The following is a 286,786-nucleotide window of genomic DNA, read 5'->3' on the forward strand; positions in this document are numbered from 1 at the left end:
TCCCCTAAGACCTGAAGGATTCAACTGGTGCATTCCATTCCGTAGCTATAAGCCTCTTCCGTAAGCCTCAGTACTCCTCCCTACATAAGGCATCACCTTCAGCCGTGCTCAATCGCAATACCTTCTTTCACCACTGGGGAAAAAGGGTGCCGCTGGGGACTTCCAGCATCTTGTTAGGAGGGGCTTTGCTAATACTGTAAGAGCGCTACATCTGCAAAACACACCACCACCTTGGAGCCCTTGGGCCTGGGGTATAATCCCAAAACACATTGCTCCACCGTGCATCAGTGGTCCAACTCAGTCATCTCTGACAAGGAGATCCAGATAGTATCCCAGTATGAGGTGAGGATAACGAGTAACAGGTCCACAGCATGTGCATAGGATCCACATCTGGAAACTGCCAGGTGTGTACGCACGCCCCAGTACAACCAGTGAATCAGGTGGGTTCCGTGACCAATATTATGCATTGTCTCTATAAATTTGTAGGTATCTGGTTCAGAGTCACACAGCGCCCAACATTGGTGGATAAAATAAGCAATTCTAGCATTTGTGAAGAAAAGTGTTTCCGGTAGACCATGAGCCCAGACAAAGGTGGTCATTACAAACATGGCGGTCGGTGTTAAAGCGGCGGTAAGACCGCCAACAGGCCGGCAGTAAAAATTTTGCAATTACGACCGTGGTGGAAACCGCCAACAAAGACAGCCACTTTAACACTCCGACTGCCACGGCGGTACAAACAAACAGTGCGGCGGTCACCGCCAACAGACAGGCGGAGGACAATGTACCGCCCACAGTATCACAACCTACCAATCTGTCACCTTTTCTGGGGTGGATTCACCGTGGATAAAAACACGGCGGAAACAGGATTCCGAAGGGAAAGCGCTCACCTCTACACACTCCACGAGGAACTATGACACCATGGACCCGGAACTCCAAATTCTCCCTGCGATAGTCTTCCTGCTCCTCTACCAGGAGCACGAACTCAGGCGGCGAAGACCACGGTGAGTACTGCACCTACGACACAGAGGAGGGGGAGGGAAAAAACAGGGACACACACACGCAACACCCCCACCCCCACCCTCACCCACCACAACACACAAACTAATACATATTGATACATCACAGTTACACCCCCCATCACCCCCAGAAGAATGCAAAGACAATAGAAAATGAGGTAACATTTGTAATATATTAAAATCAAGTACGCAAAAATATATATATACACCATTAACAAAATATACACCAAGCATAGTAGTCCAGGTAGTGCTACAATTAAGTCAGTGGAACACTGGGCCCACACGGTATGGGCGAGGCCCACTGTATTGCTACATGCTCTACGTGCAAGGTGAACAGTGGTGCAGGGTATTGACCATTGGCCTCTGCTTCCATTTTACATTGGTTCACGACTCCATTTTGTGGAGTCTGGTTCTTTGCGTAAGGCACTGTTCTGTGTTTTTCCACAAGCTTCGGCAAGCTGCAGGGTGGGGTGTTTTTCTGCTCAACTTCGCTCCATCTGCCTGATACGAAGGGCGCTATTTACATTCCACGAGCTATCAGTTAGGACAACAGGGGGATGCGCCTGTACTCAAGGAGGAATGCAAGCTTCACCTTGGAGCCCTCTTCTGGGAACCTGGCCCGTTCCGAGGAGACGCCTCGAAGGGTGAACAAGGTACCGCCGATTGCACAATTTATAAAGGAGGGGGTCTTTTTCTAGAAAAGACTCCTGGGCATTAGTAAATACTATAAAGGTCAGGAGCCTGGATGGACTGGTTTAGGAACTCTCTTCTGGGTTGGACGCAACGCCAGGAGGACTGATTGTCCCGAAGGAGGCTCCCTGTGCCAGCCGATTTGGGTTCCCCTGCTTTGTGTACGGCGGAGGGATGTAGACTCTCTTTTCGGTGAAGCCTTTCAATTTATAAGCATTGAAGCATATTGTGTGTGCATGTGTAATATGCACTTATTCTTGCAGTCATTTTTGTGTTATTCTTTATGATATCACAGAGTGTTTATATTCTCACAGTTATTCTCATGTTATTTTTCATGATATATTAGTGTGGTCAGTTTTGCTATATGAGAACTTGCCCCATAAATAAACTTGATTATTCTACTAACTAAGGTGTGTAAGAGTGATTGCTTCACATTGTGCTCTAAACTATCCTGAAGTGCATAGTTCTGTTATTCTGAAAAGTGAAGCAACACAGCCCACACAAGATCCCCAACCATGACGGAGAGAACGATGCAGGGGCATCAGAGAGCAAGAAAACAGGCACCTCAGGGGGAAGGAAAGGGGGGGGCACCTCAGCCGCTTGAGTGCACGACGCCAAATGCACGAGAGGGCCACATGCCCACTTTTACATCCTGGGGAGTGCAAAGCCACAGTCTCTCAAGACTATACTGTGGGTGGGTTGCCCACTGCTTTATCCTGGGGAGTGCAAAGCCACAGTCTCTCAAGTCTATACAGTGGGTGGGTTGCCCACTGTTCCATCCTGGGGAGTGCAAAGCCACAGTCTCTCAAGTCTCTACAGTGGGTGGGTTGCCCACTGCTTTATCCTGGGGTGTGCAAAGCCACAGTCTCTCAAGTCTTTCCAGTGGGCGGGTTGCCCACTGCTTTATCCTGGGGAGTGTAAAGCCACAGTCTCTCAAGTCTCTACAGTGGGTGGGTGGGTTGCCCACTGTCCCATCCTGGGGAGTGCAAAGCTACAGTCTCTCAAGTGGATAACAGTCTCCACTGGTTCTGGAGGGGGCTTTGTGCCCAGAGGGCTTCACCCTGCTAAGGACAGAGGTAGTGGATGGTTCTCTCCACTGATTCTGGACGGGGCATGGTGCTCAGAGTGCTTCATCCTGCTAAGGCAAAGGTAGTGGATGGATCTCTCCACTTTTTCTGGAGGGGGCATGGTGCCCAGAGTGCTTCAACCTGCTAAGGACAGAGGTAGTGGATGGATCTCTCTACTGGTTCTGGAGGGGGGCTTGTGACCAGAGTGCTTCATCCTGCTAAGGACAGAGGTAGTGGATGGATCTCTCCACTGGTTCTGGAGGGGGCTTTGTGCCCAGAGTGCTTCATCCTGCTAAGGACAGAGGTAGTGAATGGATCTCTCTACTGGTTCTCGAGGGGGCATGGTGCCCAGAGTGCTTCATCCTGCTAAGGACAGAGGTAGTGGATGGATCTCTCCACTGGTGCCCTGTTCAGCGGTGCTTGAGACGGCGGTGCCCTGTTCAGTGGTGCTTGAGACGGCGGTGCCCTGTTCAGCGGTGCTTGAGACGGCGGTGCCCTGTTCAACGGTGCTTGGAGTGGCGGGCTCCTTTGCAGTGACTAAGCTGCTGGCGGTCCTCTCTAGCCCAGCGGGGCTTGTGCTGGTGGTCCTCTCTGTCCCAGCGGAAAACAGGCACCTCAGGGGGGGGAAAGGGGGGGCACCTCAGCCACTTGAGTGCACGACGCCAAATGCACAAGAGGGCCACATGCCCACTGTTACATCCTGGGGAGTGCAAAGCCACAGTCTCTCAAGTCTATACAGTGGGTGGGTTGCCCACTGCTTTATCCTGGGGAGTGCAAAGCCACAGTCTCTCAAGTCTCTACAGTGGGTGGGTTGCCCACTGCTTTATCCTGGAGAGTGCAAAGCCACAGTCTCTCAAGTCTTTCCAGTGAGCGGGTTGCCCACTGCTTTATCCTGGGGAGTGCAAAGCCACAGTCTCTCAAGTCTCTACAGTGGGTGGGTGGGTTGCCCACTATTCCATCCTGGGGAGTGCAAAGCCACAGTCTCTCAAGTGGATAACAGTCTCCACTGGTTCTGGAGGGGGGTTTGTGCCCAGAGTGCTTCATCCTGCTAAGGACAGAGGTAGTGAATGGATCTCTCTACTGGTTCTCGAGGGGGCATGGTGCCCAGAGTGCTTCATCCTGCTCAGGACAGAGGTAGTGGATGGATCTCTCCACTGGTTCTGGAGGGGGCCTTGTGCCCAGAGTGCTTCATCCTGCTAAGGACAGAGGTAGTGAATGGATCTCTCTACTGGTTCTCGAGGGGGCATGGTGCCCAGAGTGCTTCATCCTGCTAAGGACAGAGGTAGTGGATGGATCTCTCCACTGGTGCCCTGTTCAGCGGTGCTTGAGACGGCGGTGCCCTGTTCAGCGGTGCTTGAGACGGCGGGGCCCTGTTCAGCGGTGCTTGGAGCGGCGGGCTCCTTTGCAGTGACTCAGCTGCTGGCGGTCCTCTCTAGCTCAGCGGGCTTGTGCTGGCGGTCCTCTCTGTCCCAGCGGGGCTTGTGCTGGCGGTCCTCTCTAGCCCAGCGGGGCTTGTGCTGGCGGTCCTCTCTGCCCCAACGGTGATGACGGCTGTGGCCTCCTGGACAGCAGGGCTGGTGCTGGCGGTGGCCTCCTGGCCAGCAGGGCTGGTGCTGGCGGTGGCCTCCTGGGCAGATGGACTGGTGCTGGCGGTGGCCTCCTGGGCAACTGGGCTGGTGCTGGCGGTGGCCTCCTGGGCAGCTGGGCTGGTGCTGGCGGTGGCTTCCTGGGCAGCTGGACTGGTGCTGGCGGTGGCCTCCTGGGCAACTGGGCTGGTGCTGGCGGTGGCCTCCTGGGCAGCTGGGCTGGTGCTGGCGGTGGCCTCCTGGGCAGCAGGGCTGGTGGCGGTGATCTCCTGGGCAGCAGGGATGATGGTGGTCTTCTCCGCCGTGCTGCTCTTCCCAGACTTACTGAGTTTCTTGTGTCCCTTCCCCACCTTGGAAGGTGTCGCAGCTGACTCCACACTCCCACCTGTAGCCCTGGGAGCGGCTTTGGTGGCTGGAGTTTTCCCCCTCTACCGCTGGGCACTGGCCAACTTCTGATGCTTGACAGGTGGGGGACTGTCTGTGCTGTGGCTCCGTGCCACACTGGCTGCCCTGGTCGCCGGTGCACTCCAGATTCCGGTGACTACAGGCACTACTGGTCCCGGAGATGTTTTGGCTGAGGTGCTAGTTCGGGACCTAGGAGATGGACGGGGTGGGGGAGGTGTGGGAAAGAGGTCAAGGTTGGACAGGAAAAGTTTTGGGGAGACACTGGGACGGGTAGCTGGAGGAGGTTTGGGAGTGGAGGAAGAGGTTGTGGTTGTAGGAGGTGTTTGTTTGCTGACTTTGGGTGAAGATGCATGCGCTGGAGGCTGTCGTGAGGTGGATGGCTGTTGGGTGGGTGTGTGTCTGCGTTTGTGTATCTTGGGAGGGGGTGTCACAGACACACTGGGAGAGAACACAGGGGACGTGTGAATGGTAGTGGGGGTGGTGACTGCACGTGAGCGGGGTGTGGTGATGGCAGTAGTGGCTGTAGAGGTAGTGCATGCAGGTGTGAGTGTAGACGAGACTGGGAGGAAGGAGGGAGACGAGGAGGAGGGAGACACAGTGGAGGCAGTGGATGTTGGTGTGTCTGCATGGGTGTGATGCTTGAGTGAGTGCCTGTGGGATGTGTGGTGCTTATGTTTGCCTGAGCTTCCCTTGTGTGTTGACATGTGTGCATGCTGGTCTAGAGGTGTGCTTGGGATAGGCTAGGGTACAGGGGATTGGGTCTGGGTGGAGGAAGTTGGAGGGGGGAGGCTAGACACAGAGACAATGGCTGCCATCAGTGCTGAGGCCAGAGTCTGAAAAGCTCGCTGAAGGGCCAACTGACCAGAATGAATGCCCTCCAGGAATGCATTGGTTTGTTGCAACTGCCTTTCTACACCCTGGATGGCATTCAAAATGGTAGACTGCCCAACAGTGAGGGACCTGAGGAGGTCAATGGCCTCCTCACTCAGGGCAGCAGGGGTGACTGGGGAAGGGGCTGAGGTGCCTGGGGCGAAGGTGATGCCCACCCTCCGGGGTGAGTGGGCACGGGGCAAAGGCTGAGGGGCTGCTGGGAGGGCGGTCCTGGAAGAGGGGGTGGCGGCTGTACCTGTAGATGGGGGTGGCACTGATGTTGCCGCCACCACAAGGGAGCTCCCATCAGAGGATGAGTCTGTGTCACTGGTCTCAGCTCCTGTCCCCGCTGTGGAACTCCCCTCGCCCTCCGTCCCACTGGTGAAGTCCGATTCCGTAGTGTGGCCCTGCATGGCCATGTGGGATACATCCCCCTCGTGCTCCGGTGCCTCTGCTCCTCCGCCTGTTGATGCTAATGCACACAAGAACAGGGAGACCACAAAAAGGGGGGGATGACAGAAGAAAGACATGTTGAGTGCATGCATTACCGCTACCGTTGGTGGACACGACAGACACAGAAGCCCCCTGCACTACGCCGCGCTCTTGGGCTCCACTGTTCAATTCCTGGGAAATGGCCTACTAGGCTATGGACGACATCTGCACACATGGATGACACAGGGGAAAGACTAGGTGTACTTGGCACTCAGCAGAGGTGCAGTGGGGTGCCACATGGCCTGCCTTACGGAGGGACCTTGCCTACAGAACTCGCCCTGGCCTAGGGAATCCCACAGCCCACCTCCCCCACCCAGACCCCTCCACTGCGCGCTAAATCAGCAGAATGAGAGTGTACTTACCCCCTTGTGGCTGCTGTGATGCCGTCAAGCGCCCATTCAACTCTGGGTACGCCACCGCCAGGATCCTGAACATCAGGGAGGTCATGGTGCGACGGGCACCCCTCCCACGTTGGGAGGCCATCCCCAGCTGAGCCTCCGCCATCTTCTTGCTCCAGCGGCAAATGTCCTCCCATCTTTTCCGGCAGTGGGTGCTCCGTCTTTGGTAGACCCCCAGGGTCCGGACATCCTTGGCGATAGCACACCAAATATATTTTTTGTGGTGGGCGCTGACCTACATGAGTTGTACAGGGGGAAGAGACACTTATTACCAACTGCACCGTCAAAGTGATTGGCCCCCATCCCTACCCTTGCCATGTGGCACATGCACTCACCGTCGTTTCATGCACGCCGCACTCTCCCCCCTTCCTTCTTACATCCACCCCTCTCCACACAGGCATAGCCCATACAGCATGCTCCCAGTGTACTTACCTGTTTGTCTGGAGGACCGTAGAGTAGCGTGTACTGGGGAGGACCCCATCCACGAGTTTCTCCAACTCCTCTGATGTGAAGGCAGGGGCCCTTTCCCCAGACACTCAAGCCATTGTCTCTTCCAGACCGAGGTCACATCAGCACTTGCAGTGTAGGTCCTCTCCTGTCGAAGATCAGGTATTGAGTGATTGAACAGATAGAAAATGGCGGTCACGTCCGCGGCCGCCTACCGTGACGGTGTACAACGCCAGCGCAGTTACCTCACATCCAATTGTCCCACTTTAGAGGTCAGGCAGCCGCCATTTCAGGGGCCCACATGGCTTCATTTTCAAATGCGTCACACATACCTAGGCCTAGACTCAACACACATACAGGCCACTTTTTAGATTATGATTGGTGTTCTGTGTAAGCTGTGGGTACGTACCTCTGAGTTGTTTGACTCTGTGCTCGCTGTTGTCCTTCATAGGCACCGTCCGCTGGGACATGTGAGGAGATGGCAGCATCCTCCGGTGTACCGACCGTTGGTGGACCTGTCGACAATGGAGGAAAGACGTGATAATCACATACAGGCTTTGACCGTGCCACAATCCAGGAACTGTGTACCCAGTTGGAGCCAGACCTGATGTCAGCTATCCGCCATCCCACAGGAATCCCCCCTCAAGTGCAGGTGCTGTCAGTACTCCATTTCCTTGCAAGTGGGTCATTTCAAACAACAGTGGCCATAGCATCAGGGATGTCCCAGCCCATGTTTTCCAAAGTGTTGTCCAGAGTGTTGTCTGCCCTGCTGAAACACATGTGGAGCTACATCGTTTTCCCTCAGGTGGAGGATTTGCCTACAGTGAAAGGTGATTTCTATGCCCTGGGACATATCCCCAACATCATAGGTGCCCCCCCCCCACAGGAGTGAACAGGTGTACAGAAACCGGAAGAGTTATCATTCGATGAATGTACAGATGGTATGTTTGGCCAACCAGTACATCTCCCATGTGAATGGCAAGTTCCCTGGCTCAGTGCATGAGGCCTACATCCTGCGGAATAGCAGCATCCCTTATGTGATGAGTCAACTCCAGAGGCACCGTGTGTGGCTATTAGGTGAGCACCTGGAAGAAAGTCAGTGGGAATGGTTGTCTGGGTCTGGGGATATCCTCCAGGTTAGTGTGTGTCTAACAGTTGTCCCTTGCCATTTGCAAGTGACTCTGGTTACCCCAACCTGTCATGGCTACTGACCCCAGTGAGGAATCCCAGGACAAGGGCAGAGGAACGCTACAATGAGGCCCATGGGCGAACTAGGAGGGTGATCGAGCAGACCTTCGGCCTCCTGAAGGCCAGGTTCATGTGCCTCCATATGACAGGTGGATCCCCATTCTACTCACCAAAGAAGGTGTGCCAGATCATTGTGGCCTGCTGTATGCTTCACAACTTGGCCTTGCGACAACAGGTGCTTTTTCTGCGGGAGGTTGGTCCAGATGGCGGTGTTGTTGCAGCTGTGGAGCCTGTGGACAGTGAAGATGAGGAAGCAGAGGAAGAAGACATGGACAACAAGGACTCAGTGATCCAGCAATATTTCCAGTGAAACATAGGTAAGAATATAAACCTGCCTACTACATGTACTTAAACACTACTACCTCTCTACTGTCTGTCGTTTTCACCCAGTGTATGGTCACTGAGTTGTCACTTTCCCTTACGATTTCACAGATCTGGGTCCCACAGTGTGACATCTGCTTTGATTCCTCATGGACTGGAGCTGTGTGACATAGGTATGTTGACATTACAAATGAAAGACCTTTTTGCCACAGTAATTGCTAATACAGTATTCTGAAATCACAGACTGACTCCAGATTGTTTTGTGCTTTAAGGGTGTTTATTTTAGTGCTCAAAATTGGAGGGGGTAGCAAAATGGTGAGGGGTGATGGCAGAGGAATGTCCATGGCAGAGTCAAGTCTATTAGTCTCACAGGTGCATTGCCCAAATGGGCATAGGAAGTGGAGCTGGGGCAGTTTAAGAATGGACAGGGTGACAAAGTGGAACAGTAGGATGACAATCAGGGTGGTCTCATTTCTTGGCAGGGGTCTTGGCATTGTTCTCTGTCTTGTTAATGGATCTCAGGGACCATTTGCGAGGTGGTTCTCCCTCTGCAGGGGGTGGGGTGCTGGTGTGGTGGTCCTGTGGCGGTGCCTCCTGTCCACTAGCGCCGGTGGAGGTGGTGGGCAGTTCATCGTCCAGGCTAGTGTCAGGCCCCTTGTAGTGCCACAGTGGCTCTCCTGGTGTTGAGTACTTCCTTCAGCACCCCCTACGATGGTGCCCAGGGTGGAATTGATGGTTCTGAGTTCCTCCCTGAAGCCCATATACTGTTCCTCCTGCAGGCGCTGGGTCTCCTGAAACTTGGCCAGTACTGTGCCGTCTCCTGGGAGTGGTGGTAGGCTCCCATGATGGAGGAGAAGGCCTCGTGGAGAGTGGGTTCCCTGGGCCTGTCCGCCCCCTGTCGCACAGCAGCCCTCCCAGTCCCTCTGTGTTCCTGGGCCTCTGTCCCCTGGACCGTGTGCCCACTACCACTGCCCCAGGTCCCTGTTGTTGTTGGGGTGGTGGGTTATCCTGGGTTCCCTGTAGTGGTGGACACACTGCTGATTGACGTGTCCTGGGGACAGAGGTATGGGCCCGCTGGGTGGGTACTGTGCTGGTGTTTCCAGAGGGGGGAAGCTCTGTGGTGGCCTGTGACTGGGTGTGGGGAACCGACTGTGCAGAGGTCTCCGATGGGCCGGGCTTGTCATCTAGATCCAGTTGGACAGAGGTGCTGTCATCACTGTAGGCCTCTTCAGTTGGTGGTGTGGACATGTGTGGACCCTCCTGTCTGGTGACATTGGGTAGGGGTCCTGCAGGGGTATAAAAGGATGTTTATTACATCTGTATGTGGCATGGTGTGCAACGAGTGGGTGACCGTGTACCCCAGTGCTTGCATTCCTGTGTGGGACCTTGTGTGATGATGGTTTAGGGGGGTGTATGGGTATGTGCAGTGGGCATGCTTTAGTGATGGGTGTCCATGCTTTGTTGTTGCATGCAGGGCTTGGGGTTAGGATGTGTGGTTTGTGATGTTGGGACATTTGTGAGGAGTTAGAGTGATGGGGGTGATGGTGAGGGTGGGGGTATGTGCTGGCATGCAGGTAGGGTGGGGGATGTAATAGTTAAGATTTGACTTACCAGAGTCCATCCCTCCACCTACTACTGCGAGGCCCTCAGGATGCAGAATCGCCAAGACCTGCTCCTCCCATGTTGTTAGTTGTGGGGGAGAAGGTGGGGGTCCGCCGCCAGTCCGCTGAACCGCCAGGTGGTGTCTTGAGACCACGGAACGCACCTTCCCCCGTAGGTCGTTCCACCTCTTCCTGATGTCCTCCCGATTTCTTGGGTGCTGTCCCACTGCGTTGACCCTGTCCACTATTCTTCGCCATAGCTCCATCTTCCTTGCAATTGAGGTGTGCTTCGTTCATGATTTTTGGGCGTAGGGGTTTGTGGGTGATGTGGGTGTGTGTTATATATTGTATTGGGTGTGTGGGAGTGGCATGTGTATGTGTATCAGGTGTGTGTATTTCGAATTGTCCAATGTGGCTGTGTTTTGTGAGAGTGTGTGTATTTTGAGCGTGGCGGTGTGTACCGCCAATGGAATACCGCGGTTGAAAGACCACCACGTGGATTCGTGTGTCGTGATAGTGTGGGTGTATTTCTGTTGGCGTGACGGTGTCGGTTTTGTTTTCGCCAGTTTATCACTGACCTTTGGTGTGGCGGACTTGTGTGGGTGTCTGAATTTTGGCGGATTCCGTGCTGTGGGTCATAATGGCTGTGGCGGTTTTCCGCGGCCGTGGCGGTGTGTTGGCGGTCTTCTGCACGGCGGTAAGCGGCTTTTACCGCCAATGTTGTAATGACCCCCAAAGTCTTGATGTGCCACTAGGGTGCTTTCCTCAAAGAGCGTCCCTATCGTTGTTACACCTCTCTGTTGCCAGGGCTGCAGTCTCCCCGCTGTCAGAGTACCCAAAGATGTGGGGAACCCTATAAAGGAATGTTTGGTGTCTAGTGTATGCATAGGGCAGTATGTCGTAGGGCAACCTTCCAGTATACAAGAGCCGTGCAAAGTAGGAGAGGCCAAGACAAGGGCGAACTGAAACCCGGGCAGATCAGGCGATGCAGTTTACCCTGATGAAGCATAGTGTTCGTTTACACAATTTCAGTCAAATTAAGGCCTGCAGCCAGTATTATAGCCATTGCAGCTCCCTTGCTTACGAGTATGCTTTGAAATCTGGGGCGCCTGTCCCACCCTTATCAGGGGTGGGGATGAAGCTACAGCTTTGGACAACTGACCCTATGCCACCCAGTGCCCCACAGTAGATCAATTAATAGTGTATTCAACAATTTGAAAACCTGGGTCGCATAACCACCGGCAAATTGACAAAGTGATATAGTAGTCAGGGCAAGATGGCTATCTTGGTGAGAGTCAGTCGACCTGTCATTGACAACAGTAAAGTAACCCAAAAGCCGTTTTGAGTGATCTGATCACTTTAAAGAGATCCCCATCTAGCAAATCCGGTGCCTCTCTGTATATTTGCATGCCCAAATATCGAAATGTCTGGGATGCTTTTTCAATGTTAACATCCCCAGAAGGCAGGGCAGACCCATCATGAGTGTCCACAAAGAAAAAGGCACATAATTTACTGAAGTTTAACCAAAGGCCGGATAAGTCGCCAACCAAGGAAAGCAGTCGAGAGACCCCAGCTAGATCTGCACGGAGATCCTGACAATACAATACTATGGCGGTCATTACAACGTTGGCGGTAAAAGCCGCTTGCCGCCGTGCAGAAGACCGCCAACACACCGCCGCGGAAATCCGCCACATATATTATGACCCACATCTCAGAATCCGCCAAAAGTCAGACACCCACACAAGTCCGCCACACCAAAGGTCAGTGATAAATTGGTGAAAACAAAACCTCCACTGTCACAGCAACAGAAATACGCCCACACTATCACGACACACGAATCCACGTGGCGGTCTTTCAACCGCGGTATTCCATTGGAGATACACACCGCCGCGCTCAAAATACACACACTCTTACAAAACACAGCCACATTGGACAATTCCAAATACACACACCTGATACACATACACACACCACTCCCACACACCCAATACAATATAAAACACACACCCACATCACCCACAAACCCCTGTGACCAAAAATTCTGAAAGAAGGCCAGAGAGAGACACCACCAGCAAGAACAACAGCATCCACAGGCACACAACACCATCACCCACACAACTTCCACGCACCTCACACAACACAGGTCACTTATCACCACACACTCCGCCCCACACATCACGTACACCGCCCCATGGCACGGCAAAGACACCCCAGGTTCCCGGAGGAGGAGCTCAGGGTCATGGTGGAGGAAATCGTCCGGGTAGAGCCACAGCTATTCGGATCACAGGTGCAGCACACCTCCATAGCTAGGAAGATGGAGCTATGGCGAAGAATAGTGGACAGGGTCAACGCAGTGGGACAGCACCCAAGAAATCGTGAGGACATCAGGAAGAGGTGGAACAACCTACGTGGGAAGGTGCGTTCCGTGGTCTCAAGATACCACCTGGCGGTTCAGCGGACTGGCGGTGGACCCCCACCTCCTCCCCCACAACTAACAGCATGGGAGGAGCAGGTCTTAGCGATTCTGCATCTTGAGGGCCTCGCAGGAGTAGGTGGAGGAATGGTAAGTCAAAGCTTTACTATTACATCCCCCACCCTACCTGCATGCTATCACATACCCCCACCCTCACCCTCACCCCCAGCACCCCAACTCCTCACATATGTCCCAACACCACAAACCACACATCCCAACACCAAGCCCTGCATGCAACAACAAAGCATGGACGCCCATCACCAAAGCATGACCACTACACATACCCATACACCCCCCTAAACCATCATCACACAAGCTCCCGCACAGGAATGCTAGCACTGGGGAACACGGTCACCCACCCATTGCACACCATTACACACACAGATTTAATAAACATCCTTTTATACCCCTGCAGGACCCCTACCCAACGTCATCGGACAGGCGGGTCCACACATGTCCACACCACCAACAGAAGAGGCCCACAGTGATGACAGCCCACAGTGATGACAGATGGCACGGTACTGGCCAAGTTTCAGGAGACCCAGTGCCTGCAGGAGGAACAGTATATGGGCTTCAGGAAGGAACTCAGAACCATCAATTCCACCCTGGGCACCATCGTAGGGGTGCTGAAGGAAGTACTCAACACCAGGAGAGACACTGTGGCACTACAAGGGGCCCCTGACACTAGCCTGGACGATGAACTGCCCACCACCTCCGCCGGCGCTAGTGGACAGGAGGCACCGCCACAGGACCACCACACCAGCACCCCACCCCCTGCAGAGGGAGAACCACCTCGCAAATGGTCCCTGAGGTCCAGGAACAAGACAGAGAACGATGCCAAGACCCCCGCCAAGAAATGAGACCACCCTGATTGTCATCCTACTGTCCCACTTTGTCACCCTGTCCATCCTTAAACTGCCCCAGCTCCACTTCCTATGCCCATTTGGGCAATGCACCTGTGAGACTAATAGACTGGACTCTGCCATGGACACTCCTCCGCAATCACCCCTCACCATTTCACTACCCCCTCCAATATTGAGCATTTAAATAAACACACCTAAAGCACAAAATGATCTGGAGTCTGTCTGTGATTTTGAAATAGTGTATTAGCAATTACAGTGCTAAAATGATTTTTAAATAGTAATGTCAACATACCTATGTCACACAGCTCTAGTCCATGAGGAATCTAAGCAGATGTCACACAGTGGGACCAACATCTGTGAAATCGTAAGGGAAAGTGACAACTCAGTGACCATACACTGTGTGAAAACAACAGACAGGAGAGAGGTAGTAGTGTCAAAGTACATGTAGTAGGCAGGTTTGGATTCCTACCTGTGTCTCACTGGAAATATTGCAGGATCACTGAGTCCCTGTTGTGAATGTCTTCTTCCTCTGCTTCCTCCTCATCACTCTCCACAGGCTCCACAGCTGCCACAACACCGCCATCTGGACCATCCTCCTGCAGAAAAGGCACCTGGCGTCGCAAAGCCAAGTTGTGAAGCCTACAGCAGCCCACGATGATCTGGCACACCTTCTTTGGTGAGTAGAATAGGGATCCACCTGTCATATGGAGGCACTGGAACCTGGCCTTCAGGAGGCCGAAGGTCCGCTCGATCACCCTCCTAGTTCACCCATGGGCCTCATTGTAGCGTTCCTCTGCCCTTGTCCTGGCATTCCTCACTGGGGTCAGTAGCCATGACAGGTTGGGGTAACCAGAGTCACCTGCAAATGGCGAGGGAACACTGTTAGACACACACTAACCTGTAGGGATAACCCCAGACCCATACAACCATTCCCAATGACTTTCTTCCAGGTGCTCACCTAATAGCCACACACGGTGCCTCTGGAGTTGACCCATCACATAAGGGATGCTGCTATTCCGCAGGATGTAGGAGTCATGCACTGAGCCAGGGAACATGGCATTCACATGGGAGATGTACTGATCTGCCAAACATACCATCTGTACATTCATAGAATGATAACTCTTCCGGTTTGTGTACACCTGTTCACTCCTGTGGGGGGGGACCAAAGCCACATGGGTCCCATCAATGGCACCTATGATGTTGGGGATATGTCCCTGGGCATAGAAATCACCTTTCACTGTAGGCAAATCCTCCACCTGAGGGAAAACGATGTAGCTCCACATGTGTTTCAGAAGGGCAGACAACACTCTGGACAATACGTTGGAAAACATAGGCTGGGACATCCCTGATGCCATGGCCACAGTTGTTTGAAGAGAGCCACTTGCAAGGAAATGGAGCACTGACAGCACCTACACTTGAGGTGGGATTCCTGTGGGATGGCGGATTGCTGACATCAGGTCTGGCTCCAACTGGGTACACAGTTCCTGGATTGTGGCACGGTCAAGCCTGTAGGTGATAATCAAATGTCGCTCCTCCATTGTCAACAGGTCCACCAACGGTCGGTACACCGGAGGATGCTGCCATCTCCTCACACGTCCCAGCGGACGGTGCCTATGAAGGATAACAGCGAGCACAGAGTCAAACAACTCAGAGGTACGTACCCACAGTTTACACAGAACACCATCCATACACAAAAGGTGGCCTGTATGTGTGTTGAGTCTGGGCCTAGGTATATGTGACGCAGTTGAAAATGAAGCCATGTGGGCCCCTGAAATGGAGGCTGCCTGACCTCTTAAGTGGGACAATGGGATGTGAGGAAACTGCGCTGGCGTTTTACACCGTTGCGGTATGCGGTCGAAGACCGCAGCGCAATGCTGCAGTGGTTAACATTGGACCCTATGGGTCCCAGGAGCCAATAACGATGTACGCCGGCGGTGACGGTACGCACCGCCGCGGACGTGACCGCCATTTTCTATCTGTTCAATCACTCAATACCTGATCTTCGACAGGAGAGGACCTACACTGTAAGTGCTGCTGTGACCTCGGTCTGGAAGAGACAATGGCTCGTGCGTCTGGGGAAAGGGCCCCTGCCTTCACATCGGAGGAGTTGGAGAAACTCGTGGACGGGGTCCTCCCCCACACTACTCTACGGTCCTCCAGACAAACAGGTAAGTACACAGGGAGCATGTTGTATGGGCTATGCCTATGTAGAGAGGGCTGGATGTAAGAAGGAAGGGGGCAGAGTGCTGCATGCATGAAAGACGGTGAATGCATGTGCCACATGGCAAGGGTAGGGATGGGGGCCAATCACTTTGACGGTGCAGTTGGTAATTACTTCTCTTTTTCCCCTGTACATTTCATGTAGGTCAGCGCCCACCAGAAGAAAGATATTTTGCGTGCCATCACCAAGGACATCCGGACCCTGGGGGTCTACCACAGACGGAGCACCCACTGCCAGAAAAGATGGGAGGACATTAGACGCTGGAGCAAGAAGACGGCGGAGGCTCAGTTGGGGATGGCCTCCCAACGTGGGAGGGGTGCCCGTCGCACCATGACCCCCCTGATGTTCAGGATCTTGGCGGTGGCCTACCCGGAGTTGGATGGGCGCTTGAGGGCATCACAGCAGACACAAGGGGGTGAGTACACTCTCATTCTGCTGACTTTGCGAGCAGTGGAGGTGTCTGGGTGGGGAGGAGGGCTGTGGGTTTCCCTAGGCCAGGGCGAGTTCCGTAGGCAAGGTCCCACCTCTGTAGAGTGCCAAGTACAGCTATTCATGCCCCTGTGTCATCTATGTGTGCAGATGTCGTCCATAGCCTTGTAGGCCATTTCCCAGTAATTGAACAGTGGAGCCCAAGAGCACGGCGTAGTGCAGGGGGCTTCTGTGTCTGTCGTGTCCACCAACTGTAGTGGTAATCCATGCACTCAACATGTCTTTCTTCTGTTGTCCCCCCCTTTTTGTGGTCTCCCTGTTCTTGTGTGCATTAGCATCATCTGGCGGAGGAGCAGTGGCACTGTAACACGAGGGAGCTGCATCCCACATGGCCCTGGGGGTGAGACTACGGACTCGGAATTCACCAGTGTGACGGAGGGCGAGGGGAGCTCCACGGCGGGGACAGGAGCTGAGACCAGCGACACGGACTCGTCCTCTGATGGGAGCTCCCTTGTGGTGGCGGCAACATCTGTGCCCCCCGCATCTACAGGTACAGCCGCCACCCCCCCCTACCAGCACCGCCCTCCCAGTAGCCGCTCAGCCTACGCCCCGTGCCCGCTCACCCAGGAGGGTGGGCATCACCTTCGCCCCAGGCACCTCACGCCCTGCCCCAGTCACCCCTGCTGCCCTCAGTGAGGAGGTCATTGACCTCCTCAGGTCCTTCACTGTTGGGCAGTCTACCACTTTGAATGCCATCCAGGGTGTAGAAAGGCAGTTGAAACAAACCAAAGCATTCCTGGAGGGCATTCATTCTGGTCAGGCGACGCTTCACCGAGCTTTTCAGACTCTGGCCTCAGCACTGATGGCAGCCATTGTCCCCGTCTCTAGTCTCCCCCCTACAACTTCCTCCACCCAGACCCAATCCCCTGTACCTCTGCCTATCCCAAGCACACCATCAGACCAGCCTGCACACACGTCAACACACAAGGGAAGCTCAGGCAAACATAAGCACCACACATCCCAAAGGCACTCACGCAAGCAACACACACATGCAGACACACCAACATCCACTGCCTCCACTGTGCCCGCCTCCTCGTCATCTCCCTCCTCCCTCCTAGTGTCGTGTACACTCACACCTGCATGCACTACCTCTACAGCCACTACGTCCCTCACCAGCACACCCACCAGCACAACCCGCTCAATTGCAGTCACCACCCCCACTACCATTCACACGTCCCCTGTGTCCTCTCCCAGTGTGTCTGTGATGCCCCCTCCCAAGATACACAAATGCAGGCACACACCCACCCAACAGCCATCCACATCACGACAGCCTCCAGCGCATGCACCTTCACCCAAAGTCACCAAACGTACACCTCCTACTACCACCACCTCTTCCTCCACTCCCAAACCCCCTCCAGCTACCCGTCCCAGTGTGTCCCAAAACCTTTTCCTGTCCACCCTTGACCTTTTTCCCACACCTCCCCCACCCTGTCCATCTCATAGGTCCTGAAGTTGCACCTCAGCCACAACATCTCCGGGACCAGTGGTGCCTGTAGTCACCGGTATGTGGAGTGCACCGGCCACCAGGACAGCCAGTGTGGCACAGAGCCACAGCACAGACAGTCCCCCACCTGTGAAGCATCAGAAGTTGGCCAGTGCCCAGCGGGAGAGGGGGAAGACTCCAGCCACCAAAGCCACTCCCAGGGGTCCCGTTGGGAGTGTGGAGTCAGCTGTGACACCTTCCAAGGTGGGGAAGGGCCACAAGAAACCCGGCAAGTTCGGGAAGAGCAGCACGGCAGAGAAGACCACCATCATCCCTGCTGCCCAGGAGTCCACCGCCAGCCTCATCCCAGCTGCCCAGGAAGCCACCGCCAGCCCCAGCCCAGCTGCCCAGGAGGCCACCGCCAGCTCCAGCCCAGCTGCCCAGGAGGCCACCGCCAGCCCCAGCCCAGCCCAGCCCAGCTGCCCAGGAGGCCACCGCCAGCACCAGCACCAGCCCCGCTGGGCCATGAAGGACCGCCAGCACAAGCCCTGCTGGGCCATGGAGGACCGCCAGCACAAGCCCCGCTGGGCCAAGAAGGACCACCAGCACAAGCCCCGCTGGGCCATGAAGGACCGCCAGCACAAGCCCCGCTGGGCCATGAAGGACCGCCAGCAGCTGAGACCCTGCAATGTAGACCGCCATCTGAAGCACCGCTGAACAGGGCACCGCCATCACAAGCACCGCTGAATAGGGCACTGCCATCACAAGCACCGCTGAACAGGGCACCGCCATCTGAAGCACCGCTAACCCATGAGCGTCAGGGGCACTGACGCAACTGGGTCCGTCAGGAAGTGAGTGATGCATTCTGGGCACCAGTACCCCTCCAGAACCAGTGGAGCGATCCATCCACTACCTCTGTCCTTCACAGGATGAAGCACTCTGGGCACCAGAGATCCATCCATTACCTCTGTCCTTCACAGGATGAAGAACTCTGGGCACCAGTCCCCCGCCAGAACCAGTGGAGAGATCCATCCACTACCTCTGTCCTTCACAGGATGAAGCACTCTTGGCACCAGTCCCCCTCCAGAACCAGTGGAGACTGTCATCCACTTGAGAGACTATGGCTTTGCACTCCCCAGGATTGAACAGTAGGCAACCAACCCACTGTAGAGACTTGAGAGACTGTGGCTTTGCACTCCCCAGGATTGAACAGTGGGCAACCCACCCACTGTATAGACTTGAGAGACTGTGGCTTTGCACTCCCCAGGATGGAACAGTGGGCAAGCCACCCACTGTAGAGACTTGAGAGACTGTGGCTTTGCACTCCCCAGGATTGAACAGTGGGCAACCCACCCACTGTATAGACTTGAGAGACTGTGGTTTTGCACTCCCCAGGATGGAACAGTGGGCATGTGGCCCCCTCGTGGATATAGTGTCGTGCACTCAAGCGGCTGAGGTGCCCCCCCTTTCTCTCCCCTGAGGTGCCTGTTTTCTTGCTGTCTGATGCCCCTGCAGTGTTCTCTCCGTCATGGTCGGGGATCTTGTGTGGGCCTTGCCCATACCGTTTGTCCCAGTGTTCCATGGACTTTCTTTGTGCAGTACCTGGACTACTATGCCTGGTATTTATTTTGTACATTGTGTATATATATATATTTCAGCCTACTTGTTTTTAATATTTTCCGATGGTTACACTCATTTTCTTTGGTCTTTGCATTCTTCCGGGGGTTTGCGGGGTGTAACTGTGATGTATTAGTGTGTGTTGTGGTGGGTGAGGGTGGGGGTGTTGAGTGTGTGTGTGTCCCTGTTTTTTCTCTGCCCCCTCCCCTGTGTCGTAGGTTCTGTACTCACCGTGGTTTTGGTTTTCGCCGCCGGCGTTAGTGCTCCTTGTGGAGGATCAGGAAGACTAACGCAGGAAGAATTTGGAGTTCCGGTACCATGGTGTCCACGTTCCTCGTGGAGTGTGTAGAGGTGAGCGTTTTCCCTCTGAAATTCCTGTTTCCGCTGTGTTTTTATCCGCGGTGAATCCGCCCCGGAAAAGGTGGCGGATTGGCCTGTCATAATAGTGTGGGCGGGACATTGTCTATCGCCTGTCTGTTGCCGGTGACCGCCGCGCTGTTTGTTTGTACCGCCGTGGCGGTCTGAGTATTAAAGTGGCTGTCTTTGTTGGCGGTTTCCGCCACGGTCGTAATTGCAATTTGTTTACCGCCGGCCTGTTGGCGGTCTTACCGCCGCTTTAACACCGACCGCCAGGGTTGTAAAAACCCCCTATATCATAATATACAACAATACAGCATGGGTCCCTGGCGAATCCCCCACCTGGTGAATTCCCCACCCCTGCGCATCTTGCCTAAGCCACTGCTCCAAAGGCTCCAGTACCAGAAAAAAGAGCAACAATGAAAGTGGGCATCCCTGTCTAGTGCCACAGAACACTGGATATGGAGAAGAGATTTGAGGCCCTGTCCTAGCCCGCGCACTGGGATAGTATGTTAACCCAACACAGGTAGGTGGGCTGGATATCAAAACATGTTGGAGCAGCATTCATGAAATTCTCAACTTAGGGGCAGTAAAAGGTGACTCCTGCAAATAAGCTATATGTGCCTTGTGACAGTGCAGTTATGCCCGTATTCTATACCTCTTTTGTACCGATCCCATGCCCCTGACATTCCAAGTTATCACGTTATAGCAATGTGAAGTACAATTTAGATGGTAGATCCATACCCCACCCAGTGCACAATAGTACTGATGCCACGAACAGCATGTGACAATGACATTCTACTCAAAGCATATCCCTAATACAAGGTTCAGCGAAAAACGATCATTCACCAAAACTGTAAAGAAAATATTAGAACAAAAAACCATAGTGTGCATTCACTATTGGGGTGCGTAGCTTTGGACCTGCCAAAGCCACCGGTGGATGGAAAGAACCATCTAGGCACCAATACCCACCCAGACCCAGGGTCCTAGAATCCAGAGCATAGGAATAAAGTGAGAACAATGATTGCACATAGCAAGTGAAGCTAAGGCATCCACAGCAGAGGCTCACAGATGCCTCCAGTGTCACTATACAGGCATCACATTCTCTCCCCCAGCCAATGCCAGGAGGAAATCAATGTAACCAACCATGGAAACCCCTGCAGAACACAGGGCAGTATCCCCAGAGGAGGCCATCTCGTAATCTGTGTCATAGAACCTGGGGCAAACCAGGGGAGACTCTTAGGGAGGAATACACTTTAGTGACCACTGAATACTATCCATATTTACAGCTGGGGCATGTCCCAAGGAGGCATATCCAGGAAGGGGATCAGTTGGCGGAGGTGTCCCCCCAGGAAGATAGGGCCCTCTCTGAACCACTTCCCCTCCCAAAAAGAGATTTACTGGAAATTAATCAATAATTCCCCAGACCTGCTGAGTAAATTGAGGGAGGCTTGGGAGACCGATCTGGGACATTTGGAAGATGATGAATGGGCGCAGGCTCTCAGAGGCCCCAGGGAAATAGCCATCAGAACCAGGTTCAGACTAGTTCAGTTAAAGATCCTACATAGATCGCATTATTCTCATACGTTTCTACACAAAATTGGTAGGGCAGTGAGTCCACTATGCTTGAGGGGCTGTAATGAGGAGGGTACATTCATACACACACTTTGGGGATGTCCCTTGATACATGAATACTGATCCAGCAAAGCCCAGGAGATGTCCCAGACCACCACAATAGAGAAAACTCTGGCCCCTAAATGGTTCCTACTTGGAATATTGGCATCAGGAGTAGCTAAAAGCTTGACACAGGCTGGTGCCAGAGAGCTCAGAAAGCTATATACAAAAGAAGGGGATGCCCTGGGAAATGGAAGAAGATATGGGGAGACTGGGTGACTGTCCAAGGTGATGGAGTTGAGGGGGACCTTTCGGGGGAGTCCTGAGAATGGAAATTAAGGGTGGGGAGGAGTTGTCTCTTAGCAGCGAAGTGGCCGTAAAAGCACCATAAGAGTTTTGATGGCATATTCTCTGGCGTTATGCAAAGTGTTCCGGATTATTAAATGTGTACTCTCTATGCTCTGTTGTATACAGCAATGTGAACACTGTATTCTGAATCATCATAAAAAGATTTTTTTTAAATCGAGGGTTGCTGCTGCAAGCCAGTAGATGGAGATTACCAGCCTATTCCGTCTACACAACCTTCCCTGAGTAGACCTTGCACTGTGCTGTTTGGCTACCCTGAGAGAGACAAGTGTTACAATGGGGTACTTGGTTCCAGCAAGGAGACAATTGGGGCCCTATTACACAGGACTCACCTCCTGCACAACTAATGCCCATTTTTGTATAGAAAACAACTCTGTAGGAGTTTCCAACTCACTTTGTGCCTCTGTGTGATATTGGCTCCTCACTGGGAGACTATGTGAAAAGAGTTGCTGTCGTGTGGAACAAAGTAGTGTGAGTTGGCATGTCTGCTAAAGTTTGTGATGGGGCACTCTGTTTCCAAAATGTAGGTAGACTTGGGTCAAGCCAAGAAACTGGGTGAATTGTAGAGGCCCCTCTGGAAACATGCCCTTCATCTTCTGAATCATATAGCACCATCCTTACTGGAGGCCAATATAGTGTAGAGAAAGTTTGAACCATAAGCATGCCATGTTCCTCAGTGTGAGAATTTCATTACCCTCTATTGGCAATATGCTTCAGGTGCCAGCTATCAAATAAATATGCTTCAGCCTCGGATAGTGCCCACTGGGGCTGCTGGCGGTGCTAGCAGTGGTGGGGGGAGGCTCCTGCCTGTCCCCTGCAGCCTCGGACAGCTGCCCACTGGAGCTGCTGGCAGAGGTGCTGTGGCGGTGCAGCTGGCGGTGCTGATGGCAGTGCTGGTGTCGGTGCTAGCATTGGTGGGCGGAGGCTCCTGCCCTTCCCCTGAAACCTCAGACGGCTGCCCACTGGGGCTGCTGGCAGTGGTGCTGGTGGCGGTGCAGGTGGCGGTGCTGATGACGGTGCAGGTGGCGGTGCTGATGGCGGTGCTGGTGTCGGTGCTGCCAGTGGTGGGGGAGGCTCCTGCCCTTCCCCTGAAGCCTCCGATGGAAGAAGCGCCATGGTTGGTTTTGTGGGCTCATATTCTGTCACAGTACCAGGCCTCCTGTCCCTCCTGCTTGCCCTTGCCGTGTGGTGGTGCCTCCTTGCCCTTGTTCCTTGGTGATGCCTCCTTGCCGTCTGGTCGTGCCTCCTTGCCCTTGCCCTTGCTGTGTGGTGGTGCCTCCTTGCCCTTGCCTTTGCCATGTGGTTGTGCCACATTGCCCTTTCCCTTGGCAGCCAGTGCAGGCACACTGCCAGTGCTGATGAGTGTCTCCTTGGAGCCTCTCACACCTGCAGTAGCTGTTGAAACTACAGTGGCCGTGTACTGGGTGGCTGACGTGCTGGCCTGGGTTCTGCCCACCCTGGCCCAACGTGAAGGACTGAGGGGGGAGGGGAAGGGAAGAGGTCAACAGACGGAGAGGAAAAGCTTCTTAGGGACACTGGGGCGGGATGAGGGTGAAGGTTTGGGAGTGGTTGTAGGAGGTGTCTGTCTGCTGTGTTTGGGTGCAGGTGCATAGGCTGGATGCTGTTGTGAGGTGGATGGCTGTTGTGTGTCTGAGTGCTTGCGTTTGTGTACTTTGGGAGGAGGGGGCACAGACACAGTGGGAGAGGACACAGGGGACGTGTGCATGGATGTGGGGGTGATGACTGCCAGTGAGGGGCGTGTACTGATAGGTGTTATGGTGATGGAGGCAGTGGGTGTGGATGTGGTGCATGCAGGTGTGAGTGGAGACGCAACTAGGAGGGTGGTGGACCACAAGGAGGAGGGGGACACAGTGGAGGCAGTGGATGTTGTTATGTCAGCATCTGGATGGTGTTTGTGTGAGTGCCTGTGGGATGATGTGTGGTGCTTGTGTTTGCCTGAACCACTACTGTGTTGTCTTGGGTGCATGCTGGTCTGAATGTGTGCTTGGGATAGGTTGGGGTTCAGGGGCATGGGCCTGGGCAGAGGAAGTTGGAGGGGGGAGGCTAGAGACAGGAACAATGGCTGCCATCAGGGTGGAGGCCAGAGCCTGGAATGATCTCTGTAGGGCCGCCACGCCAGAGTGAATGCCCTCCAGGAATGCATTTGTATGTTGCAAATGCCCTGACAGGCCCTGGATGGCATTCACTATGGTTATCTTCCCAACAGAGATGGATCACAGGAGGTCAATAGCCTCCTCACTCAGGGCAGCAGGGCTAACTGGCGCAGGCCATAAGGTGCCTGGGGCGAAGGAGATGGCCACCCTCCTGGGTGAGCGGGAACGGGAAACTCGCTGAGGGGCTGCTGGGAGGGCGGTGCTGGTACAGGAGTGGCAGCTGTACCTGTAGTTGGGGTGGCCACAGAGGTGTCCACCACCACTAGGGAGCTTCCATCGGAGGAGGTATCACTGTCCGAACTGTCCCCTCCTGTCTCCGCTGTGGTGCTCCCCTCGCCCTCCGTCCCACTGGTGCCATCACCGTCAGTGGATTAGGCCTCCTGGGCCCTGTGGGATGCAGCTCCCTCCGTCGCCGGTGCTTCTGCTCCTCCCCCAGATGATGCTAATGCACAGAAGGACAGGATGACAAAACAAAAAGGGGGGTAAGAGACAGAGAATACACTTGGTCAATGGCAGCAACAACACCACCGTTGGCGTACACGACACACAGGGGACAGCCCTACGCACAAGGCAATACACTACCAGCCACAATGCTAGTCACCAGGCCATGGACAGTAATCCCTAATGCCAGTTGCAGCATACCTGAGACCCACAGAGCCCTGCCCAGTAGTGGATGTCCATTAGCTTGTTTAGAGGTGGAGTTCATCAGGCCCTGCCCAACATGGAACATACCCTGCAATGTCCGGCTTGGCCTAGGGGCACCAACAGGCGCACATCCCCCACCCGCAGACCACCCCACCATGCTCAAGTAGTATATTGGGAAATGTACTTACCCCCTTGTGGCTGCTGTGATGGCCTCAAGCACCCATCCAGCTCTGGATAGGCCACCGCCAGTATGCGGAACATCAGGGGGGTCAGGGTTCGACAGAACTCCTTCCTCGTTGGGAGGCCATCCCCAGCTGGGCCTCTGCCGTCTTCCTTGCCCAGCGTCTCAGGTCCTCCTACCGTTTGCGACAGTGGGTGCTCCGCCTGCCGTAGACCCCCAGGGTCCCCACATCCTTGGTGACGGCACGCCATATACCCTTTTTCTGATGGCCGCTGACCTGCAGAGAAATAAACATAGAAAAAGGTATCAGTCAACCCGTCTGGCCTGTTACACTCATGCCCCACCATAGCCCTCCCATCCCCTTACGCACAGACATTGCCCACCATACATGCAGCACGCTGCCCAGGACCCCTAAACCAACCTCCCCTTACATGAGGCCCTCACATACAGCACTCCATGCATTCATGACCCATGCATTGTGCTCACAGTGTACTCATCTGTTGGTATGAAGGCCCATACAGCATTCAGTACTGGGGTAGGACCCCATCCACTAGTTTCTCCAACTCCTCAGCGGTGAAGGCAGGGGCCCTTTCCCCAGTGACACGAGCCGTGGTCGGTTCCAGACACAGGTCACAGCAGCACTTGCAATGTAGGTCCTCTCCTGTTGAAGGTCAGGGGCAAGTAAGTGAACAGATGGAAAATGGCGGTGACGTCCACAGCGGTGCGTACCGTCACTGCCGGCATACACCACCATTGGCTACTGTAACCCATAGGGCCCAATGTTAACCAATGAGGAGTTGCACGGCGGTACTCGGTCTCCTCCCGCAACGGCACACAACATCAGTGCATTACCTCATTTCCATCTGTCCATCACACAGGACAGGCGGCCGCCATTCCAGGGGGGGGCAGGCCATGGCACCTAACTGCGTCACAGCACACATAGGCACATTGTAGGGCTAAACATCAACATACTGTTTCTGTAACAACATGCAATGCACTGTACATTTAGGAAATGTTGAAAACTGACCAGATGCTCATTGTTTTGTCCCCTAGATTACAACCGCTGCAGATGAATAGGAGATAGAGGCATCCCCCAGTGTACAGGCCCCTGGTGGACTTGGCAACAATAGAGGACAGGCACAATATCCTCACCTACAGACTTGATAGGGCCACAATCCAAGAGCTGTGTGCCCAATTGGAGCCAGACCTGATCTCAGCTATCCGTCACCCCACTGGGATCTCCCCTCTTGTGTAAGTCCTATCTGTGCTCCATTTCATGGCAACTGGCTCCTTCCAAGTGACAGTGAGCTTGGCAGCAGGAATGTCACAGCCAATGTTCTCAAAAGTGCTGACCAGAGTGTTGTCTCCCCTGATGAAACACAAGCACAGCTACATCGTTTTCCCCCAGGTGGAGGATTTGGCCACAGTGAAAGCTGATTTCTATGCAATGGGACATATCCCCAACATAATTGGGGAAATAGATGGTACACATATTGCCTTTGTTTCCCCCCCCCGGAGAAATGAACAGGTTTTCAGAAATTGAAAGAGCTTTCACTCTATGAATGTGCCGATAGTGTGCCTGGTGGCCGAGTACATCCCCCATGTCAATGCAAAGTATCCTGGGTCTGTGCATGATGCCTTTATCCGGAGGAATAGCAGCATCCCATATGTGATGGCTCAACTCCAGAGGCACCGGGTGTGGCTAATAGGTGAGCCCATGTTTCCCACCCAGTGGATGCTGGTATAAGGGTATGGGGTTGGCCCTAAGGGTTAGTGTCTGGCTAACGGGTATCCCTTGGTATTTGCAGATGACTCTGGTTACCCCAACCTCTCATGGCTACTGACCCCAGTGAGGAACCCCAGGACAGGGGCAGAGGCACATGGGCGAACAAGAAGAATTATAGAGCAAATCTTTGGCCTCCTGAAGGCCAGGTTTTGGTGCCTCCATCTAACAGGTGGTTCCCTGTGCTAATCACCCAAGAAGTGGGCCAGATCATTGTGGCATACTGTATGTTACATAACCTTTCCTTGAGACGCCAGGTGCCTTTTCTGAAGGAGGGTGAGGCTGGAGATGGGTGTGTGGCAGCAGTGGAGCCTGTGGACAGTGACGAAGAGGAGGCAGAGGATGAGGATGTGGACAACAGAACAGCAATCATTTGACAGTACTTCCAGTGACACACAAGTAAGACACTGTAACTTCACCTACCATTGCAGTTTTGTGTTGTACGTTTTCACTGGCAGACTGATGTTCCGATTACTATTGCCACTTACCGTACCCCTTGACATGTCTATTCACAGATATCTGTGCCCCACTCTGGCTCCTGGTGTATTGATTGCAGCAACCTACAGGTCATACCTAAGTATACTTAGTAGACTGTACAGTTGAATTGCAATGTCTGCAGATTGTGAAACGAGTACATAGTTCAATCACTTAACAGACTCAATACTTGTATTTTTTACAAGGATGTTTATTCATGTGCTAATAAGTGGATGGGGTATTGGTATAGGCTGGGGGTGGTGGTGGAGGAAAGTCCAGGATAGAGTTCCAGTCTATTTGTATAACAGGTGCATTATTTGTATCACAGGTGGCATAGGAAGTGGAGCAATGGTATTTCAAGGTGGAAAGGGTGACAGAGTGGGACACAAGGTAGCCAATCAGGAAAGTCTTGTTTCCTGGTGGGGATCTTGGCAATAGTCTCTGGCTTCTGCCTGGATCACAGGGGCCGTTTGCGTGGTGGTTCTCCTTCTGCAGGGGGTGGGATGCTGGTGGCCTGTTGTTCCTATGGCAGGGCCTCCTGTCCACTAGCGTCAGCGGAGGTGGAGGGCTGTTCATCGTGTGGCTAGTGTAAGGGTCCCGTTGCTGTGCCACTGCCTCCCTCATGCTGTTGGCCATGTCTGCCAGCACCCCTGCAATGGTGACCAGGGTGGTGTGGATGTCCCTCTGGTCCTCCCTGATCCCCAGGTACTGTCCCTCCTGCAGCTGTTGGGTCTCCTGCAAGTTGGCCAGTATCTAGCCCATCGTCTCCTGGGAATGGTGGTATGCTCCCAGGATGTTGGTGAGTGCCTCATGGAGAGTCGGTTTCCTGGGCCTGTCCTCCCTCTGTCACACAGCAGTCCTCCCAGCTTCCCTGTTGTCCTATGCCTCTGTCCTCTGAACTGTGTGCCCACTGCCACTGACCCCAGGTCCCTGATCATCCTCTGTTTGTGGGGTTGCCTGGGGGCTCTTTAGTGGTAGACACACTGCTGATTGATGTGTCCTGGGGACAGGGGTTTGGCCCGGTGGGTGGGTGCTGTGGTGGTGTATCCTGATGGGGGAGGCTCTGTGGTGGTATGGGACTGTGCCTGGGTAACCAACTGTCTGGAGGTCCCTGAAGGGCCCTGATGGGCCAGGTTGATCATCCCCATTCAGACACACCAACATCCACTGCCTCCACTGTGTCCCCCTCCTCCTCCTCGACCACTTCCCTCCCAGTAGCGTCTCCACTCACACCTGCATGCACTACATTCTCCTCCACTACCTCCATCACCAGCACACCCATCACTACACAGCCCTCACTGGCAGTCATCACCCCCACATCCATGCACACGTCCCCTGTGTCCTCTCCCACTGTGTCTGTTACCCCTCCTCCCAAAGTACACAAACGCAAGCACACACCCACCCAACAGCCATCCACCTCACAACTGCATCCAGCTCATGCACCTGCACCCAAACACAGCAGACTGACACCAACTACAACCACTCCCTCTTCCTCCACTCCCAAACCTTCACCCTCTTCCCGCCCCAATGTCCCTAAGAAGCTTTTCCTAGCTAACATTGACCTCTTCCCTACCCCCTCTCCCCATCGTTCACCTCGGGCCAGGGTGGCCAGAACCGAGACCAGCACCTCAGCCACCAAGTCCACATCTGCTATGGTTTTTGCAGCTGTCAGAGGCTCTAAGGGGACACCCGTCAGACCAGCCAGTGTGCCACCAACCCCTGCCAAGGCAAAGAAGATTCTGCCACCTGGCAAGGTCAAGAAGGGGACAGCATCCAGCAAGGAGAAGGAGCCACAACCACCCAGCAAGGCCACGTCAAAGACTCCAGCTGCCAGACCCAAGGTGACACCATCATCTGCCAATGACAGGAAGGGGCACAGAACACCAGCCAAGGCACTTCTCTTGTCCGAGGAAGAAGCACACTGGGCACAAGGCCCCCTCCAGAACCAGTGGAGGAGCCACCCACTTGAGAGACTGTGGTTTTCACTCCCCAGGAGCAAGCAGTGGGCAAACCACCCACTTGAGAGACTGTGGCCTTGCACTCCCCAGGACAAAGCAGTGGGCATGGAGCCCCCTCCAGGCCAGTGGTACTGTCCCATCTTCCGGCTGAGGTGCCCTCCCATTCCCTGTCCCCCTGAGGTGCCTGTGTGTTTTCGACCTGATGCCCCTGCAGTGTTCTCTCCGTTTTGAGGCAGGAGTAAAGTGTGGGCTTGGCCTATGTGTTATGGCCCAGTGGGCCATGGACTATTTTTGTGTGGACATTGTCCCTCATTTTGTATATATTGTATATATTGTACATACTGTTAATTTATTTATGTATGTATTTCTATGGATTACACTAATTTGACTCACTTCCTTTTGTCCTTGCATTATTCCTGAGGGTTACAGGGTGTGTATGTAATGTTATTGCATATGTTTGTGTGTATCGTATTGGGGGTGAGGGTGGGGGTGTTGCGTATGTGTGTCACTCTCTTCCCCCTCGTGTGGTAGGTGCAGTACTCACTGTGGTCATCGTCACTGGCGTTGGTGCTCCTGGTATAAGAGCTGATACACCAGCATGGGGAGGACCTGCAGCTCGGGCTCCATGACGTTCTGGTTCTTCCTTGCATGTCGAGAGGTGAGTGGTTTCCCTTCAAAGTACTGTTTCCGCCTTGCTTTTGATGGCTTTTGTACCGCCCCAGAAAAGCTGGTGGATGGGCAGGTTGTAATTATGTGGGCGGTACATTGTCTTCCGCCTGGGGGTTACCGCTGCGGTGTTTGTTGCTACTGCCGTGGCGGTCAGAGTGTTAAAGTGGCTGTCTGTGTTGGCGGTTTGCGCCGTGGTCATGATTCCATTTTTGTTACCGCCGGCCTTTTGGCAGTATTTCCGCCGCTTTAACACCGACCGCCAGGGTTGTAAGGAGGGCCTTAATACTTTGCCATACTCTGTTTTTATAGCATATTGTAGGGGCTTTGTGAAACTCCATCCATCAGGACACCCTTTGGTGTGGACAGTATACAGACGACTTCTGTTAAGTATAAGAGTGCCCTGCATGCCCTCATTCCTTTCCTCAGTTATCTTATTGCATGTAGTTGTGGAACATATGGATTACTAGGTATGGCACTTTGCCATTAATCAATCTATCTTTCAAAATCTATTTTGGGAAATATTAAGACATCATAGGGTGTCATTGGAAGTTTGCAGTGTGACTGAAGGAAACAGCGTTATGCTTTTGCAGGAGTCGTAATCCGATACACTACCAGGTGATGAATTAGAACTAGTCTGTGGAGGCTGAGAAATTGCCGATACAAGTGCAGTCCTCAGGCCCTCCAGGGCCTTCTGTGGAGAGGGAGCGGCACCAGACAGGGTGCCATGGTGGCATTTCCGGGGTGTGCGCTCAGCCTTAGGCGCCAGCTGCCAAGGGGTTTCTGGTCTATGGGAAATTGCTGTTCCAACCAATCTCATGCAGCCTCTGGCTGATCAAAAAAAGGGCACACATTTTTCTTAATGCATCGGAAGATTGCATTTTGATCCTTGAAATTTGGTATGCAGGCCACAAATGGGCTCAGCGGTGCACCCGAAGGCAGTTGCCTTGCAGGGACCCGGTACATCCTGTTGACAGTGAACACTTCAGACAAGTCAGTGTGTGCAACTGCGCTCTGCAGCCAATCCTCTACATACTGAGTGGCATTGGGACCTATTAACCCTTCTTGCATACCAATAATTCAAAAATTATTCCAGCATGCTCACCCCTCAGCGTCCTCCGCCCATTCATAAAGTGTGGCAACCTGCTTACGGAGCTGGGAAACAATAGTGGTCTGCTCTGCCTGCCAGGGTGTCAATGAAAATAAGGTTGTTTCATTGGTCTCGACTTTATCAACCAATTTACAATGATCATCTTTAAGGAGACTGAGAACAGTGGTAATTGTGCCAAATCTTTGTTCAGTGGCCCGTATCTCCAGCAAAATGACATCAAATTTGAAGGGGCAGAATTGTAGGGGCTACACAGTCCCCAGTCGCCATAATGGAGCAGCATTCCAATGGTGTAGATTGAGAGTGGGTGAGGCCATGGGACTGCGCAGTCTTCACTCTATTTGGACCCATTCTAATGTGCGACCAGCACCAGTCGGTGAAAGGAGGAAGGAGGTAGGTGGTACTGTGGTATACTCAGGGCAGTCCAAATGGGGCTCCCAGAGGCGAAAGTATAGCCCAGCTCACTTAGTACACTCCGCTGTGGCAGTGACACACCTTAGCAGCAGAAGCATGGCACAGGAAAAAGCAATCACCACCTCAGGACTCCAGCCACACAACAGGGTGCACAGTAGGATCCAGATGCACTGTCTCAATTGATGTCATCATCCCACATTATCGGGGTATAAAACAGTCCAGATTCTGAGGGGGCCTGGTCCCAATCTTAAAACCCCCGCAAGGGCTCCAGCACCGGAGAGTGAGCCCCAAAGAATGTACCAAGAGGCCCAATGCTGGGACGACAAGTGTAAATGCCAGGGAGGGGGAGAGGAAGTTCACTTATTGCAGGGGTGGGCACCAACAACTTAAATTAAGTCTTCACACTGGCTGTAGCAGTCCATAATGCATGCCATACCACCCTTGAGCCAGGGCTTTTCAGAAGATGCCGCAAGCTCCACTCACAGGCAGTGGCTGATAGATCCCCGACAAACCACCTACACCACGGTCAGCAGCACCACTGCCAGCAGCAGCAGCCTCAGTGGGCGGCCGTCCGAGGCTGCAGGTGAAGGCCTGGAGGCTACCTCCACCACTGCCTGCACCGTCGCCAGCAGCACCACTGGCAGCAGCATCAGCTCCAGTGGGCAGCCGTACGAGGCTGCAGGTGAAGGCCTGGACGCCACCACCACCAATGGCAGCACCACCACCTAAACTGCGGCCAGCACCGCCACCTGCACTGCAGCCAGCACCGCCACCTGAACCGTCACCATCAGCACCACTGGCAGCAGCAGCCGCAGTGGGCAGCCGTCCGAGGCTGCAGGTGAAGGCCTAGAGGCTACCACCAACACTGCCTGCACCGCTACCTGCAGTGCAACTGGCATACACTGAGCAGCCGTCACTGCCAGAGAGCAGTGTGTAGTGGTGACTACATGGGCTGCAGTGCGTCCTGGCCCCTGCAAAAGCTGTTGTTGTGACACCCAGGTGAGAGACTGTGACCTTGCACTCCAAAACATCTGCATCACAAGGTGCAATCGCCCCTCCAGAACCAGTAGAAGAAAGCATCCACTCAGCCCCTCCTTGCCACGATCGAGCAGACTGGGCACAATGTCCCCTCCAGAACCAGTGGAAGAAGGCATCCACTCAGCCCCTACTTGCCAGGATAAAGCACACTGGGCACAATGCCTCCTCCAGAACCAGTGGGAGAAGGCATCCACTCAGCCCCTCCTTGCCAGGATAAAGCACACTGGGCACAATGCCCCCTCCAGAACCAGTGGAAGAAGGCATCTACTCAGCCCCTCCTTGATAGGATGAAACACACTGGGCACCAGGCCCCCTCCAGAACCAGTGAGCAAACCACCCACTTGAGAGACTGTGGCTCTGTACTCCCCAGAACCAAGCAGTGGGCAACCCACCCACTTGAGAGACTGTGGCCTTGCACTCCCCAAGACCAAGCAGTGGGCACACCACTCCCTTGAGAGACTGTGGCTTTGCACTCCCCAGGACCAAGCAGTGGGCAAACCACCCACTAGAGAGGCTGTGGCTTTGCACTCCCCAAGACCAAGCAGTGGGCAAACCACCCACTTGAGCGACTGTTGCCTTATACTCCACAGGACCAAGCAGTGGGCAAACCACCCACTTGAGAGACTGTGGCTTTGCACTCCCCAGGACCAAGCAGTGGGCAAACCACCCACTTGAGAGACTGTGGCCTTGCACTCGATAGGACACAGCTGTGGACATGGAGCCCCCTCCAGGCCAGTGGCGCTGTCCCATCTTCCGGCTGAGATGCCCTCCCATTCCCCGTCCCCCTGAGGTGCCTGTGTGTTTTCGACCTGATGCCCCTGCAGTGTTCTCTCCGTATTGAGGCAGGAGTCAAGTGAGGGTGGGGGTGGGGGTGTTGCGTGTGTGTCACTCTCTTTTTCCTCCCCCCTCCCCTGTGTGCTAGGTGCAGTACTCACCGTGGTTGTCGGCGGCGGCGTTCACGTTCCTGGTGTATGAGAAGACACACCAGCATGGGGAACACCTGCAGCTCGGAATCCATAGCGTCCTGGTCCTTCCTTGAGTGTCGAGAGGCGAGTGGTTTCCCTTCTGTGTTTCCGCTGTGCTTTTGATGGCATTGGTACCGCCCCGGAAAAGGTGGCAGATGGGCGGGTTGTAATGCAGTGGGCGGTACATTGTCTTCCGCCTGGCTGTTGGCGGTTACCGCTGCGGTGTTTGTTGCTACCGCCGTGGTGGTCGGTGTGTTAAAGTGGCTGTATCTGTTGGCGGTTTCCGCCGTGGTCATGATTCAATTTTTTTTACTGTCAGCCTGTTGGCGGTATTACCGCCACTTAATCACAGACCGCCAGGGTTGTAATGTGGGCCTTAGTTTTGTAAAAAAGGGTTATTTTTTATATATCAGTAAATCTCTCCGTAAATAGATTTTTGCAGCATTCAACAAATAATGAAAATAATAATTCCTTTTTGACAGCTATTCAGCTGGAAAAGACGTTCAGTGACTAGTCCTAAACAATAAAACATTTCCAAACACTTATGAAATTTGTCTTTTGGAAATATCATTATGTGCTTTAAATAAAAAATATTCTTTGAATTGTTTCCTTATATTGTGGTGACTCATTTGGTCACTAACACAATTGTTTTGAGCACTGTCTGTGAACACACAACTCTGATAGCTTACTGTATACATATGAAGTATTTGTTTTGTTGTAAACCTATGTTCTGAGAGACACTGATGTATACAAAATAGTCCATTAAAAAAAGAAGTTTGGGTCATATATTTCTCTAGCAAATTAGCTGTGCATAACAAAACACTGTTTAGGTGTTGTACTGAACTTATAGATTACTCTTTTTAACTAATGCCTAATAGACATTGTTCTATCATGTTTGATACTCTGTCCATTTGGATGTACAGGTTGCTGCTGTACCACATACTTTGTTTTGTTAGCAGCAGGAAATTGGGATGAAACCCAGTAGGATCTTACCCTTGGGACATCTTTAGCTTGAAGGTGGGTCTCATTTAAAAAGGCTGTAGGCATCTCTTTGTGTCTAAACGAATGGAGTATTGCTCTGTTTTGCTGGGTAATTTTATCAGGGAGTTGTTTCCCTGTACCGTCAAAGAGCCCAATGACATTAGGGCCATCATTTAACTTTGCACACTTTTATGCTTCTGAGATTATGCTTCTAAGACACCAATTCTGATAGAGAGGGTTTTGATCGCTCTCCTTTGGTTATGATTGTGGGTTCCTGACCAGTCTTGTTTTGTGCTTGAGCCTTCAATAGTGATGATTGCCCGCCCTATTGGTTAACAGTGCCAAGGTCTGTGCATATAAAAAGGGAAACGGTATAACTAAAACAGAAAAAATACCAGTAAAATTAACCCTTATACAACAACCAAATGTTATGATATCCAAGAAGTTGAGTGTAGCATTACCACCAAGGAATGTTTGAGTTACCAATTGAAGCAGATGGCTAGCTCTGTGGGAGTAAAGACAGGTCCCAGCTGCCACGATTGAACCTCATAGTTTGAAAGCCTTAATTTGTCAGCGTCGTTTATGCATCATTTAAAGGACCACAGTAGTGTTCAAAGGGGATATTCTTGGCCCATAAACCCCCTTCCAATAGGAGGGGCGGGTTTCCTTTGAATCTTGATAGCAAACTTGTAGACTTTCCTTCCATGCTGCATTTCATTTTTGAATCTGGCATTCCCCTCTGATGTTGTCCAGAACCATCTGTTCAGTTTCTTCTTGCAAAGACATCGTATCCGACTGGCCCAATGCCTTGTGTACCTCACTTATTGCATACTGTTTCTCCTTAATTGTTAAATGTAGGGGGAAGAGGTAACCCAACCTGTATATGATTTGTTTATTCTCTGTAGGTGGGCACTAATGCCATTGAATTCTCTGCACTTTGACAATGTGTACAAGGAAACATCCTGGAAGAAGGTGCCCCTAAAAAGTATCAGTTTCTGTTTGCGGCCCTCAGGTTGAATATTCTCTTTCTTTTGGAAATAGTGAACTTGGGTCAGGATATCTGATGTTAAGTTCTTATTGGAACACCGAGTACGCCCAGTGCATTTGAGCTAAATGAATAGACTTGTCTTCAGCCTGGAGAAGAGTGCTTCTTTACTGATACCTCAGAGGAAAACATTATCACGCCTCAAGCAGTTTTAAATATTGTTGAGTTTCTCCAACATTGCTTCACGGTGTTGTTCCACGGTGTTGATTTTGAGAGCCCGCTCACCTTTTTTTATGTGATTGTTCAATCATAATGTTTTCACCTGCTCGGAGATCAGTGGTATCCCATGGTTTTCAAACATACGAACAATACGTCTGCACTATTGAAAACTGCAGTACTTTTCTATATAGATGTGTTGAGTCTAATCTTCAACAGAAGTACGCACAGTACATTTAATTTCCTTTTTTATTTTATCAAACCACATTATCTTGATATTCAAAATATTCTTCCTTTTCTCGGATTTCCACACAAGGTGCAAGCTGCTATCTCGCTTGTACTATCCAAACTGGATTAAGCCAATGGCCTCTACCATGGATCATCTCTATCTATTATATGAAAAAACTACAACGTATTCAGAACTCCACAGCCAGGCTACTATTACATGTAAAGCCACAAGCCCACATCTCCCCTGCATTGAGAGCACTACACTGGTTACCTGTTGACAGAAGATGCACCTCCAAGCTGCTTTGTATCACCCACAAAGCTATTCATGGAACAGGACTGCTTTTTATCAGAAACAAAATAACCAAATCCATTCAACAAAGAAACCTCAGCTCAAGATTGGCACCCCGCCTTAGAACACCACCATACAAGAAAAAGACTATAGGTGGTACATCCTTCTCTGTTCAAGCAGGCAAACTATGGAATTCATTACCTCCAACTATAAGAACCACAGATAACTATCTTCTCTTCGGAAAACTACTCAAGAGTTGGCTCTTTCCTTCATAACCACCATATTCAAACAGCTATGGACTGCTTATGCCTATGTTGAAAAAATATTTTTTTCTGATTATGTGTATTTTCTAGTTATATATAGTTCTTTAGAAAATATGCATCGCTACTATGTCATAACAATAAACTACACACACACTCTTTAAACCTGTTTAACTAATGCATATTTACTCATGGTTTAAATATGTATATGTATGTACATATATGTGTGCATATGTGTGTGTATTCATGTGTGTATATATATGTGTGTGTGTGTATGTTATTCTAGGCTTAACATGTTCATAGGTCATTGCATAACTCCTAGATAAGTTGTTATACTAGATACTCATGAATCCCTGCTCTCATCTTATATCACACTTACCTACCCATCACCATATGTCATTTCTCTATATTAACCCCTTCTGTGCCCAGGACGTAATGGTTATGTCCTGAGGCACAGTGCTGCTGTGCCCAGGACGTAACCATTACGTCCTGTGCACAGAGCCCAGAGGGAGCGCTAGCGCTCCCTCTGTGGGGTTCCCCCCCACCCCCCCAAGTCAGGGATGGCAGGGGAAGCCCTTCCCCTCCCACCCCCAACCCCCCAACCCCCCCTGTGACATCAGCGCGCGAGCGCGCGCTGATTAGTCACAGGGTCTCCCCCATTGCGCTGGAAGCAGAGCTTCCAGCGCGATTGAAAGAGAAATGCTTTGCATTTCTCTTTCAGTCCCATGGGGGAGGCCCCGAGAGGCTTCAAAGGGAAGGAAATGTATTTCCTTCCCTTTGAAGTCTCTCACAGGGTTTCAAAAGCCGGATTGCTTGCAATCCGGCTTTTGAAACCCCACTAGACACCAGGGATTTTTTTTTTTTTTTCATGAAACTGTCAAAAGGGAGCGACCCCTTGGGCAAGGGTCGCTCCCAGGGGGGGCATTTTTTTGGGAAGGCCTTTTCTGCACCCCCATGGGCAGATCGGCTTATTATTAGGCCGATCTGCCCCCAGGGGGGGCAGAAACCTCTAGGCACCAGGGATCTTTTTTTTTTTTTTTTTTTTTTTGATGTTTTCTTTTTTTTTTAGGTGGGGAGCGACCCCTTAGGCAAGGGTCGCTCCCCTAGGGGGCAATATATATTTAGGCCATTTCTGCCCCCCTTGGGGGCAGATTGGCCTATTTTGATGAGGCCAATCTGCCCCCAAGGGGGGCTGAAACCATTAGACACCAGGGAGTTTTTTTTTTGCGCGCGAATTTCACGCAACGGGAGCGACCCCTTGGGCAAGGGTCGCTCCCGGGGGGCATTTTTTTGGGAAGGCCTTTTCTGCCCCCCCTGCGTGCTGATTAGTCACAGGGTCTCCCGCGATTGAAAGAGAAATGCTTTGCATTTCTCTTTCAGTCCCATGGGGGAGGCCCCAAGAGGCTTCAAAGGGAAGGAAATGTATTTCCTTCCCTTTGAAGTCTCTCACAGGGTTTCAAAAGCCCAATCCGGCTTTTGAAACCCCACTAGACACCAGGGATTTTTTTTTTTTTTCATGAAACTGTCAAAAGGGAGCGACCCCTTGGGCAAGGGTCGCTCCCAGGGGGGGCATTTTTTGGGGAAGGCCTTTTCTGCCCCCCCCCGGGGCAGATCGGCCTATTATTAGGCCGATCTGCCCCCAGGGGGGCAGAAACCTCTAGGCACCAGGGATCTTTTTTTTTTTTTTTCTTTTTGTGATGTTTTCTTTTTTTTTTAGGTGGGGAGCGACCCCTTAGGCAAGGGTCGCTCCCCTAGGGGGCAATATATATTTAGGCCATTTCTGCCCCCCCTTGGGGGCAGATTGGCCTATTTTGATGAGGCCAATCTGCCCCCAAGGGGGGCAGAAACCATTAGACACCAGGGAGTTTTTCTTTTGCGACCGAATTTCACGCAACGGGAGCGACCCCTTGGGCAAGGGTTGCTCCCGGGGGGCATTTTTTTGGGAAGGCCTTTTCTGCCCCCCCTGGGGGCAGATCGGCCTATTATTAGGCCGATCTGCCCCCAGGGGGGGCAGAAACCTCTAGGCACCAGGGATAATTTCTTTTTTTTGTTTGTTTTTTGTTATGTTTTCTTGTTTTTTTTAGGTGGGGAGCGACCCCTTAGGCAAGGGTCGCTCCCCTAGGGGGCAAGTTATATTTAGGCCATGTCTGCCCCCCTTGGGGGCAGATTGGCCTATTTTGATGAGGCCAATCTGCCCCCAAGGGGGGCAGAAACCATTAGACACCAGGGAGTTTTTTTCTTTGCGCGAATTTCACGCAAGGGGAGCGACCCCTTAGGCAAGGGTCGCTCCCTGGGGGGGGGAATTATTTTAGGACATTTCTGCCCCCCTGGGGGGTAGATCAGCCTATTTTGATTAGGCTGATCTGCCCCCAAGGGGGGCAGAAACCACTAGGCACCAGGGATTTTTTTTTTTTTTTTTACAGATGGGGAGCGACCCCTTGGACAGGGGTCGCTCCCCTGGAGGGGCAAATTGCATTTAGGCCATTTCTGCCCGCTTTGGGGGCAGATCGGCCGATTTTAGGTCAATCTGTCCCCAAGGGGGGCAGAAACCACTAGGCACTAGGGATCTTTTTTTTTGCGCCGTCACGCAAGGGGAGTGACCTTGTAGGCAAGGGTCGCTCCCCGGGGGGGAAATTGTATTTAGACCATTTCTGCCCCCCAGGGGGGGGGGGGGGGAGGGGCAAAATTATTTTAGACCATCTCTGCCCCCCCTGAACCTCTAGGCGCCAGGGCAAATTCTTTTTTTTGTGGTTTTTTTTTTGTTTGTTTGTTTTTTCAGAGATGGGGAGCGACCCATCAGGCAAGGGTTGCTCCCCTGGGGGGCAAATTGTATTTAGACCATTTCTGCCCCCTTTGGGGGCAGATTGGTCGATTTTAGGTCAATCTTCCCCCAAGGGGGCAGAAACCACTAGGCACCGCGGATTTGTTTTTTGGGGCCAATGTCACGCAGGGGGACCGACCCCGTAGGCAAGGGTCGCTCCCGGGGGGGGGGGGGGGTGCGGGTTGGGGGGGCAAATTTATGTTAGGCCATTTCAGCCCCCCCTGAGCCTATTATTAGGCCGATCTGCCCCCAGGGGGGGCAGAAACCTCTAGGTGCCATGGCAAATTCTTTTTGTGTGTTTTTGTTTAGACCATTTCTGCCCCCCTTGGGGACAGATTGGTCGATTTTAGGTCAATCTGCCCCCAAGGGGGCAGAAACCACTAGGCACCGGGGATTTGTTTTTTGGCGCCAATGTCACGCAGGGGGAGCGACCCCGTAGGCAAGGGTTGCTCCCGGTGGGGGGGTGGGTGTTGGGGATGCAAATTTATTTTAGGCCATTTCTGCCCCCCCTGGGGCCAGATCGGTCTATTATTAGGCCGATCTGCCACCAGGGGGGGCAGAAACCTCTAGGCGTCAGGGCAATTTTTTTTTGTTTTTTTGTTTGTTTGTTTGTTTTTTTAGAGATGGGGAGCGACCCATCAGGCAAGGGTCACTCCCCTGGGGGGCAAACTGTATTTAGACCATTTCTGCCCCCCTTGGGGGCAGATTGGTCGATTTTAGGTCAATCTGCCCCAAGGGGGCAGAAACCACTAGGCACCGGGGATTTGTTTTTTGGCGCCAATGTCACGCAGGGGGAGCGACCCCATAGGCAAGGGTTGCTCTCGGGGGCGGGTTGGGGGAGCAAATTTATTTTAGGCCATTTCTGCCCCCCGAGCCTATTATTAGGCCGATCTGCCCCCAGGGGGGGGCAGAAACCTCTAGGCGCCAGGGCAATTTTTTTTTTTGTGGTTTTTTTTTTTTTGTTTGTTTTTTTAGAGATGGGGAGCGACCCATCAGGCAAGGGTCGCTCCCCTGGGGGGCAAATTGTATTTAGACCATTTCTGCCCCCCTTGGGGGCAGATTGGCCGATTTTAGGTCAATCTGCCCCCAAGGGGGCAGAAACCACTAGGCACCGGGGATTTGTTTTTAGGCGCCAATGTCACGTAGGGGGACCGACCCCGTAGGCAAGGGTCGCTCCTGGGCAAGGGGGGTTTGGGGGGGGTGGGGGGTCAAATTTATTTTAGGGCATTTCTGCCCCCCCTGGGGCCAGCTGAGCTAGAGGCCAAAATCCACAGGTAGGCAATTTGCAAAAAACACCTCTGTTTTCTGTGAAAAAATATGTTGTGTCCACGTTGTGTTTTGGGCCATTTCCTTTCGTGGGCGCTAGGCCTACCCACACAAGTGAGGTACCATTTTTATCGAGAGACTTAGGGGAACGCTGGGTGGAAGGAAATTCGTGGCTCCTCTCAGATTCCAGAACTTTCTGTCACCGAAATGAGAGGAAAAGGTGTTTTGGGGCCAAATTTTGATGTTTGCAAAGGATTCTGGGTAACAGAACCTGGTCAGAGCCCCACAAGTCACCCCATCTTGGATTCCCCTAGGTCTCTAGTTTTCAAAAATGCGCTGGTTTGCTAGGTTTCCCCAGGTGCCGGCTGAGCTAGAGGCCAAAATCCACAGGTAGGCACTGTTTTCTATGAAAAAATGTGATGTGTCCATGTTGTGTTTTGGGCCATTTCCTGTTGCGAGCGCTAGGCCTACCCACACAAGTGAGGTATCATTTTTATCGGGAGACTTGGGGGAACGCTGGGTGGAAGGAAATTTGTGGCTCCTCTCAGATTCCAGAACTTTCTGCCACAGAAATGTGAGGAACATGTGTTTTTTTAGCCAAATTTTGAGGTTTGCAAAGGATTCTGGGTAACAGAACCTGGTCCGAGCCACACAAGTCACCCCATCTTGGATTCCCCTAGGTCTCTAGTTTTCAGAAATGCACAGGTTTGGTAGGTTTCCCTAGGTGGCGCATGAGCTACAGGCCAAAATCTACAGGTAGGCACTTTGCAAAAAACACCTCTGTTTTCTTTCAAAAATTTGGATGTGTCCACGTTGCGCTTTGGGGCGTTTCCTGTCGCGGGCGCTAAGCCTACCCACACAAGTGAGGTATCATTTTTATCGGGAGACGTGGGGGAACGCTGGGTGGAAGGAAATTTGTGGCTCCTCTCAGATTCCAGAACTTTCTGCCACAGAAATGTGAGGAACATGTGTTTTTTTAGCCGAATTTTGAGGTTTCCAAAGGATTCTGGGTAACAGAACCTGGTCAGAGCCCCACAAGTCACCCCATCTTGGATTCCCTTAGGTCTCTAGTTTTCAAAAATGCACAGGTTTGGTAGGTTTCCCTAGGTGCCGGCTTAGCTAGAGGCCAAAATCTACAGGTAGGCACTTTGCAAAAAACAGCTCTGTTTTCTGTCAAAAAATGGGATGTGTCCACGTTGTGTTTTGGGCCATTTCCTTTTGTGGGTGCTAGGCCTACCCACACAAGTGAGGTATCATTTTTATAGGGAGACTTGGGGGAACATAGAATAGCAAAACAAGTGTTATTGCCCCTTATCTTTCTCTACATTTTTTCCTTCCAAATATAAGAGAGTGTGTAAAAAAGACGTCTATTTGAGAAATGCCCTGCAATTCACATGCTAGTATGGGCACCCCGGAATTCAGAGATGTACAAATAACCACTGCTCCTCAAAACCTTATCTTGAGCCCATTTTGGAAATGCAAAGGTTTTATGGATACCTATTTTTCATTCTTCATATTTCAGCAAATGAATTGCTGTATACCCAGTATGGAATGAAAACCAACTGCAGGGTGCAGCTCATTTATTGGCTCTGGGTACCTAGGGTTCTTGATGAACCTACAAACCCTTTATATCCCGCAACCAGAAGAGTCCAGCAGACATAACGGTAAATTGCTTTCAAAAAAATCTGACATCGCAGGAAAAGGTTACAGAGTAAAACATAAAGAAAAATGGCTGTTGTTTTCAACTCAATTTCAATATTTTTTTATTTCAGCTGTTATTTTCTGTAGGAAAACCTTGTAGGATCTACACAAATGACCCCTTGCTGAATTCAGAATTTTGTCTACTTTTCAGAAATGTTTAGGTTTCCGGGATCCAGCATTGGTTTCACACCCATTCCTGTCACTAACTGGAAGGAGGCTGAAGGCACCAAAAATAGTAAAAATGGGGTATGTCCCAGTAAAATGCCAAATTTGCGTTGAAAATGTGGTTTTCTGATTCAAGTCTGCCCGTTCCTGAAAGGTGGGAAGATGGTGATTTTAGCATCATAAACCCTTTGTTGATGCCATTTTCAGGGAAAAAAACACAAGCCTTCTTCGGCAGCCCTTTTTCCCATTTTTTTGGAAAAAAACAAAATGTTCACTGTATTTTGGCTAATTTCTTGGTCTCCTCCAGGGGAAACCACAAACTCTGGGTACCATTAGAATCCCTAGGATGTTGGAAAAAAGGACGCAAATTTGGCGTGGATAGCTTATGTGGACAAAAAGTTATGAAGGCCTAAGCGCGAACTAGCCCAAATAGCCAAAAAAGGGGTCAGCACTGGGGGGGGAAACGGACCAGCAGCTAAGGGGTTAATCTACTCTATGCCACGGCACTCTACACCACTTTACTCTATGCCATCATATTCTATGCCACTCTATGCCACTGCACTCTACCCTACACCTCTCCAATCTATGCCACTGCACTCTACTGTGAAACAATCTATTATACACCACTGCACTCTACGCCAATGCAATCTAAACAAATGCACTATCCACCACTACACTGACACTACTCTGCAACACTGCACTCACCGCCACTATACTCTACACCACTCTAATCTGTACTACAGCATTCTGCACCAATACACTCTATTCAACTGCACTCTATACCACTCTATTCTCCCACTCTACGCCACTGCACTTTACATCACTATACTCTGCTCTGCACCACTCTACGCCATTGCACTCCATGCCACTCGAGTCTATTCTGCACTCTATGCCACTGCACCACTCAACACTGCTGCACTCTCTGCCACTCTATTGTATACCACTCTATTCCACTGCACTCTATGCCACTCTACTCTGCCCCATGCCACTCTATGCCACTGCATTCTACGCCAATGCGCTCTAAACTGCACTGTACTCCACTTTCCTCTACTCTGTACTCTACACCACTGCTCTCTGTGCCACTCTACACCACTGCACCGACACTCTACTCTGCAACATTGCACTCTCCACCACTGTCCTCTACACCACTCCTCTGTACTACTGCACTCTGCGCCACTGCACTCTACTCTGCACCACTTTACATTACTCCACTCTATGCCACTGCACTTTCTTCTATTCTGGTGTATGCTACTCTATTCCACTGCACTCCATGCCGCTCTACTCTGTCCCACGGCGCTCCAAACTACTGCACTCTATGCCAATGTACTCTAAACAACTGCACTTGCCGCACTGCACTCTACTCTGCACCACTGTGCTCTAAGCCACTGCTCCTATGCAACTCTACTCCACTCTACACCACTATGCCCCTTTTAACCATGCTGAACAGCAGCCACCCTGGTGTATTACATGGAAAAACACCTTGGCAAAGCCAATTACTCATGCGTAGACAAGACCTATTAGCTTTGCCAATGTTTGATAGTACTATGAGGTACTGAGGTCCCTGAAAGAAGTGTGAATGTGTAAGTCCTTATTTTAAACATACATTACCCACATCATAATATAGGCTATTACAAAATGCGCAAATACATTTCAGATTAAAAAAAAGTCCTTCTAAAATACAGATCTGAATAATATACAGTTTATACATAGTACTAACAATTTTTTTGTATAACAGTCTAATAAAACCACACACTCCACAGTTCAACTTGCACCGCCCTTAGAGTACTTCTCAAAAAGAAAATATTTTGGTCATCAGAAAGCTCCAAGTGACTCCTTTAATTAAAGTCAGTGCAGGTTTCCAGGTCCCTTTACATTTGCAGATTTACCAGTTGAGCACATTTGCATGTCTTTAGGGAAGGAGACAACCTGGTAAGAAGGCCTTTTCTTATCTGTCTACCCCTCCCTCCTTTAAAGCACAGGAGACTCCCTTCCTTTCAATCGAGCTGGGGAAACTGATCTGTCCTAATTACATTTTGTTCTTTAGGTGAAAGGCTAAAATTACAGCCAAATGCTGTCCGTTAAGCCTTTCACCACGGACAAAGGACAGCAGGGCGAAATTACAGACGGGTGATCACCCTACTAATGAGCCGATTCAGGCGAGAAACGTCCGATTTTTACGTAAAAATGGCTTTATTTTGTCTGTCTCCCGCCTGAAATGGTAGCCGCTTCAATAGAAGTCAATATGGGAACTACAGTCTCTCCATTATGGTTTAAACATCCCTCTTCTAAAATGTTGGCAAGTAAGGTTTCCTTTGGTGTATACCTTAGCTCGCAGGCCACTGAGACCACAAAAACCTACATCTACTGAGCACATAAAGGAAACACCAATTTGCAGCACCCGTCGCGAACAGAACAACTCTAAACAGGGAACGCAAGAAAATTCTACAAAGAACCCTCAATGGCTAGTTTCGTCATAACTAAACCCCGGAGAGCGGAAGCAAGTTTACGCAAATAGCACAGATCTCGGACGTGACGTTTTTGCCACGTGATTTAAAGAGATTCGTTGCTAATGGTCTTTCTTCTACAGGGAATTAGCCACTACCCTGTAGCAGCAAGAGCCGGGGGTCACTGCAGTTGCCGGTGAGAAGGAGCTGACAGTCAGGCTGATCGGTCTCCCAGAAGAAGAACAAAAGGTGTACTTTACTTTGTCTTTCAAGTCTGCAAGCACAGTCACAGCAAGGTAATCGTATTGGAATCAGGACGCAACCGAAAAAATAATTCTGAAGTTCGGTATTCATGAGTGTACCCGAATGTTAAAAATATTGTTGTCATATACGGATAAGTTGTAACAAATGCGGGCAAAATGCTTTGGTTGTTATTTCTTTTTCAGAGCTGGGCATGAGTGTCGTTCATAAGTAAAATTACGGAGACTCTACCTTTGTGCTCAAGGCACCTAAAGTAATCATGATTAAGGGTCGTAAGACAAATTTTGAGGCTCACGATCACAGTTTGAGAATTGATAAACATGTCCCTGTATTTACTTGTAATGTTTCTTTAGCCGGATCTCCCGATTTTTTGCTCAGTTGAATGCACCTCTTTCTTCTTTCATCGAATTGTAAGGGTTGTAAAGATGGGGCGTAAAACCCCACCGCAGAGGAATTACTTGGTGTTTCATGAAGGACTGATGAAGCGATGTTAAAAACTTGTCAGAAGACTGGGGAAAAACCTCCCATGTTGCGTGTTTTGTAAAATTGTATTCAGCTTCAGTGTGCAAAATGGTATTGTCATTTGAGTTTTATCAAGTGACGCTCTGCGATGCCTGCAATTACATGATGGAAATCGAAGCACCTGTAGCACATTATTGTGGAATATTAAAATAAAAAAATGCATTATTCACATAGCCCTCTGACTGCTTCTTGGCTGCTGCGGGATTAGCTAAATTATTGTATTATTATTTCTTTTTTACATGGACGATTGACACACTTTATAGTTACACGCGGCTACTGATTGAAGTATTTATTGATCTGATCTATGGCGCTCTGTGATGGCCACGTAAGCTTGATTCCACCTTAGCACTTCACCAGACACTCCCTGCTCCTTTCTGTCACTCTTGCAGATTCTTGCTTTCTCCCTTTGTCACGTTTTCCCTCTTTCTCATCCTTTTTATTTCCACCTTGCGTTTTTCCCTCTTTTGCTCTGGGTCACACTGATCAATAGTACTTTGAGTAGCGGTACTCACTATCGAGAGTGCCTGTTTACTCCTGAGAAGTGCCGATATTCTTCCTTTAAATGTATTGAAGCAGTGCGTGACATTCTCACCAGAGGCGCACTTTCTTTAGTCTCGGGCGCCAGTAGGCCCTTTTAAGTTCAGTTGATGCCATCAGATGGGTTGCGCTATGATAGCGGCGCATCATGCCATTCATCTGCCTTGGAAATATAGTTTCAGTGTTACGTGCTGTGCAACATATTTTTCTTACAAAACAGACCTCTAAACATGCCATGGTCTATGTTTTGCACGACTAATCTGCATTTTACATTTAAATGTTACATCTTCAATTTTTCATTTTAAGCAACCTGGATATCTTCCGGATCGTGTGTTTCCGTATTACGGAATCACCCGATGTATACATTCATAAAAATAAATTATAATAAATTTATGATAGCCGGATACATTAGACAAGAATACCTTTTTGCAAAATGCATGCCTCACTGCACTCTGCGCTGCCTGTAATATTTACACCCAGACGCTTATCTTATAGGTTTAGCAGTTGACAAAAATTCAACATAGCATCCACTGGTTATCTAAATAATCATTGGTTGATGTGTTACGTTGGCCGGGGTTATAGAATCGGATTTGGGAGTTGGATAATTACCTTGTCAGCTAGACATTAAGTGAATGCATTGATCTTGAGAGCATAGTGTCATTTGTTTTATTTGGGTGATTTGTAGCACGATGTGTGAGCTTTAGCATTTCAGGAACACAGTCGATTTACACTTAAAATATTAGCTTTATCAAGTCTAATTGAACTTGAAATAATATTAGCTATATCTGTCAAAGCAACACAGGCGTTTCTTGTGTTTGGTTACATCGGTTATACATGCAGCAAAGAGACTAGCCGTTTTCACCATGGGAACATATCGCCGTTAAAAACTACCAGCATAAGCTGATACTAAAACGAGACTGACATCCGAAACCAGTCTGGTTTCTTCAACCGTTCTTGTACAATACAGGATTTTCCTTCTTGATTTAAACATGCTTCTGGGAACGTGTATCCGCTCTGCGAATTGCAGAGCTACGTGCGTTCAATTGCTAAAGGGAGGGCGGAGGTCAGGGGCTTGAACTGCTTTGACTCTGAATGACGTTCAATGTGTTTCTTGCTTCGCTCCCCTTTCCCCGCCCGGAATGTTCAAACGTCTGCACCATTGTTCTGCTTTAAGCCCGTTCTACTGACTCGAGTTGATGATGGCCTTGAAGAACAAACCACTCAATTCATTAACCTCTACGTTATTTGCGTGGCGTACAATGTAGATTTTCCTAGTAAGTTATGAAAGAAAGTCTTAATTTTATTAAAGACACGGAGGCCAGTATTATGCATTTCTTTTCTTGTTTTATTAATTAGCAGCAGTCAAGAGAAAAAAACTACAAATCCCAGCAGGCAAACAAAACATGGCCAATGGGAGAAAACGAGTAGTTTAAGAGTATATACCAATCACAGTACAGTGCTTCCCTAAATACGAATCTTGACTGTGAACAGCCCTTTTTTCTTGTGTGAGAGTCTAGAAAGTGAAAAATAAAGGCAAAATGGAACAGACAATGCAGATTGCCATAACTAACGCCAGGAGGTCTTGGACAAAGTTCAACAACAGAGACTTGGAACTGGTGAAGACAGTCGTTCGGGTGAAGAAGGCAATGTTGAGGATCCGTCGGTTGAGGAAGAGTCAATCGCAGATTCACTGGAAACAGATGATCATGATGTCGATTGTGCAGCAGGAGCAGTTGCTGAAAGGGAGGGAGAAACAAAAGTCAAGATTTGTTGCGGTGGGATAATACTCGCCTCCGTGTCTTTAATAAAATTAAGACTTTCCTTCATAACTTACTACAAAAATCTACATTTTATGGCAAGAGCGGAGGCTCATATTATGCTAGTTTAAAGCGAATTAATCACAGTTAACGATGTATGTTGAACTGGCTTACAGTAAAATACTTTTACACATTATCGTTAGACCAATCAGCCGATTTGAGAATGTCTTCTAACTGAGAGCCAGCCCAGAAAGCCTTGGAGGCCATAGCCCCTCTCGTAGAATGGGCCCCAAAAACTGAAATATCTACCCCCGCTAAAGACATAATCCATTTAACCCAACAGGCTAGAGTTGGAGAGGAAACTGGCTTAAAAGGGTTTTTTTTAAAAAATCAGGAGTTGTGAAGCAGAAGAAGATCTCAAATCGGCTGTTCTTTGTTCGTAACTTTTCAAGCATTGGCCTACACAAAGGATAGGCTGATCAGGAAAATAAGGATAAAAAACGGAATATGAACATTAAATAATACACCTGAAGGAGTAAAATGCCGAGCTGTAATGTCTAAAGCTCTAACATCTGAAAGGTGCTTAAGAGAAACAAGGCATAATAACATAGCAAGTTTAGGTGATAATATTTTACTTTCTTTAAAAAAGTTATCTGGCCAAGATATAAATAGATTGAAAACAATATTAACATCCCACAGGGAACTGTACTTTGGAGTGGGAGGATTGGAAAATGTTACTCCCTTCAACAAGCGACAGACCAAAGGGTGTTCGCCAACTGGTTTTCCGTTTTTTTTTTGTTGTTGAATATATGTGTATTAACAATTCGCTGTTTTACATTATGCCATTCTGTTTATGGTAACATCTTGTTCTTAACTCATAAATCGCTTAAAAGATACATATGTATACTAGTCGTTACAGTTGGTTTGTGTCTCGAACTATTGCTCTTTTTGATCCCCACTTGGTCTTTGTTCAACTTCAGATCAAATGTACTGTCTCTCCTGTTTCATGGGATCCTATGCTTTATGGCTCTGTGTTACCCCTTTTTTATTTGTATGTCCACATAACCGCTTTAACTCAACCTAAATCTATATTTAAACGTGTTGGCTTCGTGTGGGTGGATACTGGACTAGCTGGGAGGAGTCTCCCTCCGGGCAGTACATTCTGTGGGGGGTGACTGGCCATTCTCTCTTATTCTCCTTTAGTACCTATTTGTCATTTCGTGGCTAACCCTGCCCCGTCCTGCATGTCCGAATACGGTCAGCTAGTGTATTCACCAGTGTCTATTATTAGTGTTGGGGGTCCTCCCCTAGGGGTGCTTCTGTTGGATGCGCTGGCTGTCTCATCCCTTTACCCATTCAGGGCCCTGTTTCTGCTGATATCCCATTGGGGGCTATTGGTCCTTTCATCAGGTCATCCCACCTCGTCACCAAGTCCTCCCATTCTGGGGCGATGGGAGTCTTGTGGATGCTTCTGGCCTCCTCTGCCTTCAGAACCTGCATCTCAGCCCTAGTCCATCTCGTGACGTCGCCTTTCCACTCACTGAGTGCGGGTGGCTAGGGGCTTTCCAACCCCTTGCAATCAGTCTTCTATAGAGGGCCAGGTCCAGGAAGCGACCCCTGCCTTTCCCTTGTGGTGTACCATCTTTAAGGCCCAGCAAACATATAGCGGGGGTTAACGGCAGTTCTGTGCCACATAAACCTGACATAATCGCTATCATCGCCTTCCAGCCAACCTGTAACACCGAGCACCTCCACACCATATGATCAAAGTCAGCATCTTCGCTGCCACATCTGGGGCACACTCTAGGGGTCCCCCCATATATAAGGAACAATCGGTGAGGAGTGAGGTACGTCCTATGTAGGTAGTTATATTGAATGTTTCGTAAGCGGGTGTTACGTGAAATCTCCCGGGGATAAGCCAGTGCCCTGCTCCATTCTGCCTCGGATAGACCACGCCCGAGCGTGCTCTTCCACCTCTCCCTCAGGAAGTGCAGGGGATCCAATGCAGCTTCAATCTGGGCCCGATATATTTTAGCAATCAAGTGGGGTTCTTCACCTGACGTCAACAGGAGGTGCAATACTCTGTGGACCGTGGGCTCTGCGTTAATTGTATCCTAGTGGTCTTTCAGAGTGTGCACCATCTTCCCAAAGAGTAAGAATTGACCCTGGGGAACCCCCACTCCTCTTAGGTCAGTGAAACTCCTCAGCACCCCTTCCGTGAAAAGCTATCCCACTGTCCCCATCACCGCTCTCGTCCACGGTCCCAATCCCTGGCCCCTCAGTCCCATCCCTCCCAGGTCCACAGCTAGGACCGACAACGGCAGTGCCGGGAACTAGGGCGGGCCCACTCCGACCCTTCTCATGCATCTTTTCCAGCATGTCATCGCAACATTGGTCATTAGGTTGTCCTGTAGGGGGACAGTCTTCCTTCCTGCCATACGTGCAGCTATTCGGGCTGTGTCCACCATACCGCGGGACGTAAGCAAATCCAGCTGCCCCCTACCCACCATCCAGCCTGATACCCATTGTAATTGGGATGCCAGATAATATGCCTCGAAGTCAGGAGCCCCCAGCCCACCCATGTGCGTCGGCCTGCACATGGTCGTCGGTGCCGTGCATCTTCGACCGTCGTCCCATATTAGTTCCCGGAGCAAAGCGTTCAATTCACAGAACCACGCCGGAGGGATCCATAACGGCAAGTTTGCAAAGTAATAAAGGAGGCGGGGAAGCATAATCATCTTCGATAACGCAACTCTGGCCATTATTGTTAACTTCAGTGATCGCCAGAACCCGACCGAGGATCGCAGAGAGCGGAGCGTCCCTCCCAGGTTGCCATCCCGAAGGTCGGCCAGTTAATGGAATATTTGAATGCCCAAATATTTGAAGGTCCGAGGGGCCCAGTTCACGTCCCTCGGGCATGTTTCAGGGCACACACACTCTGGCAGCACGGGGAATACAAATGTTTTGTTTCGATTGAGGCGAAGCCCTGACAACGCCCCAAAGTCCTCCAGGATCCCCAGAGCCCACGGGAGGCCCCTGATTCCATCTCTCAGGTAAACAAGTATATCATCAGCACATAAGGAGATAATATGCTCAGTCGGACCCCATTCAATTCCTTTGCCTACTCCCTCCCGTCGCATCTGGGCCGCAAGCGGCTCAATCGCCAAGGCAAACATTAGTGGGGACAGGGGCATCCTTGTCTGGTTCACCGATACACCAGGTATGTGTTAGAAATAGTTTTGCCCGTCTTCACCCGTGCTAGCGGGGACGAGTATAACAGATCCACCCATTTTACCCAACCCTCTCCTAGTCCCATTTTCAACATTACGGCCCTGAGGTAGTCCCACCTAATCGAGTCAAAGGCCTTCTCAAAATCCACTGCAAGCAACACCCCTGCTGGAGGCTTCTCCTCTTCTGACATATGCAAGACAGCGAAGATTCGCCTTAAGTTTAGTGAGGTACTATGGCCAGGGACAAAACCGTTCTGGTCCGCGTGCACAAGTGTATTCATAAGGGGGAGCAACCTACTGGCCAGGACCTTACTAAGGATCTTAAAATCACTATTCAGCATCGATAAGGGACGGAAGTCAGGCACTGGTGCCTCCATGTTCTTTGTCTTGGGGAGCCGGACCACCAAGGCCTCTCGAAGCGAGCACAGCAGCTCCCCCGACGCAAAGCCTCCGCATACATTTCTGCTAGTTGGGGAACCAATAGTGTCTTATATTTTTTTATAAAAGTCCATGGGGAGGCCGTCTGTACCAGGAGTCTTCCCGGGAGCCAATTGCGATATGGCCTCACATATCTCCTCCGCTGTCACAGAACCCCCCAAGCTATCCCTCTCTTCTGGGTTCAGAATTGGGAGTGGGATCTGCCAAAGGAAGCACTCAAAGGCCTCACCCCCCCCCCCAGGTCATTGGGTTTCCTATACAGTTGTGCGTAATATTCTGTAAATGCATCATTAATTGGGCCTGGACTGAGTCTACGAAGCCCTTCCTTATCCTGTACACTCGCGATGGGCTCCCCACCCCCGCCCGGCCGCATCAGCCATGCCAACAGTTTCCCTGATCTACCTTCCTCTGAGTGTAATGATGCTAAATATTTTTGCATGCTATGACATCTAAGTTGCTCCTCAATCCGGGAGTGTTCTCTACGGGCACGGGTATATTCCTCGTTCCCCTGAGCTTCAGGTCCCTGTCTCAGCTCCCCTTCATGTATCTCCTTCTCTAGTGCATATAGTTCCCTTTCAAGTGTGCGCCTCTCCCCCACCGGCTGACCCATGCAGAAGCCCCTCATCATCACCTTAAGTGTTTCCCATTCTGTGGCCCTGGATGAGGTAGTTCCACCATTGGTCTCAATATACTCTGCTAGGTGGCATTGAAGGGCGTCTCTATACGCCTGATCCTCCAGTGCCGCAGGAGACCGTCTCCATGACGGTATGGGGGGCCTATTCTCAAAGACCCTCAGTGTCAGCAGTAAGGGATTATGGTCCGACAATGTGCGGACAAGATACTCTGAATGAGTTATGTTACGAGCAAGGCCCGCTGGGCAAGCCACTCTTGTCAATTCTTGTATGCAGCCGGTGAAGGCCCGAGTAATACGAGTCGTCTCTGTCTTTTGGGTGTTGCTCCCGCCATACATCCAGCAGCCCCCAGGTGTCAAGCCATTCGCTTAGGTTTTTGTCTATTCTGGTTGACACTGCCCCCTGCAATGGTGGAGTTGACCTATCCAAAGTTATGTCCAATATTGCATTAAAGTCTCCCCCTATTAGTAACTCTCCCGTGCACTGGCGGGTAAGGTGGCTCGATAACCTATTCAGGAAGAGTATCTGGTCCTGGTTAGGGGCATAAATGCAGCTTATAGCTATTGGGGTACCGTGTAGCCTCCCCTCCAATATCACAAATCTACCTTCCTGGTCTATGTTTGAGGAGTCTATGATTAGAGGGATCCCGGCCCTGACCCATATCATTGCACCTCTTGCATAAGCTGAGTACTCTGTGGCGAACACCTGCCCCCTCCACCTGCGTCTCAGTTTCTCCACCTCTCCCGCTACTAAGTGGGTCTCCTGCAGCATTGCCACCTGCACCCCCTTCTTTTTAAATAGGAGAGGATTCTATGTCTTTTAGCCGGGGTACCCATCCCCCTAACATTCCATGTTAAGAGACTATAGTCTGCCATTTTAGTATAATAGTCTGATAGTAGTGCCCTTGGTACACCCAGGTCTCTGACTTGCCCCTACCCATGTTCAGTTCTTTGCTACAGCCGGTCGTCATCACCCACCTTGCCAACTTAACTTGCAACTGCAAACCCCAACTCCCACTCCCCAGGGCGCCTTCCAAATTGCAGGTAGCCCAGAAAACTATGCAACAGTGCAACTTGTTCAAACATATTACTGCAGTTCTCGCCAGCCTGAATGGACTGGCGAAGTTCTGGGTTGGGGGGTGGCCAGGTCCAGAGGAGCCACTCGTTCACCCGTTGTGCCATATCTCTGGGCCTCCCCATAGTAGTATTATCCAAGTTTGTCGGCCGTTTGTGGTGTCACGTTGGGAGTGTTCGCCGAGCAACCCAAGTTCCCGGCCAAGGACACCACTGTTATCATCCGATTCCTCGCTTGAACCCTCTGGGGGGGGGGTGGCACTCCTTTGCTCACACGGGCCGACGCCTCTAGGGCCGCTCTCTTGCCTTTTTCCTTTTGTGTTTGCGATGGCGCCATCCGTGGGCAATCTCTGGGCCTCCGTGCTCTTGGGGCCCGGCGAGTCCGACTCTCAGCCAGGCCCCCAACCCCAGGTTGCCCTTTCTGGGACCTGTGTTTCTCGAGCCATTCCCATGCTTCCTCTGGGGACTGATGGAAAGTGGTCCTCCCCTCCATCATCACTCTCAACCTGGCTGGGTACAACAGCGAGTATTGGATCCTCTCTTCTCGTAAGGCCCTTTTGACTGCTTGGAATGAAGTTCGCTTGTTCTGCACATCCAGTGTGTAGTCCGGGAATAGCGTCACCTCTCCATTCACAACCTTAAATGGGCCTAACTCTCTGGCCTTCTGTATGAGGATGTCTCTGTAATGCAGTAATTTGGCAATCACTACACGTAGGGGTCTGCCAGGGGCAAGAGGCCTTGATGGCATTCGATGCAGCGTGTAGAAGGGGGTCAGGCACCCGGGTGCAACCGTTGTGCTGAAACTCCACCATGTTGTCTCCTTCAACCCCTTCGAGAGGCCCACTATGCGGACATTGTTCCTCCTGTTTCTCCCCTCCGCGTCCTCAGCTCTTTGCTCAAGCTGTGTCACTCTAGTAGCAAGTGAAGTCACCTCTGCTGCCAGATCTTCCTGTTTCGGCCCTATGACCGCCAACACTGTTTCCGTTTCTTTGACTCTGCCCACCAGTTTATGGTGGTCTGCTCTCAGTAGACCCACCTCAACTGCTACCTGGTTGATGTCTCGCTGTAGTGTTGTCTTTGTGTCTTCTATCGCCACTAGTATTTTGTCCAGGGTATCCTGTACGTTGACCTGTGAGCGGCCTTGTACTTCCATTTCTTTATGCCCCTATGTTGTCGTGGGGTCCATGGTTTTACATTTGTGTCGTCCCTTGGGGGGCATCGGTTGAAAAAAAGTCGAGGGGGGTCACGCCCCCAGTGTGCAAGACCGAGTCTTATCGTGAGCTCCCCTCCTCCTGTAGGCCCATACCTTGGTCACCACATGCCAGGCTGCAGTTTTCCCTGTTCGGCGGGGCCGCAGGCTCGTTCACGCTCTCGACGGGGGCAAACTCCTGTCTTACAGTCCTTTAATGGCCCCCAGGGGCCCCAGCCGTCAGGGCCCACTGCTGTCCCCACTGGCCCCAGGGTCATCAGTCTCTCCCCGCTGGCATGGCCTCCGGTCCCCCACCACCTCCAGGGCCTCGTCCTCTGCACCGTGTTCGATGCCCTCACCGGGGCCCCAGCAGCGCGTTCACCAGCCAGCCCAATTACCACTCCGGGCCGCGCTCATCTCGGGGTCAGCAGTCGATTCCAGTTTCACAGGGTGTTTCCCCCTGGGACCCTCCCGGCTCACCCCGGGCTTTTCCGCACTCCCAGGGCCCTGGGGTGGCCCAGTGCCACTCACCACACTCCTCGCCGGGGCTTCCCACTGGGTTCCGGCTGTACGGTTTAGTCCAGTTTCAGATTTATGGGGCCCAGCCCCTCCGGGGCCCCCCGGTCTCCGCCGGGCTTCTCCAATCCCCGGGGGGTCGGGTGCATCCCGGTGCCGCTCGCGCCTCCTCTCGGCGCTGACCCCCGGGCTCCAGTGCCTCATTATCAGGGAGACCCTCTCAGGACTCCCCCGATGCCTCCGGCCTTCCCCTTGTGCTCGGCGGCGGCCCGTAGCCTCACGCGACACCCCAGCTCCAGCCGATGGGGAAGGCCGCCCGGGGCCCCTACGGTTCTCCCAGGCCTCTCCACTCCCCCAGGGCCCAGGGGGCAATCTAGTGCCACTCACCGCACTCCACGTCGGGGCCTCTCGTCGAGTTCTGGCCGTTCGGTTTGGTCCGGTTCCAGATTTATGGGGCCCAGCTCCTCCGGGGCCCCTCTATCTCCGCCGGGCCTTTCCAATCCCCGGGGGAGCGGGTGCGGCCCAGCGCCGCTCGCGCCTCTGCCCGGAACTGACCCTCGGGCTCAAGTGCTTCACTTTCGGGGAGACCCTCTTGGGTCCTCCCCTCAGCCTTCTGCCCGCACTCGGCGGCAGCCCACAGCCTCACGCGAAGCCCCGGCTCCAGCCAAGGGGGAGGGCCGCCGGCCTACTTCAGGGTCTCCAGCGGGGCTCGCACTGCCACTCACTCCAGGGTTCAAACGGGTTGTGGGGAAGACCGAGGCGATTGGAGAGGAGATCTGGGAAGGACGGAAGTATACAAGGGAAATCCGTTGCAACTCCAGAAGAGAAGGGAACCACACTTGGGATTGCCAAAAGGGGGCAATGAGAACCACCACGGCCTGTTGACGTCTTACTTGAGCTAGCAATCTGCTTATCATAATAAACGGGGAAAAGCGTAATTGAGGGAAGTTGACCAATCCTGAGAAAAAGCATTGAAAGCTAGAGCTAAGGGATCTGGTCGCCAGCTGAAGAAAAGGGGAAGTTGAGCATTGAGAAGGGACGCAAAAAGATCTATCTGAAAAGGGCCCCATTTGTGGGATATAGCCTTGAAAATTGAGGTATGAAGTCTCCAATCGCTTGCATCCAGGAGATATCTGGAATGCCAATCCGCGACCGTATTTAGATTGCCCAGCAGGTATTCTGCCTTGACAGAAATCCGGTTTTGGAGGCAAAATTCCCCAAACCCTTTTGCTAATTCCGCTAAATGTTTGGATCTTGTGCCTCCCAAATGGTTTATATAATGGACTGCAGAGATGGTGTCCATTCTGAGAAGAACTGAGCAACAAATCTAGTCCCTGGCCATACTTTTTATTGCAAAGGAGCAGCCAAGCATCTCTAAACAATTGATGTGCAGTTTTGACTCCTGTAGAGGCCATGCGCCTCCAGTCGAGATTGGTCCACACCGGGCTCCCCAGCCGGGAAAGGCTTGCATCGGATTCTAATACTACACGGGCGCTGATGCAAAGATTGTCTTGCCGTTCCAGGCATCTAAACGGTCAATCCACCATTGCAATTCTGCGCGAGATTCTTGATCTAGAATAATGTCGTCTGAATAAGAGAGACCCTTTTGGAGATGATGAATTTTTAGTCTTTGAAGAGCTCTAATGGAGCGGGCCTGGAAAAATGGCCTGAATCGAAGAAAAAAACAGACCTACTATCCTAGCTAGAGTTCTTATGGATATTGAAGATTTGCGAAGAGTTTGAAGAATTTCTGATTTTATGGATTTGACTTTTGCGGAAGGAAGGTGTAGAGTGGCAGTGACAGAATCGATTAGAAACCCTAAGAATTCTAGCGTTTGAACCGGAACCAGAAGAGACTTCTCAATGTTTATGAGAAAACTGAGGCTCGACAGGAGGGAACGAGCTAACTGAAGATTAGATAGAAGAGAAGAGGAACTTTGATTCATGATGAGAATATCATCGAGATAGATAATTAACCTGACCCCTTGGGCTCTGAGACAAGCTACCACCGGTCTCATGAGCTTTGTGAAACACCAGGGGGCCGAAGAGAGGCCAAAAGGAAGAGGGGAAAAATGATAAGCCTGGTTTAACCATTTGAATTGCAAGAATTTCCTTGACTCTGGGTGCATGGGGACTGTTAGATATGCATCCTGGAGGTCTAAACGAACCATCCAATCATTCTGAAGAAGAGAATCCCTGAGGTGGAGAATGGTTTCCATTTTGAAATGTCGATAGACTACAAAATGGTTGAAGAGTTTTAAGTTGATGACTGGTCGCATTTTCCTGTTTTTCTTTTCAACCAGGAAGACTGAACTGACGAAACCGGTAGGATCTAACTGACAGGGGACAATTGCCCCTTTTTGCAGAAGAGATTGGATCTCTATAGAAATTTGATGTGTCATCTTGGGAGAAAACTTGGGTGGATGAAGAGGTACCCGTTGAACCGGCGTTGAGTAAAGCTCGATAGAATAACCCTGTACTGTGTTTAAAACCCAGGGATCTGCTGTAATTGACTGCCATATCTGGAGAAACAATGAAAGACAGCCTCCTACCATAGGAAGGCCAGAAGGGGAACTTAACGGTTTGGGCGGAGAATCTGGAACCTCTGTTGCCTTTGTTGCAGAAGCCACGACCTCTTTGTGGGTAGAATTGAGGTCTGTACTCCTGGTAGGAAGAATTTTAGGCACCACAGGTACCTTGAATGTTGTAGGTTCGGCTGGCAAAGCGGTTCCTGTCTCTGCCGGCCCTGGCAAAAACCCAGTTGGTGAACATCTTCTTGAGGGATTGTTGGGTTTTATCCAATGAAGCAAAAGTGGACACATATTTACTAATTTCCTTTATGAAGGACTCCCCAAAAAGGAGGCCTTCTGCCTTGATACCTGGATCTGAGGTAGCCAGGTTGACGAGCTTGGGGTCAAGCTTTAGGAGGAGACCTTTCCTGCGCTCATGCGTAATAGCAGCGTTGGCATTACCCAACAGACACAAAGTCCAGAAGTTTGTCCTGACATAAGGACCATGCTTTATCCACTCCTTTGCGGGGATCCTTGCCAAACTTAGTAAAAAAAGTGAGGAGGGAAGGATCAATGGTTGGAGTTAGTTATTTTGGAGTGTAGTGAAGGATATGGACATTCCGAACGGAGCTTAGCTCTAGACCATGGATACTCAAACTACGGCCCGCGGGCCTCATGCGGCCTTCTGACCTTTACATGCGGCCCTTCGAGCAACAGGAACACTGGGCAGCTGTTTGCTCGACTCTGCACCTACAATAAAAATATGAAATACATGCACAATCATTTATTTCAAGCTCAATTGGTCTGAAAGAAAGGAAGTAACTAGAGACTCCTGCACTTCAATTTAGAAAAGCCTTAATTTTTAAAGACATCTTGCAACACAAGTTTAAAACTAAGACAGCTTCTTCAAAATTAAAAAAAGTGTATTTAGTTAATATGCAGAACCTTTTCGCCCTAATGCAATTTATTTTATCAGTGCATTGAGATGTATCCATTTAAAATTGATAGTTTTCAAACATAAATTTGGAAACATAAATTTGCAATCATTAATTATTTCCCTAACCCTGAGAACATCACCAATAGTAAATTAAAGAGACAAGTCACTTGGTATGTGCGCTTTATGGGTGGCCTGGGTTCCTATCATTACAACATTACACTTTAATAAATCAAACATAGAAGCAGGTTTTGTGCAGCACACCATGAATCATGTATTTCGAGGTCATCTTAAATGTGATAATGCAGAAAAAGAAGGGAAAGTGAGACTAAACAATTGTCTAAGATCACACAATTTGGAAAAGTGGGTAAGCCGGGATTAGTTCCAGGTTTTCTGATTTCCCATTGTTTATTTCAGCTACTAGATGTATATAATTTGCTTCTCCTACACCTACCTTGCCACCAATCCCCCCTAGGCACCCCACCCGACCGCCACTGCCCTGGCATCAATGCGGCCCCCAGGCACGTCACAGAACAAACTTTTTGGTGCCTGGGAAAATGTTTGCGAGTACCTATGCTCTAGACTGTTTGTCAAGGGGAGTACGCAATCTGGAAGCGACATAATCGAACCATTCCATGAAGTGCGGATGGTGAATGTCATTTGGGTCGAACATAGGAACCTCTTCTGAGTCAGTAATTAATTGAGGCTTAGAAGCCTCTTGCGCCGAAAATCGTGCTTTTTTTTAGGAGGGGGGAGGGGAGCCAACAATATCATCATCGTCTTTGTCAGATTTATCTGCATCTGAAACCACATCTGGAAGTTCATCATCTGTATCCAATATATTGGAAATAACAGTAGGCGCAGAAATATGCTTGGATTTGTTTAGAACATTTTAAAGAAGATTTATTCACATTTGAACACCCCTCCCATAAGGGAGGCCTGTGAGGTGCCATGTCCTCTGCCTTTCGTGAGGATAACTCACCAACCAACTCCGTTTTGGGAGAAGAATTGGCAAAAAGGTGTTTTCTGCTATCCCCCGCAGACTGGGCTAACATCGTCTTGGTAACCAAGCTTAAAACAGAATTTTCCAAATTCTTTGACAGTTTATTAATAGAGGCTGAAACACACTGTTCAACAGAAAATTTAATGAACTTATTGAACTGTCCAGTAATCAAACCCTCCTGTTCATTCATTTTTTATTCGAGGAGGAATAATCTGTCTCCATAAATAGCCGAAAAAATACTGAGGAGACTGAAGGGAGAGAAAGGGTTAAATATTTCCTCCAGCGGAGGAAAAACCAACTCGGCTCTGCCCTGTGGGCAGAGAAAGGAGAAAGAGAAGACTCAAAAGGAAAACCCCCTGAAGCAGCGAGGCAGACAGGACCGGAGGGTTGAGCAGACAAGCCCTCACGGATCGAATAAATACCGCAAATCGCCAAACAGGTGAGCGCTTGAAAAAAGAGGACGTTTCTCTCAACCGTTGCGCCGAAAATGGCAAACATTCGACCAGGAGCTCGCGCTGACAGACGCGCGTTAAGGCGGAAAACACGATATGAAATGCGGCTACAGGCCAACTCAAAACCTCATATTAAACAATAAGCGCAATAGAAACATAGCACAACACGTTTAGACAATGAACAATATTAAACTAAAAAATGAAAGGGGGATTATATGCAATACTAATCTTGACTGCGAGCAGCAAGAAAAGAGGGCTGTTCACAGTCAAGATTCGTATTTAGGGAAGCACTGTACTGTGATTGGTGTATACTCTTGGACTACTCGTTTTCTCCCATTGGCCATGTTTTGTTTGCCTGCTGGGATTTGTAGTTTTTTCTCTTGACTACTGCTATTTAATAAAGCAAGAAAAGAAATGCATAATATGAGCCTCCGGTCTTGCCATAAAATTATTTGGTTCTTTCGGGAAAACAAATTGAGTATACTTTATTTGTATTGGCTTACATGTGACTATCAACAGAATAGTATTAAGGTAGCTATTTAAGTTTACCAGGTACCTCGTGTCACCCGAGACACCATGTACCAATCCAGGGCTTCATTTTAGAAATCCGTGTTTTCTACTATGTTAGTTCAATTGCAGTGAACCAAGACTATCGGTCAATCAATCAGTTGAGACTTCTAGATCGTGGCTAATCACCCCTGAGGGTATCCAGGTGCTGGGATCCTGCTGCTACCAGTCAAAGAGCCATGGCTTGAGTACCTTTCTGAATTCCGTGAGCGAGGATGCCGTTCGAAGGTGGAGGTCGTTCCAAGACTAGGCAGAGAAGTAGAAGGACCGACCTCTGCTGTAGCTTCTACAGATGGAAGAAATGTGTGCAAGGGTGGTGGAGTGCAGGTGTTTGGAGGGTTGGTGGAAGTTCAGGCGGTGGCTGATGTATGCTGGTCCTAGATCGTGGAGGGCCTTGTAGACATGTCAGCATCTTGAACTGGCATCTTTTCTGGATGAGAAGCCAGTGGAAGTTCCTAAGGTGAGGGGTGATGTGGGCCTTTTTGTGGAGGTCAAGGAGGAGTCTTGCAGCAGAGTTCTGAAAAGTTTGGAGTCTCATCAGGGGTTGGGTGGAGATTCCTGCATAGAGTGTGTTACCATAGTTGAGTCGGCTGGTGATTAGGGCCTGGGTTAAAGTTTTTCTGGTGTTGATGGGGAGCCATTTGAAGATCTTTTGTAGCATGCAAAGGGTGTGGAAGCAGGCAAAGGCGACTGCGTTGATCTGGCATTTCATGGTGAGATTGCTGTCTAGGATGATATGGAGGTTGCAGGCGGGAACTGCCTGTGAGGATGTGGGTCCGATTTCGGAAGGCCTTCTGGTGTCATTCCACAAAGAGATGTTGTTTCCGAAGATCAGAACTTTGGTCTTGTCAGTGTTGAGCTTCAGACATCTGGTCTTCATCCAGTCAGCAATGCTCTTCATGCAGTTGTGGAAGTTGGTCTTGGTGGTGGAGGGATCTTCTGAGATTGGGAGGATGAGCTAGGTGTTGTCTGCAAAGGAGATTATGCTGATGCCGTGGGTTCTAGCGATGTTGGCCAGAGGTTTCATCTAGGTGTTGAACAGGTTGGGGCTGAGGATGATCCTTGCGGGACACCACAGATTATGTTCTTGGGTTCTGATGTGACGGAAGGTAGGCATATTCTCTGGGTCTGTCCTGTGAGGAAGGGTGTGATCCATCCAGGGGCGTTTTCCCGGATCCCAAGGTGGTGGTGCTTCCTGATGAGGGAGAGGTGGGATACTGTGGCAAACACTGCAGAGAAGTCGCGGAGGATCAGAGCTGCTGTGTCACCCCAGTCAACAAGGGTTCTGATGTCAGTGGCAGCGATCAGGGCAGTCTCAGTGTTGTGGTTGATGCAGAAGCCGATCTTGGATGTATCCAGCAGGTTTTGTTTTCTAAGTGTTCGGTGACTTGTTGGTAGATGGCCTTCTCAAGGACTTTGGTGGGGTCATGGCACAGAGAGATGGGCTGGTAGTTTTTTCATTCACTTGGGTTGGCAGAGGGTTTCTTCTGGAGGGGTCTGACCTCTGTGCGTTTCCATTGCTCTGGGAATGCGTCAATGGAGGGGAATGCATTGAGGATGGAGGTGAATTTGATGCTGATTTTGTTGCTCCTAAGTTTGAAGAAGTGGTGGGGACGGGTCCGTGGGTGCTCCTCAGTGTCGCATATAGTTTAGACCTCTCTACTCCTATTTTGAGGTCTAAAAAGGGGATGTTTTCCTTACTGGACCCGATGGTGAACTGGATGTCGTGGGATCTGCCATTCAGCCATGTGTGAAACTCTTGTAATTGAATGATGGACCCACACCAGATGAGCAACACATCTTCAATGTATCTTGACCATTTTCTTATGTGGCATGGGAAAGGGTTTGTCTGATTGAAGATGTATTCGGTCTCAAATTCTGCCATGTAGAGATTTGCTAAGTTTGGTGCGAAGGCAGCTCCCATGTCCACTCCTTTGGTCTGGTAGTAAAACCTATTGTTAAAAAAAAAAAAATTCTTACCCATGGCTATTTCCATCATGTACTTGGACAAATGCAAATGTTATGTCTAGAATAACATGATTAAAAATATATGCACCTCATGTCTGGAATAACATGTTTAAAGAAATATATAATGCAATAAATTTCTATTGATGTTACATTATTCGTACGCATAGAATTACGTTAGCCATTGTATTACCGCGGAAGTCTAGGTTACTTCCCCCTTGCATTAACCATTAATCATCTGCATTTACTACCCTGGTCATAAGGGTTAGAGGGTATTTGCCTCATTGTTTCTTACATTTTGTGATATGGAGTCGTCTGGTACCAAAATTTGATCTGTAGTTTTCATCTATATGTACCACTTGGCTAACAACATTTGTGTAACTCGTCATGCCAGTTAGGTTGATATGAATTTAAATCTGAATGGTGGAAATTTAGGTTTTCAGACCATGTCCAACTCTCCAGGTCTGTGTTTGTTTGATCTGCTCTTTTGTACAAGCAAATCAGCAATGGCACCTTTTAGTCCAAATATCTTTTATACACTACATTAATATGAATACTGGCAAGCTATCTGCTGTAGACATTGTAAAAACTCTTAGTAAAATACATATGTTTTACAGAATCGAAATAGTCAATGGTTTTGTTTAATTGGTAAATGGAAGACTTGCATATGTCATCCTGACTCAGAAAATATGTTCTTTGCAGTCTTAAGAACAACCAGTGTCTGCCAATGTATTTCATAAGAGTTCACAATTGGAAATTGTATGAAGCTGGCTCTGTATATACTATTTCAAAGTGAGAGATAGTGTGCACAGAGTCCAGGGGTGTAGGAAAGTACCATCTTGCCTGGCATGTTACCCCCAGGTTTTACTTGTGTGTCAGTTTGTTTTTGCCTGTCTCACTGGGATCCTGATAGCCAGGACCCCAGTGCTCATAGTTGTGGCCTGAATGTGTTCCCTGTGTGGTGCCTAACTGTGTTACTGAGGCTCTGCTAATCAGAACCTCAGTGCTTATGCTCTCTCTGGCTTTAAAATTGTCACTGCAGGCTAGTGACCATTTTTACCAATTCTTATTGGCACACTGGAACACCCTTATAATTACCTAGTATATGGTACCTAGGTACCCGGGGTATTGGGGTTCCAGGAGATCCCTATGGGCTGCAGCATTTCTTTTGCTCAGACAATTCTTATACAGGACTGCCACTGCAGCCTGAGTGAAATAATGTCGACCTTATTTCACAGACATTTTACACTGCACATAAGTAACTTATAAGTCACCTATATATCTAACCCTCACTTAGTGAAGGTTAGGTGCAAAGTTACTAAGTGTGAGGGCACCCTGGCACTAGCCAAGGTGCCCCCACATAGTTCAGGGCAATTTCCCCGGACTTTGTGAGTGCAGGGACACCATTACACTTGTGCACTACATATAGGTCAATACCTATATGTAGCTTCACAATGGTAACCCCGAATATGGCCATGTAACATGTCTAAGATCATGGAATTGTCCCCCCCCCATGCCAAATCTGGTATTGGGGTGGCAATCCCATGCATCCCCGGGGCTCCAGCATGGACCCCTCTTACTGCCAAACCAGCTCTTTGGGGTTTTCACTGCAGCTACCGCTGCTGCCAACCCATAGACAGGCTTCTGCCCTCCTGGGGTCTGGGCAGCCCAGTCCCAGGAAGGCAGAACAAAGGATTTCCTCTGAGAGAGGGTGTTACACCCTCTCCCTTTTGGAAATAGGTGTTAAGGGCTGGGGAGGAGTAGCCTTCCCCAGCCTCTGGAAAAGTTTTGAAGGCCACAGATGGTGCCCTCCTTGCATAAGCCAGTCTACACAGGTTCAGGGATCCCGCAGCCCCTGCTCTGGCACGAAACTGGACAAAGGAAAGGGGAGTGACCACTCCCCTGTCCATCACCACCCCAGGAGTGGTGCCCAGAGCTCATCCAGTGTGTCCCAGACCTCTGCCATCTTGAATGCAGAGGTATGAGGGCACAATGGAGGCCTCTGAGTGGCCAGTGCCAGCAGGTGACGCCAGAGACCCCTCCTGATAGGTGTTTACCTGACTAGGTGGCCAATCCTCCTCTGAGGGTTACTTAGGGTCTCTCCTGTGGGCTTCTCTTCGGATAACGAATGCAAGAGCTCACCAGAGTTCCTCTGCATCTCCCTCCTCGATTTCTGCCAAGGATCAACCGCTGACTGCTCCAGGATGCCTGCAAAACTGCAACAAAGTAGCAAGAAGATTACCAGCGACATTGTAGTGCCTAATCCTGCTGGCTTTCTCGACTGTTTCCTGGTAGTGCATGCTCTGGGGGCTGTCTGCCTTCACCCTGCACTGAAAGTCAAGAAGAAATCTCCTGTGGGTCGACAGAATCTTCCCCCTGCTAACGTAGGCACCAAAACTCTTCTTCACCGGTCCTCTGGGTCCCCTCTCATCTAGATGAGCGTGGTCCCTGGAACACAGGAGCTGGATCCAAGTGACCCCGATAGTCCAGTGTCCAAATTTGGTGGAGGTATGTCCTTGCCTCCCCACGCCTGACAGTAATCCTGTGTACTGCAGCTGCTAGGGCTTCTGTGCACTTTTGCAAGGAATCCTTCGTGCACAGCACAGCCCAGGTCCCCAGCACTCCGTGCTGCATTGCTCAACTCGCTGAGTTGACCACCAGCTTCGTGGGACCCTCCTTTGTAGTGTTGAGATGACCGCTGTGCTCAGTTTTCTTGAACCTGTGTTCAAGTACTTCTGCGGGTGCTGCCTTCTTCTGCGTGGGCTCTCTGTGTTGCTGAGTGCCCCCTCTGTCTCTTCTTCCAAGGGGCGACCTCCTGGTCCTTCCTGGGCCCGGGTAGCACCCATTTTCTTCAACCATGACCTTTGCAGCTAGCAAGGCTTGTTTGCGGTCTTTCTGTGTGGAAATAACTCTGCATCCTCCAGCACGCCGTAGGACATCTTCTGTGCAAAGGAGAAGTTCCTGACATCTTCCGTTGTTGCAGAATCTTCAGCTTCTTCCACCCGGAGGCAGCCATTTTGCACCTTCATCCTGGGTTTAGTGGGCTCCTGCAATTCCCCCCCCCCCCGGACACTTTTGTGACACTTGGACTTGGTCCCCTTACTTTACAGGTCCTCGGGTCCAGGAATACATCTTCAGTGCTTTGCAGTCAGTTGTGGTCTTTGCAGAATCTCCTATCACGACTTTAGTGTGTTTCTAAGGAAGTAGGGTAACTTTACTCCTACTTTTCAGGGTATTGGGGTGGGGTAACTTGGACACCCTTAGTGTTTTCTTACACTCCCAGTGACCCCCTACACACTACACTAGGCCTGGGGTTCATTCGTCATTCGCATTCCACTTTCTTAGTATATGGTTTGTGTTGCCCCTAGTCCTATTGCATCCTATTGTATTCTAGAGTGTTTGCACTACTTTGCTAACTGTTTACTTACCTGATTTTGGTTTGTGTGTATGTTTTGTGTATTTTACTTACCTCCTAAGGGAGTATATCCTCTGAGATATTTTTGGCACATTGTCACTAAAATAAAGAACCTTTATTTTTAGTAACTCTGAGTATTGTGATTCTTATGATATAGTGCTATATGATATAAGTAGTATACTAGGAGCATTGCATGTCTCCTAGTTCAGCCTAAGCTGCTTTGCTATAGTTACCTCTATCGACCTAAGCTGCTAGAACACTACTAATCTACTAATAAGTGATAACTGGACCTGGCTCAGGGTGTAGGTACCATCAGGTACCCACTATAAGCCAAGCCAGCCTCCTACAAAGGGTTCTCCAAGAGGCTTTACAGAGGCAATAATAGATAATACTAATGCTCTATTTGTGATAGTGTGGTCGAGCACTTTGGTTTATCAGAGGGTAGTGTTAAGCATTTGTTGTACACACACAGGCAATAAATGAGAACACACACTCAGACTTAACTCCAGGCCAATAGGTTTTTATATAGAAAAATACTCTTTTCTTTATTTTAGAACCACCAGATTCAAATTGCAGGTACATACATTAAATGTAAGGTATTTTGCATAGGTATAGATAGGACTTTCAATCAAAACAGTAATGTACACAGTTTGGCATAAAATGGCAATAAGCTAATTTAAAAGTGGACACTGCAAAAATCACCAGTTCCTGGGGGAGGTAAGTACAGTTAGGTTAATGTGGTAAGTAAAGCACTTACAAGTTCAGTTCAGGCAGAGGCAGCCCACCGTTGGGGGTTCAAGCTAACCCCAAATACCCAGCACCAGCAATACAGGGCCGGTCAGGTGCAGAGGACAAAGAGGAGCCCAAATAACACCGGTGCCTATGGAGACAAGGGATGCTCTAGTTCTAGTCTGCTGGCAGGAAAGTACCTGCGTCCTTGGGAAGTAGACCAGGGGGGTTTAATAGAGCACTTGGGAGGGGGGGGGGGCAAGTACGCACGCAAAGCACACTCTCAGTGGCACCGGGGCGGCCGGGTGCAGTGGGCAAACAAGGCGTTGGGTTTGTAGTTGAAATCAATGGAGGGACTCGGGGTCACTCAGACGTTGCAGGCAGGGCATAGGGGGGCTTCTCAGGCCAGCCACCGACTGGACAAGGGTGAGGGCCGCCTGCTGGTCACTGCTGCACCGGTGGTTGGTTCTTCACGAGCCTGGGGGCTGCGGGTGCAGTGCTTCTCCCAGGCGTCATGTTTCTTCTTTCTGTGCAGTTCCGGTCAGGGGGGATTTCGGGATTCCCTCTGCAGGTGTCGTCGTTTGGGTGCAGAGAGGTTAGCCCCGGGTGGACACGTTGTCAGAGTCGCCTGGGGATCCTCTCTGGGTCATTGGTTTCTCTGGACACGGGCAAGGGGTGTCGGGTGCAGAGTGGTGGGAACTCACGCTTCTGGAGTGAGGTGAGAGTCCCTTTAAGGATGGTTTCTTCTTGCTTGATATAGACAATTCCGTTGTCCTTGGGAGTTCTCGGTCCCTTGTAGTTGCAGGGCAGTCCTCTGAGTCGGCAGAGGTCGCTGGGCCTACAGGATGCGTTGCTGGTTCTTTGAATCAGAAACAGGCCGGTAGGGCTGGAGCCAAAACAGTTGTCGTCTTCTTTCTCTCTGCGGTGTTTTCAGGCCAGCAATCCTTCTTCTTTGTAGAACGTGAGGAATCTGATTTTTAGTAACTCTGAGTATTGTGATTGTATTGTGAAGTCCGCAAAGCTTATTCAGGGGGTCCGTGACTGCTCAGAAAAGTAAATAATATTAACATATTATTAAAGTGTATATATAAATAAAGTGGCTAAATGTACAATTGAACATTTTAAAATGTACTATAAATGTCAATTTGAAATTGGAGGTTAAAAATTAAATTAGTATGCTTAGATTGATTCGTGGGAGCTGCATATTTGTTTTCACATTAAATAACATGTGCTATCATTTGTGTGTGTGTTTGATGAATGTTTGTTTCTGTATTTTTTGTGTATTGTTTTTACGGTTCGAACCACCGCCGATGTTTAGACCTGGGTCCCCGGCTTCCAGGAATGACTCGGTGGGGGTCCCCAGATTTCAATAATGATTCATCGGGGGTACCTGATTTCCAGTAATGACGGAGAGGGGGTCCACAGAAGTCAAAAGGTTGGGAACCACAGGTTTAAGGGGTGCCCTCCCTGACATGCTATGGCCTCTCCATGGAGCTGAGGTAATTAATTTGGCAGGCATAGTGGCATGGGTATGGGGCTTGTAGCTAGTTGGAGAGGAAATTAAAGCAACCACCATACTTGGCACTACTGTGGGCAAATAGAAATACTGTACAGACATATTCATAGCGGCTCCTGAAGTGTTGAAGACCTAAAGAAGGCACAGTTTGAAAGACCAAGATTACCTTGAAATGCGGTTTCGCAGGCTTTATGGAACTTACCCAGCAGGGAAGTAAGTGAATACCTCCTAATGAAATGCACATATAAGCAATTGATAATGTCACCACACCTGAGCAGGAATAAATCTGGTGATACTAGCTGCTTCCACCAGGTAGGAAAGCAAGTAGAAAGTATGGAAAAAATGTAAAGCGAAATGATGCAAAAACAAATGTAGCTCTCACTAACGAGGATCTGCCACTTCAAGCAGAAAATGGGATTTGAAAAGTCCTTGGTTAAAAAACCTGGAAAAGGTGAGGATGGATATTGAAAAAGACATTGCAGAGATAAAGTTGGATATGCATAGCTTAAACTAAGGGGGCGAGTCAGCTGAAACCCAGTTGCAAACTTTATAGGAAACATATCAACAGAGTACCACAATGATCTGTTATCTGGAAACTCAAACAAATTCTCTACTGGCCAAAAGCAAGGATCTTGAAAAATGGCCTGGATGTGATAATTTTCCATTTCAAACCCATGTGTAATGAGAAAATTATTCAGAAGATCACTGGGTGGTCAGAAAGGAATCAGCCAATGCAACAGGGTTAGTAGGCTAGCTGCCCCGCAATGCCCCCCCTCAACCCCTCCAAAGTCAATTACAATGAAATCAGTGCCCTTCAGAGGCATCCGTAAATTCAGATCGTTAGTGAGGAAGCTGAACAAACGAACTCAAGTTTAGATACTGATGAACCTTCCCTAGAAATTGCAGTTCAAAAGGAAATACTCCTAAACAACAAGTGATTTTTCCTGGGGAATGCACAGCACTGCTAGACATGTCTGATGATGATACAAGAACAGAAACCAGGAGAAAATCTCTTTGGAAGACTGGTCAACCTTGATGGTATAGCAGACACCCAGAGATGGTAATGGGACAATGAGACAGATCCTCAAGGAAACATTTAAGCTGAAATTAGCCAAATTAGGAGTTTGCACAGCATTCTCTCTCGTAGTCTGCAGAAGATTGACTGGCGGCCTATACAGATAATGGACATGGCGTGAGATGAAAGCATTAGGGACAGTGGTGTGGGGTTGGACTGCAACATTATGACTATCTGGTACTCATGAATTGTGAAATCAACTACAGTAACTGTTTTCTTGTACCATTGACTGATGATATACATTTAGCTACAGTGAAGTTCACAATGGTATGCAAACAAGTCTAAAACGGGAAAGGGAAGGGGTAAGAAATGCTCTGCTCAAACTTAGTGCATAATCTTACCAGCGAGCCCACGTGGGGGCTAATAGACCTCATCCCAAGATATGACCTCAGTTTATACTGTGGAGATAGATGCCAAGTGAATAGCCCTGGAAAAGTATAGAGGAGCACATGTTTGGTCTGGTTAATGATTCACTGTAATTTGTTCAATTGTTACACGTGTTATTCAAAGTTTGTGGGTACACTCTTCTCCAGTAAGCACACACAAACAATCCAGAACTGTTTTAAGGAGAATGACCCTACCCGCAAATTCACTAGGAGTGGCCTCGGATGCCTTCAAGGTGACAATTGGAAGGACAATAATAGCGCTAATTGTGAGGACCAAAGGCGAGTGGAAACATCTAGTCAAGGACATGTGTAAGGGAGGTATCATTGAAGCTGTGGATGTTTCTGAATGGATGTCACCCATTGATGGGTTAGAAAAAAATGTCAAATTAAGGATGCATGCAGATTTCAGGTCTGTTAATAACCGATTCTAGTAGACTGTTATCCATTACCATGCATTCAAGAAATATATATAAAATGAGCTGGTGCCAATTTTTTTCAATACAATTGACTTAAAGCCAGCTTACCATCAAATTGAATTGACTTTAAATTCCTGTGAAATCACCACTTTTATTACACCTGATGGGGCGTTTAGATACAGCACAAAACTTGCTTCTGCTGTGTACGTGTTTCGTAAACAAATGTTTTGCATGGTTAGTGAGTTTGACAAAGTGGTTGCATTCAGGATGACATTCTAGTGTATACTAGTTCGTTGGAAAGTCATTACCAACTTTTAGATAACGTTTTGTCAATTTTGATTGACAAAGGTATGACTGTTCACCCAGATAAGTGTAATCTTTTTGCCTTGGAAGTAAACTATAAGTCATACTATTTCAGATAATGTTTTTTCACCAAAGAAAGACTTGTTGAATGCTATTGAGTCCATTCAGGTGCCTCAGGACAAGGATCAGCTCAGGTCATTCTGTGAGTATTTTTGTAGACGTGTGAAGTCTTTTAGTGATATAGAGTTACCTTTATATTCTTTTTAAAAAAGGTACCAATTTTGTATCGCAGTGTGAACAAGATATTTCTTTTGCCACTTTAAAATGGGAAATTGTGAATTCAGCTCTGTTGTCACCGTTTTCTGCTACTGCCCTGAATGTTGTAACTGTTGATGCTAATGCCACTGGCCTTTGTGCTGTTATAAGTCATTTAAAAAGAAATGTGGAATGTACTTGCTTCTAGATCGTTTACTGAGGCTGAATGCAAGTATTCTATTATAGAGCGTGAATTGCTGGGATGTACCTGGACAGTGGAACATTTTAGGACATAGGGGAAAAGATGTTTCAACTTTGAACTGATAAAATCCTTTGATTTCCTTGTCTGAAAATGGTGTAGATAAGCCATCTACAAGATTAGTCAGGATTCTTGCTAAATTGTATGAGTGTAAGTTCACAGTCCTATAGTAACCAGGTGCCTGTAATGTTAGAGCAGTCTGCTTGTCCAGACTTTAGGCCTCGTTAGGAGTTTGGCGTTGTCTGGACCGCTATGTTGGCAGTGGCAGTCCTACTGCCAACAGGCTGGCAGAGAAGACAGCCAAATTCTGACGTTGGCGGTATTCAGAACAGAGTACAGCCAAAGCACCAACAGCAACGCCACAGTGGTCTGGCCGCCATGGATGATGGTAGCCACCTGCATGCCTGCGGAGACCATGTTTCCGCCGGACAGATTATAATGTTGCACACCACCAAGGTTTCCTCCGTGGTTGCACCACCATGGAAATCCAGGCTGACACAAACTGCATAAAAGGAAGGAAGCCATACTTGCATAAAGCCGCCATAGAAGTAGAGCTAGACGTCATCCCGCTGCTGCTACTTTCCCAGAGACTCTGGAATTGATGCTGAAGAGTACGACAGCAACTGTAAGTACACACACTTACCTGTCACTGTTGTAAATTGGCAAAGTTCAAATGCTCACACAACATACCATTGGGAACGGGACGAGGGAGACACACACCCACACATAATCTGACACGCACACTCGCAGACAGCTACATACTCATCCACACATACACAATACATACAATACATACACTACTGCCATCACACACACACATGTCAAAAACACACACCAGCTCCCGGAAACACAGCACCAGCCTAGTCAAAAACAATAACACACAACACGTCACAACAACACCGCAACCACAATACCATCAATGCATTGGCAAGCACCCACAATAGACACTACCCAGTGACAAATCGCATGTACAACACAACGTACCACCAACAGGGAACAAACACACACAATCACAAAACTATACAACGCAGCACTCAACATACACCGCAAACACACAACTCATCGTATCGGACATACAATGCACCAAACATGCACACAGTCAAAGCGCACAAAGCCGCACAACACTACAACAAACACATGTCATCACAAACACCACTCAATACCATGACAACAACATCTTCACAACATACACATCCCATCACACAACACACACCCATCACTGGGGGGACAAAAGCACTGCACACAACTCACGTGTGCCCAGACAAAACAGGTAGCACAAGCACCACTTACACACAAATACTCACACACAAACCGTGTCAGTCATGAACAAATCTGCCCTAAGAAAAGAAATGCAGGACAAATGTCACGTTGAAACCAACAACTAGTTGGTCCAAATATGTATTAAACATTAGAATTATTATTAAAATGTCCAATACCTTTGGCCAGTACAATGGAAAAATGTGCAGCATGCACACAATGCACATCTGTGTGCCCCGAACTTGACTCCTGACTGCCATGTAACCTCCACAGGTAGGGGCATCAAGGGGGCAGGCAGGCACCTCAGGGATTATCTGGGGGGGTTGGGCTTAGGCTTTGGAGAGGGTTCGTTGGGATTGGGCTTGGGAGGGGATGATTTAGGTCTAGGCTTAGGGGAGGGTTGGGTTCTCTTGGGAGAGGTAGACTTCTTGGTGGGGAGGCGTTGGTTCTTGCAGGGGGGCTAATGGAGGCCTTGGAGGTAGAAAGGACTGGCCTAGGGAGGGAAACTGAGCATTTAGGGGTCTTGTGGGTGGGGAGGAGTAGGGAAACGGTCAAAACATGAAAGGAACACTTTTTTTGACACATGCAGCAGTCATCAGAAGGCGGTTTGGGTGTGGAGGGTGAGGGAGTGGTATGTGTGGCTGCAGGTTTGTGGGGGGTATGCTTGTAGGTGGTGGGTGTCTGTTGGATGGGTGAGTGAGGGCGTTTATGTGTGTGGGACTGAGAGGGGGTGAGGTGCTGCAGGATGCCGTGGTGGGTGGGTGACTGTTGGGGTGGTGACTGCAGGTGTGGTGAATGTGCTTTATATAGGAGTGTCAGTGGTTGTGGTATCTGCAGGTCTGGTGACTGGGGTGGATGTCTGAGGGACTGCTGTTGTGCTGACTGTGGGTAGGATAGGTGTAGAGGCTGGATCTGTGAATGTTGGTGTGGTGTCTGTAGTTGTCAAGTGTAGTGATGGTGGGGGTGTCAGGGCAGGTTGTGACTGTTGCTATGTCTGCATCTGTATGTTGCTTTTGTGCATGCCGGCTGTGTGTCTTGTGGTGTCTATGTTTGTCTGACCTACCCTTGGATGTTGAAGTGGATGCATGCCTGTCTATGTGTTTTGGCTGGGTCAGGGAAATGGGGTTTGGGAAGAGGAAGGGGAGGGGGAACGGTAGATAATGGGTGATTGGCTGCCGTCAGTGTGGAGGCCAGAGCCTGAAAGGATCTCTGTAGGCCGGACAGTGCACCTTGAATGCCCTCCAGGAATGCATTACACTGTTGGACTTGAGTTGGCAGTTCGTGGCCTTCACAGTGGTCAACTGACCCACAGAGATCGACCTGAAGAGGTCAATAGCCCCCTTTCTGAGGGCAGCAGGGCTGGCAGAGGTGCCTGCGGCAAAGGAGACGCCCACCCACTTGGTTGAGGGGACACAGCCATCTGGGTGGGGAGCTACAGCGAGTATGGGGGATATGTTGCCCTTTAATGGCTCTATAAACTGTCTTATCTTCTGAGTAGGCAGCATCCCTTTATCTCACACAGATAATACTAAAATGATCAGTTTTTGTAGATGGCTTAAAGCAATATCAAGAGCTATTTTTTTAATGTAAAAAAAAGTCTCCAGTCACTGGTACATTAATGATCAGATTTATTTAGAGGGTAAATTTAGATTAATTGTTTATGATCCTTTTATTGGGATTGAATCAACCAACATGTATTTCACCCTCTGGTTGGTATGGAGGCCTGGGGCTTTATCAAGGCAAAAAGATTTAAATATTCAAATTATAAGTTATCATTTGAGTCCGGTATTCAAAATAAGTCACTTGCATCTATTGGAAAGTGTTGCAATGGCAACCTGTTCCAATAAGGTGTCACATGAGGCATAGGGTTTGGATCACACATTTTTATCATGAAGAAATGACGCAATAAGGAGCCACGCCCCAAGGATACTCCTTTGTGAAGGGTGGCTGTAACAGCGTTCACGGAGATGCAGCTGGTTTACCGACACCCGTTGTCTTAAGCAGCTACATAGGCGAGCTTCCATTATTAGACGCTGGTCACCTAATTGCTATTGTGCACCTTTTACCCCTTGTTTTATTTTAGTATATTTGTGGCAGCACGTGCTACGCGGTTCGACTTATGGGCTAACTGTGCTCCTTTATTCACAATTTGGTCCGATGTCGGTTCATGTTTACCCTTGTAGCAGATGAGGCCTATTTGCAGGATAGATAGATTTGCCACTTTGCAAGTTTCAAGGTTTACCTTGGGACTTAGTCTCTTTCCTAAAAGTCAGAATCCTTCAACACAACAATCCTTTAGGTGAAACAATTTGTAATGTGGCAAAAAGCTCAGAGCTCTTTCCCACCTAGGGTGCAACCTAGTACCTTTTTCTGGTCCTCCAAAGATAGGGAAAATGGCTAAGTCCCACTTTTCTCCAGCTGCTTTGTAAGTAATTACAGGGAAGTGCCTCTATACACCAGGTCTCTCTCCTGGTGCACAGAAGCCAGGTCTCCTGCAGGGTCCAGTACTCAGCTGTCCCCACCTCCAAGACAAAAAGGAAGCCAAGCACTTGTCCCTTGGGGAGCAATTTTATTTGGGTGCCAGAAGGATTGAGGAGTCCTTTTTTAGTTATTGAGTACCTGAGGGAGTTCCGTTCCTGTAGGAGTCAGGAGTCTCTTTCCAGCAAGGCAGAGTCTTTCCAGGTCCAGGATTGTTCTGAGGAGGTGATGGTTGTGGTGCCAGATTTACCCTGTTTACTAGCCAGTAATTTGAGAAATTCTTCCACCCGATCCTATTTTCTCCCAGGTCTCCTCTCCTTTCACTCTGTCTTTGCTTCATCCTATTATAAAATTATCCAGGAACACCTTTTTTAAGACTGCGAAACATTCTACCACCAGTCAGGCCTGCTTTTAGCTCCCTAGCCAACCCCTAATTAAATGAGCCTCCCACCAAAGAGTGTGTGCACACTGGTTCTTGCTCCTATTGTGAATGGAGCTTGGCTGTCTTGGAGGGTCCAGGGAATGCTTGGGGGAAAGCTCTCCTTGGCATGGCCAATTCAATACAGGTAGTGCTAGGGTTGTTCTTTGTTCTGCAAACTGCTACATAGTTAATCCATGTTACTTGGTCAGCAGTTAACACTCCTGTTCCACTCTGGGCTCGGAGGCAGGCCACTGTCTTCTGAGCTGGGGTTGTTTACTCTCTCATCCTAGTCCGTGTGTTTCAGCCTAAAGAGGCTGGGTGGTAAAACTGGGTTCCACTTAAGTAATAAAAAATCTATTTTCACCATTTAACTTGATTTTGAAAATTATTTAAGAAATTAGTTTGAAGCATTTTTTCTAACATGTCCCTGCAGAGAAAGGAAATAAAGATTTTTAATCCCATCTAGATGTGTTCTCTGAAAAATCTGGCAAAGACTAAACAATGAAAAAGCACTTGGGGCACATTAACCCAAATTGGGTGAGGGAGTGGGGGGGGGTGTATATGTAATGCACCATGCATTTTGAACCTACATGACACACTTTAGGGGTGACATATATTGATTAAAAAAAAAAAAAAAAATTATAGGCAACAGGCAAAGGCATTTTGTCATGTGTTAGTGCAGTAAAACTGTAGCGAGCCAGAGCAGAGTGGTACTCCTGGCAAACATATACTTTTATTTAGATATGTGGCTGGTGTAAATTCACAATACATCCCCCCCATATAACATTCAATTTCCATGCCAAAGATGCATTTTCTGTGCCATCTACAGTGGTCTTACAGGACAGTAGCGATACCATTTTAGGGCCAGAGCATGCACTCAGTGGCAGTGTCACATAGTGCAGGATCATAACATAAGCACATATAGGGCCCAGAAAAAAAGGTGAAAAATCTGGAATGACCATGAAGAAAAAGCAAACTTGCTACAACCATTGAGACGTAGGACTTATTTTAAAACTTTAAAATCTTATGCCTTATTTAGAATATTCAGCAAGAGGTTCCAGGCTATCTACTTCATCTCAACCAAGCATACTATGAGCTGTTTTCTTCAGTCAGGTCCATATGTGTCTCCGTTTCTGGGCTTCATAGGTGGACAGTGGTAAGTGTTTTTCCTTCCCACTGACCACTCTCACCTAGTCAGCCTGGTGTATTATAGGTCACACTTGGTAATGGTGAGTTGTTTCAAACATTTCATTTTTCACTCCCAGTTTGAGACGAGTTGCATTTTTTGCTCACGCTTCTTAGCTTTGTGTGGCCATGATCACGTTTTAGGCATGACGGAGTCAGTTTCTTAGTGGCTCCGAGTTCCGGAGCCATTTTTGGTATACCTAGTGGGTACTTGTTTATCCCCGCAGTTTGCATTCCTACTTTAACCATCTTTTTTTGTTTGAACGTGGATGGCATATGTATGCATTTACATGAGACTGCTCTTAGCTACTTGTGGGATGCTTGAACACGGAAGTCACTACAGCAGACATCAGAAAGTGATCGAGGAAAGTTTTAAAAGCTTGAAGAAATCACTGATAAGAGTGTTAAGAGAACCAGACGCTCGGTGTCTTCTGGTAATATTTACGCCCAGAGGGAGTAAACATGCAGTGTACTAACATGTGATGTTCAGTGGAAGTGTCAGCTTTGTGTACTGAGTGTGAGTGATTCAGCTGGACATAGTACTTGCCCTGGCTTTCAGGTCCTAAAATGCTATTACTTAAGTGATATATTTTCATGCTTCTGTGGCGTTGCTTGTGAAAAGGCTTGTGCATAAAGATCTGGAGAGTTTTTGCCTCTGGGGTTTTCTTCATAGTTTACTGAGGGGGCTGATTCTAGCCAATATTTCTATCATGCATCAGAAAATGCACTTTGTTCTGCACTTTTCTTTTCACATCACCAAGAGTGAAAGTTATTCCGTTGCTCAACTGGAGATGGGAGTTTGAGGGCAAAAGATGAACGCAGGCCAAAAGAAGGGCGAAAACTTGTCATTCTGCTCTTAGCATTCGAACGAATGAACACTTTTTCCAAATTAAAATAATAAATCATACCAATTTGAAAAGAATTCAACATACACTCTGCTTACTGGAAAATTTCATATTTTGAGAAAACATTGACTTAAAACAGTTGCTTTTTTGTGAAAGAGGCATGTTCAGTGGGCATTTTGTGTCTAAAGCAGCTAATGAGAAGGTTATAGAAAACTGAGGTGATGAGTTTCAAGCTTAATGGGGCTAGGTTTCCAGAGTGCAGGTTTGCAGAAAGAGGGTGGACTGCTTTAGAGAGAACAGTTGTGTGCATGTGTCACTGGACAGGTGGCGTGTCACTGTGGGTAATGTCTGACAAGAGTGCAGTAAGTTTGGTCATCATCCCAGGAAGGATCTCCAGAGAAAGGGGGCAGAGAAAATGAAGAGCAAGTGTAAGAATTGATTGTCTGTCTTCAATTTAGGCAGGTAAGTTCTATATATTTTGGAAAAAATGGATAGCATACGTCATTTGGTTTAGGCAATCCATAAAGTTCCGAATTTGTATTGTAAGGGAAAATTGGGAGCGGGCAGAGGTGAAATGCTCAATGAACTGCGGGCCATTGTTTACTTTTGTCCCTGAAAGTCTGTTTATCTTGCTGAAGGATGTTTCTTTGGGAGAATGCAATTGAGCCCCTGCAAAGTTTGAGTCCAAGGAGATAGAAGTGGCCATTGTGGAATATGGGTGTGCTGGCGCTCGAAAATAAAACAATAAAAGGGAGGTGGTTTGTTGTTGGGTAGAAAGAGTGGACCATTGTTAACCAGGCATGAATAGGCTGGTCTTATGCTATATATCCCTTTTGCAAACACAGTGGTGAAAGAGTACAAAGTTACAATGTGGCTGTCTGGTTATACAGTAAAAGGGTGCCGGTGCTGTGAGAAAATTGGTATAAAGGGGATATTCTTAAAGAAATAAAGTTAAGATTACTTCCCAAGATTAAAAGCTGGGAAGAGGCAAATATGCCTGTTGGTGGTTCCACTTCATATATGTGCTTCCCAACTGTGGAGTTGGTGATTGTGGGAAACGAGATGCTGATGAAAGTTGAATCATAATGAAATGGCGAACATGTGAATGCTGTTGTTTGGCACACCACAAAAGGACCAACAGAAAAACTTTTGCCAGGGTAGATTAATCTTAATTTCCCTCACTTGTGCTTCAATTTGGTGTTCTTTTATAATCTTACATTATTGGTTGTCTTATACTTAATATAAGACCACCATATATAATCCCCATATATTGAATAGGGAGGCGTGTTAAATCTTGTTTCACTGCACATGGGTTTAGAATGAAACATTGAGAGTGGAATGTGGGTTTGTTAGCTCACATGAATATTTGGTGCTTGGGGCCTTTAACCATTGGTGGGTGTGGTTCTAGTTACATAATTGGAGAAGAAATGTGATCTGAGGTCCTAGCAGAGGCATTCAAAAACTGGCTTGTGATGTTTTATTTCTGCAGCAGTCCAACGGTGTGTGCACGTCTGTCAGCATCTCATGGTGCAATAGTGGATGTGGAGCATCCATCTTACGAGATATAAACAAATCCTTTGAGACTCTTGGAATCAAGTGAAAATGGCGCCCATCCTCGGATTATCAATTTAAAGGAGACAGCAGAGACTTGACCCTTGTGGTATCCTGTGAGGAGAAGGTTTCAAATTTAACAAGTGCTTCCCTGTTAATACACATTTCCTCATTAAATTCAGCCCTTATTGTTGTCGTAGCTTGGATCCACCTATTGAGCAGGCAGTGTTTGCACTGAGGTACTTTATTACTATTTTGGGCAGAGGAATTGTCGAGCAGTGCCCAACCCTTTTTAGTATCTGCATGCTCTCACTGTATCACCTCCTGTTTATTGGACCTTCAACATTGGTGCACATAGTGTTTGAGTACTGTCTTGTAAATTAGAATGGCAATAGCTCACCCATAGTAGCAGGCATTTGAGGCAACTAGGAAACACAAATATTTTACAAGATTTCTCATGCTTGTTGTTTTTCCTCTCCATCCTCGTCAATTTGACACCCTCTCCTCTCTAAATAATCCACCAGATACTCATAAGTGACAACCAGTGGAGTAATTATTAATTGCTCTAGTGAGGTCTGTCTGGAGTATTACAGCACCATCTGCTGTGGGTTACCAAAGAGGTTAGTTGATAGTCTGCAAAGACTTTAAAATCAGATGGCCAGATCATGCCTGAACTTTAAAGAATGTAAATGGATCAAATCTGCCTGGAAAGCACTACTCTGGCACCCAGTGGACTTGAGGATCATGTTTAAGACGATCTCTAAGCGCATGACGGCTAGTAGGCAAAGAAACAAAAAATCACCAGGAGTTGCACCACTCCATGCTTCAAACCTGTGCTTATAAGCAGCAAACCTCATCTCCAAATCGTCGTTCAATAGGCTAAAACTCTTAGGAAGATCACTGAGAATATAATATCCCAAGCTGTGAGACACACTAATCCCGGTGATGACAGCTGAGCAAAACCATCTTTGGTTGTGGACCAACTTTAACTGATCTTGTCACAATGGGAAAAAGTGAGTGAACAGTATCGACCTAGGCCCCCTTGGTGCAGATAAGACTCCGAATCCCCCACCCACATTAACTCAAGAATCAAAAACTTCGCTCACTTGAAGTGGTTTGATGTATAAGAAAAGTGACAGTGCTTCAGAGACCTCCAGCTAAATAAATACATTCCTATGTTTCAGCCTCATGAGAACACAGTTTTTGTCTTTTTTTTTTTTTTGTTTGTTCTATCCCACTTTCTATTTTTCCTTGGCTTCTTGTGTATGTGCTTTGTCCAGTGACGGGGAGGTGTGCCCAAGAAGTGGGGGCTGGGTAAGTCGGTGTCCGTGTTTACCCTATGACAGTGGTCTCCAAACTTTTTAATGCCGCGCCCCCCCAGTTGGAAAATAAAAATCATTGCCCCCCCCCTCAGAATTTTTCCCAATTATTTGATAAAGATGCCACTATTTAAATATGTCTAGGCCTATTTAAACATTGCAGTTAAGTAATGTTACCTTTTTTAAATGCAATAACATGCTTCTGCTTAAAACAAAGGCCTTTTATCTGTATAATGCTTCTTTTGGCCAGAGTCTGGTGCCCCCCTAGGATCACTTGGGGGCCCACCCCCCAGTATGAAGACCTCTGCCCTATGATGATCAGAAGCCTGACACTGCTGGGAGTCCTCCGTGCCTTCAGTGGTCTGCCCGTTTGCATCCTGGATTTTCGGATACGGAAATTGTTGGCTCTGCATTTATGGTGCCCCTAGCGCATTAATTATTTGTAACCTGGCTCGGTCTGACTCATCTCCCATGTAGTTGATGTGGCTATGTGTGAGGGATTACACCGCGAATATCGGGATTTGATTAATTTGTGTTGGCCTTTTATTATGTCTCAGGATTAGGATACTACCTATGCAGTGAATAAAGTTTTATTTTAACGCCCATGTTAAACGTAAATGAGCAATAAAACTTTTCAGAATTGTCAGTGAGTTTGTGTTATGGGATTTAGTGGCTGCAGCGCACCTTTTCAACACTTAAATAAAGAAGATGAAGATGAAAACATAATGTCTGTGAACAAGAAAGTGCTGAGTCATTGCTCTTTCACAACCACTTGTAAATGTTAGTTCGAGAGTGTAGATTATTAACAGAGTTCTCTCTAAGAACAGAGGGTGCGGTAGCGGGAATCTGTAGCATATTAAAACGCTTACATTGCAGCTGTCGAAAAGGACTGCCGGTCTCAATAATTCTGTCCACTGTGCTTTCTGCTGCAGGACTTCAGAACTCCGACTTCAGTCCTGCCATTACTGTTGCACTGAGGTAACTTCCCTGTGTCTGCCGCAGTCCATTTCTTTTAATTCTGTTTGTGAAATTACTGCTACAAGTAGAGGCCGAAGATATTTCCAAAAGAACAAATGCGTCACTTCTTTGTAATCCGATAAATGTAGGTGTCTCCAAATGTTATTGCTTCATGTAAATGTTATTTCGTAAAAAAATAACCGTGAAGCAGCTTGTAGTGATCAAAATAGGCTGGCTGACAAGATTGTAACAAGTGATAGAAAATTATTTCAGTTTATAAAAATGGATGAAAATGATTCTTAACTCTTAAAGCAATCGAATGTCCTCGCCAAATCCCGTTTTCCTTTCTTCACATGTTTGGAAACTAACGTGCCTACAGTTTTTGGAGAACCCACGTCAGGAAACAGGCCGTCTTCGGCAGAAATAGTCGATGCGAAAGGCGTGCAGTAGACCGAGTGGTACATATACAAAGACATTATGGGGGTCATTACGACCCTGGCGGCCGGCGGTAAGTTGGCGGTAACACCGCCAACAGGCTGGCGGTGTTCCGCCAGCAATTATGATCGTGGCAGAATTGCCACGGCCATACCGCCGGCCCTTCCAATATACCGCCAGGATTCCGCCTGGCGGCACCGCTGCCCTGGGGATTATGAGTCCCCGACCGCCAGCCTGTCCGTGGCAGTACACACCGCCATTGAAAGGCTGGCGGTAAGGGGACTTGGGGTGCCCCTGGGGGCCCCTGCACTGCCCATGCACTTGGCATGGGCAGTGCAGAGGCCCCCAGGCATAGCCCTGTTGCGCATTTCACAAATGCGCGACTGGTGCTACTGCACCCGCTGCACATCAGCATTGCCTCCGGCAGCAATGTTGATGTGACATTTCCGCGGGGCCAGCGGACGGTAACACTGTTACCGCCCGCTGGCCCAGCGGAAATGTCATAATAGGGAGCCAGAAATACCGCCGGCAATGGCGGTATTCTGTCTCCCGCGGCCTCGGCAGTCTTTTTGCAAGACCGCCGAGGTCGTAATGACCCCCTATGTATTATTCTAACAAATGCCGATAGTGGGTTAAACGATCGATTGGATCTGCAACAATGTTTGACTCACGAAGCTAAATCGTATGTAAAGCGATGCTTTAACTCATCTTGTTATGCTAAGGATTATGTGCAAACAATTTTATAAGAAAACGTGCTCGTTTCACAGTGATGGAAGTGGTTGGCGAGGGAATTTTGGGCATGCCAAATATAGTTGATGTCTTAGAGGACTTGGGAGGTGAGAGCTGTTTGCTTTTGCCTCCCGCCCCTCCCCCCTTCCGTTTCAGGAATATTGCAGGAACAGTGGGAACTGCTTTGGACTAGTTTGCCTCACTCCTTTCAGGAATAGTTCAACTGGTCAAATTGGGACTATTTACCGCCGCTCCAAGAGCCTTTCCATCTTTCACCTTCATGTGGGTTTGTTAGCTACATGAGAACTTTACTATGAAAGGGTAAAAATGTACCAGTCCTCCACAGACCACCCATATATAACAGTATAACACAGTTAAACCAAAAACAAGTCTTCAAGAGGTGGCTTATCAGGATATGAAACCCATGACCGATAGCACATCCTTCCCTACAGTCAATTTTCCTCACACTCCAGGTCAGTCTTCTGCTGGCCCCAAAGGAGCAGGTTTCATCCACGTGTTTTGGGTCACGCCATGTTTTGGCATACCACTGCAGTCCTTGTTGACACTGCACTTGACAATTAAACTGCCTGGTAACTGGAATGATATTGCAGTACTTCTCAACCACTTCCAGAAAACCTACTGTGTATATAATCAACTTGATTCAACATATTGAATTATGCACAAGTAGGTATCAACAGTGGCATAGTTTGTTAATGATGTGACTATATTGCTCATTTGGGGTCCCCAATTATTGCCAATCAGTCTTACCATATTTGTCAGTGGAGCACCAGAACTGTGGTTTTCAACTGCATTCACATGGGTTCTATTTATGATCTTAGTAGCATATTAGAACTATAAAATCCCTTTGTTGAGAGACCGTTCAACCACAGTAATGTGACAGGCATTTTGAACATTATGGTGGCAGGCAATTTTGAGTCTGATCTAGGCATGTGGTATGGGGTGTTATGTTGAGATGTTTGGAGGTGGTTCAGCTGCTTTGCAAGTTAACTCAATCTTGAGAGAATCAATGGGATGTCATGGGATATAAATGGTCTCAGGAAAACTAGGAAATGGGGAGATGCTGCAGATACTTAAACCAAATGAGTTATTTTGCAGGACAACCACATTTTGTGAGGATTGTCTGCAGTGTTATTGGAGGGGAAAGCATAAACAACTAGCACATGCAAGCTGTAACTGTGGCTTTGATGCTTTTGTCTCCAGTGAATGTAGTTACTACTGTAACAAGTTTCCCATTGTTTAATATAAAAGTCATTAATAAGAGGCTGCTCAGATAGCTGAGACCCCAGTAACATAGGCTGTATTATCACTTAGCACTGATTCCACCTGTTGCATGCATTTTCACTTTTGTAAAGATGAATAAAGATAAAGCAATAACATTGTTTTCCACGCTGAAAAGCCCAAGTGACGTTAGACAACATGGGAGAAACTTGAGCTTAACTGTCTGTCTGAATAAGTGAAACATATTCCTTTGTTGATGATTCTCTGTCTACAGTTTACATTTCAATGGTTCTTATAGAGATTTGAATAAATCACACAGTAGGTGGACGCAGCCACCAAACTTGAACAGCCCCACAAACATCTCCTTCTCATTCTACATCCACTTCCTACTACCCACATAATCAACAACCCCCACCACCACTATCCACCCAATCCCCCCATTGACGAGTATATCAGACTAGGTATGTCTTGTAACAGTTCAGGGATTAGATTTGCTTGATCCTCTGTCAATAAGTATATATTGGTGGCCAATTACCACAGTATTTTAAGCTTTTTAAGGCAGGTTAGGCACCTAGAGTTGTAATTTCAGTACTCCAACACTGAGGTCACTATCCTGTGAAAATTTGATCTCTGCTTAGGCTCAGATTTCAGTAACGCACTGTTTCAGCAGAGGAACAGTATGACTTTGTTTACTGCACGTAGGAGCTGTGAAATAGTCTTGCAACAGATGCAATGTAGGGTGTACAGTTGTGCTACCGGCCGTCCCAGAATATGGCTTTGGGATATTTTTCCAGTTCATTCCCAGTTATCTCTTATGCTGTTTAATATGTTTATCCATTATCGCTGTAGTCTTGGAGGGTTCCAGTGGGTATGTAGAAGTGATCCATGGTTCCCACACCTTGTCCAGCACTCCCCTAATCTCATAGAATCCATTGTTTGTAACCCCCATAGTGTGTGATTCCACCTGTAGAGTATTTTTTATAGTTTTTCTCTTTGGGCATTTGTGGTAAATTTCTTCGCTCTGGTAAATATGTTCTTTTAGTGTTTCTGTGATACAAAGCCTTTTATACCATTGTTTCTGACATACCAATTTGTTGGTGGCAAGATTGGAGTTCAGTATGGAGTATAGTTTTGATATTAGGTACGGTAGTTGTAAAGGAGGCGTTGGGCTGTAGATGAAAGGTTGAATACATTTATTCCAAGTTACAGACTCTATCCACAGTTCTCCATCCAAATCCACCCATGTCCCAGCTTTAACTGCCCTCTCAACAATCTACAGTCTATCCAACAACACTTACAGAATCATCCTCCTCAAATATTCCACATTCCATTATCAGCCCAAGGTATCACACATCTCCTTCCCTTACTAACAAATAAAACAAATGATAAGACACATAACAATGTATATATGACATCAAAACACCACACCAAATAATATTTACATAACATAATAAATGTGCATGTATGACATAAAATACAACACTACATCATATTCACATAGTCATCAAATTTTCATGGATGCATCTTATTGAGCCTAACATTGTCACTTTGCACCGTGCTGTACCTATCACTCCTCTTGTCCATTGCTCTTCTTTGGCTCCCATGTTCTTTCTTTTGACTTATCAGAACACCATTCTTAACAACTTCTAGAGCAACCTTTGCCTCTCTGTTGAGATTCCAAATGCGTCCATCGTCAAGTTTTACCTCATTATTAAACATTTTGATCACTTTCAATGCAGAACTTTATTTTTAAAACAACTCATGAGTAAAGGGCGCTTTCACCCTAACAACATCTCATACTTTAACTGCTAGTTTTGGCAGCCTTCCTTTTATCAGTATATAATTTTATTCACTTTTTCCATCACTCTTTCTTTCCACCAGTTGTCTTCATTCTGTTCTTTGACTCCAGTATAGTGTTTGATCCACACCGCTGACAACACTGAAATTGCCTTTCTCCTTTTAAATAATTCAGAAGGAGTCTTTCCTGTGGTGCCATGTGGTGTCACCTTATGTGCTTCCAACCCCTTATATAGTTCACAGATCCACTTCTTCCCAGAACATTTTGCAAACTGTATTGCCTCTTTAATGGTGTGAATCATCCACTGTCCCATTTTCTGTGTGATATAATGCAGGCCTTTTGTGTTTAACTCCTCTTTTAAATAAAATCTCTTCCATATCCTTCTAAACAAATTGTACATAATTGTCCGTCAATAATGACTGTGGCAATCTTACCCTAGCAAAAGCCCTAAATTCAATGAGGGAGCTTATCGCTCTATCCCTCACCTCAGGACACAGTGCCTAGTGTCTACTTTGTGTATAATAAAAACACCCACTCTAAGGAATGCTGTATATATTTTGACTTCCTCTCCTCAAATGTTTTTCCCTTTGATAACTATCGTTTAACCCCTCGGGTGCCTTGGATGTAATGGTTAAGTCCTGGGCAGCACCGCTCTGGTGCCCAGGATGTAACCGTTACGTCCTGCTACCGGCCCTCAGGGGAAGCACTAACGCTCCCTCCGAGGGCCTGGCACCCCCATCCCCTGGGCCGGGCTGGAAGGGGAATCACTTCCCCTTCCACCCCCATGGGGGCACATTACTGTTGGCCATATCTGCCTCCCCTTGGGGGCAGATCGGCCTATTTTTGGAATGCCCATCTTCACCCAAGGGGGGCAGAAAGCCCACCAGAGACCAGGGAAGATTTTATTTTTTAAAAAGAGGGTGGAAGTATGGCCATACCCCACCCCAAAAAATTGGGCCAAAGTTGTTCTACCCACCAGTGGGCTGATAGGGCAGTTACCCCCAATCCATTTCCTGTGGGGACAGAAAGCCTACTAGATGCCAGGAAATAATAATTAAAAAAAATATAGTAGGGTGGTGGCTACCAACCAGTATGGGCATGGTTATGCCCCCGCCCCAACTGTAGGGGGTAACAGTCTTTCAGCTCTCCCCTGCACACTAAAACATTTTATCCCATGGCAAGCAAGAGAACAGCCGGTCACTTTGGTTTTTGGTTTTACATTTGGGCCATGGGAGCTTGTCTAACTCTCAAAATCGTCCCTCTTGGAATGGTGAGGGCTGCGCTTTTTGGACTTTTGGACGCTGCCATGTAGAAAAATCCACAAGACCTAAACACATCTGAAAACTAAACATCTGGGTGAGTCCAGGGTGGTGTGCTTCACATGCACCCGCACCAATTTTTTTTACCCACAATGCCCTGCAAACCTCCAACTTTGCTGGAAATCACACATTTTCCCACATTTTTGTGATGGAACCTTCCGGAATCTGCAGGAATCCACAAAATTCCTACCACCCAGCATTGTCGCATCTATTCAGATAAAAATTCTGCCCCATTTGTTGGCCTAAAAATGTTTTTTTTGTTTTTTCAAACTGCCCTTTTGGACCCGCTTTGGTTCCCCCTGAATTTCAGCATGTTTTTGGCTCTTCCCTGTCACAGGCACTTGGCTCACCTACACAAGTGAGGTATCATTTTTACCGGGAGACTGAGGGTCAACGTTGAGTGGTTGGAAATTTGTCCCGCTGCAGTGATCCCATACAGAAATGTAGGGAAAACGTGATCTTTTTAAAATTTATTATTTTAGCTAAATTTGAGGTTTGCCAAGGATTCTGGTCAAGAAAGCACTGGGTGATCCACGCAAGTTGGGTAGGTTTCCCTATATGGATGCTGAGCCCAGGACCAAAAACACAGGTGCTCCTCCCCCCGCAAATGTGCAAACAACCGCTGCTTCTCAACACCTTATCCTGTGCCCATTTTGGAATTACAAAGGTTTCCTGGATACCTATTTTTCACTCTTTATATTTCAGCATATGAATTGTTGTATACCCAGTATACAATGAAAACCTATTGCAAGGTGCAGCTCATTTATTGGCTCTGAGTACCTAGGGTTCTTGATGAACCTACAAGCCCAATATATCCCCACAACCAGAAGAGTCCAGCAGACGTAATAGTATATTGCTTTAAAAAATCTGATAACGCAGGAAAAAGTTACAGAATAAAACATGGAGAAAAATGGCTCTGTTTTTCACCTCAATTTCAATATTCTTTTTATTTCAGCTGTTATTTTCTGTAGGAAGACCTTGTAGGATCTACACAATGACCCCTTGCTGAATTCAGAATTCTGTCTACTTTTCAGAAGTGTTTAGCTTTCCAGGATCCAGCACTGGTTTCACACCCATTTCTGTCACTGACTGGAAGGAGGCCAGGAGCACAAAATATAGTCAAAATGGGGTATGTCCCAGTAAAATGCCAAAATTGTGTTGAAAAATGTGGTATTCTGATTCAAGTCTGCCTGTTCCTGAACGCTGAGAAGATGGTCAATTTAGTACCGCAAACACTTTGTTGATGCCATTTTTAGGGGGAAAAAAACAACAAGCCTTCTTCTGCAGCCCTTTTTTCCCATTTAACAAAACAAAGTTTTTGCTGTATTTTGGCTAATTTCTTGGGTTCCTCCTGGGGAACCCACAAACTCTGGGTACCTCTAGAATCCCTATGATATTGGACAAAAAGGATGCAAATTTGGAGTGGGTAGCTTATGTGGACAAAAAGTTATGAGGGCCTAAGTGCCAACTGCCTTAATAGCCTAAAACAATCCTGACACCTGAGCAGGAAAGGCCTGGCAGCGAAGGGGTTAATGTAAAGCATCCTGCCTTTCTTAGAGCACGGAATTGGACCTGGTCTGACCCTGGGGCAAGATTCCCATTGACAAATAACAGAGTGAGGGGTCACTGATGTGTCTTCATTTGTAGTGAGCACTTAAGCTGGTCCCAGGTTGTTAACTTGATCATTGTGACCGGTGATATACATATACTGCCCCATTGTTTATGTGGATCAAAGAGTACCTGCCCCAGAGGATGATTGATAGGTTCAGGTTTACAGAGCACTACAGTTTATCACTTTCACTTTTCAACCCACCCACTATTTAATCTATCAAATTTAGGATGTTTGAAAGTAATGTAATATGTGTGGGACACCTACATCTCTCTGCCTTGGGTGTTTTTATGTATTGTTCCCTGACTAGTTTCAGTGATTATTGGCCAAAAGTAGGTTATCCCATAGTTCTGAAGTTTAATAAGGATAAATGTCTTCACTGGGACAGGTTGGGCCTGGAAGTAATATGATAAGCAGCACAATTTTCAGTTCCGCAATACAACACTCCCAAGACAGGGTGTCCTTATGATCTGATCATACCACCACTCCTAGCTCATTTTATATGAATAATTGTCTTGTGCACAAATTCGTATTTTATGGGTTCACCGGATTCCCAGGTAGTTCAAGCTTTCTGCTGTCCATTGGAATGGGATTCAGGTTTATAAGTGGCTTGGATCCTCCCACTAATATTTAGCCCCCAGCTTTATGAAGATAATCCTGAAGCGGATTCCTCAGAGTAATTTGTCAACTCTGTCAAAAGTCCTTTTAGGGATTGCTTTGGGTCTTCTAGTGTCAATCTCCTGTCATCTGCCAAAGATGTTAGTTTAAATATCAGTTCTAGAGCTTATACCCTTACTGCACCCATTGTCTCAAATGTTCTGTGGGAGAGGTTGTAGGATGAGGGGAAAATACGGTGGGGCAGGCATCATTCCAGCCTTTTTCCCTGCTGGGTCTGGATCCTACCCATCAACCTGTCCTTGATTCTGACTATAGTTTATAATTACCTGTAATTTGTCTAGTTTAAGAAGTGTGACATCATTTACCAGTCCAAGTCAAACGCCTTCTGAGCATCTAGCGATAGGACAGTGTCTCTCTGTCTCTCTTTCTTCCTTGTAATATTTATTAAATGTAAGGCTTGTTTTTTTTTTTTTTTTTTTGTATCCTCGCTTTTATAGCATCCCCAATTAAAACCTCTTTTATTTAATCTACGTGGACTAAGGCCAGCATCATTTCAGCTAGTTTGCTCGCTAGAGCTTTATTGAATATTAATAGTCTATACTTAAAAGCAATGTTGAGCAATAGGAACTGCAATGGGAAGGGTCCTTGTCTTGATTTAAGATACCTGATATAGGAGCCTCTGACATCATCTGACTTACCATGGTCTGCTGAACATGAGTGATAGACCTGGGTTAACAACTGGGCCTCAAAAGTCTTGCAAACGTTGGCATGAAGGCATGTAGGCCCAGGGCTTTAGTCTCTTTAAGGCTGCCAGTGGCTCTCAGAATGTCTACCCTGGCAAGCAGGACAGCTAGTCTTTCAGATTCTATTGCATGAAGTTTTTAAAAAATATATCTTTATTAGCATTTTCATAACGCCAGCAATACAGGTGGATATCTCAGTGGATTAATACATATGCCGATTTCCCATTTACAAATCAAGAATGTCTTCTCAGTCCCTGCCATCATGTGTTACATAACAAACTCCATAGTCCGACATAACATTCCTGGAGTTTAGAGCATTAGCTTTCTGAGGTGAAATCCTGGCTTCATGGGGGGTAGCGGCCCATCAGGGCGGTTCCCATTGTATGGATTGCAGTAGGTCTTCTCCTGAGACCACCAACTTATTTGCAATACAAAAGCTTACAAAGATTAACAATTAGACAACGATCTAATTGTAACAGTCATAATCGTAACCATGGCTAGTCCGAGCGCAATCTATTTGGTCCTTATAATGCAGGGACAACATTGTTGTTTTTATTTTTATTAAGGGAACATTTGCTCAACATGTTGTACGTTTGAGTGGATGTGGGGGGGGGGCTATTTGTGACTACGTTGTGTGTATTGGTGCCCTCTGTCTGCCTTCCCAAAGTGCATGGAGTTTAGGGAGACTGACAGACTAAAGGTACCACTTTCTACTCTGGGGTTCGGAAGGCTGCTGATTTCTGTAATTGTCCTCACTCATTTGTAATCTCTGTTATATATTGCCTTGTTTGCCATGCTCTCAGTTTGCTTCTGAGCAGTTTGCTAGGTTTATCCCCATCCCCCATGGAATTTTGCCCCTACCCTTTTGAAGATATACTGAGCCTTATTTTGTTTTAATTTATCACCGTATACTTGTGGTCATATAGTTTCCTTCTGCCTCTTGTACGTCTGAGCGCAGGCTTCATAGTAGAGAATATCTTGGTAAATTTATGCAGGCATCCTCTTGTATAAATGTGCCTCTAATTACTGCTTTCAAGACCACCCACATCACTTGCCTCCTTAGGTCTCTGCTATCATTAATGGCTATTTTTTGTGCATCTTTTCTTTCATTGTGTTTACCACCACTGTGTCCTTTAGCACGGAGTCATCCATGTGAAATTTAATATTGTACATGGCGGACTAACACCACTTATTTGCCCTCATTAAAGGCCTATTGTGGACAAGCAAACCGAAAAGATTAATTTGAAGCTGCCATAAATTACATTAAAATTACCCGTGTTTCTTGCCTGTTGCATAATGCTTTTGCATTTTTTTTTTCTGTTCATTTGAGTAAGTGGAAATGCTTGGAGACCGTGGTAGGCACCGGGCTTACGTTGTGACCACACACAAAGGTGTGATCAGTTTGGTTGTACACTTGTGTGACATCTGAGAAGGTGAATCATGCCACAGCTGCTGTTTTGTAAACTGGCTGTAAATGCAAACCATTGTGACGATACTCCGTGCTGGTTGATTTCCAAATGACCGTGTAATGCTATTTTCATGATTGTGCTTTTGTCATTGCACACGTTCCTGCAACTTCTGTGGCTGATTTTTGAATCTGAAGATGCTCTAACACTGTGCTGGGCACAACACTGTTATTTAGAAGCAAACTAGCCAAGCCTACCTTTCGCCCAGGTTTTTTCCTTTTCAGGTTTCATAGTTATAACCATGAGATCATGACACACTAATGTATTCTGTCTAAGACTTGAAGCTGCATCTGCTGACCCTATGTAATGTGTGACGTTTTCAGCCAAGTCTAGCTTAGCAAAAACAGACTTATAAAACATATGTAGAAAGTGAAAGCAAAACTGCAAGTTCGGCATGCAAACTGCTATTGGCTGAGAAACTATTACTGACTGAAGGTGTTGCCCAAATGATTGCTCAAGCAAGTTTCTCTTCTTGAATACATTAAGTAATGCTTGCGAGGACCTGCTTTTATTTTTATTTGAATGTATTCTTAATTGTTTCAGGATGAAGAAAATCTCTGGCGGATCAGTGGTTGAAATGCAGGGCGATGAGATGACGAGAGTGATTTGGGATATTATTAAGGAGAAGCTTATTATTCCCTATGTAGACTTGGACTTGCACAGGTAAATGACCATTGACGGAAGGTTACATAGATTCAGATGCAATGGTGAGGAAATGAACCTTTGCTGAAACCACGTTTTTATTGCTTTCCACAACCATCTGTAATAATGAGTGTAAACAAAGTAGCCCTGGCACCACACAAAATAACCTCCTCATGAGCTTTCTTACGTTGACCAGAGATAAGTAGTAGATCTATGGCTGTCAGATGTGGATGCTCATTCTGCAAATGTACCTGCCTTGGTAAAAGGGTCTCTGGCCTTCTATGACTTGTCGTTATATTAAACATTTTTTGTTTTCTCTTACTCTGTCGGGACTCAAATTATTTTCTCAGTAGTATTTCACAGGTAAATTTGGATTCGAGAAGGTGTTTTTAAAAGTACATTAATTCTCTTAAATAACCACTTTGTAAAAAGCTTTAAGGTTCAACTATGTTTTATGTTCTGTAAAAGAAAATCCACATGCCATTATATTCCTTACAACTGCGTGGCTGGCGAGGAGGTTAAGTATGATTCCCACAAAAAAAAACCTTGGCTTGGAAGTTTAGCAAGGGGAGCCAGGGCTATGTCAAAAGCCTTGAGCTTATGTTTTGCAGAGTTAGTAACCTACTCCTTGCCCACAGTATCTCAAAGCAATAGCACCCAATATCTCATGTTCAGGCCTGCCAGTTCTTGCCAAGAATTGCCTGAATCGCTGATAGGAATTCTAGAGCCACTTGTTTGCCGACCTGTGATTTGAGAGATATTTTTCTAGGAAAAGGCAGATCCACGAGAACCACTCCCAGATCCTGTTGAATATATTTTTTAAAAATTGTGTAACTTGCCTTTAGGAAATCTGTTGTGTTTCTAATTTTGGCTAGTGCCAGTGAAGATGGCTCAGAATCCTGTGACCCCAATAGGCCCTTCTAATAGACTGCCAACTTCGTGAAGTTCCTTAAGTGTAGTTTTTCTGGGGAGAGGTACCAATATACTAGAATATTTTTGTAGGGATTCCCTTCCCCTCACATTACAAATTGTAATGTGAGGGGTTATTTTAGAGCTTTGCTTGGCCACGTTTATTTTAGTTCTGGGCCTGTGGCCTGTGCCTTTTTACCTAGTTGCATTTCATGTATTCCCTTTTATTATTTTAGCAGGACTTAATTTTAATGGAGATGTTTTATCATTATCAGCTGCCCTTCCACACAGAATTTGTTATTAGTTCTTTTCTACGACATTTCATCTTGTGCTCAGCCCAAGGCTGTGCAAGGCTGTACATGATTATTAACAGAGTGATTCCGGTCCAAAGAGTACAATGTCTACCTTATATAGAAAAGATGCATTATCACTTCAGGGCAGTTCTCAGAACAGCAACATGTTGCCAGAAACTAAGTTAGAGGAGGCATTTAGCCATCGCCATCTTATGCTATACTCTGCTGAACTCGACGTCTGCTCTCCATCCACCAGGAGGACTGCCAGCAGACCAGCAGGCCCCCTTCTTATTGCTCAGTTATGGGGATAGGGCTTCATTGCAATGACCAGTATGGGCAAATTAGGGCTAACCCTGCTATCAGTCTCATGTAGATTTTTAGTAGTGACGATAGGGATGTTAGATTCATTAGTGTGACAAAGTTGGGACTTTTTATCTGTTTCACTTTTCTGGTCAATGTTATAATAGTGTTGTATTTCATTGTCCTAATCATCACAGTTTATGCTTTTCTACATAGAATGTAGTTTCTTCAATAAAATTTATTGAACCAAATCCTGCTTCTGTTTGTCTTCTGATTGTATGAGACTTGTGTAACTGAGAGAAAGGGGTAAGATCTGTTCCACCACGACTACCCTAAAAAATCAGAGTGTCATGCATCGAGCTGCCACAGATCACCTTAACTCTTGGGTTTTGGTGAAGTGCTGCTAGCTAGCCGAAAGGGTTGGGCCGACAGCTATCAGACGGTGTGGGATAAGACTCAGTCCCCCACACGTGGAAGTGCTGCTGCCCGAAACCAGCAGTCTCGTCCCCATAATGAGAGTTTTAAGACTACACAAGCTTTTCTGTGCAATCAGGCACTGGCATAAAAGGGAAAAGGTCCACTGTCAGTATACCATAAAAGGGTTTCAAGAAGGCTAGCTTTAAGTGTCCTATTAAAAATTTAAAACATTTCTAAAGAAAGTATTTTTGATTATAGCAGAAGAATAAGGTGAGGCATCAACAGCAACTGCTTGCTGTAAGATACACAGCCTCTTTTCTTCAATACAGGCAAGGTAAAAATGTGCTGATTCAACGTACTCTGTCCCAGATCAACAAATGTTGTACATCTGTACCTGTGAAACCTTTTCTACAAACAGGTGCAGATGTACTACTTTTTTCAAATCACAAACAATTCCTAGAGTATGTCTGAAATTTTTTTTTTCCCCAAGGATAAGCATTTTTCAAATAGGAAACTGAGCTTGCAGCATTATTATCCCTTGGGGAAAGGTAAGCTAATATGCAAATATGTTTCTATTTTAGTTTTTTTTTTTTTCTCTCCACAGGGAAAACATTTTCCCTGTCGAAACGACCCCTTCAACGAATTCCACATCAAATCTGGGCGGGGGCGGGTGTCGCCCCCTACCCCCCTGCCCCCGCCAGCAGCAGGAGCTGCAAAACTTTTTTTACAGTAAAAATGTAATAAACTCAGTTTATTATGTTTTTACTATAAAAGTGTGTGAGGCCACCGGCGTGATACGGATGGAGGGGGAGTGCACAGCACAACTTGTTCTGTTTACTCCCTACACATTGTCAGACATGCCATAGAGCAAGAGAGAGAAATGCAGAAAAGTGGGAAAAGAAGGAAGCGGAGAAAGAAAGAGAAACATTGACAAGGGGTGAAAGCAGCATGAACGAGAACCTGCGAGAGTGAGCTTAAGAAACAAGGAAGTGAAGGATGGTTGCAGAAGAGACTTGAGGTTGAATCAAGTCTAGGTAGCCTTTGTGTTAGGCAGTCGTGGCATTCTTCAGCACTCCCTGAGATCCATTAAGAAAAACTTTGCCCCCCTCCCCAGTTATTATTTTACAAATTAAGGACTAAACCGGTTGAATTACTGTTTTGATTCTCTACCTAGGCCACTTTGGTGCAGTGGATCAGGACAGGCCTGCCTTGCCGGGAGTGGTCAGCGCGCGTATTGCAGAGGATCTGGCACCTGACTCCTATATATTTTCTGCAGATGTTTGTATTTTCTGCTTTGTCTCTTTGCTATACCTCTTTACGCCTGTTGGTTCTAGGGGCTGGTTGGTTTATTACATTGGATTTGTTATTTTGTTGAAGGAGATAATTGATACTGAAAATGAACCCTGCATTGAGTTTACTTGCAATGTTATATCAAATGTTTTGGGGCCCCCAGCATTTTGTTACCTCAGTTGTGTATGTGCACATTTCCTATGTTTAAAAAATAAGGGGCCAGATGTATCAAAGCTTTTTGCATTCACAAACGGTGCGAACGGCCGTTTGCGAATGCAAAAATGCCTTTCAGTATGTATGAAAGGCATTCGCTATGCAATTTTAAGGAATCGCTAAAATCGTGATTTCTTAAAATTTCGACCCCCGTTTAGAGAATAAATAAGAAATCGCAAATAAGGAATCCTTATTTGCGATTCCTTAAACACATGTATCAAGCTTTTCCTTAATGCGAATTGGGCAATATGGAATCGCAATTACCACCAAATACAATTTGGTGGTAACCATGTGCAAATTTTAAAAATGCATTTTTAAAATTGAAATATTACGCACACATGCCCCTTTGGCATGTGTGTGCCTTACATGTTCTAAAATAATTTTTGGGGGTGCAGCAGAGGGGGCCTTAGGCCCCAGCACCCTGGGGTTTGCATTTCCAAAATTGCAAATTCCAGTTAGGAATTCACAATTTGGGAAATGCTAAAAGTTTGCAAATATGGTGTGAATTGGGTCAGAATCGCTATTTGCAATTCGGTAATAGCATTCGCGATTTTTAAGAAATCACTATTACAGAATCGCAAATATGATACTTTCGCAAAATGGATTCTTGATACATCTGGCCCTAGATGTCTACAGAGGAACAAAAAATAGATGGCCTTAAACTGGACAGAGGCAATGGCGTCCCTCTTTCCACATGACCTGGCTGGGTTCTGCTGATGACTTTTCTTAGTGGAGCTTGGTTATTTCAAGCCTTCCACCGAGATTTCATCTAATTGCACCTTGCTATTGGACTTTGAACGTGGTGTGATTCTTAACTACAGGATACAAAGTGCGCCTATGTGGCAATTCAAATTTGTCTTGGTTCGCCTGTTGCCTGGATTAAAACAGTGGCTAGCCATTGTAGCTTCCCACGATGTCAGTGATAAGCTAGCAAGCTGGTATTCTTCCCTCATACCATAATTGGCACCCTACACTGGCCGAAAGGGATCCAACACACTTTAGAAAACTGAAAATACATAAATAGCAAGGCATTGTCTCAGTTTACAAACAAAAGTAAGTTTAAGAAATTGATCATATTAATAGCCTACTTTCTTAATGAATTATTGTAAACTACATTTAGAAGAAACACCCAAAGACAAAACATTCCCTTTCTTGGCACCCAACGGCTTCCTACTACTTTCTTGCACAACGTTTTCGGGTGCAGTGGAGCCCCTTGCAATAGGCATAAATTAGGTAAAAATAAAATAACTATCATTCTCCTTCATCTGTCTCAGAAGGGAACTAGCCTGAGTTTGGCTTGTAAAGCCTTCAGAGCATGACTGATGTATATTATAAGCTGCCCCTTGGGGCATATGCTTCCCCTGGTAATGAGTTGACTGACACGTGATCCGCGGTTGCTTACCTTGATAATGTCACGAGAGGGGTCTGAAGAAAGGCGCTGTCACTTCTGAGTGCCACTGTGTTTCCAATCAATGCAGAGCAGCTTGGTGCCATGGATGGGATTTGGCTTTCATGCAGTCACTCTACCAATTGTTATGGGAGTGCTCGGTTCCGGAGTGTCCTTGTGTTCTTGAAAACTAAAAGCTTACTCGGAAAATCTGTACTGACACTCCAAAACAAGGATTCTTGAGTTATAGAGTCAGCTTTGGACTTTAGTGTGTTCATGGAGGTCGCTGATAGGCCAGACACTACATCACTATTTTAGGTACTGGAAAATTAATGTTACTGGCATCTTAGGATGGATTACGATTGTTGTCTCTGGACTTGAAAACCACTGCGTTGGCACAGGTGCAACGTATTTTCTGAAGGTGATAACCTTATAAGTCCTCCATCTTGATATTTGTAGTTGACCCCACATCCTAATATTTGCATTTGACCACATGTCGCCAATATACAACATTTTAAAATTGCAGCTTCGTTTGCCTTTCTCCAAGAGTAGAATCTTTGCATGCTGATAACTTCAGTGCACAAACCAGAGTATTATAGGAGCCAAGCCATAGTTTAAGGTTCCACTTACCTCTCACTGATTCATGTTTTAGTTCTTTAAAATTTGGTTTAAAGGCATGTTTACTTATACCTCATTGTCCCATACTACAATTTAAATCAGCTAGACTAGGGCCTGATTTAGAGTTTAGTGGAGGGGGTTACTCAGTCACAAACTTGTCGTCTGCCAGATTACAATCTCTTAATAGCCTGTGGAGATCGTAATCCATTACGTTTGTGACGGAGTAACCTGTCCGTAAAACTTTAAATGAGGCCTTATGTCATAGTATGTGGCCCAACAATTCAGGTCTGCCCCGGCACATGAGCATGTAACTAAACAGTCAGAAGAGTCTGGCCAGAGAGGCCAACACCTCTCATGAAGTGGGGCATCTTGGTTCCAGGCCCAGGCTGGTTGTTCGTGTTCTTGAGTAATGGCAAGTTTGCGTGGGTGGCTGGATGCTACATAATGCATTGTCTTAAAGATGGTGTCTTCCTTGCTGCAGAATATCTCTAGCTCTTAGGACTGATAGGAGAATCCTTTTCCAGAGGTGGTCTCTACCAATGGACAAATTCCCTGTAGACTGGTTTGCCTTCTAGTTTTCTAGTGTCCGGTCTCTTTATAGTTTTTTTTTTTGTGTTATAATTTTTTATTGATGAAACAATACCGTGTAGAGGTACACAGTAAAAACTGCAGTGGTTCAATGCATAAAAAGTACAGTACATGTGATACAGGAAACCATCAATTGATTTGTTAACAGTGAAGGCGGAGGACGATGATAAGGATGATTCCGTTTACTAGTGCGCTGCTAAATGGTGAAGACAGGTCATTGCAGAGCCACTGGGACCACAGTACAGGCTGGGTGCAAAGTACCCTAGGTATCGGGAGGTCCCAATCCCTAAACCCTTTCTGGGGTCGTACTCTGTGCCCGTGGGTCACCAGGGTAGCTAAACTGACCATTGGTTGACCTCAGCACTTGTTGTGATGGTCAGCGGGATGGGAGTCGAATAGTTGGTAGAAAGGTCCGAGTAGGGAGGGATACAGGGAGATGCATTGTCCAGCAGGACATGCCTGTGGGTCGTTATCTTATAGCTACAGGGCTGCGTGTCCACACCATGGCATTCTAGAAGGGATTGTGGACGCGAAGGTGTAGAGAGCAGCCGATGCCAGTGAGGGGGGGGGGGGGGGGATTTAGCGTGGCGGATCGAGAGGTAAGACTAGTCACCAGTGCATGTTTGAATAAGGTTAGATGGGTTGAGTAGGGGTGAAGTAAAATGAAGGAGGTATGAGTGGCAACGGGCAGGGTACAGTATGGTAAAATAAAATGAGGAGAGGGGTGCAGAAGGGTAGAGGAAGTAAGGCAGGGAAGGGTGGAAAGGGATGAGGAAGGGTAATCACAAAGGAGTAAGAGGTATTAATGAGAGCACCCAGCGTCCATTGCATTCTGAAAGGGTTTGGGGAGGGGAGAAACAGGTCAACTGGTGGGAGGAGGGTAGGCTTGGGTGGAAGGGGTGCAAAGACCCCATGGGGATGGGCCGAGAGGATGCCTATCTAGGGAAAGAATGGGGGAGGGAGCGGAGGCAGGTTTTCAGAATGAGAATGCTTGGACGGGGAGTACACTACGCATTGTCTGTGAGGCAGGGCACCCATGTCTGTTTGGACTGGGTGGTTGGATCTTGCATTTTGTAGATAACGCATTCATGCTCGGCAATCCGAATCATTGCCCCCATCCACTCCGACGTGGGGGGAGCAGGTGCCTTCCAGTGGCGGAGGATACTAAGTTTAGCCTTCACAAGGGCCATGTGGAGTAAGCGACGTTGCGGCCGGTTTAGCTCAGGGTTACCTCTCACATCATGCAGGAGTATGGAGGAAGAGGAGAGCGGTGTCCAAAGTGTCATAGAGGCACCAAGGGTAGAGCCAACAGCCTCCCAAAAGGGTCGGATTGACAGGCACCTGTATAGGACGTGAGTCAAGTCACATCATGACTCCGGGCAGTGCCAGCAGTAAGTGTAAGGTAAAAGACCCATTCTGTGCAATTTCGCAGGGGTCCAGTACCAGTGATGAATCACTCTAAAAAGGCAAAACTTCAGGCATGCCTCTCGGACACCTCTGTCCAGGGCCTCCATCATTTCCATACAGTCCTCCATCTCGAACTCTGCCTGAAGACGTATCTGACATGTAGAGCGTAAATTGTCTAGAAGGGGCTGCGAATACAAGTGATGTGTCAGAAACCCATACAGGCCTGCCATCATGCCCTTGAAGCTGCCCCACATCTCAAGACAAGATAGGGGAGACCTGTAGGGGACAGGGCCCGGCTCCCATACTACGTCAGAGACAGTGTTTGAGTTGCATGTAGCGCCACTCTTGATGGGGAAGGAGGCAAAATTCCTCTCTTAAACTTGAAAATGGTTTGATTTCACCATTCTTGATGATCTGATCGAAACATTCAATGCCGACCCAACTTCAGGGCTCCCACTGGAGGGTGAACCCTCCTACCCATAGGTCATTATTATCCCATATGGGGGCCCGCAAGTGGAAAGAAGGATGGGTGTCCAAGAGGCCATGTGCCCTTCGCCAGGCTACATGCATCACCCTCAGTATCTGGTTATCAGGGCCTTACTGTGGTGGGCCTGTTTTCTACAGGGCTCCAAGTCTGCCTTGAATGGACAACAACATGCGTTCCCTGATGCCCCATTGTGGTGGGTCCGTTACTTCGGGTAGCATATATGCTAGCTGAGAGAGGTGCAAGGCTGTGGCATAGTGTTCTGTTGAAGGGAGTCCCATGCCTCTGTGGGAATAGCGCGCCATTAGCTTGGCTAACGGTAGGTGGGGCAAGAGGAGCTCCATACAAAGGCTCTGATCACCTTGTCGATCAGTCGGAAGGATGATGGGGTACTTGAATGGGAAGCATACCTACCACATAGGTATAGCGCAGCAGTGTAACCATCCTCACTGCCTGTACCCTCCCCCACATGGAAAGGCCCATGTGGGACCATTTTTTGAAATCCACGGTCATGCAGGTGATATGTGTGTCTAAGTTGTCCATTACTATATGCTCCAGTCTGCGATAAATTAGGATTCCTAGGTATTTGAGGTGGAGCGGTGTCCAGCTGAAGGGGAAGTTGTGAATTTCCACCCTGCTCGGTGGAATTGGATAGGGGCAGCTCGTCTTTCTTGTCCCAGTTTACCCGGTCCCCAGAAAGGGTCACAAAGGCGTCAGTCTCCAATAAGGCCGGGAGGGAACGGCCCAGGTCTGCCAGGGTGAGCAGGATATCCTCTGCATAGAGGTAGATTTTGGACACAAACCCCCTACACCCCCCCCCCCCCACTCTGTGTTGCATGTGAAAGGGTATGGAGGTGGTTTCTAGAGGTGCAACCCGGACACACAACTATTAGGGACAGGATAACCATGCATAGTCCGGCTGCTAAGACACTGGCAAGTATTTTGATAGCCTTGTTCATTAGGGAGATAGGGCAGTAGTTACCACAGAGAAGTGGGTCTCGTCCAGGTATGGGCAAAACCGCAATCGCTGCTCTGTTTGAGATGGAGCCCAATGTTCTTTCCCGGTCAGCTTCACGAAAAGCATCAGAGGGAGTCTACTACTTCCTCTCTAGCCCATTTATAAAATTCAGCAGGGAAGCCATCCTCTCCAGGTGATTTATGATATGGGAGATTGGCTATGACCTGCGCTATTTCAGTTTTACTGATTTCCCCATCCAATAGGGCTTGGCCTTCGTTCGACAGGCGCAAGAGACTGACCCCTTCCAGGAAGGCCTCCACTTGAGCTGGGCTAACCGTTGTTTCTGGGGGGTATATATATGGTGATAGAATGCTGAAAACACGTTAACAATACCCTGCGGCTGGGTAAGGAGCTCGCCTCTAGAGGTCAAGGTGGCTGATGGCTAGAATGGCCTGTGCAGCTTCCCTCTGACGAAGCTGGACTGCTAAGAGCCTGCCAGCTTTTTCCTCCTGCTCATAATGGCGCCCCTGCAGGCGTTGCAGTGCATATTTGGTCAGGGACGTATACAGTTTGATAAGAGCCATTCGGACACATTCAAGGCGCTGGCGTGTAGGTAATGAGGGTTGGGCTCTGTATTGGCAGGTGAGGTGCGTAATGTTGTCCTCAAGTTCTGTCTGGTGAGCTAATCTTTACTTGTTGCCCTGCGTCGTGTCTCGCTTCATTGCCCGTGGATGGTTGCCTTTGCAACTGCCCCCAGTACCCTCTGGGATGAGACTGTACATTTTATTGTCTCTCATATAGGTGGAAACATGGACCCGAAGTTGTGCTTTGCCCCGTGGTGTGCGGTAACGGTGTATGGCTAAACGCCAGGGTTTACGGCCCGGTGTGACCAGGCATGTGTCGATACTCATCAGGGTCTGGGTGTGATGCGAGAGGTTACACTCCAGAATTTGAGAGATGCGGGAAAGTAGTCCAGTCACGTTCCGTGTACTGGCGATAGGAATATGTATTCTCTGTCTGCAGGCCTCAAATGGTCCACCAGCCAAAGTTTGAGGACACGTCTGTTAGTATTACCCTATCTTAGTTGTTGCCAACATCTAGGGGACCAGTCCTGTCCAGTACTGCGTTGTGAGCCAAATTCCAGTCTCCCCCTGTGAGGTATCGAGATGCCCTAATCACGGTGAGTAGGTGGTTGATTTGGAGGAAGAACAAGCGTTTAGGGCCTATAGGCGCGTAGACAGAACCAACACAGTGAGAAGTCCCCGACTTTGTTTGACAAACACATACCTGCCCTCTGGATCAGACCATGTTTTGGTCACTGTTACGGGAAGGGTCTTGTTGAGGAAATTTGCCACTCTACATTTCCTGGGCGTCCCGTCTCCCTCCGTTTGCAGCTTCAGGCAGCAACTGAAAAATGTTTTCCCTACCCAATCCCGGCATAATTTGCTGGACTTAGCAGTGTCAAGGTGTGGTTCCCGAAGGAGAGCCACGTCAGTCCCTTTTGACTGGAGGTACGAGAGTACTTGTGCTTCGATAATGGCTAAGGCCGTTGACATTCCAGGACAGGACCTTGAGTGGGTGCTGGGAGAGGGAGGTCTGGCCAGCCATGGCAGCGGCGAAAGTGGAGAATAGGCTAGAAGGGAAGGGAAGGAGAGGAGGCCGGGGGTGGGGGGGCGGCAGGAACCGGTTATATGGGTATCTGTGAAGGGGAGAGGGCAGGGATAGGACTGGCTGCTGAAGCGAGATGTAGGACTGACTTGTTACTCAGTCAATGAGAGGGAGGGTGAGAGGATTGGGAGACGCCGGGTGCCCGCCTAGTTTAGCTGTAGTGAGTTAAAGTGAAGTAAAGCAAAGAGTTACATAAAGCAGATGGGAAGGGGGGTGGAGGAAAGGAAAAGGAAAAGGGTAAGGTACGAAGCTGAGGGGTGGGAGGGAGAGAGTTCCGAATGTAGGTAGGGGAGTGTCCCCTGGGTGGAACCAGTACACTGCAGGTCTAATCCTGTGGGGCCAGAGTGACCGGAGGTCCCCTGCAGGGGGCAGGGCATTCAGGGCAGGCAGGGCGAGTCAAGCTACAGCCATGAGGGAGATTCATGGGGGTGGAGGAAGGACAGTATAGCGATAATCTTCAAACATCTGGTGGGAGCAGGTCCATTTTTCCAGGTTCACAGAGGAGGAGGAAGAGGACGAAGAGGGGGGCGGGCGGGTTGGGGGTGGGGGCTGGCTGAGTCACCACCCCATAGTTTGGGTGCTGATCTCCTGGGCCTACTACGCATAGGTGGGGGGAAGGCACGTGGGCATCTAAGTAAGCAGCAAGAGCGACCCTGGAATTGAGGCGGCCATCAGCATTAACAATAAACAATGAAGAAGTCATGAACCCTGTGGCAGAACATCGCCAGGAACAAGTTGAACTGCAGTACAACATAAAGCATTACAGAGCATAAATCGTGAGTCGCAGGGCATCAAGGCTCATATCAGACAAATAAGAGAGTTCCAGTACAGTAATAGAACAGTGCAAGAAACATCAGGACTCTTCGTGGCCAACCATTGTTCTACATTATCTAACTGCAATAGAATTGGGCCCTAGCGCTTAAAGGCATGCAGCAATATACTCCGCTGTCCGCAGGAGTAGTGGACCGTGCTTGTCGGTACAGTCTCACACCTCTGGGCATGAAGGGCCCCATCTCCTGATGGTGCGTCAGTTAGAAACATGTAGAGATTTCAGAGGGGAACGGGACTTGTCCATATCCTGGTGCTGTGTGTGTTGCGCCACAGCCTGGAGTACCATGTCTCTATCAACATGTGGTCTTGGAAGTCTCTCCTGGTCCCTACCCCTTTGGTGCAGAGCACCATCATGTCTAGACTGCCTTTCTGGGAAAGTAGGCAAGGGTGGTGTGCCCGGGGTGCCGGTGGGCTGCCCCGAGGGTCGGCCTGGGGGTGTTGTGTCCGTAGCCTGAGTTGCTAATCCATGCAGCAATCGCTGTAGGTCTTCCGGGTCATAGAAATCTTTTGACTTGCCGGTCTTAGTTTTATGTTTACGCTGGTTCGAACAGCCCATATTTCAAGTCCAGTTGGCGGAGTTGAGGTCAGAGTGACAGGAATGCTTTGCAGCAGTCACTGGTCTCCTTTGGAAACTCTGCTGCAATCTGGGTCTCGTACCCCTCCGCTCGGCATGGGCCGTGGGCGTGTGCTACCATGATGATCGGGTGAGGCCTGGTGTCTCCGTTGTGCCACCGTGGTCCCAGACGATGTGCCCTCTGAAATTCCAATGCGGGGGTGTCAAAAGTTAGGCCTGTGATAGTAGGGAGGATACTCCAGAGCAAGTCTTGGACATCCGACCCTTCTGATTATTCTGGGAAACCAAAGAAACGGATGTTGTCCCTGCGACTTCTGTCCTCTAGGTCCGTGAGCTTACTGCGTAGGTGAAGGAGCTCTTGGTCCTGGTCCGGGATGGTATTGAGATGGTCCTCCATCGTTGTCACTCTGTGTTCTCGCTCAGTCACCCAGGCCTGGAAGCCTGCGATATCCAAACATATGGATTTGGTCTCGGTCCATTCCTTCCAGTCTGCGACCCATGCCCGTGATTTCCAGGAGTATACGATACATAGTGGTATCCTGTGTTGGGCTAGTGAAGGTAATAAGTGGTTCCGTCTGCAATGGGCTGTTGACGGAGGACACTGTGCGTGGGTGTTGGAGGGTTTCAGGGAAGAGGAGTTGCCGGGCAGGATTATTGGTGGATTTGCCAGCAGATTTACCATTGGGCATTTCCAGACCTGATCTTCGGATGCTGCTCTGTGATGTCACTTTCGAGGAGCTATACTTCTGTCAGGCAGGCGGTCTGAAGTACCGCAGAGGCCCTCCTAATTTGTCAGTTTGTAATTTGTTAGTTTGACCCCTAATTCATGGCCTCTGCACTGGTCTGGTTATTGGGTGTATAATCGCGGTTCACGACCTGGGTGCCGTCCTCCCCGTAATCCAGGCAGAGGCCTAGTTCTTTCTGCAAGGATGTGTCTGTTCTCCTACCTCCACCTGCACAGGGCCCCACCTTTGCTTCGTCCATCGTACAGAAGGGTGGGTGAGGGACGCTACCCCAGACTGCTCTGGGTCTCCAGCTCAGGTGGGCCTTGATGCTTTTTTCAAGGCAAAGGATAGCCCCCCCCGTGAGGTCCGACAAATGGCATAGTTTAGGGGATGGGCAGAGGGTTCAGGTGCAATCTGATTCTGGTATTGGGGGGGCAATTCCATGCCCCCTGGTGGCTCCACCATGGACCCCTAGTACTGCTATACCAGTCTTCTGAGGATTTCACTGCAGCCCCAGCTGCTGCCACCTCACAGACTGGCTTCTGCACTCCTGGGGCTTGAGCAGCTCAATCCCACGAAGGCAGAACAATGCATTTCCTTTAGGAGAGAGATGTTACATCCTCTCCCATTGGAAATAGGTGTTAAAGGCATGGGAGGGGTTTCCTCCCAGAGCCTCCTCAAGTGCTTTGAAGGGCAGAGATAGTGCCCTTCTTGCAAAATCCAGTCTACACTGGTTAAGAGACCCCCAGTCCCTGCTCTGGCACGAAAGTGGACAAAGGAAAGGGGAGTGACCACTTCTTTGTCCATCACCACCCCAGGGGTGGTGCCCAGAGCTCCTCCAGAGTCTCTGGGTTCTGCCATCTTCTTTTCAGGATGGTCAGGGAACTCTGGGAATGTCTGAGTGGCTAGTACCAGCAGGTGACGTCAAAGGCCCCTCATGATAGGTCCATTCCTGGTTAGGTGACCACTCCCCCTCTGAGGGCTATTTAGGGTCTCTCCTGTGGGTGTTTCCTCAGATTTGGTTTTGCAAGATTCCTGCAGGACTCCTCTGCTTAACCTTCTATTGTCAGATCAACCACAGAACTGCTCCAGAAACTCTACAACTGCAACAGGGTATTCAAGAATGCTACTGCAACTCTGTAACATCAGCTCCTGCCAAAGACTGCAACAGTTTTCAGGTCGGGCACACTCCTGTGGGGGCTGCCTGGTCTTCTGAGGGCTCTCCGAAGTGCTGAGAGCCCCCCCTCTCTCCTCAGTCCGAGTTGAGACGCCCAGGTCCCTCCTATGTCCAGGTAGTGCCTTTTCCTGCCAAATGCACTTTTGCGGGAGCCAAGGCTTGTTGGTGGAATCCAACGACGAAAACCTGCCTGCATTCTTCTACTCGACGTGGGACATCTCCTGCACAAGCAGGAACCCGCAGCGGTCTTCTTTGGTGCATCTCTGACTTTTTCTTCTAACCGGAGAATCCACTTTTGCACCTTCATCCGGGTTAGCAGGGGTGCCTGTTACTCCTGGACTCTTCTGTGGTACTTGGACTTGGTCTCCTTTCTCCACAAGTCTTCAGGTCCAGGAATCCATCGTTGGTGTCTTGCAGTCTAGTGTGGTTTTTGCAAAATGCTTCTTCACGACTCCTAGTGTTTTCTGAAGAAACTTGCTGTACTTTACTCCTGCTTTCATGGGCTTTGGGGTGGGGTACTTTACTTACCTTTGATGTTTTCTTACACTCCCAGCACCTCTCTACACACTACTCTTGCCTAGGTGTGAAACCGACTTTCGCATTCCACTATTTTAGTATATGGTTTGTGTTCCCCCAGGCCCATTATAGCCTATGGTGATTTTCACTATTTTCACTATTTCATGACTGTTTACTTACCTGATTTTGGTTACTAGTGTATATTTTGTGTATAATACTTACCTCCTAAGGGAATATAGCCTCTAAGATATTTTTGGTCTTGTGTTACTAAAATAAAGTACCTTTATTTTTGGTAACACTGCGTATTGTCTTTCTTGTGTGTGAGTACTGTGTGACTACTGTGGTATTGCAAGAGCTATGCATGTCTCCTACTTCAGCCTTGGCTGCTCTGCCTACAGCTACCTCTAGACAGCCTGGCTTCTAGACGCTGACTACATTTCACTAATAAGGGATAACTGGATCTGGTATACGGTGTAGGTACCTTAGGTACCCACTACCAACCAGGCCAGCCTCCTACACCCTCCCATGGAGCATTACCTCTTTAGCATTACTTTAAATTGGCTGGCTTCTATGGTTCCACTGCTTACTTTTCAAACCTTTGTTTTCTTTTTTGGTTAAGCAGTCCATGAGAGTGCAGCTGTGTCTCTTCTGTAGTTCTCTCTACCTGTGTTGTGTGTTGCTCTGTCATCTGTGTGCTTCTTCTGGCCCACATACATTTTGTGCTCACCCATGTGTACTTCCCACCATAGCTTTCTTGCCTCTGTGTCTCTCCCCTACATCCTTCATGCTGCCCTCTTACCCATTATCTAACTGAACAGAAAAAAAGACCACACCTTAGTCCTTTTGTAGGCACATGCCGACGTAATGAGGTGGGAGGTTGCATCAAATACCTTTTTTTTTTTTTTTTTTTTTTTTTTTTTATATTCATGCTGTACCACATCAGGAATGCTGGCCAGCATGTCTAAAAGGCACTGGCAAAGCCAATAGGTCCCAAATTCAAGGCGTATTGGCTTTGCCAGTGCTTGTTAGAGAAGGGCTACTGGACACAGATGGAGGCTAGCTTTTATATGTTCTAATTCAGGATTAGTGACCAGTCTTTTCAGAATCAATTTAATTAACACAGATGATACTCTTTGTAAAGGTTGCATTTAATGTATTTCCCTTATTGCCTCGTTGTCTGTGTTTTTTAGGTCGAGCATTAGCATTCGGCCTGCTGTATACTAAAGTATACAATAGAGTGAGTTCCATTGTTTTGATTTGTTAGTTGCAGGGTCTTCAAAAATCCTTGCTTGCTAGTGGCCAGTTCTGCCTCTTTGTCCCGCCTTTTTTCACTTTGGGAGCAGCACAAAGTACTGTGTAATTGCGCTATGTCCTGTTTATCTCTTCTGTAAGGGACTTTTTTGGGGCATTTGCCTGTTTCACCTCAACAGTGTGGGTGCTTGTTCAGTCCCTCCTCCCCACCAGCTCCGTCTGTAAACATAAACCAACAGCAGAGGGGGGCTGTTCCAGGGCCAGCTTGCCCTCGCTCTCTTTATTTTCAGTCTGTGTGGCAAGAAAAGTCCACTCAGTAATTTACAACGCTAGGAGCTCTAACTCGAACAAACACGAGAGCTTTGCATTCCTCCACCCCCAGCTTTGTAAACTGCTAACCTGACTTTTCTTGCCACACAAATGAAAGCAAAACGCAGCGCCATCGCACTGCATTTTTGTTTCTTTTCTTTTGTGTGGCAAGAAAAGTCCAGTTAGGAGTTTACAACGGTAATAGCTCTAACTCGAGCAAATGCGTGACCCGTTGCATTGAAAATGCTCGTTAACTCCTCTATTTAAAATGCTCTGGGTTACGTCCGATTCTCTCATCTTCACACGCTGCAGCAGCCCCTCCCCAACCTAGCACGACTATCAGATGGCCCCTCTCACACACTCAATTACAATGGACAAACCTGACCGGACACAGCATGTGCCGCGTCTCCTTGGACCCCTCCTTAGAGCATGACAAGGAGGAGTCCCCAGGGGAGATGCTGCTTCTGAACAGCAGCGTTCATTCTCCCCTCCCAAGGACAATTAGTTGCTGGTATGCAGGAGTTCTCTCTTCGTTATCCCACTGAGTGGCAACACCTCCATTCACTCTGGCCGGGAGAAATATCTCTTCTACACTACCTTAACAAATTCAGAAATAAACGGGAAGGCAAGCCCTCTTCTTGCACTTTATTCACTTAATGGAGAGAGACTGTCACTGTGTAAGTGCCATCTGCAACATATTCGCCATGCCTTACAGGCAGAGCGTTGCCAGTCTTTTCTTTACTTTTGTCAAACCAGGGTCCCACAGAAAGTATGTAGGAGTTGTTGAAAAAAATCAGATCTTTCATCATGGAATCCTTTCTCAAACAATATGCTGAATAATGCCCCTTCTTATAATATAAGTGAAACTGAAAGAGACGGAGGTCTGTAGTTTAATGCTTAGGACGCAACAGTGAGTAATGTGCTCTATGCTGGGATGTTTTCCTATGTTGAACAGGTTTTATTCTGCACACGCCCTGCTCACACATTCTTTCTGTGGTCGATAAATGGATCGTTAAGTTAATGACACCTGTTACAGTGCCACGAAATGCCGGAAAATGCTTTGGAATGCTTTTACAACTGAAATTGTACACACCTTTTCCTCTTTTTATTCCCCGTTTCTGGAATGCTCTGCTTTTGGACTCTGTTACACTAGTGTCTGCAACTCATTTCATTCTTCCACATCGAATACATCATCGTCCTTTTATCACATTTCCGACAAGATGTGCTGATTTTTTCCATTTGGTTGCCAATAGTGGGCTCAAGCACTATTTCTTGGGGGCTAAGGCTTATTCATGGCACAAGTCTTAAAGAAAATAAGTGGGGGGACTGACAAAGTTAGACACTATGCAAGTGACATCACGGCACATGACACCACGGCGTGTGAAATCGCACCTGGAATCACAGGTAGTGGCATCACAACCCATGACCTAACAGGAAATGACATCACAAGAAGTGAGATCTGGTTTTGAGACCTCACGCATATGCTTACTGCAAGAAAGCAAAGCCTTAGCTAGGGATACCTTTGCCCGTCGTGGAGCAAATGTTTTCTTCAGCTTGGGTCATGTGTAAAGTGCAGAATAATTGTACGTTTTCCTTTGGAAAGTGTGTATTTTAGTGTTAGTCAGGCCTGAGTCTGCTTAGTTTCCGAGATCAGGCGCATTCAGGGTGGTATGACCCTAGGCAGGAAAAGCTGCAGTTTCAGCTCTCTTCTGGTCACCAAGCCCACGGCCCGGAGCCTGCTGCTCTTAATCGCACCTGCACAGGCTCCCCTTGGGAAGTCGGACATGCGCTCACTGCCGGAGGCCCAATTCCCCAACCCACATGGAACACCATGTTTAGGGTCGAGCCTGCGTCGCATGCGCTTGCGTTTCGCTTGCGAGGCGCGTTAGTAGTTAGAAAAGGGCTCGGAGTCCTGCCCATGTCACGTCAGTGTCTTTCATTGGTTCGTGGGCTTGCCTTTCAAAATCTGCTTGCTTTCATTAGTGGAAGGTATGCATACGTCATGCCTTTTCTGGTGGTTAGCCCTCCTCGAACGCAGCAACCAAGTACGGAAAACACGCAAGGCTCGCTGTTTTCCGTCTGGTTTGTGGACTACTTTTTATCTTTTTTCGCAGCGCGATCTCGCTTGGAAGAAGTCGAACGCTTTGCATGACATCGACCCTGTTACATAGTTAATTGCACTTTTGCCTGTTACGTAGATAATTGCACTTTTGACGATAGGTTTAATGTGGCAAGAAAAGTCAGGTTGGGAGTTTACAACTGCTAATAGTTCCAACTTGGAGAAATGTGAGACCTGTGGCATTGCAAATGCTTGTTTGTTTTATGTCTGTGAGAACGATCTAAGTCCTTCTCTGCCCCTTGGTCGATGTGAAATTGTAGTTCTACGCCTATGATGTTTGTGAAATTTCCTTGTTTTTGGTTTTCAAAATCTGGTAATGCTACCCCTGCCCCAAGACATAAGTTATCCCATCAACATGGCTTTGGTGGTTGCTGATGGGCCCCACTAGCAATGGCATCTCTAGAACAGATTTTTTTATTTTTATTTTTTTTTATGAACAATTTTGATTTGTAACGCAAGAATGACGCACGCAGACAGTACATTATTTTACAGAGCAGGTAAACCACAATACAGGCATGTTAAGTATTGTAGGGCAAATACTCAGAGAGGACACATGGACACAAAGTGTGGAGAGGCAGGTGGACAATTCCGTCAGCCCCACCCATTTCCCCCAGATGCTTTTGTGTTTTGAAGGGTAACCCTGGGCTTCACATTCAGGCCTATCCTGCTGTGCACAACAGTCAACCCCTCACTGCCACTGCAACACTGTGGGAGGAGCAGGATTTTCCCATCGGTCTGCTATGTTGCACTTAGATACCTTAGTAGCTGTTTCCAAGAACATAGAGAGACACCTGCCAGCCCAACACATCCTTTAATTCCCTCACCACGGCAATCCAGTATCTCTGATTCACCGGTCTCAACCAGACCATGTGGTAAAAGTCAGCTGAGGCGTATGAACAGAGTGAACAGGCAGGATCAGAAACGATGTCTGCACGATGTAGTCTGACCAGTATGAGGTAGGCACAGTAAAATAGTACGTCTGGATCAGGCGCAACCCGAAGGAAATCGTGATTTCTTGTGGCACCATCACAGCACTTGCCAGTTATCATCTTCAAGGGCATTCATCCAACCCCCCCAGCGGCTTCTGAGAGGATCCAATTTGCCTGGGGCGTTGATAATTAGAGTACAGTAGGTTTGAGAAACTCCTGCTTTGCCCAACATGCCTCTGAGTAACTTAGCTTCTAGTGGGCTGAATTCAGGGAGCGAAGCAGTGTGCTTCATGTGGGTGTGACATGCGTGTCACAGCTGCAAGTATTTGTAAAATTGTGAGGAGGTGAGGGCACAGTCATCCTGAAACTCCTGAAAGGAGCGCATGTGGGTCCCGGACCATGCATCGCCCAGTTGTGTTATACCGATGAGGTTCCAACTCTGTCACCTCTCCCACCCATGTGCCATGTCGCGGGGGGTGGTTTCCAGGGTTTGTTGCATCAGTTTAGTGTCTCATTTAGCTTGTCAAAGGGCAGTCCAAAAGGTCATCATGTGGATAGTGGTAGAAACCGGGAATCTGTAGAGCATGGCCATTATCCAAGGGAACTATTTCGAGTCAGTAGGCGGGGTCAGACCAACCACCGTTAAACTAGTCGTTGAGCTCCAAGAGATGTGAAGTTGGGTAATAAAGGTAGAAATTAGTAATTTTCACCTTCCCCTTTTTTTTTTTTAATGCAACTTTATTGCATTTTTCTTGTTTTTTAAAGACATATATATCGTTATAATTGAGCACGTATCCATGAACAAGATCAGTTTATGCAGTGTCCCAGGCAAAGACACAAATCCATATGTAATTGAGGTTTGTAGGAGAGAGATACCAATGCAATACATTTTCAAACATGAGCAAGGTAAACACCCGTCACCCCCCCCCCCCCCCCCTTAAATTAGTCATTGTCACTTATTAACAAAGTGTCAAAAGCCATACATTTGTTAATTTGGTGGCAGTGCATTTGCAACTTAAGTAAAGGGGAGTTCAGGTACAATTAAGATGATATGAAGGGATAGGGATCCCGGTATGGTCTAGGCGCCGTGTTTTACGTGTGTCTGTGTATTGTTCAGCTTCCTTTGTAAGATATGTCAGAGAGACTTTTCTTAGCAGGTTGGAGTACAGCAGTCTAAGAATCTGTGTTGTCTAAGGCTTTAAAGGATTCCAGCATGGCATCCCATTTCAGTGCTATGTGTCCCTTCAGAAAGCCACAATAGTCCTCATGGAGTAGTGCAGCACTCTCTGCTAGGCCCCTTTTTTTTCCCCTTCTTCCTGCCAGTGGGAGATCAAAGGTACGAAGTGAGATTTCCAACATTTCATCAGGAGGCATTTAGCCAATAATAGTGCCGAATCGACAAAAAGTGAACTCTCTCTAGCGTTCTTAGGTCTAGGGAAGAGACCAAGTAATCAACATTCGAGTGTATGCCATTGATTCAGCTCAGTGAGATCTAAAAGGATAGCAGTAATACCTACCCAGTAGGAGGTTAGTCGTTGGGAAAATGGTGTGTATTCTGTGTGGGGTGAGATAGGCTCGATGAAAAGTGAGTTTCAGGAGATCTTTCGGGGATAGTTTATCAGGAATTCCCATTCCTTGTCATTTAGGGTCCGTGCTAGGTCCTCTTCCCATTTGGCCCTTGAAGTGGTCACAAAGGTCTGTAAATGCGCTTTAATGCCCTGATAAAGCCATCAAACTAATTGACGACCATGTACCATTATGTGTATAGGCCTGAGTGATTGGGGTGGGATGGGTTGGGTTCCTGCAGGGGCCCAGTGGTGACGGGTACAGTGGGTAATACTGGCATGGGTCAGAGTATCTGGTAGGCCTTCTGTGTGTCTAAAGTCTGTGTGACTCAATACAGTGGGCTCTGAGAACAAATAGCCAGCTGTTTCCACTCCACCCTGTATCCAAGGCTGTAGTCTATGTGTTGTAAGAGTCGCAGAAGCAGTAGGGAGATATATCAGTGCTATATTTGGAGCATAAGGCATTTGGGGGGGAGGGGGTAACGTAAGGCCAATCTCCAGTAGGAGAGGGCGATGTGCAGCAATAGACGGCCTTCTGTAGGGAAAGAGGAGCGTGGGCACATCATACTGTGTAGTTTGCCTTTTAAGAACAGATGTGGTATAGTCAATCTCAGACAGGTCGCGGCCAGCTAGTCAGAAGGAGAGACATTGTAGTTGACCTACAATACAGTAAGACTTGAAATCAGGAGCACCCATTCCTCTTTTGTCATGGGGGAGCTGGAGCTTTGAAAGGGCAGCCCTATCGTGGCCGTTAGCCCAGATTAAATCAGTTAGGAGAGTGTTCAACATTTTAAAGATCTGAGTAGAGATGAGTACAGGTATATTCACGAAGTGATAGAGTAAGAGGGGTAAGCATAACAATTTTAGCTAGGACCAATCTTCCCACCACTGATAATGGTAAGGTATTCCAGAAGTGAACCTACAGCTTGAGGGTTGTGATAGTTTTAAGGAAGTTACCTTCTAGCATATTGAGTGTCTTTCTATAAATGTTGACCACTAGGTAGCGAAAGGTCTGGGGCGCCACCTATAGAGACATTTCCCCAAACGTGTCTAGTCACTTCTGCTAGGTTCAGGCTGACTGCTCGCCCACACTATCACAGATAGAGCATTAGTCCTATCTTATTTTGCCTCTGCAATACCAGGTGGGGATCCACTGGATTCTCTGCACAGTGTACTTCATTTTAGTTCATTACATAGAGAGCCAGCTTCCTACATTCGGGAGCTGACATCTACCCAGTCCCAAAGTCTTGGGAGGCATCCTGATAGAGGATGATGTATCGTGTGAGATCAAGTGATCCGTGCTCAACAATGGAGTGAATTAGGTAATTACATTGAACAGACAGAACTGGATCAGAGCCCAGGATGTAGTGGGGGCGGTTAGTGTCTGTGTAATATGAAGAGATGTTCTCCGCCAGATGGGTCAGTCATGTAGTTAGAGATAGCATGTGGGTAAGGGACTGCCGTGAAAATGCACAACATATTGATCAGGGAGGGGTGCAGCGCATCCCAGAGAGCAAGTGGGGGTTAGGGGCTCCGACAAGAGACCATGTCATAAGTGTGGTGGGATTAATTACTGAACAGCCACAGTGGATATACCAGGGGAGCCCCCCTGGAAGGAACAGCACTTACGAAAACCTTAGCCCAGCAGGTTGTGAGTCATTTGTGCGGTGATTGTGGGGAACAATGCCAAACTGTCTTCTGAGCCTGAGGCACTGTCCCGAGAGGAACTGGGGACTGATGGTTCTGCGGGTGGTATGGAAGGAGGTTGTTGAAAGAAGTGCTACCTTCTGTCCTGCAAGGGCTTGTTGATGGGAGAGAATCGTGCCTCTGCATTTGGAGTGGGGTGGTTTCTGAGTGCTCAACACCATTGGGTGTGCAGCCTTAGGTCTGTGGGTGTCAGGGAAGTGGGGTTCAATCTGGTCCCGTGCTTTTTCCGGGCCCTCAAAGAAATTGGATTGCTGTTCATAGATTACCTTGAGCCTTGCCGGAAACAGGAGAGCCTGCAGCGTGGAGCTGATTTTTTACTGCTTGAAAAGAAGCGTGGTTATGCTGCACCATAAGTATATAATCAGGGAAAACAGGACCCAGGCATTGCCCATTAACATGGGCACATTCTCACATGCTTTACAAAGAATTGTGTCCCTGTCTTTATAGTTCAGAATGTGAACCACAATTGGATGCAGCGGAGCACCCAGGTTAGGTCTCTTGGTTGGGACTCGGTGAGCCCTTTCAACCTTAAACCGGTCAGAAAAGCCCTATGGTGCTACCTTAGTACAGAGCCAATTCTATATGTATTGTGTGGCATTGGATCCCTCTGACTCTTTGGCATGCCAATAATTCTGATATTATTACAGCATTCCCGCTTTTCTGCATCTTCGGCGCAGTCCTGTAGTATTTTAACCTGTTGTTGTAGTGTGGTAGCAGCCATTTGTTCTTTTTGCCATGGAGTTTAGGAAAAGATGGTTGTTTCCACTGCTTTGACCCTATCTTTTAACATGCTATGGTCATCTTTGAAGAAGGTAAGAGCTGAGGTGAGAGCTCCGAGATGCTGTTCGAAGGCCGGTTGCGAGTCTCTGATTTCTTGTAGGATGATATCTAGCTTTTGTCCGAGTAGGTGGGATACAATCGTCCGGTGTCATCACAGATGAGCCCTCAGATGGTGGAAAGGGAGCTTGTGGGCGTATTGTTGGCTCAATTGTTTTTGCTTTAGTGCAACCCAATGTATATGAGTTGGGGTGGTATTACTTGTGGACAGTCTGGTCTTTGGCAGGTGTGGTATTCAGGTAGCCAGAAACAGTGGGAGTGCAGGGCAAGCACCACAGTGCTGGCAGCAGCTTGAAGGGGAAAAGCCTGCTAGAGTTTGGTAGGAGACCGAAATGGTTGGGGGGCACCACGTAGGCACTGTCTTCAGCAATTGCTTACTAACAGCTTCGGGTGTACCAAACATGAATCATTTGCAGCGTGGCACCATTATTGGGTGGGAAGCCCCATCTCAGACACTCCAGGACAAGAAGTGCTGTGCCATGGGATGATGCATGTGTGGCAAGCTGAGAGCATTAATTCAGGGCTGCAGAATAGGAAACCGCTCTTGGCCCACTGTATTCAGCGTCTGCAGGGTGTCAGAAAGACTATCAAGGCGCAGGTCTGTACCATCCCTCGTGCATGGGACTTGACGGGCAGGGGGGGTCGATCCACTATACACTTCACAGCTTAATGTGGAGGTGGTTTAGGAGGGGCAGGCGCAATGAGGCAGACCCTGAATGTCTCAATTGCATTATGTGTAGCACCTGTGAAGGTCAGGTTTTTTATTTGCGGGCAGATGTAGGCTTCAAACCATGTTTGCATCATCTCCACCGTCAGGTAAGCATTGGTGCTGGTTGCTTAGGAATAAATGTTATGGTAGCGCCACGCTGGCAGATTTGAATCTTTTCGGGTGTCTGGCCAGTGGTATATTGCAGCAATGGCTGGTTGATAGGCAACAGAGTAATATTGCGACTCGGGCTAGCAGCGACATATGGGCTCACCTCATACTTCTATCGGGTGCGCAGCAGACGCTGTTCGACACCCTGTCCACAGCCTTCTACTCGGGGGGTCCTGCTAACAGATCAGGCTGGTGGAGCCGCCTCTGGGTACATCTCCTCCCCGCGCCATAGGCTGTCAGGTTATGTCTGGCGGGAGGGCTCCCTGGGTATGGGTGATGTGCAGGTTCTGTTCTTTGCCCCTTGGGCCACACCTTAAGGAGGCACATTCACAGCCCCATTCCTCTGCTAGTTTTGTAGAGGAATTAGAGATGCTGCTGTCAGAGTAGGGCTCCTCTGTTGGCCCCCAGCTTGTAGTGACAACGCTTTGCTCTGGGTCAGGACCACTGTAGCAGGCTGAGACTCCACGCGGCCAGGCCTGACATCACTGAGGGCATGTAATGGAGCTGTGTTGCTGGCCAGGCACAGAAGTCAGTGGCCCTCTACTGGGGGTTACTAAGGGTCGTTCAGGGTGACAGGGTGCCTCAGTGTCGCTCTAGATAGCGGTAGATGAACGGGCCGGGCTCGGGAGCTCAGCGATCATGCTACCGCCATCTTCGTTGGTTAGCCATGACCCCTCTCTCAGACCCCCCACCCTCCATAAGGGGCACATTGGTAATGCTGAAGGGCCAGACGGGTCCTAGATTTATTCCAGAGGCAGAAGGACATGAAGACATAATGGAACCTCAGCAGGATCATCATTTTATAAAGCTCAATTCTACCCATCACGTTCAATGTAAGGGGTTGCCATCTATTGGGTTCTTCTCAAGCCCTCAGTTCCCGAGGTCTGAGATTAAGGGACCAGGGGAGTTCAGGGTGGAGAGCTATCCATATTCCTGGATGAGAAAAGCTGAGGCGGAGCACAGGGATATCTGTCTGCTAATCAACACTATCCTGGGTCGTATCAAGGGGCACCAAGACCAACTTAGCCAGTTTAACGTGAAGGCCCGAGGCCTCCCAAAAATCTGGAAGATCTGAAGGCATCTGGATCTACTTGTTGCTGGGTTAGCCAAGTAGAGGAGGACTTTGTTTGCGAAAAGCACGATACGGTCCTCTGCCCTTCATCCCACCTCCAACCCCGAACCTGGGCGTTGCATCGGAGCAGGCGTGTGAGTGGTTTAATCGCCAATGCAAAAAGGAGGGGAGAGAGGGGTAAACCCTGCTGCGTTCCTCTCCTGATGGGGAAAAACACTGAAGATCTCACCAGATAGGGATGATATAGAGCGTGCGAACGAACGCTTGGAAATGGGGCCCAAAGCCTGCCCGTGTCAGTACGCATTCCAGATAGGCAAGGTTTAGAACTGAATTTTAGTGGTGCACACATTGGGCCATAGATAAAACTGGTGGATCATCTACATAAGACTTTGTATGTATATTCTGAAAGCTTCCAGGGGAATGCATTCTGCACATTGCTTACCATTGGCTTTGTGGTTTGTAACTCCCATTTTCTGGCTTTCTATTTACTGCCTTATTTGTTTTAGGCTGTCTAGCATGTCTTTGATTCTTCCGAAGAGCAAACCTGGTTAACCATTGCTCCTTGTATTCTTCCACAAGTACCCCCTTTCTGTAAAACGGCCTTTAAATTTTGATCTATCTTGTCACATTTGCTGTGTGTTCAAAGACAGAGGTCAAATGTCAGGATCTGTCTTCTGAGGGCGCTTGGTGTTTACTTTTCTTTCTCTGACTTCAAAGTGAGAAGTTTTCTGGTTTCACTTAGTACCATTCACCCACTAAATGGGTAGCTATTTGCCTTTCCTTGTGTTAAGGCTTTGTTTTTGCCTCTTTGTGAATTTTTCTGCAGTTTTTAGGCCTCAACTGTAGACAGCGCACATGCGCTGTCTCGAAAAGAGACCGGCCAGGCTTTGTCTTCTGAGGGAGCTTGGTATTTACTTTTCTTTCTCTGACTTCAAAGTGAGAGGATTTTTGTGACAACTTTACCAGTACTAGGAAAGAAAAGGTTTTTCTAACATACAACAACATTTAAATGTCTGTAAATGAACTGTAAAACAATTTCATAACATATTTGAATTAGGAAAGCACAAATGGAGCACATTTATTTGTAATTCAGAACTGGTAATGCTGAACTTTATTCAGTACACTAGGTAATGCCATTTTCACACAATGTTGTTTGTGCGCTGTTGTATGTGCTTTGTGGGCTTCAGCCCGCCCATAGGTTTGCCATTTGCTGGTTCCCTTGTTGCTCCATTATTAATTCTCCCCATTTGTCCATGGCATGCATGTGTCATGCCTCTTCCAAGGTTTAGCCCTCCCCGAGAGCAGCAACCAACTACTCCTAAACATACACAGTGGCCATTTTAAGACATTGTTTCGGGTAACTATTTTATTTATTTCGTGGACCTTGCGAGTGCATGTGTTTGACCGGTAATTATCTGTACTCCCTGGCCTCCTGCTTCTAGGATGTTTTGGGCCTGGGTGGACGGTCACTTTCCACCTCCTCCTCACACTGCCCTCTTGCTTCGCCAGTGTAGCCCTTTAGTGCATATGTTTTCCTGCCTCAGCAGCCTTGAGCGCATTCTGCACACAGCCAGGCTCGGATTCCAGCAGCCACACACCTCTCACACCCCGCTCCTTCTCACAAACTCTTGCAGCACTTTGGGGTCGCAACCCCTTGCTTCTAGGGTGTCTGGTGCCCGTGGATACTCCCCTCTCCTTCTCACACCATCTGCTTGTTTATGTAACCCCTTTTAATGTTTCATCCCTTGTCGTCCTATGCCCTGCTTTCATTCTGCACATATTTGTTGAAGTTGACGCGAGGATAGCTACATTTGTTTGTGTGTACACTAACACAGCATAAACCCGCTACAAGCGGCCTCCAGAGACACCTTACCTCGTTTTAATTTGCACAGAAATGCCAGCGCCGAACCCAGATGCCTCTGTCCCTTTATACGTGAGAAATGTGGAGTCCAGCCTCTCCCTGAGGCGAGCCTTCCATATTTGTAATGTATGCATTCTGTGGATTGCCCTTTATCCACACGGGTCATCGTATTCTGGCAGGGTCGCCGGCCTGTGGGACTCTTTTAAGGAACTGCCAAATGGTCACGGCAGGCTGCATACACAGGGATTTGCTCAACCAGGCCTTTTTATCGCTGTAAATCTCATGAGCTTTGTCTGTCTGGTTCTTCTGCTGTTTGCTGTAAATAGTGCCACTGACATACAGCTGACAAATTGTGATGCTAACACTGCATCAATCGATGTCAAAATTTAAATTCCATAAGGAAATTGGAGAGAATGCCTACAGCTTGAACTTTTGGAGCCATAGACTACACTGTTTGTATGTGTGATGAATGTTGCTTTTTACAATAGCAGAAACAGCAAGTTGCGATGTGGGCTATGGGGGTGAAAGGTGGGGGGGGCACTGCCCGTGAATGAATACTATTTCTGGGATATCAAGAAAACCAGCCCCAGAGCTATACACAAACGCGTTAACATTGCCAATACGTATAGCTGTATACGTATAGCTGTTGACTTTGTCAATGCTTGTTATATAGCGCAGCCTTGCCCCAAAGGTATTGGAGTGCTTTACATGAGCGCCGGTTAGATTACAAAAAGTCACCATTTATTGCTTTTAGGCATGGGGAGATTAAGGCCCTCATTATGACTTTGGCGGTAAATTCCAAATACCGCTGCCTCCAACATACCGCCGCGGAGGCGAACATCCATCCTCCAGATAATGACACATACACACAAAACTGAAAGAAACTGTTGGAACTACCACCCATACCGTTACGCCAACAAAACACCCACTAAATAATGACCCAAGAATCGCCACAGCCGACAGTCAACAGCGGTAAACCATTGGCAGTGCACACTGCTGCGGCGGAAATAGCCACTCGAATACAAAACAAGACAACATTGGCCATAACAAAATAACCCACACCTGACACAAATACACCCACCCACCAATAGCACTATAAAACACCCCTCAACATCACCCACAAGCCTTTGCAGACACGAGAAGACGGCTACACCTTGCCACGCCAATCCCAGAGAGAACTGCACACACATACCACAACTACCCATTCATCCGTCACGCACCACACACCACACACACACGACCACAACACACATCACCCTCTGCACAACACACACCACACAACACCCAGGTCCCCACAAAGGCACCCCCGTTTCACTAGGAGTTGCGGGTCATGCTGGAGGAAATAGGGTATAGCTACAGCTGTTTGGAGCACAAGTACAGCAGAGCTCAATTGCCAGGAAGATGGAGATATGGCTGAGAATCGTGGACAGGGTGAACGCCATGGGACAACATCCACGCACAAGGGACAACATAAGGAAGAGGTGGAATGACCTATGGGGGAAGGTGCGTTCCATTGAGCAAGGCACTAAATTGCCATAAGGAGGACTAGCGGTGGACCACCACCTCCTCCCCCACAGCTGACAGCATGGGAGGAGCAAGTCTTGGCAATACTGCATCCTGAGGGATTCACTGGAGTAGCCAGAGGACTGGACACTGGTGAGTCACTATTTACAACCTATCACCCTCCCGTACATGCATGTCATCTCACCCTGACTCCCTACACTCCACTCCATCCCACACAGTGCACCACCCCAATTACCAGACATAAATGGCAACCCCTGCATGCCATAGCCACTGCAAGCACACCCCTTCCAGCTCTGCATGCACTCCCACCACCAATGCATGCACAGCATGTAGAACCACCAATCCCACAATCCATTACCACACACTAACAAAGGTGGGAGGACAACACCATTATCATTGGGAAAGCTAGGAATGCGAAATACGTCACAGACAAATACCCTAACACATCACTTATATCCCCACAGGTGCCCCAGCCAATGGCGGTGAGGAGGTGCCACGGCTACCCAGTCCCCCACCAAAAGATTCGCTCAATGATGACAGCAACTCTGGATGTCTGAGCTAGATGAACTCCCTGGCCCATCAGGGACCACTGGTCAGTCTGCTACCCCATCCCACAGCCAGTCCACTACAGAGCCCCCCCTTCAGAATCTAACACCACAGCAGCCAGCCAACACCCCCAGACCTCTGTCCCCAGGACACGTCAATCAGTAGTCTGCCCACCTGTACAGGGACCGGAGTCCACACCACACAGGCAAGACAATGAGGGTCCTGGTGTCAGTGGGAGTGGGCACACCGTTCAGGGGACACAGCCACAGGGGGCCAGGGACAGTCAGAGGACAGCTGTGCGCCAGTGGGAGGACAGGCCCACGCAACCGCCTCCCCAGGAGGCCCTCACAAATGTCCTGGGGGCATACCAACAATCCCAGGACAGGATGGGTCAGGTGCTCAACATCATGAGGGAGAACTAGCGGCTGCAGGGGGGACACCACCTGGAGGTCATGCAACAGTTGCAGGCCTTGAATACCACCATGGCCTCAATTGCAGGGGTGCTGGGTGACATGGCCAACATCATGCAGAAGTACACAGCACATCAGCGGGCTCCTACCACTAGCCAGTGTACTGACCAGCCCTCCACATCTGCTGCAGCTAGTGGAGAGGAGGCCCTGCCACAGGACTCACAGGCCACCAGCCCACCTCCCCCTGCAGAAGGTGAACCACTGCACAAACATTCCCTGTGACCAAGACAGGCACCAGAGACAGTTGCCAAGAACAAGACCACTGCCAGAAAATGAGCCCCCTCATGTGTGTCCTCCTTGTGTTCCACTGTGACACCATGTCCACTTTGAACTGCCATTGCTCTTCTTCCTATGGCCCCTTGGACACTGGACCTGTGCTACAAACATACTATGCCACTACACTGGACTTTTCCCAACTATCACCCCACCCTATTGCACTTTCCATTGTATACCTATTTATTAATAAACACCATTGGACACAACTTGAATAAAAGTGCTTTATCTGAATGAAATGTACAATGTATTGACCTGTATTGAACTGCATGATCCTGTGCAGATGCCCTGTAATGTTTTCATCCATCCTCTATATGTGTCCCAGCAGTCTGTACACAGCACAGCAGTACACTGTTGTAACCACACCAACATCTGCAATAAGGGAAGGCATAGGTGACAGAAATTTGGGATGCAAAGGTAGTGAATGGCATTATACTACAGCCACACAGCACAACATTTAAATGTAGAAATGTATAGTTCAATAGTCTTACCTGAGTGTCATTGGATGTACTGCTGTATGATATGTGCCCTGTTGTTGACACCCTCCTCCACTTCCTCCTCCTCACTGTCCTCAGTGTCCACAGGTGCATTGTCACCCCCATCCTCTCGCAGATACGGCACAAGGCATCTGAGGGCCAAATTGTGCAGCATGCCGGACACAACAACAAGCTTGCAGACCTTCTCAGGAAAGTAGCATAGGAATCCACCTGTCAGATGGAGGCATCTGAACCTGGCCTTCAGGAGCCCGAAGGTCCGTTCAACAATCCTTCTGGTATGCTCATGAGCATCATTGTATCTATTCTCAGCCCCTGTTCTCTGATTCCTAACGGGTCAAGAGCCAGGACAGGTTTGGGTAGCCGGAGTCACATGAAAGAAGTGAGGGACACACATTAGCCGTGCACAATGGCATAGAGTATGACTCAGGCTCACCTATAAGCCACACTCTGTACCTCAGTAGTCGTTCCTCAGGATAAAGGTAGCATGCACAGACCCATTATACTTGGCAGTGATGTGGGAGATGCACTGGTCAGCAAGGCTCACCATCAGGACATTGAGTGAGTGGAAACTCTTCCTTTTCCTGTTCACCTGTTTATTGGCTCGGGGGGGGGGGGAGGGATTGGGGATCTAAGGCAATATGGGTGCCGTCAATGGCCCCAGTCACATGTGGTATGTGTTCCATTGCATAGAATCCAGCCTTCATAGTGGGCAAATCATCAACCTGGGAGAATGAGATGTAGTTGCACATGTGTGTGTGAGCAAGGCAGCCAAAAGCCTTTGCAAGCACAATCGAGAACATTGTGACATTCCTGCAGCCAAGACCACTGTCACCTGGAAAGAGCCTGTTGCCAAGAAATGGAGCACTTATAGTACCTGCACTATAAGGGGGTATTACTGTGCTGCAATGGATAGCAGGGAGCAGATTGGGCTCCAGTTTTGCACACAGCTCTGTGATTGTGGCCCTGTCCAGACGATAGATGATGTACCTGTCCTCCAGTTTGGCCAAGTCCACAAGGGGTCTGTACACGGGTGCTTGCCTCCTCCTCCTCCTATTCCTCTGCAGTGATTGGTACCCAAGTGACCCAAAAGTAAGAAGGGAGTGACAACAGGACCTATGGACATCCTACATCAGAGTAAACCGAGCATGTATGTATTGGACAATACAATTGTCTAGGTGTGTACAGTCGACAACAATGACACACTTCTAAATCAATACATGTGTACTAGGAGTAGGAAATGGCAACTGCCTGCCCTGTTTGCAGGGACAGGTGGAAGTGACCTCAAAGTGCCGGGGTTATGCGTCATGGCAGAAGGCGGTCTTCACCTCCGTGCAATTCCTCATTGGCTAACTTGGGGCTCTATGGAGTACAGGAACCAATGATGATCAACGCCAGTGGTGACGGTGTTCACCGCCACGGACGTGACCTGCCATGGCCTGTGCTACAGGGGAAAGGGCCCCAGCCTTGACGTCGGAGGAGTTGTAGAAGCTTGTGGATGGAGTCCTACCCCTGTAAGGGCAGTTGTATGGGCCTCCCGACCAACAGGTGAGTCCATCATGGGTATGTTGCATGCAACATTGCTGCATGTAGATGTATGTGTGCTGGCAGTGTGTCATTTTGGGGGGTATGGCTGCAGGGATTTGTGAATGAAGAGGTACGGGTCGTGTGTGCTTGATGTGTGGCAAATGCTGTATGTAGGCCTTGTGTGACAAGCTGGATTGCATGGTTCATGGTGTCCCTCTGTCTGTCTTTCCTCTGCAGGTCAGCGCCCATCAGAAGTAGGGGTTGTGGTGTGCCATCGCCAAGGACATGCAGACCTTGGGAGTCCATAGCTGGTGGAGCACCCACTGCAGAAAATGGTGAGAGGACCTGAGACGCTGGGCCCAGAAGACCGCAGAGACCCACCTGGGGACAGCCTCCCAACGAGGGAGGGGTGCCCGTCTGGCCATGGCCTACCCAGAGCTGGATGGGCCCTTGAGGGCAGCACAGCAGCCACAAAGCGTTGAGTACAGTGTGTGTGACATTCATCATTTGTTGCCTGGCATGGGATTTGGGTGCAGGGTTCTCATCAGTGGATGCCCTAATATGCCAGTTTAGACATTGCTGCGTGGATCCAGCTTAGGTATGTTGGGTGGTATGCTTATTTTTAATTGCTAGATGGCTGGCTCTCCATTGCAGACCGGGATTAGGTGGTCCCAGTAGGTGTGCAGATGGCAGTGACTGGCTCCTACCTGCTGTAGTACCTAGCCAATGGTATGCCAGTGTAGTCCATACTGCCCATTCTTAGTCCCAGATAGTGATGTGAATGCCATCCGTGCTGTTGGTGCTGTGATTGACCCTGTGCTCTCTTTCATTCTCCTCTTCCCTCTCCTTTTATCATCCTGTCCATGGCATTAGCATCATTTGGCGAAAGAGCAGGGGAAACGGCAAGTGAGGGAGCTGCAGCCCACGGGACCCAAGAGGCAGAGTCCACTGATGCCAAGGGGACCAGTGGGACGGAAGGCGAGGGGAGCACCATGGGTGGGACAGGAGCAGATACTACTGACTCTGATTCCTCCTCCGATGGGAGCTCCCTGGTGGTGTTGGACCCCTCTGGGACCAGCCCACCTACTTCCATCTTCCACCACCCCCGTACCAGCACTGCCCTCCCAGTACCCCCCCCACCCAGTTACCCGTGCCCGCTCAGCCAGGAGTGTGGGTGTCTCCTTCGCCCCAGGCACCTCAGGCCCTGCCCCAGTCAGCCCTGCTGCCCTCAGTGAGGAGGCTATTGACCTCCTGAGATCCATCTTTGTAGGGCAGTCAACCATAGTGAATGCCATCCAGTGGCTGGCATCTAAGATGCAGCAATGCAATGTCTTCCTGGAGAGCATTCACGGTGGCTTGGCGGACCTACAAAGATCGTTTCAGTCTCTGGCCTCCTCTCTGACGGCAGCCATTGTCCTTGTTTCTTCCGTCCCCCCTCCAACTACCTCTTCCCAGTCCCTGTCTCCTCTCCCCCAACCCATCCCACGTCCACATTCTGACAAGCATGGACCCAAAACAACAGGCAAGACTCGCACAGACAAACACAGGCACCACACTTCAGTCCACAAGCACACACACATGCACACACAACATTGGCCGCTGGTTCCCCCTCCTCCTCCCTCACAGTCACATCAGCACTCACACCTGCATCAACAGTTCCAGGTCCTGCCACCTGCAGAGCCATTGCAGGGGTGCTGGCAGACATGGCCAACAGCATGAGGGAGGCAGTGGCACAGCAACGGGCCCCTTACACTAGCCACACGATGAACAGCCCTCCACCTCCGCTGACGCTAGTGGACAGGAGGCCCTGCCATAGGAACAACAGGCCACCAGCATCCCACCCCCTGCAGAAGGAGAACCACCACGCAAACGGCCCCTGTGATCCAGGCAGAAGCCAGAGACTATTGCCAAGACCCCCACCAGGAAATAAGACTTTCCTGATTGGCTACCTTGTGTCCCACTCTGTCACCCTTTCCACCTTGAAATGCCATTGCTCCACTTCCTATGCCACCTGTGATACAAATAATGCACCTGTTATACAAATAGACTGGAACTCTATCCTGGACTTTCCTCCACCACCACCCCCAGCCTATACCAATACCCCATCCACTTATTAGCACATGAATAAACATCCTTGTAAAAAATACAAGTATTGAGTCTGTTAAGTGATTGAACTATGTACTCGTTTCACAATCTGCAGACATTGCAATTCAACTGTACAGTCTACTAAGTATACTTAGGTATGACCTGTAGGTTGCTGCAATCAATACACCAGGAGCCAGAGTGGGGCACAGATATCTGTGAATAGACATGTCAAGGGGTACGGTAAGTGGCAATAGTAATCGGAACATCAGTCTGCCAGTGAAAACGTACAACACAAAACTGCAATGGTAGGTGAAGTTACAGTGTCTTACTTGTGTGTCACTGGAAGTACTGTCAAATGATTGCTGTTCTGTTGTCCACATCCTCATCCTCTGCCTCCTCTTCGTCACTGTCCACAGGCTCCACTGCTGCCACACACCCATCTCCAGCCTCACCCTCCTGCAGAAAAGGCACCTGGCGTCTCAAGGAAAGGTTATGTAACATACAGTATGCCACAATGATCTGGCCCACTTCTTGGGTGATTAGCACAGGGAACCACCTGTTAGATGGAGGCAACAAAACCTGGCCTTCAGGAGGCCAAAGATTTGCTCTATAATTCTTCTTGTTCGCCCATGTGCCTCTGCCCCTGTCCTGGGGTTCCTCACTGGGGTCAGTAGCCATGAGAGGTTGGGGTAACCAGAGTCATCTGCAAATACCAAGGGATACCCGTTAGCCAGACACTAACCCTTAGGGCCAACCCCATACCCTTATACCAGCATCCACTGGGTGGGAAACATGGGCTCACCTATTAGCCACACCGGTGCCTCTGGAGTTGAGCCATCACATATGGGATGCTGCTATTCCTCCGGATAAAGGCATCATGCACAGACCCAGGATACTTTGCATTGACATGGGGGATGTACTCGGCCACCAGGCACACTATCGGCACATTCATAGAGTGAAAGCTCTTTCAATTTCTGAAAACCTGTTCATTTCTCCGGGGGGGGGGGGGGGAAACAAAGGCAATATGTGTACCATCTATTTCCCCAATTATGTTGGGGATATGTCCCATTGCATAGAAATCAGCTTTCACTGTGGCCAAATCCTCCACCTGGGGGAAAACGATGTAGCTGTGCTTGTGTTTCATCAGGGGAGACAACACTCTGGTCAGCACTTTTGAGAACATTGGCTGTGACATTCCTGCTGCCAAGCTCACTGTCACTTGGAAGGAGCCAGTTGCCAAGAAATGGAGCACAGATAGGACTTACACAAGAGGGGAGATCCCAGTGGGGTGACGGATAGCTGAGATCAGGTCTGGCTCCAATTGGGCACACAGCTCTTGGATTGTGGCCCTATCAAGTCTGTAGGTGAGGATATTGTGCCTGTCCTCTATTGTTGCCAAGTCCACCAGGGGCCTGTACACTGGGGGATGCCTCTATCTCCTATTCATCTGCAGCGGTTGTAATCTAGGGGACAAAACAATGAGCATCTGGTCAGTTTTCAACATTTCCTAAATGTACAGTGCATTGCATGTTGTTACAGAAACAGTATGTTGATGTTTAGCCCTACAATGTGCCTATGTGTGCTGTGACGCAGTTAGGTGCCATGGCCTGCCCCCCCCTGGAATGGCGGCCGCCTGTCCTGTGTGATGGACAGATGGAAATGAGGTAATGCACTGATGTTGTGTGCCGTTGCGGGAGGAGACCGAGTACCGCCGTGCAAATCCTCATTGGTTAACATTGGGCCCTATGGGTTACAGTAGCCAATGGTGGTGTATGCCGGCAGTGACGGTACGCACCGCTGTGGACGTCACCGCCATTTTCCATCTGTTCACTTACTTCCCCCTGACCTTCAACAGGAGAGGACCTACATTGCAAGTGCTGCTGTGACCTGTGTCTGGAACCGACCACGGCTCATGTCACTGGGGAAAGGGCCCCTGCCTTCACTGCTGAGGAGTTGGAGAAACTAGTGGATGGGGTCCTACCCCAGTACTGAATGCTGTATGGGCCTTCATACCAACAGATGAGTACACTGTGAGCACAATGCATGGGTCATGAATGCATGGAGTGCTGTATGTGAGGGCCTCATGTAAGGGGAGGTTGGTTTAGGGGTCCTGGGCAGCATGCTGCATGTATGGTGGGCAATGTCTGTGCGTAAGGGGATGGGAGGGCTATGGTGGGGCATGAGTGTAACAGGCCGGACGGGTTGACTGATACCTTTTTCTATGTTTATTTCTCTGCAGGTCAGCGGCCATCAGAAAAAGGGTATATGGCGTGCCGTCACCAAGGATGTGGGGACCCTGGGGGTCTACGGCAGGCGGAGCACCTACTGTCGCAAACGGTAGGAGGACCTGAGACGCTGGGCAAGGAAGACGGCAGAGGCCCAGCTGGGGATGCCTCCCAACGAGGAAGGAGTTCTGTCGAACCCTGACCCCCCTGATGTTCCGCATACTGGCGGTGGCCTATCCAGAGCTGGATGGGTGCTTGAGGCCATCACAGCAGCCACAAGGGGGTGAGTACATTTCCCAATATACTACTTGAGCATGGTGGGGTGGTCTGCGGGTGGGGGATGTGCGCCTGTTGGTGCCCCTAGGCCAAGCCGGACATTGCAGGGTATGTTCCATGTTGGGCAGGGCCTGATGAACTCCACCTCTAAACAAGCTAATGGACATCCACTACTGGGCAGGGCTCTGTGGGTCTCAGGTATGCTGCAACTGGCATTAGGGATTACTGTCCATGGCCTGGTGACTAGCATTGTGGCTGGTAGTGTATTGCCTTGTGCGTAGGGCTGTCCCCTGTGTGTCGTGTACGCCAACGGTGGTGTTGTTGCTGCCATTGACCAAGTGTATTCTCTGTCTCTTACCCCCCTTTTTGTTTTGTCATCCTGTCCTTCTGTGCATTAGCATCATCTGGGGGAGGAGCAGAAGCACCGGCGACGGAGGGAGCTGCATCCCACAGGGCCCAGGAGGCCTAATCCACTGACGGTGATGGCACCAGTGGGACGGAGGGCGAGGGGAGCACCACAGCGGAGACAGGAGGGGACAGTTCGGACAGTGATACCTCCTCCGATGGAAGCTCCCTAGTGGTGGTGGACACCTCTGTGGCCACCCCAACTACAGGTACAGCTGCCACTCCTGTACCAGCACCGCCCTCCCAGCAGCCCCTCAGCGAGTTTCCCGTTCCCGCTCACCCAGGAGGGTGGCCATCTCCTTCGCCCCAGGCACCTTATGGCCTGCGCCAGTTAGCCCTGCTGCCCTCAGTAAGGAGGCTATTGACCTCCTGAGATCCATCTTTGTAGGGCAGTCAACCATAGTGAATGCCATCCAGTGGCTGGCATCTAAGATGCAGCAATGCAATGTCTTCCTGGAGAGCATTCACGGTGGCTTGGCGGACCTACAAAGATCGTTTCAGTCTCTGGCCTCCTCTCTGACGGCAGCCATTGTCCTTGTTTCTTCCGTCCCCCCTCCAACTACCTCTTCCCAGTCCCTGTCTCCTCTCCCCCAACCCATCCCACGTCCACATTCTGACAAGCATGGACCCAAAACAACAGGCAAGACTCGCACAGACAAACACAGGCACCACACTTCAGTCCACAAGCACACACACATGCACACACAACATTGGCCGCTGGTTCCCCCTCCTCCTCCCTCACAGTCACATCAGCACTCACACCTGCATCAACAGTTCCAGGTCCTGCCACCTGCAGAGCCTTTCCCACAGTCACCACAACAACAAACCTGCAGACATACACCCCACACACACCACATGCGCAATCACCACCACCATCACCACTTCATGCAGCACACCCACCTCACTTGCAGACGCCACCTCAACATCCATCCACATGTCCTGTTTGACCTCCCCCACCCTGTCTGCCCCGCTCTCAAAAAGACACACAAACGGTCCCACTCAGACCCCCAACAGCCATCCACCTCACACATGTACACTGTCAATGCACCTGCACCCAAGTCCACCACACCTCCTTCTCCTCCTACAACCACTCCCTCTACCTCCACTCCCATACCCCGCCCTATTGGTCCTATGAAGACTTTCTTTTCCCGCCTTGACCTCTTCCCTTCCCCTTCCCCTGCCCCTGTCCTGCCTGTAAGAGAAAAGTCACATTCCCCCAGCCCAGTACCTCCAGCACAAAATCGAGCCCTGTTCCTCCCCCTAAGACTTCAGCTGCCAGTAAGGGGCACAAGAGTGGCACTCTGGCCCCCGCCCCAAGCCCACTCCTCTGTCCCCTAAACGGAAGGGTAAAGACCCACCCCCTCCAAAACCCAAACCCAAGGACCCTCCCTCCCAAAAAGAAGCACTCCCACTTACCCCTGCCTCCAGAGGTGCCTGCCTGTTTCCGACATGATGCCCCTGCTCAATGGAGTCTCGTTGTTGTTATGAGTCAAGTTGGGCCTTGGACGTTGCCCAGTGGCTTATGGCTGACTTTGGACTGGCCAATGGCCCAATGTATATAGTTGCCTCAATTGTTGTGGGCACAGGTCCACCTGAAAACAGAAATTGGACCTAAGGTATGTGTCCTGGCTTTCTTTAATTCTGGCTGATGTTGCTGTTATTTACTCTGCAGATTGTTCTGGGTGTGTGTTGTGGTGTGTCACTCTCCCCTCCCTCCCTCCGTTGTGTGCTGGGTGTCTGTACCCACCGTCTTCGTCAGTGTTGGTGCTCGTGGACGGCCATGGCGTAGTACAGCATCAGGAAGACTTTGAGTTCTGGTTCCATGGCGGCCATGGCCTCCTCTGTGTCCCTGGAGGTGAGTGTCTCCTTTAATATGATGTGTTTCCGCCAGGCTTTTGGTGGCGCTGGTACTGCCTCGGAAATCCTGGCCGTGTGCTATGTCATAATATGGTGGGTGGATCCTTGTCTTCCGTCTGCCTGGTGATTGCTACCGCCGTGTTCAGTGGTCCTACCGCACTGGTGGTTGGGGTAGTACATTGGCTGTCTATGGGAGGGATCACTGCCATAGTCATGATTTGGTGGTCATTACCGCCGGCCTGGCGGTTGTACTACCCCCATCGCCCATGTGGCTGTCACCTGACCGCCAGTGTCATAATGACCACCTAAGTGATTTGTCCAGAATCACAGGTACTAACGCTGAGATTCGAATGTAGTTGCTCCGTACCGAAGTTGTCAGCTCTTGCTGGAACGCCACATCTAGGGTACAGGGAGATAGGCAGGCAGAAGTCACATGAAACCTTTTCTCGTTATGGGCTCGAGGTTCAGACAGGACCTCGAGCTGAGCCAGGCTTCAGCTTTAGCCTGGCTCAAGCATTCATTGGCTCACCCACCTCTAGTGTGAAAAGCAGATTTAAAGTAATGATTTAAAAATTCACAGTGCTTTATGTGATGGGCAGGGACATCCTAGCACCAGAAACTTAAAAGTAACAATTCCCTGCTGTATCAAACAGGATTTGGTTCTATGGGTATCCGGTTGCCCACACATACTTTTGCAGTTATCACCTTAACCAACAAAAGTTTCATAACATAAAATAGTGCATTTCCCACTGATTAGTTTAACTTGCGTTTATTTTCCATCTAAGGTGTATGTTATTTTAAATGCAGTTACCCTGTGGTGAAAGATCAGCAAAATAATCATAGAATATGTTCTTTTTAGCCACGCTTTTGATTCTGCCTCCGCACTCACTGGCCCTGTCCCTATTGCACTCAGGATCACAGTATCCATGTTTTTTTTAAAAATTTTATGAATAAGCATATGGTGGTGTCCTGCCTCCCATTACTGTCACTATTTACCTTTTTTCAGATATTGCGTAATATTAAGCTGTTGTCTGTATTTACTTAACACAGTGTACTATTCATCTGACCTAATTGTACTAAAACACTGTCCTCTGGTGTTAAAGTGGATTAAGTAAAGGATATGAATCTACTCAGTGGCTTAATTGCACTATCTGTGACCAGGAAACCTGGGTTCAAATCCCACCTTACATGCCTGACTAAATTGTGTGATCCAAGTCAAATCAAATTAACTTAATGTGTCTAATTTACTTGATAGTGACATTTGAGACCGCTTTAAAGTAATTCAGTTCATGGTCGATGCTGTACAAAAACCTCATTATATGCTTTAAGGTTCTGTAATGATCCACCATCTGAAAAAATATTGGCCATAGTGTAAGGGACACCAAACAATTGGTTCACTTTGTTCCCTCATGGCTTTGTGAGGAGGAAGGGTTAATAAATGTTTGAAAGTTCACGTTTAGAAAATTTCAATTAAAATAAATGTTAATGCAATGTTGTGATTTAATGTACTAAATTGAAACGCTTCCATATGTTGAAGAAACGCGCTCCGTTTTAAAGTTTTTATTGTGTTCTTATATTTTGTTTGTTGTGTAAGTTGCATCACAAATGTTTTGAAGGTTCTGCATGTTCTTTGGCACTTAGGGATGAGCCAGACCGCTCTTCTGACGTGGCTTGGCTGCAGAGCCCTGTACGGCATGGACAGAGGGGGCAATTGCCCAGGGCCCAAACTTCCAAGGGGACTTGCCCCTGCCCGCTCTCCACAAGCACTATCCGTGCAGCATTGCGTAGACCGAGTTTGCCAGGGTGGGTGGATACTGTGTATTCAGCCGCTTGACAGTGCCTCTTCTGTTCCTGGCCTTTCTGCTGAGGCTAATCTCCAAGTAGGCAATACCTTTCCAATAGTCATGGAGGGCCCATCTTATCTGGTTTTAGCAGCCTGTTTCTTCTCTTTATTTTTCCACTTCTTAGCAATTAAGTTTTCAATCAGTTTCTGCAGATCTTCCATCTGACCTCAACTTCTCCCTACTCTTTAATTTTCTGTCTGCAACTCCGGGCTCTTCGTTCTGAGATCAAAGTAGAGTCTCTGATGCACACTCCAATTCAGCTGTCTGGACGTCTTAGTGCTGTAGGAGTACAGACAAGTTGTCAGTACCTCATATTCTGCCATTAGTTGTGAGACTGTAACCCACACTATCTGCTCGTCCCCATTAATAGGTTTGACGTCTAGAAGCGGGTGTAGTGAGCCAGATGTTATTTTTCAACTTGTCTAAACTTGCAGAAGGTTTTTCCCAAACTATTTGCCATGGGTTTTAAAATGTTTGTTTAGAAACATAATCAAAATGTAGCTTTTGCTTTCTCTCCAAGAAAGATTCAGTAGGGGTGATGCCCTTGGCCTTGACACTGTGCTCAAGAGCATCAATATACTACTGAACAAGGACATAATGTCCCATCTGAATGTAGCATACCTAGAGGCAATCCTATACAGAATATAGTGAATCAATAGTGCAATATAAAGTAGTAAATAAATGCATAAAGTAGTGGATTATGGCTTCTTCTTGGTTGTCTGTAAAATTTACTTTTCGACCTGAAAATTTGCCCCGAATTTGACCTTTTGTGCTTATATTTACAGTCGACTACTGAGTTTGCCTCCATCCCAGGTGGTCACCCTACCTAATGAATCTGGGCTGAGGGCTTTCTTGGTGGCCTTGTCAGTAGCATGAATCGTTTTCGTCGATATGGTGTGCTTTCTCCGTTGACATGACATTACATGTACTGATTTTGGAAATATGGTGATACACACGGATTTATCAGTGATTTAACTGCAATTGGAAAAAAACCTCAAAGGCTTCTTTGCAAACTTAGGATAAATTAATAATTAGTAAAATACTAATGATTCCAAGCTCGCTATGACTAACTAGTTCGGACATCTCTTTACTCCAAAATAGTAAAACGTTACCACTGACGAACGTCGTATTCATATATATATGCATACATCATCAAGGCGATGCTGGCATGAGATTACACACGTAGGCGTGCATTTATAAACACTATTTACATAGTCATGAAAATATCTCTGGTAGTGTACAAAGCTAAACCAGTTTAGCGGCGGTGGCGACAACCGGGCGTGGCTTGGTCAGTAAGATTAGGGTGTTCTGAGCTGCAGATTTCCCTACAGTCATGTAGGTAGAAATACATTATATGAGAAGCGGGATAGGGGGAGGTTTGTTTAAGGAGCAGTAGGAAGGGGGAGGGTGCGGATTGTTGGTTTGCTTAATACGCAGTATTTTTTAAAATAAACATTTTTTAAGGCCTTTAAAACAGAGACGAGTGTGTGCTTGTATGTAATACTGCCATGTGAAATCCAACAAACACCTCACAAGGCACCCCCTCGGGCTACGGCCTGGCACTGTATTTAATGACTAGGCGTTTTGCTGAAAGGGGCCTCCCTGACGCTGCAAAATGTACTAAAGCAGGAAATCCTTATTAAGGGATTGTGTAATGTAGAGCTCTATTAGCAATTGTGACTATGCCTGCTCTGCCACACACTGTAGCAACCACACCCGTACCGAGTTTAAAGATTTAAGTAATAGATTGAGAAATCCGGTGAAGACGTGCAGTCTGCAGTCGATGTAGGGGAGAGGTCACGAGTCTTTGCCGGATGGTTGCTACGTGGATCTTGGACCTCGTGCCTCTCTCCTAGCCGGTGGTCGAGCAGCAGGGTGTGCTGCTAACTGCGAGCGTAGATCGGGGGGGTGGGGGTGAGAGGGGTGTTATAGTATTTTTAATCACTGAAATGGAAATGTTCAGAGTTAACTATTTCTAAAACTTTTTTTCTACGTGTCCTTTGCTCCAGTTAGGTTGTGCAATCCTGCGCAAGGCAGTCCGTGACCTGAATGGCTTGTCACGACAGAGGCCGGGAGGGCTCAGATCACAGCAGATAAGCCTCCTGCCCGTCTGTTCCATTTCCCTCTGCCCTGATGTATTGCAACATCTTCATACAAGGGGAGTTTCGAAGATGGGGGCGCATGTGGTACCGGGACGCGCCACGAATTACTAAAACACACTTTTATTTTCGGTGTTTTCATTTACAGATCCTGCAGGTCGTATTTTTCACATTTTTAGGGTCGAGCCTGCGATAGCATGCGCCAGCGCATGCGTATCGCGTGCAAGAGCCTGTAGTAGTTAGAAAAGGCCTCGGAGCCCTGCCATGTCACGTCAGTGTCTTTCATTGGTTCGTGGGCTTGCCTTTTAAAATCTGCTTGCTTTCATTAGTGGAAGGCATGAATAAGTTATACCTTTTCCAGTGGTGAGCCCCCTCGAGCGCAGCGACCAAGTACTGAAAACATACGAGGCTCGCTGTTTTCCATCTGGTTTGTGGACTACTTTTTCTCTTTTTTTGCAGCGCGATCTTGCTTGGCAGAGGTCGAGCGCTTTGCATGACATCGACCCTGTAGGAAGGTAGCCTCTTTCTAGCCTTGTTACCCCCACTTTTGGCCTGTTTGTGAGTATATGTCAGGGTGTTTTTACTGTCTCACTGGGATCCTGCTAGCCAGGGCCCAGTGCTCATAGTGAAGACCCTATGTTGTCAGTGTGTTTGATATGTGTCACTGGGATCCTGCTAGCCAGGACGCCAGTGCTCATAAGTTTGTGGCCTATATGTGTTCCCTGTGTGGTGCCTAACTGTATCACTGAGGCTCTGTTAACCAGAACCTCAGTGTTTATGCTCTCTCTGCCTTTACAATTGTCACTGCAGGCTAGAGACTAATTTTACCAATTCTCATTGGCACACTGGAACACCCTTCTAATTCCCTTGTATATGGTACCTAGGTACCCAGGGTATTGGGGTTCCAGGAGATCCCTATGGGCTGCAGCATTTCTTTTGCCACCCACAGGGAGCTCAGACAATTCTTACACAGGACTGCCACTGCAGCCTGAGTGAAATAACGTCCACGTTATTTCACAGCCATTTTCACTGCACATAAGTAACTTATAAGTCACCTATATGTCTAACCCTCACTTGGTGAAGGTTAGGTGCCAAGTTACTTAGTGTGTGGGCACCCTGGCACTGGCCAAGGTGCTCCCACATTGTTCAGGGCAAATTCCCCGGACCTTGTGAGTGCGGGGACACCATTACACGCGTGCACTACATATAGGTCACTACCTATATGTAGCGTCACAATGGTAACTCCGAACATGGCCATGTAACATGTCTAGGATCATGGAATTGTCACCCCAATACCATTCTGGTATTGGGGTGACAATTCCATGCATCCCTGGGTCTCTAGCACAGAACCCGGGTAGTGCCACACTGCCTTTCCGGGGTCTCCACTGCAGATGCTGCTGCTGCCAACCCCTCAGACAGGTTTCTGCCCCCCCGGGGCCTGGGCAGCCTGGTCCCAGGAAGGTAGAACAAAGGATTTCCTCTGAGAGAGGGTGTTACACCCTCTCCCTTTGGAAATAGGTGTGAAGGGCTGGGGAGGAGTAGCCTCCCCCAGCCTCTGGAAATGCTTTGATAGGCACAGATGGTGCCCATCTCTGCATAAGCCAGTCTACACCGGTTCAGCGATCCCTCAGCCCTGCTCTGGCGCGAAACTGGACAAAGGAAAGGGGGGTGACCACTCCCCTGACCAACACCTCCCAGAGGAGGTGCCCAGAGCTCCTCCAGTGTGTCCCAGACCTCTGCCATCTTGGATTCAGAGGTGTTGGGGCACAATGGACAGCTCTGAGTGGCCAGTGCCAGCAGGTGACGTCAGAGACCCCTCCTGATAGGTGCTTACCTCTTTCAGTAGCCAAGCCTCCTTTCTCAGTAGCCAAACCTCCTTTTCTGGCTATTTAGGGTCTCTCCTCTGGGCTGTTCCTCAGATAACAAATACAAGAGCTCACCAGAGTTCCTCTGCACTTCCCTCTTCGACTTCTGCCAAGGATCGACCGTTGACTGCTCCAGGACGTTTGCAAAACCGCAACAAAGTGCAAGACGACTACCAGCAACATTGTAGCGCCTCATCCTGCCGGCTTTCTTGACTGTTTCGTAGTGGTGCATGCTCTGAGGGCTGTCTGCCTTCACCCTGCACTGGAAGCCAAGAAGAAATCTCCTGTGGGTCGACGGAATCTTCCCCCTGCCAACGCAGGCACCAAACGTCTGCATCACTTCCTCTTGGTCCCCTCTCATCCTGACGAGCGTGGTCCCTGGAACACAGGAGCTGGGTCCAAGTGTCTCCCACAGTCCAGTGGCTGTTCTGCCTAAATTTGGTGATTTGCAGCACCTCCGGCTTCTGTGCACTTTTCCAGGACTTCCTTTGTGCACAGCCTAGCCTGGGTCCCAAAGCACTCCGTCCTGCATTGCCCAACTCGCTGAGTTGGACTCCGACGTCGTGGGACCCTCCTTTGTGACTCTGAGTCGACCGCTGTCCTCAGGTCTTCTAAGTGCCTGTTCCGGTACTTCTGCGGGTGCTGCCTGCTTCTGTGGGGGCTCTCTGAGTTGCTGAGTGCCCCCTCTTTCTCCTCCTCCAAGGGGCGACATCCTGGTCCTTCCTGGTCCCCAGCAGCACCCAAAATCCTCAACCACGACTCTTGCAGCTAATAAGGCTTGTTTGCGGTATTTCTGCGTGGAAACACTCCTGCATCCTTCAGCACACCGTGGGACATCTTCTGACCCAAGGAGAAGTTCCTGGCACTTTCCGTTGTTGCAGAATCTTCGGCTGCTTCCACCTGGAGGCAGCCCTTTTGCACCTACATCTGGGGTTTAGTGGGCTCCTGCCCACCCTGGACACTTGCGTGACTCTTGGACTTGGTCCCCATCTTTTACAGGTCCTCAGGTCCAGGAATCAGTCTTCACTGCTTTGGTAGCAGTTGTGGTTCTTGCAGATTTCCCTATCACGACTATACTGTCTTTCTGGGGTAGTAGGGTAACTTTACTCCTACTTTTCAGGGTCTTGGAGTGGGGTATTTTGGGCACCCTTACTGTTTTCTCACAGTCCCAGCGACCCTCTACAACCTACCATAGGCCTGGGGTCCATTTGTGATTCGCATTCCACTTTTGGAGTATATGGTTTGTGTTGCCCCTAGGCCTATGTCTACCTATTGCATCCTATTGTGATTCTACATTGTTTGCACTACTTTTCTAACTGTTACTTACCTGTTTTGGGTTGGTGTACATATAATTTGTGTATATTACTTACCTCCTAAGTGAGGGTATCCTCTGAGATACTTTTGGCATATTGTCACTAAAATAAAGTACCTTTTATTTTTAGTAACTCTGAGTATTGTGTTTTGTTGTGATATAGTGATATATGATATAAGTGGTATAGAAGGAGCTTTGCATGTCTCCTAGTTCAGCCTAAGCTGCTTTGCCATAGCTACCTCTAACAGCCTAAGCTGCGAGAAACACCTCTATTCTTCTAATAAGGATAACTGGACCTGGCACAAGGTGTAAGTACCACAAGGTACCCACTACAAGCCAGGCCAGTCTCTTACAGACCCTGAGACAGTTTCTATTTCCATTTCCATTTTTTAGCAGCACGATCATGCTTGTTTTTTTTTCTTCCATTTAATGAGGCAAGAAATGTCCGGTTGGGAGTTTACAACTGCTAATAGCTCTAACTTAGAGAAGTGCGAGGCCCGTTGCATTGCAAATGCTTGTTTTTATTTGCCAGCACGATTCTGGCCTGAGGCAATTATAGCGCACTACAACACAACCGGTGTCGGCTTTAGTGCCGGTGAGGCCCAGTGCAACACTAAGTTTTAGTGCCTCCCATGCCCCCCCCCCCCCCTCTTGGCCCCACATCACCTCTTCCTCTGATTCCGGCACTACCCTCTCTCACATACATTTTGTTTGTTTCAAAGCACTGGTAAAGGCTGGCTTTACTTATAAGAATGTATATCTACCCCGAATGTCACTTGCAAGTTAAATTAGTCTGGGTGCATTCTTATCGTTATTAGCAACATTAGGAATAGATAATAAAAGACTGGTGGGAACCATAACATCCTAACCCATTTTATGCAGTTATCATGCAGGGTTTTGATAACAGTCGGTAACAGTCACTGTTGTATATTGGGGTTGTATTTTATGAACTGAAGTAACAAAAGGATCTCTGTGACAAAAGCAGTAATCCACTGAGCCATTCACATAAAATACAGATATGTGATCTGCACAGCATGTGTTCTTTGCAGCAGGCATATTAGCCCTCTGAGCTACTTTATGTCGAGTCAAAACTGCCACTAGACAAAATTCTGACCTCTCTCTGTAGAAGGCACATTAGTCACAAGAGTTATCTGTACATCTTTATTGCCGCTTGAAAGAGAAGTAATTGCTAAACACAGCGGCTCCCCCCCGCCCTACCCCCAAATTAGCATCCCCACCCAGGTCAGCACCCAGTGGGGCCGCACCAGTCGCACTGCCCGAAACCCGGCCCTAAACACAACCACATGACCTTACCATTTTTTGAGAACAGGGAAATTGTTTTCCTCAGAATCACAATACGTTGATCCGATGCTTGGTTCGAGCCTTGTTCCCCATGTTTTAAGGAGGCAAGCTATAACCTACAGGCCTAGGATGTCTAAACAGTCTCTTCGTTGCTGGTGTTATGAAACTTAATAACACATTTTATAAAAATCACTTAATCTTGGGGTAAAGTTAGAGCCTCTTGCCCCTTACTAAGCTATCCTTGGACGTTACTGTCTGCACACTTACAAGAAGAAAAAACATTCATGCCTCAAGAACGGGGAGGCAGTATGTGTAAGGCCACTGGCCTCCATTAAGAGGTACCAATTTAAATGATTTCGAGTTGCTACTGAAAAGGCTGAAAAATATTTTTCCCGGAATAAAAGAAAATGTGTTTATGGACTGAAAACTGCTTTGGAGACATAGCTGCAACGCGTGTCTCAGAATTTCATTGTTCCGATGGTTATGATAGCTTTTAACAAAAGGATAAAGGGTAAACCGGATGAGTTTCATATACACATTAGGTCAGATCGCCTCATTTGCTCACTCTTTTGAACAGTCTCTAGCAAAAGTGGCAATTTTACCTGGTTTGTGTAAAAGGGAGTAGCCAGATGATTAAATACCCACCCCCCCCCCACTTGATTGGAACATCTGGTCACACAACAATCATCTAGTTATCCGTTTCACATGTACAGCCATTCGTTCACCCATTCACCAATCATTATAGCTATATATCCATCCATCTATCCATCCAGTCACTCATCCATCCAGTCACTCATCCATCCTTTCACTCGTGCCTATCTGTACATTCTTCATTCTATTATTCATTCACCTTTTAACCCATTGATCCTTTCATTATTCCATCCATCATTTCACCATTCAATCTATTCATTCTTAAACTCTTCCATTCATTATTTCACTCATCCTTTCCCCATTAATTTATTGTTTCACCCTTCCATCCTACCTTTCACTTGTTCTTCTTCATTTCTATTCACATTTCTTTCCTTCCACCCTTCCTTTAGCCTCCTGTTCTTTACGTTTGCTCTCATACTCGCTGTTTATATTTGTCTCTTTCTTTTGTTCACCCTGAATTCCTCATTTCATTATTTATTTTTCTGTATTTTTCCTGTATTGTCAGCTTACCTTTCACACCCCCTCTCACGGTTTGTCTAACAGCATTATTTACGAGATACTTTGGCTGCAAACCTGCAGACAGAAGGAGCCAAGAAACAACCAATTGATGTTTTAGAGGGAGCAAGTTCACCATCCCAGGGTTCCAGTTGTGGCCCCGCCTAAGCTGCTTATGTATGTATGTATGTGTGTGTGTGTGAAGCTGATGGGGATGGACAGGGGCATATCTTCAGAAGGAGTGTTTGCAGTGCTACCCACCCCTAATAAACGTTTTTTTAATAAACAGTTGGGTACAGGTGCTTTTAGTCGGGTATGGTGAGGTGTCTGTCGGATTCCACCAGGAATCTTTACACACAGACAAAAACGGAGACACTCTCCTTCTATCTGTTTGGGAAAAACTGGTTACATGGCATCAAGTGGTGCTCGGATAATGAAATTGCATAGTTCCATCCCTTTTCTGTTATGATACTTTCCAGCTCTGTGGGGTTCTTTATCTAGTAAACCAGAATAGTTTGACATATTTTGACTGTGAACGATTAGTGCAATCAACAAAGGTGACTGTAGTCTACTATCGACACAGTATCTTGCTCATAAGGGTGTTTCATCTGCACACAGTATCATCTTCCTGTATTTTAGTCTATTGATTCTTAACCTGAAGTCATAAACCCCTGGGCTCTGCGACTGTAAAAATAATTCATATTAGTGGATTAAGAAAGTGTACATGGATAAAAAGGAACATTTGAAAACACTCTGCAAATGTGAGTAAATCAGAAATTGAGGTTAAAAATTCAGTTGGCATCCTTTGCTTGAGTCGTTAGAGCAGCACAATTACAGAAACACAATCCTACATTGATAAATGGAGGGCTCAATTCGAGTTCTGGTATGCACTGACAGTAAGATAGCATGCGTTAGGAGCAAAATGGACAAAGTGATACAGTGCTATGCAGTACATGGATGTTAAATATATGTGCTGATTTATGGGTGCCTCTAAAAGGGTACGATTCATGGAGGGCTCTGGGTTCCCTATTGTGAGATCCAAGCCTGCATACTGAAACAAGAAGAAAGGAGGTAGAGGAAACCCTCTCAGATAGATTTGTGTATTGCTACATTCCTCCAGGCTGGGTGAAATACACTGGAGAAGGGACAGCCAGGCTCACTCTTTACCTTCAAAGGGTTCTCTCTGAGTCAGGAAGAGCTCTTTGAGTCAGAAAGGGGTTACAAGTAAGGACCTGGGCACATCTCAGGAGAGTGATAAGGTTAATAAGAGAATCGTAAGTAGGGCTAAGGTCCTGCGATAACCTTTTGATACACATATCACTGTGGCTGACATCCAAGGTGTGAACTCTAGTCACTCCGATGGTCTGTGTTGTGGGCCTTTAGCTGTGGAGTCATTCTTGCTATCACAGACTGCTTTCAGGAGGAAGAGAGGACAGATGATTGGGCACTTCAAAAGGAAACAGACCCTCAACATAAACTTCAAAGACAGAGACTCTAAATCACATTTGGGGTCTGAAAATTGACTAGTAGAACAGGAGTTGAAACCCCATAGCTTGTCAACTGTCAGTCAGGCTGTGCGAAAAGAATTTCTGCTAGACATCTGCTTGTGACCAGCAATGGGGCCAAGACCGGCTAGTCTTCCACCTGGGTGAGGGGAACATCACTCAGGGAATCAGACCACCTGTCCTGAAGCCTGAAGCAGCAGCGCCTGTCTGATTGTCAAGACCTGAGTGCCCTGTGAGCAAATGCCCATGTGCAGTGATGAGTTGATGACCCCTTATGCCGGGGGTGGAGGGTACCGTGAACAGATTGCCAAGCAGATGGGGGCATATCCCTTGTGCGATGGTGAACCATTGATCTCATATGCCAGGAGTGGCCACTGTGAAGGAATCTGCTATGGCGATCTTGTCAGAGTGCGTGTGCAGTAGAGATATGGTGACCTGGTATGCTTGGAGGTGGGGGGGGGTTCCCTGGGACTAGAAAACAGTGTGAACTGGTTAGGATTATCACCAGAGGAGTGAAACCTTGGTGAGGACCCTGGCGCACCTACACCGGGACCAAGGATCTCTATCAGGTCCTTCGCACTACTCCATTCCCCCCCACCCCACCCACTGTGAGACAGACCAAAACACCCTTCTAGGAATAGTCACAAATGACCTCCATTTGCTGTTGCACAACCTTGTGTGAGGAACTCGAGAAGCGCAGGCTGCCTGGGATGCATACAGTGATGAACTCACCTAAATTAGCTACTGCTGCTCCAGCATGCGTGGAGGAGTTGCTCTTAGGAACTCTGGTGGCTCCGAGCCTGTAGCTGTGGGTATGACTGATTTCAGACCTGGAACCGTTAACTTTAATTCAGAGTTGGAGTGGACTCTTGTGACTCAGACTACTAATGGGACATACCCTGGATGTTGCTAATAGTAAGGGAGGAATAACCATTATGTTCGATGGCATCTGTCGCTGTAGATACACATGGTATGCATGAGCTCGCCATCTGGTGTTGGGTCGGAGTGTTACAAGTTGTTTTTCTTCGAAGAAGTGTTTTCGAGTCACGGGACCGAGTGACTCCACCTTCTGTGCTCATTGCGCATGGGCGTCGACTCCATCTTCGATTGTTTTCTTTCCGCCATCGGGTTCGGACGTGTTCCTGTCGCTCCGAGTTTCGGAACGGAAAGATAGCTGAAGACGGAAGATTTTCGACGGTATCGTTGCGATCCGGTTAGAGATAGACACATACGACGACGCGTCGAACATCGAAGCGCCTCGGTGCCCTTCGGGGTAGATTTCGGCACCCCGTCGGGGCCTAGTCGGCCCGACCGCGTGGAGGACAACGCCGATGGATCGGACCCCGTTTCGATTCTGCCCCGAATGCCACAACAAATATCCTTATACGGACCTACACTCGGTCTGTAATCTGTGCCTGTCACCCGAGCACAGCGAAGAATCCTGTGAGGCCTGTCGGGCGTTCCGGTCCCGAAAAACTCTGCGCGACCGTCGAGCGAGAAGACTCCAGATGGCGTCCACGCCAAAAGAGCGTCGACAGTTCGAGACAGAAGAGGAACAGGAGGAATCCTTTTCCATCCAGGACTCAGACTCCGACGAGCTACACTCTACAAGAACTGTGAGTAAGACGTCGAGATCAAACCTTAAAAAAGGAAAGAAGGCCCAGGGGACGCCACTGCCAACCGGCCATGGCTCCACCCAAATTCTCGGTGACCAACAATCGGCACCGAAAAAGGCCCATTCAGTGTCGAGATCGTCCGACTTCGGTCGAGACACCGGCACGCAGCCTCCTCGGGACCGAGAGAGTGCTAAACAGAAGCATCGACACCGAGAGTTCGGTGTCGACACGGATCGACGCCGAGACAGTGGCGCCGAAGACCATAGAGGCCAAGAATTTTCGGCACAGAAAAAGAGGAAGGTTACCTCGGAGCCGAAAAAACAATCGACTGGGTTTTCGGAGCCGAAAAAAGCGACATCAGACCCTGTTTCTGGCTCCTACACTGAAGAGCATTCTATGTCTTCTCAAATGAAGAAACATAGATTTGAACAAGAACTGCAATCCACTGACGTGGATCACACGCAAAAGCGTATCTTTATTCAGCAGGGGACTGGGAAGATCAGTACCCTTCCACCTGTCAAACGAAAGAGAACGCTTCAGTTTACTCCTCAGCAACAAACAGCACAAAAGGTAACACCTCCTCCCTCGCCTCCACCTGTAACTCCGGCTTCGCCAACTTACACCCCGTCACATTCGCCAGCTCACACCGCCATGAGCCACGATGACCAAGATCAGGATGCGTGGGACTTGTATGACGCACCAGTGTCTGATAACAGCCCAGACACATACCCAACTAGGCCATCACCACCGGAAGACAGCACAGCCTACTCACAAGTGGTGGCTAGAGCAGCATTATTCCATAATGTGGAACTACACTCGGAACAAGTAGAGGATGATTTTTTATTTAACACCCTCTCCTCAACCCACAGCTCCTACCAAAGCCTGCCGATGCTCCCAGGCATGCTACGCCATGCAAAGGACATTTTCAAGGAGCCAGTTAAAAGTAGGGCAGTGACGCCTAGGGTGGACAAAAAGTATAAGGCGCCTCCTACGGACCCTGTATTCATCACCTCTCAGCTGCCACCAGACTCTGTGGTGGTAGGGGCTGCCAGAAAACGGGCAAACTCACACACTTCTGGGGATGCACCTCCCCCAGATAAAGAAAGTAGGAAGTTCGATGCAGCCGGGAAGAGGGTTGCTGTCCAAGCAGCAAACCAGTGGCGCATCGCAAATTCACAAGCGCTGCTAGCGCGATACGACAGAGCCCACTGGGATGAGATGCAGCATCTCATTGAACATCTCCCAAAAGATCTGCAAAAAAGAGCAAAACAGGTTGTTGAGGAGGGTCAAAACATTTCCAACAATCAAATACGCTCCTCCATGGATGCAGCAGACACGGCCGCAAGAACCATTAATACGTCGGTTACCATCCGTAGGCACGCATGGCTCAGAACGTCTGGATTCAAGCCAGAAATTCAGCAGGCAGTGCTTAACATGCCAGTAAACGAGAAACTTCTGTTCGGTCCGGAGGTCGACACAGCCATAGAAAAGCTCAAGAAGGACACTGACACTGCCAAGGCCATGGGCGCACTCTACTCCCCGCAGAGCAGAGGATCTTATAACACCTTCCGCAAAACACCTTTTAGAGGAGGGTTTCGGGGTCAGGCCACACAAGCTAGCACCTCACAGTCCGCACCGCCCACCTACCAGGGACAGTACAGGGGAGGTTTTCGGGGCCAGTATAGAGGGGGGCAATTTCCTAGAAATAGAGGAAGATTTCAAAGCCCCAAAACCACTACCAACAAACAGTGACTCACACGTCACTCACCCCTCCCACACAACACCAGTGGGGGGGAGGATACATCAATATTACGAAGCATGGGACAAAATAACTACAGACACATGGGTCCTAGCAATTATCCAACATGGTTATTGCATAGAATTCATGCAATTCCCTCCAGACATACCACCAAAATCACAAAATTTATCAAAATACCATTCACAGCTTCTAGAGATAGAAGTTCAAGCACTACTGCAAAAAAATGCAATAGAATTAGTACCAAGCACACAAATAAACACAGGAGTTTATTCACTGTACTTCTTGATACCAAAAAAGGACGAAACACTGAGACCAATTCTAGACCTCAGGGTAGTAAACACATTCATCAAATCAGACCACTTTCACATGGTCACACTACAAGAAGTGTTACCATTGCTCAGAAAACACGACTACATGACAACCCTAGACCTCAAGGACGCATATTTCCATATACCAATACATCAATCACACAGGAAATATCTAAGGTTTGTATTCAAAGGAATACATTACCAATTCAAAGTATTGCCTTTTGGTTTAACAACCGCTCCAAGAGTATTCACAAAATGCCTAGCAGTAGTCGCTGCACACATCAGAAGGCAGCAAATACATGTGTTCCCGTATCTAGACGACTGGCTAATCAAAACCAGTTCGCTCACACAATGCTCAAACCACACAAATCAAGTCATACAAACCCTCTACAATCTAGGGTTCACCGTCAACTTTGCAAAATCAAACATTCTGCCAAGCAAAGTACAGCAATATCTAGGAGCCATAATAGACACGACAAAAGGAGTAGCAACGCCAACTCCACAAAGGATCCACAATTTCAACAGGGTCATTCAACACATGTCTCCAAACCAAACAATACAAGCAAGAACAATACTACAGCTCCTAGGCATGATGTCCTCATGCATAGCCATTGTCCCAAACGCAAGACTGCACATGAGGCCCTTACAACAGTGCCTAGCCTCACAGTGGTCTCAAGCACAGGGTCACCTTCTAGATCTGGTGTTGCTAGACCGCCAAACTTACCTATCGCTTCTATGGTGGAACAGTATAAATTTAAACAGAGGGCGGCCTTTCCAAGACCCAGTGCCACAGTACGTAATAACAACAGATGCTTCCATGACAGGGTGGGGAGCACATCTCAATCAACACAACATAAGAGGACAATGGAACATACATCAAACAAAACTGCATATAAATCATCTAGAATTATTAGCAGTTTTTCAAGCACTAAAAGCTTTCCAACCAATCATAACCCACAAATACATCCTTGTCAAAACAGACAACATGACAACGATGTATTATCTAAACAAACAAGGAGGAACACATTCAACGCAGTTAAGCTTGTTAGCTCAAAAAATATGGAAGTGGGCAATCCACCATCAAATTGGTCTAATAGCACAGTTTATTCCGGGGATCCAGAATCAGCTGGCAGACAATCTCTCTCGAGATCACCAGCAAGTCCACGAATGGGAAATCCACCCACAAATTCTGAACACCTACTTCACACTCTGGGGAACACCACAAATAGACTTATTTGCAACAAAAGAGAACGCAAAATGCCAAAACTTCGCGTCCAGATACCCACACAAGCAATCCCAAGGCAATGCCCTATGGATGAACTGGTCAGGAATATTTGCTTACGCTTTTCCTCCTCTCCCTCTCCTTCCTTACCTAGTAAACAAATTGAGTCAAAACAAACTCAAACTCATTTTAATAGCACCAACGTGGGCAAGACAACCCTGGTACACAACACTGCTAGATCTGTCTGTAGTACCACACATCAAACTGCCCAACATACCAGATCTGTTAACGCAACACAACCAACAGATCAGACACCCGGACCCAGCATCGCTGAATCTAGCAATCTGGCTCCTGAAATCCTAGAATTCGGACACTTACAACTTAGCCAAGAGTGTATGGAAGTCATAAAGCAGGCCAGAAGGCCATCCACTAGACACTGCTACGCAAGTAAGTGGAAAAGATTTGTTTGGTACTGCCATCATAATCAGATACAACCACTAGAGGCAACTCCAAAACATATAGTAAATTACTTGCTCCATTTACAAAAAGCAAAGCTAGCCTTCTCTTCTATTAAAATACACCTTGCAGCAATATCTGCATACCTGCAAACTACATATTCAACTTCCTTGTATAGGATACCAGTTATCAAAGCATTCATAGAAGGGCTTAAAAGAATTATACCACCAAGAACACCACCTGTTCCTTCATGGAACCTAAACGTGGTTCTAACAAGACTCATGGGCCCACCTTTCGAACCCATGCACTCTTGCGGAATACAATTCCTCACCTGGAAAGTTGCCTTTCTCATCGCCATTACATCTCTAAGAAGAGTAAGTGAAATTCAAGCGTTCACAACACAAGAACCTTTTATACAAATACATAAAAATAAGGTCGTCCTACGACCTAATCCAAAATTTTTACCAAAAGTTATTTCTCCATTCCATCTAAATCAAACGGTAGAACTACCAGTATTCTTCCCACAGCCAGATTCTGTGGCTGAAAGAGCACTACATACATTAGATGTCAAAAGAGCATTAATGTACTACATTGACAGAACGAAGAACATCAGAAAAACTAAACAGCTATTTATTGCATTCCAAAAACCTCATGCAGGTAACCCAATATCAAAACAAGGTATAGCCAGATGGATAGTTAAATGCATCCAAATCTGCTACCTTAAAGCAAAAAGACAACTGCCCATTACTCCCAGGGCACATTCAACAAGGAAAAAAGGTGCTTCAATGGCCTTTTTAGGAAACATCCCAATGCAAGAAATTTGTAAGGCAGCCACTTGGTCTACGCCTCACACATTCACCAAACACTACTGTATAGATGTGCTATCCGCACAACAAGCTACAGTAGGTCAAGCTGTATTAAGAACTCTATTTCAGACAACTTCTACTCCTACAGGCTAAACCACCGCTTATGGGGAACTAACTGCTTACTAGTCTATGCATACCATGTGTATCTACAGCGACAGATGCCATCGAACTGAAAATGTCACTTACCCAGTGTACATCTGTTCGTGGCATCAGTCGCTGAGATTCACATGGACCCACCCACCTCCCCGGAAGCCTGTAGCAGTTCAGAAGTTACCTTCAATTTTGTACATTTGTATATATATTACTTAATCCTTTAATAGGTACATACTTACATTTTTCATTGCGCGGGCACTATTACTATAGTACAACTCCTACCTCACCCTCTGCGGGGAAAACAATCGAAGATGGAGTCGACGCCCATGCGCAATGAGCACAGAAGGTGGAGTCACTCGGTCCCGTGACTCGAAAACACTTCTTCGAAGAAAAACAACTTGTAACACTCCGACCCAACACCAGATGGCGAGCTCATGCATACCATGTGAATCTCAGCGACTGATGCCACGAACAGATGTACACTGGGTAAGTGACATTTTCATTCTGGAGCAAGGAGGGAGTGAGCATAGGGAACTGCCTTTGAAACACTAGAGTCAGTTCCCCAGTGGGGACTATGTAGTTGTTTGTGAATGTCATATTTACCTTTGTGTTAACAGTAAAATATACATTTTTGAATCATACAATTGAATATTTGGCTGGATGGTAATTTATTGCTGCTACTATGCGTATTTTGAGTTGTGGGCATGTATTCAACCTCCTGTATCCATCTCCCCTTGAGGGAGCCTTGAACTGCTCGGACCACACTGTTCCTGAGTCACGTGCAGAAGGGGTACTTGGCCGAGGTGCTTGGGATCCATAGTAGGTCATGCTCTGGGATATCAGGAGTAAGACACCTCAACCCTCACAGTTGTGCCTAGTAACTCCCCTTTACCCTCTAGTCCTATAAACAGGGTTCTGACAATGTATACTTGTTTCAGAATTTTTGTGTATTGTTTTATGGTTCAAATTATATGCATTGCCTGGGCTGTGGTGCTTAGCCTCCAGTAGTGTTTTGTTGGTGGTTCTATAGTAGTCATATTTTAGAATCACTGTTAACGGTGCTAATCGTATTGGTACAAAGCTTGATGTTCCTTCTTTTCTGAGCTGCACTTCATGTTAATTTATTTTCTTAATTCGGATGCACAGTAAGGTCTATTTGCTGTTTGATGTGTGTAGCTGAAAAAAGTATACTTTGATGTCAGCAATTGAGGGCCAGATTTATATTCATGATAGATTGCTCCGTTGCCACAGGATAACACACAGCTAATTCCTAACTTTTTTTTTTTTTTTACAAATTATTTGCACACAACAGGTAGTTGACACTATAGCAGAAACAGATTTTGAAAGTCAAAAAAATGAGAAATTATTAGATCACCTGGAATTTCTTATTAAACCCATTTTAAATATTTTGCAAATACTTTATATCCCATACACCATTTTATTTATCAGAGGAGTAGAAGTGCTTAAACATTTTGCAAATTATAACATGAAAGTGTTGATTCACTGAAAAAATAACGTAAAGGACCGTTATGGTTCAGCGAACATGAAACTGTGAAAGCCCTTAAATTCAGTTTTGATGTGAAACGTACAATTGAACCCATAATTAATTCCCTTCCATTTTATGCTCTTTGCAGACAGCTTTTTAGGTCGAGCGTTAGTGTTTGGCCTGCTGTATACTAAAGTATACAATAGAGTGAGTTTCAGCGTTTTGATTTGTTAGTTGCGGTGTCCTTCAAAAATCCTTGCTTGCGGTCAGTTCTGCCTCTTTGTCCTGCCTTTTTTTCACTTTGGGGGCAGCACAAAGTACTGTGTAATTACGCTATGTCCTGTTTATCTCTTCTGTAGGGGACTTTTTCTTTCAGTATTGGCCTGTTTGCCTTGCGCTGTGGGTGTGTGTTCAGTCCCTCCTCCCCACCAGCTCCCTCTATAAACACAAACCAACATCAGAGGGTGGCTTTTCCAGGGCCAGCTCACCCTCACTCTCTTCCTCTTGTTATTTTCAGTCTGTGTGGCAATAAAAGTCCAGTCAGTAATTTACAACGCTATGAGCTCTAACTCGAGCAAACACAAGACTATTGCATTCCAAATGCTTGTTTTTGTTTGTTTTGTTTTTGTTTACTTCATTTGGATGTATCTGAGCCACTGCAGGAAATCCCCCTCCGTGCCCATCTTGTGGCCAGGCCGTGAGCCACAGGCAGGTTAGATCCGGCCATGTCGCTACCTCCATCAGGGAAAATGCAGTTCACTGCGGATGCCCGATGACCCCCGACTGAGGCTGTGCGTATTTTGATTATTGCTACATAAACCTGTCTGTAAAGAACACATTCACTTCTAGTGCAGCAGCTTGGCGCTGATAAGGAATCTGTTGTCACCCAACGCAGTGGTGCACATTTTATCAACCTGAAGAGGATAAAAGGCAGTGTGCACCACTTTGGATTCACAGTATGTGACCACGCAGTAAAACATGTGCCTAGAAAGGAAGCATTAGTACTCTGACCATTTAAACGGTGTCTAGTGTTGCTGAGAATTTGCGTGACATTAAAAGCTACAAGCCTTAGTAATTAGCCAAGATTTATTAGCCTGAATATATAAGAACAGATACACATGAAGCTTGAGCTCAACGTGGGGGTTTGGGGGTGCGGTGCGATAGCCAAAGGAAAGAGAGAGGGTTACGTTATAATATTCCTCACCCCGTAAATGGGACAACCCAAAATCATCTATTCCAGGTTCATTCTTCAAGATGGGGATCTGGTCCCTGCAAACATTTCAGCTCTTTCCATAATAGAATCATTACATTCAAATCGTTCCAGACGTCACAAGTATATCACAGCAGGGACAGATCGAAGGATTTCTGCCACGCTAGACTAAGTGAATTTCACCACTCTCATCCGAAGGTGGGGGGAGTGTGTAAGGGGTGGGGGATGGGAATGCAATGCTTCTTGTTAATGACATACACGATGGCCATCTTGTATTGTCTTTCACATGATTCTTTGCAAATGTAACTTCCTGCATACACATAATGCCATTAAAACTGTGTGCCTCCCTATCCGAAACTGATGCGAATATTCTGTTCACAATTCAAGAAGTGCAGTCAGGAGACAGATTTGCTGGCGTCAGTGAGACTACTAACATTTCTTTCTCAAATTTAATTCAAATCTTCTCGGCATCCTTATAAGTAAGTCAGGACTGTGTAAGACACTTAACGCTTTCACACATCTCGGCCTAGATGAACAATGATTGTGAATGTGGTTCTCACATTTTACAACCTCTTCTGTGATTATGCAGAATGCAGGCTAAAAAAAAATAGGGATTTGTTATAGCATTCTTGAAAAACATTAATACATTTACACCTCATTTCAGTAGACCAATGGGACGCTGCCTGTGTTTGCAGCTCAATACGTGTTTTTTGCGAGAGTTATCTGATACTGTTTGTTTTTACTGCACGACGTTAATACCTTGCTTATCCCGAGGTAGGTGTGCCAGGCAAAGATATTTTTGTGAAGTGGTAGATTTTTAATTTTATTTTTTTATAAAAAGTTCAACCAAAATGTTGCTATTTCAAAATTGGAGGCCATATCAAAGATGGGTAGCTTGGATAAATCGATGTGGAAAGGCGATGCAGAACTTAAGTAGGGTGTCTCGCTCCTTAACTCTGTATATGTCCCTGAAAACAGTCCTGTTTAAGGAGCCTTATCTTACTCAGTAGATTCAAGCTAAACCTACTGCCTTTGTTGTTAGCGGTCCTGAAAAGATGGAATGAGGTTTAAAAAAAAAAAAAAAAAAAAAAAAAAACATGGCCTTGTGGTTGCGACAAGATGCCCTACATTTGTTTTATGTTCTGTGGTTTTTATGTGAAACGTAGGAGAGCTTTTAATATACCGCTTCTAGAGGGTTTTAATTTTAATCCAGTTCATCCAATCGTGATTTTAAAATTATTATATGATGATTTTATTTGCTACTCGATTGCTTGTTTTTTTTAACATGGTACAGTTAAAATAAGTTTTATGATTGTCTGATTTAATAAGTTGTTTTAAAAAAATATTTTGTGTGTATGATATTTTATGGGTTTTTGTATATTCCGAAATAACAATATGATGATGATGCTAAGTAGGACTCTATCTCTTTATCTATTTTTAACCTCATTAAAAATGTATTATGCCTCAAATGACTTAAAAAACTAATATACCCCCTTGTTTTTTTAGGTCAAGCTAGCAATTGCTTTGACCTGTTGTAGGTAGTGTGGGCTTTTAATCACGCCCACTTCACACCTATCACTTTCACTTGTTTGTGGGCTTGCCTTTCAAAAATCCCTTGACGTCATTGGCAATTGATTTACATTTGTCCCGCCTTGGGGTGCTTTTGTTACTGCCTTGCAGGCTGACCCTGTTACATGGATAATTGGACCATTGCTGATATACTTCAGCGTGTGGAAACTATCTTTTTCTTTTGGCTCTCCCCATCGTTCTACCTAGGGGGGCATGGGCCTCATAGGGCCAACAGTGTTAACTATATCGGCAGTGTTGAAGCACTGGTCACACTGTTGACACTGTTACCTAATCAGTCATTTATTTGGACTCTCTCGTTCACGCTCCATAGCTTTCACAAAAACACTTTAAATTGATAAATGCTTTACATAAAAAACACAGAAATCCTCAATGCAGCTCTCCCAACACAGCAAGAGCCGATTTTTACAATATTAACTGCACTCGGGAAAAGTCGTCCCATAATGCTTTGCAAGCATTCGTTTTCAAAACATCTTTGCCCATAATATTCTGTGGTGGTGGGCCTAGGACAATAGGACCACTGCCACAACGTTCAGCACAACACACTGTTTCTGTTTAGGTCATCTCTAGGTTACTGAGGATCCCAAAATAGTAATCCTCCCATCATTCAGTCCCTTGTTATGGGCAAGCACAAAGTGCTCCGTCCATTCTGTAATCTCCCTTTGGGCTTCAAACCACGCCTATGCCACGTCAGTCAATTAAATTGGTTTGTGGGCTTGCCTTTTAAAATCCGCTTGCTTTCGTTTGTGAAAGGCATGCATACATCATGCCTTTTCCAGTGTTTAGCCCTCCTACACAGCACCGGTAAAGTACCAAAAACATACAAGGCTCAATGTTTTCAGCCTGGAGTCCGGGCTACTTTATCTGTTTATTTTCCACGAAGCGCGATCGCGCTGCATTTTACATAGCGCGATCGCGCTGCTTTTTCTTTTTTGCTTTACAATGCTAATAGCTCAACTCGAACAAATGCGAGGCCCGTTGCATTGAAAATGCTTGTTTTCTCATGCCTTCAGCTAAGGGGTGTACTGGGGTTGGTGGTTATTGCGAGTTATGGTGTGCTTTGTGTGTTGTATACCACAGCTGGAGATTTTAAGGGCTTTTCCGGTTTTGGATTCACTGAACCACAACTAAACTTCAACTTCGTTTTTCAGTGAATCACATTTTTTATGATACACCACTTTCACCTGCTACGTGCTCTTTCTTTTTCTCGGCACTGCCTTCAGCCAGCCCTGAGCGAACCTCCCTCAACTCTGAGCAACAGGGGTTGGTTACAGGGTGCGTGGCTTTGCGCTAGGCTTACTTAGATAGCTGCTAAATTTCATGCAAATAGCACCAAACTAATTAGTGAATTAAACTTTTATTCACTGCCTTTTTATCTTTAACGCCCTCACTGCCCACTTGATGGATGAGCTCAGACTTTGACATAAGCACTAGAAAGGTACACCTTCTAAATGTCTGCCTAGTTTTGTGTGGATTCATCAAATTGTGTCAAAGGTATTAGTAAATAAATAAAAAAGTCTTGGTTCCTCCCATTTATATGTTTCCTTACTTCAATTGAATCTGCATGCAACCTTATGTACATACACTGGGTGGAACTTGATAACTGCCTGCCATATTTGATACAGATGAATCAAACAGCGCAAAAGTTATAAGCATGCGAAAATGTTATTGAGTCCTCTTCACCTATGGGCCCCACCCTGGCAGAAAATGTGACGTACCTATAGAAAGCCGGTCCCTCCATGCTTCTGTCAAATTTTATGCAGATTTCTCACACTGTCCCAATGCTATTGTCATATGAATACCTACCCCTTTTTAACTAGGGCCGCCTGATGGACTATACCAGCTTAAAAATACCAAGGGAAGGCTAAACAGAGTATGTGTATGGCACACTCCATGAAGGCCCATCAAACCATGCCAAAGTTATTTGTGAATGAAAAATATTTGTGTTGATTTCCCCCCTCCTTTCAACTCATCTCTCCCGCAATTGAATCCTCGTGCAACCTGAAACATAAGTACAGAGAGTAATTTGCTTACTGCTTGCCACATGGATGCAGATTTATCAAACAGTGCCAAAGTTCTAAGCAAATTAAAAGTTCATAGACTCCATTTAACTGTACTCCTCTACCCCTATGGATGAAATGGCACAAAACGAGTGTGTCAATAGAAAACGAATGCTTCCGGGTTTATGGCAAATTTTGAGCATGTTAATCATACTGTGCCAAATGTATTAGCAAATTATCAGTTGTTTGGTCACCCTTTTCAACTGGGCCCCCTTGATGTATCCAGCACTGTTTGATTACACTTGGTATTTTCACATTTGTGCCAAGTTGTACGTACTTCACCAAATGGCTTTTCAAGTGACAAGCTATAAATAAAAGTGTTAACTGTTTCAAGACTCCCTTTGCACCTTTTTCAAATGCTAATATCTCAAACAAACCTACACCAAACGGACAAAAGCACACTTTTTGAGTACAGTTCTGCATTCATGCCTAGTTTGGGTTAAATCCATTCTGTGGTTTTGGCTGTAAAATGAAAGCACAATTTCCTGTGTGAGCTAACATTGGGCAAACACATCTTTTTGTTGGCCCTCCTCGTAACTTCTTTTCTCCTGCAAGAGATTGCACGAACTATCTCATACCAGACCATAACTGACCACACTAATAGAACGCTAAACCTGGTGCTGATCCATCAAGGGGGCCAGTGGAAAGTGTGCCTGAACTGTAACTACGCACTGGCAGCAGCCACTCTGCAATATACACCCCTTTTATTTTTACTTTTCTCTTAGCTCTTCAATCATTGAATGCCTAATATGTGCAATATGCTATGCTAATGGTGCGCTATGAATTATGCATTGTTTATGAATATGGATGTGAAAAGATCCATGTAAATATTTATTTATACATTGTTTGGTGTATTTTGGCATTCTTAATCCTTACTTTATGCATTAAAGTATGCTGTGGTACAAACAAACTCGTGATTGCTGCAAACCAAAGAGAATAATTATGGTTTAAGTTTGCTAAGTCGTAAAATGTAAACAAACTTTGGAGATGGAAGAAACTTTATTCTACCTCATGCATCTTTTACCTTGGAGAATTGTCTTCCTTGGCGCATTAGGACATTAAACAGATTTTGATTTGTGATTCTGTATATCATTCTAGGTCAATTGAGCATCGGTATATTTTGAACAGGGGATTTAGCTAAAGTGTTGTTCGAGGTGTACTGTTGACGAAAAGCATAGCAAAAGACTATTCTTTCAGGGGTTAGGGCACTGTTGATTAAAGTTGCTGTTGTAAGAAGAACAGTGCTTCACCAGTACTAGAATTACCCTGTTGAACAGAAGAAACCGAAAAGCTGCAAAGCGATTTCCGTAATGGATTCCTTGTATAAAACTAAGTTGCAGAAGAATAATGGAAGCAAATCATGTCGGACAAATCACGTTAGTCTGGGAGACGTAACATACTAGGATTTAAGTCATAGTGGCAAACATTTTTTTATCCACAATAAGTCTAATTAGTAAACGCCTGACAGCATACTTTGCTGTTTGTGGCAAATTGCCATCAAATGTAACTGTCCAATACTGAACTTTGCTTTGTTGACGACTCTATGGATGTATAACTGTTGCTATACTAAAAGTTGTTATGCTTTGGAGGTTAACGCAATTAATCTCTGAGTCTGTTGTGCACCCTTCTGCTTCAGTCTAGAAATATAATTTATGTTCTTAAAGACTACGCACACTAGAATGCTGAGCAGCAAAACTCTTGGAAGTCTGTACCATATTTAAAGAGGTGTCTTCTTTGGTTTGGTGAACAGCAGTAAGGAATAATAACTTCTACCTTTCTGTGTTTTTTCGAAGCTATGACTTGGGCATGGAGAACCGCGACGCAACAAATGACCAAGTTACTGTTGATGCAGCAGAAGCTATTAAGAAGTACAATGTTGGTATCAAATGTGCAACCATCACACCAGATGAGAAGAGGGTGGAAGAGTTCAAGCTAAAGCAGATGTGGAAATCTCCCAATGGGACAATTAGAAACATTCTGGGGGGCACGGTCTTCAGGGAGGCCATAATCTGCAAGAACATCCCTCGGCTGGTATCGGGCTGGATCAAACCCATCATTATTGGTCGTCATGCTTATGGTGACCAGGTGAGACAATACTGCACATTCACTGTTCATTTTATTTTTGTTTTATTATTAAGTATATTATGTAAAAACTTCTGTTGCTTCATTTTGAAATGATTAGTCCTTGCTAGTTTAGAAAAAAAACAGAGAAGAAAAGAATACCCTGTTCTCCCAATTAGATTGACCTTTTTTTACTGGTACTTTGAATGACCTCTTAGCTACCTTGACATCCTCTCCTACCTTTGATTTCACTGTTCGATTAAAGTAGTGATCCAAGATTGTTTTAATATAATCCTGTCTCTCCATAATACCCAGGCATTAGATGTTGTGAGCTGTACGTATTTTCAACCCTTTTCTTCTATATCGGTGGCAGCTCATTCATATGGGTATTGTGGCTCTGCTCCCATCTCGTTTCCTACATCATACAAGTTTTTGTAATTTTACTTAAGAAATTGTATTACGAAGTTTAATCCGACCCTCACTGCGTGCTTTAGTGAGGCCCAGTCACAGCAGTATTGATAGCCACATGCACTAGTGTGCACGTGTCAGCTATTGCAGGTTTGTAAGGGCTTACCTGCTCTAAGCCCTGGTTCCCAAAGCCAGTCACCCTGCAGGGTCACTCTCCCACAGTTATGTATGACCTCCTCACTAATTGAATGCAGTGCAGGCGCTTTGAGTATCAGCCGTTTGCTACTGAAGATGTTTGTCAGTGAGCATGGCAGTACCATATTAGACTGCTCGCCACTCTTTTTCCACTCGTCACAGGGTTGGGGTGTGATCAGCAAGCCTAAATGACCCCACCCCATGCTGTAACGTGCCGGTGATGTGCTGCAAACAGAAACCCTGCCCCAGCTTCAATTTAAGTGAAGTGTCCTCCGTATATCTGATGATCAGTGTGCAGCCAGCAATGGAATGAGCATTTATTTATTGTGACTCAGTCGTGGGTAGACTTGGTAGCATACACTCTGCTGTGCCTTATGTGGCCTGCTACTGAAGTGCAGAACTTTAGTCTTATAGTTGTACATTAAAAAAAGATTTGACCATAATCTCCTGCTGTTTGCGAACTGGCATATCTGGGGCTTTATCCCAGATCTGCGATTTCCACGGTAAGCAATGCACTAAACCTAATCTCCTACATGTCATTTTAGCCAGTTTGAAACCATTGATGTTAAGTAATGGGTAGGCCTCCTTCAGTAAAAATTGTAAATAGTCACAGCTGTTTCATTTGTTGTATATTTAATCTCAAAATACAGCCAACCCCTACTTGGTGTCTAACTCAAGAGTGAGATGTGGTAGCCAGAGGAAAAATTCTGAGAAATGGCTGAGTCTCTGAATTAATATTTGCATGGATTTGCCAGCTTTGGATTGTTGCCATTGCTGACCGCATGCAAATGAAACTGAATGCACATGCGCTAAGGAGTTAGAAATCAGATGAGGTAAAAGATGAGGGATAGAGTGGCTACAAGCTATGAATTGCAATGCTTGTTGGAAGCAATGGTCTTGAGAGACTTTCGCACATGGGCGTCACTTTCAAAGATGCCATGAAAACGACCCTCACTATTTAAGTAAAGGATTTCGTCTGTGTCTTAATGGCTTTTAAGTATTCCAGCCATAACATCTGTAAATTTATTGTCACTGAAGTGTGAATGAGCAGGCTAATGTAGGATTTAGGAGCATATTCAGTAGTATAATTTAGTTGTGTACAGCACATAATCCGGTTACAAAGGTTTAATGGGAGGGATCTCAAACTTTCTTGCCTAATGCTTGCACCCATGGGGATGTCCGATTCAATGATAAACCAGGAATTTTCCAAAAATGTTTATGGTTGTATTAGAAAGCCCTGTTAAACGTATTGCTGTTAGTCAATTTATTAAAGATATTCTGCAGGAAAATGCCCCATTTTGCCCCATTAGTAAAACATTTTCGGGGGAGAGAATCCCTACTTCCCTATCTCCTTAGTAACCATGTTGGGACAGTCATGCTCTCTTGCTGATTTCGCTCCGGTGACAATTCATGGTTTCGTCTTCTGTCCCACTTTCAAAGAGCCGTTTCTGCTGTAAAGACAGCTTAAACTGAAAAGATGTAGAGGTAGCTCTATCCATGTTCTGGACTCCTCCTCAGACATCGAAAATTGAAAATTATTTCCTAAAGTTCAGCCGAGGCCTAGTGATGTGCTTCTTTTGTTCTTCATACAGCGCAGATTGTGCAGACTTCAATTTATCTCCTGATTGTTTTCTTCTGTTGTTCCTTAGCCCCTTCACCTATTAGGCTCCTAATACTGGATGAAATTCTAGACCTTCAGCTCAGGGATTTTCCACCGTTGTAGACTTCATTCTCTGGATCGCTGCAGGTTATCTTGGTCTATGATGATTGTTGCTCTCTCGCCCTCTTTGTGACCTTTGGTTCACCCTCCACTCCCACTGTGGTTTGAGATGACTACTTGTGGTTGGCAGCTATGGGAGGAGTGCCACACAAATCAATTGGTCCAGGTACTTAGAAAAAATCAGGTTTTAGTGGATGTTCTTAATTATATGAGCAGATTCCCCCAGTAGGTATTATCACAGTCAATCTCAGTCTTCTCAGTGAATTTTCAAAGCAAGTGCGTTCAGATCTGCAGATAGTCTTGTCTGTTCTTCCAGTGTTAGAAACTCTCTTGGAGCAGTCCCTAGGTAGTTTCAAAGTATTGTGACAAGTCATCGCCATGGAGAAAAGAGAACTCACTCCTTCTAACCCCCTTTGGTTTCTCCTGCCTTTCCATACCCTTGCCTTTTCCTATCCCCCCCACCTCCTCTGAATACCCTCTCTTGGTTACTTGTTTGGAGAATAAGAAATCTGCATTGACTCTTTCCTCCATTCCCCCTTAGCTTCTGCTCGCTGTCTCCCCTGTCCCTTAGCCTTATATTGGTCTGAACTTGAATGTTTCTTGTTAAAATCTCACCTGTTCCTGGTCCGCAGGTATAATAGGCTTGGATTGATGATCTCGCTTCTCCTCTGTCCTGCTATCAGTTCAGTTCAGTTAAGGTTAAATGTTAATTTTAATCAGATTTATAGTCTGTTTTATATTTTATCATAGTTTATTCTGGAAATGGCAGAAGGTTGAAGGTGGAGGTGAATTGAGAGAATGAATAAATGGGAGAAAGAACAAGTCTGACAGTTACAACAGTGCTATGGACTATTTTATTATGTCCATATTTTTTCAAAGTTCGTTAGAATATGAGAATGTTGTCTCTGGAAAGATGGTGGTGGCACATAGCTTGCTTCTCCTAGTCTGTGGAATATACTATTTTACGGAGCCTTCTGTATATCTACTTACATACTGGCAGTAACATGCAGTGCGCCAAGGTTCTTGCTTTTTTTTTTTTGTGCAATGAAGACATAGGTGTATAAGAGGTAAAGGTGGAAAAGAATTGGTATGTGACACGGAATACTAGTCTACAAAAACAGTTTGGAGTTCTAAAGTTTGAGGTTTAAAGGGTTAATGTGTTACTGCTCTATATGTTAGAGTGTCACTGTAGGCAGGTGGATAGCGAGTCAAATCTATACTGGCTGTTGAACTCTCTGTAATAAGACAATTATCTGGCAAATGCAGCTCATGTTGAATTAGATGTCTAACAGATGATTCTGTTGTATCTCATTGCAACTTTAATTCTCTCTGATCCAGTCTTTGTCACCAACATGTTATGAGACCTTCAGCTTTTGGGTGCGGGTCCTTTTCTCCCTCCTTGGCTAGTAAAAACTTGACCGCCCTTAGGATTTTCTTCAAAGTGATTTGACATTTTTGCGCTTTTGTAATTAGTCCTGGTGTTCTCTCCTTTCTCACAATTTGTTCTATTTGCACCCGAAGCCACAGGGATCTAAATGAGCTGTTTGCATCATCCTTCTCTACTCTATGGATGATGGTAAGTAGTAAACCTTGCACAGTGGAAAGAATATCATCTCTTGAATCCAATTTTGAGGGCAGTGGAAGAATTGATGACATCTACCTCCCTCATATAAAATGCAGCCTGAAAACTAGTGTTAACTACCCGTGCAGACCTGGTTGCAAAACTGGTTTCGAGTCCTCTCTAGCATTGTGTGCACAGATAAAACCAGATAGCTTCCTTCTCAACGGAGCTTATTAAAAACAATGTGAGAAACAATGTGATTTTACACAATTCAAACAAGACCTATTTTGCAGCCCTGTGTACAGCTGATTAAAAAGGACCATTTCACCTTAGCCTCCACAATCATTTGCTATGAGGTCCCCTAAGTGACTTCATTAACCCTCACCTCTTCGACATCTAAATGCTGCTTCTGGTGGAGCTAATATCTCTGCATCCTCGTGTGCATTTTTAAATTAATGCAGATGATAGCATACTGATCCAGGTGGGAAACAGCAGCGAATTCTGAAACAAAATGCAACCTTATCTTTAAGAATTTGGATGCATTAATGTAGCCAAAAGTAAATTCCACTGTAAGATCATTAATCCTGTTCAGATGAAACTGAAAAACCTTGAGATGTCTGCAAGTATCAAACTTCTAATGTCGTAGTGTTGCTGGCTTTTGAGCAAGTCTCCAACTGTTGGTGCAGTGACTCGTGGAGCCTGGCAAAGGCTTACTGCACCTATGTGCAGAACTGAGCTGGTGGAGAATGGGCACAGCCAGGCATGCACGTGAAAGAGTTTGAGGGCCACTGTGATGGCTCATAGACCAGTATGTGCGCCTGACATTAACAGACATAACAATCTAGTTGGGGCTACCTGCCATTGTTGCTCAAAGTGTTAGCTGATTCAAGGAGCTTAGTGCGTGTACCAGATGTGTGTCATCACAGGTCCTCTAACCGTGAGTAGCCAAGCACACCCCTGCATGAAGTGTGCAGGAGATCATTCTGCTATCTTGTTGAACCAACAAGAGGTTGAGACTCTTTGTGGATCTCCTGAACCTTAATAATCATATTACAATTGACCGGTTCCCCCTTCCAAATAGTAACAAAATGGTTTTGTTACTGAAAAGGGCAAACATATTTTCGGAGATGGATCTGAAAAGTGTGTACTACGACATCAAGTTACATGATGATTCAAAGATCTTGACAGCCTTTCTAACTATTGAGGGTGTGTTCCAAGTTAATCACTTATCTGTTGCTCTTTCCTCAGGTTTGAGTGTTATTGCAGATGATGTCTGCTTTATTCAATGATTAATCACATTTATTATTATTTTTATAATATTATATTTTGGAAGAGGATACAGGAATGTAATATAGCCTTTAGACAATGTTGGTGTGTATATTCAAAAGAAAATGTAAAGTCCTCAAAAAAAATGTAAATCTCGGCCGAGGATTGTAAGGCCAACATTGGATATATCAAAGGTGATAAGGCAAGTGCCTAGGTATGAGAACACAGAACAGCTAATTAATTTTTGGGCCTGGTTGAATAGTATCCATACTTTGTCAAAAGGTTTGCTTAGACAGTATATGAGAGCCTTGTTGCACAAAGATGCATCATTTTACTGGGTGGAAAGTAGAATGAGTATTTTGAATCTGTTAAGGAAGAAATTGTCAAAGCAGGAATCTAGATTTCTTTTGATTTTCATAGGAAGATGGTCTTGACTGGGAATGCTAGTGGCCTGGGAATAGGTGTTATTGTATCAGAAATAAACAAAGGTGTACATAATCCAGTGATCATTGCCACTTGCTCAGTTACCTTAGCTGACAGGAACTATTCAGTCATTGAGATAGAAAGCTATTGGCAATTGTGTGAGGAGCAATATATTTTACAACATATATTTTTATGGAAGTTGTATGTTACGCACATACCACAAATCTTTGATGAGAGTTCTACAACATGGAGGAGCAGTCAGTGGTTCTGCTGGGCCTGCAAGACTGGCCACAGGATTACAAGAATTAATAGTCTGTTTGAAACTTTAATCACAGTTTCCTTACTTTGTGAATATTCCTCCAGGTGTCTCATTGGTTCCAGAAACTCAAAAGCAGTACTCCCGCACAGCAGTAGGTTTCATCGTGCAGCTCCGCACCAACATTGTTCTACTCAGGAAGTGACGAGTTGGGCTGCATATAAGGGCCTCCCAGGCGTGCTGATGTCAGTTCATCTCTTTCCGTGCCTTCAGACGTGGAGCGGTAGCTTACTCATGCTGGACAATATGTCATCTCCCAAAACAACAGTGTTTAAATCTTATAGGGACTTTCACAAACAAACATCTCTGATAAATTCCCATGACATATGTCTGTGGTGCCTGAGGTTGGAGCACAAATTCAGGGCCTGCGATGACTTTGCTAGATGAACTCATTGGCCATATGGGATTGCAAGGTTCTACATCACGAACCTTTGGAAGATGTGCCGTGACTGGTCAAAGGGAAGGTATCATTCTAGCTCCCAAAGTCATTTCCATATCTGGTCCTCATTGCAATCAAAGTCTTTGTGTAAGTCTAAAAAGAAGCATAAGAAATAAAGCACCACTTTTGAACTCCAGCGACTATGCAAGGCGATTAATGTGTCTCTCTGTCTCACTCCTGAGGAGCTGATTCAGAGTTTGGTCCTGGTGCAACCCGAGGTTTTGGATCTATTGGCAATGATGCAGCAAACAGAGGCCTCTCATGCTGCTTATATTTGGCATACTTTTGGCTCCCTGTGGTGCACCTTTGGGCCCCAAAGATTCGCAGAGGTGTCCAGTTTAGATCCTGCATCAGGCTCACCTTTGGTGCTATCTGTGCCTCTTGAGCCTGCATTGGGTTCCACATCTCTTTTGGTGCTGACTTTTGTTCCGGTACCACTCTCTGCGCTGATCCCTTTCTCATGGGTTCTGGAAGAATACCACATACCTATGGAAGTTCACAACATCATACTGTCTTTGAATCAGCCCCAGTTAAAGCAGTGCGGCAATGGTATGAGAGTTCAGCCTATAACCAACCCTTCAGACTCCGATACCTTGCTCTTGCCAGGTGGTGCAGCTGATAACTTACATCAGCTTTTTGTATCAGATTCCTATAATAATGACTACAATTAAGGGGACAAATTCACACTCATCTGATGACAGTTGGTATGGTGAACTACAGGATAACAGTGGTCTGGGCACTTTCCCAGATACTGGGCTAGTTTCTCTATCTGGTCCTGCAACTGAGGGGAGTGCTTCTTTTGCGATGATCATGAACCAGGCTGCAGAGGTCCTTGACATGCAGCTATCTATGCTTGAGGTCAAAACTAACATCTTGACATAGATACTCCAGCCTGGCCATGCTCTTACCAAACCTCTGCTACCATTTAATTATGCCATAATAGATACCCTCGTAGGCAAGTGGGCAAAGCAATGTTCTGGCAGTCCCTGTTAATAGACAGATATTTAATCGCTGCAGACCAGCACTGACTGATCCTGAATTTTTGATGCAACACGCTACGCCTGGGAGCTTGGGGGTCCAGGAGTCCACCAGTAGATTCAACCCTAACACCTTTCTCACAAATCCTTCTAATCACGGGCCTAAGCCATGAAGACGTTTGTCAGAGCATGTTTTCTTCTTCTTCTCTTCCATTCCACTAAGTTAATGCTAACTGCCTTTTAGGTCACTACAGTGATGCCTTATGGAATGCAGTTGTTCAAATCCCTTGGACAGTTCCAGAGGACCTACGGGCATCTTAAGCACAAACCATACAGGTAGGCCAGGAAGCAGCAAAATTTGTGGTGCAGTCTGGCTTCTACACAACGGACTGTTTGGGTAGGGCTGTGGGCATGAGTGTGGTGCTTCAGGGCCACACCTGGATTTATTCTGCAGGCTTCTCTGGGGTTTTATAGGCATCTTTGATGGACATGTCATTTGATGGCTCTCGCTTTTTTTGTGAAAATGTCAACTCTGCCGTGGAATATTTTTGAGAGTCGCGCAACAGTGCCTTCCCTAGGGACGTCAGCTATACTAGACAATTTTCCCCTTTTGTGGCTATGCTAGGGATGTGCTGTACTGCCATAATGCCACACCACGTAGCTGGCACGCCAGTCTGCACATTCATTTTGTGACCGTGGCCAAGATACCCCAAGATAATGTTCAGAGCATCCGGTACAATGTTGAGCTCAGTCCTCCTCTCTCCCGAGGTCCCTTTTTGACATACATGAGGCAGAAATCAGACATTTCAGTTGCCGATGCCTAGTGAATCACAAATGGCAGCTACATCCAGCCTGGGCAGAGCATTTTCTAGCCATGAGGAGAAATCTGGCTTGAACTCTTCTCCACCCCCAAGAACATACAGTGTAAGCATTTTTGCACGCTAAAGTTCCCAAAAAGGTTCTCTCACCACTTAGAGTGGAGCTCTGGACTCTTGTATGTCTTTCTGCATCTACCCTTCTTGGCTCGGGTTCCTAAAAAGATCAAGACCTAAGAAGCCCAAATCAAGCGGGAGTATCCAGAACCCCTGGGCATGAGTATCAGTCCTCTGATATAGCTCCACCTTTGGGAGGATCTAATGTTGCAGCAACAGGACAGGGTCCTGCACCTGGAGATTGAGCAGTGACAGCTAGTCTCCTTTGATCTTCCTCCTGAAATTGTTGATGTGATTTTGGCTGCCAGTCATACAGCTACATAATGTCTCCGTGTGCTGGGACAAGTTTGTGACTTGGTGCAACAACCATGAGATTTAACTGCTGTTAAGGCTATTTGTTGGCTATTTCAGCTTTTTTTTAACTTGCTCGATCAGCTACCTTGTTTTAAATCACCTGTTGTGATGAGATTTCTCAAAGGCTTACACAAAAGCCCTTTGTAATGCCAGGGGGACTTGAATTTGGTTGTATCTTTTCTATTGTGTATCCAATTAGATCCAATACATAGCTGTCCTCTACATCTCTTAGTTAGAAAAACAGTTTTTCGGGTTGCAATTATGTTGTTTTATCCTGTGAGTGAGCTGCAGACCCTTTTGGTCCAGTTGTCTTAAACAACGTTCTTCCCAGACATGCTAGTGCCAAGAACATGAGCTGCATTCCTGCCAAAGGTAGTAACAACTTTCCACTTTAGGCAGGTGATAACTCTTCCCACTTTCTTTGTTTCACTTCACCCCTCAGAAGGGGAGGAGAGGCTGCATCTTTTAGACCTTGTGGTGGATGATACACTCTTTGTGGGGTCCTCTCTGGAGATAAGGGCAAGGTCCTTTTAGACTTTACCGGATTTCGGAGCGAAGAGGGGAGGAGGGTGTAGTGGTCTAAGTGAGGTTTTTATTCTAATGCCAATGGCCGCTCCTTTGAACATGCAATAATAAGTAGCATTATTACCAGTTTTAATAAGCCTCACTTTCTCGACCTCTGGACTTTTGAACTGCAGATCACACAAATGTTAACATCATCTTGCTTGCTATAATAATTGCAGTCCCTCATAAACAAACTTGCATATTTCCATAAATTTATGTTCTATAGCAGCATCAAAGTTTCAAAGGAAGATATATGTTTTCATCTGAGACCCACGCAGCATGTCTGATGTTTTTTAATCCAGGTCAGCTCGTAGATTGGTTCCAGACTGGTGTCCTACGTCTTGCATTTCCCGCCAGAGCCCTGGGCTGCTTTTGAGGTTTCCGTTACCTGTTAATTTACATGCTGTTTCACACATTCAATTTCTGCATCGATTTTTAAGTCTGGCGCAAGCGCTCTGACGTGTTGTAATCTATCTGTGGGCTTTTAACCACGCCCACCGCACACCCATCACTGTCACATGTTCTTGGGGCTTGCCTTTCTAAAATCCTTTGTTATCATCAATCAGCTTTAGGTTTGTCGCTCCGTGGGGCAGTTTTGTTAACATCTTGGCCATCGACCCCCGTAACATGGATAATTGCACAATTGCTGAAACGTTTGACCGCTAGCAAACTTCTTTTCCCTTTTGTGTGTCTCCTTTGCTCTCACGCTGGCCATGGCGCTTTGAATTGGTTTGCTTATGTTAACTATTTTACTTTTCATTTTCAATTTATGTGGCAAGAAAAGTTAGTTAGGAATTTACAACTCTGATAGCTCTAACTCGAGCAAACATGAGACCCATTGCATTGCAAATGCTTGTTCTTTTTTCTCTTTGCAGTATAGAGCAACTGACTTCGTTGTCCCAGGTCCTGGTAAAGTGGAGCTCACATACACCCCAAAAGATGGCAGCGCACCAGTGACGTATGTAGTCCATAACTTTGAAGGTAAGTTGCGCATTACGAATCACATGTTTGGCTGTTAATAGTGCCCAAAGAGATGCGGTTCAGAACCCATAATTAGAATGATGTACTAGCCATGAAATATTTTCAGAAATGATACTTTATTGTTGCGTCTTTTGGATTACAGATTTCAATTAATAAGAAAACCTTGAATTCTTACTACATTCATAGCAAAACTGTGCTTTCTGGTTACAGTAACAACTCTCCTTTAAAATGCCTGCAAAGCAACACCCTGCAAAGCTATCTGCGTTTTCTTTTGGTTTATAACAGTAAAACAATAGTGATCACTGCTTCTGTTGGTGATCAGATATCAGTTATTGCTCAGGTGCTATCTGATGGTTTAAAGTGAGTCTGAGAGAAATCAGTGTTGTACAAGCATGAATACATCCATGTTCTCACTCTGTTAGTAACTTCACAGATTTACACGTACAAAGAACGGAACGATAACTGCTCAATCAGCAGTAAGGTCACATTTTACTAGAGTAAATCAGGTGAACATTTATTGTGTGTGGTTGTGCCTGCCATCAATCACTGGTTAACAGATGCAGTATATTCGATTTGTAACTGGCTGAGTTATTCCATGGTCATTAGCTTGCTATCTGGTGCTGGCATGCAAGATAAGGTCTTTCTCTATTACCACATCACTGGCAGACACTTTTACTTATGAAACCCTCATATTCCATCACTGAACATTCGGTCCTTTCTGAATTTTAGAGAGTTTAGGCTATGCACTAGACTGACAAACCTTCCAATGCGAGGGTGATCACTTCTGAAGATACCTGTCTTTATGACCGTTTTAAGAAATATTTTGTGCACTGTTGTGCTTAGAAACATTTCTTGCACAATTGGGAGTGAAGCTCACAACCTCTCTCACATGCAGGTTTGTCCCAATCATCTACATTACAGCTTTTTTCAGGAAATTATGAGGAATACATTTTGACATTGGCAAGGATCCCAGGACGAGCATTTGGAGGTCACAACTCACTCCAGTAGAAGCCACCAGTAGGGTCCAGGGCAAGTCCAGTTTGAAACTGGTCGGCTGGTTTCTTCTGAAAAAGGGGCTTCATTGAGCTTATTGTGTCCCTCCCTGTAACTTAACAGGAGGTCAACCAACTTACCCCTGGTGCCTTCTTCCTTGTCTTGGGTACATGTTGGAGCAGGTCCAGCCTTTCAGATCCCCTCACATATCTCAACAGCAGATCCACTAGTATTTGGAAGAGGGTACCTAGTGTTGCCATATTTATGCCTGACATTAGCATGTGGGTGATGGTGGCTCCTTGCTCCTCCCTAACCAGTGGGGAAAAAGTTATTAGGGATAACCCTACCCACTTTTACAGCAAAGCCTGCGTACCCTACTCCAAACAATCCCACAGTACCTATCTGCCAAAATCCAAGGTAGTGAACCCTTCTACCCTTGTGCATAGTCTGTGTTACCATTCTGGAGGTGTGATCAGTGTAATGAGCAACAACTCCTCTATGTTCACTTAAACCATTTCTGGGGACAGCTCCTCCCCTACTGGGATTTGGTGCCCGTCTGACTGGCAAAACAAAGAAGGTCCCTGTCCAGGTGCCTGCTAACATTTTCCTTTGACAGGGTAGGCCTCTTTGAAGTTAATCAGATTCCTGGGTACAGTCCAAACGGTTATCTTGCCAGAGGAACAGACACATCTTTCCACACCAAAGGCCTTTGTCCTGCTCGAGGATCAATTTTTACACCCTATTCAGCTCCCAGGTGACAGTTGGAGGTCATGTAGATGAGCCCCCAGAGGCCTTAGGCAAGAAAAAGGTAATTTTCTAAAGTATCTTTTCTTTAATAGTTATTACAAAGTTCATTCTATTGATAAATTGGTAATGAAATAACTACTAAAGGAGCCTTTGTTTTTGGTGACATTTCTTTATTAGGGTTTTCAAAAAAAGAAGAGCAGAGCTTATTAGCAAGCACAAGCATGGTCTAAATATCATTATTCAAATGTACAATTAAATTGGCATGTAGTTTAGGAATTCATCATTTTAACAATTTGCCAACCCACTGCATCCTTTATCTGTGTTGCTTATTCTTCGCAGATCACTTTGCCAGTAGGCGTCTCTAGTCTCATGGGTTTGGGCATATAGATCTACTCATGGTCATAAAATTATGTACGCTAATTCACAAAAACTGACAAGTCTGCTTTATGTATATTACATATGATAAAAATAATTGTAATCTGGGACAAGGGTGTGGGGGTACCACACTTTGAGCAATCAATGTATGGTTCATGTTACAGTTCTTATATAACCTTAGTTAGGGCCACGGAATCCTGTCATCTCTGCTCTTCTGAACACAGTATGGACAGTAACACGTTCATGCTTAAGAGTCTTAGAATGATATGTTTGATGGCATGTTTAGCTGTAGATACACATACTGTGTGCATAAGTCTGCCATCTAGTGTTGGGCTCGTAGTGTCACAAGTTGTTTTTCTTTGAAGAAGGTTTTCGAGTCACGAGATCGAGTGACTTCTCCTCTCGGTAATACTGCACATGGGCATCGAGTCCTTTGTTAGATTGTTTTCTCTCCGCTGTCTGGTTGGGACGTGTTTTCTCTCGCTCTAGTGGATCACAGTTCGGGCCTTCTGAACTTTGTCTAACTTTCTATAATACTGTTGGTATTGTTTTGATCGTGTTTCTATCTGTATTCGATCCAATTATAGCCGTTGGGGTCGATTTGTTACGGCTTTAAAAGGGGCCTTGCCCTTTTAGGGCCCTCTTCAATGTCGGGCTGATGGAACAGACTCCGTTTCGATTCTGTCCTCGGTGTCACGCCAAGCTCCCATACAGTGGCCAGCATTTGGTGTGCAATCTCTGCTTATCTCCTGACCATCGAGAGGCTACTTGTGACACCTGCAGGTCGTTTAGACCGAAGAAGACTCTCCAGGAGCGAAGAGCAGTTCGACTGACAAATGCATCCAAGTCTACAGAGGACGCACCAGAGATTTATGGTGAGCAACATGCGCAAAAGGAGGAAGAAAAGAGTATGGTGCTTTCAATTAGAGACTTAGACTCCAACCACAACTCCAATGCAGACACTCACCCTATACCTCAAGCGGAGGTATACACCTGCCCCGTCACACCACCCAGCGACATTAAAAAAGTCTCCAGCACTGGTCGTCGGTCCTCCACTGCCTTCGGGCCATGGTCAGATCCGAAAAACAAGTGCGGATGACCAATCTTCGGGTTCGGGACTGAGAATCAAGACCAAAGTGCTTTCGGCACCAGCAAAACAGACTAGCCCAGCTGTTTCGGTATCGAGGCGAAAATTACAGCCAAATATTTCAGAACTGAAAAAACATTTCATCTGTTTTGGAGCTGATAATTTCGGTCCAAGTAAAACACTCAGCACCTAAGACTTCGGAATCAAAAACGTCAAGTCTACTCCCACACAAGAAACCTCATACATACAGCTAATTCCTAGAGGTTATGAACGCTCGACATCGCAAATTACAAATACAAAAGGGCACAGGAAGGATAATTGCCTCTCGTCCAGTGACAATAAAAAGAATATTATCCTTTCGAGAGACTTTAGATGCTGGACCTCCACCAACATAGGTTTCAAAGGACAAGGAGCAAGAAAAGAGGGTGCAGAAACAACCTTTGCCACCACATTCTCCTCTTCCTCTTCCCTCCACACCACCATCACCCACATACCAGATGCACATCGCTCCACAGACATTGTCAGCATCACCACACAGGGATGATTTCAGTGACATTCAAAAGGACGCAGATCCAGGAGATCTATATGTCCCTGACACCATTACATTCATTGAACCATATTTATACCCTGCTAGACCTTTTCCTCCAGAAGGCACTACAGCATGCAATCAGGTCATAGTGAGAGCAGCTGCATACCATAATGTGCAGATGCACACTGACTCCATAGAGGATGATTTTCTCTTTAATACTCTCACAACCACTCATAAAGAGTATCAATCTCTCCCAATGCTACATGGGAGGCTCAAACACTCAACAAATATTTTTAAAGAACCAGTGAAGGTCCGGTTTATCAGTCCTAGAGTTGATTAAAAAAATGTAAACCAGCTCCATCAGATCCAGTCTTCCTAAGAACTCAGTTACCACCAGACGCCACAGTGGTTGGGGCAGCAAGAAAAAGGTCTAACAGACAGTCAACAAGGGATGCCCCTTCCAGATAAGGAGAGCAAAAGGCTAGATGCTATAGGGAAATGGGTTGCCTCACAAGCAGTGAACAACTGGAGAAAGGCCAACTCTCAATCTAGGTATGGCAGGGCCCACCGGGACGAGATGGTAGAGTTGCTCCAATACCTTCCACCAGAGCACCAGAAGCGTGGACAACAGATAGTTAAGGAGGGACAAACAATTTCAAATAATGCCGTTAGATGCCCTACAGGTGCAGCTGACACTGCAGATAGGGGCATACATACCAGCATAGTTATTAGAAGAAATGCATGGCTCAGATGTTGAAGCTTCAAACCTGAAATTCAAGAGGGAGTTTTAAACATGCCATTCAACAAAGAGCATCTGTTTGGGCCAGAAGTGGACACAACCATAGAAAAGTTAAAGAAAGATTCCGAAACAACCAAGGCAATGAGGGCATTATACACTACACCTGCTAGAGGTACCTTACGCAGACTACAATTCAGAGGTGACTTCAACCAAGCAGCCCCAGATTCAGCATCCACTTCACAAAAGAAGCAGACCTTACAATTCTATTCAAGAGGTTCCTTTTGAGGCTCATACAGAGGGTCCAATAATAGAAGAAGAGGCAAGCCATCCACTTCTAGAACTTCCTCTGCTGCAACCAAACAGGGACTCACTCACCATCCCCAGAGCACATACATCTCTTGTGGGAGGAAGGCTGATACATTTTAATCCACAATCTTCAAGACCATCAATGCTTGTGGACAGGGATTTGACAACAATCAGCTTGGCACAAGTAATGAAGGCAGTTAAAGCAATGTGCCTAGGGGGTGCTCATGGTCTAAATGGCATCCTGGCTTAAGTATATAAATGGGCTCCAATTAAATGGGCCTCAGTTACGGCTCACCTTTTTCAACAGTACTTGCTGGGGTAAGCCATTCCAGAGTCATGGAGGGGCTCACTACTGGTACCAATATTTTTAAAGGGACCCAGGTCATCCCCTGCGAATTATAGGCTAATGGTACTCCTGGGCACAGAAGGGAAGCACTTTGCTAGCGTTTAAAACTCAGAGCTTCAAATTTGGGCTTAAAGTATAAATATAATTAGTCTACCCAAACTGGCTTAAAAAGGAGAAGCCATATTGAGGACACCTATTCTGTTTGGCTCATTTGAGCTAAGAAACCATGGCCACGAAGGCAAAGTCTCTATATGCAGGTTTTATTGACTTCCAAACGGCCTTCGATAGTGTCTTGAGATCGAGGCTCTGGGGAAAAACTGAAGGCCTGGGCAATTCCAACTAATCTATTGAATGCCATTATCGCACTTTACAGAGACACATGGGTAAAAATAAAGATCAGCACTAGATGGACCACCACATCAAAAATATTGACTGGTAGGGGCCTAAAACAAGGATGCATATTGGCACCATTGTAATTTAACCTGTACTTAGAGGACCTGCCAATCGATCTAGAGAGGGTGCGGGTGTTCCCCCCCCCTCCCCCTTCCCCCCCCCTCCCCCTTCCCCCCCCCCCCCCCGCCCCCCACCCACCAAAAATGGGAGGCACCAGAATAAAATTGCTACAAAATGCAGGTGGTACGGTGCTCCTAGTCCAGACGCCTATCGGGCTTCAGCGTTTTTTCAATGCACTTGAGGCTTATTGCCAGAAAAACAGCATGGAAATAAATGTCACAGAAACAAAAGTCATGGTAGTCTCATCAAAATTGAATAAGTCTGGGGCTTGGTTTATTGAGGGGAGCCCTGTGGAAGTAGTGGAAGCCTACAGGTATTTTGGGGTTTATCTGGACCACAGGGGTCGCACTTCAACTCATATCCAGGCCCAGCAAGCAGCCACAAACTCATTGGAGTGGGCTTTCTATAAACTTAGAAAGTCACTAACGATCCCTGACTTAAGACCCCTGCTAGAAGTGATGGGCTGTAAACTACTTCCAACAATAACATGTGGCGCAATTATATATAGTCAGCAATTGGCTAATTGGCTTGACAGGACACAATCAATCTGTTACCGCAGAGTATTCTCTCTACCAAATTGCACAGCACGTACACAAATTCGTCAAGAGTTTGGCCTGATTTCTCAGCACTGGTCTCTGAAAACCACATTTTTAACATACTGTGTGAAAGCCACACAGGCAAAATAAGACACATTAAAAAGTAAAACCTGTGAAACAATTTAAAAAAAAATCTAACTAATTGGCACAAGTGTATTAGACAAGCACTGGACACCCTTGAGGCCAAGGAGATTGGGCAAGTGGCCTCCCAGGGCCAACAGTCTGCAGACTAATGATTAAGCAAGCAAAGCTAATCTCCCGGAAGCAGGATTGTAAGGCGATCAAGAATCTTGCTCATGGCAGTTGGGCAGCCACTCTTTACAAGACAGGGACTGTGCCTATTTACTTCTCCTTGCCATTCAATATGGTCCTTAAACTGGAGTTAATGAGATTGGGGCTAATTACATTAAAAACATATAGGTATGGTTGGTAACATCTTGAAGCCAAGGACAGGCATTTTAGATTTTTTGCAAGGAAGAAGGAATCATTCATTCATATCCTGTGTATATGCAAGAAGCTGCCCCATCAGAGTATTTCGGCTCCGACCAGTATGGCGCACTGTACACATTCACACTTGTAACGCAGTCATGGAAGCATGTGTGAAAAGTGAGTGTTTACAGTTGACGGCTAGATTTATAAAGTTGTTGAGAGCAGTCTGGTCCCTTTCACCAAAAGAGTCAGACATTATATCCTGCACCTTTGATTAGACTTTTACTTGCATTGGGGATCCCTGAAGGTCCTGGAGTTTAGCCTGAGATCAGTTGAATATCCTATTAGCGGCAGAAATGTTGCACTTTAGACTTTCCTATTTTAAATTTTTGCTTTTAATCAACAAGCATTTTTTAAGCTATTTTTCATCACAATTAAGTGGGTTAGGTAAATATTATCTTATAGTGCTCAAACATTTTTTAAAATTTTTTTATGAAGGTATGTTTATTGTAATGATTTTAAATAATTGTATAACAAGGAAGTGTCTATCTTTCTTGACCAGAAGGAGCAAAACTTTCAGTCCTTCAAAAATGAAACTGGAGTAGTTGGTCTGCAAAGGTTCACACACATTCGTCAAAGGGGTGCAAAGTTATAAAAGGGACACAAACCTGAAAAATCACCCCAACTATAACTAGAGATACTGACACTTTGTTAAATATATACATATCTATACTTCTCCCAACCAGGGCGTGGAGAAGGAAGCTGCACGCAATCAAGGTGTTGAAAATTTGTCTTTATTATTCAGCATAATCACCATTTAGTGAGGGAAAGACGGCCATATACATATAACCTACTGGCGGTAGCCATTAGGTAGTTATAGCTAGCACCAACTTTTCCCACAGAAGAAGGTTTTTTTGTTTTGCTAATAACTTTTGTGCTGTTTTATGAATCTTCACAACATTTTAAAAAATAATTTTGCCACTCACTATAGCTGGTGTGTGTAAGGTTTCGGGGTGATTCGTCAAGCGGATGGCGGAGAAAAAGGGGTGGTCCCAAAACATTTCCCCATGCAAAGTCTATGGGGATTTAGAATTTTTGTACACGACTACCGCCCAGACTGCTGAACGCATTTACACCAGATTTGGCAGAGAGCTAGATATTGGTCCAAAAAAATTTCGTTTTGTTATTTGGTGTAACTGTATTCTATAGTTTTGGAGTTACTAAATAAATAAAAATGTGTATATCCTCCCTCAGTTTCTTTAGGTGCGCGGCACGACTTATGTTATAGCAAATATACTTGCATCACATAAAAATGGATGGGTGATTCCAACAGCTCTGTTTACCCTCCTCTAGAACTATCATAGGGTTGTGAACTGTTCAAGATCTTGAATTCTGCAAACGATTTCATACGCCAGCAGTACGCCTGTATCAAAGTCTTCCTGCGGCAAAGCCTCTAGATGTGGAACAGTTGGAAGTGTCTATCCAGTCAGACACATGCTGCTGTTGTGTCACTGGGTAATTATTATTCATACCTGGTGCTCTGAAGCCTCTCCAATGTTTGCAAGGTTAACTGTTTTAGTGATATCCTTGTTTGCTTTCCGATGCATAGTATGGAGTTCGATCCCTGGTGCAGTTGTTAAATTATGTATGGGGCATTAGGAACGGCACTAAGAGATATACAGGGTTTGTACTATGGAACTTAATGCTTGGCCCTGTTCTTTCCATAATTTATGGTGCATTCTGAATGAACAGCACTGCTAGATGTACAACGGTTGTAGCATGGAGTTTAATGCTCTGACCAGTTCTTTACATAATTTATGGGGCAATGGGAATGAACAGAGCTGAGAGCTGTCCACTGTCGTCTCGCTGACAGAGAGGATGGTTGTTCTTTTCTACAGGAATATGGTATTTCAGTAGTATGAACCGAGCTAAAATGCAGCACTAATAATGAAATTTTTATCTGAGAAATGTACTGAGAAAACCGCATACTACGCAAAATTCTCTTTTGCTTTGTATACTATTTTCAGGGGTTTCTTAGGTCTCATCGGAGACAGTACCCACACGGTGTCACTTGCAACGACCGATTATTTCTTTAGAAAAAACTTCTTAAAAATGAGCTTTTAGGCCGCTCATTACTTACAAGTGATTGGCTTCATTGTCAGTGTTATTTTCTTCCTCTTCATTGGCGAGCGCAGCAGCGCCTGTCGGTTTCCCTTTGTCTCGGTATGTGTATTTTCTTCCCTGGATAGTGGGCCAGGTACTGAATGGTGTCTCTCACACCGTGTCTCTGTGATGCTGATCCCTTAGTTCAATCCATGTTGACAGACCATGAAGGAGATTTGGTGTCACTTTCGCAGTCACTCCAGTCACATACACTGCGCATGGTAGAAAGACAGAAATGAAATTGCAAGGCTCACAGGGTGAATGTACATAGCTGACCATACGTGACATATTTTGTCAATCCTAGCTTTTTAGTCAACGGTACTTTGTATTTTGGAAATCGTCGTCTCTTTTTTTGTCATTTTGAAAATCCATGCTTGCAAAATATTTTGACTCAAAAGAAGCGAGACTGGCCGAAGAAGTTAAACATGTCACCGTCACTTGGCACCTGTGCACATCTCTCCCTTGAATTCTGTTTGGCAGCTGATTATGGTGTGCTTATTTTGTGGTGTGACTGTTCTGATTTTTATATTGTACCTGTTTCTGTGAGAGAGGTTCTTTCCATGTTTTTTTTTTTTTTTTTTTCTTTTTTTCAAAGGAGGCTCCCAACCGGTTTGTGATAGAGGTATGCAAATATTAGGTTTAAGTGCAAATGGCTCAAAAAGTTCTTAATGGTTGAGAATAAACTCAGTTCAAAGTGTTTGCCATTCCTTTATCAAACAATCCTAAATTAGTGTGCCGGGCTTGCCTGCGCTTCTTAGTCTGTTGCCCCCATGGTGAAGAATAAGCCCAGTAGTTGACCTGTTTTTACCTCCTCGTCCAGGCTATGTGGCGGGTGCAGGTTGCACCGGGCTTGGCTCTTCTTTTGCGAGAGTCCATGCTGTGTGTGGACATAGGCTGCACACCAACCATCATAGCTTGACTCTTCTTTCATGGGGGAGTTGAGGTGGGACCTCGCTCGGGCAAGCCGATTTCAGCAGCACGCCCCTTTAGGGCAGCTGAGGTCTGGCACTCGGACGTGGCAGTTGTGGCACCCAGGCCTATAAGGATTCTTCGCTTTAGTGGTGACTTGGCTTTCATCTCCTTAGGTAGTGACAACACCAGTCCCTTGAGCCCACAGCTGAGTGCTGGGATAAATGGTCAGACATGTTCTGGTAAAATCTTGGTATGGATCAACCCTTGAACTGCGCATAGAGACTGGGATGCAGTGCACATCACTCCTACATCTCTCAGTTGGCTCTTCAGTTTTTATTCTCCTTCACTCAGGAGACAGGCAGGCTTGTGTGCATGAAGTTTCCTATGATATTACTTCTGCTACACTTGTATGTGTGAATGAACTTGCACCGCTGTTGCCTGCACTTTGCCTTTTCCCTACAGGAGGAAAGTCCTGTGCTGTTTTTGCTGTTGAATCCTAGTGAAGTAATGTCTAGGGCCTCCGCAACTAATTTGATGTCACCCATTTACATTGGCATCCTTTCTATCCAGGGTTGCCATGCAAACCATGGACCGAAAACTTTGAAATGCATCTCACTTGAAAGAGAAAAGCTATCCAGGACTTTTCATGCAAAACATGAGCAGAAAGGCTCCTGCCATACATTCCTCTTGCAAGAGAGAAGTTCCAACAAAAACATTTGTTGTATTTCTACATACACCATCCTACTCTGGAGGTTCATCTGTAGAAGAAATGTAAAAGAAGATTTTTATGAAAAATGGTGACACAGGAAAGTTTTAAGTAAAGAAGAATGGACTATTTATACTTTAATTGGTTGAATCTATGTACCTGTGTTGACTATATCAGAATGAGCCTTTCTAATGTGCTCCTCTGGCATTGCTTTACTCTCTGTGAAGTGCATACTGTGTTGTGTGGAAGCCCGCATGGCAGTATATGATGCACTGGGGATTGTTGTGCAAACCAGCTTCATGCTTAAATGTGTAACACAGTGGCTGAAGTTTCTGCTGAAAGTGTAATATGTAACATTGACGAGTCATGACATCCTTAACAGCCTAGGCAAAAAAGCGGTCCCGACATGTTTCAGCAGAGCCTTTTACTGTGTCATTTCTAAACTGGGGAACATGTTGTCAAACTGGCACATGAAGCCATATGGTAGCACCTAGACACCGGAGTATTTGAGCAACAATATTCAAGCGCCACAAACATATGTTGGAAGCTCTCTAGTTTGTAACGCAGCACCATTACATACCATTCTGACGGCCAGAAAATAAAACCACATCTGATTTGCTACCGTTATATCATAATACCAACAGTCTGATCGTAAGTTATGTTTTTTGAGATTATCATTGGCTAATTGGCACATAAACAACAAACAGTATCAGATGCTGCTTGTACTGCTGCGGGGATGTGCCTTTTGTGCAACCAATGTTTCTGATTGGTACATCACAAGTGTATACTGAGCCAAACTCTGATCTACTGGACTACCGGGGAGCTCCTTTTCAGGATGTCTCTACAACTTTAGGTTTACTAATTTCTTTGGAAAATTGTGTTGCAAAAGCCAATTGAGTTCCTGATTACTCTACTTGTAATTATTGATTGGAGGAGGGAGAGGGGGGTCCCGCGAGATCCTCTTCTTAAAGGATGCATTCAGGTACATTTCTGTGAAGACAGCGGAGCACACAGTGAGGCCTTTTAAAACCAGTTTGCAGTATTCCATACTGTCAGTCTGACTGCAAAACGTATATAGTTATGTGCTTTTTCTTGGACGCTAAGCTTATTGCAGCCATTCCAGCGTATATTGTGGGGTGGATGGCACGGGTACAATACTGACACATGATGGGTAGCATGGTGAGTGTATGTGGACCCCGCTTCAACATACTTTGCTGGGGGGGGGCACTCCCGCTCACGGCATGTCTCTGTGAAGCCAATCTTTTGATGCATGCTCAGCTGGGGAGACGGCTTACAGCATGTGCCCTTGAAGGTGATCCCATAGGGCTCACATTGCTGGATAGGCAGCACTTAGATCTTTCTAGTATGGTGACAGCTCACGCTGTGTCTCTGTGAAGCTGATCTCACAGAGCTTTTCTGGCCAGAGAGGCAGCTCTCATGGCCCTCCCAGTGAAGCTGATCTGTTTAGAATTCCTTGTTGGGGGACAGTGTTGTTACCTTTGTCTAACTATGCAATATCTAGCATTTTATTGTTACGAGATGTAAGATTGAGAAACTAGGGATTTACATGGAGAGCTTCTATAAATAAATTGATTGAATAAATAATAGTATTGATCTAGGTTTTGTTATAATTAGTTAATGAGTTTTATTCATTGTGCATAGATAGTTTGGGCTGTTTCAGATTTAACACTTTCAATTATATAACAGCATGCCTGTTTCATCTGATTTCTTCCTGGGCGTAGATGGCGGTGGTGTAGCTCTTGGAATGTACAACACAGACAAGTCCATTGCTGAATTTGCACACAGCTCCTTCCAGATGGCCCTATCTAAGGGCTGGCCTCTCTACATGAGTACCAAGAACACCATCCTGAAGAAATACGACGGGCGGTTCAAAGACATCTTTCAAGAGATCTATGAGAAGTAAGTTGTGTAATTGACACCTGTGGGCAGGGATTGAGTATTTGAACTTTTGCAATTGGCTGATGCTGGCCTTTGAACTGCAGGGACGAAACCATTTTGAGAACCACCAGTTCTAAAACTGAACGTTTACAATATCCCAGGGAAAGGCATGCAGTAAGAGTGAGATCTTTGTGTTTGTATGGCCAGGCAATGCCAACATTAAGGACGTTGGATGATTTCAAGCAAACACTAGTTAAAGTTGTACAACCTCCCACAAGTAGATCAGGGAATAGGAACCCCTCTTGGTTGATGTGTCAGCGCTGGAGTGCCAAACAGCATATGATAGTTTTGTTAGTAGATTAATAATTAAGGACTGAGAATGTCATGACAAGTTAAAAGATCATTCACTCTAGGGAACCATGATCACCATAGTTGTGCTGCTTCCATTGGAAGCCTGACATGAAGAGTAGAGTCTACATTTGGGTATTCACTGCGATAACGTAGCACCAATGTGAAACAAAGGTGTTTCACGCTCTTGATACATCTTAAAGCAATAACAGGCTGCTTCAACAGGGCTCTCTGAGAGCCTGCAACTTCAACACTTTCTCCAGCACGGGTGAGACAGGAAGAATTCAGGAGACCCAGAGGGTGGTGGGGTGGCAGGAGGCCAGGTTTTCTTTTTAAATATTTTGGACCAAGAGGAGACGCCATGTTATGTATGGTTCCCCATTACTCATCTATCCCTGCAGTTGAAGGCAGGGCAGGTGACTTGAGTGAGGAATGGATATTAACAGGAATGTTTTTAACCTTATAGCAATGATTGACATCATAGAAAACAAGCTATGTTTTCAATGTCTATTTAATGTCACTCAGAACCCGTTGGTGACAAACATCCGTGTTACTCACTGTTATGTTTCTGTAATTCTGAATCTTATGTTTGGCTTCCATTGGAAGCCTCCGTCATGAATACCAAATTCGTACTTGGGATATTTACGGCAAGAACGTACTGAGAGTGGGAAATAAAAGTTGTTTTCCACTGTTGCTGCGTCCTAAAGGAATTCAGGGCAGTTCTGACGGGACTGTCTGAGAGCCTCAGCGCAGCACTGGCTCTAGCACAGCTTTAGGAAGTGAGGTGGTTGGTGGGGGTGTTGGAGAGTCAGCGTGTGGGCATCTAGAGTCCAGGTTTTTGGTTTACGTTTAGGGCAGGGAGGAGAAGCCTTGTTATGCATGTTTCACCATTACTCCCCTGCAAAGCAATTGAAAGTAGGAGCAATTAATTTGGGTGGACCATATGTAACATAAACCTCTAGATTGGTGACGGTGGATGAAGGACGTCCTTCACCGCTGGGTTCTTCGTCAATTTGATACCTTGATGAACAGCATCCCTATTATTCACTGTTAACCATGTACAATTCTATATGTGATATAAATACTTTAAATACCCTATCATTATTGTGAACAGCGTTTTCTGACATCGATAACCCACTTCAAGTGGTGGTTACTGAAAGCCATAACTACCGTCGTGACGTACTACAGTTTCAGTGCGTCACTCACTGGACTGTCGGCTGCCACAGCGGTCATGTTGCTGTTTTAAAAGAGAAGTATAAAGCTCTTTTCCTTTAAGAGAAAGCTGGAAAGCACACCATAGTCACAGAGCCTCATTCCTCATGCGACTTCAAAGAGTAAAGCAGGTAAAAAATTAAACACTCGATCACGTTGCCTGCTTCCTCTCGCTGCATTGAGAGAAAATCTGTTATATTTGAGAGTCTGACCTACCTACAACAATTCAATGAATGCATTTGAAAGTAGATGTCTTGGCCTCACACTTGCTTTAGACAAGTAGTTAACTGGGGGAAATTACATTAATTATCAAAGTACCTTTCAGTGGGAAAAAGCACAAATACAAAGAGCACCACTTTTTAACTTTAGTGCACTTCAACATATAGCCACAAGAAGGTAAAGAAAACTAAATAAAATTATATTATGAAATTATATAAAAACTGTATTTTCCAACATTTTTTTCATATAGTTGGTTATCACTTTTAGTAAAGCCTATTCTCAAATAGTGAAAGTGCACTGGAAACACATATAACTGGGTAGTCAACAATTATGGTGATGTTTTTTACCTCGGGGCTCTGAGTGACCTAGGCAACTAGAGGTTCGCTTTCATTGCCTATAACAACACTCAGAACCCCTAGCGAAAAAGGGTATGGAGGTGACTGGTACATATTTTGTTACCTTTGGCCATGTAATGTATTGCTTCCAATTACTCCCCTTCCCCTGTGTAGCATTTGAAAGCAGGGGTACATAAAAACATCCCTGTTAATCTCTGTTACCCATTTATAATTCTATATATTATTATTAGTGTTTCTTAACCCTTGAATTGCTTGCTGTGCTAATTTGATTTCCTGTAATTCTGAAGTTCGTTGTCCTTTCTAAGATGTTTTCTGTTCTAATTTGTCTTGCCCTTCTGTGTGTTGTGGTTCTGGATCCACTGTGCCTTTCCATTAGTCCTTGTGCAGGCCCATTCATATTATTCGTGTAGTTCCTTGGTTAATCCCTGCTTTCTGTAAAGCGTCATTCTGACAAGCAGGAGGCAGTGTGATGTGATCAACAGTATCCATTGTGCTTGGTGGAGATGCTTATGTTATCTGCATTTCGTCGTGGATTTAGAGTTTGTGTCCAGATTCCCAACTTTATTCTTCTAAACCTAAGAGCTGTAGCTAGGAATGCAGCCAGCAGCGTTGTCATTTTGTGATATCTGAAACTGACAATGGAACGTAAGCAAAAATTGTAGAAGCCTTTGGCGCTTTGAACATGTGTAGGTAGATTGTCTTGAGCTTTTGAAGGCTTTTCCTGTCTCTGACGCGTGACCTTTTTTTGGGAAGAATATCTCCATGAGGCGAAATTGACTTAAAGGAGAAACTCTGGATAAAGTCGGGCAGCAGGCTGTTGTCCTAACTCTTGGCTAACCCTATTCAATGATACCACCTTCCTCAAGTGTGCAAATGTAAAGTGGCAAGCATTTCATTTTTGTTCTGAAAGGTGGTACACTGAGATACAGACGGAAGAATAGATAAAAGAACGAACTCCATACTAACATGATAGTAGTACACAGAATCTACAGAACAACACACTCTGCCATACCGTTGAGAGGCAGAGTAGGGAGTGAAACAGATTGAGAACAAGAGGTATTGCATTATTCTGTTCCAGCTCTTCAAACAAAAAGTCAGTCAACGTAAGTTGTAGCTTCTTCGAACTCTAAGAGCAGTAATTCTTTACCCGTAATAACAACCCAATTTCTTCTCTATTATTTGTTTATTGTTGTACCTATGATGCTATTTTGCTTTCACATTTAAAAGCCCTGGTTTCGTAAACTTATCACATAACCCCACAACCTGCTCTGTTTGCTTTACTGTGATGGCCACTGTGGTTACTCTATCTACGTTACTGCAAGTGGTCCATGGCATTTATGGCTAATTCAATGTTCACCTACTATCTAAGTCTTTAACATTTTAAACTCACAAAAATAAGATTTGTGCCACTAAGGCTTAGCCGTTCCTTGTACAACATACATTTCTAGTGATTAACATAGAAATAATTATTGTATTCATCAGCTTGGAGCCTATAAATAGTGTGTTGTAAAGCACAAGGCAAGGAAAGCTAGAACCTGGCAAGAGACCAGAGCACTGCGCTGCACATGCTACACCTCCTTTTTTATTGTTTGAGTGGCAGAACATCAGGGAATTCAGTTACTGATCACAAATAAAGGCCTTCATTTAGTGTTTTTGGGCAATTTTCACCAAGTAACTATAGGTGTTTACATAGATCGGGCTGGTCATTGTGCTGTAGATATTGCCCTTGTCAGTCAAAATGCACCATTTGGCATCAACAACTTTATTTATAAGTGACAAAATTACCTCAATGTAATTTTAATGTTACTAACAATGAACACATCAGTAATTTATCAGTTTGATACATTGTGCCTGCTCAAAAAAGGTTACTTGAGTACAACGAGGATAGTCTAAAAAAATATTAAAGGCAGTTAAAAAGTAACCCTAAGGTTTGTGAAAGAATGACTAGAAAGTCGGTCATGCCTTTGATATTGTTGACTAAAAATGCCACTGAAAACAAAGACAACCCTCGCATGAGCTACCAAGACGTTTTAGTGAGTTTAGTAGGAACAAGCATTCTCAAAGCCAATAGCCCTCACTTATAAGAGCTATTGACTTTGGCAGTGTTTTATAGCCATGCTGAACAGCAGTGCAGATTCTTTGTAGTGTGGCTAAAACACATTTTAAAAAGAGCTATGATGCAGCCAACGAGGATGCACTTTTTTAGAGTGCATTAAGGCTGGTTACATCATAGTCCTTTTTAAAATTATTTTTAGCCATGTTGCACCACAGCCACGCTGCTATAAAAATCATTACCAAAGATGACAATGGCCATGCTGTACAGCATAAACAAAACGAAATGGAATACCACTCCATCAGCTCTATCTAGGAATCCTTGTTGTCAACTAATGTGTGGCTCTCTCCACAAGTTAGCATGATTGAACCAAACAGGCTGTAACTGGAGTTGTGCTTCTGATTTTTCCTTGCTGTAATAAATGTACACAAACTGTAAATGATTTTATAACTGAAATAAAATAAAAAGATTCAAGCAAAAAAAACTGCAATGGTGGAGCCATTAGACTCAAGGGTAGGACCCATTGGCTTTGCCAATGCTTGTTAGGTCATGGCACAACACCCCTGTGATCCTGAGCAAATCAGTTAATCTCCCTATGCATAAAAAAGAAAAAAAAAATACGTTTGGCAAAAATCCTAACACATAAACAAAGCAATTGCGCCTATGTCCATGTCTTAGGGACTTTCATTTCGAAGCAGATAACTTCTGTTGTCACATTGGAAGCAGATAACATCTGTTGTCATAGTACGCATCCATTTCAAAGAAGAAAAGGGCTTCTTTGAAGTGCGTGTGGCAAAGCAAAACATAACTACAAATGGCAAGAGGTTCAACAAGGACAACTGGAAAGAAAAAGTAAAAGTAGTACCTTAGTCACAGCGCGATCAGCGGAAGAACAGCAATCAAGCTGAAGCAATCCAAACTTTGTCTATGCTCCAACCAAAAGAAGAGGAAGTGAAGCCAGCACGCGATGGTCAGTTAAAAGCCAGCAAATAAGAGTAACAATGAAGGCAATGACTGTTATGCAATGAGAGGGCTGCAAGCCCTGTTCTATACAATAACTCTCGCAAGCAAGTGCTCATGCAGCTCAAGCGCTGTCACAGGTGAGACCTAAAAACAACAGCTCCTAGAAGCTCGCTGTAATCTGGATAGGGATCATCTTTGTAGTTTGTGATTCAGAAGAAAGGGTGACAAAGAATTCATGATATGATCAGGTTAAAAGCAGCGTAGTGAAAGTGAAATAGCAGAAGGTGAAAAGATGGTTGCTGCAAGGTCCATGGAGAAGACTGCAATAAGCAATTTGTAGCATTAGATTTGTATTAATAAACAGCATATAATATAATCATTAATTGTCATATCTCAATAAAAAAGAAAAGCATAGCATAAATATGACAAAACAGCAACATAGTACTTGACAAGGAAGTTAATTTGTAAATTGCAAAACTAGCTCATTTATCTGTCTATACGTCATTCACCAGATCAGGTACAATTAAAACAAGACAATTAAAACAAAAAATCAAATAAATGGAGCTGGCATCATTAAGCTGTGAAAGAGAAAATCATATTTTTAGACACAAGTTGTAAGTGTGTGGCTCTTCGCCACTGTGACAGGGCCCTAAAATGTTTTAATGATGCCATTTTCACACCTTCTGTCTTGAGACATGTCCTTTTGTTTTATCTAAATAAGATGCCTCTTAGAATTAACCCCGGTTTCGGAGGCGTGGCTACCACCCAAGGAAAATGACTTCCTAATCGGAGAGCTCTGCCGTGCTGACGGACGAAAACAGCCAGCTCTGCTGACACACTCCCTCCACTGACAATTTAAACAGTGCCCAGCATATAGGGAAGGTGTGGTGCTTTCAGCAACCCACTTTTGGCGAAAAAACTTCAAGAGGAACACCTCTTATAACCAAGTGCTTCAGAAGCTGACTCAACACCTGACCCTAAAATGGCTGACACCAGGACTCCACATGGATGAATCTCTACTTGACTACCCCAGCGTCACTACAAACATCCTACCCTAGAGGTGAGCACTTAGTGGCACTACTCTACAATGCTCAATAAAGGTAGGATGTTTAACCCCTTCGCTGCCAGGCCTTTTCCCCCTCCTGTGCCAGGCCTTTTTTTGCCTATTCGGGGCAGTTCGCGCTTAGGCCCTCATAACTTTTTGTCCACATAAGCTAACCAAGCCAAATTTGCGTCCTTTTTTTCCAACATCCTAGGGATTCTAAAGGTACCCAGACTTTGTGGGTTCCCCTGAAGGAGGCCAAGAAATTGGCCAAAATACAGTGAAATTTTCGTTTTTTTCAAAAAAATTGGAAAAAGTGGCTGCAGAAGGAGGCTTGTGGTTTTTCCCCTGAAAATGGCATCAACAAAGGGTTTGTGGTGCTAAACTCAGCAGCTTCCCAGCTTTCAGGAACAGGCAGACTTGAATCAGAAAACCCAATTTTTCAACACAATTGTGGCATTTTACTGGGGCATACCCCATTTGTGCAATTTTTTGTGCTTTCAGCCTCCTTCCAGTCAGTGACAGGAATGGTCATGAAACCAATGCTGGATCCCAGAAACCTAAACATGTCTGAAAAGTAGACAAAATTCTGAATTCAGCAAGGGGTCATTTGTGTAGATCCTACAAGGGTTTCCTACAGAAAATAACAGCTGAAAAAGAAAAATATTGAAATTGAGGTGAAAAAAACATAAATTTTTCTCTACGTTTTACTCTGTAACTTTTCCCTGCAATGTCAGGTTATCGAAAGCAATATACCGTTACGTCTGCTGGACTCCTCTGGTTGCGGGGATATATAGGGTTTGTAGGTTCATCAAGAACCCGAGGAACCCAGAGCCAATAAATGAGCTGCACCCTGCAGTGCGTTTTCATTCTATACCGGGTATACAGCAATTCATTTGCTGAAATATAAGGAGTAAAAAATTGCTATCAAGAAAACCTTTGCATTTCCAAAAAGGGCACAAGATAAGGTGTTGAGGAGCAGTGGTTATTTGCACATCTCTGAATTCCGGGGTGACCATAGTAGCACGTGAATTACAGGGAATTTCTCAAATAGATGTCTTTTTTACACACACTCCTATATTTGGAAGGAAAAAATGTAGAGAAAGACAAGGGGCAATAGTACTTGTTTTGCTAATCTATGTTCCCCCAAGTCTCCCGATAAAAATGGTACCTCACTTGTGTGGGTAGGCCTAGCGCCCGCGACAGGATATGCCCCAAAACACAACGTGGACACATCACAGAAAACAGAGCTGTTTTTAGCAAAGTGACTACCTGTAGATTTTGGCCTCTAGCTCAGCCGCCACCTAGGGAAACCTACCAAACCTGTGCATTTCTGAAAACTAGAGACCTAGGGGAATCCAAGGAGGGGTGACTTGTGTAGCTCGGACCAGGTTCTGTTACCCAGAATCCTTTGCAAACCTCAAAATTTAGCTAAAAAAACACATGTTCCACACATTTCTGTGGCAGAAAGTTCTGGAATCTGAGAGGAGCCACAAATTTCCTTCCACCCAGCGTTCCCCCACGTCTCCCGATAAAAACGATACCTCACTTGTGTGGGTAGGCCTAGCGCCCGCGACAGGATATGCCCCAAAACACAACGTGGACATATCACAGAAAACAGAGCTGTTTTTAGCAAAGTGACTACCTGTAGATTTTGGCCTCTAGCTCAGCCGCCACCTAGGGAAACCTACCAAACCTGTACATGTCTGAAAACTAGAGACCTAGGGGAATCCAAGGAGGGGTGACTGGCGGGGCTCGGACCTGGTTCTGTTACCCAGAATCCTTTGCAAACCTAAAAAATTGGCTAAAAAAACACATGTTCCTCACATTTCTGTGGCAGAAAGTTCTGGAATCTGAGAGGAGCCACAAATTTCCTTCCACCCAGCGTTCCCCCACGTCTCCCGATAAAAATGATACCTCACTTGCGTGGGTAGGCCTAGCGCCCGCGACAGGATATGCCCCAAAACACAACGTGGACATATCACAGAAAACAGAGCTGTTTTTAGCAAAGTGACTACCTGTAGATTTTGGCCTCTAGCTCAGCCGCCACCTAGGGAAACCTACCAAACCTGTACATTTCTGAAAACTAGAGACCTAGGGGAATCCAAGGTGGGGTGACTGGCGGGGCTCGGACCTGGTTCTGTTACCCAGAATCCTTTGCAAACCTAAAAAATTGGCTAAAAAAACACATGTTCCTCACATTTCTGTTGCAGAAAGTTCTGGAATCTGAGAGGAGCCACAAATTTCCTTCCACCCAGCGTTCCCCCACGTCTCCCGATAAAAATGATACCTCACTTGCGTGGGTAGGCCTAGCGCCCGCGACAAGATATGCCCCAAAACACAACGTGGACATATCACAGAAAACAGAGCTGTTTTTAGAAAAGTGACTACCTGTAGATTTTGGCCTCTAGCTCAGCCGCCACCTAGGGAAACCTACCAAACCTGTACATTTCTGAAAACTAGAGACCTAGGGGAATCCAAGGAGGGGTGACTGGCGGGGCTCGGACCTGGTTCTGTTACCCAGAATCCTTTGCAAACCTAAAAAATTGGCTAAAAAAACACATGTTCCTCACATTTCTGTGGCAGAAAGTTCTGGAATCTGAGAGGAGCCACAAATTTCCTTCCACCCAGCGTTCCCCCACGTCTCCCGATAAAAATGATACCTCACTTGCGTGGGTAGGCCTAGCGCCCGCGACAGGATATGCCCCAAAACACAACGTGGACATATCACAGAAAACAGAGCTGTTTTTAGCAAAGTGACTACCTGTAGATTTTGGCCTCTAGCTCAGCCGCCACCTAGGGAAACCTACCAAACCTGTACATTTCTGAAAACTAGAGACCTAGGGGAATCCAAGGAGGGGTGACTGGCGGGGCTCGGACCTGGTTCTGTTACCCAGAATCCTTTGCAAACCTCAAAAATTGGCTAAAAAAACACATGTTCCTCACATTTCTGTGGCAGAAAGTTCTGGAATCTGAGAGGAGCCACAAATTTCCTTCCACCCAGCGTTCCCCCACGTCTCCCGATAAAAATGATACCTCACTTGCATGGGTAGGCCTAGCGCCCGCGACAGGATATGCCCCAAAACACAACGTGGACATATCACAGAAAACAGAGCTGTTTTTAGCAAAGTGACTACCTGTAGATTTTGGCCTCTAGCTCAGCCGCCACCTAGGGAAACCTACCAAACCTGTACATTTCTGAAAACTAGAGACCATGGGGAATCCAAGGTGGGGTGACTGGCGGGGCTCGGACCTGGTTCTGTTACCCAGAATCCTTTGCAAACCTAAAAAATTGGCTAAAAAAACACATGTTCCTCACATTTCTGTTGCAGAAAGTTCTGGAATCTGAGAGGAGCCACAAATTTCCTTCCACCCAGCGTTCCCCCACGTCTCCCGATAAAAATGATACCTCACTTGCGTGGGTAGGCCTAGCGCCCGCGACAAGATATGCCCCAAAACACAACGTGGACATATCACAGAAAACAGAGCTGTTTTTAGCAAAGTGACTACCTGTAGATTTTGGCCTCTAGCTCAGCCGCCACCTAGGGAAACCTACCAAACCTGTACATTTCTGAAAACTAGAGACCTAGGGGAATCCAAGGAGGGGTGACTGGCGGGGCTCGGACCTGGTTCTGTTACCCAGAATCCTTTGCAAACCTCAAAAATTGGCTAAAAAAACACATGTTCCTCACATTTCTGTGGCAGAAAGTTCTGGAATCTGAGAGGAGCCACAAATTTCCTTCCACCCAGCGTTCCCCCACGTCTCCCGATAAAAATGATACCTCACTTGCGTGGGTAGGCCTAGCGCCCGCAACAAGATATGCCCCAAAACACAACGTGGACATATCACAGAAAACAGAGCTGTTTTTAGCAAAGTGACTACCTGTAGATTTTGGCCTCTAGCTCAGCCGCCACCTAGGGAAACCTACCAAACCTGTACATTTCTGAAAACTAGAGACCATGGGGAATCCAAGGTGGGGTGACTGGCGGGGCTCGGACCTGGTTCTGTTACCCAGAATCCTTTGCAAACCTAAAAAATTGGCTAAAAAAACACATGTTCCTCACATTTCTGTTGCAGAAAGTTCTGGAATCTGAGAGGAGCCACAAATTTCCTTCCACCCAGCGTTCCCCCACGTCTCCCGATAAAAATGATACCTCACTTGCGTGGGTAGGCCTAGCGCCCGCGACAAGATATGCCCCAAAACACAACGTGGACATATCACAGAAAACAGAGCTGTTTTTAGCAAAGTGACTACCTGTAGATTTTGGCCTCTAGCTCAGCCGCCACCTAGGGAAACCTACCAAACCTGTACATTTCTGAAAACTAGAGACCTAGGGGAATCCAAGGAGGGGTGACTGGCGGGGCTCGGACCTGGTTCTGTTACCCAGAATCCTTTGCAAACCTAAAAAATTGGCTAAAAAAACACATGTTCCTCACATTTCTGTGGCAGAAAGTTCTGGAATCTGAGAGGAGCCACAAATTTCCTTCCACCCAGCGTTCCCCCACGTCTCCCGATAAAAATGATACCTCACTTGCGTGGGTAGGCCTAGCGCCCGCGACAGGATATGCCCCAAAACACAACGTGGACATATCACAGAAAACAGAGCTGTTTTTAGCAAAGTGACTACCTGTAGATTTTGGCCTCTAGCTCAGCCGCCACCTAGGGAAACCTACCAAACCTGTACATTTCTGAAAACTAGAGACCATGGGGAATCCAAGGTGGGGTGACTGGCGGGGCTCGGACCTGGTTCTGTTACCCAGAATCCTTTGCAAACCTAAAAAATTGGCTAAAAAAACACATGTTCCTCACATTTCTGTTGCAGAAAGTTCTGGAATCTGAGAGGAGCCACAAATTTCCTTCCACCCAGCGTTCCCCCACGTCTCCCGATAAAAATGATACCTCACTTGCGTGGGTAGGCCTAGCGCCCGCGACAAGATATGCCCCAAAACACAACGTGGACATATCACAGAAAACAGAGCTGTTTTTAGCAAAGTGACTACCTGTAGATTTTGGCCTCTAGCTCAGCCGCCACCTAGGGAAACCTACCAAACCTGTACATTTCTGAAAACTAGAGACCTAGGGGAATCCAAGGAGGGGTGACTGGCGGGGCTCGGACCTGGTTCTGTTACCCAGAATCCTTTGCAAACCTAAAAAATTGGCTAAAAAAAACACATGTTCCTCACATTTCTGTGGCAGAAAGTTCTGGAATCTGAGAGGAGCCACAAATTTCCTTCCACCCAGCGTTCCCCCACGTCTCCCGATAAAAATGATACCTCACTTGCGTGGGTAGGCCTAGCGCCCGCGACAGGATATGCCCCAAAACACAACGTGGACATATCACAGAAAACAGAGCTGTTTTTAGCAAAGTGACTACCTGTAGATTTTGGCCTCTAGCTCAGCCGCCACCTAGGGAAACCTACCAAACCTGTACATTTCTGAAAACTAGAGACCTAGGGGAATCCAAGGAGGGGTGACTGGCGGGGCTCGGACCTGGTTCTGTTACCCAGAATCCTTTGCAAACCTCAAAAATTGGCTAAAAAAACACATGTTCCTCACATTTCTGTGGCAGAAAGTTCTGGAATCTGAGAGGAGCCACAAATTTCCTTCCACCCAGCGTTCCCCCACGTCTCCCGATAAAAATGATACCTCACTTGCGTGGGTAGGCCTAGCGCCCGCGACAGGAAACGCCCCAAAGCGCAACGTGGACACAACCAAAATTTTTGAAGAAAACAGTGCCTACCTGTGGATTTTGGCCTGTAGCTCAGCCGGCACCTAGGGAAACCTACCAAACCTGTGCATTTCTGAAAACTAGAGACCTAGGGGAATCCAAGGAGGGGTGACTTGCGGGGCTCGGACCAGGTTTTGTTACCCAGAATCCTTTGCAAACCTCAAAATTTGGCCAAAAAAACACTTTTTCCTCTCATTTCTGTGGCAGAAAGTTCTGGAATCTGAGAGGAGCCACAAATTTCCTTCCACCCACCATTCCCCCAAGTCTCCCGATAAAAATGATACCTCACTTGTGTGGGTGGGCCAGGTGCCTGCAACAGAATAAGGCCCAAAACCTGAAGAGATAGAAGGGAGAGGTATTTTTGCAATATATCATTTTGATGTGTGCACATACGTCCGTGATGTGCCAAACACTAAAATAGTGAAAAGAAACACACTTAGGTTATGTGAAGAAGACCCCTCACCCACCAACCAAGTTGGTGGCATGCTTCATCATCGGGGTCCCACCCGAGGCACCTAGCGTGTCACAGGTGTGCTGCGACGCCTGATTACAGCGGAGCAGGTTTTGTCATTTTTTACAACACATACTGGTTGGATTTGGCACGAGGGTGAGTGATGGTTCAGTGGATCAAATTTTATTAACAAGAGATTTCACAAAAATGAAATGCACTGCTAATAACTGAAAGGCAAAAAAGTGAACCAATGACTCACAGCTCGTGAGCTGTAAAGCCGCGACAAGGCACCAACCGCTTTACAGTCCATTCACACACCTTTCATACATGACACGCACAAGACCATTCACACCGCCAGCCACGGGCCCAGCACATTACAACACTCACATCGACAGACCGCGCCACTCAAGGGCCCATCACTTACATACGCCCACATGCCTGATACAAGAATCACACCAGCTGATGGGAGTGTGGACTGCCGTTTGGCTGGCACCGCCAGCCAAGCGCCACCCCACGCACACCGCCAGCCAAGCGCCACCCCACGCACACCGCCAGCCAAGCGCCACCCCACGCACACCGCAATCACTTTTTTTAATTTATAAACAACAAATAAACTACTAATTATAAAATAGGCACTAAACTACAAACACAAAACCTCAAACTAAATACACGACAGATGCCAACCGTGAAACATATGAAAATATAAAACAGACAGCTTACGCTCACGGTATTTCCCAAAAGTTTTTCCTTGTGTGGTAACTTCTAAAACAGCTGGGCACACACAGCCCAGGCTTTGAAGGGCATTCGGGGCAGTACATCCGGCTCTCCCTCCGGATTGATCTCCGGGCACATACTCTACATTTCTTTGTGGGCATGTCTTTTTTGGGAGTGGGAGGAATGTGATCTGGAAAGTGCCGATCTTTCAATCTAGCCACATCCTCCACCACTTCTACTCTAGGAACTCTTGCCGGTTCCACCACAATAAGGCTTTCTATCACCGACTCCTGAAATTTAACAAAAGTCATCCTTGACTCAGGTGAACAATCCTTGTATACAATAAAGGCATTAAAAGTTGCCAAATGAAATAAATGTAGGGCCAACTTTTTATACCACACATACGACTTACGAAGAGCAGTGTAAGGTTCCAACCTCTGATCTACTCTATCAACACCACCCATGTGCCTATTGTAGTCCAAAATGCACGCAGGTTTGCGCACTTCCGCAACCTGACCCCAAACAGCCACAGGGGAAGTACTCTCATCGTGGATGGTCGATAGCATGTACACATCCCTCCTGTCTGAAAATTTCATAGCTAACAGCTCATTATTCCGCAAGGCACTGCACTGTCCCCTCTCAAGTTTTTTACAGACAAGCTCCCTTGGATAGCCTTTGCGGTTAGAACGGATTGTGCCACAAGCAACAGTGTCCACCCTAAACAACTCCTTGAACAACTGCACTCCAGTGTAGAAATTATCTACGTACAAATGGTGACCTTTGTTAAACAGCCGTCTAGCAAGTTCCCACACAATTTTTCCGCTAACTCCAAAAGTGGCCGGACAACCAGGAGGGTCAATACTGGAATCCCTACCAGTGTAGACCCGGAAATTATAAACATATCCTGTACTGCTTTCTGACAGCAGATACAATTTAATCCCATACCGTGCCCTCTTACTAGGGATGTACTGCTTAAAAACTAAACGCCCCTTGAAAAGGACCAAAGACTCGTCCACACTTATCTCTTTGCCTGGAACATAGACCTCTGAAAACCGATCCACAAAATGATCAAGGACAGGCCTAATCTTAAAAAGGCGGTCACAATCAGGGTGATCTCGTGGCAAGGCTAAAGCATTGTCTACAAAATGCAGCATACGAAGAAGAAGCAAATACCGATTACGTGTCATAGTTGCAGGAAATATAGCAGTTGCCATCAAGGGACTAGTAGACCAATAAGAAGCCAGTGACGGCTTCCTGATCAACCCCATCAAAAAAGTAAAACCTAAAAACCTTTTCATCTCTTCCAGATATGTGGGAACCCAATGAGTAGCTCTAGACTGAGGCTTAAGTCTGGCAGCGTTGTCCCGCAAATATTGCTCTGCATACACATTTGTCTGCTCCACAATCTCTTCCAAAAATACATCGTCCATAAACAAGTGAAAGAATTGGACAGGCAGAAAGTTTTCCGTATTAACTCTACACCCTGGGAGACCAGTAAATGCAGGTAACTGTGGCTGCTCCATGTTTGGGGCAATCCAGGTGTCAGGTCTTCCAATGGGAAACCCTGCAGCCCCAGGCTGCTGCACTCTTGGCACATCAATGTCCTCCTCTAACACAGGCCCTTCATCTGCACTGAGAGTAGCTTCCTCATCAGAAGAATGCTCTTGGACAGAAAACTCACTTCCAGAATCTCCTGCTTCCTCCTCTGCCTCAGATGCAGAGTCAGTGTCGTAATCATGGTCTGAAGACGACTCAAAGAGCATGCGAACAACCTGCTGAGCGGTCACTTTGCGGCTAGCCATGATCCTAACAACAAATGGATTGCCAACAACAACTAGCACTAAAATAAGTAATGAACAAAGTGTAGCTTTATCACAAAGAGTTATGTACTACAAAAAACTATACCACACAGTTGCCTGAAATAGCTACTCACCAAGCAACTACTCTGCAATCACCAATGATATCCCACTAAAAAGAAAAAAGAAAAAAGCAATTTAGACATATGACAACACAAACACCACTGTGCTCAAATCTAAGGACAATGTCAAACACACAATACTGCATTTAGTACACCACCTACAAACATGTCAACAATACTCCTTTGGAGTAAATTGCGTTCACTTACCTAAAACATGCAACTATGCAAACCACTGGACAACTACTGCCAAAACCTCAAAGATCCACAGCAAAGGAAGCAAAAGCGTTGAACTAGAAGAAAAAGAAGAAATAAATTGTTATAATCACAAATACAAATACTTTGCCAGTTGACAAACACCCCACCACCAAGAACTTAGAAGTTGTCCCTGGTACCTAAGTGGATCCTGCCCCCCTCGGGGTAGATGGGCGTAAAAGAATTGGCCAATCGGACCCCAAGGGGGGCAGAAATGGGCAACACCTCTGTGCCCCCTTTCAGGGGGCGACCCTTCCCCAAGGGGTCGCCCCCAAAAACACACACAAAAAACGATATCCCTGGTGTCTAGTGGTTTTCGCCCCCCCCTGGGGGCAGATCCGCCGAAAAAACGGCCGATCTGCCCCCAGGGGGGGGCGAAATACAAATAAAAATTGCCCCGGGGGGGGGGCGACCCTTGCCCAAGGGGTCGCCCCCAAAAACAAACATAAAAAAATATATCCCTGGTGTCTAGTGGTTTTCGCCCCCCCCTGGGGGCAGATCCGCCGAAAAATCGGCGAATCTGCCCCCAGGGGGGGGCGAAATACAAATAAAAATTGCCCCCGGGGGGGGGGGCGACCCTTGCCCAAGGGGTCGCCCCCAAAAACACACACAAAAAACGATATCCCTGGTGTCTAGTGGTTTTCGCCCCCCCCTGGGGGCAGATCCGCCGAAAAAACGGCCGATCTGCCCCCAGGGGGGGGCGAAATACAAATAAAAATTGCCCCCGGGGGGGCGACCCTTGCCCAAGGGGTCGCCCCCAAAAACAAACATAAAACAATACATCCCTGGTGTCTAGTGGTTTTCGCCCCCCCCCTGGGAGCAGATCCGCCGAAAAAACGGCCGATCTGCCCCCAGGGGGGGGGCGAAATCCAAATAAAAATTGCCCCCGGGGGGGGCGACCCTTGCCCAAGGGGTCGCCCCCAAATTTAGTCAAACAGAAAATCCCTGGTGGCTAGTGGAGATTCCTGCTCCACGATCGCGGGCCCTGCCCGCGATCGTGGAGCAGGAATCTTGAGAAAACAGACACAGGGGGAAAGGAAAAACCCTTTCCTTTCCCCCCATGTCTGTTTTCTCAAACCCCCCGCCCCCCAAAAACGGAGAGGACTCACCTTAGAGCTCCTGCTCCGAAGACGCGCTGGAAGCAAATGGCTTCCAGCGCGCCGGCAACACTCGATGACGTCAGCGCGCTGAGCGCGCGCTGACGTCATCGGATTGCCGTGGGGGGGGGCGGGGGTGGAAGGGGAAGGTCTTCCCCTTCCATCCCCGCCTGGGGGGGGAAGGGGGGTGCACGGGGGGCGCGCTAGCGCGCCCCCAAGTTCCCCTGTGCCATGGACGAGATGATCTCGTCCAAGGCACAGGGGAACTGTAGCCTTGGACGAGATCATCTCGTCCAAGGCACAGAACAGGTTAAGATGGCCACCTACATTTAATACAACTCTCTCTAAAGCATGTGCCAGAACTTTCTTACTTCTAAACTTCTAATCATTTAAGTGTTACTAACCTAGGAAGGATACTGACTTCTGCACCTCACCCTTCCTCCCAACATTCGGTGCCTCCGTCAAACATCTCAAGGACTACCCAAACTCCCACTAGGTTCACCCAACGCGAAGTATACAGTAAGGTCCGCTCTCAAAATGGCAGACTCCAAACTGCATGACCCCAAAGAAGCGAGGGGAGGTCTGAAATGCACCAAACCAGCACAAAAGAGACACAAGTAGGGCCCCGGTAGCAGACTCCCCTATAATATCTAAATCTGAGAACTCTGAAACTCTTGACCTAATTATGCAGAAACTCGACATGCTACATGTGCTTGCTCAATCGACAAAATCCACCACAGAAACTATACAGAGCAACCTTGCATCTTTGAAAAAAGAAATGATAAAATTGGGTGGCAGAATCTCTGAAATGTAATACAGATAAACCTCCTGGAAGACCACAAACACAACTCTTATAAAACTTTATCAACCACCACTGGGAGACTGGCGAGACTGGAAAGGAACATCACCGAGCTCGAAGTTAGAAATAGAAGGGGCAACTTGCGCATTTTTGGACTTCTTGAAGGTAAGGAAAACCAAGCTCCTTCCTTGCAACCTTAATTGAAAAATGGACCCCCCCTAGTACTCAATATAAACTTAAACAAGGACTTTGAAATAACCTGTGCACACAGAGTGCACACACATAAGCCCACAAACAGCGAAGCCCCAAGAGCCCTCATTTTCAGACCCCTCCGCTACTCACATACTGAAGCCATCCTTACTTAGATGAAGAAAATACAGACAATTAAGTGGCAAGGAGCCTCTATTGGCCTCTCTCCAGATTACTCCAAAGACGCCGTCAAGAAACGAAAGGCATTCTCAGAAAGATCTGTTAATACAATTTTCATTTATTGGTCCTGCACGAATAAAAACAATTTAAAACGGCAAAAACATCATTTTTGAAGACCATAAGGAACTTGACTCCTATGTTGCGGGTAACCAAGACATGAAAATGACTTCTTAAAAACTCAGAAGGAATGACTAACACTTAATACAAATCCTTCCTGCTAACTTTCACTAACTTTCTACTCACTTAGTAACATACTATAATCAAGGCTGCCCACAAACAGCTTAAACAAAACCCAATTCACGTCCTTCCCATAAAACTGCAGAACTCTGATCATCCCATGGGATCGATACATGGATGTACAAGCTCATTCTTCCATAATAACAATAACAGGCCGAAATATTTGTTTGAGTTGTTTCCACTTCTTCAAACCGAGACAGAATAAATAAAGTAGTCAGCAACCTATAAAACCTTAACTAAACTAACTAACTAGCTAGTACCTACTAACACCTAATTTTCTACTTTTAACCCTAACCAATGGTAAGATTTCTATTCTCTTCTTCAATGACTGGAACTGTATCTTTATAACGACCTTCAACCTGATTTGGTTAAATCGGATGTTTTATAATTGCCTTCAGCCCGATGACGGATTTATTTAAATGTTTCATCTTCTCACTTTCAATGTAATTTAGATTTATTAAATCTCATATTTACATTAATTAATATTGATACCAGCCTCACATTGATAATATCATACAAATCTAGTGCCATCCAATGGGTACTTAGCTGTTGCCAAATTGCTATTGAAACTGTTTTTTGACCCACAGGTGGGACAATACAAAAATCACTACCATTTGTCCGCACTACCTGCAATACAGTAACGTGGTCACTTGACCGACTAACTTTGATATATGTTGAATCTATGTTAAGAATATGCTGGCACTATGTGATCATTATGCTGGTACTAGATTCATAATATGTTGGTTTTAGGTAGGCACCTTACTGATAACTCGTTGAAACTCTGTTAGCTCTAGGTTGACATTGTGTTGATATTATATTAGCACTATAATGACCATAAGTGGAGAATATGTTGCAAACTGTACATTGTACTCTATAATTATGAAACACATTGGGTACCATTTTTCACAACCCTAACTGTTGACTTAAAAATTAACTCAGCAGAAATAGACATGGGTCACCAACTAATACCCACCCCACAAATATCAACCTCACTCACTACAAATATTACACTTTCTCTATAAACTACAACGGCTATACCTGCAAATACATTAATATAAACAAAATAATTCACATTATTATCCACTCCCACTAAATGGCAATTAACTCACTAGGCACCACTATGGCAACAACGTCAGGCACTCTGTGACTTTTAAAACACACCCTATTGTATACAGGGTACTCCAATACTGCACTCTGGACTTAGACTTGACCACTCGTGGCCTTCATCGCCTCTCCTCAGTTAGATTGTGTCAGATACCTCTCCATGGTATCTCATCACATATATTTAATCAATCACTATACTATCATTTTCTTCTCCATTTTCTTTTTACCCTTCATATCTTTCCACCTGTCCTGTGCTACTCTACTGTCTTCTCTCCTACTTCCCTACTCCCTCATCTCTTTTCCATTCCCCTCACCCATGCCATCCCTTCAAACCAACCCACCCCCACCCCAACCTCACCGGCAAACAATAACTGGCATTTAGCTGTTTACATCGACAAGAAGACTCAGACGAGAAGAAAATGCTGACAATAAAAATACTCTCCCTTAATGTCAAGGGTCTAAATCACCCAACCAAACAACGGAAAATCGTAGACTATACAAATAAACTTCAGGGAGACCTCACTCTCCTTCAAGAAACAAAGGTGGCAATGAAAGAGGCAATCCTCCTAAAAAAAAAGCATGGGTTAGTGACTTATCATGTGCCCCAGCCATGAACAAAAAAATTGGCTTATCCCCTTATCTCGAAAGCCTCTGCCTCACTATCCTGTCCTAAGAAGCAGACACCGATGGCAGATGGCTTTTTACTAACATACAGAGGGACAACACTGAAATCATAGTCATGATCATCTATTCCCCCAATAACAACAACCCTACCTTTTGGATTAATCTCGGTAAAAAAACTCAACTTTACCTCCCCAATTGCAGAATGATTCTAGGAGGAGATTTCAATTTTCCCCGGGATGCCACCCTTGATAGGAATTCTGCATGTCAATTTAAACCCAACAAATCCCATAAACAAATGCTTAACTTGTGCGATTCTCTTAAACTTAAAGACATATGGAGACTATTCAATCCCACAGGGAAAGGTTACTCATTTTTCTTCTATTCGCACAATCTATTTTCTCGCATTGATTATGTCTTAATTGACGAAACTCACATCCCAGCCACCCCTTCACCAACCATTGAACCAATCCTAGTCTCAGACCATGCATGAATTTCATTACTTTATGATATCGCTTGCAAAACATCAGGAACAAAAACATGGAGAATGAACTACCTCCTCACGGGGGAAATCTGCTTTAACAAAATAATAAAAAAAAAATCGATGAATACATAGAACTCAATAGGTCTTCTGGTCCAAATGCACAAATTATCTGGGACGCCCTGAAATGCACTATCCGCAGGCACATGATTAAACTTATGCCAAAGAAAAACAAACTAGACAACAAAACCTTAGACCAACTAGAACTAAAAACAAAAGCATTAGGGAAAGTTCTCAAATGGGCCAAAGACAAAACTCAATTGAACAATTTAATTAGTATGAATACAACAAGATACTGAGTAACAAAGCCCGCCTAATAGTCCAAAAATACAAAGACATCAATTTCTGTGGACTTAATAAAGCTGGCAAAATACTGCCTCTTATTTAAAACAGACTCGTCAAAAGACAAGAATAACCTCTATAACCAACGAACATGGCGTTGCATTGAGAAACGAGGACATCCTAAATACCTTCAAAAAACATTACCATACCCTGTACTCCAAAAGTAATAACACATCTTATGACATATGCTTAAACTATCTCAACAAATTTAATGTAACTTAGATGAGTCAACAAAAGAATCACTAGAACAGCTGATTTTTTGCAAAGAAATCATAAATGCGATACAAACAATGAAAGCCAGGAAAGCATCGGCCCTATACGGCTTCTCTGCAACAATCTATCAAACTTGGGGTACATCCCTAATCCCTCCCTTAGACTTATTCGCCCACTTCTCCTCCATTGAGGCAACAATAATTATTATACCCAAAAAAGGAAAAGACCCTTCCAATCCCAAGAACTACTGACCCATATCCCTCATAAAAACACAGACTGCAAAATCAAATCAAAGATCCTAGCCCTGAGAATAGAGCCAATTCTCAAAAACACAATACATCCCTCTAAATCAGGATTTACCAAAGCGAGATTCAGCACAAATATCAGACTTTTTAGCCATGGGATTGAAATAAGCAAACACCTGCACCAACCAGCCTGTGCAATAGCATTAGATGGATAAGGTATCGTGGACCATCCTCCAAGCCTCACTCACCTCCTCCAACTTCAGCCCTGCTCTCTCAAAAAAGATCCATGCTCTATAAAAAGAACCGAAAGCTAGAATAAACATCAATGGAAATTTTTCTAATCCCTTTTACCTCCAACAAGGAAACAGACAAGGATGCCCTTTTTTCCTTCTACTAATGCTAGAACCCCTACTTACTTTGATCATAAAAAATCCATTCATCCCTGGTATTCCTTTCTCATCAGGCCCAAAAAACCTAGCCGCCTCTTTTTTTACCACCCAGGTAGACTCAGCCTTTTGCCACACATCATATTTACCATCAACGACTATTCTCACATGCCAGGCTACTGCCTCAACAAGGAAAAGACAGAGGTTCTTTCTCTCAATGTGTACTGCAACAGTTCACACATAAGCCCCTATGGACTCAAATGGGCCCCAAATAAGATAAAATACCTGAGTATATGGTTCACTCATAACCTTAAATTCTCCATCGACCTCAACGAGAAAAAGACGCTAGATAACATCAAAGATAGCTTAGACAAATGGTCAACCAGGAGCATTATTTGGTGGGGAAGAATAGAATGTATCAAAATGATGATTACCCCCTCATTAACTTTTTAATCAGCATGTACCCCAAATACCTCTCAGACACCTTTTTTCTTTACTAAAATAGACACAGTTCTTACCAAATTCCTCTGGAAGTCTAAAAAGACCAGAATTGCTCTAAAGAAACTGAGAATTCCTAAAAAAAAACTTTGCAGCCTAAACTTATCCAATTACCAGAGATATCAACATGCCTTCCTAGGGAAACCACTGGCTCCTAACCACCACCAACCCCTCGCTGCCATGGCTCGCCCATTGAAATCACCCTCGCTAAACCCTTATCCCTCACTTTACTTCTAACCGTCAACAAAATTAAAAACCCCACTCTATAAGGCACAAAATTGACAACAAACTACCCAACAAAATTAAACACTCATGTCTAGCCTTGCTATGGGACAGTGGAAACTTAAAACTAAAAGGGAAAACAATGTATATAGAGAAATGGGCAGAAAAAGATATTCTCCTGGTGAGAGATATCAGCACCCCCTCAGAACTTAAACGACCTAGACTTTTACCATTTCCTTAAAATAAAACCACTTATAGCCAAACATAAACCTCCAGCTCCCTGCTCACCTACCCAACACATTAGAAAAATCTACCAAAGGTGGTCACGTAGATTCCAAACTGTAATCCCTCCTATCCACCACAAAAATCTCACTAAATAAACCAACACAAGACAAGTGGGAAACTCTGATATCAGACTCCAACAACTCTCCAAACGTCTCACAGGATTGGCTATCTGCCTGGAGTAACCTCACTTCCAACATAATAACTCCATCACTATCACAAAACAGATACTATATTGCCAATATGGCCCACTGGACTCCGGCCAAATGTTATAAACTAGGCCTCTGATCCTCCAACACGTGCTGGAGCTGTGACAAGGAAACAGGAGACTTAAAACACATGCTAATGGAGTGCACATCCACCAAAAAGTTCTGGTAGGACATCAGTAATGCAACAATACAAATACTTATACAAAATCGATTCCTACTTTAGCCTCTATTACACTGGGCATCCTCCCCACTGATGTTAAAAAGGCATTAAACAAAGAGGACCATCTCCTATGGGACATTTTAGTCAGAACTGGCCTTAAAGTTACCCTGAATGAAAGGAAAGATTCACCCAAACTATCCCCCCAAATGTGGTGGGAATGGGTCCAATTCACCAGAACGGCCTGTAACTCACTAAACCTATACTTGATGACAACACCAATGAGGAATGGGAAAGTCTGGTCTAGACAACTTAATGTCTCACTCGTCTATGCAACCACGATTTTATGATCATTCATTCATGCATTCACTCACTCATTCTCCCCCTTCTCCCTCCACACTCTCCCACCTCCTCCTCTCCCTACCCACCCATTTCCTGTGTACCTCCCTACTTTTCACCCCCTATCACCTTCTTCTTCTCTCCTCTCGTCTCCGCTCTTTTACTCTGACCCATTCATCTACAAGTGAGGTATCTTAATCATTCACCACAACATCAAAAAAATACTCCATCACAATCCATGCACTGATTAACCTCACCTTGCCATTGCAAACAAATACACTTATTGCTACTCTTTACATTTATAAATGTGGACCGACCCCTCATGCTATACCCTAAACTACTGTTCCCACTTGATTTATTGGTACCTACAATGTATTTTTTCTTTTCATTTATGTTATTTAATTTTCCTGTTGTATAAAGTCCCAATAAAACACACTTGAAATAAAAAAAAAAGAATCAGCCCCTGTTTCTTTTTAAAGCATATTTGAGATTTTATCTTAAATCAGAAAATTGTATTGCTTTTACTTTTTCCCAGTCTGATTTCTCCACAAGAGAGCCCCCTTTTCACTGGATATGAAGAGGGCCCGAGATGTAACTTGGATATAATGAAAGCGAATTGAAAGACCAAGCAGTGTGAATGTATGGAAGTCTGATTGCTCTGGTTTCCCATCCTGAAAGCAGTTCGTTATGAGCTCTGTAGTATCCTCTAGAAAACCATGCTACCAAAGGACGAACTGGCCCCTCCTAAACGAAATCCCAAACTCATTCTCCTAGAAGCAAAACTGTAACCGCTGCTGTGGTGGGCATTGTTCTGATATATGAAGATTGGACCACACCGAAGCCAGGCATTATTGTATGAACTCTAACCCCATTGTGAATACTGCGATAATTGAAACTTGCAAATAAATGATATTTGCACAGGTCCTCTTCTGATGAGGATCTTACATTTTCCTGGTTATCCTCTTTGAACAGTCTGGGTAGGCGTGCCATTTTTTTCCTCTGTTTGAGTTTCACAGAGAAACGGAAAATATACTTGTAATTCTTATTTTCGATCATAGCTGCTTTCTTTTAATTCATGAACAAACCACCCGTGAGTAGCCTAGCAATGGTTTTACAGGCCCTTATACAAACTACAAAAATAGTCTCTAGTTTGGTAGCAAAATCCAGCCATAGTCGGTGCGGCCAGTGTCACTGCACCTGCTTCATCAGTGAGGCCCCAGCCACTGCCTCCCTTTAAAACCAGGAGGATAGATGACATTTGTCAGTTTTTTTTTTTTTTATTGCCCTGCATATCACAATAAAATTGCTGGCTTACTGACAGGGGCGGCTCCTCCATGAGATTGGAGGAGCGTTGCCTCCCTGCCAGCAGGGGCAGATGCAAAACAAATTTCCCAAAAACTATAATAAACTATTTTTATTATAGTTTTTGGGGCAAAGGGGCGGGTCCACGGGGGTAGCAAGCAGTGAGGGGGGAGTACTCAGCACTCCCCCTCCCTGCGCATGTATATATGGCCGGCCGTCACAGGCCGGCGACACACACGCACAGAAGGGTCTTTCCAGCCCAGCAAAACAGTTGCTGGGCTGGAGAGAGTCTGCACAGGCTCCCAGTCTGCCTGGCAGCACCTTGGCTGGGTGCTCCCAGCCAATGCTGACGTTGCTCTGAGGACCGTTAGGATTGGCCGCAGGGCATGCTGGGAGCCTGTGCAGGAGCAAGACGGAAGAGCAAAGGAGCGGTGCAGCGCGTCGCGGGAGCGGAGGTAAGGGTTTTTTAAATATATTTTTTTTATGAAGTCGTCCCTGTCACTCCCCCTCCCCTCCTGCGCGCTGCACGCCCCTTTGGCAAGCCGTGACTGCTTACTGATCTTTACAGTGCATACTGGTATTGTGAAGATTTGGAACCTTTAAACAACACTGTCAAAACCTTGCTTCCTGTATAACCTTTACTTCCTTTGTTGGTTTTCTTTGGCGGAATATATTTTCAAATGTGTTTTTTCCTTAAGAGTGTGCTTTATATATAATTAATTTCCAACAACTTGCCCTCACATATAATTGTTACTTATCATAGAAGCAGCAGTGATCGTGACTGCAGATTAGTATTCATACACAATAACATGTTGTATCCTACTCATCTACTGCCATGTGCCATACCTTACTACTTTGAAAAGACAATGAACCGTCCAGCAGGCAGAGCATGCATCCCCCACATTATAAAAAGCCATATAAAGCACATGGAACTACTGCCTACTCTTACAAAATGTTTTTTCAACATTCACAAAAGGGAAGGGGTCTCTTGGGAGCACTTTTCCATTTGTGAGTGGGTTACCGCTTTTGAGTTAGCGGTAAAAAAATAATGTTTTTTCGCTTGGAACAACCATAATGCATACCTATAGGAATCGGTATGTGGAAGCGACGTCTATTCCAAATAGCGATTCCTTAATGTTTCCTAAGCTCATTCAACTATTCATAAATCATTCTCAGAATTGTTATAATGGGTTTAGTACAGCTAAAGAAGGGTTTTAGTGTTTGCAAACCCTCTGATTTACCGAATCACACAGGTTGCAAATGCGCCTTGGTACATGAGGTCCCTGGTTCCTTATTTTTCTGTGTGTTCAAAAGGATTTGGCGTATAAAAGCCCCAAGCAGCATTCATAAAGGCAGGCCTAAAAGGATAGAGACGAGGTCAGCCATTTTAAAAGCAAAATTGCTGTTCCAGACCCAGAGACATCAAACTAAGGAAAAACACTGGGTACATACACTTTTCTGCTTCTGTGTTTCCTGCTTTGACAGTAACTATCGAAAGAGCATTGTGTGCGTTTCTGAGATGCACCCGATATGTTTATGGCAAGCCTAATAATCAGTATGGATCGCGTACAAGTGAATTTTGTTATTGAAAAGGATAAAATATATTAATTTGATTAATGCATCTGTAATCTGGCACATTGAGCAAAAATGTATTTTCTTTCCAGGGATTACAAATCCCAGTTCGAAGCCAAGAAAATCTGGTATGAACACAGGTTGATAGACGACATGGTGGCCCAGGCTATGAAATCAGAAGGAGGTTTTATCTGGGCATGTAAGAACTATGATGGCGATGTGCAGTCAGACTCAGTTGCACAAGGTAAGAGCCAAATACAGGCTACGGAACAAAGAAAGAACTGAACCTTACAGATAAGAGGTTCCAAAGGACATTGTGCATATTGATTTTGTCTATGTATTGTATGTTGAATTTATTTCATAACTTTCTGACCGCAGTTTTGCCTAAAACATGTCTAATCAGAATGTAAAATGTTACCATCACCTATTGTTATACAGTTTCATAGTTGGAACTGTGACATGAATTATTTTCTTTAAAATAATTATTACACAAATTTGTCCGTATTATTGAAATATTTTTTCTTTTCTCATTAGGGTATGGTTCTCTGGGAATGATGACCAGCGTGTTAATCTGTCCTGATGGAAAGACAGTAGAAGCAGAAGCTGCTCACGGCACCGTAACGCGTCACTACCGCCTGCATCAAAAAGGGCAAGAAACTTCCACCAACCCCATTGGTGAGCACAACCTGCTTCTGAAATACAATTTGTATATGTTGATGGATAGACAAATGCAGTCCTTTGTAACCACTGTGTACATGTTAAGAGGTTTTGCTGTGCACTAAACATGCCTCTGGAGCCACTTTAGACCACCTGGTGAATCAATAGGTTTGTAGTCTATGGTGTTATGCATCAGTACGATGATCAGACATGGAAATTACTCTAATCTGGTGCCCTATATGGGAAAGGTTTGGGCTTGTCTGGATGAGAAATGTTTTCCTTAGTAAGGAACAAGAAGGGCTGCTTCTGGAGAACGGTGATATTGGAAACCAGGGCAGAGGATATAGAAGGATGCTCCTGCAGGAACATCTTACCTGGTGGGCCTACTGGAAAAGACAGATAAGGAATGCTTGGAATTTTTCATGGAGGAATGGATAGCTACTGAGCTTCAGCCGAAGGGACTCTTAAGTTCTTTTTAAAAGAAAGGGCACACAGGGTGCCTACTGGGTGCGCTGCTGAGAACAGTCACATTCCAGTTGCTCAACTACAGAGACTGAAATGTCATCCAGAAAGAGACGCGAAAACTAAAAGAGGTGCGAATAGAAGATGCACACATCATGCTGTATGCTTACTCTGCTATTCAAGTCCAGTAACAACATCACTCACTGAAAACTGTTCAGAGGAAATACGGAGACCTGAACTTGAAATACATGCTGTTTTTCCTTGCAAAGTTAAATATGCTACATGAAAACAAGTTGTACTTCTTTGTGATGGGCCAACAGGCATGAGAGTGGCTGGAGACTCTGAACATAAAAAAGGAACACAGCCGAGTCAATGTTTTTGGTCACAGAGCACAGAATGCAGGGGATAAAAGAGAGGGAGAGACGGGCACATGTCAAGTTAAACTGTCTTTCCAGTGAAATGGTGATGCTTATGGAAGAACTTAATGCTAAGATACAATATATTTTAGAGGACTGTCAGTACCCCAAGGACAACTTCCAAGGGATCCAACCTAATGGATGCCTCATTAGAGATGTCTTCTCTGGTACTGGGTCAACAAAACCAAGTAACTGGAAAAGACAATATAAAGTTCCCCACCTTAAGTTAGAGCCCAAGTAACAGTTTTTCCTCTTCAGGGGTCTTGGGACCCAACTGGACAACTCACTGCTTCCACTGAGAGTAGTTCATGCACCTCTTAATACCCATTGCTCTTGAAGGACTCTACTCCCTGTACGAAGTCACCCTGGCAACAAGCCTAGAGTCTTTCCAAAGTCTCTTTGGTGTATGGTCTTCAACATTAATCGCTAATCTACCAGCTTCTCATTACTCCTCATCCCACTCAGGGACATCTAATGAGATGGGGCTGTTCCATTAGGATATATAACATTCAGACAACACGTTCAGAGTCAGGGTCACACATTACATCCATGCTGCATGACCCTCATGTTGAGGAATGGAGTATCAATGTGCTTTTGGATTGTATAAGCCCTCCATATCCTCCAGGTGAAGCTTGCAGGGATCCTCTGTTCCTGTGCCTCCTGTAAAGAACTCCAAAGGTAGTGCAGGTAGGGCTGTCAGAGCAGATACTGTGAGTTCTACACCTAAATCAGCAGCCCTCTTGTCCAAGGCAATGCAGTGGATCTGGCAGAATTCTCCTGGACAGATCCAATTTGTACTCTGCGTGCGCTCTCCTGTTAAGCATCACTCCCAAAGATTTCCCTTTCGTGTGATCCTCGTAGGCTATATAGAAACAGACTAGGTCATGCTCCAACAATCCAAGGGCAATGCAGACATTTTCTAAAAGACACTCCACAGAAAGATCCTCATGCACTACCACTGTAATCTTTTTCACCTTGTCTCTGACCTGCCAGTGATCTCCAGCTAAACTGATACCGAAAAGGTTTCGGCTCTATAACAGATTTCTCTGCCAGGAATAATGGAGCCAGCAGAGTGATTGTCGGGGGTAAACCATCATCCTGCTGACTCCACTATCTCAGTTGCTAGTCGTTGGGTCTCCACCCATAAATACAGTTTGATATGCTGTTTAGTGAGACTAAGAAGTTAACTCCAGGCCATCATATCTATTTCAGTAGGGTACCCGCTCAGCTGCTTTTATGTGTGGAACAGGATATTAGTGTAAGGAAATGCCTTCCTTGGCATGATTACCCCCTAACATTTTGCCTTTTGTTGATGCCAGTTATGATTCAAAGTGTGCTTGGACCCTGCTAACCAGGCCCCGGCACCAGTGTTCTTTCCCTAAACTGTACCTTAGTTCCCACAACTGGCAGACAGATAAGTCCCTTGTAAATGGTACCCCTGGTACCGAGGGCCCTGTGGCCAGGGGAGGTCTCGAAGGGCTGCAGCATGTCTTATGCCACCCTGGTGATCCCTCACTCAGCACATGCACACTGCATCAAAGCTTGTGTGTGCTGGTGGGGAGAAAATGACTAAGTCGACATGGCACTCCCCTCGCCATGCCCACCTCTCACTGACTGTGGCATATGTAAGTTAGCCCTCTAGCAGGCCTTACAGCCCTAAGGCAGAGTGCACTATACCACAGGTCAGGGCATAGTTGCAGGAGCACTATGCCCCTACAGTGTCTAAGCAAAACCTTAGACATTGTAAGTGCAGGGTAGCCATAAAGAGTATATGGTTTGGGAGTCTGTCAGTTACGAACTCCACAGTTCCATAATGGCTGCACTGAAATCTGGGAAGTTTGGTATCAAACTTCTCAGCACAATAAATGCACACTGGTGCCAGTGTGGGATGTATTGTAAAATACACCCAGAGGGCATCTTAGAGATGCCCCCTGAAAACCAGTCCGATTCCTAGTGCTAGGCTGACCAGTTTCTGCCAGCCTGCCACAACCAGACGAGTTTCTGGCCACATGGGGTAAGTGCTTTTGTCACTCTGTGGCCAGGAACAAAGCCTGTACTGGGCGGAGGTGCTTCTCACCTCCCCCTGCAGGAACTGTAACACCTGGCGGTGAGCTTTAAAGGCTCATGCCTTTTGTTACAGCACCCCAGGGCATCCCAGCTAGTGGAGATGCCCACCCCTCCGACCACTGCCCCCACGTTTGGCGACAAGGCTGGAGGGGATAGTGTGAAAAACAAGGAGGAGGCACCTACCAGTCAGGATAGCCCCTAAGGTGCCCTGAGCTGAGGTGACACCTGCCTTTAGAAATCCTCCATCTTGAGTTTGGAGGATTCCCCCAGTAGGAATAGGGATGTGCCCCCCTCCCCTTTGGGAGGAGGTACAAAGAGAGGGTAGCCACCTTCCAGGGCAGTAGCCATTGGCTATTGCCCCTAGACTTAAACACACCCCTAAATTTAGTATTTAGGGGCGACCCTGAACCCAGGAAATGGGATTCCGGCAACCTGAAGAAAGAAGGACTGCTGACCTGAAAGCCCTGCAGAGACACAACTGACTTGGCCCCAGCCATACCGGCCTGTCTCCAGACTCAAAGAACCTGCACAGCGACGCATCCGACGGGGACCAGCGACCTCTGAGGACTCAGAGGACTGCCTTGAACCCGAAGGACCAAAAAACTCCAGAGAACAGCTGCACTGTTCAAAACCTGCAACAAAGAAGCAACTTTCAAAGAACTCTCTCTTCCCGCCAAAAGCATGAGACTTCACACTCTGCAACCGACGCCCACGGCTCGAGTTCAGGAGGACCAACACCGTAGAGCGGACTCCCAGACGACTACGACAACGTGGGTACCCTGAGTCGACCCCCCCATGCCCCCACAGTGATGCCTGCAGAGAGGATCCAGAGGCTCCCCCTGACCGAGACTGCCTGGTAAGAAAGGAACCGATGCTTGGACCAAGCACTGCACCCGCAGCCCCCAGGACCGAGAGGAACCTCCTACAAGTGCAGGAGTGACCAGCAGGCGGCCCTCATCCTAGCCCAGATGGTGGGTGGCCTGAGAAGCCCCCCTGTGCCCTGCCTGCATCTCCTAAGTGACCCCCGGGTCCCTCCATTGCTTTCAATAGCAAACCCGACGCCTACTTTGCCCACTGCACCCGGCCGCCCCCTGCCGCTGAGGGTGTGTTTTGTGGACTTGTGTGTGTGTGCCCCAGTGCTCTACAAAACCCCCCTGGTCTGCTCCCCGAGGACGCAGGTACTTACCTGCTAGCAGACTGGAACCAAAGCACCCCTGTTCTCCATAGGCGCCTATGTGTTTTGGGCCCTCCTTTGACCTCTGCACCTGACCGGCCCTGTGTTGCTGGTGTTGTGGCTTTGGGGTTGCCTTGAACCCCCAACGGTGGGCTGCCTATGCCCAGGAGACTAACTGTGTAAGTGCTTTACTTACCTGAGAAACTTAACCAAACTTACCTCTCCAGGAACTGTTGATTTTTGCACAGTGTCCACTTTTAAAATAGCTATTTGCCATTTTAACCAAAACTGTGTGTACTACTGTTTTAAATCAAAGTTCTATACTTACCTGTGTGAAGTAGCTTGCATTTTATGTACTTACCTCAAATCTTGAATCTTGTGGTTCTAAAATAAATTAAGAACATACATTTTCTATATAAAAACTATTGGCCTGGAGTTAAGTCTTTGAGTGTGTGTTCCTCATTTTTTGCCTGTGTGTGTACAACAAATGCTTAACACAACCCTCTGATAAGCCTACTGCTCGATCACACTACCACAAAATAGAGCATTAGTATTATCTAATTTTGCCACTATCACTCTCTAAAGGGAACCCTTGGACTCTGTGCACACTATCTCTCACTTCAAGATAGTATATACAGAGCCAACTTCCTACAATTAGCTATACGAATTGACTGATGGTAAGACTTCAAACAACATATCTCCATGTGGCCTCACATATCACGCTTAAAGCAGCCATCTGCTGACTTACCTTGGGTATCCTTGCCTCATTGTGTTTGCTAGCCCTGTCAAAAACAAATCTCATTACCATTGGGCTTTCCTACTGGCTGAAAGGACTGTGGGCTTGTGACTGCCTGTTGTTTCAAGTATTTGGTGCTGTTGCTAGGAACTCCTGCCCCCTTTGGCTTGGAGCTGTAATGTTGATGGACTTTCTGTCAACTACTTTGTCAGCCCTCTTATCAGCAGCTATAAGTAGCAGCTTATGTTCAGTTTCCTTCATATCAGCTATGTGCTGCCTAAGTTTTGATGTGTATCCCCCGTAATTTGCTCATCCAGCAGCAGATGATTCAGTGAGTTAAAAGCCTTGGCCTACATTCCTTAAGCCCATCAATCTTAATTTTATTTAGTCACATGAAGCTAGGCCTCCGAAGAGAACCCATCTTTCTCACCTTTATATTTAAAGTTTCTCCACTGGATCCAGCCCAACCTTTCACATCATCTTTCATACTTGCACACTGATGTTACTCCTGATCATTAATTTCCAAATTGCTTTGTTTCCACTTAAGGGCCAACCACTCATTGGATCCCATGCCTCGGTAGAGCCTACCTTCTGAACTGCACATGAAAGTTTAAAAATTTGCAGCTATGCCATAACATCTGAACCTATGGATTAGGAGACTGAACTCCCCTTAGGATGATCCTTCAAAGGAGGAGACAGACTACTGCAGTAGATATTTCCAAGGGCACTGAAGCTATCTTATAGGCATCTAATGTAATTTCATTTACATGAACTATTGCAAAAAACTTTGTGTGATTACTTAAAATCTTTGCAAAGCGAACTCCTACTGTACCAAGTTACAAACATTAGCTAAAAATACAAATTGTGAGCCACTATTTAGACAACAATCGTGCTTCTTAGTTTGTGAAGTCGTTAAAAAATTAAGGGCTAATAAGGTTAAAAGAAAATAAGAGGTGCAGCAGTAGATGACGGGGCTTGGTATATTCCTTGTGTCATACTTTAAAATAAAATATTAGTTTATATTAGTTAAACAGTTTAAAATTAAATCAGTTCCACATGCGGTTTTCATTTAATTTTGCTTGCAGTTGTGAAACATATTTCCCAAATTTGACCAGCTCTACTGGCTCTTTTAGAGGGAATACCAAAGTTCTAGCCTCAAGCAGGATCTTATACCGTAGCGGAGGAAGAGAGGTCTTAGTAAAGTGTGTTGTGCATTCAACAGTGCCGGGCAGCAGCATAATAAATGGATAAATGTCTGTTTTGTAGCCACAAGGTGTGCAACAGCTTATACTGGTAAGGGTGCGCCAGTTTGGGTTCAGTTCCTTTATTTTTAGGCCAAGCAGTCTGGTGAAGACAATTTTTGTCACAGCGGCGTTCCTGATTGTGCAAGCTAAGTAGGGCTGGGGTGCCAGATGCTGTGTATCACTCTTCTAAGATGCCGCCACCGCTCCTTGTACTGCTGTGTTATTCAGTTTACCCAGATCACATGCTCTGGAAAGGATTTTTGTCTGTCTTTTCAGGATCGTCTTGATGGATATTTGTGACTGTGCTAGTTTTGTCAGCTCAGCTTGATCAATTTGTAGGCCTGTTAATGCTGTAGTTAAGTATTGTCAAAGATGTAGCGAAGAAATTATTTTAGAGCAGTGGTTCCCAACCTTTTCATTTCTGTGGACCCCCACTTTAACATTAATGGAACCCAGGGACCCCCACTGAATCATCATTGGAATCCGGGGGACCCCCGCCTGAGCCATTACTGGAAGCTGGGGACCTAGTATGTCAATATTTGTTAATATGTTTGAACTTTCTAAGCTCTCGCGGACCCCCTGAGAAGGCTTCGTGGACCCCCAGGGGTCCCCGGACCACAGGTTGGGAACCACTGTTTTGGAGTATTAGTAGGTGCCATAATTAATTTGTGTTTGTACTTCAAGAAAGCCCCCATATGTGCCCAGCTTTGACCTTCCAGCCAAAATTAGAATCTTATCAGTTTACTCCTTAGATACTGAGGAAGGTTGAATATTCTTTTATAGATTTTCACTTGAAGCTTTTCCATCAGCGCAGTAAGGTGACCTGGGTAAGCTTCCTGGCCATAATGTAATGCTGGTAAGAAAGAAGCATTCAGTACTTGAAGGATTAGTCTGGCGGTCGGGCTTTCCGTAATTTTGTTAAGCTGGCAGAGTCTAATTATTATTAAATCCGCTTTTGCCTTCAAGTGATGAAGATGAGCTTTGGGCTTTCCTTTGGATGATAGCTAGATTCCCAGATAGTTGTATGTGTCAGTGCTGCAGATGTTAAGTTGCCTCATTTTCCAGTTGAAGTGCCGGTGTTTCTGCAGCCCACCAAAGATTATTACTTTAGTTTTTGAGGGATATGCCATTTTTTATTTGCGATGTTAGTCATACAGAGCTGTGAGTGCTTTTTGTAGGCCGTTGTTTTTGAGTGGTCCAGCAAGACAATGTCATTTGCATATTTCAGGAGGATGTGTTTGAGACTCCCAATTTTTGGTGGTATCAGGTTTGCGTGTTTTAGTGCTTGTGACATGCCTGCTGTGTAGAGATTAAATAGAAGAGGCGCAAGCATCCAACCTTGCTTTAGCCTGCTGGTGGTGGTGATCGTCTTACTAATGGCAGAGTTCGATAGCTTTACTCTTACCCAAGTTGATGAGTAAAAGTAAAATTACTGCCCTCAGTTGTTTACTTGGAACTCCCCAGCCAAAGCTGATTCCGGTCCACTACGTCAAATGCTGCAGAATAATCTACAAAGCATGCAAATAATGGAGGAGTCTTTGTGGTAGTTGCTTTGTGTATCAGAAATGAGAGAGCTACTACGTTATCTATGGTTGCGGATTTCACCCTAAAGTCGGTTTGGCAGAGAGGTACTACCCCAGTGTCCTCTGCCCAGTTTTGTAGTTCGTCCAAGAGGACGGAGGCAAAGCCTTTTGCTTCAGTGTCTAATAGGCCGATAAGGCGATAGTTGGCAGGGTCATGTCTGTCCCCCTTTTTGAAAATTGGGTGCAGTATGGAGGCTGTGCAGGCTGGGGGTATTACCTCTGATTCCAGACATGAACGGTAGAGCACCGCAAAACCGGGGTCCAGAGTTCTTTGAATATTTGTGCAGGGATACCATTTGGACCAGGGGCTCCTGATGATCTCATATTTTGCAAGATGTTGGAGACTTCCCTTGGTGCAGGTGCCATCGGGGTATCATATGTGACTGGTTTAAGCAGTTGGTGGTCGGAAATCGGTGAGTTAACTGTGTACAATTTCTTGACATGTTTTATCCATTCTGTTTTGGTTATTGCGTTAATTTGAGGATTGCTCTGTCCCACCTTGTTTTTAATGTACCTCCATAAATCAGCTTGGTTGTGCTTTCCCATCAAGGAGTTGATATGGACAGCCTCCTTTTCCACGTGTTTGTGTTTTAATGGCCAGGTCAGCTGTTTATGATGTTTAACATGTTCCTGTAGTTTTATAGTTAGCGCCATTTTCTCTACAGGATTGCTAGTTTTGTTAAGTTGTGCTCTCAGTCTACCAAATCTCCGTTTGCTTTCCATTATGGGCGGTTGGGGAGAATTTTACTAAGGCTCTGTTGTGGAGTGTGTGATGATCCTGCATGTTGCAAGAGATTGTTGGTGATGTTTGACCAGTTAACCTGAAGTGTATCACCAGCCATTGACAGCATTGTGGGGCCATTTAGTTTCACTCATGAGCTGTATAGCCGGGTTGCCACTGGACCCCATTTTATCCACCTGATTAGTTGTAATTCTTCCTCTCCTCGTGAAGTTCCTACTAGCTTTTGTGTTTCCATGCATTTTATATCCGTTTTGATGTTTGCAATGAGTGGGAGATGATCACTGGCATTTACTTGTAGGATTTCAAAAGAGACCAGGCGATGAATGATTGCCTCAGAGGCAAAAATATAATCCAAGGTGCTTTTACCCTGAAAGGTTTTTGGGAATGACTGTGTGTGAAAACTTGTATTTTTCGGGTGCTTAAAGGAGACGAGACTATGTTTACTGAGGAAATTGTGGCAATATTGAGTAGCCCTACAAGCTGGTTGTTCGGTAGTTTGCCTCTCTCCCAGGTACCTAAGGTTAAAGTCTCTGCAGATTAAAACGTTGCAGCTAATGTGATCACAGAGTATTCCGTCCATAATATCTACTATGTGGGCCATATTTTCTTCTTTGTCATAACCGAATTTATTAAAATAAAGATTAACTATTACATTTTTTGACTTTTGATGTTTTGGCGTTGAAGTTTCTAGCCCAGTTATCTGTAATATTTCATTTTGTGTGGTAACATTGAAGTCAAGATTGACATTTAGATATATTGAGAGGCCGCCAGACAGTCTGCTGAATATATTTTTCTTTGTTGCTACCTTTTGTATTTCTTGAAAGCCTGGGATTGTCAATGGCGAGATTAGCCATGTTTCTTGTAGGCATATTATATCAGCTTTTTTCAAGAGCAGTTGTGCCTGGTCATACTTTATAAGTCTTGTCAGGCCTGCCACATTCCATGAGACAAGTGTCAGATGGTGCTTCAGCGTCTCCATGGTGCTTTCACTGTTAGGTATATTGCTGGCTGATGCACTGCGAGAATGAGGGGCTTCGGTTGGTGTTGGTTTCAGTTCCACGGGCTTGGAGTACTTTTCTAGTGCTGCTCGTTGGAGTCGAATAGGTGCAAAGTATGGAGAAATTAGTGTGCTGCCCTGCTACCTTTAGTATACTGTTGGTGTTGTTTTTTGCTGCTGTGGCTCACTTGGTTCTTTTTTAAGCGGGATGGGGTATGTGGTCTGGACAGGCGTTACTACTTTTTTGCCCCATTCCTCAAGGACCGGCTTGTTTGCCAGTATCTTATCAGCCAATGTCGGGGGCTTAGAGTTATTATAGCGGATTCCTGGTAATTGTTGTGTTCAGGTAGTACCTTAAACGCCACCTTTAAAATATTATCAGAGTTGATAGCAAACTTTTCTGGTAATGACCTAAATAACCTCAGTAGATTTGACTGGTTCAGAATATCGTGGCTCCCTTCTGAGCAGTAGTGGGGTGTGAGAACTAATTCAGCAGAGAGTGCACTGTTCAAGCGTTTGTCCCTTGGATCCCTCCTTCGGTAGCTTTTAATTCAACCTGAGTATTTCCTCTCGTCCTAGATTGTGCTAAGTTATTGGAGCTTTGCGCTTCAGGTTTATGTAGTGAAGATACAATGTTTAAGGAGGCAGGCAGAGGAGAGTTAACATTTCTGCGATAAAATATGGATACAGTTGAAAGTAACTGGTCGTCGTGCTCCGTTATTGTTGTACTCGGTTTGCTGTTGTTATGATTACAGTTCCATTGCAGTGTCGGTATGGGCTGATTATCCGCCGTCTGTCTATCATCATCGTGCTTCTGACTTTTTGGGTCAATCTTCGTGCCCTTTAAAATGAGGTATATGCTAAGATCGCCTGGTGGTGCTGTCCTACTTTCTGTATTTTGTTGTGCCTGTAGTGTGACCTTATTTGTTTTGAGCTTTGCCTTTTTAATCTCTTTTTAGCTTTCTTCGATAGCACTCTCGTCCAGTGTGGCCTTCTACGGTTCCGATCATCGGATATGTCTACATTTCTGCATATCTCTGCTTCAGGGTCGCTTTGGGGAAGTACAAGAGTTTTTTTGGAGGGTGTGGGTCTCATCTGTTTGTGAATTTTTCCTTGCACTTGGGAAATGGGGCTGGTTAAGATGATTGTCCTGCTGTTGTGCCAAGGCCAGGCGTGAGGTGGTAGTTTGGGAAGTATGCACCTCTTCGGTTGATGCTTCAGTTGGTGTTTTCATTAGAGCCTGGTCTGAGGAAATATCTTGTGCTGTGTCTAGCGTTAATGGCCTGGCTGTACCAGCGCTTTGTAGGGCTGTTCCCTTCAATAACCATTGAGGACAGAACTTCTGGTAGAGATGACAATTTGTCCACAGTCGCCATGTAAGCACATCACATGTGCTCGTAGATGAAGTGTTGCCCAATGTTGCGGAGCTGATGTTTAACCCTCCTTGTTATAAGGCTGTGAATTTCGATTCCAGTTTATTAATGGATTTGGCTAATGCATATATAAGGTCTTTTTGCATTACAGGTTTATACGATTGCCAGGTGAGCGCGTTTATTGCAGTTGTCAGAGTGGTGGTGATTGATGCCAGCAGACTTGATTGGTCTGTGTCCATTCGAAAATCCAAGATACTTGTTCTTTTCTGGGTGCTTGGTAGGTCCATCTGGCTCGGGTGTAGGGCGAGTAGTGTTGGTTGTTGTAAGAATCTATGGCCCTCATTCTGACATTGGCGGGCGGTGGGCGCCGCCCGCCAAAACAATAAAACCGCCATTTGGCCTCTCCGCGGTCAAAAGACCGCGGGGGCCATTCTGCCTTTCCCGCTGGGCCAGCGGGTGCCCGCCGCCGGCCCAGCGGGAAAGGCCCTGCAACAATGAAGCCGGCTCCGAATGGAGCCGGCGGAGTTGCAGGGGTGCGACGGGTGCAGTTGCACCCGTCGGAATTTTCACTGTCTGCAATGCAGACAGTGAAAATCTTTATGGGGCCCTGTTAGGGGGCCCCTGCACTGCCCATGCCAGTGGCATGGGCAGTGCAGGGGCCCCCAGGGGCCCCACGACACCCGTTCCCACCATCCTGTTCCTGGCGGTAAAAACCTCCAGGAACAGGATGGCGGGAAGGGGGTCGGAATCTCCATGGCGGCGCTGCTTGCAGCGCCGCCATGGAGATTCAGCCCAAGCAGGGGAAATCCGGCAGGAAACCGCCGGATTCCCTTTTCTGACCACGGCTTTAACGCCGCGGTCAGAATGGGCATTGAAGCACCGCCAGCCTGTTGGCGGTGCTTCCGTGGGCCCCGGCCCTGGTGGTCTTGGACCGCCAGGGTCGGAATGACCCCCTATGTGTCTCTTTTCGTTGCTGAACCTCAGCCTACAATCTCACTCGAAAGTGGGTTCGTGCTCGGAGTCAGATTCTCCGGTCTTTCCTGGCCTTGGGTAGCAAGTTGGCTTTCCTAGTTGGCAGGTATCTCTCGATGGAGTCTGTGATGGTTGAGCAGTATGGGACGCAGGGGTGCAACTGCTGAATGTTTGTGTTTTTTGAGCTGGCTGAAGGATTACCTCGTTCGGGGATCCTGGACAAGGTGACCATGCTGCATCCATGCTCGAATTGATACTCATGCTGTAGTTAATCCTTTATTACCGGTGGTGTGTTATCTATAGTACTATTGGACAATATTTTGATGAATGTGTCGTCCTTCAACTGGACCGACCCATTGTATGATGGAACTTGGGGTTCCTTTGTGCATTGTTCAAGCCCTATCTTGGCACAAGAGTTGCTTTTGCACGGAGGATAGCCTTCGGCTAAAGTGAAGTTTTTTTGGAGCCCTGTTGAAAAAATCTAGAACTGATCTTTGAGCTAGTCTGCACTTTTTTGTTGCTACTGCCGTGGTGTTGTTCCTAATCAGGCAGTTTTCCTTTGTTGAATATTGGTTTTGCGCCTTTATGCTTTGATGATGATTAAGCGGTTCGTTTTTGCGTAGGTTCTGGTCTGCTACAACTGCAGCCCGGCTGCCCTGGGCCTCCATAGCTGTGTACTGATTGAGCATGAGATGCCTGAGGTCGCCTCCCTGAGCTTCTTTTTGGGGTTTTTTGACATTCTTTTGTGCGGCCTCAGGTTGAAAGTAGAGTTGGAAATATATCTTGCCATTGAATACCTTGCTTTCAGATTGGTTCGTCGGCGGAAGGATAACAGGTATGATATTTACCAGGTACATAGTGGCAGGTGCAGCACTTTAGGTTGGTATGAGAGCCTTCCTGGGCTCTTCCTAGTGCCCCTGGGTTTGCCCCTAGTTTTGCGCAAGTTGAACAAGGGGGGCGCAGTGAACATTGCTCAGCTGTCGTGTTAGTTTGGGGTTGAGATTTGAGATTTTTAGATTTTAATTGGGGAGCTAAGTGGCAGTTGAGGGGAAATTGAGGAAAAGTTCTCCACAAGTCTTGCGTGGTCGTTATGATTATACACGGCTGTTTTTACTGCTAGATATCCCACTATCCAGCGCCGTGTCGAATACCCTAGGGTGAGTCAAGGAGAGTCCGGGGTCCAGAGGGCCAGGAAAGACTGACTAGGTGGTTTGCAAGGTGGGGATAGAACAGGTGGGTGGTCTGATGTCGTGGGGGTTGAGGATAAGGGTGGTTGGGAGTGAGGCTCACCAGCCCCTCAGCAAGCTGCAGTCAGCACTAGCTCCGTTGGATTCTGGTGGCGCAAGCTTAGCCAACGCTGACCACAGCCTCAGCGCTCCACAAACCTCTCCCCTATGCTGCCCAAGGCACCCCATCCTCCTGCTCACCTGGCCTCACTTTACCTCTGTCTCTTAGTAGTCCGGTGCTCCACTGCTCCACTTTTCCTCCAGCTGCCCTCAAACCAGGTGTGGGGGGGGCCTGCCTGATGAAATTTTGCGAGAAGCCGGGAGATAGACTTTGAGGTGTCAATGGGTCCTGGCTGGAATTGTGTGCAGCCTGTGTACCTGCACGCCAGAAACCAGGGCTCGGCCTGATTGTGACGGCCGGCCGCCCGATGAGGAGGGTTTCTGGTTGTCGGCAGAGCAGAGGTGGATGTATACATGGTCAAGGAACCGGTCAAGGCCACTGGCCGCAAGCAGCCCGCAGCCCGCTGTCCGGCCGCAGTCAGCGACACCTCTCTCCGTCTCTGCTCGTGAGTGCCTTGAGCCACCCTGCACTAGCATCTCTCAGTCAATTCTTTGAGACCTGAAAAACAATCAACCTCTCAATGACACTGTAAAGGTACATCACAAAGGAACTGCAGTCAGCAAGCAGGAGACCCTTGAGGGTACAGAGGAGGTCCAACGACTTATTTTCATTAACTATGTTGTCGAGTTGTTCGTTTTCCAATGCCTTGTGCTTTCCTTTCCTAGGCCACTCATGTTCTATATTATTTTTCTCTTGAAGGGCCCGTCTGATTTTTTTAAAATTCAAAACATCTACAGTCTGGAGGTGCCTCCCAGATTTAGAAGTGCTTTCCCCATGGGGCTGGGAAACCATGGTTGAGGCAATGAGCTGATTCGTTTTTTTTAGAGCCATGGGAATTGAGTCCCATGTCCTTAGAAAGTACTTTTAGCCTTGTGACCCTCATGACCAGTAGCTCAGATTCCTTCCAGCCTTTATCTGACATTTTAAGTATGCCTTGCTTGTTAAAACTAAAGCATAGCAAATGGTTACCAATGTCTTTTCAGGACTGGAACTCCGTTATTCCACTTTTTCTCTTCCAGTGTGAGGCCGTTCTTGGGGTCCTTGGATAGTTAGATGCTATGGGAACCAACACCATGTGGTAAAGGTTGTTTACCACTGGTTGCCCAAAGCCACAGTACTGAAACAGTTCGCATTGGATTATCAAGAGACTCCGTTTAGGGCTCTAACTCTCAAGTTAGTGAGAACGAAAGTCAAAGCTTACTCCAGGAGGTGTAAGGGCTTAGAGACTGAGAACCATGTAGCCAGTGCATAAGATTCTCAAACATAATTTCTAGTTAAAGCACTACTTTATACAAGGAAATTGACATAAACAGCAACTAAGAAAAGTAGCACACTTAAAAATAGGATACACACTGAAAAACCAGAAAGTCATAGAACCTTTTGGGCCCAGATCCAACCCCAAACATCTTTAAAGGTCCATTGCTCTAGACACTGCATTTTCCGTTAACATTGAGCCTTTAGGCCATTGTTATGCTATAGAGGATGCTTTAATTCAGCTTGGAAATGTTTTGAAGTACTTCGGTTTCCTACACACATTTAGGTTTTTAAGTGATGTGTTACAGACTAGGATGCTGGATCCCAGACTTTGCTTTAGCCACCTGGGATAACCATGGATTCCTGTAAGTAAAATGAGGTACTCTAAAATAGTTCTAAAATGGCTATCCCTAGGTTCGCTGCCCAAATAATAACATTCTAACCATTCACCAGGAATACCTGGAGTAGTCAGTAGCACCACTGACTCATCTTCCCTTAACTCATCTTCCCTCAGGTGGTGAGGCTTAAGTGGTTAAACCTCACCACCTGAGTCTAATATAAGGCTGCGGCTGCACAGCTGGTAAGAGGCTCTACGCTGGTTGCATAGTGGAGAAAATGTTTTTGCTGGCTGTATGTGTGAGGCTGCCATCTTGCACAGTCTGGTATCTGCGCACAGGTAGCCTGCTGCAGAAGGAGATCTTCAGGGATTGGTTTAGGTATACTCATTGAAGGATACCTGATACTTTCCTAGCCTACTGGCCCAAGTGACTGCCACGAGGAAAGCAGAATCCTATCTGGAATTGTGCCAGTGGAACAATTATAGCTACCTGCACATTTAAAGATTAATTCCTTTTTGATTCCTTTTGTATGAACTTTGAAGATACATAACTGAGCACCTGTCTTTTAGAAGACAACTTTCATAGACTTTTAAAAAAATGAAGTTACATATCTCAAAACAGCATTTAGATAAAAGCAATCCTTGTGAGAGCAAATAACATTGATGGAGCCAGCAGGAACGGGGATACCATTAGGTGTTCGGGCTGTGTGAAACCCTTGACGACTGTGTGACTGCAGGGGCATGCCCCCTTCTATGTTGCCTTCTACAGTTTCCAAAACGAGGAATTAAGATTGGATATTGTTACATTTAAAAGGGCTGGTAAGCCGTGTATTGCAAATAATCAATATTATTTGTCTGTACTCCCCCCACCACCACCACCAACTAAAGAGGTAGATGGGAGACTAGATTCTGGGGCACGTTTTGTCCTGATGAAATCCCTGAACCTTAGGTGGCCATCATTTTATGGGCTGAAACATGTAGACAGAACTATAGGGTGACAGGGTCATCAATTCCCCCTTTTCTTACTCCCACATTTGTTTTTTTAATCATACCTGAACAACCGTTCATAAAGGGATATTGTAGTCATTCAAGGTATTTTATTCTAACCAAAAGGCCCAGGCTGCTATTTTTATCCAAAGGGCTACAAAGGGCTTCCTGGGGTCGGGGGGGTCTATTTGTTTGGTGGGGTGGTCCTCCTGCTCCACCAAAATTACAAAAATAAAAACAACACTAAGGCTGCTCACCCATTTTTACTTGTGTTATTCACAACTTTTCACCCACTCAAACAGTTAAGATTATATACACATTAATGCAGTTAAATGGAAAATTATTTTAAGTTTAGTATCCAGAATCATATTTATATGCTCAAATGCTGCCTCCCAAGAACTTGGTACTCTTTGACAGTCCTTAGGTTTGTATTACCAACATGTACCAGAGACAGTCAAAGCTGGCTCTACGATTCTCAATCCTCCCATTTTTAATCCCTTAGTCAATACCAATTCCTGTTCCATTTTAGTTTGGCACTTACCACTAATGTAGATACACTACCTCTGAAGAAAAATCTGTACTTGATTATAATGTGAATGGAACAGTTTTAAGTATGTTGTATTTTTTCTTTCTTTCTTAAAGCCTCAATTTTTGCCTGGACTAGGGGCCTAGATCATAGAGCTAAACTGGACAACAACAAAGAACTTGCAAACTTTGCTGCATCCCTTGAACAAGTCTGCATTGAGACAATAGAGGCTGGTTTCATGACCAAGGATTTGGCAGCTTGCATTAAAGGTTTACCAAAGTAAGTATCTTATTCCTAATGATTTTTGTAAACCGAGTAGTCCTAAGTAGTTTTAAATTTACAGTAAATTGTTTATCCTTTTTGGGGGTCATTATTAAAAGAAGCATTTTTATGGCTGTTTCTCTTAGTAATTATCTATGAATTAGGTTGTACATAATTGTATTTGACTGATCTGGTATCGAATTAGCTCCTGCTGTTTTCAATGCTTTTTCTTCCCTCATCTCTTTATAAAAGTATTAACGTAAAAGAAAGCAATACTATACTTCAGTGGTTCTTAATCGGTGGTCTGGAGATCCCTTGAGATCCACGTAGCCTACTCAGGGGGCCTGCGACTGCTTAGAATATTAAATATTATTAACAGACTAATAACGTGTATATAAATAGAAAAGAAAATGTACAATTCAAAATTTTAAAACATTTTGTCAGTGTGAAGGAACATGAAATTGGAGGCTAAAAATTAAGTTAGTAACCCCAGAGTGACTCATGGGAGCCATGTCAGTGCACCAAACAAAATTCAGTATGGACAATGTGTGGTCTCAAGTGAATCTGGAAAAGCTCCAACTACCCAATAAAATGTAAATTTTTTAAATATTTGTTTATAACTTAAATAAAATATTTAATCATTTGTATATTCGTTTGATGAACGTTTCTGTATTTTCAAGGTATTATTTTGAGATTCAAATTATCGAAAATGTTTAGGCTGGGATCACCGGCTTTCCTGGATTCCAATAATTATCCAATGGGGGTTGCTGTGTTGCAGTAATGATTAAGTCCGCAGAAGTCAAAGGGTTAAGAACCACTGTTCTACATTATACAAGGTCATTATTTCTATATTCATTAGGATTCCAACCTGAATCTTCACCACCTGCACATTTTTACTGAGGAAATTGCATCATATAGTAACTCTACATACACACCACTGTTTTCTCATATGTAATGCAATAATTTCAGTGTCTGCCACAAAAGTGGCAGACAAGTGAAAACAACACTTGAGAGTTTCTGTGCTGAAATTAAGAGTAGTCCATTGTCAATTTAGACAAAAAAAGACAGATGTTTATACTCTCATAATCCCCTCTACCTCAAATTCAGCAAAGCTATTCACCTTCACCAACACCCACTCGTCATCTCCTATCTGCTCCTTGCTGGGCATCTACATCCTCAAAAGGTGGGCGTAGGTAGGTGTCAATGGACTGATATGATCAGCATGGGCTGGATGGCTAGAATATTTGGAGTAAAAAGGATGCGGAATGTTGATGATCCATCATTCACTGGGAAAATGAGTTTTTCCATGACAATTACTTCCCATACCTTAATCAGTGTTTCCTTATTGAAGGAATCCGGTTTGCTTCCTGTGCTGGGCCAGTGATACAAGGCATACCTTGTGGAAAACTTAAAACATTCACTGAAGTGTTTCAATTTGCTTATCCCTGTCTGTTATACCAAAGTAACACATCAGATGGCTTTGTGGGAGTATCTCCCCAGTAATTCCTGTTATCCAACTCAATATATCAGCACATAATGCTTAGGCTTTCCTGCATAATCATCACACTCTTAATGCATGATTCACTTTCAACACACATTGATGCATGTTTGTACGTTCCTCATGCTTTTTTGGGGTCAACCCACCACAACAGCCCCTTCTTCATGTTAGGCATTTTGTGGTGCTGTAGATGCCAGCAATGAAATTGAAACTTATTTTGAGTATTTGGACCCTTTTCATGAAAGATGTTACAGTAAATGTCCTTCTTCCGTCTGTGCTGAATTCACTTCCCTGTTGGGGTTTTCTTACTGACAGTCAGTACCAAACATTGAAGGTATGACCTCTTGCATTCACCTGGCATTTCCAATACAGCTACTGTTCATAAGGTACTTGATACCTGACAGAATGCCTCTGACCTGCTGCAGAAACATCTTCTCATAGGTCCAACCCCTTCTACTGCCCTATTATATTCAAATAGCATGGAGATCCGTTCACAGGCAAGCTGCCCAGTGTGTACATCAACCAAATCCAGTTAGACTTAGAACATCTCTGGACATTTTGTGGAGGATGTTCAAGGTGCATCCCACATGAAGTTTAGCAGAGATAGTAATGAGCAGGAATAAGCATTTTCTGTAGCATACTTTAAAATGTTCAGTATTACTCCCAGAGTTGAGTTAGTCAACAACCATTAAGGAACATATTTCATTGAAGCCCATAAGATGTCTCACACTCTAAAGAGGACCATCAGACAATCTTTCACAAATGCCCATTCTCCTTCTGACATCACTCTTTAGTCATCAGCGATGACTCACAGCTTGACTGCTGTGTAACATGCTGAAATCTTTGAGAATTAATGCACCCCATGTTTCTTGTGGAGGGTATTTTGTCAGATAAATCCTATTATGCCCAAATTCAGCTCTTTAAAATACCTGGTTCGAAGTATAACAGGGAGTACAGTGAAGAGAAAGAGAATTGAAGGAGACATACTTTTTTAAAGTGATGTCATAAGTACCAACCCAGAGAAGGACATTTAGTCCGACTGCATTAGTTTCTCCTTTTTCAGTGCTTTCAACCTTGCAAAATTCAAGCAAAGAGTGAATTAAATCCTGTGGGATCCGCACTCCACTATATAGCTCTACATGTTATATTTGATTTTATTATGTTTCCAGATATTATTTAAAGCAGTTGCATAAAAAAGATACAAACATTAGAAGCTCAAACTACGCCCCACCTCTCTGATACCCCTTCTTACAGCTTTTGGCAAAAAACATCCCTCACAATTTTACAGTACTTCAGGCGAATCTTATTTACATTTCCACATTGAACAAATTTCTTTTTGACTCTGTCCTGTCTGTCAGGCAAATTATGTCATCAAGGCATGAATGATCACTGCACTGATATTCTCTGACAAATGACAATAATTAGAGTTTTTGTTCTCTTATATACGTGCTATAACAAACATACATGAATTGATTATCATCACCACCTGCCCACCAGATGGACCTATCCTGAGCCAGAGATATACAAACTACCACAGAATTCCAGGGTCTCAATATACCTTGGTGGCTTTCATTACGCCAGCCTTCTGCCACTTGCCACCCCCCTTTATAGGCAAAAATACACACAGGACGCCCTCATGACCAAATTGCTCAGAAATGCTCACTTGGCAGGCTACACAATTTACCTGTCATGCGCAGTCCACGTTTGGCATGGCTAGCAGTGTGACTGGACAACCACGCTCTGTGGCACCCCCATCCCAAGGTACTAGGGCAGCTAGAGGCACCTCCATGTGCCCCTGAAGAGAGTGAGGCATCTTTAATATTGTGTTTCTGAGCAAGCGCAAAAGCTTGTAGATTAGCGATGCTTATGAACACCAAGGGTCTGGTAGTTAGGCAACCACATAAAAAAAGAAGTACTTTAGCGAGTTAGGGCTAGCCACAGTTATGTGGTGTCCTTTCAGTGAGTACCTGTTCTTATTTCATTTAGGTCTGATCCAAGTAGATGGCAAGAGTATGCCAAAAGTGATAGGCCTGTGGTTATGCTATTGCACAACATCACGTCAAAACCCTAGGCCTAATATCTTCAACGTAGAAGATTATATCAAAGGCAGTAAAACTGTGTTCTAATATTGTGACAAGCCCCTTGTCATAGGTTATCAATCAATCAGTTATTTGTTAAGCGCGCTACTCACCCGGTAGGGTCTATGGAGGGGGGAGGAAAGGGGGGCGTTACTGCTCGAAAAGCCAGGTCTTGAGACGCTTCCTGAAGGTCAGAAGGTCCGTAGTCCGACTTAGGTTGACGGGGAGGGAGTTCCAGGTCTTGGCTGCGAGGTGGGAGAAGGATCGGCCGCCGCTGTGGTACAGTGGACGCAGGGAACGGTGGCGAGGGTGTGGTTGGCGGAGCCGAGCTGGCGTGTCAGGACGTGGAAGTTGAGACACTCGTTGAGGTAGGCAGGTCCGGCATCGTGGAGAGCCTTGTGAGCATGGATCAGGAGTTTGAAGATGATCCTTTTGTTGACGGGGAGTCAGTGGAGGTCTCTGAGGTGGGCTGAGATGTGTTCGTGGCAAGGGAGGGTAAGGATGAGTCGTGCTGTGGCGTTCTGAATGCCCTGAAGTTTCCTCTGGAGCTTGGCTGTTGTTCCCTCGTAGAGTGCGTTGCCATAGTCCAGTCTACTGCTAACGAGGGCGTGGGTGACTGTTCTGGTTTCAGTGGGGATCCATCTGAAGGTCTTGCGAAGCATGTGGAGGGTGTTAAAACTTGAGGATGAGATGGGGTGAGGAACTTGAGGATGAGCGATGAGTCCAGTATGAAGCTGAGGTTGCGTGCGTGGGTGGTGGGCATTGGGGCGGCTCCTAGAGTGGCAGGCCACCAGGAGTCGTCCCATGCTGATTTGTTGGAGCCAACAATGATGATCTCGGTCTTATCCGAGTTCAGTTTGAGGCGGCCTGCCTCCATCCAGTTGGCGATGGCGTGAAGTCCGGTGTGGAGGACGGGGTCCTTCGTGAGTGAGCGGATCAGTTGTGTGTCATCCACATAGGAGACGATGTTAAGGCCGTGGGATCGGTCGATGTTGGCGAAAGGCGTCTCGTAGACATTGAAAAGGGTGGGGCTGAGAGAGGAGCCCTGGGAACTCTGCAGATGGTCTTGGTGGCTTTTGACAGGAACGGAGGGAGGCGGATTCTCTGAGTTCTGCCGGAGAGGAAAGATGTGACCGAGTCCAGGGCTTTGTGGCAGATTCCACCGTTGTGGAGATGTGTGTGAAGTGTGTGGTGACAGATGGTGTCGAAGGCTGCAGAAAGGTCAAGGAAGATGAGGGCCACGGTTTCACCTTTGTCGAGCTTTCTCCTGATGTCATCGGTAGCAGCGATGAGAACGGTCTCAGTGCTGTGGTTCTTGACGAAAGCCGGACTGGGAGATGTTGAGTAGGCTGTTGACCTCCAGGAAGCGAGATAGTTGGCTGTTGACTATCTTCTCGATGACCTTCACTGGGAAGGGGAGTAGGGAGATGGGTCGGTAGTTCTTGAGGTCTTCGGGGTCGGCTTTGGGTTTTTTGAGCAGGGCGTTGACTTTGGCGTGTTTCCAGCTCTCCGGGAAGGTGGCGGTCTCGAAGGAGCTGTTGATGATGATACGGAGCTGGGGAGCGATGATTTGGCTGGCTTTATTGAAGACTTGGTTAGGGCAGGGGTCGGCAGGTGAACTGGAGTGGATGGTGCTCATGGTCTTGGTGGTTTCCTCATTGTTGGTGTGGGTCCAGGCACCCAGGAGGTTGGTGTGGGTGGGTGCGTTGGGGTCTGCGTTGGCAGTGGTGGTCGTGGGGGTCGGTAGTGCGAAACTGCCATGGATGTCCGTGATCTTGCGGCTGAGCAGGACTTTGGGTTGGTGAATTCCTTGATGATGCTGAAGAGCTCCTTGCTGTTGTGTGCGTTGTTGTCAATTTATTCTTTGTAAAATGATCTTTTGGTGGTCCGAATGAGCTGGTGGTGCTTGCGGATGGCAGCCTTGAGGGCGGCGCTGTTGCTCTCTGTTGGGTCTTGGCGCCAGATCGTCTCAGTTTTCCGGCATTCCCGCTTGGAGGTCTGAAGGCCGGCGGTGAACCATAGAGCGTTCTTGCTGGTCCGGGTGTTGGTAGCTTTCCTGTGGAGCGAGGATGTTGGCGCAGTCGTTGAGCCATTGTTTGAGGTTGAGGGCGGCGGTGTTGGGGTCGCTGGTGTTGGGTGGCCGACGTGGGCGAGGGTGGAGATCAGTTGGTCCTTGAAGATCTTGTTCCATCTGCGGTGAGGTGTCTGTTGCTGGTGGTGAGCGGTGGGTTTCTGGAAGGAGAAATGGACACAGCGGTGGTCGGTCCAGTGGAGTTCGGTGGTGTGGGTGAAGGTGATGTGGCTGCTGGTAGAGAAGATGGCGTCGAGTGTGTGGCCAGCTGAGTGGATGGGCGTTGTGACGAGTTGCTTGAGGCCAAGGTTGACGAGGTTGTCGAGCAGGGCTGATGTGTTGCAGTCGTTGGTGTTCTCCAGGTGAAAATTCAGGTCACTGAGGGGCATGTAGTCCGTGAGGGCAAGGACGTGGGTTCTGATTGTGTTGGCGATGGCGTCACAGAATTGTGGGTGTGGTCCCGGGGGTCTGTAGACAAGGGTTCCTCTCAGGGGTGTGTTGGCGTTGACGTAAATCTGGAAGTGCAGGTGTTCAGCGCCATCTAGGGCGTTGTGGGTGAGATCCTGATGGAGCTCCTGTGGACTGTGGTGATTCCTCCTCCTGGTTTGTTGGTGCTGTCTCTTCAGGTGATTTTGTAGCCTTCAGGGATGGCTATGGCGATGTCTGGTTCAGAGGAGGGGTTCATCCAGGTTTCGGTGAGGAAGGCGATGTCTGGGGAGGTTGATGTGAGCAGGTCCCAGAGTTCGACGGCGTGCTTGTGGACGGAGCGTGTGTTGAGAAGGATGCAGCTGAGGTGGTTGTTATGGATGGCGTTGTTGTGGTGCTTGGTGGCTTGAGCGCAGGTGAAGTTGCAATTCCGTCACGAGAAGGGTCCATGGGTGTGCCTAGGGGAGGTCTGGACGCAGGCGGTGGGGCGGCCAGGGTTGAGCGCGTGGAGTTCTTTGGCACTGTAGCGGCGTCTGGCGGTGTGGGGGGCGCATGGGACAGGGGGACTGGCGCTGGGCGCGGTCGAGGTGCGGACGGGCGCAGATGGGCTTGCCTCTGGCGCGCCAGCGGCACAGCCGCATAGCGGCTGCCATTAAGAAGGGGAGGTGGGAGGGAGGAGCAGCTGGGAGGCGTGGAGCGGTGGGCAAATGGGGGCGCGAGGGGGGCAGGGCGCAGGGGACGCAGCGGCGGGAACAGGAGAGCGGATAAACCGGCGAAAATGGGCAAAAGGAGAAATGCACTAAAAACTGAGTGGGAAAACGGAAAAGGCACAAAATGTGGAAGAAAATGGCACTATTAACACGAAGACAAATTACAGCACGGTACAAATAATGGCACAAATAACATGAAGGCAAATTACAGGACGGCAAAAATAACGGCACAAATAACACAAAGACAAATTACAGGAGAGACACACAATACTTACGGCAACCACTAGACACCAGGGATGACTCGCAGGCGGGTGGGTGCCTGCGGGTGGTGGAGGGCCTCGAACTCACAGCAGCAGCGTGGGTGGGGTCGGGGGCACGGTGGCAGACAGGAGGAGCTTTGCAGCGTGTGTAGAGTGAAACCTGGCCTTAAGGCAGGTCAGGGGTCGCTCTAGGGCTTTATTGCCTTTCTGTTAATATCCTGTGTAAAGGCCGATATGCAAATATGTCATTTCATGAAACCTACCAGTTGACATCTTAGGCAAGTGTTTAAGTGTTATTAACTTCTCTATCAAGTCCAGGATGTAGAAGATATACAATGTATTAATCTGTATTAGTCATTTAAGCGTATTATTCTGCAACCTACAAACTAATTTTTAGTGTAGTGTTTAGCTGTGTGTGCATTAAATTAATTTTTTATTTTCTAAAGTAAAAGCTCTGGCTGCACGTTGATTTAGTGACTGCTTTGGGTGTGCACTGAGTTCTAGATTCCTAACCAATAGCACCTGCCTGATTTAACCTTGGAATAGTCTGCCTCTATACTTAATGTCCAGTGCAAAATATGTTCTTGCATTCCAGCTTGAGTGTCCATAGTAATGAGACACCAGAGGTAAACAGCGCCCATTGAAATACAGCCCAGTATCCCCTGGTTGACTGGGTACCCTCCAAACTGACAACTCAATCTGCCATATTATTGATGCTGTGAGACTGAAAGAAAATCCATTCCTGAAACATGACACTTATATTTGTAGCTTGCTCAGCCAGTAGCAAGCCACCTTTCTTCCCATGTGTCCGTATTTATTATTTCTTAGTGTTCAACATATGATCGGTAGAAACAGCATGTTTGAGTGCATACTTGTGCCTTGCTGTGTATTTTTTACCTACAGGGTGGGAAGACTGTTTGCATCTTTGTCAAACCTAAAAAATAATACTCACAATTTGTGTGAGAAACAAATTATACAGCATTTTGTTAGAAAAAGAGATTCTAACGAAGTCTGTGTAAAGGTAAGAATGCAACTGTATTATGACAGCCCTAGCTGGGTAGGTTAAAAGTAGTGAACACACTGTGGGGATAGAAAGTGTGTACAGTTACAGTAAGCAGCCCTAGGAAAGAGCAGAGAAGCAGGAAACAGATGTACATATTATATAGTTGAACCCGCAGTATCTCTGCAGCCGCATTGTTACATGAAAATAAATGTATTCAAAAAGAAACGAAACAGCACTTAGCTTCTTGTGAATGCAATGTTAATTGCAACTTATCTATTGTGATGTGCTTTGTAGACTGTGTGCTTTCAAACTGATAAATGAAAATCGGTGTCCAAGGTGTGACATCGGTGTTTAAATAGACTGCACTTAAGTGGAAGCAAAGTCATTTACAATGTGATAATAGATGCTTTCACTCCAAAGGAACAAGATAAACCACACCAAATCCTGTTAGACTGCACTACAAAGAAAATTCAAAGCACTGTTGTTAGATCTTAGCACCCGAAGTTTTTGTTTTCCAATCTGTAACAAAGAACTGCTGTAAATGTGCCCAGCATGTTTGATGTCATGTGTAGCTGTAGATATACCTGCTCTTAATGCTCCTGCCATCTAGTGTCGGGCTCGAAGTGTTGCTTTTCTTTGAAGAAGCATTTTCGAGTCACAGAATCGAGTGACTCCTCCTTCTCAGTGATACTGCACATGGGCATCAACCTCTTTGTTAGATTGTTTTCTCTCTGCCATCGAGTTCAGACGTGTGTCTCTGCGCTCTGTCTTTCCCTTCTTCTGGTTTCAAAACCTTCTTTTTTCCATCTTTACTCCATCAACAGTAGTGTTCTCAATCGCGTTTTCTCACATTCTTGCACTCGTATCACTCCATTGGTCCGGTAACCGAGTAAACGCCCTTCCTGGCATCCTCGCCCGTTCTGACCTACCTCAACACATGGCAGTGACCAGTATGATGTGCTGACGGAACAGACGCCATTTCGCTTCTGTCTTTGGTGTGACTCTAAATTCCCACACACCGACCAACATCTATTGTGTAACCTGTGCCTCTCGCCTGGCCATCAAGAAGCCACCTGTGATGCCTGCAGATCCTTCTGGTTGAAAAAGACATTGTGGCAATTTCCATTCGACCCTCGGCACCGACCACTTTGGCACCAAGCCAACCAAGCTCCATGTCCACTTCGGTACTGACAAAAGGGCACCGAACGAAAAGCTTGTCCCCAAAAACCAGGGATTCAACCTCTTCTGAGCCGAAAGACTCTAGCCAATCTTTGGCCACACCATCTCCTGTTGAACCCATTTTGGAGACCATGGATGCTCGTCAGCACTGCCTCCACATCCAGGAGGGTACAGGGCGCCTTGTTGCTTCCCCCCTGTTACCTTCAAGCAGAAACTATCTTTTCAGGAGTCTCTGGACACATCACCACCTCCAAAGAAGACCAAGGACAAGGCTACCACTATTTACAAGCCTTTTTCCTCTTCCTTCTCCACCACCACCACCTCCCTCTCCTCCACCATCATCCCCTCTTCATTCACCTTCCTCTCCTACTGCAGGAGATTTAACACCACAGGGTTTCCCATTATTCACTGAGTAAGATTTGGGTGAGACATAGCAGGACCCAGATCCCATGATCTCCACATATCTGGACTAATACCCCGCACAACCCTCACCACTAGAGGTTGCTACATCCTACCAGCAGGTGATTGCTCAAGCAGCCGCTTTCCACAATGTCAAGTTTCACAGGGACCCCTTTGAACAGGAATTTATTTTTAATACCCTGCGGTCCACACATAGGTATATCCAGTTCCTCCCCATGTTCCCTGACATGCTTCGTCATACAGATTACATTTTTATGGAACTATTCCACTCTAGGGTTATCACCCCTAGAGTTGACAAAAATTACAAAGCTGCTCCCTCTGATCCACCATACATAAGATCACAGGTCCCGCCAGATATTATTTTGGCTACTACCATGTCTAAACTGGCCAGTAGCCAGGCCACCAGATAAGGACAGCTAAAAGATTGATGCCTCAGGTAAAAGGATGGTTGGGCAAGCAGCCAATTACTGGCGAATCGCCAGCTCACAAGCCTTACTTGTGAGATATGATCGGGCTCACTGGAATGAGATGGAGGAGCTACTCTAATATCTCCTAGATGAGCACCGCCAAAGGGGAGATCAGATTGTCACAGAAGGGCAGACAATAAGTAATAACTCCATCAGATGTGCCCTGGATGCTGCACTTGGTATCAATACTAGTGCCCTACTATGGAGGCATGCCTGGCTTAGATGCTCAGGTTTTAAACCTGCGGTACTAACCATGCCCTACAATAAGGAGCATATTTTCCGCCCTCAAGTGGAATCCACCCTTGAGAAGCTGAAAAAAGACACCAATACCACAAAGGCCATGAGCGCTATACAGTCCCCCTCGCAGAGAGGTACTTTTCTTTGCCCCACATTCAGAGGTGGTTACAAACCAACGACCTCAAAGGCCTCCACATCTCAGATCAGACAGCCTTCTAGCTCATACTCATGAGGCTTCTATAGAGGCATCTAAAGAGGTAACAACACACAAGGTAGAAGTAAGAGCACCACCACCCTCACCTTTACATCAACATCTTAACAGTGACTATCTATGGCTTCTCACCCCCCACTCTTCACCGGTCAGAGGACGCATTCAAAATGTACGTACACAAGGGTAAACATCAATTCGAACCAGTGGGTCCTCTCCATTATCCAACATGGTTATTATTTAGATCTCATTACCACGCCTCAAAAAATTCCCCCTCACTCTCACAGGCTCTCTCAAGAAGACCTTCTTCTTCTCAAATAAGAGGTAAAATCCCTTCTTCTCAAAGGAGCCATTGAGCCAGTTTCACTACAATACCAATGAACAGGAGTATACTCTCTATACTTACTCATTGCCAAAAAAGATGGCTCTTTTAGGCCCATTCTGGACCTAAGGCTCTTGGACCACTACATTCTTTCAGAATACTTTCATATGGTCACTCTCCAAGATGTTATGGACCTTTTACAACAGGGCGACTTTATGACCGCCCTAGATCTCAAGGACACCTACTTCCATATTCCCATCCACCCTGCACACCATAAATATCTCAGATTCTTGTCTGCAGGAAAACACTACCAATTCAAGGTTCTTCCTTTCGGAGTCACCACAGCGGCCAGAGACTTCACAAAGTGCTTAGCAGTAGTAGCAGGACATCTCAGGAGACAAAACATACACGTATTCCCTTACATAGACGCCTGGCTCATCAAAGCCAGCATGTTGTCACAATGCCAATGCAACACTCAGATGACAGTGGACTACACATAAACTTCCTAGTGCTTCAGGCAGTATTTTTAGCCCTGAAAGCATTTCTTTATCACCTCTCTCACAAAGTTGCCTAGTTTGGGCGGACAATATGATGGTGATGTACTACCTTCAGAAACAGGGGGGACACAGTCACTTCAGTTGTCACAACTCTCAGACAATATGGAAATGGGCTCACCACCATCACATTCGCCTAGTGGCAGAGTATCTCCCAGGAATGGACATAGACTCGGCAGACATGCTCACCAGGATGCAGCAGGAAGTCCACAAATGGGAACTCCACCACAAGTCCTTCAAAAATACTTCTGGGCGTGGGACACACCTCAAATAGATCTTTTCGCCACAGAAGAAAACACAAAGTGCAATAACTTTGCCTCCAGGTACCCACATCCTCTATCCAAGGACAACACTCTATAGATGAACTGGTCAGGGATATTTGGCTATGTTTTTCAGATCAGGCAAACGTCTCAACATGATCCTTGTAGCTTCCACATGGGCATGCCAGCCCTGGCTCACCACACTACTTGACCTCTCAGTAGTCCCCCACGAGGAGCTTCCCAACAGGCCAGACCTCACTAAAAACCAGGTCCGACACCCAGACACCAAATCTCTCAACTTTGCGATATGGCTCCTGAGGTCGTGGAGTTTGGTTATTTAGATTTGTATGCAGAATGGATGGACATCCTCAGAGAAGCTTGTAAACCCACTACCAGAGCATGTTATCCTACAAAGTGGAAACGCTTGGTTTGCTACTGTCAACTCAAACACATTAATCCTATTAAAGCTACTGTCCAAGACATTGTCTGCTTGCTTCATCCACAAAAAGCTAATTTAGCATTTATACCTACATTCGCTTACATCTCGCAGCCATAGCTACATACTTACAAAACAGACAACATACATCCCTCTTTAGGATTCCAGTGATCAAAGCATTCAAGGAAGGCCTTAAACAGGTTATTCCATTAAGATGTGCCTCCTGCACCATCATGGAACCTCTGTATTGTCCTTACCAGGCTCATGGATCCTCCTTGTGGGCTACTTCACTCATGTCCTCTTCCGTTCCTCTCATGGAAATGGCTTTTTTAGTTAGTGTATGGGGCTCTGAGAGATGTTTTACTAACATTGGATGAACCATTCTTCCAAATTCATACGGACAAGGTGGTTCTTCGCACTAATCCAAAGTTCCCTAAAGTGATCTCTCAATTCCATATTAATCAATCCATTGAGTTACCAGTCTTCTTTTCCACAATGACTCAGTTTGCGAAAGAACCCTTCACACTTCAGATGTTAAATGTTTACTAATGTTCTACATTGACAGAACTAAAGAGTTTATTAAGACTTAACAGCTCTTTGTAGCCTTCTCACTACCTCATAAAGGCAGTGCAATATCTAAGAATGGCATAGCTAAATGGATAGTAAAATGTATTCATACTTGTTATGCTAAAGCAAAAATGCAACTTCTTATTACTTCCAGAGCACACTCTAACAGAAAGATGGGAGCAACTATGGCTTTCCTTGAAAATATACCCATAGCTAACATTTGTAAGGCAGATACGTGGTCTATGGCACATACATTTACAAAACACTATTGTGTAGATGTACTTGCACGCCAGCAAGCTAATGTAGGCCATGCAGTACTAAGAACAGTTTTCCAGTCAACTGTAACTCCCACAGGTTAGCCACCGCTTTCATGGAGGAACTGCTTTACAGTTGGTGCAGAGCACGTGTATCTACAGCCACACATGCCGTAGAATGGAAAATGTTAATTACCCAGTAGACATCTGTTAGAGGCATGTAGGGCTGTAGATTCACTTGCACCCTCCCTGGACGCATGTGGCATTTTCAGTTACCTTATACTTGTATAGGTGTACATTTATAGTTACATTTGCATGGACATCTTTCTCTATACTTCCTTTACACTCTTTTCTCATCCACCTGCGGGGAAAACAGTCTAACAAAGAAGTTGATGCCCATGTGCAGTATCATCGAGAATGAGGAGTCACTCGATCCTGCGTCTTGACAATGCTTCTTCGAAGAAAAACAACTTGTAACACTCCAACCTTAACACTAGGTGGCAGGGGCACGTAGGGCATGTGAATCTACAGCACTACCTGCCATGAACAGATGCCAACCGGGTAACATTTCCCTTCCTGCTCTTCTTGAACTCTAGAAAAACCTAAAATGTCCTGTACTCCTGCTAATAAATGCTATTTGCTTGCTAATTAGGTCGAGCGTATTAGACAGCACATGCACTTGGAGCCCACACATCACTTAACGATTTGTTGACTTTCTTGTCATTCTCATTTGCCTGCTTCTTATCGGTGCTTGTCAATTTTGTTTGTGCCCTTCCCATGGAGTATTGGCTCTTTACCATCACTTGCCTGGCTGGCTTCTCTACTTCTATTGCTTGCTTTTCAAAGCACTTCTTTTTTCTTTTGTGTGAATTATTCCATTAAAGTGCGTGACTTTTCAATCTCTCTCCCTCACATACTGCACTGGTGTTGCTCTGTCTCCCGATTGCTTTTCCACATCCCTTCCTTGTTGTGCCTGCCTGTGTGCTCCACCCCCACCTTTCGTGTTGCTTTCCCCTTTGTGATTCACCCACCCTCGCCCGTGTTGCTTAGTCAAACAGGTGTTTATTTACTAGTACATCTACTGATTGGATTCATCGCTCAGCTTTTGCCTTTCCATGCCGAAACAGCGAACCCTTTCACTTAACGAATCGAGTTGATAAAACCCCGTGAATATTTTCACATTTGTGCATTAATATATCTGTTGATTCATTTTCTTTTCCGTGGATATCGTCAGATTCCCTCACGTTTGGAGCTGCAGTAATTGAACAGGCTGTACATATGATACAAGACCCCTTGACCACCAGTAATTGAAACAAACGAAAGACAAATAATTTAAGCGGCTCTGTTACTGATACTGAAAATGTTTTTTTAATGCAATGTATAGAAACGTATGTACAGTTGTGATTAAAGTCAACATCTCTTCTAAGCTGCAAACATACATTTCATGTAAGAGCGGCATTGTCTTTCTTAAGTAGTATTTCAAATTGTTGTGGATAGTTTACAATACAAAGCGATAAAAATAATTTCCAGTGAATATTTATTTCACTGTACTTGAAAAAAAATTTAAGCTGCTTAATTTCTAATGCTCTATTTCTTTATTTAGAAGGTCATACCGTTTCAAGATGGCCCCTTTGTTTCAATAAAATCTGGGTCAGAGGAATGCGAAAGAGAGGCTTGAAAGGCTGTGTTGCACGCGTTTCCTAAAGAGCTGTAGTTGGGTGATCATTTGCTAAGTGGAGTTCAATGATCCTTGTAGTTGTGATCATGTGATTAGTTGGGAATTCACAAGCCGTGGAACTCTTCGTGCTGCTGGTCTGTTTCATCACGCTTTCTGTAGTTCTGTGTTACTCTACTATAGACCGTTTGTTGATTTTATAGGTGCAGGCACGTGTGAGGCAGAGTATAAATCCACGCAGCACAAGTGTACTAGATAATTTTTTCACATATCCCATGTTAGAGAGTGGTTACTTTACTGCATGTGTTTCCCTCCACCTTACTTCTTGTTTTCTGCGTTGATAACAATTTAGTATTTTGGATAGGTATTTTCCATTTTGTTATGATTTCCATTTTTGCATAAGTGTAGGCGCTGGATTAATGCATGTCTGCAAAAAACTGTATTGAAAGCCTTTGGAGTAGGGCCAGAAATGTAATGTTCTTAAAGTTTGTCATCATGTTATGGTATATATTTTAGGGAACAGTGATGTAAGGAAACTTAAGCCCCCCTCCCCGGCAAATTACATGAAGGGGGCCCCCGCTCTTGAAATGTCAAGAGCGCTGAGGCCAGCGGCCTCATGCCCATACACAGGTGCGGGAGGGGCCCCCGCGTTGCGGGGACTATTGTTAGGCCACTCTTGGAGAACATTGTTATCAGACTTTAAATCAGCAGGACCCTGTGATTCTGTTGCTTTATGCAGAGTAGAGTTGAAGTCTTCTTAGGACAATGAGAACTATGCAGTATTGACCAGTTTCGCCTTTTCTGGACAGTTGCGTGTTTCCCCCTCCTGGTATTGTAGTCTAGAAGTTTTTTAAAGCCAGTTGTCTTGTGTGGTAGCATCTGCACTTTTACTATGGCAGTTTGCAGTTATTCTTAATTGCTCTTTAAGGAAATGATTAAATGTTTGCTCCCTCAATGGTTCCTATTGTCTCTGCTTTTGAGATCGAGCCTACCAGACAGTTCAAGCTATCTAGTAGCAAAATATCTACTTACAGTGGGATTAGAGCCCGCCCATTATTTACCATTAATTAGCTTTATTGTCAGTTTTATTTGCCTTCTTCTTGCTTGATGACTTGCCTTCCTCTTCTTGCGGTTGTCCCTCCCATGGAGTGTAGCCTCTGTACCGTCCTTTTGATTGGCCGGCCTATATCTGTCCACTGCTCGCATTTAGGCAACTGCTTTTTGAGATTGAACCTCTAGATTGCACATGCTCTATCTGTTCCATGGCATATTGTTGCTTATCAATAACAGCGGGGCTTGGAGCCCGCCTATTGCTTACTCTGGGTTAACTTTCCTTGTCACTGTCATTTTCCTGCTTCTTATTGGTGTCCCAGTTTGTCAATCATGTGTTTGTTCCTCCTATGGAGCATTACCTCCTTACTATTGCTTTGATTGGCTGGCATCTCTGCTTCCATTGCTTGCTTTTCATGCACTACTTTGTTTTTTGTTGAGCACTCCATGAGAGAGAGTGAGAGTGTGTGTGTTAGAACTGTCTCCCTCCTGTACTTCTGACCCCCTGCTTTGCTGTCTGTTGCCGCCCACCTCCCTTTTGCACATGCACCCATGTGCTCCTACCCATTGTCTGATGCCCTCCGTGCTGCTTCCCTGTCCCACCCGCGTCCTCCCTCTTGCTTCCCCGTCCCACCCACGCCATCCCTCTTGCTTACTTGTCCTGCCAACCGAGCATGTGTTGCATATGCACTACTTGATGGCCAGCCTCCCCCATGTTGCTTGTGCGTCCATCGTCCCCTGCCTTCCCCCTGTGTTGGTGTTCCCCCATCCTGCATACGACTGCTTTCGTTCGGCTTACACCCTCGGCTCATGTTAAAAACAAAAATGCTTTTAGTCACATGCATGTTTGGTGCACATGCCTACAAAACGATGGTGACTGCCCCTTCAAGGGCTTTTTTCCTTTTACTTTAGCCACACTGCACAGCATTGGTGATAAGGAGCAGTGTGGCTAAACACCATTGTCACAGCCAATAGGTCACAAAAGGGACACCTCTTAGCATTGCCAATGCTTGTTCCATTAAGAACTAGAGAAGTACATGTGAAGCAGGCTATAGAATTGAAGCCTGACTAGGCGCTGAGCAGTTTTGCACTTCTGAGAGTCGGCACAGAGTGTTGTATGCTATTTGTTTTTAGAAATCCGGACAGCAGTCCGCTAGCCAAATACAGGTGGAATGAAGAAGCAAAATACAAAATGTAATTGATTAATAATTTAACACGTATGATTTGTGTAAAAGAAAATCTTACACTAAACTGACTATGAATACAAATTACACAGAGTGTATAACGAAAAAGAACTCTACTGAACTGGAACTGCTGTTTTTAAGTCAAATGAAAACACAAACTGTGATGTTAAATATATTAACTCAGGCAGTCATGGGTCATCTGCAAATGAAACCCAAAAACAAGATTCGACTACACAGCTCCGGCTGTGGTGTAGGTACGTGAACACTTTTAAGAAACCATGTAAAGAAATAGAACCGGGCTCTTCAAGTACATGTTGGGTGGGAAACAGAAGGGGAATTCATCAGCCACTGGAGTGGGCTTAGACTTCTGTCCTGAGGGACGCGAATGTAGGGTGTTACAAAAAACAAGCACATAAGATGCAAACACATGGATGCAGGCACACACTGAGCCCCTGCCTAAGTACAGAACTGGGGGTTATTGAGACGAGGGTAGGGCCACAGGCATAGTCATGTAATATTGATGGTCCGCATCACTGGGCTGCAGGACGCACTTAAATGTATCCCATGTACAGCCCGGTTTTTAAATGTGAAGACAAATGTTAAAAGGGAAACTGGTACAAAAAAACGTAAAGGTGCTTGACAATGCAGTGCATTGCAACTAACCATAACTTTGTTGACAAAAACAAAACAAAAATATTACAATTATATTTGAGTTGTCTCAGAAAAAGTGCATTAAGAATGCTATCTTTTTGTGAAAAATAGATTCCGACAGACTGAAAACATTCATGACGTCACACACTGAGTACCAAAGACCATCAACCTAGTGAAAAGTGCTGGCATCCTAGAAAACAGAATGTCGATACTGTGACTGTTGAGGACATAAAATTAAACTCATAAAAAAAAATATTACAGAAGCCGAGTAAGCAGACCAGCAGTAAGCTGGTGTGATGGTCGGCATGTAGAACACAATTCCGCCTAGTTTGTAATGAGCACAAGCTACCGTGCATGAACAATTTTAGGGCAGGCTGAGGAAATGCGTCTTATTAAGCACACAATAGGCACGTTTATACATCAGTATGGACCAACATTTTAAAGCCAGCCAGGCAAATAACTGAACAATGCCGAAAGATTAGACTGTGTGTTACTAAAGGCACACTGTAAAAATGTGTATTGCCTGGCACAGGTGGCTAGTGCACAACTCCAAACACAAAACTAGACGTTGTGCCATGCAAATGTCTGCTTTTAACATGCCAACACCTTATATGACTAAGAATGTTCGCCATGTTACTCGCATAAAACATGTTGTAATATACTGGAAACATGTCTTTATAAATTCAGATTTTAATATTTGTAAAGTAGTGAATTGAGCGGGTAGTCATGTAGAAACGCAAGTGGGAAAAGCCACAGGCACAATGTCACAGCTGCAACCACAAGTAGACATGAGATGAGGAACGAAACTCACAAGTGAACACATGATGGTGCCCAGCAGCCCAAAGTTATGAAATAATAAATGATAAAGAGCACGCTAAATAAAGAGAACCAAAAAAGCAGCCTTAAGCGTGTGTTCTTAAAGAGTGACGTAAAACCGAAGCCTGCTAGGTACCCTGTAGGTCAAAGTACTAAAGAGTGCTACGGGGTTAACGTGAAATTAGTCAACTGGAAAGCATGCATGTATCCATGCACACAAAAATCCGATCATTCCTGGAAAAAGAAAGTACCTTCCTTAACAACGTTATGCACCAAAAGTTGCACAAATAGGTCACTTCTCCTAAACATGCGTTGAGTGACATTGGATGTGAGGATTAAAAGAAACCAAGGAAATACAACCTGGATTATTTATGTGAAACAAAAAATTGAAGAGATTATTTAAAGCATGACTTGCAAACAGGTGGTGGGAACCTTTTTCAAAAGAGATACACATATTTTAACCATATCAGTTTTGTTATTTTGCAGTTTGATAGCAATTGGTGACCTGGAATGCAGGGGGTTTACACGCCCTGCTGGTGGAAAAGAGAAGGCAGCTTGGAACAGATCAGGAACAGGGAGAATGTATGAAGCGAAGGAAAAGCCTTGCACTGAAGTGAGCTACTTATTGTGGGGAAGAAGACATTGTGCACAGACAAAATGCCATCACTCACAGTGAGGGAAGCCATGCTTGCAGTGGGCTGGACCTCAGTCCCATGCTGTACGATGTGGTGGGAATGACGATGTAACAGAGAAATGGCATAAGGGGGCTGATAAAAAAATCTCCCATACATGTATGATACGTAATATTTTATTTACAAAACGTATCCTAGTGAGCTAAAGCTACCCCAAAGCCTACCTAAAATCACTGTTATGGTGAAACACTTCTTTGTATCTCTGCAGTCGGGCAGTATTGTTTAGCAGCGACTCAGTTTAAAGTTGACACACATTTAAGTACTTGACTATTTCTTAATCTTGATTTGAGTTGTTGCATGAATACATGTTTGGTTTCTTTCTGTGATCGCGTCTTTCTTCACTGTGCCAGCACATTTAACACAAACACCTGTTTTCACTTTCAGTGTACAGAGGTCCGATTACCTGAGCACGTTTGAGTTTATGGATAAACTTGCTGAAAACTTGAAACTGAAACTGGCATCGCAACCCAAACTCTAATCCTTCGGAACACCTAAGAAGAAAGAATCTTTACAAGAAGCATTAAAATAGTACTGTCTGATATTTCCTAAGTAATCATTTTCGCCATCAAACAGTGCAGAAATGGGAAGTTCGGTGTTGTTTAATTTGAGCATTAGTTTGGTGTACATTTGCCGTTCAAATACACAGTTCGACAAAAAATCACAAAAGCCTGATTTTGGACCGTGTCCATCGTTTGAGTTTACTCGTGCGTCAGTTGCCCGTTTTCATACCTACAGTGCACTTTTATGTAAAGAAAAGTAAGGTTAGCACTTTAATTATCAAAATACAGTTAAAGAAATGAGGCGTTTTAATTCTCAGAGCACTGGGTTTTTAAACCGGTTTTATCCTTTGACATTTCAATGAAACCGGTAGAAAGGTAGCCTTCCGACATTATCCATTGGGGAATGTGGACAGAATGCAGGTAATATTTATTGATGGGCTAAACATTTTACACTAATATAAGGTTTATAGTAGTAAGGCTGTTTTAAATTGACAGTATGATAATTTTCAGAGACAAACAAAAGTATATTGAATACAAATTAAAATATCTAGCCATACATTTTTTTTTTTTTTAGGTAAAAGTTGGGCCCCCAACACAAAGTTTGAGTCCCTCTGGTACCAATCGGCAATTATTGCATAGATGAACCCTCAGTGAGAACATCCAATTGCTGTTCGATACTGCCCCTTAATTCATGACAGAGTCAAATAAAAACTTGTCTGGGTCTGCAGCTGCAGAGACTTAACCTGCAGGGACTGCAAAACCACGCTTAATGCGTAGCTTGGCTGCTGGTGGAGACACATAGGCGCAGATTTATCAAGATTTTGCGCTGCTGCAAAGTCTTGATATGATATTTTTTTAAGCGCCCCTTTTATAGCACAAATTTCCTGTACTTGGCATGAAGGGGCCGTTTCTTGGGTGGTACTTGGTTGTTCCAGGTGAACCACTCATGGTTTTTGACTCAAGGCCCCATCTACTAAAACTGTTAGTGTGCTTTGCTTAAAACTCTAACCGCTCCTTTAGACAGGCGCAAAGTAGGAAACCTGTTTTTATTTCTCCTTACATTTCACACATTGTACAGCGCACATCCCAGGTGTGCAATGTTTTACTGGATGAGTACGCTTTCACCATTGCACTGCGCTGCAGAGGTGTGTGTGGTGCTAGTCAGAATTAGAGAACGGTGGCGCAGGGGACGGGAGCAGCAGCAGCAGGCCATAGTGAAGGTGGTTCAGCCCTCATCTCCCCTGGTGTGAGGCTGCAGCAACCAGGGATGCGCTCTATATGTTTTTTTGTAAATCTGCCCGGGCGTCTGCTGCTCCTGACTTGCATTAGACTTACTGGGGCTCTGGCACACTCCAGCTGATGAAAGGTGCACGGGTAATATTGGATTTTGTTGAGGCATATCTGTTCAGCCTTACAATTCAGTTTGGGAAAATGAAGCATGAGATGAAAAGAACCATACAATAGGCCCTAAAAACGACTTATCCGGGTAGGAGTGCTACTCTGGAACCAACATTCAGACACTGAGACCAGCAATATCCTCCTTGACTTACTGAAAGACAATGATTCCGTCCCTGCAAGCTCCTGTACATTAGGTTTTAACACACATTCCAAGACTACCAGAGTTTTGAAAATCAGCACCTCTTGCACCCCACTCTCCTCACCCATGCAGTCAGTTCTTTTTCAGCCAAACTAGAAGTCTGGGCTTTACAATCGACCCTTGCGGATCTGCATTACTGGCCGGAAGGAATCCGTTACACCCTCCACATAGAGTCCTAGTGGTAGCGTAGAGGTAAAGACGTACTAGTCAGAAATGCAGAGAAGCTATTCATGGCGTTACTTTTTAGATTAAGATTTGCAGGGCAACAGCGCTAAATGCTGCCACCCACCCCAGTGTCTGGAATGGAAATACTAGAAAACCGTGAACTCTGCAGTACCTGCCCCTTTAAAGTACTGACCCAGCAGCAGTACATGAATGTCCTTTTACGAGGTGACCAGATCTACCGTGGTCCGTTTGGATGCTGCTTTTCAATGCTCGCCTCTACTGTGAAAGGAGACAATCTCCTCTGTGCGGCTAATGTCTTGTCTTCTAGCCTCTGAACTGTCTTCTTTTCTTTCATTCGGACTTAGTTACTGATCGTCAATGTAATTAACTTAATCGTGGTACTTTTTTAATTAAAGGCCATTTTTTAACTCGAACAAATAAACAACGTAACCAATTTACATCGGTTTCGCTTTTGTTGTTCATTTTCTTTTACTTCAGAACGTGGAATACTCGGTATCTAAGTGCTGTGTTTTGCATCCTCTCTCTCATGGTTCATGTCGCTGTGCCCAACAAAAGCTTTCCCCAATTCATGTGGCCAATGTAAGTACATGTTGGGAACGTTATGGCTGCTGTGTCCAGTACCCTCAGACTAAGTGACTTTCTGCTTCTAGGGGGGCAGGGGGGTGGTGTGTGTGGCGGGCGGGGGTGTACGGTTACAGGCATTAAGAGGAGTAGATGCTTCCAGAGGGACCATACTAGGATTAGCACACTGTGTGCACCATCAGCACATTCACTTGGAGGTTTGCTGAATTGTTTTAGACTGAAGATGACATTCCTCCTAAGCTCAAGTGTTTGATTATTAAGGTGCAATAAGAAAATGCCATTCATGAAAGCAGAAGCTCACTCCCACTCTATTAGTTGGTTTCAGTTCAGAAATAAGGGAAATACAGTTGCTATTAAATTACTACACTAGGCACAGACGTCGATAAGTCAATTTTGCACATGCACAGTTAAAAACGGAAAGCAGAGAGATGAATGACAAACCCACAGATTACGTCTCTTCAACAGAACACATCAGGTTGCCCGTATCCAATTGCACAACAAATGGCATGGGGGCATGGCAGCACGCAAACATGCAACACTGTACACCAGGTCTCCTAATAGTACTACTTCCTGGTATTGTCCTTTTATATTGAATTTATGCAAACTCATGTCCTAAAGATGTGACATTCCAACTTCTGTAGATACAAGAAGCTCTTAAATTCCATCCTTCATGAAAGTCAGTAGGTCTGGGCTCCTGCCTTAACAGGGCAACTCCAAATAATAGAGTGATGTCTTAGTCTAGTCACGCCTATTTGCTGGTACCTTCAAAAACTGGCCATGAACCAAGAACACCTAGAAAAGACTGTTTATCTCATAGCCTTCCCAGTCAGGGACCTCCATCTATTCTTCATCAGAATTCTGGATATTACCTTATCTCACTCCAAAGCGTGATTGTTTCCCACTGTTTTTTCATAGCACTACGCTTGCGCAATTGGACTGGAAACAGACGTTATGAAATACATTGGAAATAAATTTTCTTTGAGTCTACTAAAAAGAAAATTAAAGTTGTGAGCATTTGACAGTGTTTTTACAAAAACTGATGTTTTAACTGTTTCCACTGCGGCTCTTCCTCAATTTCTTTGAGATTGGTGTGCAAGCAAAATTCCTACACTACAATTTGTATCTCCTACAAAACTGGTCATTTTGTACGTGGTTCAAGTATTTGAAGATAAGTTTGGAATTCTGTACTCCAATATACCTCCATATTCATGCATTTTGCAGGAGCTTAGACCTGTCATGTTAAGAGTAAAGATTCTGAATTATGTTCATCAGTATGTTGGCTTTTGCAGCTTCTTCTGGTTGTTCCTGACGGACCACCATTGGCGTGTGGATCTGTTGTATTTATTATTAGTGTCCTGTTTCCTGTTTGCTTTGCCCCATAGCCCTTTATAATCCACCCACATTTCTTTCTCTATCCACTTGGAATGCTCCGTGAGGACAGCTGTTAAAGTGTGATATGATGCCGACACTCTGTCTAGCCTGGTGGCAGTGGTGTAAGTACACTTGTTAAGACACAATAGGCCTTTTATTTTCTTCGATATTATAACATTATTGCCGACGATGGACATGTTGGGGATGGCTCAATTCATCCCTCCTGTGGCCTTATTGCTAGTGGCGATGAAATAGGCAGAGATTCTTCAGAGTTTATCACGAGTGGGAAAATAGAACAATGTGCCATGCATCAGATGTGATTTCTCAACTGTGCTATGGGAAACTGCCACCCTGTTGCAGTACCCCCACTTTTTGCCTTGTTTCTGGATGTAACTTGGACTGGAGCGCACTGGGATGCTGCTAACCAGCTCCCCAGTGCCAGTGTTCTTTTCCTAAAATTGCAAAGGTATTGATACAATTGACAACACCTTTAGCTGCCATTATCAGTCCCGAGTAAACGGTTCTTAGGTACCCAGGGCATGGGGTACCAAGGATATGCCCCTGACGGCAGCAGCACAGCTTGTGCCACCCTAATGGGCCATGAATCCAGCTGCACCCAGCACTGCCATTGCAGGTAGAGTGTCCTGGTGCAATTCTAAAATGCAAACTGCCTGTGTGCCCTGTCCACTACACACTGCATGCAAAATAGGTACATAACCCCTCTTGCGGGCCTTACAGCCCTAAAGCAGGGTGCATTATATTACATGTGAGGGCATACCTGCATGAGCAGATATGCCCCTGCTATGTCTTTGTCGACTCTCAGGCATAGTAAGTGAACAGGGAAGCCATTTTAAATGCATGTGCTGGACACTGGTAAGTATGAGTTTCACAGCTATATGATGGCAACTCTGAACCCTGGGTTGTTTGGTATCAAACTCAGAATGATAAATCCAATCTGTTACCACGATTGGATTTATTGTAAAATGTACCCAGGGGCCACCTTAGAGGTGACCTCTGCAAAGCTAACTGGCATGGTTGCTGGCCGGTCACAACGAGCCTGCCACCACCAGACATGATTCTGGAACCCTGGGATGAGAGCGCCTGCTCTCTGGGTCCCAGAACAAAGCCCTTCCTGGGTGGAGGTGTCACACCTCCCTCCTCAGGAACGTGCACTGCCCTGCTGGCGAGCTTCAAAGGGCTGACCGTGTTGAAACTCAACCCCTAGGCCTGCTGCTAGCAGCAGATGGCCGCCACCATTGGCGGAAGCAACAGCTGGAAAACACAAAGGACAGGAGGAGTGGCCACTACCAGCTTACACTGCCCCTAGGGTGTTGCATGCAAGGTGACCCATCCATTTAATTTTACTCCATCTTGCATGGCAGGAAATGGAATATCAGGGATAGAGAAGTGACTTCTGCCCACAGGAAGTGGTCACATAGTGGGTGTAACCACCCTAAGCTAGATGACCCATTGGTCACTACTAGGTACTCCCCTAAACACACACTAAACAAGTATTTAGTGGGCACCCCTAGACCAGAGATTCAGATTCCAAGGACACAAGAGAACCAGCAACAAAGAAGACCCAAGGCTTGAGAACTGAATTCCTGCTGCATCAAGAAGAAAGCACCAAGGCCTGCCTGCTGCACCCAGGACTCGACAATCACCGCTGAGGGGTCGCTCGGACATCAGACGAACTCTAAAAAAAAAACAAAAAAAAAAAAAATGCCCAGAGAACCTCCTCTCTTTAAAAAATCACCAAAGATCTCCCTCCAGAGTGAAGGCATCACTCTCCTGTTACCAAGACCAAAAGACCAGTGAAGTCCAGTTCACCTACTGGCTGCTCACCAAGGAACTGTATGCCACAGTCAGACCATATTTCACCGACAGACCGTGAGGACAAAATCTGTAAGTGTGCCAAGTTTGGTGGCACTGTTACCTCTAGAGGCTGAACCGTGCAATAGCACCAGGTACTGGTCACTCAAAGTCGGACACCAGGAAGGAAAGTCCACTCCCGACTCCAAAAGGACCAGGAGAAAACCCCAGTCAAGGGACTTCAGAAACAACCAGAACTAATCACCAGAGTGGTCCTGCTGACCTGCAAGCGACCCTTAAAGTGACCTACCTCCTGCTTCCAAGGGAACCTTTGCACACAGCTCTTGGTTCAACTATCTGCTCTGCACCTGGCCTCCCTGGGCCCTGCACTGGAGAACCAGCTGGCTCTAAGGGTCCCCCGCCCCTGGCGATCTCTACACTCCAAAGGGGACCCACCGGACTTACCTCAAAGTCCACCTGTGCATTGCTTTTCCAAGTGGCCCTGCACCAGCTCCAAGGCTCTTCCCACCAAAACCAGGAACCACCTGAACTCCTCTGGCTGGCCCACAGGACTTCTAGACTGCCTTGACCTAAGAACAAAAGGATATATTAGTAAGCACATTGCCTGATTTTTATATGCATTTTTAAAGTTTTCCTCCGTTGATTGCTATTTTTGCTAAACTTTGAAAAATCGTAACTCGAAAAGTACTTACCCGATTTTGATGATCTTAGTCTTAAACATTTTATGAAAATCTTAAGTATTTTTGTAAATTGGTTTTGAGTTATTCCTTTGATTGTGTGTCTTCATTTATTGATACTGTGAATACAACAAATGCTTTAACCTTCGCCAAGATTAGCCTAACTGCTCGACCAAGCTACCATAAAAATTAGAGCATTAGGTGGTCTATTTTTTACCTCTGTAAAAAAACGTGTGGTTGCCCAGACTTTCTGCACAGTGGGCACAGCTTTGCACACTAAGGGCCAGATGTACCAAAGGATTTTACCCATTCTGTGTCTATGGGAAAATGCTTTAGTACATATGGCCCTAAATAGAGAGCCAGCCTCCTACATATGCTTGGTAATGATCTCACAGAAAAACATTGGCACTTATTAACACACTGCTGTAGAAATTACAGACTTCCTCAGGGGGAGTACTTGAACTTGTGTTTACTGCGGGTGGCGCACACCCTCCAAAGATCGCAGGGCCACCTCTGACTGAATCTAATCTTCGCTCCAAAGCTCAACACATTTCTCTTATTAGGTATGTCCTCTGTCAGCAGTTATCTCCTGTTGTGCGCTGCTTCTGAGCTAAGCTGATTGTAGATCTGCTGCTTTTCATTCTGAGCTTTTACAGCAATGCTTCCAGCTACTTGGCGTGCCCCCCTCCCCTCAACACTGCCTTCTGCCAACAGCCATGCCATAACTACAAGATGTGTTGCACGACCTTCCTTTCCCTTGGTCTCCAGACAGACCTATCTTGGTTGTTGGGTTCCTTTATTCCTCAAAGTAGGTCAATAGAAACAGAACTTTGATGAGGGAATAATGTCTGGAAAAACAAGCTTGCATATTCACATCCATTTTTTTCTTAGTTTCCTCATACAACATTATTATTTAAATTCTCTTTTCAAATGGCTAATTTAACTCATTTTTCTTCATAGACTTTTCCTCCGACATGTCCTAATTCACTGTCATGTTGTTTAGATTTGTATGGTGCAGCTTATCATCAATGAGGGTATCCAGGTGCTGGAATAGAAGCGTAGGTCCAGCGGTGCTCATAGTTGAACAGCCAGGTATTCAGCTTCTTGTGGAAATTAAGTGAGTGGCAGGCCTGACCTGTATAGGGAGTTTGTTTCAACTTTTGGTGGCGATGAGGGAGAAAGTGTGTCCTCTTACCTTGCTTCTGCAGATGGGATTCATGTGAGGGAGAGAGAGGTGGGGAGCATAGCTGTTTAGAGGGTTGGTGAAGTTAGAGTTGGTTGTTGAGGTAGGCTGGTCCTGCCTTGTGGAGGTCTTTGTAGGCGTGTATCAGAAGTTTCAATTTGCAGCATCTGAGAGGGTAGGCAGTGCAGTTCCACAAGATAGGGAGTGATGTACGCGCTTCTGGGGACTTTTAGGATAAGTCTGGCAGCAGTGTTCTGGATGGTTTGGATTCTTTGTGTGAGTTGATTGGAAATGCTGACGTGGAGTGCATTGTCATAGTAGAGATTGCTGGTGATGAGGGCCTGGGCGACCATGTGCAAAACATCCTGTGGAGGAAGAATGCGATCATGGCATTGACCTGTTAGTTCATAGAGAGCTTGTCGAGGATGATGGCATGGTTTATAGTGTGGTCTGTGGTGGTTTGTGTGGGACCCAGGTTGTTTGGCCACCAGGAGGAGTCCCAGGAGGAGTTCTTATTTTCGAAGATCAGTTTATCCGTTTTGTCCGTGGTGAGGTTTAGACAGTTCTTTCGTATTCTGTTGGCCACATTGTACATGCAGTCAGTTGTTCTTGGTGGTGGTGTTCTTTAACTGATTGTCTTCAGCGTAGGAGACGGTGTCGATGTTGTGGGTTCTTATAATGTGGGCAAGAGGATATATATATTTATATATATATATATATATATATAGATACCAAGGCCCCTTATGGGATGAACTATGATGAAGAGCTTTATGTGCATTTGTAAAATGGAACTTGAATAATTAGAGAGAAATGATTTGAGGAAATATTGACTTAAAGGTCATCTCATATTATCTATATTTAGAATATATGTGGTTATAATAATAGAATGTTAGAATCAATAGGGTGAGATAAAGATATATATACAATGTGATTGGGTTAGAGTACACAAACCTTGTTTGACTTATCTCATAATTTACCGGATGAAGCTTATACAGAAAAGGAAATTTTACAACAATTAGACTTTGACACTAAAGTTCATAAACCTTCTGGATTGAAAGATAAATCTAAGTTTTGGCCAGTATTGTCGCCAGGGAATAAAGTTGATTTATTTTTGGAACTGGTGCTGGATGATATAGAACGGCTATTTAATAAAAGGTATACCAGTTATTCAGAAAACCTTACGAAGAGGGAATGATTAGCACTGAGGAGCTTGATGTTAAATAATCAGATAGTAATAAAATCGTCGGACAAAGGAGGTAATATAGTGATTCTTAATACATCTGATTATATGGAAGAGGCTTACAGGCAATTGAACAATCAACATAATTATAAGAAATTGACAAAAAATCCTTTAAAGGCTATGACTGCACATTTACAATTTAAATTGTATGAATGGCATGAACAACGATTACTTAATCGGGAGGAATGCATTTATTTGAAAAAAGAAAATCCAACTTTACCGACAATTTATTTTTTACCGAAGATTCATAAATCATTGATATCACCACCAGGAAGACCTATTGTATCAGCATGTGATTCATTATTTGAAAGAGTTTCGGATTATGTTGACATCTATTTAGCTCCTATGGTTAGAACATTGAATTCATATATTAAGGACTCTGGAGATTTACTTAGAATTTTGTTGGATTTGGATTGGCATGAAGATTATTTATTGGTTACAATAGATGTAGTCTCCCTTTACACTTCTATTAATCATGAAGTGGGATTAAAGGCAGTTGAATATTTTTTAAAACAACGTAACATCTCAGAGTTAGAACACTCTAATATGTTGCTAGCCATGATTGACATGTGTTTAAAGAACAACATTTTCATGTTTAATCATGAGATTTTTAATCAATTGTGCGGCACTGCTATGGGCATTTTTCTTTCCCCAAATTATGCCAACTTGGTGATGGGTTGGTGGGAAAGAGAAATAGCATGGGAAAGAACTAATGATCAATTTGTTGAAAAACTATTACTGTGGGTCCGCTTTATTGATGATCTTTTTATTATATGGAATGGTTCTAAAGAAGAATTTTTGCAATATTTTACTATTCTTAATAATAATCAGGTAGGTCTTAAATTTACATGTGAAACAAGCACAACATAGATTAATTTTCTGGATATTACCATCTATATTGAGAATAATAAAATTGAAACAACAGTGTATCGGAAAGAAACTGCATGTAACAGTGTGTTGCATGGACACAGTTTCCATCCTAAATCTTTGATTAGGAGTATACCTATGGGGGAATTTATTAGAATGAGAAGAATTTGTTCTAATGATAAGGAATTATCCCTAAAATGTTTAGAAACAGATGAAAGATTTAGAAATCGAGGGTATAATGAAAATATGCTTAAGAAAAGTATGACTTAGATCAAATAAAAAAAAAACGAGAGGAAATTTTATTAAAGAAAAAAGAACCTAATTCTGGTGAACCAGTCAGAATGACCATGAGATATACTAAAGAAAGTGGATGTATCAGAAATATAGTTGAGAAACATTGGAAAATAATTGAGAAGGATTTAGATTTGGGGCCCTTGGTAGGATCCAAACCTCAGTTTTCATATAGAAAAGCACCGAGTATTAGAGACATGGTGGTGAAAAGTCATTTCACCTTAAGAAAAGATTCTTATTGGCTGGAAGAAGAACAAAAGGGTTTTTCTAAGTGTTATAGTTGTAAAGCATGCAAAATAGGCAAGTCTGTGAAAAAGATAACCTTTCCAAATGGGCAGGTGATGGTAATTAAACATAAAATCACTTGTAATACTACATTTGTAATTTATATTATAGAATGCCACTGTGGTCTCAAATATATTGGGAGTACTATTTGTATGCTGAAGAAAAGAATACTAGAACATATTAGAGCGATGACCCATAAAGATATGACATATGCAACTGCTAAACATATGCAGACACATATATCGAATGATTGGAGGAGTTTAAGATATTATGGGATAGATTATATTCCAGATCATGAAAGATGTGGCAACCAAATTAAAAAGTTGCGTCAATTGGAGTCCAGATATATAATTCAAATGCGAACCAAGGCCCCTTATGGGATGAATTATGAGGAAGAGCTTTATGTGCTTTTGTAAGATGGAACTTGAATAATTAGAGAGAAATTATTTGAGGAAATATTGACTTATAGGTCATCTCATATTATCTATATTTAGAATATATGTGGTTATAATAATAGAATGTTAGAATCAACAGGGTGAGATAAAGATATATATACAATGTGATTGGATTAGAGTACACAAGGAGGTGGGTAACATGAGAATGATAAATATACATTGGAAATTAGTTGGATTTCGATATCAACACAATTATGAACATCTACCTGATCATTGTTGATTTAATGATTTGTTTTTATTTAATTACATTTTGTAAAAACATTGGGCACAAATACATTTTGTTTGTATATTTAATTAATAATCACCAATGTTAGTACAGATCGGGATGTTATAATTTCTTTCTTTTTGTGTATAGGACTATCCGTCCCAGCATGCACTATTTTGGTTAGAAAGGGGATTAACTATAAATAAGATGAAAATGGATTGTAGAATTTCAGAACTCGACAAAGACCGTGTTGGTCGAAACGCGTTGTTCTTTTTTGTCACAGTCACTCAAAAAATAATTTATATAACATCCTTGGTGGAGTGCTCGACCGAACGTTTCTTTTTTAATAATCAATTGAGGGTACGGCTTGCCCTCGGTTTGAGCACCGGTTAATGCAGCACGGCGCCATGAATTGAGCCGCTTTGTTGACTTTGAATATATATATATATATATATATATATATATATATATATATATTTATATATATATATATATATATTTTATATATATATATATATATATATATATAAAATGTTCACGTTCATACAAGGTTGGACTTGGGGAGGAACCATGAAGGACTCCCCAGATGAGCTTCTTGTGTTTGGAGGTCAAAGTGGAGAGTCTGACTTGTTGTGTCGTGCTGAAGAGGAAGGAGGCGATTCCTGAGTCCTGAAGTCTGGCAATGAGGGTGCCGTTAGAGATGGTGTAGGAACGCCACCGAGAAGTTGAGCAGGATGAGTCCAGCAGTTTCTCCTCTGTCCATGATTAATCTGATGTTGTCTCTTGCTGCCAGGAGGGCAACTTCCGTGCTGTGGTTGCTGTCGAACCCTGACTAGGTGGTGTCCAGAAAGTGGTGTTGTTCAAGATGGACAGAGATCTGCTTGTTGATCTTTTTCTTCAGGACTTTGGCCAGGAAGGGTAGGGGGGATATGGGCCTGTTGTTGCAGAGGTCTTCAAGTTACTCCAGTGGTGTTGTAATCTTTTATACTGTCTGCAGAGAGCATGTCCTAACCCTAGCTATTTCTCAATGGCATGGGGGGAGCCCACTGTCCCATGAAAACAATGGAATGGACAATATTATTTGAATCTTGTAGCAATAGGTGGGGGGAAATTCACACCCCTAAGAAAACAATTTATTTGCCTTCACAATTTAGGTAGAGAAAGGGGAAAAGCATATGAAAACTCACTTGAGATTCATGAAGGGAGTTGAGAAGGATCAGAGGTTCAACTGTAGAATTCCAACTTAGGTTAAATGGATTGGAAGAGAACTTTGTTGAAAACAAAATCAGTCATGCTAGAAAGCCATACATTTGTCAGGAGGTGTGATTTCCTCATTTGTGATCACCTAGTTAGATGCATAAATAAAATCAAGATTCAGGAGAAATTATATACCAACACTCCAGTCTGGAAAGAATTAATTGCCAAAGCTAAAGGTGCAGAAGACATGGCGGACTAAATAAAGGAGATGAAAACATATGAAAACATGGAAGAAATTATTGTAGAAATGATAATTGTCAAGTAAAGACAACAAATCCTTGTGGTTTAAACATCCACAAACTCTAGTGTTATTGTTGTGGAAGTGAGGGGGCACTTGCTGAACAATGTAAACTGCCAGGTCAGAAGTTACTTGTGTTCAAGTGTGGCAGGTGTGGGAACGTTTCAAGAGTCTGCAGAGATACTGGCAGCAAGTAGATCATCCTAGTCAAACCAGCTGAGGAAGAAGAGAAAAAAAACTTTTCTTCTAGGTGGTGGAGGATAATGGTGAACTTAAACCACCAACCCGCAACATCAACTAAGATGATAAAACTGTAACAGTGTTTGCAGATTCTTGCTCTCAGTTTACATTGTTAGACATCCAATTGTTTATGCAAGTGTTTGCTAAGGACAAGTATATTCTAGAAGAGCGTTATATAAGAAGGGGGTGGGGGGTTTACTGGTGACCTAATACCACTGGAGGGAATGTTCAAAATTAAAATCTCATTCAAAGGCAAGTCAGCGGCCGGGAAGGTTTACTTTACAAGTCAAATCTACTGAGCTGGAGGCATCATAAAGAATTTGGTACCAAGCTTGCTTCTAGCATAGTAGACCTGGTCCTGTCAGTGGCCCATTCCTGTTGCACACTTACAGGTACTGGAGAGCTACCAGTAGCCCATGAGCTACTTGTTGGAGAAGCCTGCTCCTGACCCTATTTATAGCAGTGCATTCCATAATCCATCGAAAAGTTCCACGGGGCAGAAATGGCAGTTAGATAACTGCATATTTAATGTCCTCCCCAGGGATGTGTTCTCTGAGCCAGAGGTGCCCCCATGTTGTCCAGGCCCATTTTCCTGGACTTCTTGAGCCCAGGGACGCCATTATGAGTGTGCACTACATATAGGTCAACACATATATATGTAGCTTCACAATGGTAACTCTGAATATGGCCTTGTGAGGTGTATAGGAACTGGAAATTGTACCCCCAATCTGATTCTGGTATGGGGGGCAATTCCATGCACCCTAGGGGCACCACCATACCAGTCTTCTGAGGTTTGCACTGCAGCCCCAGCTGCTGCCACCTGACAGACAGGGTTCTGCCCTCCTGGGGCTTGAGCAGCTTAATCCCAGGAAGGCAGAATAATGCATTTCCTTTGGGACAGGGGTGTTGCACCCTCTATCTTTGGAAACAGGTGTTACAGGCATGGAAGGGGTATCCTCACAAAGCCTCTGGAAGTGCTTTGAAGGGCACAAATGGTGCTCTCATTGCATAACCCAGTCTACACCAATTCAGGGACCCCTAGTCCCTGCTCTGGCGCGAAACTGTACAAAGAAAAAGGGAGTGACCACTCCCCTGTCAATCACCACCCCAGTGGTGGTGCCCAGAGCTCCTCCAGAGTGTCCCTGGGTTCTGCCATCTTGTTTTCAGGATGGTCAGGGAACTCTGGGAGCATCTGAGTGGCCAGTGTCATCAGGTGACGTCAGAAACCTCTCCTGACCGGTGCTTACCTGGTTAGGTGACCAATCCCCCTCTCAGGGCTATTTAGGGTCTCTCCTCTGGGTGTTTCCTCAGATTCGATTGCAAGACTCCAGCAGGACTCCTCTGCATTCTTTGCTTCACCTTCTACCGACGGATCAACCGCAGACCTGCTCCAGGAACTCTACAATGTGAAACAAAGTATCCAAGGCAGCTACTGTAACCCTGTAACTTCAACCCTTGCCAGCATCTGCAGCAGTTTCTAGGTCGTGCACACTCTGAGGACTGCTTGTCTTCATCCTGCACCAGAAGAATTGAAGGAATCTCCCGTGGTGTGACAGAGTCACTTCCCTGCTTTAGCAGGCACCTCACTGCAGCAACGACCGGTACTCTGGGTCCCCTCTCCAGACAACAAACGTGGATCCTGGAGCACAGGTGGTGGACCGAAGTAACCCTGACTGTCCAAAGGTCCAACTGTCCAAATTTGGTGGAGGTAAGAGCTTGTCTTCCTGTGCCGGACAGCACCCCTGTGCACTGCATGTTTTGCAGCTCTTAGGGCTTCTGTGCGCTTCTGCAAGAATTCCTTCATGCACAGCCTAGCCAAGGTCCCCAGCTCTCTATCCTGCAACCTGAGTTGTTCTCTGGCAGTGTGGGATCCCTTCGTGTAGTGCTGCGACAACCCCGATTTGCAACTCCTAAGGTGGCAACATACAATTTGGGCAGAACCTGCACCTAGAGGATGTGACGCAGACATTTCCCCAAACTGCCTACACTACATGTGACATGCAGGTGGGGCATAGGCCTGGGAGAATGCCAATATTAATGACAGGAACAATGAACAGGAACCAAGATCACAATGAGCAACTAATAGGAAGTCAGGAAATTCACATTACAAATGCCACAACACAGACACACTAATTGCACAATATCTCACTGTAGAGGACCAAGGCTCTCCTGGGGATGTGCCTGTCCTGGACTTCCCTGATGACATGGATGACGAGCTGACAAACATTAGCCAGCAGACCCTCCAAGATGTCCTTGGATCTCTCCAGACCCCACCTTCAGTCGCAAGGAGGAGCACAGAAGTAGCAGCCATCACAGAGGACCCACCCACCACCCCGATTGTATGACCTGCCAGCTCCAACCCAGCTGACGACTCTGTGGTCACTGGTACCACCTTTGAGAGGACTGTAGTTGGAGTACAGTGGGAGCTGGCCAAGGAGGTGCGTAGGGGATGCAAAATATGGCAGCCAGCCTTGAGGAGATGCATTTATGCATGATGTCATCTGCAGAAGAGGCAGCAGCCATGTAAGCGCTAACATCCCTGATGTGTGTGTAGATGAAGATTCTCAGGGTACAGATAGTCCATTTACAGGGCCCCCTAGAGAAGGGTGGGGAGAGACTGAAAACATGGCAGTGGCAGGACTTATTACCTGGGATGGACTGCGCAGGGTATGTATTTTGAGCAATGCTTGTTATACATGGGGCACTCGTGCTATTCATTTTAAGCTTAGATGGACTCCTTGTCACTCATGCTCATTGCAAAGATAGCTAATGTCACACTTACTGCTGTCACAGGTCTGGTCAGACATTCATGTTACCACTGCAATAGCACATCCACTGCCTCATGTATCAAACACTTTTTTACCTTATGATTGATGGTGTCTTAGTTGTGTTTCATGTGCTGCAAAAAAAACATGTTGGCAACATGGATGTGTGTCATAGTTGTTGTCCTCTGATATTGGCCTTCACATGTGAAATAGACAGGACATTATGTCATTTACACTGTGTGTGATGTTGGCTGTACATTCATACCCATCAAATGTGATGTGGCTTTTTCAGTATCCTAATCTGTATTTCTGCAATGCTCCATGAGGCTAAACTCTGATTATGATTCTTAGGGATCATGTGATGCATAAAAATTACACAGAGCATGATTGAGTGATGAAGGTAGGTGTTTAATGACCTATGGTAACAAAGTGGTGACGGTGACTATAGTTAGAAGAAGTTTTGTACAATGTGTTGTCTCCGACGCAATCCTGCTGCAGTGTTTGGATGGTCCCCCTCATGTTCACGAACAGCATCCTCCTCTTCAGGCATTTGTGGGTCAGGTTCATAGAGGGGAACGTTCCTCCTTACACAAATGTTGTGCAGGATGGCACAGGTGAAAATGACCATTTCAGGTGAATATAGGAGGCTGCCTCCGGTGATGTCGAGGCACCAGAATCTGGACTTCAGGATGCCAAAAGTCCTCTCTACTATGGTGCGTGTCCTCCGATGTGCCTCATTATAGTCATGCTCTGATGCTGTGCTTGGAAAATGGGTCCTGACCCATGGCTGGATCCTATGACCCTGATCAGCTGAAAGAGAAAATGAGTGTAAATATTTGGATGTTGGTTGCACCTTGATTATCACTTTGCATGGCAGTTATCTTCTTGTGTCGTCTGTGACTCATCTGCGTTTGTGTTATTGTGTGGGATCCTAGGGTTCTAGGATGTTCTTTTAGCATTGGGTTGTTTAGATATCAAAACTGGTGTTTGGCTGATTGACCGGATATCAGCGGTATATTTGTAAACTTGCAGCTCATTGTGCATCTCCCATGCATAATGTCATATGAAAGATGTGTCCATGTGCCTTCACTGGAGGTGACATGAAACTTCCACACACAGAATTGATTCCACTGTGGTGGTAACACGGTTGCACTATATGGGCTGAACATCCCATCCAGTTCAACATATGTAATAGCATGTGAAAATCAACAGTGAGGCCCTTTGATTTGGCTAGGTGACAATGTAGAACACATCTCCATAAGTTGGCAGCACTGAAGTGTTCACAATTGACAATGCACAAATATCCCATGTGTGACAAGTTATATGCCCTCACCGAGTTGGCTCTTGTGCAAACATGTACCTACACTACTGAACCTGCTCCAGGTAAGCTGGCTAACTTGGTTGTGGGAGTGCAGGTTTAAGTGTCAGAGGGTCCATGTGCCTGTCTGTTGTGTATATGTGTAAATGTATCAATCTGTATGTGTAGCAGTGTGCACTTTGCAATATTGTCACATCAATATGTGTTATTAGCACAGTCCACTTGATTATTGGTAGCGGGCAGTGTCACCCCAGGAGTGATGTGAGATGTTGGTACTGCATAAGTGATTCCATGTCCCCTTCATTAGAGTCCGCGTCATCATTACAAACTGAGCAGATGTTCCACTGCAGTTACAGACTAGAAACATTGGGTGTGGTTCCGAAAGTGAATAAGACTATAAAATCCCAGCTGATTAAGGTATGTGCTTTGACGACCTTAAAGTAGCCAGGGCACTTCCACTTGTGCTTATGAGCATTAGAAACACTCCAAATAGAGTGGTTTCTCTCCACATGAAATCCTTATGAGAAGAGCTATGAGAATCCTAGGCAATCCCTCAGCAGCATTTGTATAAATAAGAGATGACCCTGTGTTGGACAACTGTAAAGGTATGGCTGATGTGGACAAATCTCTCTCTTATTAGGTGAATGTGGCAACACCAGCTACAAAAGAAGCTTGGTGTCATCCATTACAATCTGGTGACCCGGTACTAGTACAGTATAATGTTCGCAAATCTGTTTTTGACTGCACTTGAGATACCCCCACTAGATAATCCTAAGCGTTTCTATGTAGCTCACATGAAGAGAATGAAGACTGTGATGATGAAGTGGTGACAGCGATCACTGATTCACAGTGTCAAGCTAGACTTTTGCTGCATGAATCTAGGGGGGATAAGAAGGAGACGTTTCAGAGGGAGAAGGTGAAGAAACCAAAAGCCAGAATCAAGAAAAAGAAACATTGCCATATCATTGACAAAGAGAACAAGAAACTGAAACTCCAATTGAAACTCCAGTTGATAAGAAGGTAAAGCTAAAAGTCTGAGCCTCACGAACCATCAAAGGAAAGAGGTTCACAATGAGCCGAGCTACTGTTGTTGAAGAAAACCAAAAGCCACTTGCAAGTGAAAAAAACATTTCAGCAGTAGTCACAAGAGAATCAGAAGAAGAAAATGTGCATCATGCAGAGAATTAGCCTGACTCAGTGAGAAGAAGCAAGAGTTGAGTGGAAGACTCCAATGCCAGAGTCAATCGGGGAAGAATAATTGAAATTACTGAAAAACAGTGAGAATGAATTATCAGTAGTAAAAAGACCGGCAAGAGTGTGCCAAACAAAAAAGTATGCATTCTCTCAGTGTGCTTATTTAAGATCATTCTCTGCAGATGAAGAATCAGATGTGGAAGTTTGACAAATTACTGCTGGTTCATTTTTGAGGGAGAACCAGAAGAACCTCCCAAATAAAATAGAAAAGTTGATCAATTTTTGAGCTGAATGTTTTGGAGACACACAAAAAGAGTTTAATAATTTGTTTTGTTTTGTTTTTGTACTTTGTACCTAGGTATCCAGACAAAGAATCTGGGGTTTCTTGAATTCTTTGGGATGAGTTAATAGACTGAATACTCAAAGCAATGGAAGCTTGACTCCAGATTCTGTACCTTTTTGAATGTTGGGTTTTAGTCTCCTTTTTATTTTTACTTAAAAGAAGGATACCTAACTGCAGACAGAAACACTGCAAATGTTTTGGCATATTTCCTTTTTAATGATAATAATAATTTTAGTTAGCATATTATTATGCTTGATTTCTCCAGATGGGTAGGTTTCACCACCACAAATGGAATTGACTACTACACACAATGATATGATAGACATGAATGTGCATCCAAGATTGAGAATGGAGCATGCGGAAAGAGAAGTGTTTTGTGTGGTGCAACAGATGTCTCAAAGTACTATTACAATAGAATTAGTTGGCAAGAGTGAATGTGAATGGAATTATATTCCTGATGATGAATTTATGAGTGGTGATGAACCTATATTTTGAGGACTTTATTATGTTTGTAGTAAGATCACCTATTTTAACCTACTTCATAATTTGGTAGGGAGTTGTTATTTTGCTTTGAAATTCCCTCAGTTTACCATTTGAATGAAATAAGTGATGCTGTTAGTTTGAAGAGACTAAAGCGTTGATTTGGACAAATTGTATTGGATAGACTTGATGCTATGATTCCACCTATTGGTGTGGCATTGAATGAACTGAAAGGAAGGAGAATGTTAACACTTATAGATTACCTTGTTTGTAACACTACTGGTGCATTAACTAAAATTAATTAGCAATTAATGGCTATATGTGTTATGATTATGCAAAACCACCTTTCATTAGATATCCTTCTAGCGAAGAAGGGCAAAGTATACAGCTGTACGTTCATCCTAGATAACAGGATGCTTCTTAATGCTTATGTAACACATTTAACTAACATTTCTTGTGAAGCGAATGCACTTGAGGAGTATGGTTTATGGGTATTGGTTCCTGTTTAAACGAATTTGGAATGGGATTTGGAAAGATTGATGAGTGGTTAGATAGAGAGTGTGCTACCTTTTGTTCTAACCCCAGTAATTATTGTGTTAATTTGTGCAATTGGATTCATTATTTATGTTAAACGGCTTGAAACAATGTTTTATACAATAGAACTAAATTGTGAGTGCAAGAAGGCATAGTCAGCAACATCAATAAATAAGAGAAAGCAAGAGATTTATGAAATGGAAGACATCAAAGCATGCGTCTATGACATCAAAATGTTTGAAGAATCTGGCCACAAAAGGCAGAAAGCAATGCAGACTGTATTATAAATGTAATTTTGGAGTTTTTGGTGATGATTGTACTAATCGGGGAGATTTGTTGGAGCTAAAGTCTGATTTGCATATTACCATGAACATTTTGCAATTATCACTAAAAGGCTGTGATTTATATAACTGTTTTTTGACCTTTGCTAAACTACATCTAAATTAGGCCTTGACTTCATTTTGTAATAATATGGCTGTTGTTACATAATATTCATCCTGTTTTTATATTTCTCATTGACAGCACATACAACAAAATGTGCACTGCTTATTTTGTAATCACACGTTGTACTCGAAGAACTCTGGTGGAAGTCTTTAGATACGTTTCAAGGGTCTTCCCCTTCCCCAGTAGTATATTCAGAAAAGAGCTTTTTCATTGTTTATGTAACCAGATTTGTTCTTACACCCCGATGACATTAGGCCAGAAGAGGCATAGTTATTAATTTAAAGAGACTGTGCTAGAATGGCAGTAATATAAAAGACCCTCAATTTGGGTGCGAGGCACATTCTTTTGGGTCTCTACTAGAGATGCTGCCCGTTTCTCTGTTGATTTGCTGCGCATATTAGACTTGGCTTAATTTCCAGACTGCTGTTGATGCATATGTTTTGAAATGCTAAGCCTTCGAGGCAGTAAATTCTGAACATTAAGACTGATTTATTGAGACTGCTATATTTTTGTCTTTCTGTATTGAACTTTAATATTTGAAACAAACCTTAATCATTTTACTAAAATACTGATTTTGAACTCCATTTCTGAGTCTGACCTTATTTATTTTTTCTGTTTTGGGTTGCCTCATCTATTTTTGCAGACAACACTGTCCCTGACCACACAATGCCCTCTTAGCCTGTTTATTATCCTAACCCCGTTGTGATGTGTTCTTTGTTATGGTTTTCTCTTCTTAAATGTCCCTAAATCTTTTCTGTTTCCAGTTTTCGCTCACTTACACTTCAGGCATTTAAGGCCTTATTTAAGAGGAAGTCATGCAGTGCAGCACAACAAGTCATCTTGCTGCCCTGCGCTGCATGACAGGGAAATGGCAGGAATGACCCGTATCTAAGGCAACACAGCACATTCCTGTCCTTTCCCGTGCACTGGACCACAATGGACTGCTTAGTGCCAATGCAGGCACCCTTGGACCATGGTGAAAGGGTGCCTGCATTGCATGCAGGATTATGTTTGTGCAGGAAGTGACACTTTCCTTCACAAATACAATTCTGGGATGCATATCCTTCTTTCTATGTGGGCTGCAAAATGCAGCCCACATAGAAAGTGGAAGAAATGAGAAGAAATAGAGATTTTTCTCCTTGTTACGCCTCCCCTGGGAAGGTGTAGGATTTTGATGCATCCTCAGACTTACAAGAACTTCTAAAGTTCTTGTAACTGTGGGGATTCATCAAAATCCATGCGAGTCGCGGGAACACCCATGGTACGCCTTCCCAGGACAGAGGAACAACGCAATTTGCACCACATTGCGTTACTCCAGATCTTTAGAGCCACGCAAAGTGGCTTTGCTTGTCTTCAAAAATCTGTCATAAGGTTTGTGTTGCTCTTGCACCACAATGTGTGCTGCAAGAGCGACGTAAACTGCCTCCTAAATAGGCGCTGTAGTGTTATGAACTTGTCCCTAAGAAGTGCCTTGAGAGTATCCCTAGTGTGTCCATATGGATGTGCCATCATGTTCGTATATATGTCTGTATTTGTATATGGATTTCTGTAAAAAAAACGTTTTTTTTTTTTTTTTTTTAGAAATCTGTGAATTATTATTTCAACTACATCATAACATTTTGACTTCACATCAACATTAGTACAGCAAATATTCATAATTGTTAGGCATATTGCATAGTTATACAAATGACCAGCAGGTGTCAAGACACACTGACTGTTGACAGTCAGGGCTCTGAATGGAGCTCTCAAATATGCTTTGCTAGATCTTACATTCAGTAGGATACGCCTACATCAAGTACGGATGATCCATGCAAGGAAGGATTGGGTCTCTGGTGTTAAATACAGGGCAATAGATGCAGCTGCACCCCCCCCCCCCAGCCCTTACGCAAAGATCAATACATTTTTACAGAGATGCTCATGTAAGTGCTGGTCCTGGAGCTAACAACAAATAACGATAGTAACACTCTTAAACAATGGAGTACTATATCTTTGAGTGGTTGATAATTATATAATCATGCCTTCATGTGTGCGGAGACTCCTTAATGTCTCATGTACACGCTAACATATGTTGGGATCATGTTTAAGCACTAGATGTCTGATGCCCATATTGACCCTGCCTACACCGTTAAGACAAAACCAGAACAGGCGACAAGCGCTCAGGCAAACACCACCGCACGCTCCTATTTTTGGATTGGGCGCAAATCCATCTTGTTTACTAGTCTGACTCCTCCGAACCTGAGCCTGCGCCTGGGTTTTGTAAGTGCGCCATCATCACCTCCCAGCTATCTGATAATGGATATTTGCGCAGCCCAAGTGCATCCTCCCGTCTCAATGCCACCCCCTCCGCACCCACCCAAATCTTAAACAGTCGCTTCCAAGCCAGATCAGTAGGTGCCTCTGCAGACTTCCACCTGCGTGTTATCAGCTTTCTAGCCGTTACTAAGCCCAAGTCTAAAAATCTTGCTGTAAGCCTTGTGGCACGTACTCTTAGAGAATAGGCCCAGCACGCAGGCCTCACATGTAAACGGTACTGAACGCGTCATCCACACTGATAAATAGTCTACTGCAGCTCTCCATTAACAGTGTAAGGAGGGGCAGGACCATAAAATGTGAATCATATCTACATTAAGGTGTTGGCAACGGGGGCAAGCTGCATGGCAACGGGAGAAGTATCTGTTAATGCGAGCTGGTGTAAGAAATGCCCTGTGGATGATATAGAATTGTAAAAGGCGAAATCTGGAGTTGCGGGGTACATTATTGTGGCTAGAGAGGACAGAGTTCCACTGCGAGTCTGTGAAAGGGGTAGCCGATTCGTTGTCCCAGGCCGCGCGCAGTGTGGCGTACTTTAGGGTCGTGTGCATTCGCAGCACATTTGAGAACCACCTAATCCGGTGTCATCCCTGCCCCATCACTTGTATGTATTGTATTAGTAGATGGGTCGGAGGTGCGGTCGACAGGTCTCCCCATTTAGCTGATAAAGATCGCAACAGTGAGTTATATAGCAGGAACTGTCCAGCAGAAAGGTCCGCTTCCCGGACCAGATCGGGGAACGAGAGCAGCCTACCGTCATTGTACAGATCGCCCAACGTGCACAGCTCCGCTGCATGGCACTCGCGCAATTCAGCTCCCGACGTGACTTTGGAGCCACGAGGAGTACCCAGCAGGGGCAAGGCAGGGCAAATGGAATAGTCTCACTCGTAAGGCGCAGGGACCTTTGGTAGCAGCTGTGGGCCACCCTAAGGAAGATCTGCTCCGGCAGCGCCGAGCGTGTGAGAGGGTGAAACAAATGCGCCACCTGCATAAGGGACCAGGGGCCTGCAGTAGTCACCGTATCAGGAAGATGAAGGCCTGCTATCCATTTGGACACCCACTGGAGCTGGGAAGCCAAGTATTAATGTTCCAGATTAGGGGTCGATAGACCACCCCTCTACAGTGGCATGTATAGTTTCCTAAGCGCGACTTTGCAGCACCCCCTGTTCCAGATAAATTCTCTCAACTTGGGCTCCAGGTCCCTGAAAAAACTGGCCGGTATGTAATGTGGGAGGTAGGAAAAATAGTATAATAAGCGAGGTAGAACGATAATTTTCAGTAATGCGATCCTACCCGCCACCGACAGCGGCAGCGTTTGCCAGAAAGACATTTGGGATCTAATGGAGGACGCCGCCCTCTTAAGGTTCCCGTCAAATAGGTCTTCCTTATGGTGGTAAATGTGTATGCCTAGATAAACGTGTGGGGCTGTCAAGGAACAGCGTTTCCAGAGAGGCATAGCTCTGGGTGTGGGAGTGTGGGATCAAAGGGGAAAAGACACGACTTAGACCAATTAACCCTGAGTCCAGAGAGCGAGGCAAACTGCTGCAGAAAGGTTCCAACTTCTGAAGGAACTCGCGTGACGTCTCTAAAATACAGTAAGAGGTCGTCGGCATATAGCGATACCGCATGCAGGCCATCTCCTAGGGCAATTCCCCAACAGGAGCCCCTATCGCGTAGAACTGCAGCCAGTTTGTCTATCCGCGCCTCAAGTGTGACTGTCTTGTCTGCCAAGTTACTGTGATCTGCATGCAGCAAATCAAGGTCACTGGCCACCTTGTCTATTTTAGTTTCCAGGGATGTGCGGGCCTGTTCCAGCGAATCACTAATGCGTTCCACCGCAGCCAGTACGGCATCAAGTTTTTGGCTGTCTTGCGTTACAGTGTCCTGCGACTGTTTAGCCCCAGTTCCTGAGCGGAGGCAGGCGGGCGGGCGGTTCTCGCCATATCCGGGATCTGTAGGGACGTCAACAGGCGCCTCACCACCAACCAGGCGGCACACAAAGGGTTCCGTCACGCAGGGCACACCAGCGCACCCAGACAGACCAGGAGGACCAAATAGGGAGGGGCAATTTAGTGAATGTTTCAGTCGTGCAGTGGGTCAGGCCCACTAAGTCAACCTCCGGTGCCTTCCCAATTGGCTAAGCCAAACGGCTCAGTCTCTGCACCAGCACTCCGTCAATTCAATGAGGGCTGGGCCCGCTTGCATGCACCCCCAGGATGGCGTCGCGCAGCAGCACAAGCAGCCCAGTCGGCAATGTCCCTGCAGGCTTCACCTCCCGCCGTCCTCCAGTCTTCAGGCAGCCAATATTCTGGCCCCCGGGTGTCCCGGGCCAACTTGCGGCCTAGCGCCTCAGAGCTGCGCTTCTTCCAGCCAGTGCAAGGGCAGGTCCCAGGCCCCCCAGCAACCACAGCAATACCGCGCCAGGGAGCCCGGCCCCCCCACCCCGATGCGTCCCAAGGCTCACCAGGCCCCGCCGCCGCTAACCTGGCACAGGCGGTCACCCTGCTGCCGTCCCTCCACAGGTTCCGACCGCCGGCCCGCCCCAGCACGACAGCCGTACACTCCGTTGGACCGGCTCCTGCCGTGCACCGCAACCCTCCCGGCCGCGGAACTCCCAACCCAGTGGCCTGTTTCGGTCTGGCGCGATCCTGGGGACCACGATCAGGGGCCACGACAGTACAGAACGCCTCCGCGCCACAGCGCACCGGTCATGTAAGCACCACCGGCCCCGCGTGCACTGGATGTTGCCGGATAATCTGGGGTAGGACGCAGAGCTCTGTCGGCTCGCATCTGCCATCTTTGCTGGCTTGGCTCGCCCCATGGATTTCTGTAATATTAAGTGAGTCATGTCGGGAAGACCCCAGTGATAGGGAGTGCCTTGCTGGGTCCAGTGTAAGAAGCAGGGCTACCTCTTACTCCTTAATGCCTGGTGAGCTTAGAAATAGGTGGGAAGAGAGGGACCTGAAGTTACAGTGAGGGCACCTAGCTGTGGAGGAGAGAAGGGCTGAGGTGGAGAAGGCCTTAGTGCAGGATAGGATGGCAGAGGCAGAGAGGGCCTTTGCCAGAGAGATACTTGCTGCTGAGCGCAGTCTGAAGGATCTGGACTCACCAGTGGTGCAGGTGGAGTCCTGTGGTGGCAGCAATGTAGAGTGCTGTAGCAAAGATGTTCCTCACATACCCACGGATCTGGTACTTAGGTTCCAAGAGGGGGGTGACATACGTCAGTGGTTGAAGGAGTATGAGAGAGCTCTAGTAGAGTGCAGGATCCCTGAGAAGGATTGGGGAACTGGCCTAGGGAGCTATATTCCCGAGGAGGGGAGGGATGCCTTACTGACTCTGAAAGGGAGTGACAGGGAGTGGTACTCCACTATGAAGAATGCACTGTTTGAGAAGTATGTTTTTTCCCCTGAGGAATACAGAAAGAGGTTCAGGGGCTGTAAGAAACAGTCCCACCAGTCTTTGGAGGAGTTTGTGGAGGATTGCTGCATTGCACTAGATGGATGGGTGAAAGGTAACACAGTAAATGATTCAGAAGGGCTGTTTAATCTGATTGTCAGAGAGCACCTGTTTCATTGTTGCTTTTCAGGGTTACACCAACACTTGTCAGTGTTTGAGCTTTCTGACCCCAGGGAGCTTGCAAAGGAGGCAGACCTCTGGTTGCATACCAGAGGGTCTGGTGTGGCATTAGGGGGTGTTCCTCAAGAGAGTAGTCTAGGTGTTTCCCAACCAGGTATGGTGGGAAAGGCTTGTGTCTCAGTGTAATGAGAGAGGTTTGGCATCCCATGTCATGTCTCAGAGGAGAGGGAGTGGGGCTGGGCTGCGTCCCAGGATGTCTGAGACCCGGTCTCATAGCCTGGTTGGTTTCATGAGTGGACGCCAGGAGGGGAGCCTAGCCTGCACCGTAGGGTCAGCTGCTCAGAAGGATCCCATTTTGCCAGTAGGACTTGGGCGTGTGACTGGTGATAGCGTTCCCCCGGTCCTGGTGCCTAGTAGTCTCACTCCAGAGTGGAGGAGGCAGAAATCCAGGCGTAGGGTTGAGAGGGGGCTGCAGGCCCCAGTGGGGAACCTGGAGCTTCAGGGGTCAGCTCTGAGAGCAGAGCCCCCCAGGAATGACCTTGGTGAGACCATTTCTGGTTTTGGGGGGGGGGGGGGAATCCAGACTCTGCCAGATGGGCAGAGGTCAGGAGACCTGCACCAGCCAGACTTTTGTGTGGCCCTTGGGGAAGGTGTTTCCCTTGTGTGGGGTAGGTGTAACCCCCAGGAAGTCCTGGTGCGCCAGGCAATGGTTCAACCGCAGGGTGGTGACTCTGGATTGGATGATCAGGTTCAGGGGGTAAACTCTGACCTGATGGGTAGTAGGTGTGCTTCCCAGTAAGTCCTGGTTTGCTGGGCAATGGACCAGTCTGATGGTGTTGACTCTGGACTAGCTAGACAGGTTCAAGGGTAAACTCTTACCTGATTGGGGTGGGGTGGGGGGGGTGGGGGCAGTTAGTGTGCTCACCCCACCCATGTATAACTTCTGGTGGCCTCTCCCAAGGTGGGGAGACGCAGAACTCTGGGAGTGGGGTCCAAGGAGGGGGAAGCTTGCCCTGAACCCCGGGGTTGGGTGGTCAGTCACTGGGTAGTGGTTCTGGGCTGGTGAGAGAGTTGTGCAGGACAGCTGTACCCAGCGTCCTGGCAGTTATGGGTTCTTGTGATACTCCTAGGAGAGGAGGGCAGAATCCTAGAAGGAGAGGAAGAGGGAGGAGAGCCTCACCTCTAGCCCCTGTGGAACCTATGGGTGCGTACCCTAGGTTGGTGGATCAGTGGCAGGGTAGACTCCCTGAACTGATTGGAAGTGGAGTGGAGACATGTAGCTATGCACCTGAGGCTACCACCCCCCACTCATTGTGATTTCAGAGACCAGAGGCTCCTATATGGCCTGGGGCCTGGTTCTGACCATTGGCAACTAGGGAGCCCCCAGGGTTAGTCTAGGTTGCCAGGAAAGCATTGACAGAGAGACTCAACTGGGATTAGAGTGGCGTAGAACTGGAGCATGCCCCTGCTGTAGTGGGCCAGGGTCCATGTTCTATCGCCCAACCAGGGAAGCCCACCAAGGTATTGATTGGTCTCCTTTGGCTTTAGACTGCTGGGGTGGGATTGTGTTGGATCTGGCTCTTGTGGCAGGTTCATCCCCTGACTTTTTGCTCCTTCCTCCTATTTTTTCTGACCTCTTGCTGTTGGCTCTAGGACTCTTAGCACTTTATCACTGCTGATCAGCGCTAAAGTGCAGGTGCTCTCCCTTCTAAAGTTGGTATGATTGGCTTATACCTAATTGGCATATTTGATTTACCTGTAAGTCCCTTGTACAGTGGTATCCCTATACCCAGAGCCTGTAAATTAAATGCTACTAGTGGACCTGCAGTGCTGCTTGCGCCACCCACTGAAGGAGCCTTTCAAACCAGTCTCAGACCTGTTTGCGCAGGGACTGTGTGCGCAGTTTTTTGCCACAGGGACCTGGCATCTAAAGTTAATTGCCAGGCCCAGAACTCCCCTTTTACTACATGTAAGTCACCCCTAAGGTAGGCCCTACCTAGTCCTTTGGGCAGGGTGCTATTGCATGTAGAAGGCAGGACACCTGCCAAGTAGCGTGGCCTGTCCTGTTAGTGACAAACACCCTATTTGGTTTCTCACTGCTGTGATTGCTGCCTTCTCACAAGAGTGCATTGGAAATGCCCTGCCTTATGTGTAGGGGGTATTGTCTGATTTATGAGGGGTAGCGTAGGCATATTTGGTATGGTTGTAATTGTAGTGAGAAATGCTGCTTACTGCTTATTTTTTATTACTATTACAGAAATGTCACTAGAAAGTAAGCATTTCTCTGTGCTTATGACCTTTGTGTTTTGCAGCTTGACTCCAATCCATGTCTGGGCAGAGTGACAGTTGGGCTTTATGCATACGTTTCAGACAGCCTGTACACAGGGAGGGTGGAGGTGTCACAGAGGTGCATCTGCATACTAAATAGTCTTCCTGGGCTGAGAGAAGGGAGAGGCGGGGTACACCTGCATTTGTAAAGGCTGTGCCCTGGCCTCACATCATTGGGTTGTTTTCCCCCAACTGATGTTTGGAGCCTGTGCTGGAGGAGAGAGGGGGCACTCCCTTAACCAGTTGTAACTGGTTGGAACCTCCTCTCCCCTTCTTTGTAAACACACTGTAAAACTGAGTATAAGTACAGGGGAATTTTCCCCACAATTTGGAGACACCTTGGCACTTACCTGGAACTGGACACAGAATGCTGGAAGGACTCACCAGGAACCGCCATGGACTGCTGCTGCTGTGCTCACCGGTGACCTGCTTGGACACTGCAAGGAACTGCCACTTGCTTGCATTCAACTTGTGCTGGCTTGCTGCAGGGCCCTGCCACCTGTGCTTCTTTTCTGTTATTTCTGTCCCCCAGGGGCTGGGTGCCATGGCCCTGGACCCCTGCAACAAGTCCCTAGTGCCTGGAGAGCGCTTTGGCATTTTTCCCTGAAGCACTGTGAAAGTGCTTCGTTTGTGGTGCATTTTACTCTTAAAAGCTCATCCTAGGTGGTGCCTTTGCGCCTGGTAAAGCGCCTGCTTGAACCCTGGAATCACTGCCGCGACCCAGGCTCTTTTAAGTATGCCCCGCGCTTGAAAGTGCTTTTCTGATGCCGAGAATCACTGCCTTGACCCGGGCGTTATGGATTTTCAAAACGCACCGGAAACGTGCTGCCCCTAGCACCTCTGGGGCACCAACAGAGTGAAGGAAGAAGCAAGGGCACTCCTATCGTGTCCCCGCGGCAAAGCACGCTTTGAGGAGTGCCCCCGGGGCACAAACAGGCACCCACTCTGGTGCCTGCTGTCTCCTAAGGCCCGGGTGGGCCGCAGCCTGGATTGGGAAGCTGGGTGGGGGAAGGAAGCCTCATCGGAGGATCCCCCGCCCCACCGGAGCCCCTTTGTTGTTTTGGAGGGGCAGGGGGGAAGGAAGCCTCATCGGAGGTTCCCCCTGCCCCAACGGAGCCCCAAATTGCCCTTACAAGACGCGAGCAGGGTGGAAGACTCGCTGGAGGCTCCCTGCCGGGCATAGTCCTCCCTTGTTGTTTTGGGGCCCCTGCGAGAGTCGGGTGAGGCCCCCAGTGGGCCCATATCATTTTTGCTGTTTGTCTTCCACCCTGGGAGGGCCAGTTGAGGCCTGGGGGGGACCCCAGGGATCGCGGGCCCCAGGAGGAGCTCATTATACAAACCAGAGGGGGTGTGTGTGTCAACCCCCCCGACATCAACACAAGGCCCCCGTTGAGCGCAAGGAGAGGCAGTGGCCTCCCTATTGTGTCTTCTTGGCACTGGAAGTGCCTTCCCACCAAAAACAGGTACTCTTTGGTGCACATATGGTTTTTGAATGTGCCTAGTATGGACATTAGGGACTGCTGTGCTAACCTGCTTTGTGGTATAATGCAACATATATGTTTTGCTGATGTACCTTGTATCGGCATTTCCAGTAGACGTGTGCTTATGAGAGGCCATATGTTTTTTCATACTGTTCCTTTTTATGGCATAACATGCTAGTATGTTTTCCTGACTTCCCATATGTTTTATAATGTTCCTGATATGAGCATTTATGATATTTCTATGACAAGGGCATTTGTGTGGTAATGTGATTCCTGACTACGCTTATGTTGTAGAATAGAAAGTAACCTGTGTGTTATGTGACTACTGCTGGTTCTACAAAGTAACTAATGTGTAACGTTCTAACAACGGCTTGGGGAGCAGGATATTACTGACATGTCGTGTTTGGTCTAATAATTGCATTGTGTACAATACAGTATATTTTCATATAACTTGGTGTTGTGTTTCCTTTGTGGTGGGGATGGTGTTTCACATGTGTTGTGTATGTTGTGCAAGCACTTTACACATTGCCTCTGGGATAGGCCTGACTGCTCGTGCCAAGCTACCAAGGGGGTGAGCAGGGGTTATCTGAGCAGGTATCTCTCCCTTATCCTGACTAGAGTGAGGGTCCCTACTTGGACAGGGTGCAAACCGACTGCCAACTAGAGACCCTATTTCTAACAGTCTGATACTGTGATATCTCCCATTTCTATACCTTCCATCTGTTGTAACGTGCTTGTTTACAAACAGGTGATTTATTCTAGTATACGTCCTGTGTATAGCTAAAAAAAAAAAAAAAAGTAGTAGTCCCTGTCTTCTTGATGTGCCACTCTGCACGCGTCAAAACGCCCCATGTCCTCTACTAGCAATCTCAGCATCCTACTGGCTGCTTTACGAGTCTGTCTTTGGGATTTTGATCTGTTCAACTCCCCATTTCAGACCAGATTAGAATCCCCTGTTACTGTCACTTCACCTTTCAAACATTCATACAACTCCACAGCAGAGTCCGTAAATAACTATCCTGCCCTGTATTAGGCGTGTTCGCACTTAAGAATGTCAGTAGATAATTTATTGTGTTTAAGTGGCACCAAGAGGCATTGTCTTTGTCAATTTCTCTTTACTAAGTGGATCTGTGCTTGGAAAATATGCTGTATCAACATCGAGACTCCTGCCGTCTTCCTGGGCCCTGAAGGGTGTACCTCAGTGGTTCCCAAACTGTGCGCCGCGGCTCCCTGGTGCGCCGTCAAAACTAGCCAGGGGCGCCGCACACAGTCTGGAAACCACTCGGAGGTGCTTTGAATCGGTAGCTTTTCCTCGTGGTATTGGAAAAAAACACCCTGCATTAATTATTCTGACCAGCGGAGGGCGCCAAAGTACCATTAATAATATCCCTATAACAAAAATAGTTTCCAATAAATGGTTTTCAGCAACGTGAAGGAGAGAATAAAGAAGACAAACGGTAAATAGTGTAGGTACAGGTACAGGCTGGGATTACGTTCCCCCACCCGCCAAAAAAAGTAACATAACGTGGAGCCGTGGCCAACACAGCCAATAGATCAAAGGAGCCGGGGATCAAAAAAGTTTGGGAACCACTGGTGTACCTGGATAGGGGATTCTTTACGTTGTAGTCTCTTTAAATCTACCCTCAGCAACTGCGTTTCTTGAAGCAAATACAAATCAGGTGCTGCCTCCTTCAAGTGCAACCACAACATTTGTCATTTATTAGCTGAGTTTAAACCGCTCACATTTCATCACAGGAGCTGTACCATTAATTTTTAACCATTGGCCACCCTGCCACCTCGTATATCCATATGTTGCTCTCTTCTTTTTGCTTGGGAGTGTGCTCAGTTTACCCTCCCAAGTGTGTCTCCTTCCTAACATTAGCCCCTAAATGAAACCAATAACATCGTTTCCTCAACCTTTGCCCATATTTCTCCTTGATACAGTCCGTTGTCCTGGGGTGTGAAGAGAGCCCGCTGTGGATCTCTCCTCTGCCTTCCACAGATTTATAGTACCCCCAGCGTAGGGGCACTCAGATCTAGCCGATCTTTCCACCCGTTCGCCCCTTTTTCGGAACATGTTCACTTATCTGCTTCTGCCTCCCGTTCTCCTTTGTCTTCACTTACTCCTCCTTTCTCTGAGCCTGTCGGGCCCCAATCGAATTTGCAATTCTTCACTCATTCTTTGGGTCTTACAGGGGTATTACTTCCTATCCATTATTCCCCTTTCTATTCCGCCATCACTTCTGTTCCTTATCATGTAGTCGTCGTCTAGCTATTTCCCCCTGTTCAACTGTCCCGCCTGTGAATTCTGTCTCCAGCCCCTTAGCGTCCTCCTCCTGTATTCTAAGGGTCCGTTGGCCTCCTGTGCTGATTTCTCAAGCAGCCCCTGTGGCAGGAGCGTAGCTTCGGAGGGCGTGGGTAGTATTTGGGGTGCTATACCCCTAATAAGTGTATTTTCTGAACAATGTTTGGGTGCAGGTGCTTTTAGTCGGGTATGGTGATGTGAGATTTTACAAGGATTTTTTACATACACACAGACAAAAACGGACACACACTCTCTGCCTCTCTGCTTTGAAAGCCTCAAAAAAATGCTGGTTATTTTACAAAATATTGTGTTTCTCTCACATAGTACCCCTTCCAATATGCATTCGTATTCTTTTTCCACTGCCCTTTTAACCCCTCTCATGTGCCCTGCTGGTCATATAATGTCTTGTTGACATTATTTGTCAGCGTGATTGTTAGTAAATATGAAGCTCACACTCTTACTGACAAAGCTATGCCCCTGAACTCTGGAAAAATAAATCTATCTCAAATGACTGAAGGACCTGTTCTGCTGCTTCCACTCTGGAACCCATGTTTACTATGCCTCTTTTCTTTTTCCGAAATATCTGAGCCCAATTCTGTAAAGTCATTTTTAAGGTATGTGATGTGTTAGCGCGTCGGACCTTATTTGGTTTCTTATCTTTAATTTATAAGGGGACGCGTTAGAGGTTCGATGCGTTTAGAGTGATTCCCACCATAAATTACAATTCCAACGCGAATTCATCAACATCAATAACCTTTGGAGTCAGAAATCTTCACGCACCATGAACCGTTTGGCCATGAATAACCACACCTTTATGTAAACTTAAAATGTTTATTTCCATGTATTAACAATGCTAATACCACATAAATTAGTCTCAAAACCATCTGATACTCATATAAAAACCACACTGGTTGACCAAACCTTCTAAAGAATCTCAATTTAATTAGAGCATTGATTACTAAATCATCCAGATTAACAATACAAATTGACAGTAACAATAACTGCCCAATAGAAATAGCATCCATCTAGGTTTAGCAACTGAGCCAAATCAACTTTTTTTTTAATAGCAACCTGTTAACTTGTCAGGATTTCCCTTATTAACCTTCTGAGTAGAATAGCGTGTTTGGGCTTCATGCAAAACATTTTAGTCAACATAAATTTGTAAAACATCTAACTATGGCTCTATCAAAATAGCAGTTGGTACCTAGAAACAAAGGACAAAACTTACAACAAGAACAATAGCTTTTTGTTATAGTTCTCCTCATATGGATCAGCAAGCTGCAATTATCTTCATCAGTTGGACATCAGTTCGATCAGCATCAGCAACGGGCCATGAAAGGGAATGGTTCAGAAATCAGGACTCTAAGCTATCCGAACCATTAGGAAAGCAATAGCTAGGGATCAGTATTCAGCATCAGAATTTTAAACAGTAAAGTTAAAGATTTAATCCTATCAGGAGGAAAATTTAAATAGGAATGAGCACACCCCTACGGAGGTAGAATAGGAATGAGCCCTCTCCTCTCTGTGCAGTCGGGCTAATTTAAAATTGTCCAAAGAATTTCCCACATTGCCATTGTAGGAGGCAGGCCTGGCTTATAGTGGATACCTTGTGGTACTTACACCTTGTGCCAGGTCCAGTTATCCCTTATTAGTAGAATAGAGGTGTTTCTAGCAGCTTAGGCTGTTAGAGGTAGCAATGGCAAAGCAGCTTAGGCTGAACCAGGAGACATGCAAAGCTCCTACTATACCACTTATATCATATAGCACAATATCATAAGAAAACACAATACTCAGAGTTACTAAAAATAAAGGTACTTTATTTTAGTGACAATATGCCAAAAGTATCTCAGAGGATACCCTCACTTAGGAGGTAAGTAATATACACAAATTATGTGTACACAAACCCAAAACAGGTAAGTAACAGTAAGAAAATTAGTGCAAACAATGTAGAATCACAATAGAATGCAATAGGTTGACATAGGCCTAGGGGCAACACAAACCATATACTCCAAAAGTGGAATGAGAATCACGAATGGACCCCAGGCCTATTGGAAGTTGTAGAGGGTTGCTGGGACTGTGAGAAAACAGTAAGGGTGTCCAAAATACCCCACACCAAAACCCTGAAAAGTAATAGTAAAGTTACCCTACTACCCCAGAAAGACAGTATAGCCGTGATAGGGGATTCTGCAAGAACCACAACTGCTACCAAAGCACTGAAGACGGATTCCTGGACCTGAGGACCTGTAAAAGAAGGGGACCAAGTCCAATAGTCACGCAAGTGTCCAGGGGGGGGCAGGAGCCCACTAAACCCCGGATGAGGGTGCAAAAGGGCTGCCTCTGGGAGGAAGAAGCCAAAGATTCTGCAACAACAGAAGGTGCCAGGAACTTCCCCTTTGGTGAGAAAATGGCCCACAGCGCGTTGAAGGATGCAGATGTGTTTCCACGCAGAAATACTGCAAACAAGCCTTGCTAGCTGCAAGAGTCATGGTTGAGGATTTTGGGTGCTGCTGAGGCCCAGGAAGGACCAGGATGTCGCCCCTTGGAGGAGGAGATGATGAGGCACTCAGCAATTCAGAGAGCCCCCACAGAAGCAGGCAGCACCTGCAGAAGTACCTGAACAGGCATTAGAAGACCTGAGGACAGTGGTCAACTCAGAGTCACAAAGGAGGGTCCCACGATGTCGGAGTCCAACTCAGCGAGTTGGGCAATGCAGGATGGAGTGCTGGGGACTCAGGCTAGGCTGTGCACAAAAGGAAGTCCTGGAAAAGTGCACAGAAGACGGAGCAGCAGTAGATAACGCAGTACACAGGTTTGCTGTCTGGCATGGGGAGGCAAGGACTTACCTCCACCAAATTTGGACAGAAGGGCCACTGGGACTGTAGGAGACACTTGGACCCAGCTCCTGTGTTCCAGGGACCAAGCTCGTCAGGATGAGAGGGGACCCAGAGGACCGGTGATGCAGAAGTTTGGTGCCTGCGTTAGCAGGGGGAAGATTCCGTCGACCCACGGGAGATTTCTTCTTGGCTTCCAGTGCAGGATGAAGGCAGACAGCCCTCAGAGCATTCACCACCAGGAAACAGTTGAGAAAGCCGGCAGGATGAGATGCTACAATGTTGCTGGCAATCGTCTTGCTACTTTGTTGTGGTTTTGCAGGCGTCTTGGAGCAGTCAGCGGTCGATCCTTGGCAGAAGTCGAAGAGGGAAGTGCAGAGGAACTCTGGTGAGCTCTTGCATTCATTATCTGAGGAATAGCCCAGAGGAGACACCCTAAATAGCCAGAAAAGGAGGTTTGGCTACTGAGAAAGAGGCCTGGTTACTGAAAGAGGTAAGCACCTATCAGGAGGGGTCTCTGACATCACCTGCTGGCACTGGCCACTCAGAGCTGTCCATTGTGCCCCAACACCTCTGAATCCAAGATGGCAGAAGTCTGGGACACACTTGAGGAGCTCTGGGCACTTTCCCTGGGAGGTGCTGGTCAGGGGAGTGGTCACTCCCCTTTCCTTTGTCCAGTTTCGCGCCAGAGCAGGGCTGGGGGATCCCTGAACCGGTGTAGACTGGCTTATGCAGAGATGGGCACCATCTGTGCCCATCAAAGCATTTCCAGAGGCTGGGGGAGGCTACTCCTCCCCAGCCCTTCACACCTGTTTCCAAAGGGAGAGGGTGTAACATGGTGGAAATCCTTTGTTCTGCCTTCCTGGGACTGGGCTGCCCAGGCCCCAGGGGAGCAGAAACCTATCTGAGGGGTTGGCAGCAGCTGCAGGGGAGACCCAGGAAAGGCAGTTTGGCAGTACCCGGGTTCTGTGCTAGAGACCCGGGGATGCATGGAATTGTGGTGACAATTCCATGATCCTAGACATGTTACATGACCATGTTCGAAGTTACCATTGTGACGCTACATATAGGTAGTGACCTATATGTAGTGCACACGTGCCCCTCACAAAGTCCGGGGAATTTGCCCTGAACAATGTGGGGGCACCTTGGCTAGTGCCAGGGTGCCCACACACTAAGTAACTTGGCACCTAACCTTCACCAAATGAGGGTTAGACATATAGGTGACTTATAAGTTAATTATGTGCAGTGAAAATGGCAGTGAAATAACGTGGACGTTATTTCACTGAGGCTGCAGTGGCAGTCCTGTGTAAGAATTGTCTGAGCTCCCTGTGGGTGGCAAAAGAAATGCTGCAGGCCATAGGGATCTCCTGGAACCCCAATACCCTGGGTAACTAGGTACCATATACAAGGGAATTATAAGGGTGTTCCAGTGTGCCAATGAGAATTGGTAAAATTAGTCACTAGCCTGCAGTGACAATTTTAAAAGCAGAGAGAGCATAAACACTGAGGTTCTGGTTAGCAAAGCTTCAGTGATACAGTTAGGCACCACACAGGGAACACATATAGGCCACAAACTTATGAGCACTGGGGCCCTGGCTAGCAGGATTCCAGTGACACATATCAAACACACTGACAACATAGGGTTTTCACTATGAGCACTGGGCCCGGGCTAGCAGGATCCCAGTGAGACAGTAAAAACACCCTGACATATACTCCCAAACAGGCCAAAAGTGGGGGTAACAAGGCTAGAAAGAGGCTACCTTCCTACAGCCATTGGTCAAAGAACCGTATGTTTACAATTAGTCCAATAGAAATAAAAGTTCAAATCTAAGATATAACTAAACTGTCTTTCACATGTCGATGATTGGCTCCTCTTGTTCCCACCATCAGGCTCGTCAGGGAACATTTTTGTATCCGTCCACTCTCTAATCAGTGCATCCATTGTTAGCTCCTGGGAACATTGCTGTCTCATGCATCAAACTATATAGTGTATCATCTACTAGTACAAGATCTTCTAGCAAACAGTTCTCATGAGAAAGGTAAAGACATATTCTAACATTTGGTCAACTCAGTGAAAAACAGTACATGAATTAATTTCTCTAGTAATACATTCACAATTTTATTTGAATGGTGCAGATGAACATGAGGCTGTGCAAACTAGGCCCAAACCTTGCTAACATAATACGTACAATTAATAAAGTAAATACATAATATGTAATCATTAATATAACCTCTTCTATATTTTCTTAATGCAGGTATTTCAATTAATATTAATAAGCCTTTAATAAAGACAATTCGTGATTAATGGCTGCCACTCAAGTGGGCACATTTTCCAAGTCACACATTATTTTCTGTGTTAGTCAAATTGTATGCAGACTCATAAGTCAAAGTACATGAATATGTTATTAGTAAAAATTCAGCTTTCAGAGAGCTGAGTCTCCCTCCCTGTCCCCCCTCCCCATGCCTGGGTGGTTCTGTAGTCATCCAATCTTAGAGAGTTTTTAGGTCAAGCGTGCAAGCGCTCTGACGTGTTGTAATCTGGGCATTTAATCACTCCCACGGCTCGCCCACCTCACAGAAATGTGAGGACAAACAGGTCGTTCTGGATAAGAAAACATAGTTGCATACACACCGAAATGGTCTACTCAGAGTATCTACTTTTCAGAAATGTCTGGGGTTGATAGGTTTCCCTGGGCACCGGACAAGTCCTGGCCCAAATACCACAGCTACCATCATCACTAGAATGAGTAATTTTTAAAAGAAAAATCTTGATTTTTTCCTCGTTGTTTTTTGTGGCATTTCAGGTCGCGGGTTATAGGTACATCTATTCAAGTGGGGATACTGGTTTTATCAGGAGAAGTCTGGGAACAGAGATTAGTAGAATGGTTGTTAATATTAATTGAATTTCTATGTATTTGTGCTTCCACATGTAAACCAGTGTACAAGATAGAACACATTTTGCAAAAAGCCATCTGAATTGCACGATTTTAGGGGTAACTCCAGGTTCAGAGTTGTACAAATAACCATTTTTCTACACTCATTATCATGAACACATTTAAAATATGCATAGGTTTCCTTCACATATAATTTTCATTCATAAGATTTTTCCATATTAATTTGTGCATGGTACCTAAATAATCAAAACAAATTATGTGTTGCAACTCAGATGATGGTTCTGGGTATAGCTTGTTCTATATATTCCAGTGACCAGAAAAGTCAGATGTGTAACCCAATATACTATTTTTGTAAATCAGTCATCAGAGCAAACATAAAATCTTTATCAGGCATATCTATTATTTTCCTCCTTATTTTCATTCTTTTTTATTTGAATGATTTGTCTAGGAAAACTATGAGTGATCTACACAATGACTCCTTGCTGAATTCAGATTTGTTTTCTACAGTTCAGAAATGTACAGCTTTCCGAGTTACCCATTGGTTCACACCTGTTTCCACCACAAACTACAAGTAAATAGAAACCACAAAAATAGGAGGATTTAGTTACCACTTAGACAATTGCAAAAGCACACACATGCTTGCACAGCATATTTTCTCAAAAAGGCACAAACTCTAGGTACACCTAGTTGGAAAAATGACAAACTTGTTATAGACATCTTTTGCGGAACAAAAGAAAACGTTTTGAAGGTTGAAGCACCAAATTCCCCAAACGGGTGAGTTAAGCAGGTAAGGGAATATATGATATGGAATGAAAGTTGTGTACTCTGTTTTGCAATATCAAAGGAGATTCATTAATGTTTGTAATTTCCGGTTGGTTATGTTTAGATAAAGTATCTCCCATCCCATGATTTGGACCAGGCTTATATTAAATGACAAAATCATAATCAGAAAAGTACTAGATTCATCAAAGCTGTCTAGCAGTTTGTGTCCTGTTTTCTATGGTTGGTGTAGACACTGATGTGTTTGTATATATAATGTCTCCGTTTCTCAAACTATCTTCATTTTCAGCAATTCTTAGTTTGTGATGGTATAGTTTAACTCTGCCTACTAAAACGTCTGCTAAAAATAAACCACAACATGTCCTTGACCAGTTACATGTTTCTCTGCGACAACACTGATCCCATGGCACAATAAGATGTATTTGTTTCTAAAATAAATGGGAGTTTTACATGTGGATGCTTTAAAAAAAAGAAGCTCTGGAAAGGAAAAATATTTCTTCAAAGAACAAAAACTCGATTAGTGTATAGACCATACAAAAACTACCTCCTTCAATAACATATCTAGTAATAGATCTATCAATCTCAGAAGATTGGTGAATATACCATCCATAGCTAGGATCCGCTAGGCCAATAGGTAGAGCTTATGAATGTAAGTGACTTTTCTTGGCATTGATGTGTTTAGGCACTCAATTCGTGATCAACAAAAATCAACTCTTTCACTCATCTTTGCAATCATGCTTCCATTCACATATCCACTGATTGATCTTTGCGTTCACCTTCTGACTCAACCGTAAAAAAACACACAAAACTTAACAACATATGCAAAATAAATTTAAATTATCCAAGTAGAAAAAAGAAAACATGCTGCTGTCTAATACAGTGGGCATATGCTTGTGATAATGAAATTAAACATAGCAACAGGTGTCTGTCTTACTGTGGTATTATACATAGTCTATTGTTGTTTTAAAGTTACAGCATGGTCACTACATTAAAAATCAACGTTTGCCATCTTGGAATGGTAAAACAATGATACACCATGCACAACATCATTCATAATGGATGCCTGGTTTAGAGGAAGTGGCTCTGTGGAATGCGGTCAATGAAATGATGGGCAAGCAAACAGCCTGATAGCACTGCCTGTGGAGCTGCGATATGCTCTTGAGCAAAATTAACATAAAAAGAGAAGTAAATAAATGAGAAAAAAAACTACAAAATGAGAAAAATGAAAATTAAAGGACTGGCCAAACCAACCAGCCAGCAGCTGAAGTGCACTCATTTTCAGTTGGATGCACACATGGATCCACATGTTCTAAGCAAATGCCATCAATCAGAGGGTAAGAATCCAAGCACAGATGTGAACAGAAACATTCAATATGCTGTCCTGGATGGAACCAGAGTGTAAATGATAGACCAGGAGCAGACGGACTGTTCCAAAGCCTCCCTCTGTATCTATATGGAAACATATTGATATATGTGGATGTATATATTTAGTGATTTTTTTTATTACAAGATCATGGCTGAGAGCTAATCCTCTCAGGCCTTCTGAAGAGATTTTAGCAAGACTTAATACAGTTGAAATCTTCCACCCTTAGGGTTCCCCAAAGGAGGTAAGCAAAACCAAAATCTGTCCCTACATAGGTAATCTGTGAGACTTTATGTAGAAAAAATACCTAACTGCAAGATTTAACAATGCAAAGACAATCCATTCTTATCTGGCTATTGGATTTAGCATATATGTTACTTAGTAAATAAATTAGGCCTTCTGCCTTTATTCTAACTTTTTATAGTAAATAGATCAGACCAATGGCATCTGAAATACCTCGGAACCAGCATATGGCTGTTATCATTAGCTCATCACTATAACCAACTCAAGTCTGCTATAATGAGCTTAAGCTACAGAACAACCATCAGACATAAGGTCTTAAAATTACAAACATAGAAAATGACACCTGGCAAAGTAAAATACTATCTCTACTGAGAGGTTCTAACAAGGATTTTCACAGTGCAACTCATCGATAACTAAGGTTTGTCAAAGGGGGAACCAACACCAATAACATACTACTACTGTAAAATGTGAGATTCCATGTAACAAAACACCCATCTCTTGGCTTTAATACAGAATAATAACAGTCCAACCTCAATACATATTGCCTTTAACATATGATTATCACAGTCAATATATCAGGCCTACTGCCTTTATTGTAACTTTTCATAAAAACAATTATGCCTATAATCTGTGTCACCATACCTAACTCAGACCTACTGTGCTTGGCATTAAGTTTCCCAAAAGGCAACAATCAGGAACACTAATACAAACAAAACATATGACATAAAATTACAGGCATTAAGACAATATAATATCCCTCCTGATAGAGCCTACTACCCAGTGCAGCGCCACTTTTCTGGTGCCCCTTAGCGTCCTCCTAACACCATCATGTGTGTGACTGTGAGAAGGTAGCCTCTTTCTAGCCTTGTTACCCCCACTTTTGGCCTGTTTGTGAGTGTATGTCAGGGTGTTTGTCACTGTTTTCACTGTCTCACTGGGATCCTGATAGCCAGGCCCCAGTGCTCATAGTGAAAACACTATGTTTTCAGTATGTTTGTTATGTGTCACTGGGATCCTGCTGGTCAGGACCCCAGTGCTCATAGGTTTGTGGCCTATATGTATGTGTCACTGGGACCCTGTCACACAGGGCCCCAGTGCTCATAGGTGTGCATGTATATGTTCCCTGTGTGGTGCCTAACTGTCTCACTGAGGCTCTGCTAATCAGAACCTCAGTGGTTATGCTCTCTCATTTCTTTCCAAATTGTCACTGACAGGCTAGTGACCATTTTTACCAATTTACATTGGCTTACTGGAACACCCTTATAATTCCATAGTATATGGTACTGAGGTACCCAGGGTATTGGGGTTCCAGGAGATCCCTATGGGCTGCAGCATTTCTTTTGCCACCCATAGGGAGCTCTGACAATTCTTACACAGGCCTGCCACTGCAGCCTGAGTGAAATAACGTCCACGTTATTTCACAGCCATTTTACACTGCACTTAAGTAACTTATAAGTCACCTATATGTCTAACCTTTACCTGGTAAAGGTTAGGTGCAAAGTTACTTAGTGTGAGGGCACCCTGGCACTAGCCAAGGTGCCCCCACATTGTTCAGAGCCAATTCACTGAACTTTGTGAGTGCGGGGACACCATTACACGCGTGCACTACATATAGGTCACTACCTATATGTAGCTTCACCATGGTAACTCCGAATATGGCCATGTAACATGTCTATGATCATGGAATTGCCCCCTCTATGCCATCCTGGCATTGTTGGTACAATTCCATGATCCCAGTGGTCTGTAGCACAGACCCTGGTACTGCCAGACTGCCCTTCCTGGGGTTTCTCTGCAGCTGCTGCTGCTGCCAACCCCTCAGACAGGCAGCTGCCCTCCTGGGGTCCAGCCAGGCCTGGCCCAGGATGGCAGAACAAAGAACTTCCTCTGAGAGAGGGTGTGACACCCTCTCCCTTTGGAAAATGGTGTGAAGGCAGGGGAGGAGTAGCCTCCCCCAGCCTCTGGAAATGCTTTGTTGGGCACAGATGTGCCCAATTCTGCATAAGCCAGTCTACACCGGTTCAGGGACCCCTTAGCCCCTGCTCTGGCGCGAAACTGGACAAAGGAAAGGGGAGTGACCACTCCCCTGACCTGCACCTCCCCTGGGAGGTGTCCAGAGCTCCTCCAGTGTGCTCCAGACCTCTGCCATCTTGGAAACAGAGGTGCTGCTGGCACACTGGACTGCTCTGAGTGGCCAGTGCCACCAGGTGACGTCAGAGACTCCTTGTGATAGGCTCCTTCAGGTGTTAGTAGCCTTTCCTCTCTCCTAGGTAGCCAAACCCTCTTTTCTGGCTATTTAGGGTCTCTGTCTCTGGGGAAACTTTAGATAACGAATGCATGAGCTCAGCCGAGTTCCTCTGCATCTCTCTCTTCACCTTCTGATAAGGAAACGACCGCTGACCGCGCTGGAAGCCTGCAAACCTGCAACATAGTAGCAAAGACGACTACTGCAACTCTGTAACGCTGATCCTGCCGCCTTCTCGACTGTTTTCCTGCTTGTGCATGCTGTGGGGGTAGCCTGCCTCCTCCCTGCACCAGAAGCTCCGAAGAAATCTCCCGTGGGTCGACGGAATCTTCCCCCTGCAACCGCAGGCACCAAAAAGCTGCATTACCGGTCCCTTGGGTCTCCTCTCAGCACGACGAGCGAGGTCCCTCGAATCCAGCGACACCGTCCAAGTGACCCCCACAGTCCAGTGACTCTTCAGCCCAAGTTTGGTGGAGGTAAGTCCTTGCCTCACCTCACTGGGCTGCATTGCTGGGAACCGCGACTTTGCAAGCTACTCCGCCCCCTGTGCACTTCCGGCGGAAATCCTTCGTGCACAGCCAAGCCTGGGTCCACGGCACTCTAACCTGCATTGCACGACTTTCTAAGTTGGTCTCCGGCGACGTGGGACTCCTTTGTGCAACTTCGGCGAGCACCGTTTCACGCATCCTCGTAGTGCCTGTTTCTGGCACTTCTCCGGGTGCTACCTGCTTCAGTGAGGGCTCCTTGTCTTGCTCGACGTCCCCTCTCTCTGCAGGTCCAATTTGCGACATCCTGGTCCCTCCTGGGCCCCAGCAGCGTCCAAAAACGCCAAACGCACGATTTGCGTGTAGCAAGGCTTGTTGGCGTCCATCCGGCGGGAAAACACTTCTGCACGACTCTCCAAGGCGTGGGGGATCCATCCTCCAAAGGGGAAGTCTCTAGCCCTTGTCGTTCCTGCAGTATTCACAGTTCTTCAGCCTAGTAAGAGCTTCTTTGCACCAACCGCTGGCATTTCTTGGGCATCTGCCCATCTCCGAGTTGCTTGTGACTTTTGGACTTGGTCCCCTTGTTCCACAGGTACCCTCAGTCAGGAATCCATCGTTGTTGCATTGCTGATTTGTGTTTTCCTTGCATTTTCCCTCTAACACGACTATTTTGTCCTTAGGGGAACTTTGGTGCACTTTGCACTCACTTTTCAGGGTCTTGGGGAGGGTTATTTTTCTAACTCTCACTATTTTCTAATAGTCCCAGCGACCCTCTACAAGGTCACATAGGTTTGGGGTCCATTCGTGGTTCGCATTCCACTTCTGGAGTATATGGTTTGTGTTGCCCCTATCCCTATGTTTCCCCATTGCATCCTATTGTAACTATACATTGTTTGCACTGTTTTCTAAGACTATACTGCATATTTTTGCTATTGTGTATATATATCTTGTGTATATTTCCTATCCTCTCACTGAGGGTACACTCTAAGATACTTTGGCATATTGTCATAAAAATAAAGTACCTTTATTTTTAGTATAACTGTGTATTGTGTTTTCTTATGATATTGTGCATATGACACTAAGTGGTACTGTAGTAGCTTCACACGTCTCCTAGTTCAGCCTAAGCTGCTCTGCTAAGCTACCATTATCTATCAGCCTAAGCTGCTAGACACCCTATACACTAATAAGGGATAACTGGGCCTGGTGCAAGGTGCAAGTACCCCTTGGTACTCACTACAAGCCAGTCCAGCCTCCTACATTGGTTGTGCAGCGGTGGGATAAGTGCTTTGAGACTACTTACCACTCTTGTCATTGTACTTTTCATAAGAGAAAAATATACAAAACAAGGTCAGTGTATATACACATAGCCAAAAAGTTTTGCATTTCCTCTTTTCACTCTTTTCTAAGTGCTGAAAAGTACTTCTAAACTTTCAAAAAGTTCTTAAAAGTTTAAAAAGTTTTTTCTGTCTTTCCAAAAAGTTCTGAAAACTTTTTTCTCTTTGCCTATCACTTTAACTCTCTCTAAAAATGTCTGGCACAGGCCAAAAAGTTGAACTGTCCAAACTTGCATATGATCACCTTAGCTGGAAAGGAGCAAGGAGTCTCTGCATAGAGAGAGGTTTGAGTGTAGGGAAGAATCCTTCCTTAGAACTGTTAATTAATATGCTTAGAGTACAGGATAAGGCCATAAGTGCCCAATCTGTAGAAAAAGTAGCTAATGGTTCTCAATCTGATCCAGGGACTCCCCCAGGAAAAGGTTCAGGAAAGAAACTTCTCAGCCTGCCCATTACTAGACAGTCTAGCATAGTTGGTACAGAGGTTGAATCACATCATACTGATGACGTGCTCTCACATTATGCTGGTAGCCAAGCTGTTAGGGTGCCCTCTGTAAGGGACAGGTCTCCTTCTGTTCATTCCCATCATACCTCTGTATCTAGAAATGTCCCTCCCACCCACCCTGATGACAGATTGTTAGAAAGGGAGCTCAATAGATTGAGAGTGGAACAAACCAGACTGAAGCTCAAGAAGCAACAGCTGGATTTGGATAGACAGTCTTTAGAAATAGAGAGGGAAAGACAGAAGTTGGGTTTAGATACCCATGGTGGCAGCAGCAGTATTCCCCATAGTCATCCTGCAAAAGAGCATGATTCCAGGAATCTGCACAAGATAGTTCCCCCTTATAAGGAGGGGGATGACATTAACAAGTGGTTTGCTGCACTTGAGAGGGCCTGTGCTGTACAGGATGTCCCTCAAAAGCAGTGGGCTGCTATCCTATGGCTATCATTTAGTGGAAAAGGTAGGGATAGGCTCCTTACAGTGAAAGAAAATGATGCCAATAATTTCCAAGTTCTTAAGAATGCACTCCTGGATGGTTATGGCTTAACCACTGAACAGTACAGGATAAAGTTCAGAGAGACCAAAAAGGAGTCTTCACAAGACTGGGTTGATTTCATTGACCAGGCAGTGAAGGCCTTGGAGGGGTGGTTACATGGCAGTAAAGTTACTGATTATGAAAGCCTGTATAACACAATCCTGAGAGAGCATATACTTAATAATTGTGTGTCTGATTTGTTGCACCAGTACCTAGTAGACTCTGATCTGACCTATCCCCAAGAATTGGGAAAGAAGGCAGACAAATGGGTCAGAACAAGAGTGAACAGAAAAGTTCATACAGGGGGTGACAAAGATGGCAATAAGAAGAAAGATGGTGAAAAATCTCAAGATAAGCATGGGGATAAGGGTAAAACCAAAGATCCCACTTCAAATCTTAAACACTCTTCAGAGGGTGGGGATAAAACAAATTCTTCCTCTTCTTCCCAACCTGCACACATTAACAAGCCTTGGTGCTTTGTGTGTAAAAATAGAGGCCATAGGCCAGGGGATAAGTCCTGTCCAGGTAAACCCCCTGAGCCTACCACCACTAATACATCAAGCTCTAGTGCCCCTAGCAGTAGTGGTACTAGTGGTGGGACTGCTGGCAACAGTCAAGCAAAGGGTGTAGTTGGGTTCACTTATGGGTCCATAGTGGAAACTGATGTAATCAGTCCCAAGACAGTTTCTGTCACACCTAGTGGCACTGGCCTTGCCACACTGGCTGCTTGTCCCCTTACAATGGATAAGTACAGGCAGACAGTTTCAATAAATGGTGTTGAGGCCTTGGCCTACAGGGACACAGGTGCCAGTTTCACTTTGGTGACTGAAAACCTAGTGCCTCCTGAACAACACATCATTGGACAACAGTATAAGATTATTGATGTCCATAACTCCACTAAGTTTCTTCCCTTAGCTATAATTCAGTTTAGTTGGGGTGGAGTTACTGGCCCTAAGCAGGTGGTGGTATCACCTAGCTTACCTGTAGACTGTCTCTTAGGTAATGACCTAGAGGCCTCAGGTTGGGCTGATGTAGAGTTTTATGCCCATGCAGCCATGCTGGGCATCCCTGAGGAATTGTTCCCTCTCATTTCAAGTGAAATGAAAAAGCAAAGGAGAGAAGGCCTGAAAACTCAGGATCCCTCTCCATCAACAGGTAAAAAGGGTATCACAGTATCCCCTAACCACCCTACCATTCAGGATACTATTCCTGTGGTGGGAGAAACCTCTCCTGGGGTGGCACCTGTTCCAAGGGAATCATCAGCTGGCAAAGCTGGACTCCCTGAGGTGGAAGTACCTCTCTGTGGGATAACTAACATTGGTGAGAAAAACAGCACCATTTTAGTTAACATGGAGCATCCCTCCAACCCTCCCAGAGAAACTTTAGTGCAGAAACCCTGCACTACCTCACAACACTTAGGACAGCATCCCTGCCCTAGTGTGGAGCTCATAGGACAGCATCCCTGCCCTGCTCCAACTCAAGAGAAACAGCATCCCTGTTCTCTCTTCCAGCCAGATGGACAAAGTTTTTGCCCAGCTATGGCTTTTCTGAGACAGCATCCCTGTCTGGCATTTCCATCACTACAAATAGGTTCAGTGGACAATTCCCACTGCTCTAAACTAAAACTTACTGATAGAAACTCTGAAAATACATCTTCACATTGTTGCTTAGCTAAAAAACTTCAAACAGGGTGGTTTACATCCCCACAGGGAAGTAACCATATAGTGGATGATAAAGGGAGTAACCAGTCTATTGCAGAGCTACTCTCTACT

At 46.2% G+C, this 286,786-nt stretch overlaps 1 protein-coding gene across 1 annotated transcript; it reads left to right on the plus strand.

Annotated features, from left to right (window-relative positions):
* Nucleotides 1–44,463: 44,463 nt before the first annotated feature.
* IDH1 (isocitrate dehydrogenase (NADP(+)) 1) lies at nucleotides 44,464–242,440 on the plus strand. Its single transcript, XM_069225945.1, has 9 exons — nucleotides 44,464–44,622; nucleotides 90,779–90,898; nucleotides 154,971–155,262; nucleotides 165,269–165,374; nucleotides 177,558–177,735; nucleotides 203,660–203,811; nucleotides 204,102–204,242; nucleotides 220,558–220,720; nucleotides 240,105–242,440. Exons 2-9 carry the CDS (start codon nucleotides 90,780–90,782, stop codon nucleotides 240,196–240,198), a joined length of 1,245 nt encoding a protein of 414 aa, XP_069082046.1. The 5' UTR covers nucleotides 44,464–44,622; nucleotide 90,779; the 3' UTR covers nucleotides 240,199–242,440.
* The last annotated feature ends 44,346 nt before the right edge of the window (nucleotides 242,441–286,786 follow it).

This window comes from Pleurodeles waltl, chromosome 3_1, assembly GCF_031143425.1.
Source record: "Pleurodeles waltl isolate 20211129_DDA chromosome 3_1, aPleWal1.hap1.20221129, whole genome shotgun sequence".
NCBI classification, from domain to species: domain Eukaryota; kingdom Metazoa; phylum Chordata; class Amphibia; order Caudata; family Salamandridae; genus Pleurodeles; species Pleurodeles waltl.

What these genes read in the sequence shown, in the direction of transcription:
- IDH1 (XM_069225945.1), top strand. Translation starts at nt 90,780, where the DNA reads ATGAAGAAAATCTCTGGCGGATCAGTGGTTGAAATGCAGGGCGATGAG. An exon ending in GTCAGACTCAGTTGCACAAG is followed by an intron (nt 203,812 to 204,101) that starts GTAAGAGCCAAA and finishes TTTTCTCATTAG; the next exon opens with GGTATGGTTCTCTGGGAATG. An exon ending in AACTTCCACCAACCCCATTG is followed by an intron (nt 204,243 to 220,557) that starts GTGAGCACAACC and finishes TCTTTCTTAAAG; the next exon opens with CCTCAATTTTTGCCTGGACT.